We start from the raw sequence: 257,312 nt of genomic DNA, 5'->3' as shown, positions 1-257,312 counted from the left end.
CCATGTTGGCCAGGATGGTCTCTATCTCTTGACCTCATGATCTGCCCACTTCGGCTTCCCAAAGTGCTGGGATTACAGGCATGAGCCACCGCGTCTGGCCTTTTTCTTTTTTTTTTTTTTTGACACAGAGTCTCACTCTGTGAACCAGGCTGGCGTGCAGTGGTGTGATCATAGCTTCCTGTAGCCTTAAACTTTGAACTCATGAGCTCAGGTGAACCTCCCACCTCAGCCTCCAGAGTATCTTGGACTACAGACACACATCATCACATTTGGCTCATTTATTTTTTAATTTTAATTTTAATTATTATTATTATTATTTTTTGAGACGGAGTTTCGCTCTTGTTACCCAGGCTGGAGTGCAATGGCGTGATCTCGGCTCACCGCAACCTCCGCCTCCTGGGTTCAGGCAATTCTCCTGCCTCAGCCTCCTGAGTAGCTGGGATTACAGGCACGTGCCACCATGCCCAGCTAATTTTTTTTTGTATTTTTAGTAGAGATGGGGTTTCACCATGTTGACCAGGATGGTCTCGATCTTTTGACCTCTTGATCCACCCGCCTCGGCCTCCCAAAGTGCTAGGATTACAGGCTTGAGCCACCGCGCCTGGCTTAATTTTTATTTTTTGTACAGATAAGATCTCACTGGCCGGGCGCGGTGGCTCAAGCCTGTAATCCCAGCACTTTGGGAGGCCGAGGCGGGTGGATCACGAGGTCGAGAGATCGAGACCGTCCTGGTCAACATAGTGAAACCCCGTCTCTACTAAAAATACTAAAAAAAAAATTAGCTGGGCATGGTGGCGCGTGCCTGTAATCCCACCCACTCAGGAGGCTGAGGCAGGAGAATTGCCTGAACCCAGGAGGCGGAGGTTGCGGTGAGCCGAGATCGCGCCATTGCACTCCAGCCTGGGTAACAAGAGCGAAAACTCTGTCTCAAAAAAAAAAAGAAAAAAAAGATCTCACTGTGTTGCCCAGGCTGATCTCAAACTCCTGGCCTAAAGCAATCCTCCCACTTCGGCCTCCCAAAGTGCTGGGATTACAAGTGTGAGCCACTGTGACCAGTCTAATCTTGAACAAATTATTTGACCTCTCTAAGCTACCGGGACAACCACCATCTGGGAAGGACCAACTCAGCCATTCCCCAGCAGTGAAGTGGCCGCCTCCCCAGGGCTACCTAGAGGATGTGGGATGGAGGTGCCATGGCAAGGCCAGGGCTGCCCCCTGGTGGTCACAGAGCATGGGAAGCCCCAGTTATCAATGGTGGCTTTTCTCAACTGGGCCTTAATTCTAGCTTCAGCCTGATGTCCTGCCTTGTCTCCTTCTATCAACATCCCAATCACACGCCAAAGCGACAATATGGAGAAAATTGTCTACTACCTGAACTGTGAGAAGCCCACGGTTTGGGGAGGGAGAAGAGGTCACCACCACAGGGAACATGGAATAAGTAACTGGCCTAAAGATAAAACTCCACTTTTCCGGCAGGGAGCGGTAGCTCATGCCTGTAATCCTAGCACTTTGGGTGGCTGAGGTGGGTGGATCACCTGAAGTCAGGAGTTTGAGACCAGCCTGGACAACACGGTAAAACCTCACCTCTACTAAAAATAAAAAATTTAGTAGGGCGTGGTGGTACATGCCTGTAATCCCAGCTACTCGGGTGGCTGAGGCACAAGAATTACTTGAACCCAGGAGGCAGAGGTTGCAGTGAGCTGAGATTGTGCCATTGCACTCCAGCCTGGGCAATGAGCAAAACTCTGTCTAAAAAAAACTCCACTCTTCCACAATGTACACTCAATCCCCTGGTTCTACGCCACATTCCAGGGGAATCAATGTGGCTTAGAAGACACATCACCCTAGGTTGGAGTTCTGGTGCCACTATTCATCCATCTGTGAAGTGGGGGTACCACCTGCAAACTTCCAGACCCCATTCCCCTAGGTGTTCAGTGTGTGGTTTTTGTTTGTTTGAGATGGAATCTTGCTCTGTCTTTAGGCTGGAGTGCAGTGGCACAATCTCGGCTCACTACAGCCTCTGCCTCCCAGGTTCAAGCAATTCCCCTGCCTCAGCCTCCAGAGTAGCTGGGACTACAGCCGCACACCACCACATCCAGCTAATTTTTGTATTTTTTAGTAGAGATGGGGATTTCACCATGTTAGCCAGGCTGGTCTCAATCTCTTGACTTCATGATCCTCTCTCCTCAGCCTCCCAAAGTTCTGGGATTACAGGCGTGAGCCACCGCGCCTGGCAGTGTGTGGTTCTTCTCCATCCCTTCCCCAGTCCTGGGCAGGGGTGACGGTGCCACTGCTATACCTGGACTCAAGGGCATCCTGCTCTCCCAGTTCTTTTCTATTTGTCATAGATTAAAATGTTTTCAATTCTAAAAGCAGTGTGGGTTTTTTGTTTTTTTTTTTCAGTTCATCTAGAATAAATCCTGGTATGTGTGTGCATTCAGGGACCCCTTCTAACAATTCTGAGAACGTCTAGGCAAAGTTAACCTGCAAGACAGGAACTGCTGTGCTAATTATCACAGTGGGCGCAAGGTTGGAACTTTTTTTTTTTTTTTTTTTTTGGAGACAAAGTCTCGTCCTGTCGCCAGGCTGGAGTGCAGTGGCTCGATCTCAGCTCACTGCAACCTCCACCTCCCAGGTTCAAGCGATTCTCTTGCCTCAGCCTTTGGAGTAGCTGGGACTACAGGCGTGTGCCACCACACCCAAGTAATTTTGTATTTTTAGTAGAGACAGGGTTTCACCATGTTGGCCAGGATGGTCTCGATCTCCTGACCTTGGCCTTCCAAAGTGGTGGGATTATAGGCATGAGTCATCATGCTCGGCCAAGGATGGAACTTTTTTTAAGTTGGGGTCTCACCATGCTGGTCAGGCTGGTCTTCAACTCCCCACCTCAGGTGATCCGCCTGCCTTGGCCTCCAAAGTGCTTGGATTACAGGCATGAGCCACCACACCTGGCCTGGATAGAACTTTTTTTTTTTTTTGAGACGAAGTTTCGCTCTTGTTACCCAGGCTGGAGTGCAATGGCGCGATCTCAGCTCACGGCAACCTCCGCCTCTTGGGTTCAGGCAATTCTCCTGCCTCAGCCTCCTGAGTAGCTGGGATTACAGGCACGTGCCACCATGCCCAGCTAATTTTTTGGATTTTTAATAGAGACGGGGTTTCACCATGTTGACCAGGATGGTCTCGATCTCTTGACCTCGTGATCCACCCACCTCGGCCTCCCAAAGTGCTGGGATTACAGGCGTGAGCCACCACACCCGGCCCTGGATGGAACTTTTCTAAAGAAACTCTTCCCAGGCAATCAAGAGGAAAGACAACAAATAAAACAGTGCTGAAGTGGCTGTGCAGTGGTCTAACTTTTTTTTTCTTTTTGAGACAGAGTCTTGCTCTGTTGCCCAGGCAGGAATGCAGTGGTGTGATCTCCATTTACTGCAACCTCCACCTCCCGGGCTGAGGCGATTCTCTTGCCTCAGCTTCCCAAGTAGCTGGGATTACAGGTGCCTGCCACCACACCCGGCTAACTTTTTTGTATTTTTAGTAGAGACGGGGTTTCACCATGTTGACCAGGCTAGTTTCAAATTCCCAATCTCAAGTGATCCACCCACTTCAGCCTCCCAAAGTGCTGGGATTACACTGTGTGAGCCACTGCGTCTGGCCTCTGATTTGACTTCTTTAACAACAAGCTGTGGGCTGGTTGGATGTGGTTGAGGCCAAGAAACTCCCAACTCAGAGCTCAGAGCAGGAAAACAGGTGAAAACAGAAAATTCCACAGCACAGTTGATCTCATCCTTTTTCCACCCCCACCCCCAACGCCCACCAGAGTTCCTTCTCTAAGTGTTGGCAGGGGGGAGATTGGGTGACTTCTCTGGCCAAATCTTTTTTTTTTCCCCCATTTATAACTGTTTTATATATTTCTGCTTCTGGCCAAGTCTTTTTTTTTTTTTTTTTTTTTTTTGAGACAGAGTTTTGCTCTTGTTACCCAGGCTGGAGTGCAATGGCACAATCTCGGCTCACCGCAACCTCCGCCTCCTGGGTTCAGGCAATTCTCCTGCCTCAGCCTCCTGAGTAGCTGGGATTACAGGCATGCGCCACCATGCCCAGCTAATGTTTTTGTATTTTTAGTAGAGACGGGGTTTCACCATGTGGACCAGGATGGTCTCGATCTCTTGACCTCGTGATCCACCCGCCTCGGCCTCCCAAAGTGCTGGGATTACAGGCTTGAGCCACCGCGCCCGGCCATGGCCAAGTCTTATCAATATTTTTCAACTAATGAATGGCTCCCAGGTAATGATACTTTCAGCTTTTGAGAATCGCTTCTCCTCTGAGGCTCATAGCATCTGAACCCACGACCTTCAATCTCTCCTTGATGTCCAACCCACCACACATTCATCAAGAGCCCCACCTGACTCCCCAGCTTCCTCTCTATTTCAACCTCTGCCATCTCCTTAATGGACTTAATGTCCACATAAATGACATTTTTAAACATTGAGATAAATTTTTTTTTTTTTTTTTGAGATGGAATTTCACTCTTGTTATCCAGGCTGGAGTGCAATGGTGCGATCTCGGCTCACCGCAACCTCTGTCTCCTGGGTTCAAGCAATTCTCCTGCCTCAGCCTCCCGAGTAGCTGGGACTACAGGCGTGCACCACCATGCCCAGCTAATTTTTGTATTTTTAGTACAGACGGGGTTTCACCATGTTGACCAGGATGGTCTCGATCTCTTGACCTCGTGATCCACCTGCCTCGGCCTCCCAAAGTGCTGGGATCACAGGCTTGAGCCACCGCGCCTGGCGTTTTTTTTTTGAGATGGAGTTTTGCTCTTGTTACCCAGGCTGGAGTGCAATGGCGTGATCTCGGCTCACCGCAACCTCTGCCTCCTGGCTTCAGGCATTTTCCTGCCTCAGCCTCTTGAGTAGCTGGGATTACAGGCACGCGCCACCATGTCCAGCTAATTTTTTGTATTTTTTGTAGAGACGGGGTTTCACCATGTTGACCAGGATGGTCTCAATCTCTTGACCTCATTATCCACCCGCCTCAGCCTCCCAAAGTGCTGGGATTACAGGCGTAAGCCACCGCGCCTAGCCCGAGATATAATTTCATACAGTAAACTGTACAGATCCTAATGCACAGTTTGATAACCTTTGACCTTTGGCCAGTATGTACACCCATGTAACCATGCTGCAATTGAGATACAGATCATTCCCATTATCCTGTACAATTCCTCCATGTCCCTTTTTGGTAAATCCCTTTCCCCTCCTAGATGCAATCACTGATATTTACCTCTGTGGATTTTTTTCTTGAGACAGTGTCCTGCTCTGTTGCCCAGGCTGGAGTACAGTGGTGCAATTATAGCTCACTGCTGCCTTGACCTCCTAGGCTCAAGACATCCTTCCACCTCAGCCTCCCAAGTAGCTAGGAGTACAGGCACATGCCACCGCACCCAGCTGATTTCAAAGAAAAAAAATCTGTAGAGGTCCCACTGTGTTGCCTAGACTGGTTTCAAACTCCTGCGCTCGAGTGATCCTCCTGCCTTGACCTCCCTAAGTGTTGGGATTACAGGTGTGAGCCACTGCACTCAGCCTCTGTAAATTATTTTAATCTGTTCTCGAACGTCATATTAGTGGAGTCATATGGTACATACTCTAGTATCTGGCTCCTTTCGTTCTGCTTGATGTCTGTGAGATTCACCCACAGTGTTGTGTGTATCAGTGTTTCATTCCTTTTTTTGCTAAGTGGTAATCCTTTATATGATGTAGCACAGCTTGTTGATCCATTCACCTGATGATGTACCATTGGGTTGTTTCTATTTTTTGTTTTTGTTATTATGACTCAATCTACTGCGAACCTTCTTCTACCCATCTCACAAATATCTTTTCAATTCCCTAAGTGTGCAGCTTCACAGTTATTTCACCTTATCCACTCCAGGCATCACCTTGACTCTCCATGACCTGCATCTCAGGTCCTGGAAGCTTTCACTTTGAAATCTCCCCTCCTGTTTTCCAAGGACATAAAAGCCATCAAACCTGAGTCCCCAGACGCCTGTACCCTAAACAGGAGCTTTTACAACATTCTCCTGTTGGAAGATTTTTATTTATTTTTGAGCCAGAGTTTTGCTCTTTTTTGCCCAGGCTGGAGTGCAATGGCTCGATCTCGGCTCACTGCAACCTCCGCCTTCTGGGTTCCAAGTAGCTGGGATTACAGGTGTGTTTCACCGTACCCAGCTAATTTTGTATTTTTAGTAGAACACCTGACCTCAAGTCATCCCCCTGCCTCGGCCTCCCAAAGTGCTGGGATTACAAGCATGAGCCACCACACCCGGCCCCACTTACTTTTTAAAATTATTATTATTATTATTATTATTTTGAGATGGAGTTTCACTCTTGTCGCCCAGGCTCTAGTCCAATGCCTCGATCTCAGCTCACAGCAACCTCCACCTCCTGGGTTCGAGCGATTCTCCTGCCTCAGCCTCCCAACTAGCTGGGACTACAGGCATGTGTCACTACGTCCAACTAAATTTTGTATTTTTAGTAGAGAATGAGGTTTCTCCATGGTGGTCAGGCTGATCTCAAACTCCCGACCTCAGGTGATCTGCCTGCCTCAGCCTCCCAAAGTGCTGGGATTACAGGCATAAGCCACTGCGCCTGACACATATTTTTTATTATATAATTTTTTTTTTTTTTTTGAAACGGAGTTTCGCTCGTTACCCAGGCTGGAGTGCAATGGTGCGATCTCGGCTCACCGCAACCTCCGCCTCCTGGGTTCAGGCAATTCTCCTGCCTCGGCCTCCTGAGTAGCTGGGATTACAGGCACGCGCCACCATGCCCAGCTAATTTTGTTGTATTTTTTAGTAGAGATGGGGTTTCACCATGTTGACCAGGATGGTCTCAATCTCTTGACCTCGTGATCCACCCGCCTCGGCCTCCCAAAGTGCTGGGATTACAGGCTTGAGCCACCGCGCCCGGCCCTATTATATAATTTTTGAGATGAGATCTCACTATGTTGCCCAGGCTAGTGTCAAATTCCTGATTCTGGGTTTCAGGTGTTCCTCCAGCCTCAGCCTTTCACATAGCTGGGATTACAGGCATGTGCCTGGCTTTCCACTTTCATTCAATAAATTTTGATCAGCTACCATGGGTAAACTAGGCAATCCTGTCATAGTCACAGTTGTCACTACTGCTTATTCTCTATCAATTCCCCAACCTATATCTCCCCATCAGGCGTCCTTCTTGATACCTAAGTCCACACTATCTAACTGCTCTCCAGCCCGGCATTTCAAAGTCATCAGTGTCCACTCAGACTGGGTTAGCCTCCTGACATCCCTGTCTCAATTAATGAATGGAAACACAGAGCCCCAGTCACTTAAGGCAAGCACTTGGGATTCATCCTACTCTGCCTTCTCCCTCAGTTCCTCTATCAAAACGACTTCCACACCCTCTCCATTCTGCCTCTGAAGGATCGCAGGTGTCTTCCCCCACCCCCTTCATTCTACTGCTCATTAAATCCCCCATCCACTCAGGAGGAAACGAGTACAGTTGCCTCTCTGATGGGTAGTGTGGTTTCCGCACGGCATCCACTTCGCCCCCGCTGCTGGGCACTGAGGTTCATTGATCTATTCAGCATCGCTCTTCATGAGCGCCTTCCATGGGCCTGACACCCTATCTCATCTCTCTTAATCGCTCTTTTCAGTATCTCTCTCATCTCTCCCACATCTCTGTCCACATGTTATTCATATTACTTGTTTCTTCCCCCATGTCTCCACTCTCTACACACCCCACCCCATCTCTCTCTCTCTCTCACACACACACACACACACTTCTGCTTATTCACTCATTCAACAAATATTCAGTGAACACCTTCCATGTGAGATATTCTCCATTTTTCTGTTTTTTTTTTTTTTTTTTTTTTTTTTTTATCACAGCTCATTGTAACCTCCACCTCCCAGGTTCAAGCAATTATCGTGCCTCAGCCTCCTGAGTAGCTGTGTCTACAGGCAGATGCCACCACATTCAGCTAATTTTTGTATTTTTAGTAGAGGTGGGATTTTGCCATATTGGCCAGCCTAGTCTTGAACTCCTGGCCTCAAGTGATCCACCTGCCTCAGCCTCCCACAGTGCTGGGATTACAGATGTGAGCCACCATGCCTGGTCTGCCTCTCCATCTTTTCCTCTCTCTTCCTCCATCTCTCTTTGCATAGCTTTCTGCCTCCCACGTTTTCCCTTCCCATCCCTCCACATCTACATACCTCATTCCTTCACTCCATTTCTTTTCCTTCCCCATTTTCCTCTGGGTGGGAGAATGAAGGCAGGCTAATGACCACTCACCTCTTCCCTCTAGGGGCCAGAGTTGAGGCCTGTCTCGGTGCTGCCAGGCTGGCTGACACTATTCTTGTTTGCCCTTAGAGTGTTTGCACAGGATGCTTAAAAGAAAAGGTTGGCCGGGCGCGGTGGCTCAAGCCTGTAATCCCAGCACTTTGGGAGGCCGAGGCGGGTGGATCACGAGGACAAGAGATCAAGACCATCCTGGTCAACATGGTGAAACCCCGTCTCTACTAAAAATAAAAAAAAAAAATTAGCTGGGCATGGTGGCGCGTGCCTGTAATCCGAGCTACTCAGGAGGCTGAGGCAGGAGAATTGCCTGAACCCAGGAGGCGGAGGTTGCGGTGAGCCGAGATCGCGCCATTGCACTCCAGCCTCGGTAACAAGAGCGAAACTCCGTCTCAAAAAAAAAAAAAAAAAAAAAAAAAAGGTTAATTTGTGCAGCAGCGACAGAAAAGTAACCTACAATATTAGAGGAAGATTCACATCTCTCAGAAACTATATATTAAGCAGACCAAAACATTATTAAAGACATCTGGAGCGGTGGCTCAAGTCTGTAATCCCAGCACTTTGGGAGGCTGAGGGGGGTGGATCACCTGAGGTCAGCAGTCCAAGACCAGCCTGGCCAACGTGGTGAAACCCCATCTCTACTAAAAATACAAAAATTAGCCAGGTGCAGTGGCAGGCGCCGGTAATCCCAACTATTAGGGAGACTGAGGGCAGGAGAATCGTTTGAACCCAGGAGGTGGCGGTTGCAGTAAAGGGAGATTTCGCCACTGCACTCCAGCCTGGGCATCAGAGCAAGACTGTCTCAAAAAAATAGAATAAAATACTTTTCACTGACAGAGTGAAACTGTGCCTATGAAACTGAGCATAGCTAACACTCAGGAGTGATTGCACCACTGCACTCCAGCCTGGGCAATAGAGTGAGACCCTTTCTCTTTAAGTTAACAATAATAATAATACTTTCACAAAAGCTGTTTATGATAAACAACTATTCAGATTTTTTTTTGAGACAGAGTCTATCTCTGTGGCCCAGGCTGGAGTGTAGTGGCATGATCTCGGATCACTGCAACTTCCACCTCCCCGGTTTAAGCAGTTCTCCTGCCTTAGCCTCCCTAGTAGCTGGGATTACAGGTACCCGCCATCATGCCTGGCTAATTGTTGTATTTTTAGTAGAGACAGGGTTTCACCATATTGGCCAGGCTGGTCTCAAACTCCTGACCTCATGATCCGCTTGCTTTGGCCTCCCAAAGTGCTGGATTACAGGCATGAGCCACTGCGCCCCATCCAGATTTTTTTTTTTTTTTTTAAAGACGGGGTTTCACCATGTTCGTCAGGCTGGTCTTGAACTCATACTTCAGGTGATCTGCCTGCCTCAGCCTCCCAAAGTGCTGGGATTACAGGCGTGAGCCACCGCACCCAGCCCCAGATTTTTTAAATAGCAAAAACATTTTACAACAGTGGTTTGTGATTTTTTTTTTCTTTTTTTTGAGATGGATTCTTGTTCTATTGCCTAGGCTGGAGCACAGTGGCACAATCTCAGCTCCCTGCAACCTCCAACTCCTGGGTTCAAGTGATTCTCCTGCCTCAGCCTCCCAAATAGTTGAGATTATAGGTACCTGCCACCACACCCCGCTATTTTTTTTTTTTTTTTTTTTTTTTTTTTGATACAGAGTTTTGCTCTTTTTACCCAGGCTGGAGGCACCATCTCGGCTCACCACAACCTCCGCCTCCTGGGTTCAAGCAATTCTGCCTCAGCCTCCCGAGTAGCTGGGACTACAGGTGTGCACCACCATGCCCAGCTAATTTTTGTATTTTTAGTAGAGACAGGGTTTCACCATGTTGACCAGGATGGTCTCGATCTCTTGACCTTGTGATCCACCTGCCTCGGCCTCCCAAAGTGCTGGGATTATAGGCGTGAGCCACCACGCCCAGCCAACCCCGGTATTTATATTTTTAGTAGAGATGGGGTTTCACTACGTTGCCCAGGTTTCTCTCAAACTTCTGACTTCAAGTAACCAACTGGATCAGGCTTCCAAAGTGCTGGGATTACAGGAGTAAGCCACCATGCCGGGCTGTGATTTTTAAAATTAGTAATATAAATTATATGTCTCTCTTCTCTCATGAAATTTAGCATTCATTCATTCATTATTTATTTATTTATTTTTTAAAGACCGGGGTTTCACCATGTTGGTCAGGCTGATCTTGAACTCCTGACCTCAGGCCTCCAAAGTGCTTGGATTACAGGCGTGAGCCACCACGCCCGGCAAGCATTGATCTTTGAAACAATTTTGTATTTTTCTGGTATACCTTTCCTCCTGTTATCTGCCATCTCTTCTCTGAGTACTTGTATTTCTGATGTCTGGCCTCCCTCCATTGCTAAATGTTAGGTTTTGTTGATTTTCAATTCATAATGAAAATCTGAGGTCGGACACAGTGGCTCACACCTGTAATCCCAGCACTTTGGGAAGCCGAGGCAGGTAGATCACTTGAAGCCAGGAGTTCAATACCAGCTTGGCCAATATGGCAAGAACCCCATCCCTACTACAAATACAAAAATTAGCTGGGCATAGTGGTGCGTGCTTGTAATACCAGCTACTTGGGAGGCTGAGGCAGGATAATCGCTTGAACCCAGGAGGCAGAGGTTGCAGTGAGCAGAGATCGTGCCACTGCACTCCTGCCTGGATGACAGAGTGAAACTTCATCTCAAAAAAAAAAAAAAAAAAAAAAAAAAAAAAAGGGCCGGGCGCGGTGGCTCAAGCCTGTAATCCCAGCACTTTGGGAGGCCGAGGTGGGTAGATCACGAGGTCAAGAGACCGAGAGCATCCTGGTCAACATGGTGAAACCCCGTCTCTACTAAAAATACAAAAAGTTAGCTGGGCATGGCGGCGCATGCCTGTAATCCCAGCTACTCAGGAGGCTGAGGCAGAAGAATTGCCTGAACCCAGGAGGCGGAGGTTGCGGTGAGCCGAGATCGCGCCATTGTACTCCAGCCTGGGTAACAAGAATGAAACTCTGTATCAAAAAAAAAAAAAAAAAAAGAAAGAAAAAGAAACAAACAAACAAACAATTTGGGCTAGTTTTCAGCTGCTTTTGGCAACTGGCGATATATTTCTGGCATATCATTTATCGGAAAATTGTGTTGCTCTTTTTACCTTTATTTTCTGTAGAAATGGAGTCTTGCTCTCTTGCTCAGGCTGGTCATGAACTCCTGGCCTCAAATGATCCTTCCACCTCAGCCTCCCAAACTGCTGGGATTATAGACATGACCACTGCTCCCAGTCCCTGTGGCCAGTTTCTAAAACATTCTCCCTCCAGCTTTCCCAGTAGTACTTGCCGCTGCTTGGTCAGCTTGTTCACAGCTTTTCCTTCTCAGCGTGATGCCCTTCCTCCAAGGAAAGAATATTTTCTATTGGCGTGTGGTCCCTAGGACACCTCCTCCCTCCCACTGTTCCCTGAGGTACCACTGGGGACTATCTGCTCTTCTTGGAATTTGGTCATACGTGCACATAATGGGGAGTTTGTAGGTTTTCTGTCTCCTAGCTTTACAGAAAACATAGTGTGTGCTTGTGTGTTTCCATTCTCTTTACTGCACTCTAGTTTCCAGGAGACGAGAGATTTAGAAAGAAGCTGCTGCCACATTGCTCACAAAGATCTACAGCGAGAATTTTTACAAAGAATGATAACAAGCCGGGAGCGGTAGCTCATGCCTGTAATCCCAGCACTTTGGGAGGCTGAGGCGGGTGGATCAAGGTCAGGAGATTGAGATAATCCTGGCCAACACAGTGAAACCCTGTTTTTTTGTTCTGTTTTGTTTTGTTTTTTAAAAAAAAGATTGATGGCAATGTCAGCCTTGGTGAGTTGGTCATCATTGTACAGGGCTGCATCTTGCAGACTCAAAATTCTGACTTATTTTCTCGCCTCAGGAACAGCCCTCTCACTAAACAAGCTTAAAACTCTGATGCATACTCCAGGATGCCCTTTTGTTCATTTAGAATGAGAAACAGATGCTGGGCATGGTGGCTCATGTATAATCCCAGAACTTTTGGAGGCTGAAGTGGGAGAATTGTTTAAGGCCAGGAGACTTCCAAACCAACCTGGGCAACACAGCAAGACCCCCGTATCTACAAACAAATAAAAAAATTAGCTAGGCATGGTGGTGCATGCCTGCAGGAGGTCAAGGCTGCAGTGAGCTGTGATCATGAAAGAGTGAGACCCTATTTCCAAAAAAAAGAAAAAGAATAAGAAAGAAAGAAGAGGAAAAGAAATAGATTGTAGAGATCCACTTCTTCCCAGCCTCTCCCACTCCTGCATTCCTTACATACACACACATGCACACTGTATCAGTCAGGGTCCCAACAGCAAACAGCACCCACACATTTTGATAATTTGAGACGAAGTTTCTTTACAAAGATGGGAGTGTTATGTAAGGGAACCGAAGGGGATATTGTCACCCCCAGGCTCAAAGAGATGACAGGAGAGGTTACAGCAGTGGTTCTTAGTGGTGCCACAGATCCCTTTGTCATTTTAATAAAGCATAAAAATACACACACACACACACACACACACACACACACAGTATATATATATATATATAAATTCACCGGGCGAGGTGGCTCACACCTATAATCACAGCACTTTGGGAGGCCCAGGCAGGCGGATCACCTGAGGTCAGGAGTTCAAGGCCAGCCTGGCCAAACATGGCGAAACTTCATCTCTACTAAAAATACAGAAGGTTAGCCAGGCACGCTGGTGGGCGCCAGTAATCCTAGCTACTAGGGAGGCTGACGCAGGAAAATTGCTTGAACCCAGGAGGCAGAGGTTGCAGTGACCTGAGATCATGCCGTTGCACTCCAGCCTGGGTGACAGAGTGAGACTCTGTCTCGAAAAAAAAAATTGTATTGCATTCATTATCAAAATATTAATAAAAACTTCCAATAGGATACATTGAAACTGTCTGAGGACTGACAAGAATTGTATGCTGGGATCTGGGCAGAAATACAGCCATAATTAAGCATAAACCAGGCTGCACTTTGGCTCACAGCTCTATTCCTACAAGTCTCCAGATCCTGACTATTTGCATCCCCATTGTGCTAGCATTAGGATCATAAGACTGTTTAGGAATTGATTTGCATTTTCCTATAGACAAGATCTCTGACATTAGAATTATAAGGGTTTTGTTTAAGGATCCCTTAAGATATTTTTCAGATCCGGAATTCCAGCAAAACCAGTTTGAAGACCTCCAAAAAGGAACAAGATCAACATGAGAATACAGCTTCTTCCTCTCCCTGTCTCTTCATTCTCTCCCTACATTCTTCAACTAATCAATGATCTCTACACTTCGGCCCACTCCAAAACTCTTGAAAACACCAGCGCCAAACTCCTGGGGGAGATGGAGTTGAAGGTCCCTCCCATCTCCTCATGCAGTGGCACTATCATTAAACCTCTTTTTTTGTTGTTTTAAGGAGCAGACAGTTTCGATTAAACCTCTTTCTCTTGGACATGTCTTTGTAGCAATGTTTTTTTATTTTAAGAAAATAAAAAAACAAACGAATGAAAAAAACGAATGACAAAAACCTTTCTCTGGTGCAACCCAATATCTCAGAGTACTGACTTGCCACATGCATTAGGAAATGTGGTTTAAAAGCCATACGCTTTATTTATGTATGTATGTATGTATTTATTTATTTATTTATTACAGTTTCATTCTTGTCACCCAAGGTGGAGTGCAATGGTGCGATCTCAGCTCACTGAAACCTCTGCCTCCCAGGTTCAAGCAATTCTCCTGCCTCAGCTTCCCAAGTAGCTGAGATTACAGTCGCCCCCACATCATGCCTGGCCAATTGTTGTATTTTTTTTTATTTGAGAAATTGTTTTATTTGAGATGGAGTTTCACCATGTTGGCCAAGCTGGTCTCGAACTCCTGACCTCAAGTGATCCTCCCACCTCGGCCTCCCAAAGTGCGGGGATTACAGGCATGAGCCACCATGCCCAGCCAGTTTTATTATTATTTATTTTTAAATTTACTTTTTAACTTTGAGACAGGGTCTCGCTCTGTTACCCAGGCTGAAGTGCAGTGACACAATAATGGCTCATTGCAGCCACAACTTCCCTGGCTCCAACAATCCTCCCACCTCAGCCTCTCAAGTAGCTGGGACCACAGGCATGCACCACTACTCCTGGCTAATTTTTTTTGTACTTTTGTTGGAGAGAGGATTTCGTCATGTTTCTCAAGCTGGTCTCCAACTCCTGAACTCAAGCAATCCACCTGCCGCATCCTCCCAAAATGCTGGGATTACAGGTGTGAGCCACTGTGCCCTGCCCATGTACTTCTTTATTACCATATTAAATAAAAGACAGCACTTTTTTTTAACAATTAATTTTTTTTTCCTATAAGAGATGGGAGTCTCACTTTGTTGCCAAGGCTGGTCTTGAACTGCTGGGCTCAAGCAATCCTCCCACCCCCACCTCTCAAAGTGCTGGGATTATAGGAGTGAACCACCACCACACCAGGCCCAAGACAACACACTGAAATACAGATTAAGTTGAAGTTCAATTTTAATAAATAAGGACATTAGTACAAAGGATGTTGTTGCTTGGCTTGAATGAGAACTTCAAACAAAAAAAAAAGTCAAGACAACATACGTGACACTGGACTTAAGCAAAAGATATGGCTGGGCACAGTGGCTCACGCCTGTTATCCCAGCACTTTGGGAGGCCAAGGCGAGTGGATCACTTGAGACAGGAGTTCGAGACCAGCCTGGCCAATATGGTGAAAACCCATCTCTACTAAAAATACAAAAATTAGCCAGACATGGTAGTATACATTTGTAATCTCAGCCACTTGGGAGGCTAAGGCAGAATTGCTTGAGCCTAGGAGGTGGAAGTTGCAGTGAGCCAAGATCGAATCACTGCACTCCAGCCTAGGCAACAGTGCGAGACTCCATCTCAAAACAAAAAAAAGATACACATTTTTTCCCAAGGCCACAGATAACCTCATCACCTGATCACCTGAAATCTATCCCCTGGACTACTGAAACCTGGAAGGGTAATCTCAGGAACTGGATCACCTGGAGAGGAGTATCGCTCTCAAGTGGAGGGTCTTTTTTGTTTTCTTTCTTTCTTTTTTTTTTTTTTTTTTTTGAGACGGAGTTTCGCTCTTGTTACCCAGGCTGGAGTGCAATGGCGCGATCTCGGCTCACTGCAATCTCCGCCTCCTGGGTTCAGGCAATTCTCCTGCCTCAGCCTCCTGAGTCGCTCGGATTACAGGCATGTGCCACCATGCCCAGCTACTTTTTTGTATTTTTATTAGAGACGGGGTTTCACCATATTGACCAGGATGGTCTCGATCTCTTGACCTCGTGATCCACCCGCCTCGGCCTCCCAAAGTGCTGGGATTACAGGCTTGAGCCACCGCGCCTGGCCTTTTTTTTTTTAAATCAGTCTCGGTAGAGACTGTCAAAAATTGCCAGTGCCGACTGTATTGCAAGTCGTCACGGCGGGGTATTGGGAAAAGTTTTCAATTAGCAATAATCGCGCCTCGGATAAACCTCATTGGCTATGATACTGCCACTGCGCAAAGCTTCACTTTTTTTTTTTTTTTTTTTTGAGATAGAATTTCGCTCTTGTTGCCCAGGCTGGAGCGCAGCCTTGGCTCACTGCAGCCTCCACTTCTTGGGTTCAAGCGATTCTCCTGCCTCAGCCTTCTGAGTAGCTGGGCTTACAGGCATGCACCACCATGCCCGGCTAATCTTGTATTTTTAGTAAAGACAGGGTTTCTCCATGTTGGTTAGGCTAGTCTCGAACTCCCGACATCAGGTGATCCACCTGCCTTGGCCTCCCAAAGTGCTGGGATAACAGGTGTGAGCCACCATGCCCAGCTAAATGGAGGTTTTGGCCAGTCCAAGGTGAACTGGGAAAGGACTCAGGGGAGTAAATACCCCCAAGTCAGTGTCTTCCTCCAGCTGTTTTCCCGCCAGGGTGCTCCATCAGCCAAAACCAGCTCGAAGCCAGACGCACCCTTTGATGTGGTCTGTATAGGTTAGTTTCCTTGGGCAACGACCTGAGTGGGAGAGAAACAATGTTGGGGGAGTGGGTGGCAAACAGAAAACATTCAGGACACACGGGAGCAAGCACACCCACAAACAGGCACACAAGCTTCCTGGCCAGCGCATTCTCTTCCTGTAGGCACATTCTATGGGGCCCAATTCTCATCAGCAATTCTCCTGGACAGCATGGAATCATAACAAGGACCCTTAGCCACATGTGCCATTCCATAAGGGGGTCTAAGCTCATGGGGTTCAAACAGGTTCATTTATTGAGTCAGCTCGGTATTCTCTTGTGATCATTTGGCTGGATACTAACAATCCTGGCTTCAGTGACTCATTCCCCTTTCCCTGACTCCAAGGCTGACCAGTCTAGCAGTCCACTGAACTATTCTTTTTTTTTTTTTTTTCAGATGGAGTCTTGCTCGGTTGCCCAGGCTGGAGTAAAATGGAGCAATCTAGGATCATTGCAACCTCCACCGCCCGGATTCAAGCAATTCTCCCGCCTCAGCCTCCCGAGTAGCTGGGATTATAGGTATAAGCCACCACACCCAGCTAATTTTTGTATTTTTAGTAGAGGAAGAGTTTCACCATGTTGGCCAGGCTGATCTCGAACTCCTGACCTCAGGTGATCCATCCACCTTGGCCTCCCAAAGTGCTGGGATTACAGGCATGAACCACCTCACCCGGCCACTGACCTATATATATATATATTTTTTTGAGACAGAGTTTTGCTCGTTACCCAGGCTGGAGTGCAATGGCGTGATCTTGGCTCACCACAACCTCTGCCTCCTGGGTTCAGGCAATTCTCCTGCCTCAGCCTCCTGAGTAGCTGGGATTACAGGCATATGCCACCATGCCCAGCTAATTTTTTTTGTATTTTTAGTAGAGACGGGGTTTCACCTTGTTGACCAGGATGGTCTCGATCCCTTGACCTCGTGATCCACCCGCCTTGACCTCCCAAAGTGCTGGGATTACAGGCTTGAGCCACCGTGCCCGGCCACTGACCTATTTTTAAACTATGTTAATATCTTTAGCCAAGGCACTGCAAGCCTTGCAGGATTGGACGCCACTATTTCTTTAGGGCAGTGCCTGTCCAACATGAGTGTGTCTCAGAAGCATCTGAGGCACTTTTTAAAAGCTATTCTTAGCCCTACTCCTAGAATTTCTGATTCAGTAAGTCTGGTCAGAGGCCCCCAAAATTGCATTTCTACCATCTTTCCATGTGATGCTGGTGGAAAGATCACTCTTTCAGAACCACTGCTTTAAGGAAATCAGGCAGATCCTATCCACTTGGATCCAGACTTTGCAGTCTGTCAAAGTGATCTATTTCCTTACTTCCAAGTTCTCAACGGATTCCTTGCCACAGCCTCCATAACGTGCCCTTGAACCTCTCTGTGGTCAAGGGGGCTGGGTCGCCGAGTTTGGGTGGAGATGTCTTTGGGATTTTTTTGTTTTGTTTTGTTTTTTGTTTTTTACAATAGAGTCTTGCTCTGTCACTCAGGCTGGAGTGCAGTGGAGCAATCTCATTGCAACCTACATCTCCCAGGCTCGAGTGATCCTTCCACTTCAGCCTCCCGAGTAGCCAGGATTACAGGTGTGCGCTACCACACCTGGCAAATTTTTTGTTGTTGGTTGTTTGCTTGTTTTAAGACCAAGTCTCGCTCTGTTGCCGAAGCTGGAATGCAGTGGCACAATCTCGGCTCACTGCAACCTCTGCCTCCGAGGTTCCAGCAATTCTCCTGCCTCAGCTTCCTGAATAGCTGGAGTACAGGCGTGTACCAGCGTGCCCAGCTAATTTTTGTTTTTTTTGGTAGAGACAAGGTTTACCATGTTGGTCAGGCTGGTCTTGAACTCCTGACCTCATGATCTGTCCACTTCAGCCTCCCAAAGTGCTGGGATTACAGGCATGAGCCACCGTGCCTGACTTTTTTTTGGATTTTTTTTTTTTTTGAGACGTAGTTTCGCTCTTGTTACCCAGGATGGAGGGCAATGGCGTCATCTCAGCTCACCGCAACCTCCGCCTCCTGGGTTCAGGCAATTCTCCTGCCTCAGCCTCCTGAGTAGCTGGGATTACAGGTACGTGCCACCACGCCCAGCTAATTTTTTGTACTTTTAGTAGAGACGGGGTTTCACCATGTTGACCAGGATGGTCTCGATCTCTTGACCTCGTGATCCACCCGCCTCAGCCTCCCAAAGTGCTGGGATTACAGGCTTAAGCCACCGCGCCCGGCCTTTTTTTTTGTATTTTTAGTAGAGGTGGGGTTTCACCATGCTGGCCAGGCTGGTCTCGACTCCTGATCTCAAGTGATCCACCTACCTCAGCCTCCCAAAGTGCTGGGATTACAGGCATGAGCCACCATCCCCAGCTGGTGGAGGTGCCTTTGTAGGTTCCAGAAGAAAACTCCCCCTTTACCGTCTGAAGACTCAATGACATTAATTGACAAAAGGCATATTAATAGAGAAAGACATACCAATTTATTTTTTTGAATTAATTAATTAATTAATTAATTTTTTTGAGACGGAGTTTCACTCTTGTTACCCAGGCTGGAGTGCAATGGCGCGACCTCGGCTCACTGCAACCTCCGCCTCCTGGGTTCAGGCAATTCTCCTGTCTCAGCCTCCTGAGTAGCTGGGATTACAGGCACGAGCCACCATGCCCAGCTAATGTTTTGTATTTTTAGTAGAGACGGGGTTTCACCATGTTGACCAGGATGGTCTCGATCTCTTGACCTCGTGATCCACCCACCTCGGCCTCCCAAAGTGGTGGGATTACAGGCTTGAGCCACCACGCCCGGCCTAAGACATACCAATTTATTAACATGCACGGAGGTGGGGGGGATCACAGAGTGAATACCCAATAACCCTGTGATACAGAAGCTTATATACCCTTTCTCATAGGGGAGAAAAGAGATGGAGGATGTTTTCTTTTGAGGACAGTAAATCATTAGGAAGAATTAATGGCCAGATGGACCTTGGAAGTAGGAGGCAGATTTAAGAAAGTAAGATGGCCGAGCATGGTGGCTGGCACCTGTAATTACAGCACTTTGGAAGGCTGATGTTGGCAGATCACCTGAGGTTGAGAGTTCGAGATCAGCCTGACCAACATGGAGAAACCCCTTCTCTACTAAAAATACGAATTAGCCAGGTGTGGTGGCACCTGCCTGTAGTCCCAGGTACTCAGGAGGCTGAGGCAGGAGAATCGCTTGAACCCAGCAGGTAGAGGTTGCAGTGAGCCAAGATCGCTCCATTGCATTCCAGCCTGGGCAACAAGAACAAAACTCCATCTCAAAAAATAAATAAATAAATAAAAATAATAAGGTAAGAGGTGGAGTTGTATGGGAACAAAGGTTGTTTTATGCATTATATATTATGCAAATAAAAATTTCCAGGTAAACTCTTTTTTTTTTTTTTTTGAGAGAGAATCTTGCTCTGTTGCCCAGGCTGGAGTGCAGTGGCACAGTCTTGGCTCACTGCAATCTCCACCTCCCAGGTTCAAGAAATTCTCCTGCCTCAGCCTCCCTACAGGTGCACACCACCATGCCTGGCTAATTTTTGTATTTTTTTCAGTAGAGATGGGGTTTCACCATGTTGGCCAGGCTGGTCTCAAATTCCTGACAGTGTGATCCGCCCACCTCAGCCTCCCAAAGTGCTGAGATTATAGGTGTGAGCCACTGCACCTGGCCTTTTTAAAATTATTTTTCTTTGAGATGGAGTTGCACTCTGCTGCCCAGGCCGGAGTGCAGTGACGACATACTGGCTCACTGCAACCTTCACCTCCTCGGTTCAAGAAATTCTCCCACCTCGTGGATCACGAGGTCGAGAGATGGAGACCATCCTGGTCAACATGGTGAAACCCCATCTCTACTAAAAATACAAAACATTAGCTGGGCATGGTGGCACGTGCCTGTAATCCCAGCTACTCAGGAGGCTGAGGCAGGAGAATCGCCTGAACCCAGGAGGCGGAGGTTGCGGTGAGCCAAGATCGCGCCATTGCACTCCAGCCTGGGTAACAAGAGTGAAACTCCGTCTCAAAACAAAAAAAAAAAAAAAAAAAAAAAAAAAGAAATTCTCCCACCTTAGCCTTCTGAGTAGCTGGACTACAGATGTGCACCACCAAGCCCAGATAATTTTTGTATTTTTAGTAGAGACGGGGTTTTGCCACGTTAGCCAGGCTGGTCTCAAACTTCTGGTATCAGGTGATCTGCCCACCTTGGCCTCCCAAAGTTCTGGGATTAAAGGCATGAGCCACTGTGCCCAGACTGTAGTCTCTGTATTTAAAAAAAAAAAAAAAGGACATAAAAGCACGCGGAGATCCAAGATGGCTGATCACTAGCAGCTCGGGATTGTAGCTCCCAGTGAAAACGCAAAGAATGAGAGGACGCCATACCTTCACATGAATTCTTGTTGCTCACACACCAGGAGATTCCCAGGGGAGGAGCCCCACGGGTCGCCAGCGCGACTCTTGTGACCGGCGAGGCGGTTTTGCCGGCGCCTCAGAACGTCGGTTCTTGGTGCAGAGTCAGAAAAGCACCATCAATCTTAACGCCGCTGATTTGGTCGGTGCAGTGGGTTGCTCAGATTTCGGCGCTGAGAATCAATAAGTTAGACGTCCACTCAGAGACCCAATTACAAAGACGGTAATTATAAAGACCACAGATGGATAGATCTACAACGAAGGGAAGAAAACAGTCAAAAAAGGCTGAGAATACCCAAGATCAGAACGCCTCTCCCTCACCAGGGGATCCCAGTTCCTCATCAGCAACGAAACAAGGCTTGATGGAGAACGAGTGTGTTCCAATTACAGAAGCAGGCTTCAAAACGTGGATAATAAGAAACTTCTGTGAATTAAAAGAACTTGTTCTAACACAATCTAAAGAAACTAAGAACTTTGAAAAAAGGTTTGACGAAATGTCAACAAGAATACAAAATTTAGAGAGGAAAATAAGTGAATTGATGGAGCTGAAAAACACAATACGAGAACTACGTGAAGTATGCACAAGTTTTAACAGCCGAATTGATCAAGCAGAAGAAAGGATATCAGAGGTCGAAGACCAACTCAATGAAATAAAACAAGAAGACAAGATTAGAGAAAAAAGGATAAAAAGGAATGAGCAAAGTCTCCAAGAAATATGGGACTATGTGAAAAGACCTAATCTACGCTTGATAGGTGTACCTGAATGTGACGAAGAGAATGAATCCAAGCTGGAAAATATGCTTCAGGATATTATTCAGGAAAAATTTCCCAACTTAGTAAGGCAGGATAATATTCAACTCCAGGTAATACAGAGAACACCACAAAGATATTCCTCAAGAAGAGCAACTCCAAGGCACATAATCGTCAGATTCACCCGGGTTGAAATGAAGGAGAAAATACTAAGGGCAGCCAGAGAGAAAGGTCAGGTTACCCACAAAGGGAAGTCTATCAGACTTACAGCAGATCTCTCAGCAGAAACCCTACAAGCCAGAAGAGAGTGGGGGACCAATATTCAACATCCTTAAAGAAAAGAACTTTCAACCAAGAATTTCACATCCAGCCAAACTAAGCTTCATAAGTGAAGGAAAAATAAAGTTTTTTGTGAACAAGCAAGCACTCAGAGAATTCATCACCACCAGGCCTGCTCTACAAGAGCTTCTGAAAGAACCACTACACATAGAAAGGAACAAACAGTATCAGCCTTTCTAAAAAATACCAAAAAGTAAAGAACATCAATATAATGAAGAATTTACATCAACTAATGGGCAAAATAGCCAGCTAATATTAACTGGCAGTATTAAACTCACATATATCATTATTAATTCTAAATTTAAATTGACTAAATTCCCCAATTCAAAGACAGACAGGCAATTTGGACAAAAAACTAAAACTGTATGCTGCATCCAGACCCATCTCACATTCAAGGATACACAAAGACTCAAAACAAGGGATGGAGAGAGACTTACCAACCAACCAGAGAGCAAAAATAAATAAATAAAAAGCAGAAGTTACAATTTTTGCCTCTGATAAAATAGTATTTAAAGCAACAAAGATCAAAAGAAGCAAAGAAGGACATTATATAATGATAAAAGAATCAATGCAACAACAAGAAGAGTTAAAGGTCCTAAATATATACACACCCAATACAGGAATACCCAGACATACAAGACTTATAAAGAGACTTAGACTCCCACACAATAATAGTGAGAGACTTCAACATTAATATTAGACAGATCAATGAGACAGAAAATTAACAACAATGTCCAGGACTTGAACTCAGATCTGGAACAAGTGGACGTAATTAACATTTATAGAGCTCTCCACTTTACACAAAATGTACACTCTTATCAGTACCACATCATATCAACTTAGAAGTTTAAACGAAATGTTGGTTGGCTCCTTGTTTGTTACTCTCTTCCCTCATTTTCTTTCATGTCTCCATTATTAAGGACAATTATAGGCCTACCCATATTTAGACTGCATTCTAGCCCGGGCAACAAAGCAATACCCCCATTCTCGCTCCCTCTTCCTCTTTCTCTTTCTTCCTCTTCTTTATTCTTTTTCTTATTATTCTTTTTCTCTTTCTAAAAAAACAAAAAAACAAAAAAACTGTTAGTAAACTATAAATAGAAAGGAGATTTCTGTATTTAGTAAAAAAAAAAAAAAAAGCACGGCACACGCAATTACATATAGTACATAAAAAAAAAAAAAAAAAAAAAAAAAAAGCTGGCTTGGTGGCTCACGCCTGTAATCCAAGCACTCTGGGAGGCCAAGGCAAGTGGATCACAACATCAAGAGATTGAGACCATCCTGGCCAACATGGTGAAACCTCATCCCTACTAAAAATACAAAAAAATTAGCTGGGTGTAGTGGCGTGCACCTGTAGTCCCAGCTACTCGGAAGGCTGAGGCAGGAGAATTGCTTAAACCCAGGAGGCGGAGGTTGCAGTGATCTGAGATCATGCCACTGCACTCCAGCCTGGCGACAGAGTGAGACTCCATTAAAAAAAAAAAAGAGCCGGGCGCGGTGGCTCAAGCCTGTAATCCCAGCACTTTGGGAGGCTGAGGCGGGTGGATCACGAGGTCAAGAGATCGAGACCATCCTGGTCAACATGGTGAAACCCCGGCTCTACAAAAAATTAGCTGGGCATGGTGGCACGTGCCTGTAATCCCAGCTACTCAGGAGGCTGAGGCAGGAGAATTGCCTGAACCCAGGAGGCGGAGGTTGCGGTGAGCCGAGATCGCGCCATTGCACTCCAGCCTGAGTAACGAGAGTAAAACTCCATCTCAAAAAAAAAAAAAAAAAAAAAAGATAAAAAATTAGTCCATCGTGGCTGGGCACAATAGATCATGTATATAATCCCAGCACTTCGGAAGGCCAAGGTGGGTGGACCACCTGAAGTTAGGAGTTCGAGACCTGCCATGGCCAACATAATGAAACCCCCTCTCTACTCAGAAATACAAAAATTACTGGGCTTGGTGGTGGGAGGCTGTAACCCCAGCTACTTGGGAAGCTGAGGCAGGAGAATTGCTTGAACCTGGGAGGAGGAGGTTGCAATGAGTCAAGATAGTGCCATTGAACTCCAGCCTGGGCAACAGAGAGAGACTCCATCTCAAAAAACAAAACAAAACTTAGGCATGGTGGCACATGCCTGCAGTCTCAGCTACTCAGGAGGCTAAGGTGGGAGGATCACTTGCTCCTGGGAGGCTGAGGCTGCAGTGAGCCATGACTATGCCACTGCACTCCATTCTGGGCAACAGATCAAGACCCTGCCTCAAAAAAAAGAAAGAGAAGAAAAGTCTGTTTGGGTGTGGTGATGACTCTGAATATCTTCTCTCTGGTTGTTGATCTGGTTGTTTAATATGATCTCTAGGGAGGAGATCTTAAGACAACTCCATTCTTTTTTTTTTTTTTGAGACGGAGTTTAGCTCTTGTTACCCAGGCTGGAGTGCAATGGCGCGATCTCGGCTCACCGCAACCTCCGCCTCCTGGGTTCAGGCAATTCTCCTGCCTCAGCCTCCTGAGTAGCTGGGATTATAGGCACGCGCCACCATGCCCAGCTAATGTTTTGTATTTTTAGTAGAGATGGGGTTTCACCATGTTGACCAGGATGGTCTCGATCTCTTGACCTCATGATCCACCCGCCTCGGCCTCCCAAAGTGCTGGGATTACAGGCGTGAGCCACCCCGCCCGGCCCCTCTTTTTTGGGTTTTTATGGAAGCTTCATTATGCATGCATACTTGATTAGATAATTAGCCATTAGTTGGAGGTCAGGGGGTTGGAACTGAAAGTTCTCTCTTTTTTTTGAGACAAAATCTCGCTCTGTTGCCCAGGCTGGAGTGCAGTGGTACAATCTCGGCTCATTGCAGCTTCCGCCTCCGGAGTTCAAGTGATTCTCCTTCCTCAGGCCTCCCAAAGTGCTGGGACTACAGGCTTGAGCCACCGACAACTCCATTCTTTTGCAAAGAAGCTTTTTCAGTCAGATAAGGAAATTCCAGCAAGTGTGGTAGAACCTTGATTCTGGAGCAGCTTCTAAGGCTTGTCAGCATTTCAAGGCACCAGTCTTTGGTTTATCATTTTCAGAGCCCCAGCACCTTCATGCATGTCTATTCTTTCCCCCTTATCTGTGTTTAGGCCCCAAGTTTCCTTCTCCACCCGCTTGTCCTTCTATATACCCTTTAGTCTTCACTTTTTTTTTTTTTTTGGCAACAGGAGTCTTGCTTTTGTTGCCTAGGCTGGAGTGCAAGGGCGCTATCTGGCTCACTGCAACCTCTGCCTTCTGGGTTCAAGCGATTCTCTTGCCTCAGCCTCCCGTGTAGCTGGAATTACAGACATGTGCCACCACACCCAGCTAATTCTGTATTTTTAGTAGAGACACGGTTTCTCCATGTTGGTCAGCCTGGTCTCGAAATCAACCTCAGGTGATCACCCACCTCTGCCTCCCAAAGTGCTGGGATTACAGGCATGAGCCTGTAAAAAGTGAAGGCCTAGGCTTCACTTTTGTCCCGCAGTCAGAGCAGCTGTCATTTTCTGTATTCCAGGCAGTTTTTCTGAGCATGTAAGCACTGTCACACCCTAGTAGTCTGTTAAGCCATTCTTGGTGGAAAGACCAGTCTGGGAGACAGTCTCAATCAGAACAAAAGCCGGAGTCTTCACAAGGCCCTACCCAAGCTGACCTCCTCCTCATCTGGCTCCAGATGCACAGGCCTCCCTGCTGCTCCATGAACACTCCAGATAACCAGACTGCTCTCGTGTCAGAGGCTTTGAACTTGCTGTTCCCTCTGCCTGAAATGCTCTTCTCCCATTGTAATATTGTGATAATAAAAAGCATATTTTGGAGTTGGGTGTGGTGGTTCACACATGTAATCCCAGCACTCCAGAAGGCTGAGAGCAGAGGATCACTTGAGCCCAGGAGTTCGAGACCAGTCTGGGCAACATGGCAAAACCCTGTCTCTACAAATAATTTTAAAATGATCCAGGCGTGGTGGTGCGGATCCCAGCTACTCAGGAGGCTGAGGTGGGAGGACTGCTTGAGCCCAAGCAGTTGAGGCTGCAGTGAGCAATGATGGTGCCACTGCACTCCAGCCTGGATGACAGAACAAGAACCTTTCTCAACAACAACAACAACAACAACAAAAAAAATAGAGTCAGGCATGGTGGCTCACGCCTGTAATCCTAGCACTTTGGGAGGCCAAGGTGGGAGGATTACTTGAGCCCAGGAAGTCAGGACCAGCCTGGGCAACACAAGGAGAGCCCATCTCTAAAAAATATTTTAAAAATCAGGCCGGGCGCGGTGGCGCAAACCTGTAATCCCAGCACTTTGGGAGGCCGAGACAGGTGGATCACGAGGTCAAGAGATCGAGACCATCCTGGTCAACATGGTGAAACCCCATCTCTACTAAAAATACAAAAAGTTAGCTGGGCATGGTAGCGCGTGCCTATAATCCCAGCTACTCGGGAGGTTGAGTCAGGAGAATCGCCTGAACCCAGGAGGCGGAGGTTGCGGTGAGCCGAGATCGCGCCATTGCACTCCAGCCTGGGTAACAAGAGCAAAAAACTCCGTCTCAAAAAAAAAAAAAAAAAAAAAATTAGCCAGGTGTGATGGCACATGCCTGTAGTCCCAGTTACTCAGGAGGCTGAGAAGGGAGGATCATTTGAGCCTGGGAGGTCAAAGCTGCAGTAGCCATGTTTGTGTCACTGCACTCCAGCCTGGGTAACAGAATGAGACCGTCTCCCTATCTCAAAATATTAATATCTGTGTGTGTGTATGTATGTATGTATGTATGTGTGTGTGTGTGTGTGTGTATTTTGGTCTCCATCCTGGCTCCTGGCCAGAGTTCCTAAAGCCCTTGTAATTTCCTAAATGATAAAGTGAAGGGAGCTTGTTATTCATAGCAAGCCCTGTTCAATCACAACTGAGTTTATATTAGTAAGCTGATTTTTAGAAAGCCCCTAAGATTGGTGGTTGTTGCCAAGGTAGGCAACTGTGTGATTGGTTAGAACTTTCGGGCTGGGCACAGTGGCTCATGCTTGTAATCCCAACACTTTGGGAGGCTGAGGTGGGCAGAGCATGAGGTCAAGAGATGGAGACCATCCTGGCCAACATGGTGAAACCCCATCTCTACTAAAAACACAAAAATTAGTCAGGCATGGTGGCGCGCACCTGTAGTCCTAGCTACTTAGGAGGCTGAGGCAGGAGAATCACTTGAACTCGGGAGGCGAGGGCTGCAATGAGCCGAGATTGCACCACTGCACTCCAGCCTGGGCAACAGAGCAAGATTTTGTCTCAAAAAAAAGAGAGAACTTTCAGTTCCAACCCCCTGACCTCCAACTAATGGCTAATTATCTAATCAAGTATGCATGCATAATGAAGCTTCCATAAAAACCCAAAAAAGAGGGGCCGGGCGGCGTGGCTCATGCCTGTAATCCCAGCACTTTGAGAGGCCAAGGTGGGTGGATCATGAGGTCAAGACATCAAGACCATCCTGGTCAACAAGGTGAAACCCCATTTCTACTAAAAATACAAAACATTAGCTGGGCATGGTGGCACGTGCCTGTAATCCCAGCTACTCAGGAGGCTGAGGCAGGAGAATTGCCTGAACCCAGGAGGCAGAGGTTGCGGTGAGCCGAGATCGCGCCATTGCACTCCAGCCTGGGTAACAAGAGCTAAACTCTGTCTCAAAAAAAAAAGATGAGGGTTGGAGAGCTGCCAAGTTGGTGAACACATGCGGGTGCAGGGAGAGGACAAGAAAGCTCCACATCCCCCTTCCCCAGTACCTTGCCCGGTGCAACTCTTCCATCTGACTATTTTAAAGTTTATCCTTCATAATAAACTATCCAATGTAAGTAAAGTGTTTACCTGAGTTCTGTGTGCCATCCTAGCAAATTATTGAGCCAGAGGAGGGAGTCATAGAAACAGTTACAGTTGGTCTGTCAGAAGTACAGGAGGCCTGGTGATTGGCATCTGGAGTGGGCACAGTCTTGTGGAATTGAGACCTTCAACTTGGGGATTAGGTAACTGGTAACTCTGGGCAGAGTGTCAGAACTGATTTCAATTGCAGGACTCCAGTTGGTATCTACCATGAATTGGGAAACTGGTTGGTGTGAAAGAAATCCCTATGTGATTGGTGTAAGAAGTGAAGTGTTCTCGCCGGGCATGGTGGCTCATGCCTGTAATCCCAGCACTTTGGGAGGCTGAGGTGGGTGGATCACGAGGTCAAGAGATCGAGACCATCCTGGTCAACATGGTGAAACCCTGTCTCTACTAAAAATACAAAAAATTAGCTGGGCATGGTGGCGCGTGCCTGTAGTCCCAGCTACCCAGGAGGCTGAGGCAGGAGAATTGCCTGAACCCAGGAGGCAATTCTCCTCCTGAGAATTGGGGTGAGCCGAGATCTTGCCATTGCACTCCAGCCTGGGTAACAAGAGCAAAACTCCGTCTCAAAAAAAAAAAAAAAAGAAGTGAAGTATTCTTGCCTAATCACAGTTGCACAAAAAATAGTAAGTGAAGTGTTGTAAGTGTAAAAAAAAGGTGGGGACAGGGCACGGCAGCTCACACCTATAATCCTAGCAATTTGGAGGCCGAGTTGGGCAAATTGCTTGAGCTCAGAGGGTCAAGACCAGCCTGGGCAACACAATGAAACCCTGTATCTACCAAATATAGAAAAATTAGCTGAACATAGACCAGGTGCAGTGGCTCATACCAGTAATCCCAGCACTTTGGGAGGCCAAGGTGGGGTGGATTACCTGAGGTCAGGAGTTTGAGACCAGCTGGGCCAACATGGTGAAACCCTGTCTCTACTAAAAATACAAAAAATTAGCCAGGTGTGGTGGCACACACTTGTGGTTCCAGCTACTCGGAAGGCTGAGACAGGAGAATCGCTTGAACTTGGGAGGCGGAGGTTGCAGTCAGCAGAGATGGCACCATTGCATTCCAACCTGGCCAACAGAGTAAGACTCCATCTCAAAACAAAATAAAACAACAACAACAAAAACTCAGATTCTTTGCAAAAATCCTGGAATAACTCCCTTTCAGTCCTGGACTATAATCATGATGATAAATTTACCTTGATGTAACCCTGGGGTCCCAGGATTCACCAGCCCTTGAATGAAAAGAAAAAAATAGTCTATTTTTTTGTTTTGCAAACAGAGAAGCTGTTTGCCTAAGCCAAAATCCATGAGGTTCACATGGGCTTATAGTTACATAAACTAGAAACAAATGGTGTATTTAAAACCATAGGAGCCGGGCGCGGTGGCTCAAGCCTGTAATCCCAGCACTTTGGGAGGCTGAGGCGGGTGGATCATGAGGTCGAGAGATCGAGACCATCCTGGTCAACATGGTGAAACCCCGTCTCTACTAAAAATACAAAAAATTAGCCGGGCATGGTGGTGCGTGCCTGTAATCCCAGCTACTCAGGAGGCTGAGGCAGGAGAATTGCCTGAACCCAGGAGGCGGAGGTTGCGGTGAGCCGAGATCGTGCCATTGCACTCCAGCCTGGGTAACAAGAGCGAAACTCTGCCTAAAAAAAAAAAAAAAAAAAAAAAAAAAAAAAAAAAAAAAAAAAAAAAAACCATAGGGAAATATCCTGATGCCCAAGTGATGAAAGCTCAGGTGAAGGAGTCTGCACATTCATTTCAAGCTGTTAAAGGATTTGTGGGCCATGCACTGGTCCCTAGCACTAGAAGAAGTCAAAGAGCTTTGTGCAATCCTCTCCTGTCTGTGATCTGGATGACACATGCTTATCACAGGGCTCCAGCTGCTCTGAGACTTTACTCATCTTTTCAGCTGCATGCATCACTCTTTCACTTTTGTTAGGAATTGACTAACTCCTCCTCTTCCTCTTCCTCCTCCTCCTTGGCATCTCTAGACTCAGTCAGCATTTCTCACTCATCCTCTGATTCCATGTCCAGCTATGTTTCTGGATTCAACACTAGAAGCAACAGTGGCACCTACTCCACTTCAGGATCAAGAAATATTTTTCTGGCCAGGTGCAATGGCTCACACCTGTAATCCCAGCACTTTGGGAGGCTGAGGCGGGCAGATCACAAGGTCAAGAGATCGAGACCATCCTGGCCAACATGGTGAAAGCCCGTCTCTACTAAAAATACAAAAATGAGTTGGGTGTGGTGGCTCATGCCTGTAGTCTCACCTTCTACTTCAAAGGCTGAGGGAGAATTGCTTGAACCCGAGAGGAGGTTGCAGTGAGCCAAGATCGTGCCACTGGGCTCCAATCTGGTGATTTTTGACTCCATCTCAAAAAAAAAAAAAAGGATTTTTCTTTCTATCCATATATCCACCTTACATAGTACCTCAACTCCCCAAGCCTACTCTGCCTGCTCAGTCTCCTTCTTCCACATCCTTTCCCCAACCTAGCACTTGGTCGGCAACCCCTTCCTCAGTCCTCTGCCAAAGACCCTCTAGCCAGTGCTTACCCTGTCTGTTCTCTTTCTTTACCCAAAGAAATACATGGAGTTTGGACAGAATGGAAACAGAGGTATCAGTGAGAAAAAGGTGATTTGGCCAGGCATGGTGGCTCATGCCTGTAATCCCAGCACTTTAGTCCCAGCTACTCAGGAGGCTGAGGCAGGAGAATTGCTTGAACCCAGGAGGCGGAGGTTGCAGTGAGCCAAGATAGTGCCACTGCACTCCAGCCTGAGTCACAGAGCAAGAGCAGGCCTAGGAAGACAGAGGCTTGTTCCTTTGCTTGCTCAAAATCTTTGCTGAAATATCACTTTTTCAGTGAAGTCTTCTCTAGCCACTCTATTTATTTATTTTTTACTTTTTTTGGAGACAGAGTTTCATTCTTGTTGCCCAGGCTGGCGCAATCTCGGCTCACTGCAACCTCCCCATCCTGGGTTCAAGTGATTCTCCTGCCTCAGCCTTCTGAGTAGCTGGGATTACTGGCATGTGCCACCACGCCTGGCTAATTTTTTGTATTTTTAGTAGAGACAGAGTTTCACCATGTTGGCCATGCTGGTCTCAAACTCCTGACCTCAGGTGATCCACCCACCTCTGCTTCCCAAAGTGCTGGGATTACAGGCGTGAACCACTGCGCCTGGCCTATTTATTTTATTTTTTGCTTCAATCTGAGCACTCTGTTGCTCAGATTGAAATGTAATGACACAACCATGGCTCACTGCAGCCTCGATCTCCTAGACTTAAGCAATCTTCCTGCTTCAGCCTCCTAAGTGGCTAGGACCACAGGCTTAAGCCACCATGCCTAGCCAGACTACCATATTTAAAACTGGGGACCAGCCGGGCATGGTGGCTCATGCCTGTAATCCCAGCACTTTGGGAGGCCAAGGTGGGTGGATCACAAGGTCAGGAGTTCAACACCAGCCTGGCCATCCAGCTATTTTGGAGGCTGAGGTAGAAGAACTGCATCAACCTGGGAGGTAGAGGTTGCAGTGAGCTGAGATTGCGCCACTGCACTCCAGTCTGGGCAACAGAGCAAGACTCAGTCTCAAAAAAAACAAAAAACAGGCCGGGTGCAGTGGCTCAAGCCTGTAATCCCAGCACTTTGGGAGGCCGAGGTGGGTGGATCACGAGGTCAAGAGATCGAGACCATCCTGGTCAACATGGTGTTGAAACCCCGTCTCTACTAAAAATACAAAAAATTAGCTGGGCATGGTGGTGCGTGCCTGTAATCCCAGCTACTCAGAAGGCTGAGGCAGGAGAATTGCCTGAACCCAGGAGGTGGAGGTTGCGGTGAGCCGAGATCGTGCCATCGCACTCCAGCCTGGGTAGTAAGAGCTAAACTCCGTCTCAAAAACAACAACAACAACAAAAAAAAAAACAACTGGGGACCATCGGCAATACTCCTATGTTCCCTCTCCCCTACTTTGTTTTCCTCCATAGGCACCTAGTGACTTTAATATACTTATTTATTTGTATTGTCTGCCTTCCCCAATAATATCAACCATGAAGACACGAGTTTTCATTTGTTGGGCCTAAAGGCATGCCTGGCATATAGTAAGCATTCTGTAAATATTTGTTGAATGAATGTATGAATAAAGAGGTGAGTTTCTCCCAGCAGGCGCTGAGAACATTGGGAATGCCGGGTTGCAGCTCTCTCTGCAGCAGGAAAAGGCAATTGCAATAAAGGGAAGTCAAGAAGCCACAGTTCACTCCAGGATCTCCCCTACCTGCCTGGGTCAGAGAGAGGGCAGTGAGAAGTGAAAATTCCCATCTACAGAAGAGGAAATATGTCGGGGGGAAGGGAGAAGGAAAGGTATCTTCATTAAAGCCGGAGCAGGGTGGATGGTGCCCTGGGCAGGGAGTTTGGACAAGGACATCTCAATGAGGGAAATGTGCTGTCCTCACCAACCCGAGAAGCGACTGGCCAAACAGAGTGGCAGGGGGGTAAAGGTTATGCCTAGGGAGGCATGTGTCAGAGGCTATTATCCATTCTGATGAACCCACAGTGACCAGCACCCCCACTGCACAAACACGCCTACATGCATGCATGCAGGAGCAATATGCAAACCTGATGTCAGCCTCACTTCCTGGCTCTTGTGTCTACACATGCTGTTTAAATATCACTTTCAGTTCCTCCAAAGAATCTACTTAAATTCTCAAATTCCTGATCTCTGTAGATTTTACTGAAGATTTCAAAGGACATAAGATGAGAGGGTTACACTGCACATCCTAAAGCAGGCGTCCCTAAACTTTTTACACAGGGGGCCAGTTCACTGTCCCTCAGACCGTTGGAGGGCAGCCACATACTGTGCTCCTCTCACTGACCACCAATGAAAGAGGTGCCCCTTCCTGAAGTACGGCGGGGGGCCGGATAAATGGCCTCAGTGGTCTGCATGCGGCCCGCGGGCTATAGTTTGGGGACGCCTGTCCTAAAGCAAACAAATTAAAATGTGTCATTAGACATTTCCATATTTCTTTTTTTTTTTTTTGAGACGGAGTTTCTCTCTTGTTACCCAGGCTGGAGTGCAATGGCGCGATCTCGGCTCACCGCAACCTCCGCCTCCTGGGTTCAGGCAATTCTCCTGCCTCAGCCTCCCGAGTAGCTGGGATTACAGGCACGCACCACCATGCCCAGCTAATTTTTTGTATTTTTAGTAGAGACAGGGTTTCACCATGTTGACCAGGATGGTCTCGATCTCTTGACCTCGTGATCCACCCGCCTTGGCCTCCCAAAGTGCTAGGATTACAGGCTTGAGCCACCGCACCCGGCCCCAGCTAATTTTTTTTTTTTTTTTTTTTTTTTTTTTGAGATGGAGTTTCGCTCTTGTTACTCAGGCTGGAGTGCAATGGCGCAATCTCGGCTCACCGCAACCTCCGCCTCCTGGGTTCAGGCAATTCTCCTGCCTCAGCCTCCTGAGTAGCTGGGATTACAGGTACGTGCCACCATGCCCAGCTAATTTTTTGTATTTTTAGTAGAGACGGGATTTCACCATGTTGACCAGATGGTCTCAATCTCTCGACCTTGTGATCCACCCGCCTTGGCCTCCCAAAGTGCTGGGATTACAGGCTTGAGCCACCGCGCCCGGCGACATTTCCATATTTCTAAGGGCCTCCTTGGAGCTTCCAGGCTGGGAGTGAGATGTCTCTCCCTTTCTAAACCTTGTACCCATCTTGTCACCCTCCTGGAGCTGCCAGCTGACTTGAGAGTCTTCTCTCACCTACAGAGCAAGAAAATTCAGCCAGCCCTTCCTTGGCTTCCTATCCACACTTGCTTGCCCCGACTCATGAAAGGTCTTATAACTACCTGAACATTGGACCTGTTCAAAAAGACCATTTGTTCCTGAGAATAAATCCCCCTGGTGTCTTCCTCCCCTTTGTGCACACCTCCAATAGCTTATCAAAATATTTCTTTCATGTACACACTGGGCTCTCATTTAAGAAGAATTTGGGAGAATGTTATTTTCTCATCTGCATTTCACACAGGGCTCCCCCTTCTTCCTGGGGTGCTAGTGTCAGCAGAACCTGATGGGGAAGTGAGGTCTGGGAGGCAGAGGAGGAAGGAATGAGGGGAAAGGGGAAGTTTGGGAGGATCTGAGAAGACTAGTGAGAAAGAAGAAAAGGCTGCAGACAGAGGCCTCCAGCTTGGTCTGTCTCCCCACCTCCACCGGCATCTGCTGAGCTATGAGCCAAACCAGGGATTTACAGGGTAGGGAGGGTGGGAGAGGCAGGGGCATCAGATCGGAGGAAGGAGATGGACAGACCTGGGCTGTGGGCTAGGAGGGCAGTCGCCTGGCCTAGGCAGGCTAACTGTGAATGTCCCTGGGTTGGTGTCAGGGTAAGGAGAGGAAAGGAGGGATAAGGGCTGATTAATCCTTTCCGCCCCCCCCCCCTCCCCCGCCACAGGAGGAAAAGCTTTTGGACTGCTGAAGGCCCAGCAGGAAGAAAGGCTGGATGAGATCAACAAGGTAGAAGGAAGAACTAAGGGGGCAGAGCCTGGGGGATGGGGCGTGGATAGGGAGGGCCTACCCTGGCTCTTATTTTCCTCTCCATAGCAATTCCTAGATGATCCCAAATATAGCAGTGATGAGGATCTGCCCTACAAACTGAAAGCCTTCAAAGGTGAGGGGAAGACTGTAGGGGTGGAGGTGGGGCCGGGGGGGTAGGAGGGTTGGGATTTCCACAAGAACAGGGCAGGGACAGCAGAGACACAAAGTTTTCTTTTGTGGTAGCAAGAGGGGATCCTGCCTATATTGCCCTCCTGCCACATACTGCAGTCCCTTTCCCAGACCTGCCCCTCTCAGCATCCCCTCTAGCTCCTTAAACCCTAGCTGGCTGTCAACTCCCGAACCCTACTTTCTCTGCCTGCCCCTCCTCCTCCTTCCACACTGTCTCCTCTACCTAGCAGTTGGTTGACAACCCCTTCCTCAATCCCCTGCCAAAAACCCTCCAGTCACTGCTTACTGGCTCTGCTCTCTCCCCTCATCCAGAGAAATACATGGAGTTTGACCTTAATGGAAACGGTGATATTGGTGAGAAACTGGTGATTGGGGGTGGGGGTGGGGTGCAGACCTAGGAAGGCAGAGGTCCCTCCTACATGCTCCTTTCCTCATCATTTGGGAGGGGGCCCACCTACCAGAGTGGGAGGAAGAAGAATGGGGATGTGGAAGTGGGAGAGGAGAGAGTCTCCCTACCTTCCCCCCATCCCCACCCTCTGCCCCCAGATATCATGTCCCTGAAGCGAATGCTGGAGAAACTTGGGGTCCCCAAGACTCACCTAGAGCTAAAGAAATTAATTGGAGAGGTGTCCAGTGGCTCTGGGGAGACGTTCAGCTACCCTGACTTTCTCAGGATGATGCTGGGCAAGAGATCTGCCATCCTAAAAATGTGAGTGTCAAGTTCCAATCTCCCCTATACTTAACTGTTTTCTCCTCCCCCACCCCTACCCTTGTCCCCAGGCTGAACTTTTCTACGCTTTGCTCATCATCCATTCTTCCAACCTTAAAGGGACCCTTCCAAGGTCCTGTCCCCATCCCTATCCTTAATCCTGGTCCCCACAGCCTCAGAACCTTCCACCCCTGCCCTTCCACCTTCCCCTTCCACCTTTACATCTCATCCCCTTTCAGCCTTCCCCAGCAGCCTACGATTTATTCCCTTGAGAAGAATGTTCCCTGATCCCTGTGCCTCTTCCCATCTCAACCAGGATCCTGATGTATGAGGAAAAAGCGAGAGAACAGGAAAAGCCAACGGGTCCCCCAGCCAAGAAAGCTATCTCTGAGTTACCCTGATTTGAAGGGAAAAGGAATGTGGTGGGATTGAAGGGGGTTCTAATGACCCAGATATGGAAACAGAAGATAAAACTGTAAGCCAGAGTTAACAAATTAAATAAATTACCCTCTCTCTGCAGATCAAGTCAGCTTAGTTTTTATTTGGGGGATTTTTATTTTCCTGGGTTTGGGAAGGAAAGACAGGTCTTGAGGGAAAGGTGGCAAGAATTTGCCCATATGAACAATCCACCAACAACACTGTAATGTGTCCACTATAGCAGATGGCTTCATGCACCAAGGGGGATTCCAGCTGTATAAGACAGCCTTAACCTCAAGAAGTGCAGGCAGGATGAAAAGACATGTCCAGTGTACCCAGGCCCATGATAGCTTTCATGAAGAGCAAGGAATACCTTGAACCAACATTCTCCGCCACTTTAAGCTTTGTGACTTTGACAAATCACTCAGCCTCTGAGTCTTTTCTCTGAAAAGGGGATAAAGTGACCAATGCTGTTGTACCTGACATATCACAAGCCCTCAATAATGTTTAAAACTTGAATGAATGGGTGGATGAATAAAAGAACTGGTGTTACTGAATAAAATAAAGAATTTACGGCTGGGCATGGTGGCTCATGCCTGTAATCCCAACACTTTGGGAGGCCGAGGCAGGCGGATCACCTGAGGTCAAGAGTCCAAGACCAGCCTGGCCAACATGGTGAAACCCCATCTCTACTTAAAAATACAAAAATTAGCTGGGCATGGTGGCTCGTGCCTATAATCCCAGCTACTTAGGAGGCTGAGGTAGGAGAACTGCTTGAACCAGGACCCAGGAGTCAGAGGTTGCAGTGAGCTGAGATTGCACCACTGCACTCCAGCCTGGGTTACAGAACAAGACTCCATCTCAAAAAAAAAAAAAAATTAGCGTGTGCCTGTAATCCCAGATACAAAGGAGGCTAAGGCAGGAGAATTGCTTGAACCAGGGGGTTGGAGGTTGCAGTGAGCCAAGATCTCGCCACAGTACTCCAGCCACTCCAACCTGGTGACAGAGCTAGACTCTGACTAAAAAAAAAAAAAAAGAAAGGAAAACAAAAGAGAGACTGGAAGGAGAAACTCACTGGAGACAATGTCAATGAACAGCCCTTAAAAGAAATTCTGGCCAGGCCAGGTGGCTCATGCCTGTAATCCCAGCACTTTGGGAGGCCGAGGCGGGTGGAACATGAAGTCAGGAGTTCAAGATCAGACTGGCCAATATGGTGAAACCTCCTCTCTACTAAAAAATACAAAAATTAGTTGGGCATGGTGGTTCATGCCTGTAATCCCAGCTACTTGGGAGGCTGAGGTAGAATTGCTTGAACCAGACCCGGGAGGCGGAGGTTGCAGCGAGCTGAGTTCATGCCACTGCACTCCAGCCTGGGCTACAGAGTGAGACACCATCTCAAAAAAAAAAAAAAAAGAAGAAAATAAAAAGAAATTCTGCTGCAAAGGGTAACAAAATGGTATGTGTGGTAGTAGTCAGCCAGGGAGTCATCTTAAATCTTACTGAGCCTTAGGCTAAAATTCTCATCTGATTCCTGCAAACTTTTCTGCCTTCACTTTCCATAATGAACAAGTAGTCTCCCTTTTTTAGCCACGTCAGCCTAGGCACAGGCCCCCCCAAATTCATGCCTCTACTAATCTGTTCTCTGCACCTGAGATGTACACTTCTCAAACTTGGGTAAGTTCTAACTTGTTCTTGGTATCTATTTATTTATATATTGTTCACAGACATCTACTCCAATCTTCTACACTTCTCGTTTTTTGCTTTTGTTTCTCTGAGATGGAGTCTCACTTTGTGGCCCAGGATGGAATGCAGTAGCACTATCTCAGCTCACTGCAACCTCCATTCCCCAGGTTCAAGTGATTCTCATGCCTCAGCCTCATGAAGAGCTGGGACTACAGTGGCGCACCACGACAGCTTACTAATTTTTATATTTTTAGTAGAGACGGAGTTTCACTATGTTAGCCAGGCTGATCTCAAACTCCCGACCTCAGGTGATCCAGCCACCTCCGTATTCCCAAAGTGCTAAGATGACAGGCGTAAGACACCGAGCCCTGCCCTTCATATCTCTTTTTTTTTTTTTTTTTTTGAGACGGAGTTTTGCTCCTGTTACCCAGGCTGGAGTGCAATGGCGCGATCTCGGCTCACCGCAACCTCCGCCTCCTGGGTTCAGGCAATTCTCCTGCCTCAGCCTCCTGAGTAGCTGGGATTACAGGCATGCGCCACCACCATGCCCAGCTAATGTTTTGTATTTTTAGTAGAGACGGGGTTTCACCATGTTGACCAGGTTGATCTCGATTTCTCGACCTTGTGATCCACCCGCCTCGGCCTCCCAAAGTGCTGGGATTACAGGCTTGAGCCACCGCGCCCGGCCATATCTCTTAATAAGAACTCTTCTAGAAGCATTTCTCAACCACCCCAGGTATAGTCATATTTCACTTCTCTACTTCTAAAATATCCTGTGCATATCTCCAGCGCCTTCAAATCATAGTCGTTGAATGATAGTAAGTCAGATGGGAGCAGAGAGCTCTAGAATCGGATAGTAAGAGACAAAGGAGGTAAACTACTTTCATTTTGCAAAATGAAACCCATTGTTAAGAAATTACAAACTCCCAATATCAAATATGAAAATTTATTCACAAAGATATAGGTTATAAAATTAAACGTCCGTCTTAGTCGATGGTTGCCGATATTTTAATGATCAAGGTATTCCCAGTCTATCTTTGTTCAAATGATTTGCATACATTATGCGAATATATAGAACTGCCGTAAGGAAGCCTTCACTGCTTGGTGCAGGCGATAGGTTTCCCGGGACTTTTGGATTGGTCTGTCTAACCACCTCATTTGCATGACGTGATTTAATAACTGGAAGGCCCCGCCCCCGCCCCAACTTCGCCCCAACTTCCCCCCAACAACCACCCCAAACCCGTGGAGGGACGCGAGAGCTGGAACTCTTACCAGGTCTGCGCAAGCTCCGCCCTCTGGCTGCTAATTCCGCCCCGCCAGCCCCTGTCCTCTCTCTCCGTCTCCTCAGCTGAAGGCGCCATGGGCCGTGAAACGTTTCCTTCCACTTTTGGCGTCCCTACGTCTCTCCGCTCCCATCTTTCCTCGAACGTACGACGCACGCTCCGCCTCTTTCTCCCACATTCGTCGAGTAAATTCTGCGTCCCAACCGCCCAGACGACCTGCGCCGCATTCCCTACCCCTCAACAAGTCCCTACAGCCGACCCCAGGAGGCCCGCCTCCTCAGCCAATCGGCATCCTAGTGCTCGTAAGTCCCTCCTCTTTATGCAAATAACCTCCGCCTGTTCCGCGCTCCTGGCCCTTTTATTTTTTTTAAACTAAGGACAGCCCTGGCAGTAAAGAGGGTCAGGGTAGGAAGCGCTCCGCCCTTTATGCAAATAAAGGGGCGTGTCTAGGCGCGAAGGGAGGTGGGAGGTGGGGGGGTGCTCCCGGGGGCGGCGGTTGCCCGGATGGGCCGTTAGTCGGAGCTCAGCCGCGGAGTGAGCTAGGGAGACGGGAGGAGCCGAACCCGGCGCCATCCGCCGCCATCCTCCCCCGCCCCACCGCCATCCCGTCCCGGGGAACCCCTAGGTCCCGGTCCCGGATCCCCGCACACCCGGCCAGGTGAGTCTGGGTGAACCGTGCGCTGACGCTCTTTTCCGGCGCGGGTGCGGTTGTGGCGGAGGCGGCGGCGGCGGCGGTGACGGCGGCGGTGGCGGGCCCGGGGGGAGGAGAAGCTGCCATTAGCCGCCGCCATTTTGTCCTCCGCTGCCGGGCCTGCCCGCCCCTCCCCCTCTGGTACCTCTACTCCGGGACCCGCACCTCTGGCCGCTCATTCAGGATCCACAGTCTGCCCCTACCCACCCACTGTCTTGGCTTCAGGGGATGACCCTTGCGCCTGGGCCGTAACTCCCCACCTTCTGCTGCGCTCCTGGCTTCTCACCCCCATCTATGGGCCCCCTCCCCCGCTGCCGTCCTGGGGTGGGCCGCGCCCGAAGCTTCTCCTCTCCGAAGGGCTCTTTTCCTCCATGTTGGACCCCCCTCCTATCACTTAGCGCTGTGGCCCCCCCCCGGACGCCCCTCTTCATGTCGAGCCACTCCCACTCTAGAACCCTGCTTTTAACCCGCATCTTTGCTTTCTATGTTGCTCAGTCGCGCTGTGTCTGCTTTTTCATTTTTTTCTATTCCTCGTCTCCTTTATACCCCATCCCCTTTTTTCTTTTTGGGTCTTTGCCCTCTAACTTCGTTCTCTACATCCTTTCTTTGCCATTCTGCTTCCATGTATTTTCCACCTGCTTTCGTATTCATTCTTTTTTGTTAGTTTTGGTCTGATCACTACATGATCCTTTTCTTTCTTTTCCCTTCATATATTTATTTTCACAGATTGGTCTCCTTAAATACCTTCGAAGCTACATTCATCTTATCTCTGGCTTGTCATAAAGTTCACTCTCCCCAATTTTGGCTTTCATTCTGGGCTTGTCTGGATTTCCTTGCTTTTTCCCCCCCACCATTTCTCGTCTCCTTACACTGTTCCTGTCCGTAAACGAATGCCTGGTCACTCTGGAATGGACTGAGAGACATGTCCGGCTTGCTTAGGGAGCTAGAAGTATCAAGGAGAGAAACACTGGTGATAGACATTTTTAATGAGGATAGGAAAACGAAGATGGCTTTGGCCTTGGCCTTCTGTTTCTGGCCCATAGTGCTCTCAAGGTGGCTCCATAAAGCTTTGTTTTTCTCAGTTCTTCACATGGTAAAACAGTGTTTCACCTGGAAGCGATTTTTTCCAGTAACCAATATAGGAGCAAGTTTAGGAAAAGATGGGATATTTCAAATACTTGGGGTTCCTATAGTCTGGGAATTTGTAGAGCCCCAGTTCTATGAGGATTTCTCTGGTACCAACCCCCATTCCGGCTGAGCAAGCTCATAAAATCCTTTAACTCCCAGCATACCTTCTTGCAAACCTTCCCAGATGCACACGAGGCTGCTGGGCAGGGAACCTGGGGTACAGGGTCCTGGGGTATGATTAGGTAGTTGGTCTCTAATAAATAGGGAATCTAAAGTGCTGTTTCAGTTCTTCTATGGTGGAATTGCATACTGCTTTTTTAGTTTTCTCTTGCTTGAATTTGTTTGCCCTGTTGTAAGTCTCTGAAATGATTTTGGTGAAGAGAAGAGACTATTACTTGTAAGGAATGAAAAGGCTGTTATCCTTTGTAGAGTGGCACAGAGGGCACAGAGTTTTTATACTAGGAGAATACTGGATTTTTACTTCGATTTCCTTAGCAAAGGTGTCTGGGGGAAAGGAGGGAGCATGGCATTTGGGCTGTGTGGGAGCTAAGTCGATCGTGGTCTCTCAGAGTGGGCAGCTTACATAGACTGGAGAAAAGACACCAGAGGGCCTCATATCTGAATCCCTAATGAGAATACAAGAGAATTTTTTAAACTTCTGTTATGGTCTGTACAGGGGACAGAGACTGAGACACTTGCTGTCTGGCCCACAGGCTCCGGCACGTTTTGGGGGAGGTGCCTGCAGGACCCAACATACTCAATGAGCTTCCAGCGCAATGTCCGATCGCTCGGGGCCGACTGCCAAGGGAAAGGATGGAAAGAAGTATTCCTCGCTCAACCTGTTTGATACGTATAAGGGCAAGTCCTTAGAGATCCAGAAACCCGCTGGTGAGGGTCCTGCAAAGGATACTTCTGATGGTTGGAAACTAGGCATGAATGGGCCATATGTTTTGGAGCTCTTTGAAGAGAAGAGGTTGTAGTACAGATACCAAAAGACTAGAGGGTCCTTTCAAGGGGGCGTGGGCTCTGGGTGAACATCAAGTTACCCTCCTACAAAGGTGTGTCTGTGGTTGCCTGTCTTTGGACACGTAAGAATTGGAGGCAAAGAAATGTGGACTTGGGAAAGTCTGAGGCCAGCTTGCCGCTTGGAGCCTCATGATCAACCGATGCCACAGAAACATTGAATGTTACATATCTCATCATTCTTGATAGGGATTTCAGAGATTTTTTTTATTTTTGAGACAGAGTTTCACTCTTGTTGCCCAGGCTGGAGTGCAGTGGCCCAATCTTGACTCACTGCAACCTCTGCCTCCTGGGTTCAAGCGATTCTCCTGCCTCAGCCTCCTGAGTGGCTGGGATTACAGGCATGCACCACCATGCCTGATGCCTGGCGCCTGGCTAATTTTGTATTTTAGTAGAGACGGTTTCACCGTGTTGGTCAGGCTGGTCTCGAACTCTCATTTTGGCCTCCCAATGTGCTGGGATTACAGGCGTGAGCCACCTCACTTGGACCGATTTCAGAGATTATTAAGGGCAGCAGAAGGGATCCTTTCTAAGAGAAGTTTGGAGGAAGTGGGTAATAAAATATTCAAGATGTATAAATGTGGCCCACAGTGGGAGGCCATCAGATTTCCCATACAAGGCATTTTTGACCGTCTCTCCATCTTTTTCTCTAGTTGCCCCTCGCCATGGCCTGCAGAGTCTTGGGAAAGTTGCCATTGCCCGGCGTATGCCACCTCCAGCCAACCTTCCAAGCCTGAAAGCCGAGAACAAAGGCAATGACCCCAATGTCTCACTAGTGCCAAAAGACGGAACAGGATGGGCAAGCAAACAGGAGCAGTCCGACCCCAAGAGGTAAGCAGAGGCTTGGGGGACCTAGAGTCATGAGTATTCTAACTTGAACTTCAGGGAGAGCTGGGGCTTGGTTTATCCCAGCCACACAAGAACCAGAGACAAAGGAGGAGGTTCCTTTCTTATCTGTAGTAGGTTTCTTGTTAGGTAACTAATGAATGATGCCTTTAGCTTTTTGTCTTGGAGAGAAAGCATGAAGAAACAGATGACAGCCTACAAAGGATGACAAAATTATTTTGTCCTTAATTTGTAAATGGCAGCAATGGGCAGAGTTTCAGTCCTAAGTCTCCACCAGCTGGGAGAAGTCGGGGAGGCATCGTTGACCTGAATAACCTTCCCATTTTATCCCCTCAGTTCCGATGCCTCAACCGCTCAGCCGCCGGAATCGCAGCCACTGCCGGCTTCACAGACGCCTGCCTCCAGCCAGCCGAAACGACCCCCAGCAGCCCCCGAGGTACCTGGAGAACTGGAGGGGTTGGGGGAAGAATGGCTCATAGATGCCCCACCCACATCATCATTTATCATCTCTTTGAACACTTCCCCAGAACACTCCTTCGGTTCCAAGCGGGGTAAAGTCCTGGGCACAAGCCAGCATCACCCATGGAGCACATGGAGATGGTGAGTGCAGCACTGTTTGGGGAGCTGTGTCTGGGCACCATGGGATGCATGACCCCTGCACTGTATTTTCAGCAAAGTGACCTTGGTCCTCTTTGACTAAATCTAAGATAACCTATATTCAGTTTCCTGAAGGCACATGAGCAATTTAAGTCTCACTGTCTCACTTTTTTTTTTTTTTTTTTTTTGAGATGGAGTTTCGCTGGAGTGCAGTGGCACAGTCTTGGCTCACTGCACCCTCCGCCTCCAAGGTTCGAGCGATTCTCCTGCCTCAGCCTCCCAAGTAGCTAGGATTACAGGCACACGCCACCACGCCAGACTGATTTTTGTATTTTTAGTGCTGGGATTACAGGCGTGAGCCACTGTGCCCAGCCAAGTCTCACTCTTACGTGATAGAGTGTAGTGGTCCCAGAACTGACTTTCTTTGCGAATAAGCAGTTACTCTGTAGGGGCGTAAGTTTGAACGCAGGAAACCTGATGATCTGATACCTGTCAGAGCCTTCCACTCTTAAGCATGTCCTTGGTAAATGTACTTCTGTTTCCCATTCTGCATCCCCATCTTAATAGGTGGAAGGGCATCAAGCCTACTGTCGCGATTCTCTCGAGAGGAATTTCCGACCCTGCAGGCGGCTGGCGACCAGGACAAGGCTGCCAAGGAAAGGGAGTCTGCCGAACAGTCGTCTGGGCCCGGACCAAGCCTCCGCCCCCAAAGTGAGTGGCTGCCTTTTGGCCAAGACATTACCTGTTCCATCTCAGCTAAGTGCTGACTTAACTCACTTTCCTCCCCATCACTTTCACCTACGTTCACTTGCCCTCCTAATCATTGATACCTCTCTCTACCTTTTCCAAAATACAGATTCTACAACTTGGAGGGACGGAGGTGGGCGTGGCCCTGATGAGCTGGAGGGCCCGGACTCCAAACTTCATCATGGTCATGATCCCCGGGGGGCGCTGCAGCCTTCAGGCCCACCCCAGTTCCCTCCCTACCGCGGAATGATGCCGCCTTTCGTGAGTCTTGGTGTCTTGTAGCGATTACACTGGAGGCTGGAGACCTAGGAATCAAGACTTAGTCTTTGGCCTATGAGATAGAAGGGAGGGTGGGAGGATGATTGATAGCAGGATTAAGGAGCTGGAAGGGTATGTGACTGTCCCTCTGAGCAGCTATTGTTGGATCCTTTTACAGATGTATCCCCCATATCTCCCGTTCCCTCCGCCCTATGGACCCCAGGGGCCTTACCGATACCCCACTCCTGATGGGCCCAGGTGAGCAATCCAGGTCTGGGTTTGTGGTTATGGGCAGGGGAAGCTTATTGGGGGAGGAGATGGTTTTCTAGCCAGGAGCCTCAGTCTAGGATCACTCTCGCATGTGGTTATACAACTTGCCATCTTTCATTTTCTTTTCTGTACACAGCCGTTTTCCCCGTGTGGCAGGCCCCCGAGGCTCAGGGCCACCAATGCGCCTAGTAGAGCCTGTGGGTCGTCCCTCTATTCTCAAAGAGGATAATCTCAAAGAGTTTGATCAATTGGATCAGGAGAATGATGATGGTTGGGCAGGTAAATGGATATTAAGGGTCAAGAACTTGGATCTTGAAAGGCAAAACCTGATGAAAATATAAGAGGGTTATGTGGGTGAAAGGCAGACATTGAAGGGTAGGGAAGGCCGGGCCCAGTGGCTCACATCTGTAATCCCAGTGCTTTTGGGGTGTGAGGTGAGAGGGATTGCTTTGAAGCCAGGAGTTCAGGACCAGCCTGGGCAACACAGCAAGATCCCCACCTCTACATAAGTTTTAAAAATTAGTTAGGTGTGGAGCATGCATTTGTGGTCCCAGCTGCTCTGGAGTCTGAGGTGGGATTGCTTGAGCCCAGGAGTTGGAGGTCAGAGGAGCTATGATTATCCCACTGCAATCCATCCTGGGCAACAGAGCAAGACTTTAATCTCTTAAAAGAAAAAAAATAGAAGGGTAGGGGAGGTACACGGAGGGGGAATACCAAGTCCTGGCAAAGTGGTGAGAGAAATAAGAAAGACAAGACATTGGTGGATCTAGACTTCAGAGGGAGGGTGTTGGCATTGGTAGTACATCTTGTTACATAGTTGCAGGCTACCTCCTGAGATTGGAGAGCAGAATGCTTGCTTTACTAATATTCATATTTTTCCTCAGGGGCCCATGAAGAGGTTGACTACACTGAAAAACTCAAGTTCAGCGATGAGGAAGATGGGCGAGACTCTGATGAGGAGGGAGCTGAGGGCCAGTGAGTTAGGGCCATCAGGGGAGAGGAGGAGGGATCTTGGTTTGTCTTTCGATAATGTACTCTTAGAGGAGTGTATTAGTTGCAGCTGGTTCTAATTCCACTGTTGATCTGCTCACAGCAAGGATTCCCAGTCAGCTTCTGGTGAGGAACGGCCCCCTGAAGCAGATGGCAAAAAGGGCAACTCTCCTGGCAGTGAACCGCCCCCTCCTAAGACGGCCTGGGCAGAAACCTCTCGGCCTCCAGAGACAGAACCAGGACCTCCTGCCCCAAAGCCTCCCCCACCCCCACCTCACCGGGGCCCCACCGGGAACTGGGGTCCCCCTGGGGACTACCCAGTGAGTGTCTACAATAAGGGATTGAGAGGGTCAGCTGTGGGAGATTAATGTCAGCTGAGTAATTGAAGCAGTTGTAACAGACGAGAAAGGGGTGCTTAAAATGTGCTGTGTGAAGTGCCAGGCTGCAGAATACCTCTGGAAAGCTTGGAAATATCATTGGTGATACGGGAATCTGGGTAAGAAGTGAGAAACTGGGGTGCCAGTAAGGAAAGAAGAACAAGAAGGCCTGGGTGTGTGTGTTTCTGAAGGAGAGAGGGAACAGAAAAAGAGACGGGTGGCTAGACGGTTGGATCTGGTAGTGTGTATCTGTAGTTGAAGCAATGAGCAGGCTGAAGCAGAAGGATCACTTGAGCCCAGGAGTTCAAGACCAGCCTGGGCAACATAGCAAGACCTGGTCTCAAACAGGACAAGGGTAATGAATTTGTCATCACCCAGAGAGATCAACCCCAAGGCCTGGGTCCTTGCATCTTGCAAGTAGCGACAATTGATTGGTCTGTGAAAGAGATAGTAGAAAGCATAGTAACTGATACTCCTGGCCCTGCTGGGTCTTGCCAATTGACAGGATCGTGGGGGCCCTCCCTGCAAGCCCCCAGCACCTGAAGATGAGGATGAAGCATGGCGGCAGCGACGAAAGCAGTCATCATCTGAGATTTCCCTGGCAGTGGAGCGCGCCCGGCGACGGCGAGAAGAGGAGGAGCGGCGCATGCAGGAAGAGCGCCGGGCAGCCTGTGCTGAGAAGCTCAAGCGGCTTGATGAAAAGTTTGGGGCACCTGACAAGCGGCTCAAAGCAGAGCCTGCTCCACCACCCGCTGCCCCTTCTACCCCAGCTCCACCACCTGCAGTCCCCAAAGAACTCCCTGCACCTCCTGCTCCACCACCGGCATCAGCCCCAGCACCAGAGAAAGAACCTGAAGAGCCAGCACAGACCCCTCCTGCTCAATCTACTCCTACTCCAGGTGTGGCTCTGGCTCCCACTCTGGTGAGTGGTGGTGGCAGTACCAGTAGCACCAGCAGTGGCAGCTTCGAAGCCGGCCCAGGTATGCAAATACGGGGATAGGTAACTATCAGATGTCAGATCTCTGCTTCAAGTTGCTTAAAGGTGCAGGGTGGTAAGGCTGGAGGTAAATGAAATAGAAGGCAGTTGTTTTGGTTTATTGGACTGTCAGTGATAGAGTGTCCTGTCATTTGTGTATCTGAAGGAAGGTTTTGTTGTCTGAAATCCTAAATTGTGGACTTAAAACCATTTCCTGGACAAGTACTGTGGCTCATGCCTGTAATCCCAACACTTAGGGAGGCTTGGGGTGGAGGATTGCTTTGAGTCTTAGAGTTTGAGACCAACCAGGGCAACAAAGCAAGACCCCATCAACCAGGCACAGTGGCTCACATCTGTAATTTCAGCACTTTGGGAGGCAGAGGTGTGTGGATCACGAGGTCTGGGCAATACGGTAAAACTCTCTATCTCTACTAAAAGAATATAAAACTTTGCTGGGCGTGGTCGTGTACGCCAGTAATCCCAACTACTGAGGAGGCTGAGGCGGGAGAATCAATTGAACCCAGGAGGTGGAGATTGCAGTGAGCTGAGACCTTGCTGTTGCACTCCAGCCTGGGTGACAGAGCAAGACTCTGTGTCTCCCCCCCCCCCCCCCAAAAAGAAAAGACTGTCTCACAAGAGATACATAAGTAAAAATAAAAACCATTTCCTTTAGGTCAAGACTGAAGAAAGTGCTGTTATTTTAATGGTTTCATAGAAGTTAATGCCCTCATTGTAGGCTCATAGGAGGCCATGAAGTGCTTTTGTGGATCTTAAGTGGGAGGGGCTTCAATAGAATAGATGTTGAGTAGAGTAGCTCAGTCTAATTTAGGGAAGGGAGTTGGTCCTCCTCAAAATGATTTACACAAGTGCTGGGGACCTGGGTAGTACAGTTAGGAAAGTATTCTCTAATCTGCCAGAAAAGGATTTTAAAAAAGAAAAAAAAAAAATGAGAGAAGGGAGTTAGAGGTGAGACCTGATATTTCTGGGGTGTTCATGGAGTATGTCTATTGCTGGACTAGGTCACTCTGTTGTTGTTGTTGTTGCTGTTTTTCAATGCAGTGGAACCGCAACTTCCCTCAAAAGAGGGTCCTGAACCGCCAGAAGAGGTCCCTCCTCCTACCACACCCCCAGCTCCAAAGGTGGAACCCAAGGGTGATGGGATTGGTCCCCCCCGCCAGCCCCCTAGTCAGGGCTTGGGCTACCCCAAATATCAGAAGTCATTGCCTCCTCGTTTCCAGCGGCAGCAGCAAGTAAGATCAAGTTACTTTTCTAAGGGCTGCTATTCTTCCTGGCTTCTGTTAATTCTTTCTGGCTTCAGTATTTAATTCTGCTTATAAATTACCTTCTGAGTGTCTGCTGCTTTGTCCAGTTGTCTTCATTGTCACACAATTTCCCCAATCTGATTTTTTCTTTTCTTTGCTGATTGCTTTGTCCCTGTGTGCCTTGAGCCTCTCTCATCCTGTCTTTCCTTTTTCTAGGAGCAGTTTCTGAAGCAACAGCAGCAGCAGCAGTGGCAGCAGCATCAACAGGGCTCTGCCCCTCCTACCCCAGTTCCCCCATCACCACCACAGCCTGTGACCCTGGGGGCCGTGCCAGCTCCACAGGCTCCTCCACCGCCCCCCAAGGCCCTGTACCCAGGTGCTCTGGGCCGGCCCCCACCTATGCCCCCAATGAACTTTGATCCCCGATGGATGATGATTCCTCCTTATGTGGACCCTCGGCTCCTCCAGGGTCGGCCCCCTCTAGACTTCTACCCTCCTGGAGTGCATCCCTCTGGTAAGGGGTTGTGGGAGGAGTAGTGGGAAACAGGAAAGCCCCATCTTAGGAGTAGGATAAAAGTGTCTTGCTGTGACCTTGGTATGATAGGTTTTAGTAGTGAAGAGGGAAGGATATATGCTTACTGCTGAGATAGCTCTTGTTTCATAAATGGGGTTGGTTAAGAAATAAGCAGTAGTCCTTCATTGTCCGGGATATTTAGGGTGGATTGATTGTTTTGTAGGAAAGCTGAGTGGATAGTGTTATACAAGAGCAGGCAAGGCCGAGACCTGCTGGGAACAAGGGATGGAAGAGCTGACTTGACAGGGAGGACTAGACTGGGGAGATGCCTTTTGGTCTGGAGGACCTATGACATGAAAAGTATTTGTTCTTTTGTTTCTTCAGGCCTAGTTCCCCGAGAGCGCTCAGACAGCGGGGGCTCAAGCTCAGAGCCATTTGACCGTCATGCAGCCCCCATGTTACGGGAACGGGGCACTCCACCAGTGGATCCAAAGTTGGCCTGGGTAGGAGATGTCTTCACCACCACACCCACTGACCCCCGCCCACTTACCTCACCATTGCGCCAGGCTGCGGATGAGGATGACAAGGGGATGAGGTGAGTCTTGGTCATAAGAAATGGTTGAGTTCATAGGATCTAGGCCTAGGAGAAAGGTACTTTGAGTTAGTGGTAGGGATAGGAATGAACAGGAAAGGAGGCTGGATGCAGTAGCTCCCACCTGTAATCCCAGCATTTTAGGAGGCTAAGGCGAGATGATGGCTTGAGCCCAGGAGTTTGAGACCAGCCTGGGCAAGTAGATGCAATCGCTGAAAAAAAAAAAAAAAAAGAAAAAAAAGAAAAACAGTAAAAGAGAGTTTAGATCATAATAAAGTGTTGTTTTTCCACCTAGTTCTGGTTTTCCTGAGATACTTATTTCCATTCTTTCTGTCTCCCTCTTCAGGAGCGAGACTCCTCCAGTACCTCCCCCACCACCCTATCTGGCCAGTTATCCAGGCTTTCCTGAGAATGGAGCCCCTGGGCCCCCAATCTCTCGCTTTTCTATGGAGGAACCAGCTCCCACTGGGCCCCGTCCACTCCCCTGGCCCCCAGGCAGTGATGAAGTGGCCAAGATACAAACTCCACCACCCAAGAAGGAGTCCCCTAAGGAGGAGACTGCACAGCTGACAGGGCCAGAAGCAGGCCGAAAGCCTGCCCGTGGAGTTGGAAGTGGAGGCCAGGGCCCCCCACCACCACGCAGAGAGAGTCGCACGGAGACTCGCTGGGGCCCTCGTCCAGGCAGCAGTCGTCGTGGAATCCCTCCAGAGGAGCCAGGGGCCGCACCCCGCCGGGCTGGGCCCATAAAGAAACCCCCACCGCCTACAAAAGTCGAAGAGCTGCCTCCCAAGCCCCTCGAACAGGGGGATGAAACCCTCAAAGCCCCAAAGCCAGACCCACTCAAAATAGCCAAGGGAAAGCTAGGGGGCCCCAAAGATACCCCTCCCAGTGGGAATCTTTCCCCTGCCCCAAGGCTTCGGAGGGACTATTCTTACGAAAGAGTGGGTCCTACTTCTTGCCGGGGTCGGGGCCGAGGCGAGTATTTTGCCAGAGGGAGGGGTTTTCGGGGGACCTATGGGGGACGAGGGCGAGGAGCCCGAAGCCGGGAGTTCCGCAGTTACCGAGAGTTCCGAGGAGACGATGGGCGTGGAGGTGGGACAGGGGGACCAAACCACCCTCCTGCTCCCCGAGGCCGTACTGCCAGCGAGACTCGGAGCGAAGGCTCAGAATATGAAGAAATTCCCAAGCGGCGCCGGCAGCGGGGCTCAGAAACGGGCAGCGAGACCCATGAGAGTGATCTGGCTCCCTCAGACAAGGAGGCCCCCCCACCCAAGGAGGGAACACTCACCCAGGGCCCTCTTGCTCCCCCACCGCCAGGAGCCCCACCTTCACCAGCCCCAGCCCGGTTCTCCACTGCCCGGGGTGGGCGGGTCTTCACTCCCAGAGGGGTGCCGTCTCGCAGGGGCCGTGGGGGAGGGAGGCCCCCTCCTCCAGTTTGTCCAGGCTGGAGCCCTCCAGCCAAGTCACTGGCTCCCAAGAAACCTCCCACAGGTCCTTTACCACCAAACAAGGAGCCTTTGAAAGAGAAGTTGATCCCAGGGCCTCTCTCCCCAATGGCGCGCGGGGGCGGCAGTGGAGGCAGCAACATGGGCATAGGTGTGGAAGATGGGGAGCGACCCCGAAGGAGGCGACATGGGAGGGCTCAGCAGCAGGATAAACCACCTCGTTTCCGGAGGCTGAAACAGGAGCGGGAGAATGCTGCCAGGGGGACTGAGGGCAAGCCCTCTGCAACCTTTCCAGCCTCCACACCTGGACCCGAGGAGGCTCTCACAGCAGTCACGGTGGCCCCACCGCCTCGCCGGGCAGCTGCCAAGTCTCCTGATCTGTCAAACCAGAACTCGGACCAAGCCAATGAGGAATGGGAGACTGCATCAGAGAGCAGCGACTTTGCCAGTGAGCGCCGGGGGGACAAAGAGGCACCCCCACCAGCACTGCTAACACCCAAAGCTGTGGGAACTCCTGGGGGAGGTGGAGCTGGAGCCATACCAGGCATTTCAGCCATGTCCCGTGGAGATCTGAGCCAGAGAGCCAAGGATTTGAGTAAACGAAGCTTCTCGAGTCAGCGGCCAGGGATGGAACGGCAGAACCGGCGCCCTGGCCCAGGGGGTAAGGCTGGCAGCAGCAGCAGCAGCAGCAGTGGAGGAGGAGGTGGTGGTCCTGGAGGAAGGACTGGGCCAGGACGAGGTGACAAGAGGAGCTGGCCGTCTCCCAAGAACCGAAGGTGGGTAGGGACAAACTTAAATTTACGATGGTTTAAAAATTGGAGGAGGGGAAGTAAAACATGAGGGAAAGATAAGTTTGGGTGCAATGGAGATTGTGGCCTGAGGAGCCATGGACTCAGAATGTCAGTAGGATGTCAGTCTGGTTAAGGTAACTGGAAGGCAGTTGGCTAGGTGATAGAGTCAGGAATACCCATTCATATATTTATTCCCTGTTCTTTGCTTTCCATTCTGTAAACCTGTACACTTAGCAACCCTTAGAAGGAATCAGAAACACCTGCATTTTAATAGGAAAGAGAATGGGTTGTAAACAGAAGTTAGGAAACAGACTTATGGGGAAAAGTAGCAATTTAGTAGATACTGGAGCTAATGCTCTGTTTTCTCCAGTCGTCCTCCAGAGGAGCGTCCCCCGGGGCTTCCCCTGCCTCCCCCACCTCCCAGCAGTTCTGCTGTCTTCCGTCTGGACCAAGTTATCCATAGCAACCCTGCTGGCATCCAACAGGCTCTGGCCCAGCTTAGTAGCCGCCAAGGGAGTGTAACTGCACCAGGGGGGCACCCAAGGCACAAGCCTGGGCCTCCCCAAGCCCCTCAGGGCCCCTCTCCTAGGCCCCCAACCCGATATGAGCCCCAGAGAGCCAACAGCGGCCTCGGTTCTGGTAAGCCGGAGGGGTTTTGGGTGGGAATATCTCCAACTCCAGAGAAGGTCAAGTGCTAGAGGGAGGGGGTGGAGAATCTGGCCTAGGGGCCCTGCTGCTGGGTGGGTTTCTGCAGGGAGCAAGAGTAGAAGAACTGGGAGGTGGAGTAGGGAGGAAAAGCTTAGGGTCAGTGGTGGAGCCAGGCAGATGCTGACAGTTTTTCTCTTCCCCAGAGACCCACTTTGAGGAGCCAGGGCCAATGGCAAGAGGGGTAGGTGGGACTCCCCGGAATCCCACCGGGGTTAGTCCCTTTCCCCCTAAACGTCGGGAGCGGCCTCCCAGAAAACCAGAGCTGCTACAGGAGGTAAGGGATGGGTTTCAGATTGTGCTTCGCTGCACGCTTACTCGTGAAAATTCTTATGTTTTCTCCATTCTTTTTTCTATTTCTCTCAGTTTTTACCCCAGAATCCTCAGTATTAGTCTCCCATGTGTCTCCCTTGTTGCCCCTATACCCCACTCTGTCACCCCACTCTGTCCAGGCTTCCTGTAATTCCCATTTCCCACCCAATTTTATGTTTTGCCTCTCTCTGGCCGCCCTTATCTGTAGGAATCTTTGCCACCTCCTCATAGCTCTGGATTCTTGGGCTCTAAGCCTGAGGGGCCAGGCCCTCAGGCAGAATCCAGAGATACAGGCACGGAGGCCCTGACCCCTCACATCTGGAACCGTTTACATACTGGTGAGTAAAGCTGAGTGAAAGGACTGGGGTAGAAGGGTTAAGAATGAGATGGGCTTATGAACTATCATCTCCTCTCACTTCTTGTGGTTGGTGCTCCCTTCTCCAGCCACTAGCCGAAAGAGTTATCGGCCCAGCTCCATGGAGCCTTGGATGGAGCCCCTGAGTCCTTTTGAGGATGTGGCTGGCACGGAGGTGAGTGAGGGTGGGAGAGTATGCCTGAGCTGGGACTTTTTTGAGCATTGGCCATAGTCCCCCACCTACTCTGGGTTGAGTCTGGAAGCTGTTCCCTCACTTGGTGGTCCCCTTTCTGCAGTTTATCTGTCTAAATGTGTGCATCAGTCAGGTATTGGGGTGCTTTGTACCCTGACTTAACTAGCTCCTTCTCCACTCCTCTCAGATGAGTCAGTCTGACAGTGGGGTGGACCTGAGTGGGGATTCTCAGGTGTCATCAGGTCCCTGCAGCCAGCGAAGTTCCCCTGATGGAGGACTCAAGGGGGCAGCAGAGGGACCCCCCAAGAGGCCTGGAGGCCCCTCACCCCTGAATGCTGTTCCTTGTGAGGGTCCACCTGGCTCTGAACCTCCTAGGAGACCGCCACCTGCCCCCAACGATGGAGACAGAAAGGTAAAAGACCAAAAAAGGGTAAGGGGGATGTTCCCAGGAATCCGACTTTGGCCTTACCTTTCTCTGCTCTTTCCTTCTGCCTGTGTGTTCTGGGCATTCCAATTTGGATTTCCCTTTCCCTCCCCCAACCCACTTTACTGTGTGCCCAATCCAGGAGCTGCCCCGGGAGCAGCCACTGCCCCCTGGCCCCATTGGCACAGAACGATCACAGCGTACAGACCGAGGACCAGAGCCTGGCCCCATTCGGCCATCCCATCGACCTGGTCCCCCCGTCCAGTTTGGCACTAGTGACAAGGTCTGTGTGGGCTGGATCTAGGTATCCTGAGCTGGGTGGAGAGGAGGGAAGGACTAAAGGTGGGATGTAGAGGACACATGTCGATAAGTCATGGGACAATGTCTCCTGCCTTGTGATCACAGGACTCGGACTTACGCCTTGTGGTAGGAGACACCTTAAAAGCAGAGAAGGAGCTAACAGTATCAGTCACTGAGGTAAGTGGGAGTAAGAGTTTGGTGGAAAGGCTCTAGATTTCAGGAGAAGATTGCTGGGTGTGACTAGGGCATCCAGGATGCCAGACATCCCTCTCCACAAGGCCTCTCCTTCCCAGGCCATTCCTATATCCCGAGACTGGGAGCTGCTTCCCAGTGCTGCTGCCTCTGCTGAGCCACAATCCAAGAACCTGGGTTCTGGGCACTGTGGCACAGAGCCCAGCTCCTCAGGCCAGCGCCTGTATCCTGAGGTCTTCTATGGCAGCCCTGGACCTTCCAGTTCTCAGGTGGGCCCCACTTCCCATTGCAGGAGACCTTCAGTAACTATTTCTTTTCTGCCTGCTGTGTATTTATAATCAAGCCTTTCTATGTTGTAGAGTTGTGAAATACAACTTGTTTTTTGTAATTTCATTTTTCTGCCTACTCTTTGCTGCTATGGGTGGGGTGTTGATGTTTTCTTGATCACAGATACTAAAGCTGTTTGAACCCTGCTCCTCTCCTGCAGGTCTCTGGGGGAGCCATGGACTCTCAATTACATCCAAACAGTGGAGGCTTCCGCCCTGGGACACCCTCACTGCATTCTTACAGGTAAGACTCGATGCCTGTGGATAACAGAAAGGACACGGAGATGTGTTTCAGGGGAGAAGGAAGGGGCAGACACAGTTCTAGGGCACCAGAAGCTAGTGGACTTAAGGCATTGCTCAGACTCTGACAATTTCTTCTCCCCACAATTTCTTTTCAGATCACAGCCCCTATACCTAACCCCCGGCCCAGCCCCTCCCTCAGCACTACTCTCTGGGGTAGCTCTCAAGGGCCAGTTTCTAGATTTCTCCACACTACAAGCTGCAGAGCTAGGGAAGTTGCCGGCTGGAGGAGTTCTCTATCCTCCACCTTCCTTCCTCTACTCTACAGCTTTCTGCCCCAGTCCTTTGCCTGACACATCGTTGCTTCAGGTAAGAGGCGGGGCAGGTGTTAGATATCGGGAGACAGGTTGGGGAGAATGATTTCGTGGGGGTTGATGTATTCCTCCCCATTTCCCAACAGGTACGCCAGGATCTGCCATCCCCTTCGGATTTTTATTCTCCTCTGCAGCCTGGTGGCCAAAGTGGCTTTCTCCCTTCAGGGGCTCCTGCCCAACAGGTGTGTTGTATCTTCCTACTTGCCCTTCGTTTCTCGGTCCAGTTGCTGGCTTTGATTTTCCCTGGTTTTCTGACATTCCTCCCTGCCCCCAACATGCACATCCAAATTTCTTGTTACAGATGCTTCTACCCATGGTAGACTCACAGCTGCCTGTGGTGAATTTCGGCTCCCTGCCGCCAGCACCACCTCCTGCCCCACCTCCCCTTTCTCTGTTACCTGTGGGCCCTGCTCTGCAGCCCCCCAGCCTGGCTGTGCGGCCCCCACCTGCCCCTGCTCCTCGGGTGCTGCCTTCACCTGCCAGGCCCTTCCCTGCTAGCTTGGGGCGAGCAGAGGTAAGGTACAGGAACTGAGGGGCTGGGGAGCGCCAAAACTTGGGGCTAGGGATTTCTGTATTTCAAGGCAGGCTGCTCAATGGTTTTTTTTTGTTTGTTTGTTTCCGCCTCAGCTGCATCCAGTGGAACTAAAGCCTTTCCAGGATTATCAAAAACTGAGCAGCAACCTTGGGGGACCTGGGTCATCACGTACTCCCCCAACTGGAAGGTGAAAGGGAATAGGGATGTGGAGTTGCCAAGTACTTCCTTACTTTGGGACCAGGGTCTGGATCCCAGGCTTGCCTTAAAAAGCCCTTCTTCCCTCAGGTCCTTCTCTGGCCTCAATTCCCGTCTCAAGGCCACGCCTTCCACCTACAGTGGAGTCTTCCGCACCCAGCGCATCGACCTTTACCAGCAGGTGAAGCAGAAACCCCTGTAGCCCCAAGTCTAAATTCGCCGGATTTTGTCCTTCCATCCCATCCTCCCACTCTGACTCATTCTTTCACACATGCCTGTGCTCTAGGCCTCCCCACCAGATGCCCTGCGCTGGATACCTAAGCCTTGGGAGCGGACAGGGCCACCTTCTCGAGAAGGGGCTTCCCGACGGGCAGAGGAGCCTGGGTCCCGAGGGGACAAGGAGCCTGGGTTGCCCCCACCCCGCTGAGGGAGTTCCTCTTGCCCCCCACCCCCGGGGCTTGTATATAGATTATAAATATATAAGGGGGAAAGGGGTGGGTGGGGAGGGGTTTTGGGGCTGGGGCCTCACTTCCCCTCCTCCCCCTTCCCCTGGTCCCCCATCCCTGGGGCTGTTTGTTAAAAAAGAATAATAAAAGGATTTAAAAAAATTTCTACAATGATTTCGGTATGGGTTATTTGTTTGCATTATCTTAAAGCATGGTGAGAGTGATTGGTAGTTTGAGTCAGGGAACTATTTGTTACTTATCTCAGTAAGCTGTTGTAACGAAGAACATGGTAATTGTATTGGATCTTTAAATTTTTGTGGGTCGGGAATTTGGCTGTGCTCGCTGGGTAAATCTGCTTTGTGCCAGTGAGTGGTCTCAGCTGGTTCAGTCTGCACCTGACACCTGGGCTGAGCCCAATACGGTTTTTTGCATTATCTGGGTCCGGACGTAATTGGAATTACCAACCAGCGTCTTCATATGGACTCTCTAGCAGGCCTGTTACGTGTCCATGAGCTCATGTTCCAAGTCTAGGTGGAAGCTGCTAAGCTTAGGCCATGCTCAGTTGATCAGCACTAAACTAGCCAAGGTAGAGAAAGGGGGCAGAAGGGACATCAGCTGTATCTCAAAGGACTAGCAAAGAATTTGCAACCATGGAACTTTGGTCCTTTATGATGAACGAACGGGAAGTCTGTTAAGGCCTCAGTGTTGGAGCACATTAAAAAGGCTCTTTGAATTGTATAGACCAGTTCCAGCATTGTTAAACTAAGTGACATTTCACATGGTAACACTGCATGCTAGTTATGCGAAGACTATATTTAGGTCTGCAGCTGCTCAGAAACTTTTTGCTGGATAATTTGAGAGCTCTATCCTAGTGTGCACCTAGAATATGCTCCCAACTAAAACTACAGGTTTTTTGTTTAAAGTGCTTTTGCACAAAAATCTTAATATCAAATGCTAGGTGCACAGAACATAGTGTCCGTTATGCACGTGGGGAGATACAACAAGCTTTCTGGTACTCCAAGGGAGTATTAATTTGAAAAACAAGTTCACACAAGATTAAGGGACTTACACTCTTAATCAGCAGACGACGTAGAGAGAAAGCAGCCAGAAAAATCCGACTTTTATTTCTTAAATACTGTGAAGGAAGATGGGGAGCAGTCTCCTGGTGAGAAAGGGCCATAGAGCAAAGAGCTAAGGATCATCAGCAAAGGCCCGGTGGGCATTGGGGAAGCGCTGGGGACTGTAGTTGGGGTCTTCCTGCAGTCGTTTTTGTATATCAGACCGGAGCTAGAGAGAAAAAGCAAGCAGGTTGGAGAAGCACTGGCCAAGTCCCTATGATCCCAGCAAGCACACAAGGCCGTCCCTCAGAAGCTAACATTTCCCCCACCAAGCACACTGTCAAATAGCCCGGGGTGGCATTGCCAAGCCTTCCCAGATAGATGCCAAAGGGGAAAACAAGTGGTAGCCCCAGGCTGACCGTTCATCACTGAAGGGATTCAGGGGAGAGGGACCCTAGCCCAACCCCTCCCACTAGACCATCCCTATTCTGCTTCAAGGTAGGGGCACCTGCTGCCTGTAGCTCTCCTGAACCTCTGGTGCCTCCAGGTCCCGGCTCAGGCTCTCGGGGCTCGTCAGGGGCCGAGCTCCGGCTGCCTTAGCTGCCCGGCTCACAGCCTCTGAGAGAAGCAGCTGGGGGCCCTCACCCTGCATCGTCTGGGTGATAGGGGTTGGGAGGGAAAAGAGGATCAACGTCAGATCCAGTGCCACCATCCGGCTCACCCTTTCCATGAGTCAACCAGAGTCTCCATGCTAGTGGAGAGAGGGGAAATATAGTCCAGGATGTGGTCTTTGTGGTCTTTACAGCTGAAATGCCTTCCTAATTCTCTGGCTCTAGCCAAAACCAAAGTGAATGTGCTCTTCAAAACAAGAGGCAGAAGGGGTCAAGCCATGTGGGATTCAGAGTTTAGGTCATCCACAAGAGGAAACCCACCTTAAACGAAAATGGGATCTAGGCACGTGAGGATTAGGCAGCTGAGGAACTAACAGGATGGCTAGCAAACACTGAGGTAAAGTCCTGTATGGTTATCCAACAACCAGGAGCAAGTCTGAATCCCAGACAAGCTGCCTCATTAAATGAGGGGAGACTGAGTAAGCAGCAGCTCCTACCAGCTCTAAGTAAGTCTGATTCCAGGCATGACAGGAAAAGCTGGATAAAGAGAGGCTTAGGGAAGAGGAAAACCAACCTTGCGTCTCTTGGCAGGCATACCACTGAGGTAGGCATCACTCAGAGGGGGCTGCGGTTTCACCTTCCGCTGGCTCTGAATATCCTGCTGGATGATAGGGACCCATTCCTGGGGAGGAAAAGATTAGAAAGTAGTAATGCCCATGACTTTCAGCTGCCGTGACCCACTGATCACTTCCTGACACTTACTGGGGGGACTGCAGCTGCCCAAGGTTCTGTCTCAGCTGAAGCTCCATCCTGTTCATCTCGGGAGCCCCCCTCAGGAGCAGGAGGTGGACCTCGGGACATGGCCTCTTCTGCTGTTGTTCCAGGGGCTGGGGAAGCATTCTCCCGCTGGAAGGCAGGCGGCGGGAAGAGCCAGGCTTCAGAATTGTTAGCCTCCAAACCTTTCTCCCCTAGGCCTCCACTCCACATTATCTGGCCCCTCAACCACTCCCTCTCCCTAGTACCTGAGGCTCAGGGGAAGCTCTTTCTGCTCCCTGAACTTCCATTGGCTCCTCAGGAAGTGGCTGGGAAATTAAAGGAGAACAACATACTTCCTCTCAGATCTCTCCAGCTCTCTCAAGTCCCCTAACCCCCTGGCCCATCAGGTCCCTTACCTGGGGGGGATCACCAACTCTGCGAACGTATCTGAGAATGGCATCAGGACCTACAGGCATGTGCTCCAGTACCACCTGAAGCCTCAGTCCCATCATAGTGGTCAGCCAGCTCACCAAGGAGGGATTCACCCCACGAGACATACGACGCTGAGGGGCAGAAAGCAGATTTAGAACACAAAACCCTCAACCACCTTTTGGAATGTATCAGATCCAGGGTATAGAATGTCAGTTTAGAAAAGAAAAATGACAACTGCAGAGAATGGAAATCTTAGGAAACAAAAGGCTAAGGTCCCAGGGCTGTGTGGTGCTTACAATTCGGCCATTGATAACAGCAGCAAGCTCCATCTGCTGGCCCCCCAAGCAGTGCAGGTTCAGGGCCAGGCATTCAAACAGGCCTTGGTTACATAACTCCAGCAACCGGGCCCCAAATCCACTATCTGTGGGCAAAATATAAGGAGAAAATGCTGGCATGTGGCAGCCCTGCACATCCAACAGGCCCCACCTGGCCCCACCTGGCCAGCCTCTGACCTGTGCAGTGCAGCACATGAGCAGCAATGCTATTAAACTGCTCTTGGAGAAATTCCAAGTTTGTCCGGATGATGTCCACACCTGGCTGCACCTGCACCAAAGACTGAGAGACAAGACACACAAAGATCCCAAAATCAGGAATCTCAAGACTGGGAGCGGAGGAGGCAGCTGCCTTGACCAGACCCAGGAGAGGACGGGAATACAGAAAGGTTACTCACAAAACTCTCCCGCACATATTCTTCTAGCCCCGTGATCAATGTGTGGGTTGCCATCTGTGGGGAAACAGAACAGGTTTAGTTCAAAGCCTCAGTCCTCCCAAGACTTCCACCTCGACCTCAACAAGTCCAGGGCTTGTGTGGGGGCAAATGGAGCTTTACCTGGCAGAGAAGCAGTCAGAAATAAGAAATTGAATGTGCAAAGGAGGAGAGCTCTGGGGCCCCTGGCCTTCAATTACCCGGATGTTACTGGGTGTGGGCTCCTGACCACCCAGGTAGTGCTGGTGGAAGAAGGATCGCAGCTGGGGCTGGAGCCGTTGTAGTGGCTGGAAATGCCCATGGAGGAGCATCACTACGTCCACCATAGAGAAGTTCTGACACAGAAGAGACAGCAGGGCCCCAAAGAATCCTGGGGGACAGGGGCAGATGTTAGCAATGGCCTTTACCACCTAGCCTGCCCACCCACAACCAGATCATCAACCTCATCCCACCTTGGCAACACCCCTAAACCAAGGCCATCTACCTTCCTCTGGCTGCCCCTTCCTGGAGCAGGCCAAAGCATCCCCTTTTGCTCACCAAGGGCCCCATCAGCTCCAGGCTCAAAGATGTTGCTGGATCCACTGAGGCGTTGTATGAAGGCAGCAATACTTTCACTGCTGCCAGCCCGAGCCCCCAAGGAGCCCAATAGGGAGCTCAGCACACCCTGCACCACTGAGGTAAAAAACTCTGGTGACAGGCTCTCGAGACCCAGGCCTCCAGGACTCCCTGCGCCACCAGAAGGGGAGCCTGGTGGGGGCATGGTCTGCTGCTCTGGGGCAGGTGGTGGGGGTGGAGGAGGTGGCGGGGGCGGAGGGGCTGTCTGTGTTGCCTGGCAAACAGAGAAGGAACAAAACAGAAGGTGAAGTGAGAATGCAGACAAGGAAATATTATGACATCAAGAGGGCACAAACCAATGGTTCTGGGAAGATGGGAGTTATATTCTTATCTTCACTGCTCCAAGCAGAAGTATGGCAGGTATCTAACAGAGTCAGGCAGCACAACTACCTACCTCCCCCTCTGAACAGGTTGTCAGAAAGCAGTGATACTAATTACTACACTTTTTTTTCTAAGTCTCATTTTCTTCATCTCTAAAATGAAGGGTTCACAGTCAATGAATTCCCAGGGCCCCTTCCCCTAACATGTCACTAGGGGCTCTCAGTTGTTATATAATGGCAACAAGTTACCACTGCCTGGGTGGGCCAGGGAACAGGAAGAATGAGGTGAATAGCATGCCAGCCACTCACCTGCAAGAAGTCAGTCATGCCCTGGAGAAAGGCAGGGACACCAGGCATCGCCACAGTGATGGTGGGAGAAGCCACACCAGGCCCTCCAGCCCCTGGCCCTGCGGGCCCTAGCAGATTCCCCAGAAGCTGAGAGAACTGAAGATCAGCCGTGGAGGGTTGAGTGGGTGGAGGCTGGGCAGGCCCCCCAGGGGCAGGGCCAGCTGTGGTAGCTGTGTTGGTGGTACCAGCACTGGCAGAAGCAGTGGCAGGGGCTGGCGGTGGAGCCATTCCTGAGGTCCCCTGAGCTGTAAGAAACCAAAAGAAGAAAGCTGGGCTGAGCATGGTGGGCCTCACCCGTAATCCAATAACTTTGGGAGGCCAAGGCAGGAGGATTGCTCGAGCCCAGGAGTTCAAGACCAGCCTAGGCCACATAGCGAGACCCCATCTCTACCAAAAAAAAAAAAAAAAAAAAAATTACTAGGCAAGAGCTAGTACTGCTACCTACTTGGGAGGCTGAGGTGAGAGAACTGTTTGAGCCCAGGAGTTCAAGGTTACAGTGCTCTGTAACTCACTCACTGGACTGCACCATTGCACTCCAGTCTGGGTGACAGAGCAAGACCCTGTCTCCTAAAAAAAAAAAAGCAGCAAGCTGAAACTTGAAGACAAACAAGACACTACAGCAGCCCCATGCCAGGAAAGCAAGAATCAAGAAAATACAGTAGGAACTGAAAAGTGCCCATGAGCAGACTGGGAAAGGAGTTTAAAGTCTGAGTGGGGAAGGATGAAAACTTACCCACAAGGACAGGCTGCATAAGAAGCTGCCCCACAAGGCCGCTCACCATCTGGGCCAATGAGGCATTGGTACCCAGCCCAGCGCCCTGCTGGAAAGACAGCAGGGGAGGATTTCAGTCCTGCTCTTCCATGCACCACCACAGGAGTCTCTCCCCAGACACTTCTGCACTAGAACTCCCCCACCCTTGCTCACCAGAGTCCCAGAGACTGGAGGCCCTCCAGGATGGGAAGGCCGAGCCTGTGGAGGGGTGGGCCGGGCAATCACTACCCGGGTTGGAGCTGTTGGAAAGCCTGGCACCTGCTGTCCTGTGGGTGGTAGAAGAGAGAGACCAAAAAGGGCTGACGGCCAGGCCCTTGCCAGCCAGCCACCACCATGGACTGTGCCCCACCTCCCAGGCCTTCCCTTCCAGGTCATTACCTGCGGCCGCGGAGGCAACAGCTGCCACCATGGCCTGATGAGTGATCTGGTGGGCGACGGCGTGCATGAACTCAGGGGGCAGGGAGGGCAGCTGGATGAGGGTGGAGCCTGGGGGGCGGGTCTGATGTAACCTTGAACCTGGACCCCTTCAACCCATCCACTCAGCCCTTCCCCATCTCTACCCAGAGCTCAGCCTGCTCTGATGCCCTCACTCTTACCCAGGGTTTGGCCATGACCAGGGGGTCCCAGGGGGCCAGTGGGAGCACTCGGAACACCACCAGGCTGCGTGCCAGAATCTGGGCAGGGAGACAGAGAGAGTGGCCCTGAGGTAAGTAGGGCCAAGGCCTAAATATATCCTCCTGATATCAGCCATCCTTCAGGCCCATAATCCCCCAATCAGAAAGCCTGCCTTTCCCTCCATCTAAACAGGGAGAAGGTGCTCCCTTCACCACACAAACACATCTCCAAAGACAAAGCAACCCTTCTCACCCACCATCCACATCTGCCTACTAAAGCTTCTGCTCTGGTCCCCAGGCTACCACCAGCATGGAGCTCTCCCTTCCCCACCTTGTTCCCTCACATCTTTGCATGAACCTCGCTCATCATACTGCTCCTGCTGCTCTTCGCTGCCAGCAACTGATCCTAACTCACCTTGAATGTTCATGTGCATCATGACCACGGGTTCCACACTCTGGTGGGAAATCCGGATGACCCTTGGGTGGCTGGCGGCTGGCGGGGGAGCCGGCCCTGGCGGGGGAGCCCCCTCAGTTGAGGATTCAACATTGGTAGAAGACGGAGCCACAGACGAGGCCTGCCCAGGACCAGGGGGAGGTGCCTCTGCATTGGGAGTTGGTGGGGGCCGAGTCCCATTTCCTGTCATGGTCACAGTGGTTCCCACGTTGATCTGCAAAAGACAGACAGACAGGCAAAAGTGAGAAAAATACATGAGCCAAACCAAGAGCACGTCGTGATACACCTCTAAAGTATCTCCAGCCTTCATCACCATGCTTCCAAAGTCTCCTCCTTTCCTAACCTCCTTCAAGCCCAGTAGCTACTGTAGGTCACTCTACCAACACCCCTCACTTTCCCGCAGGCCAGACTCCCCCTAACTCACCTGTATGGGAATGGCTGCCTGCTGGAGCACCATGGGGGTGGTATAGTGAGACATAGGGCGGACCACATGCAGGTGTCGTGGGGGCGCACAGGCCAGATTGCAGCGCAGGTCAGACAGTGCCACAAAGGTGTTGCCCAGCAATCGCAGGCTCTCCCCAACCAAGTTGATCAATCGCTGATCCTCCTCCCGGCCCTCGTGCTGCACACCCCAGCCAAACACAGAAAGGCAGAAAATATCAAGCTGGAGTCCATTTCACTAATAAAAGCAATAATGCCTTCTGAGAATACCATGTCTTCTAAAACTTTTAAGTTATATCCTTCAAAGTTTATATGTAAACCAAACCTCTGCAAATAAATTCTATCTTATTCACATAATAAACATCCTATGAAAACATTACAATGCCCCTGAACTGTTTTATTGCAGTAATTTTTTTCATATCTGAAACTGTATTATTTAATTTTTTTTCAGGTATTCTAATGCTATTTATTAATCACAATTTTTTTACTTAATATTTTAAGATTTTAAAAAATAAATGGCAAAGATACAAATCTATTAAAAAAACACTACAATGAACCAGTAAGTCATTATCTACTGATCTTTTACTTTAAACTTTCTAAATTCATTAAGGGACACAGGACAGTGATTACAGCAATTCATTAATGGACAAAGGACAGTGATTACAGCAAAGATTATCACCTTCTCTGTAAGGAAGGAAAAAATCACAAGTTCAGAGGGAAACCGTTGTGTTGCAATGTGTTTTTTATGTATATATATATACATATATATATATATATATATATACATATGTATATATATATACACATACACACACACTTTTTTTTTTTTTTTAAAGTGGCGTTTCACCATGTTGGCCAGTCTAGTCTTGAACTCCTGACCTCGTGATCCACCTGCCTTGGCCTCCCAAAGTGCTGGGATTACAGGTGTGCACCACCACACCCGGCTGTCCTTTTTTTTTTTTAAGACAAGAGTCTCACTCTGTCACCCAGGCTGGAGTGCAGTGGTGCAATCTCAGCTTACTACAACCTCCTCCTCCTGGGTTCAGGCGATTCTCCTGCCTCAGCCTCCCAAGTAGCTGGGATTACAGATGTGCACCACCATACATGGCTAATTTTTGTATTTTTGGTAGAGATGAGGTTTCGCCATGTTGACCAGGCTGGTCTCAAACTCCCAACCTCAGGTGATCCACCCATCTTGGCCTTCCAAAATGCTAGGATTACAGGCATGAGCCACTATGCCTGGCCCCGATGCAATGTTTTTGGAGGGAGGGAAAGAGTTATCTGTACTTCAGCTGTTCTGTTTTGGGAGTACTGGGGCTGAGAAGGGGCAGGGCCATCAAAGGGCTCACATTGTTATTGTAGTCTGTGGTGGCGGCAGCACCTAGAACCTCGTAGTAGCGCTGCAAGAAGGGCTGGAGGCGGCTCTCCAGCCGCTGCAGCTCCTGGAGCACCTCGACATACTCCGCAGGGGAAGGATGGCTGTGGACAAACCCAAGGGGCAGTGAGCCAAAGCTTTCCTCAGATTCCCCACCTCACAGTCAACAGGTGCCACGTGTGCCCTCTCTCTTCCCTTGCCTCCCAGAGCGCTAGCCCAATCCTTCTCTGGACCAGCCAAGTTTCTGTTCTTTACCCCCATCCATGAGAGGATGGGGAGAAGAAAATGAACTGCTCCCACCCTCCCCACCACAATCCTACACCTACAGTGGTGAGAAACTAACTCTAAAATAGAGAATAGGCCTATGTGAACTCAGAAGAGAATTCTGATCAGGCTCAGGAGATATTTGGATTTCCTTGCCACAGGGAGAGTAGTTCTTCTCAGCTGCCTGTCCTAGCGTCATTTACCTATACTGAGATATCCCCTCCTTGCCCCTCAACGCTAACTCTCCAACTAAGACCTCCAAACAATCCCTTCCTTCCTGTACAATGGTTCATTTTCTTCTCCCCACACTTCACTTAGGACTCCCCACCCCCTAAAGATTCCCTCCATCTCTCACTTGGGTGCATTTGTCTCTGGGGCAGGTGTTGGGCCCGCTGGGGCTGGGCCAGAAGGGGTGAGCTCCGGGTTTTGGGCTGGGGCACGCTCCTCCACTTCTTCTGCCTCCATGGGCTCCCGAGGAGATGCTTCACTTTCAGCCGGTTCTGATGTTTGAGAGCTCAAGGCTACTGGCTCCGGGGTCACAGTTGGTGGCTGCGGGGCTGGCTGACTGTGCTGCGGTTGGGACCCCCCTCGACACTGAAGGTGGGGAAGAGTCAGGATACCAAAGGCAGGATGAGACTGCTGCAGAGGATTACTCTGCAGGAGACTGAATAGACAAAGTGTCCTAACTAGGCTCCCCGAAGGCAGGGCTCTGCAATTGTATATCTGACTTTCTAGCGACTAGCATAAGACTAGCATAAATTAGATGAATAAGCATCTGTATTTTTTTTTTTTTTTTTTTGAGACAGAGTCTCACTCTGTCAACCAGGCTGGAGCACAGTGGCACGATTTCAGCTCACTACAACCTCCACCTCCCAGATTCAAGCAATTCTCTTGCCTCAGCCTTCCAAGTAGCCATGACTAAAAGCACGTGCAACCACAACCAGCTAATTTTTGTACTTATAGTAGAGACAGGGTTTCACGATGTTGGTCAGACTTGTCTGGAACTCCTGACTGCAGGTTATCCGTCTGCCATGGCCTCCCAAAGTGCTGGGACTACAGGCAGGAGCCACCACGCCTGGCCATAGCATCTGTAATATTTGTAAATAGATTTCTAACAAAGAGTAGAGATTGTGGTTTCCTGGCCTCCACAAGTTAAGAGTATGCAATCCTTTTTTTTTTTTTTTCTGAGATGGAGTTTCACTCTGTCACCCAGGCTCAAGTGCCATGATTTCGGCTTGCTGCAACCTCTGCTCCCGCGTTCAAGCGATTCTCCTGCCTCAGCCTCCCAAGGAACCGAGAGACTACAGGCATGTAGCATGTGCCACCACACCTAGCTAATTTTTGTATTTTTAGTAGAGATGGGGTTTCACCATATTGGCCAGGCTGGTCTCAAACTCCTGACCTCGTAATCCGCCCGCCTCAACCTCCCAAAGTGCTGGGATTACAAGCGTGAGCCACCACGCCTCGCCAAGTGTGGAATCCTTTAATTGAAAAGAGATCCCATGAGACAAGTCTGAAACAAACTCCCCAGATACCAGGCACCAAGAAGACTGGCAGAAATGAGAGCGCCTCACAGATACTTTTTCTGCCCAAAAGAACGCATACTGCAGAGATGACTAGACTACCAAGGCCAAACCCTGTGAATGTGGCCAGTCATGCCCCAACCCCCAGGCTGAGAGAAAACGGGGAAGGTGGGGAGAGACCCTAGCCAGCCTTGCCCACTTACCTCCATCCGGGATAGTAAGGTCTGTATATCCCTGATCATGTGCTGAGCCATCACCAGCCGTACCCGGGGCTCACTCTGCAATGAGAGAAGAGTGATCAGGGTAGGTTACAAATGAAGCCATGAGTTCTATCACCTACTAAATCAGGTCCCAGCCATCTCTCAACCAGATCTACCCCCACCTCCCAACCTCCTTCTCCCAGATCCCCTTCCCTGACCCTCCAAGGCCCCTCAATACCTGAATCGGGGCCTGTTCCATGTTGATGTGAACATCCACAGCAGAGCCGTCACTCTGGGGAAAGGGTAAGGGAAGTTGTTCTGGGAGAAGCCAACACTAAGGCCTCCACACTTCTGATTCATTCCCTGGAGCCCCGCTCTCTTTTCTCCTTAAACACTGAGACCAATAGCACACCACAGGGCCCCCTAAACCCAATCAAAAAATGGAAGCATCTATCTTATTAATTCCCTGCTGCTACCACAACCAAAGCTACCCACAAAGACCCTCCCCTGTGGAACATAAGCTTACAGGAAGATTGAAGGTTCCAACCATGACATAGCTGTTGGCATTCCGGTCATGAACAGAGGCCCCAGGCCCCCGAGTACCAGGCGGGGGTCCCCCACCATGAGTGGCTGAGGCAGACCCCGTCCCAGAAGATGCCCCAGAAGGGAGCTGAGTCTGAGGAGGAGCCCGTTCCACCAGGTGGATAACCTTTCCCCCAACATCTGCAGAAAAACAGACACACACTGAAACATAGTATGAACAGGTAAACCCGTGGCCTCAACTCAACCCTCCAGACAGCAGCCTCAACCTCTGAATTGCCTCCCCAGTCCCCTTACTATATTCCTGGAGCTTCTTATCATCTTGCAGAACTCGTCCCTGGTAAATGAGCCGTTGTTTTTCAGATGGGATGCTAACAGAGGCAGCAATGTGCTCCTTAAATTCTTTCACATTCATCTGCAAGGAAGAAAAGGTACGCGTGAGAATGAAAAGAATACAGAAAGGGACGGACAACCGACTTGTGGAGGTGAGGTGTAAAAACTGCCACAGAATCACTACCCATTTGTCTTGACTGTGAGGTAATTACTGTGCAAACCTTTAAACTGAAGTAACAGCTGTCAAAATATAGACAATAAACTTGGCTGGGCGCAGTGGCTCACGCCTGTATTCCCAGCACTCTGAGAAGCCAAGGCAGGCAGATCACCTAAGGTCAGGAGTTCCAGACCAGCCTAACATGATGAAATCCTGTCTCTACTAAAAATACAAAAAAATTAGCTGGGCGTGGTAGCGGGCACCTGTAATCCCAGCTACTAGGGAGGCTGAGGCAAGAGAATCATTTTAACCAGGGAGGCAGAGGTTGCTGAGATTGTGCCATTGTACTCCAGCCTGGGCAACAGAGTGGGACTCCATCTCAAAAAAATTAAATAAATAAATTTAATGAAGCTCAGGTTATAGGTCCATGAAAAATAACATGGATGAAAAAAAAAAAAAAAAAACCCATCTGGACATTACATTCTCTGCCTGGCTCCCATGGGACTATGTGTCTAAAACATCAGTGACCCCTTTCCAAACACAAAATGATACCAGGAGTTTATTTGCCAGACTCTCCTGTAATTTCCAAGATTAAAAAACAGCAAAGAAGATGGGGTCTGGAATCAGGTTAATGAAGAAAAACTAAGAAAGTAGCAAAAAAGGACCCGGCGCATCACACCTGTAATCCCAGCACTTGGGGAGGCCAAGGCAGGTTCGTCACCTGAGGTCAGGAGTTCGATACCAGCCTGGCCAACATGATAAAACCTGTCTCTACTAAAAATACAAAAATTAGCCAGGCATGGTGGCAAGCATCTGTAATCCCATCTACCAGGGAGGCTGAGGCAAGACTATCACACCACTGCCCTCCAGCCTGGGCAACAAGAGCGAAACTCCATCTTTAAAAAAAAAAAAGCAGCAATAAAAACAAACACGTTTTTCCTAACTAGAGACTTACTCTTGGTAAAGTGTTTACATACACCTAATCACAACTCTATATATGGCTTTCTTATATCCAGCTAATATCATGTTTTAGAAAACCATGGACCAACTCACATGCAATTTGTCTCTATTACAGGAATAAAGACATAGATAGCTGTGTCCAAGACTTTAAGCTCAAAACACTCACGCTATGCCACAAAAATTAGTAATTTCCCTCAACAGTCTATCAAGGATCTATTTCCATTGTGAGTTCTGATTTCCAGCCTTTAAAAACAAAGCACAGACCTGACCATTTTTCTATCAATAAGATACACTTGCTTAGGGTCCCTGTGTTGTTTCCCTTCCCAAAGCGCAGTGCCACATCTGCCCCTTTGGGGTGGGGGGTCCACCCATGATGATGACACACATATTCTTCCTCACTCTGTGTTTCCCTCTGCATTAAGTTCTATCCATGTGGAGGACAGAACAAAATCAGCTTCACTCACAAAACATCAGAAAACATTCTACTGGAATACGAACAAAGGGATCAATGAAAAGAAAATCTGAGAGGCCAGACGCGGTGGCTCACGCATGTAATCCAAGCACTTTGGAGGCCGAGGTGGGCAGATCACCTGAGGTCAGGAGTTCAAGACCAGCGTGACCAACAGGGTGAAATCCCATCTTCAAGAAAAAAAAAGAAAATCTGAGATCAAGTGTGGTGGCTCATGCCTATAATCCTAGCACTTTAGGAGGCCTAGGTGGGCAGGATCACCTGAGGTCAGGAGTTTGAGACCAGCCTGGCCAACATGGTGAAACCCCATTTCTACTAAAAATACAAAAATTAGCTAGGTGTGGTGGCTATAATTCCAGCTACTTGGGAGGTGGAGGTAGAAGAAGTGCTTGAACCTGGGAGGTAGAGGTTGCAGTGAGCTGTGATCACGCCACTACACTCCAGCCTGGGAGACAGATCAAGACTCCATGTCAAAAAAAAAAAAAAGGGCCAGGTGCAGTGGCTTACACCTGTAATCCCAGCATTCTGGGAGAGTGAGGCAGGCCAATCACAAGGTCAAGAGTTCCACATCAGCCTGACCAATATGGTGAAACCCATCTCTAATAAAAATACAAAAATTGGCTGGGCGCGGTGGCTCAAGCCTGTAATCCCAGCACTTTGGGAGGCCGAGGCGGGTGGATCACAAGGTCAAGAGATCGAGACCATCCTGGTCAACATGGTGAAACCCCGTCTCTACTAAAAATACAAAAAAGTAGCTGGGCATGGTGGCATATGCCTGTAATCCAAGCTACTCAGGAGGCTGAGGCAGGAGAATTGCCTGAACCCAGGAGGCGGAGGTTGCAGTGAGCCGAGATCGCGCCATTGCACTCCAGCCTGGGTAACAAGAGCGAAACTCCGTCTCAAAAAAAAAAAAAAAAAAAAAAATTGGCTGATGGCAGGTGCCTGTAGTCCCAGCTACTTGGGAAGCTGAGGCAGGAGAATCACTTGAACCAGGGAGGCGGAGGTTGCAGTGAGCCGACATCGCGCCACTGCACTCCTGCCTAAGCGACAGAGGGAGACTCCAACTCAAAAAAAAAAAAAAAAAAGAAAAAGAAAAAAGAAAACCTGATGACCACAAAATCCGGCTAAGAGGCCTAAAAGAGGAAAAACTAAAGGTGTCTTCCACAACTACTAAGGTGTCTCACCTGGGCCCCCACAATAAAGGTCCGAGTTTGAGAGTCCAGGGTCTTCACCAGCACCTCCAAGCTGTCAGGCTCCTCCACAGCCGTACTGGTACTATCATTAGGCTCCATGGCCGACAGCTCTCTAAAGAAGGAGGAAGAAAAGGCCCGCTGTCTAACAGAGCAGAGTGTACCCGGAAGCCTCCCTAGCATTAATCCCTGCCCCAACACCTAAAAAGTTTCTCCTGTACACACACACACATTCACACTTGCCCCCATCCCCCTTCTAATTCCGGGGCACAGGGAGAGAAACACAAAGGGCAGGAGATCGACGGCATAGGGAGCTGGAGGACAAGAGGTGGGAGGGGCTCCACGATGCCAATCACAATAAAGGGGAGACAGATTAGGAAAGAAGCACGAAACCAGAGACCAGTGTCATCACCGGTCACGACAGGACAAACGCCCCAGAGGTCAGAAAATCCTGGGACAAGGCAAAAGCTGGGGTCGCGCCACACTCTGCGGAGAAAGTGGTTTCGCGCACGCGCGCCACGCCCGTCGAACCCTCCTAACTCACTACAGAGCCAAAACGGCACTCACGGGGCGCCGTACCGGCTAGCTGACTGCCCCAGTCTACTGCCTTCCCACGATGTTCCGGCAGAACGGCACGACTAACCTACGACCAAACACACACACACACACACACACACACACACCCCACGACCCCGCGGCTCCGCCCCCGACTTCCCCACGGACCGTCACTTCCGGTCTCCCCCAACCTGCCACCGACGGCCACTTCCGTTTCCACGATAGTATTCGGGGATCTCAAGGCGATACTTCTGGCTCCCCCCAGGTCCCCAAGCTTTACTTTTGCGGGGCACGACGAGAAAGTCCGCAGCCCCAGTGAGTTTCTGAGGGCGAGTCGGGCCGGGGCCGGCCTAGGTGGGAGGGAGCCGAGCACCCCGAGGAGCCGCCGCCGCCGTCGCCCAGGGGACCGTACTACGCCTGCGTGCGTTGCACTACGTATGCGTACACACTGAAGCACCGCCCCGCCCCCCCTCTGCGCTCGCTTCTGTGCGAGCGCTTGAGCGCCGGAAGATTGAGGTGGCTATCGTAAATGCCTGAAAAACAATCGCCAGATAGGAGTCTACCACTGCCTCGAGAGGGGCTATGGACGGTCGTATGGACCTTAGAATTTGGAGATGGGGGATTATGCCACATTAAACTATGTTTGAGTCTTGGCAGGCTGAGAATTTCAGGCGGCACCGTCCTAGCCAGCTAAAACTCTTCCCGACCCTACCGCCCTCGCTGCGCCCTTCTTTCTCTGCCACCGGAAGTTCCACTTTCAGTAGGCGTTTGGGGGCGGCAAGGGTGTATTTGGTTCTTGGTTGGTTATTCGGGCTAGATATCGGTTCGGCCGGGTGGGCGTTCTGCGGGCTGTGGGTGTCACGTTCGTAGGCGGTGTGCGTCCACGGGGACATGACACGTTTTAGGAAAGCTAAGCATGCTGCTAACTTGCAGGACTTTGGTCAAGAAAAGAGGCGCCTCCGAGTTTGAGAATTGGGAGCAAATGGAGTCCGAGTGGACCAAAAGACAAGACCCTGACCGTGGGGAATTGAAAGGCGAGCCAGCGTGCTTCCGAAGGCGGGAGTGGAGGCATTACCGCCTCTCTTTGCCCTCTTCTTTTAAGCTTTCCTAAGAAAAGGGCCTCGGCCTCGCGAAACTGCGAGTCCTCCAGAAAGCACATCGTTGCTGGGGTGCCCAGCCTTTCTGGGATTCATAGTTTATACCCAGGTTCTGGTTATATTTTAGTTAAGAGTTCTGGCCGGGCGCGATGGCTCAAGCCTGTAATCCCAGCACTTTGGGAGGCCGAGGCGGGTGGATCACGAGGTCAAGAGATCGAGACCATCCTGGTCAACATGGTGAAACCCCGTCTCTACTAAAAATACAAAAAAATTAGCTGGGCATGGTGGTGCGTGCCTGTAATCTCAGCTACTCAGGAGGCTGAGGCGGGAGAATTGCCTGAACCCAGAAGGCGGAGGTTGCGGTGAGCCGAGATCGCGCCATTGCACTCCAGCCTGGGTAACAAGAGCGAAACTCCGTCTCAAAAAAAAAAAAAAAAAGAGTTCTAATAAACAGCTGTTTAATGAGCACTTCTGCCAGCCCATATACTAAGGGTTTTGTTTATTGTCTTACCTTAAACAGCCTTTTAACATAAGCCTTTTAACATTTTATAGGTGAGTACACTTAGACGAACTAAGTGGCAGAACTGACAAATCCAGGCCTACAGGAGTCCAGATTGAGCACTTGTACTTTACTGCCCCAATAAAAAATTGTTGTTGCCTTTTAGCTTATTTATTAAGTACACACATACACACACACACATTTTTTTCTTCTCTTTTCTTTTTGGAGACAGTCTTGCTTTGTCGCCCAGGCTGAAGTGCAGTGGCGTGGTCTTGGCTCACTGCAGCCTCCGCCTCCTAGGTTCAAGCAATTCTCCTGCCTCAGCCTCCTGAGTAACTGTGACTACAGGCTCCTGCCACCACGCCCAGCTAATTTTTGTATTTTTAGTAGAGACAGGGTTTCACCATGTTGGCCAGAATGGTCTTGATCTCCTGACTTTGTGATCTGCCCGCCTTGGCCCCCCGAAGTGCTGGAATTACAGGCGTAAGCCACCACATCCAGCCAATTTTTTTTTTTTTTTTTTTTTTTTTTTTTGGAAGGATCTGGCTTTGTCTCCCAGACTGGAGTGCAGTGGCACAATCACAGCCCACTGCAGCCTCTGCCTCCCGAGCCCAACCGATCCCCCCACTTCAGTCTCCCAAGTAGTAGAGACCAGAGATGCATGCCACACCCTGCTAATTTTATTTTTCTGGAGATGGAGTCTCACTGTGTTGCCTAGCCTGGTCTTGAACGCTTGGCCTCAAGCAATTCTCCCACCTTGATTTCCCACAGTGCTGGCATTACAGGTGTGAACTACCGTGCCTAGCCACATTTTAGCTTTTTTTTTTTTTGAGACGGAGTTTCCTTCTTGTTACCCAGGCTGGAGTGCAATGGCGCGATCTCGGCTCACTGCAACCTCCGCCTCCTGGGTTCAGGCAATTCTCCTGCCTCAGCCTCCTGAGTAGCTGGGATTACAGGCACACGCCACCATGCCCAGCTGATTTTTTGTTATTTTTAGTAGAGACGGGGTTTCACCATGTCGACCAGGCATTTTAGCTTTTTATTACAAAAATTTTCAAACATTTCATCAAAATAGAATAGTATAATGAACTCTAATATACCGGTCACCCAAATTTTGTTTTTAACAAAAACACGAGCCTCATCCCTCAGGGCAAATTTTTTGTGGCAGTCCATGGGATATAAATAATCTATCAAGCTAGGCATGGTGGCTGATGCTTGTAATCCCAACACTTTAGGAGGCTGAGGCGGGCTGATTGCTTGAGCCCAGGAGTTTAATACCAGCCTATACAACATGGTGAAACCTTGTCTCTACGAAAAATTAGACAGATGTGATGGTGTGTGCCCGTAGTTCCTACCCCAGAATCATCTGAGCCCGGGAAGTCAGGGTCGTAGTGAGCTGTAATGGTGCCTGGGCGACAGAGTTGTTTTAAAAATAAATAAGTAGGGGCCGGGCGCGGTGGCTCAAGCCTGTAATCCCAGCACTTTGGGAGGCCGAGGCGGGTGGATCACGAGGTCGAGAGATCGAGACCGTCCTGGTCAACATAGTGAAACCCCGTCTCTACTAAAAATACTAAAAAAAAATTAGCTGGGCATGGTGGCGCGTGCCTGTAATCCCACCCACTCAGGAGGCTGAGGCAGGAGAATTGCCTGAACCCAGGAGGCGGAGGTTGCGGTGAGCCGAGATCGCGCCATTGCACTCCAGCCTGGGTAACAAGAGGGAAACTCTGTCTCAAAAAATAATAATAATAATAATAAATAAATAAATAAAAAATAAATAAATAAGTAGGGCTGGTCTGATGGTAGCAGGTATCAGAACTTATTAACAGTGTCACTAAAGTTGGTATACAACCCCCCCCACCACCAACAACTGCTAAATTTGACTGGCTAAAAAAATAAATAAGTAGGCTGGGTGCAGTGGCTCACACCGATAATCCCAGCACTTTGGGAGGTTGAGTCAGGCAGATCATGAGGTCAGGAGTTTGAGACCAGTCTGGCCAACATGATGAAACCTCATCTCTACTAAAAATACAAAAATGAGCCTGGCATGGTGGCAGGTGCCAGTAATGCCAGGTACTCAGGAGGCTGAGGCAGAGAACTTCTTGAACCCGGGAGGTGGAGGTTGCGGTGAGCCAAGATTGCGTCACTGCACTCCAGCCTGGGAAACAGATTGAGACTCTGTCTCAAATAAATAAATAAATAAATAATTATCAAGGAAGCCCCACATCTCAGAGCGTTAACTGCTCCAGTCACTTGGAGCAGTTTGTTTGGCAAATGACAGCCTGTTTGGCAATTCTTACCATCTATTATTTGAGCACTTACTACCCACCAGAAACTAAGTGCTTTGCAAACATTACTATTAATTGTAGCAAATACATACTTTGGACTTACCATGCACAGTCTTTGCTAAGGGCTTTATGGGCATTATTTCATTTAATCCTATGAGAATGATGATTTGCCAATTTTACAGATGAAAAAACAGACATAGTAGTTAGGGGTTGGTGGGGTTTTTTTTGTTTGTTTTTTGTTTTTGTTTTTTGGGTTTTTTTGGTTTTTGTTTGGAGACAGAGTCTCACTGTGTCACCCAAGCTGGAGTGCAGTGGCACAATCAGGGCTCACTACAGCCTCCACATCCTGGGCTCAAGCAATCATCTCACCTCAGCCTCCCTAGTAGCTGGGACTACAGGTGTGTGCCACTACATCCGGCTAATTTTTTGTAGAGACAGAGTTTTGCAATGTAGCCTAGGCTGCTCTCGAACTTCTGGGCTCAAGCGATCAGCCCACCTTGGCCTCTCAAAGTGCTGAGATTACAGGCATGAGCTACCATGCCCCGCCTGTAGTTAGGGTTTGGACATGTTCTGCCGGACACCAACATCTATCCTCTTTAACAGCCAGATTACATAGCCTCTTTGTAGTAATAAATGTTGAGTGAATGAACATATTTATGTGTCTGTGAACATTGCCAGGGTATACATATTTTTCCAGATATAAACTAGAGAGCAATCCACTGTGCCCCAGCACCTGCATCATACTGCTCTAAAGCCACTTATCGGGTTGTATTGCAGTGATTTGTCTAAAGAGCCAGTTTTCCCTATACTGACTTATGTCCCTGGGGATTAGCCAGTTCTTGGAAAACACCTGGAACTCAAAAACAGTTTGCTAAGTGAATGAATGAGAGGCCCAATCAAACTACTTCTCTTCAGTGCCATACAGTGCAGCTCACATACAGGCTCACATATGAGTTGAAAGACCACAGGCTTCTACCTGGACGGCTCAGCTCTCCTCATAACTCCTGAGAAACCCTGGACATGTCAGGGTGTCCTCTTGAGTGATTGCATCCAGAAGAGGGGGCGGATGTCCCAAACACTAAGTAATCCAGGTTTGGATTGGAAAACAAAGTTGAAGTTATTCATTAGCAGGTGAAAGGGTCAAGGGTCGAGTGCAAGGGAAAAGCAGAGTGGAGTGAGCAGCCAGTAGGGGAAAGAGCAGTTAAGGCACACACAGCACCAGCTCCCTCCTGCCTGAAGATGTTCTACCAAATTTGGGTAGCTCTGCTCTACCTCTATGGTATTATCCTTAACTCCATCTACCAGTGCCCTGAGCACAGTCAACTGACAACTCTGGGCGTGGATGGGAAGGAGGTATGGACTGAGACTGGGGGAAGCCCATGGTGGAAGCTCTGAGGGGACCTGGATGGACAGCCTAGAATTATTGGAAGCCATCCTGGGAAAGGAAGGGAGGAAGGGGGTGTGAGTGTTGTGAAAATGAAAGCAAGAAGAAAAATATCAGTACTGTGGCCATCAATGCAGAGGTATGGCAGAGGTATGGTGGGGTGGTTACCCAGGTTGATTGGAGAGAGGCAAAGAGGAAAAGTCATTTAATGATTCTTTGTCATGGATCCAATCCCAGTTGGAAAGAAGAAGGCAGCCAACACCTCTACCACTAAGTCTTGCTGTCCTGACTGATGAAGAGGTTGGACCTGTCCTGTGCTGGGGGAACCCACCCTCTTGCTCCCCTCATTGTCTCTCCAGCTCCCAGAGGTCCACCTGGGCCAGTGGCACTTTATTGCAGGGGCAGCTCCCACCATGAAGGAGTTGGCAACTTTTGACCCTGTGGACAGCATTGTCTTCAACATGGCTGCTGGCTCTATCCCAATGCAGTTCCACCTTCGTGCTACCATCCGCATGTGAGTGATGAGGAGGCAGAAGCATTAGTGGGTTCAGTCTCTGCCAAAAGTGTGACAACCCACCCACCAAGAGCTGGGCTCTTTCTTAGGTGATATATCCATTATTCTTGACCCATGGAATTCAATGGCTGTATTAATTGTCCTCTGGAGAGAGATGGGCCTAACCAATGCTTAGTAGCTTGAAACCCATGGAGAGCTGGGCTTCAATAAAGAATAAGATGGGCTGGGCGCGGTGGCTCAAGCCTGTAATCCCAGCACTTTGGGAGGCCGAGGCGGGTGGATCACGAGGTCGAGAGATCGAGACCATCCTGGTCAACATGGTGAAATCCCATCTCTACTAAAAATACAAAAAATTAGCTGGGCATGGTGGCGTGTGCCCGTAATCCCAGCTACTCAGGAGGCTGAGGCAGGAGAATTGCCTGAACCCAGGAGGCGGAGGTTGCGGTGAGCCAAGGTTGCGCCATTGCACTCCAGCCTGGGTAACAAGAGCGAAACTCCATCTCAAAAAAAAAAAAAAAAAAGAATAAGATGGAGTAAATAGAAGCTGGTAGGGCTGGGCGCGGTGGCTCAAGCCTATAATCCCAGCACTTTGGGAGGCCGAGGTGGGTGGATCACGAGGTCAAGAGATCGAGACCATCCTGGTCAACATGGTGAAACCCCGTCTCTACTAAAAATACAAAAAAATTAGCTGGGCATGGTGGCGCGTGCCTGTAATCCCAGCTACTCAGGTGGCTGAGGCAGGAGAATTGCCTGAACCCGGGAGGCGGAGGTTGCGGTGAGCCGAGATCGCGCCATTGCACTCCAGCCTGGGTAACAAGAGCGAAACTCTGTCTCAAAAAAAAAAAAAAAAAAAGAAGCTGGTACACTGTAGTTGGGGTGATGCTCATTCTTTCCTCCTTGCCACCATGACCTCTGCAGGAAAGATGGGCGCTGTGTGCCCCGGAAATGGATCTACCACCTGACTGAAGGGAGCACAGATCTCAGAACTGAAGGTTTCTTCCCAGCCCTCACCCTTCCCATGTCCCCTGAGCTTGGTTCTGCATCTCTGTTCTCATGCTTCTCCGCACCTACCTTGACAGGCCGCCCTGACATGAAGACTGAGCTCTTCTCCAGCTCATGCCCAGGTGGAATCATGCTGAACGAGACAGGCCAGGGTTACCAGCGCTTTCTCCTCTACAGTGAGTGGGAATGCAGTGCAGGAAGGTTTGGAGGAAAACAAGGGAGGATGGAGGACTCCTCACTCTGGGCCCTATGACATCCTCCCAGAAAGAGCTAGGTGCTTCCAGGGGTTTTGACTGGCCTGGCCCTATCTTGCCCTTCCAGATCGCTCACCATATCCTCCCAAAAAGTGTGTGGAGGAATTCAAGTCCCTGACTTCCTGCCTGGCCTCCAAAGCCTTCTTACTGACTCCCAGGAATCAAGGTAAGGGGTTAAAGTCTCACAGAAGAGGCTTAGGACCCACCAAGTCTTCTGGGATTACAGGGTGAAAGAGGCTTGTGCAATGTCACTAGAGGCATGTGGCTAAGAGTTGTGATGTCCCCTGAGGGAGCCAGGATGGGTTCTGAGCTACTTAAAAGAGAGGTTTGCCAGGCACCGTGGCTCATGCCTGTAATCCCAGCACTTTGGGAGGTTGAGGCAGGCAGATCATGAGGTCAAGAGATCAAGACCATCCTGGCCAACATGGTGAATCCCCGTCTCTACTAAAAATACAAAAATTAGCTGGTGTGATGGTGTGCACCTATAGTCCCAGCTACTCTGGAGGCTGAGACAGAAGAATTGCTTGAACCCTGGAGGCAGAGGTTGCAGTGAGCCGAGATCTCGCCACTGCACTCCAGCCTGGCGACAGAGCAAGACTCCGTCTCAAAGAATAAAAAAAGAGGTTTCTGAGTTTGCACTAAATAAAGGGGGCAGAGAGTCAGACGTGGGGGAAAAGGGCCTTAGAGACTCCTTTGAGACAGGAAATGAAGGAACGCACCCCCCTCCCCCACCCCATTACTGTCAACTTTGCTTTTCTCCCTGGACTTCTTTTCTGTCCTCTTCTCTTCTCCCTCTTCCCATCACAGAGCCCTGTGAGCTAGAAACTGACCTGTAACTTCATCTAAGTCCCCAGACGGGTGCAGTGGGAGCTGAGTTGGAGGGAGAAGCTGGAGACTTTCAACTCCCATTTAAGATAATAAAGATGATTTTTCAATCCTCATTCTGGGGTTTGTCTCCAGACGTCATTCCCACTCTTCCCATTTCAACACTCCCCCTGGATCCTCTACCACCTAAACCCCCAGCTGGACGGCGTCAGGAAGAACAGAGTGGCAGTAACTCTCACTTTGTAGTGGTATATTTAGGAATTGGTGTGACACAGTCATTTATTGCTAAGTGAGCAAACCCCTAGCCCCCAAGTGGGGACTACAAGCTCCAGTGCTCCCCCCACACTGCCTGAGGTACCAGCCCTTCTGCACTGGCCCTCCTGCCAATACTGCCTGCACTGTCCCCACTCCCTCTGGCTCCCATGATCATCAGATCCGCCCTGCAGGCTCCTTGTCACCTGTGGAGCCCTAAACAGACCCCCTAATCCACTTGCTAGCAGCTCCACTCTTCCCTCGATGGCTCAGATCCCAAGATCCAAGGAGTACCTTGGGTGTCCCAACCATTCTCTTCCTGCAGAGGTCTGTCTATCCTGCCCTGGTCTCCTCCACTGCAGGAGAGTTTTGAAAGGTAGAGAGGACCCTTTGGTCTTTATTCTCTACCTACCACCACACTTTTTTTTTTTTTTTTTTTTGCTTTTAAAAAGTGGAGGTGGATAGAAAAAACTGAAAGTGGGAGAAATGTAAAAGCAAAAAGTAGTAACAGCTGGTGAATCCAAGGGTAATGCCCTCACTGTCCATACACAAACACACTAAATAGCTGTTCTCTCCTGTGCATAAAGGGGGGCCCACATCCTCATACTCTGGGGTTTCTTCCCCATCCCTGAGATCCCTATGCTTACAATCTGGGTCATGCCCCACACTTTTCTCCTAAAGCCCACACTATCTTCACCCTTTGCCCCCACCCCACCCCATGATCACAGCCCCTTTCCTGGGTCTCCCCTCTGCTCCTCCCCCTCCCCCTCCAACCCCTTACTCTCCCAGTCAGTGGCCTCCTCATCCCCACTGGGCTTCCGGAGGCTGACAGCCAGCACCAGGGCCTGCAGGAGACCAAAGAGGCAGGCAAAGTGCAAAGGGTGGGCAGTAAGTAGGCTCAGAACAGCGTGGAGCCCATGCAGGGCAGCCAGGAAGGACAGTAGGCCATGTAGCCAGAGGCCCAGCGGTCCACGAAGGCCCAATGTGTCCAAGGCTGCCCGCAGTGGTCGTGAACACAAGGCCAGCAGGGCAGAGGCCAGCAGCTCCAGCAGATGCAGGGTCAGATTGGTGGAGATCTGCAGACACTCCTCTGGGCCCCCCAAGTACCGGGAAGGAGCTCCTGGTTCCCCCTGAAGCCAGCCCAATAGCTTCTGATGCCTGCCAGGTTTATCCACTGGGGCTTCTGGCCCAGGGACGCTCAATCCCCCTTCAGGGGTCACCCCTGATCTTCTGGTACCACCTGAATCCACATGATCCCATCCGAGTTTGGGAATGGCCCCTCCAGCCTCTAGTCTCCCAGACTCTTGAGCACTAGAGACAGGCTGGTCCCACTTGAGGGAATCCATTGTTTTGCTACCTAGCTGCTCAGCTTGGAGCTCACTGCTTGGTTTGGAAGCAGCTCTAGAAACCCTCAATGCCTCTGAGTCCTTGGCCTTGGGAGGCCCCACATCTCCCATGGTTTCTGGGGCACTATCCCAGTCACTTCCTGAATTCTCAGGAGAGCTGTCCACCGGTCTGGGTTCTGGGTCAGGTGGGTCAGGCCTCATTGGTTTCCGGCGGCCCCAGGGGCGAGGTAGCCAGCCACCAAGCCGTCGCAGGAACATGGTTGGGGTGTGTGATGGGCCCCTAAATTCTGAGGCTGCTTCCTGGTATTGCTCAGACTCTCAGGATCTCCTCAGAAGCCAGAGTCTTTTTGGCTTAGAACAGATATTTGCCTGGTGATGCAGTGGTACTCTGAATTCAGAAGTTGCTCCTCCCTTCTCTGAAGGATCATGCAGCCTCAAGTGTGGCAAGTGGTTTGCTTCCTCTTCAGTTTTGGGATAAAGGGAGGCATACCCAAATTCATTCACCATCCACACCCCCACAAACAAGGTTCCAAGAGTCTCAGATCTGACAAGGCCTGGGTCACCACCAGAGTGTCCTCTGTTTCCGGATTTCCTTCCCAGCAGGCAGCACCCCAAGTTTCACTCACCAAGGCCACGCCCCAAGGTGCCCCAGAAACTGGGGAGGCAGTGCTTCATCCAAGAAAGCAGGCAGGAAGGTGGACCCAAGTCCTAGGTACTCCTGGATTGTGTAGTTTTTAACTGCTGCCCCAAGGGACCTCGCGGAATAGGAATTTTCTTTGTTGGGAGGTGGAATGAAAGTGTCCAGCAAACTCCAGCCAGCAGCGTTCGTCTCTTGATTTAGAGGGCTATGACTTCTACGAAGTGGCTCGATTGGCCCGCGAACACGCAGCAGAGACGCGACCTCCGCAAGGTCAGAACTAAGATGTCCTCGGAGATCCCAGTCGCAAGACAAAGCATGAGCCTACCTGGGGAACCCACGCAACCGGGTGATGTGCGCAGGGGCCGCTCCCCGGCCCAGCGTTGGGGCCGCGGCCTCGCGGAGCCGCCGGGAGCCGCGGAGCCCGGAAGCAGCTGCACCGGGACGGGAAGGACCCGCGGGGGCGGTGCCGCAGCTCATGGGCGGACCCTGTGGTTCGACCGCCCCCGTGTCACTGCACTGTCCGTGCGCGCCGGACCGCGGGGCGCCAAGCTAGCAGCAAGGGCCGAGACCTGAACATAAACCCAGGTCTCCATTTTCCTGGGCCTCCCATGCGCCCCTACACTCGGTCGCCCCCTACCCCTGGGCTCTTTTTCACATCCCTACCACTCCTCCATTTTGCATCCAAAACTTCATGAAAGGCTTTCCCAGAAAGGAAAAAAATGAGAGAAGTCTTGCAAACCGAACAGCCCTCCCCTGGCCCTCTCTGCAAATTTTAATTCCTAGGCTTCACAACAGTGAGCTCTTCCTTTGCCTAGCACCTGGCATAAGCAAGACAAGGGTGTGGTGGTGGGAGGGTGGGGAAGTATGGAAAGGTGTAGTCAAACAGGTGGAACGAAGAACCTTGACTTAAAGTTTATATTTGGAGGCCAGAGTTCTGGTCCCAGTTCAACTAAGTGTACAAGCTTGATAATCGTGGTCCTTCCTATTGCACTGACCTTTTTCAGCAAAACCCTACCCATGTTCATCTCTAGGGGCCTTCTCTGACTTCCCCTATCATCCTGTATATTTGATCACATGGCTGTTGCCCCTTCCAGCTGTGAACTCTTTGAGGGTTGGGAATGTCTTTACCTGTATTCTTTGCACATAGTATATGGACTTATGTTTGTAATATCAGTGAACTGGCTGGAGTAGCCAGGAAACTCTTCCTGGGGGGGGTGAGACTTGCACTGAGCTCAGCAATTCCTGGTCCAGGGCGGGTTGAAAGAACAGGCGGGGCACTCCCAAGAGGGGCTAGGACCTGAAAGTAAATCCAGTCTGGCAGGGAGGGAGGTGACCTTAACACGCCACCTGGAGAGGCTGGCTGCCCCTTCTGGCTCAGGTGGGACTTGCATGTGGCTCCCAGGCTAGTTTGGCTTCCTCAAAACAGCTTCCAGAAAAGTGAATAAACCACAAAAGGTTGATTTATTTCTCACTCTCAGCCCGTCTCTTGCAAAGGCAGAGCCCACTGACCAAAACCCAAGGGTCTGCACCAGGGCAGATCCCAGGAAGCGGAAGTCAAAGGGCCCAGGTCAGAGACCCAAGTTCAGACTTCAGCAGACCAGGGTCAGACTTTACCAAATTCAGAACTCCAGGTTCATGTAAGTCCTTAGATCCCGCTCCCAAGCCCTATCTTTCTCCTCCCTCCTACTCTCCTCCCTCCGGCTCAGTGTGGCCACCCGAGGGGCTCTCTCCTTCCCAGCCACAGCTCGGGTATCCCAAGCTGGGAAATGTGTTACTCGGGGCTGGGGTGCTGATCTGTAGCCTAGTCCTTCCTGGTCCCTCTTGAGGACAGTGGGGATGGGGTTGGCACGGCCCTCGCCCCGGGGTCCGAGCCCCATTCCTGGCTCCCAGCCCCCCCTCAGCAGCAGTTTGAAGCCTGGGCTGGAGATGGGCACCCCAAGTGGAAGGTTGGGAGGCCGAGGACCCTGGGACAGTGACAGCAGGTGAGCAGTGGATGTGCGATGGTTGGAATCTTGGAAGTGGGTGTCACAGGTCTCGCAGTACTGGAGGGAAGGAGTGGGAGACCTGCAGATGAAGAAGAAAAAGTATTAAGGGCAGGAGAAGGAAAAGGGGCTGGCAGGGTGGGACAGGATCCTTTCAGCTTTTCTAAGGAACAAATTGCTGGCTGGGAACAGTGACTCACCCCTGTAATCCCAACATTTTGGGAGGCAGAAGTGGGCAGATTGCTTTGAGCTCAGGAGTTCGAGACCAGTCTGGGCAAAACCTGCTTTTTTTTTTTTTTTTCTTTGAGGTGGAGTCTGACTCTGCTGCCCAGGCTGGAGTGCCGTGGCGCGATCTCAGCTCACTGCAACCTCCAACTCCCAGGTTCAAGTGATTCTCCTGCCTCAGCCTCTCAAGTAGCTGGGATTACAGGTATGTGCCACCATGCCCTGGCAAAGCCCACTTTCTACAAAAAATATGCTGGAGCCCAGGAAGTAGAGGTTGCAATGAGCTGAGATTGCACCGCTGCACCCCAAACTGGGCAACAGTGAGTCCTTGTCTCAAAAAAAAAAAAAAAAAAAAAGGAACAAACTGCCATCCTTCCTACTTAATGAGGGATCCAGGCTGATCCAAAGGTGATGAATTATCTGAACTGATTGTTCAATCAGTGATAGATCAAACTCCTTACTATACTTTCCCCCGCTTCTCACTACTGAACTTGTCTTAAAAAAAAAATTTTTTTTAAACCACATTGGACTCAGAGCAGAATAGTTATAAGAAAAAAATGGTAACCAGGCCTAGCAAGCTCTTTGTCAAGTGGATACTAATGGTTAAGTAATGACTACAGCTAACATTCGTATATCGCATACTATGCAGCATGCACTATTCTAGCATTTTACATGTATTTTTTTTCTTTTTCTTTTTTTTTTTTTGAGACGGGGTCTTGCTATGTTGCCCAGGCTGGAGTGCAGTGGCTATTCACAGGCATGATCCCACTACTGATTAGCACGGGAGTTTTGAACTGCTCCGTTTCCGACCTGGGCCGGTTCACCCTCCTTAGGCAACCTGGTGGTCCCCTGCTCCCAGGAGGTCACCATATTGATGTCGAGCTTAGTGAGGACACCTGATCGGCATAGTGCACTACGGCCTAGAACTCCTGAACTCAAGAGATCCTCCAGCCTCAGCCTCCCGAATAGCTGGGACTACAGGCATGCACCACCGCACCCAGCATTTTACATGTATTAACCCACTGAATACTAACAACAATCCTTACTACCCCCATTTCTAAGATGAGAAAACTGGGACATGTAGACATTAGGTTGTTTGCCCAGGTAAGTGGAATGAGGCTTTAAATACAGGGAGCTGCTGGGCATGGTAGCTCACGCCTATCATCCCAGCACTTTGGGAGGCTGAGGCAGATGGATCACCTGAGGTTGGGAGTTCAAGACCAGCCTGACCAACATAGAAAAACCCTGTCTCTACTAAAAGTACAGAATTAGCCAGGTGTGGTGGAGCATGCCTGTAATCCCAGCTACTTGGAGGCTGAGGCAGGAGAATCGCTTGAACCCAGGAGGCAGAGGTTGCGGTGTGCCAAGATCACTGGGCAACAAGAGCGAAACCCTGTCTCAAAAAAGTAATAAAATAAATTAATCCAGGGAGCTCACATTCATAACCACTTGACTATACCACCATGGCAATTTACACATGAGCAAAAGGAAAGAACTCTTCAGCACTGTGCTGGGGCCTCTGGTGTGGAGTGGCTGGGAAAGGCAGAACACACTGAAACATGGGTCTGAACTAAAGTTTCCCCTCACCGGTTCTCTGTGCTCCTTGTCTCTCCTTGGCTCTCCCTGATCATGCGAGCCACCTCAGGGAAACCAGCTTCTTCAGCGAGCTGAGCCGCATCCCTACCCCCTAGTTCACAGACCCCCACCCAGGCAGCCCCACGGCCCAGGAGATAGCTCACAGCTGCCCCCTGGCCTGCTCGAGCAGCGCACATCAGTGGAGTCCACCAGAAGGCATCCCGAGCATTGATATTCCCCCCAGCTCCTCCTGCCTCATGGGGCTCCAGCAGTCTCCTGAGTTCTGCTAGGTCCCCCTCCTGGGCTGCCCTCAGTATCTGCTGAGTCATCTTGTCCTCAGCCTCAAGGGATCTTCCTTGTCCATGTCTTCCTGATGGTCCTGCTGCCACTGCTTCTGCCGCAGCTGCCCTCATTATTCTTCTTTTCTTTCTCTTTCTTTCTCTGGCAGGTTCAGTCTGAGATCTTTGGGAGTCAGGAGCACTGCTCTCATCCCCAATCAGGGCCTCATAGAAAGCTCGGGCTGCAGCCCCATCCAGGGTGGACTCTGGCTCCTCGGGCTGTGGCTGCTGCTGCTGCTGCTGCCCATCCTTCCAGAGGTCGCTGGGGTCAGTGGCTGGGGTGAAGGTGATGAGGAAGGGCCGGGACATGGCTTTTGGGAGAAATGAGAAAATGAAACCAGGCAAGGAAAGGATGACACAAGCAAGCCAAGCTACTGGTGACCCCTGTAGCAACCGAAGCCTCCAGGGAAATGCTGGGATGAGAAAAACTAGTCAAAAAGCACCCTCCTGCCGCTAAAGTGACCCCACAACTTAGGACCCCGCAGGGCCTAAGGGAAAGAGGTTATGTGTAAAAACACGGAGCCCTACAATAACCGACTCTGCTCCTTAGCAAAGGTTAATAAAACTCCACAAGACAGTCGTCCAGAGGTCCTGCGTCCCGCCCCCGCCCCCACCAACAATAAATACCAGCCTCTTTCTGAAACCATTTTACCACCCCGTGAAACACACATACCATTAAGAAAAAAATCAGCCTGTCCCTTTAAATCCTCCTCGATACCATTTTGGAGTTTCCTCCGAAATAGAAGTCACTCCCTAGGAAGATCTCGAGGAGAGGCTCCAGTCTGCGTTGATGTGTAGCTTCCGTACGGCAAAATGGCGCTATTCTAATCAAAAGAGTTGACACATGACGCAATCAAATAGCTACACGGCACGCAGACGCATGCGTGGCGACGACAACAACAACAAAAACCACAACCAACAGTACTTGAGGGTTCAGGCATACGCAGAGCTCCCAGTTCAGTTTCCCGCGCTGGAACCTTTCCAATAGCAAACGCGCAAAGCTCTGCGCGCCCAGCTGGCGCGAGCACCAGGATCTGTCGGTTGGGGTCCTACTTTTACCTAACGCCCCCACAATGCCCTTCGCCTTCCTCAACGTGGCTCCCCGCTCCAAGCCCATTTTCTGGAGCTGGGAATCCACTCTCCAGGTTAGGAAAGGCCCTCAGGAGGCGGAGGGAAACCTGTGGAATGCCGAGAAATGAAATAACGTCACGCCTGCCCCTCACCATTACTCTGACCAGGGTTCTAAGGTCACCCTTAGAGCGTAAGAGAAAATGGAGACGTGCAAGGGGACGAGCAGAATGACTGGCGCCACCTCAGGTTAGCGCACTGGGCCGTTCTGGTTCTCACAACGCTCAGCTCAGCCCAGCCCACCCAACCCAACAAGTCCCTACGCACGGAGCCAAACCGCACCTCTAGCCTCATGAGGCCAGAGCCGGGGGGGAAAACGAGGCCAGTCAAGGGTGTCCGGCGGGACTGTCTTGCACTAGGGGCTCAACAGGCAAGAAGGACCCAGCGGATTGGCCGGGGATGGGCCAGTCCCCTGGGCAGCATCAGCGCCGCGCCGCGCCGCGCCGCGCCGCGCCGCGCCGTGCTGGAACTAGAGGGGAACTGTGAGGAGAGCTGGGGGGAAGGCTCCTGAGTGGCTCCCTCGTTTCCCCGCCCCATCTCGGCTTTTTCGCCCAGTGAGCACACAACTATATTTCCCAGGCTCCCTGGCCCCAAACGCCATACCTGGCTTCCGCTTCCGGTGGCTTCTCGCTGCGGCCCCGCCCGCAAGCGTCCTCCTCCGGGGCTTCGTGACAGCCAGGTCGTGCGCGGGTCATCCTGGGATTGGTAGTTCGCTTTTCCTTCATTTCACCAGTTTCTCTTTCTACCGGGGACTCCGCGTCCCGGCATCCATCGCGGCACCTGACCCTTGGCGCTTGCGTGTTGCCCTCTTCCCCACCCTCCCCAATTTCCACTCCCCCCCCGCCAACCCACTTCGCTTGCCGCGGTCGGGTCCGCGGCCTGCGCTGTAGCGGTCGCCGCCGTTCTTTAGAACTAGTAACTTCCCTACCCCACCCCAGTTCCGGTCCCCGTCCAGCCGGTGAGTCTGAGGTTGTCGCTGCTCAGAGTCTCTTGTCGTTGGGAGCAGCACATGGGGTCTCCGCACTTTGATGTGGGGGCGGGGGAGGAAGCGACCAGGTCCGGCACAAAAGAGGGAGAGGTGGCCTGAGGAGCGGAGGCGGGATGTGGGGACTCCAGTGAAAGGGACCTGACGGTCGCCCCCAGCCCGTAAGAAAAGGAGGGACCCGGCTCTTGCTTGAGAATGATAAACTTCGAAACCCTTGGGAAAGGCGCCGGGGTCATGCAGAGAGCTGCAGTGGTAGGGAACCCGAGCCGAGGTCCGTGCTGGAGTTGACACGAAGTAGAGCGGGCCCTGGCCTTTGGGAGCTCCAGGGATGTGGGTCAGGCTGGTGGGTCTAAGTATCTGTTGGCTTCTCTCAAGTGGTGGGACCCGAAAGTATGTTTAACTGCAAAGAAAAGGAGCTGAGTTGAGATGTAAATTAGAGGAGCTGGAGAGGAGTGCTTCAGAGTTTGGGATCCTTTAAAAAAGGGTGGCTCCAAATTCTAAATTCTCCCGTGGTTGGAGGGCCGAATGTGGGAGGAGGGAGGATACCAGAGGCAAGGAGGGAGAACTTGAGCTTTACTGACACTCTTCGTTTTCCAGCTGACGTGAAGATGAGCAGCTCAGAGGAGGTGTCCTGGATTTCCTGGTTCTGTGGGCTCCGTGGCAATGAATTCTTCTGTGAAGTGAGTTCTCTTCAACCTCCCTACTTACCAGCTCCACATACATTCCCACTAGACGTTTCTCCACATATTCCACTTCTACACCGTTCTCCTATATGCCACTTGAAAACTTCCCATCAATGAAGAGTCCCCTCAGTAACCCCTGACAAAACTGTGCTAAAGTGGCAAAACTGGGGCCTGTCCCAACTCTTGTCACCCTCCAGCAATATAACGTTGGACTAGGCAATTTGTGTCCTTTTCTTTTTCTTTTCTTTTTTTTTATTTTTGAGACCGAGTCTTGCTTGTCACCCAGGCTGGAGTGTAGTGGTGTGATCTCACCTCACTGCAACTTCTGCCTTCCAGGTTCAAGTGATTCTCCTGCTCCAGCCTCCCAAGTAGCTGGGATTACAAGTGCCTGCCACCATGCCCAGCTAATTTTGTGTTTTTAGTAGAGACAGGGTTTCACCAGGTTGCCCAGGCTGGTCTGGAACTCCAGACTTTAGGTGATCTGCCCACCTTGCCCTCCCAGAGTACTGTGATTACAGGCATGAGCCACTGCACCCAGCCTGTGTCTTTTATTACTAAAGTGGCACTGCTAATACCTGTCACAGGTGGCCGTTAGGAGAATTGAAATGCTACGTATCCAAATCTTTTGTACAGAAACCATGCCATTCAGCTTCCACCTTCCTTAGCCAAGCTGAGAGGACAAAACTGGTTCCTAGAGATGGGGGACAGGAATAAGGATAGAAATCTTAAAAAGAATGTCTCTCTAAGAAAAAGACTGCTGTACCTGCTTATCCTTAGAAAACAAAAGCCGAAGCTTTTATGGGAGGGAGGACAGGTGAACTGAGGAGAGACGCAAGTACTTCTGCTGAGTTTCAAGTGAGAAACAAGGGGGAACAGATGCAGTTATGTTGATAACAAGGCATCAGTTAGAGCATTTTGTCCACGTTAAAGATGGAGATTTTGATAGGGATTCCCTCTTGGCTTCCATATCCTGACAGGTGGATGAAGACTACATCCAGGACAAATTTAATCTTACTGGACTCAATGAGCAGGTCCCTCACTATCGACAAGCTCTAGATATGATCTTGGACCTGGAGCCTGGTGAGGCACCCTCAGGGTTGTTTTGTGTGTGTGCGTGCACTTTTTTTTTCTCTTCAAATCCCTATTCACTTGCTTGAATTCTGAAATTTCTTTTGGTTCTCTGATTTTCTTAACCCCAAATTCATGCTTTATTTTGATCCTCCACCTGACTCTTGTCTAGTTTTGTGACGTGTATCACTTGTTCCCATGCTTTTTAAATCCACAGTTCGGATCTGTTCCAAAATGGGTTTCCTCATGAGTCTCATTTGCTGTCTATTTCTCCTACCTTGGACCTTCCCGTCTGGAGTTTGATCTTCTGCATTGATATTGTTGCATTTATGTATTGAGGAGGGAGTTGGGAGGGAGGGGAGAGGAGAGGGCAGAGGCTGACGAGGTGTGAAGAGAAGGCAGAGCTCTGCCTTGGGCTGGTGAAAGCGTCAGAAGCCCAGGTTTCTGGGTCACATACCCAGGTGTTGGATAGGGTAAGGCTCAAAAGTAGGTAGTAAGCAAACAATAGCTAGCAGCCCCTGGGTGTGGGCAGGGCACCTAGGAAAGCTGAAAAACAAGTGGTTGCATTTGGCTGGGCTGTGTTTCAGATGAAGAACTGGAAGACAACCCCAACCAGAGTGACTTGATTGAGCAGGCAGCTGAGATGCTTTATGGATTGATCCACGCCCGCTACATCCTTACCAACCGTGGCATCGCCCAGATGGTGAGGCCTCTCTGCTCCCACTTGCCTCTTCCTGAGCAGTAAGAGAAACAGGTTCCTGCAGCAAGAAGTCATGTTTCAGCCCAGTTAAGGAAGCTAGCTGAGAAGAGGGGAAGAATCCCAGAACTTGGGCCAGTGAATTTAATACTGGTTGGGGGTCATCCTGAAGGGATCGTTTTCAGGGAGGGAGACAGACCTTGAACAGAGAGTTGTCATAGATTGGCTCTTCCTCAAGGAACAAACAGTGAATGGCTCTGATGGTTTGTTGCCTGCCTGACTGGAAGAAAGGCAACATAAGAGTTTGAGAGCCTATCTGGGCCAGAGAAGGGGCCTCTGGACAGAGGTGGGAGGATGGGGGGACAAAGTGATGTGGGTTGGGCTGAGAAGGGAGTTACCTCTTCTCTTAACACCTACCTGCCAACCCCTTCCATTTTATTCACCTCAGTTGGAAAAGTACCAGCAGGGAGACTTTGGCTACTGTCCCCGTGTGTACTGTGAGAACCAGCCAATGCTTCCCATTGGTGAGTGTTGAAGCAGGGAAAGGAAGGCACTGTGTGACAGTCTTACGGAAAGGAGTTGGGCTCAGCACATTAGGGCCCGAGTCCTGAGGGGAGGGGAGGGTGGGAAAGGGGGGCTACCTGGCCTGCTGAGTCTGGCTGTCTCCCAGGCCTTTCAGACATCCCAGGTGAAGCCATGGTGAAGCTGTACTGTCCCAAGTGCATGGACGTATACACACCCAAGTCATCGCGGCACCATCACACGGATGGCGCCTATTTTGGCACTGGTTTCCCTCACATGCTCTTCATGGTGCATCCCGAGTACCGGCCCAAACGACCTGCCAACCAGTTTGTGCCCAGGTAGGGAGCAGGGAGAGTTATTAAGGGTCAAAGGAAAGGCCTAAGATCCTCTAGAGAGAAGGGAGGACGAAGCATGTCCCTTTCTTGAGGCCTGCTTCTCCCAGAATCGGGACATCTCCCTGCTAAGTGACTGATGGGAAAGTTATTTGATGGTCTGTGCTTCAGTTATCTTATCATAGAATGTTCTTGAGCTGAGAAGTTGGAAACTATTAGGCTTAAGCTCTGAACAGGTCCATGTAGGAGCTCAGGTGGGAAGGTGGGAATGCAGGTCACTGGCAGGGCCTGGATGGGGCTCATATTGCTGCGTCTGACCTCTGCCCTGGCCCAGGCTCTACGGTTTCAAGATCCATCCGATGGCCTACCAGCTGCAACTCCAAGCCGCCAGCAACTTCAAGAGCCCAGTCAAGACGATTCGCTGATTCCCCACCCCACCTGTCCTGCAGTCTTTGACACTTCCTTTCCTTTTTACCACCGTTTCAGGAACCCTGTATGGTTTTTAGTTTAAATTAAAGGAGTCATTATTGTGGTGGGAATATGAAATAAAGTGTAAGAAAAGGCCATGAGCTAGTCTGCTGGTGCTTGTGGTTGGGGAAGGGAAGGTGATGGTATATTGGACTTCAGGGCCCTCATGGCCCAGCCCAACCTCTCCAGATTGAAAACCAGGACAGATTTGTGCTCAGTGGATTGGGTGATGTTTTTAGTATAGAACAGAATTCCTAGGACTGCATGTGATGAAGGGCAAGGTCAAAAGAAAAAGATAGAAGAAGCATGTTTCAAAGATGAGAAGTATTTGTTTGGATACCTGTGACTGTCTGTTTATGTAAGGGACTTAATCAGCAACTCCATCTTTTTTTGAGATGGAGTTTTGCTCTTGTTGCCCAGGCTGGAGTGCAGTGGTGCAATCTCAGCTCACTGCAACCTCCGCCTCCCAGGTTCAAGCAATTCTCATGCCTCAGCCTCCCAAGTAGCTAGAATTACAGGCATGCGCCACTAAGCCTGGCTAATTTTTTATTTTAAGTAGAAACGGGGTTTCTCCATGTTGATCTCAAACTCCTGACCTCAGGTGATCTGCCTGCCTTGGCCTCCCAAAGTGCTGGGATTATGTGAGCCACTGCGCCTGGCCTAGTTTTGGTTTCAAAGTAAAAGTAGCCCTAAACTCACTGTAACTAAAGGGTGGAATGAGGCGGGACAGGGTCTAGAATTGCTGCTCAGTGATGTCTGTGTGCCTCCTGTTGGGGGAGCTGAGACTGTGGATGGTTGGTTTCCTGGCTAGTTTCTCCCAGCACAGTGGGGACTGGCTCTGTTGTATGAGGAAGACAGCACATAGTGGCAGAGGCCCCTAGGGAGGCACATAGTGCCACTCCCATGGACTTCCCATGGGAGGGAATAGGCCTTTGGAAGGTATGCAGGACCAAGGCAGACACTGGATAAAGAACCAGGTATTGCCTCATCTGGGACATTGCTCCCACACTCAGGAACCAGACCTTGTGGGTGAGGACACACTGTCTGTCCCTCCTGCCAAATTAATAACTTCCTCCCCAGCCAGAATGCTGCAGCAGGCAGGAATATAGCTCTGCACTTACAGTAGCTCCTGCTCAGACCTTGTCAAAACCACCCTGCAGCTCAGGATTAAGGAGCATAGTCACAAGAAGGTGGGGTTTCAGGGCATCCCTTAGAAACTGCCCGTCTCCCCAGAATTCCACAATGAAGGCCTATGTGCTTGTAGGTGTGCTGGTCATGGTGGGCTTCGCGGTGGGAAAGGGTAAGTGGGGCCCAGGGGCAGGGAGGGAGGGAGGGGTAACTGAGTCTAGGGTGGGGGTGGAGCTTGGCCGTGGATACTTGGGCTTCCTACTGGCCAGGGTATTTGAGAGTGAGCCAGTGCCCCCATCCATCCTTTCTTCTGCCTCCCCAGTTCCTGTTCCTGACATCCGGACCTGCCACTTCTGCCTCTTAGAAGACCCTTCTGTAGGATGCATTTCAGGCTCAGAGAAGTGTACCATCAGCAGCTCATCCCCATGCATGGTGATCACCATCTATTATGGTAAATAAGCTCCCAGGAAGGGGCTGCTAGTGGGGCAGCCAATGGCTTGGTCTCCTCTCCTCTCACAGATCAGCACTGCTCCAGGTGTGGGGTACAAGAAGAGAGGAGGGGCCGAGCGTAGTGGCTCATGCCTGTAACCCCAGCACTTCGGGGGGCTCAGGCAGGTGGATCACTTAAGCTCTGGAGTTCAAGACCAGCCTAGGCAACATAGTGAGACCCTGTCTCTACAGAAAAATAGCTAGGCATGGTGATGTGCACCTGTAATCCCAGCTACTCGGGAGGCTGAGGTGAGAGGATCTCTTGAACCCAGGAGGCAGAGGTTGCAGTGAGCCAAGATTGCACCACTGCATGCCAGCCTGGGTGACAGAGTGAGACTCTGTCTCAAAAAAATAAGAAGAGAGAAGCATCTTGGAAGGAGGGGTCTAAGGTTCTAGGGGGCCGGCAGAGCTCACTTTTCTAGCTTTTTTTGAAGGAGTGTGGGTTAGAAGTCAGGTCTGGGTAAGAGATGGGGACAGTCAGTGGCTGGCATTTGTGGACTATAGGAAGCTATTGGAAGAGGTTATCAGCTTTCCCCTCTCCCTCAGATGTCAAGGTTCGCTTCATCGTTCGAGGCTGTGGACAGTACAATTCCTACCGCTGCCAAGAAAAACGCAACACCTACTTTGCAGAGTACTGGTATCAGGCCCAGTGCTGCCAGTATGATTATTGCAACTCCTGGTCAAGCCCCCAGCTCCAGAGCTCCCAGCAGAAGCCCCATGACAGGCCCCTGGCCCTGCCTTTGTCTGACTGGCAGATTCAGTGGTTCTACCAGGCCCTGAACCTCTCACTGCCCCTCCCCAGTTTCCATGCTGGGAAGGAGCCTGATGGCCTGGACCCCGTGGCCACACTGCCCCTGAACCTGGGCTTGTCTTTTGCTGACCTGCGCCGCATGTATTTGTTCCTCAATAGTTCAGGACTTTTGGTTCTTCCCCAGACTGGACTCTGACACCTCACGCTTCCTGAATTCCACTCTGTGCAAGTGTCTCTCTCTGACACTGTCGGCATCCTGCACTCCCCTCTGAAAACACCCACGTTCTTTGGTCAGTGATTTCTTAGGCTTCCCTCTGGTGTACCACCAGCATCTATATGCCTTTGGTGTAATTTATCTCTTGAACACTGGTACTGTTCTTCCTCCTAGAAAGTAATCTCTAGTGTGGATTCTGCCCAGACAGGCTGACCTGGGAAAGTCACAGTGGATCCTCCATTCCTTCTCCATTATGAGTGTTCCAGTATCCCCCATCTCTCTCAATCTGGTCACTTGCCTATTTAGATCTACCTCTTTTTCCTCTGTCTTGTCCGTCTCTAAGACCCACTACCAGACTGAACTTGCAGCAAGAAGGATAAGGAGGCCAGGCATGGTGGCTCACGCCTGTAATCCCAACACTTTGAGAAACTGAGGCGGCTCGATCACTTGAGTTGGGGAGTTTGAGACCAACCCTGCCAACGTGGTAAAACCTTGTCTCTACTAAAAATACAAAAATCAGCCGGGTGTGGTGGCGCACCTCTCCAATCCCGGAGTAGCATCCTGCTACTCAGAATGCTGAGGTAGAAGAATTGCTTGAACCTGGGAGGCAGAAGTTGCAGTGAGCCAAGGTCACACCACTGCACTCCAGCCTAGACAACAGAGTGAGACTGTCTCAAAAAAAAAAAAAAAGAATGAGGAGGAATAGAATTCTATGCAGATACCCAGACTTGGCAATCTTGTGTCCCTGTCTCACTGTCTCTACCACCCCCCTTTTGTCCTGGTCTTGTTCTCTCTTCTGTCCTCTCTTGTTAGTCTCTGGCCTCCTCAGCCCCCTTTCCCCTCACTGAGTTCTGACACCCACCTCCCTAGGGGCCTGTGAGAGGAGAGGGAAGGGTGTGTCTTGCTCAGCTCCATGTCCCCTGTTTTCCTCCACAATAAACTGGGACTGGGCTAAATCTGTGTCACACTGTTTGTGGGGTCAGGCTGAAGTGTGGGCAGGTATAAACAGGTTAAAGAGGGTTAATGCCAGGTCTGGTGGCTCACGCCTGTAATTCCCAGCACTTTGGGAGGCCAAGGCAGACAGATTACCTGAGGTCGGGAGTTCAAGACCAACCTAAATAACATGAAGAAACTCCATCTCTACTAAAAATACAAAATTGGCCAGGCATGGTGGCACATGCCTGTAATTCCAGCTACTGGGAAGGTTGAGGCAGGAGAATTGCTTGAACCTGGGAGGCGGAGGTTGCAGTGAGCCATTGCATACCAGCCTGGGCAGCAAGAGTGAAACTCCATCTCAAAAAAAAAAAGGGGGGTGGTTAATGAGGTGTGGGATCCAGATAGAGTTGCAGGGCACTTTCTTTTGTGGCTTCCTCTCGGCCCCCCATAAAGGGTACACATCCTTCCCCACCCTCTGCTCAGCTGGAGATCAAAGCATAGGGACTGTGGGTGTTCCCAGCTTTAAACATACCCTACAAAACCTAGAAAGAACATTAAACCCTGAAGATGCCAGGTCTTTTCACTTAAAAGAAATCAGCCAAGCACCATGGCTCATGCCTGTAATCCCAGCACTTGGGAGGCTGGCGGGGGGTGGGGAGGGTGGGAGGGAATCATCTGAGTTCAGGAGTTCGAGACCAACCTGATCAGCATGATGAGACCCCATCTCTAGTTAAAAAAAAAAAAAAAAATTAGCCAGATGTGGTGGCGGGCACCTGTAATCCCAGCTACTCCTGAGGCCTGAAAATCACTTGAACCTAGGAGGTGGAGGTTGCAGCCAGCAGAGATTATGCCACTGCACTCCACCCTAGGCAACAAGAATGAAACTCAGTCTCAATAGAAAAAAAAGAAACTTTCTCTAAACCAGGAAGACTCAGGAACTCAGAGCCACATCCCAGAGTCACCTGCTGCTGCGACCCTGGCCTTCTGCCATTCCTTAGTTTTTTTTTTTTTTTTTTTTTTTTTGAGACGAGTTTCACTCTTCTTACCCAGGCTGGAGTGCGATGGCGCGATCTTGGCTCACCGCCACCTCTGCTTTCTGGGTTCAGGCAATTCTCCTGCCTCAGCCTCCTGAGTAGCTGGGATTACAGGCATGCGCCACCACGCCCAGCTAATTTTTTGTATTTTTAGTAGAGACGGGGTTTCACCATGTTGACCAGGATGGTCTCGATCTCTTGACCTCGTGATCCACCCGCCTCGGCCTCCCAAAGTGCTGGGATTACAGGCGTGAGCCACCACACCTGGCCTTTTTTTTTTTTTTTTTTTTTTCTTGAGACGGAGTTTCGCTCTTGTTACTCAGGCTGGAATGCAATGGCGCGATCTCGGCTCACTGCAACCTCCGGCTCCAGGGTTCAGGCAATTCTCCTGCCTCAGCCTCTTGAGTAGCTGGGATTACAGGCACGTGCCACCATGCCCAGCTAATTTTTTGTATTTTTAGTAGAAACGGGGTTTCACCATGTTGACCAGGATGGTCTCTATCTCTTGACCTCGTGATCCACCCGCCTTGGCCTCCCAAAGTGCTGGGATTACAGGCGTGAGCCACCACGCCCAGCTCTCCTTAGTTCTTTTTAAGGATGTGGCATCTAGGACACCCTCGGGTTCCAGGGTTGAGGGGCCAAGTACAGAGAGCACTCCTTGGGCCGTAGTGGTTGCATCTTCATTTTAATATTTTAATTTTGAAATATTGCAAGCATATAGAAAGCAGTGATGGATACAACTCTAGCCTTTTCTATACACTAAAAAAACATACCGAACATACACTGCTCTGAGCCAGGCTCAGTGTTGAGCGGCAGGATACCCAGATGAGCATAGCCAGGTGTCTGCCCTTCCAAGTCTTTTACCCCAGTGCTTGGGTTATGAAACGTTTTTTTTTTCTGAAAAGCAGTGCAGCTTTGTGGCTGGGAGGCCCAATCCCAGCTCCTTTACCCCTTGGGTAAGTCAGTCTCTTCAGGCTCAATTTGGTCACCTGTCAAGTAGGGATAGTGCCTCAGATGATTGAGAAAACGCATGTAAATGTGGATACGTAAGTGGAAGTTAGCACCTTTTTCCTCTCAAAAAACTGTATTTGCCTTAGAGTCAAAAGCATACACAGTGTTTGGCTTTTTTTCTTAATGCTCTTGCCATGTTGCCTAAGCTGGCCTTGAACTCCTGGGCGCAAGTGATCCTTCTGCTCCAGCCTGCAAGTAGCTGGGACTATGGATGCACACCACCATGCCCACCTGGCTGATTTATTTGTTTTCTTTTTTTCTTTTTTTTTTTGAGACGGAGTTTCACTCTTGTTACCCAGGCTGGAGTGCAATGGCGCGATCTCGGCTCACCGCAACCTCCGCCTCCTGGGTTCAGGCAATTCTCCTGCCTCAGCCTCCTGAGTAGCTGGGATTACAGGCACGCACCACCATGCCCAGCTAATTTTTTGTGTTTTTAAGAGAGACGGGGTTTCACCATGTTGACCAGGATGGTCTTGATCTCTTGACCTCGTGATCCACCCGCCTCGGCCTCCCAAAGTGCTGGGATTACAGGCTTGAGCCACCACGCCCGGCCGATTTATTTATTTTCAAACCTTTTTGGTGAAGCATTCAGAAGCTTACACATATCACAAGATGGATTTTTGTAAACCACATACCTGTGTAACCAGCCACCAAGTCAGCATTAAGACCTTTATCTGCAGCCAAGCCTGCCTGTGTATCCCTCCCAGGTGCTTTCCCCAGTTCTCTGGGGTAGCTGCTGTCCTGACTGGTAGTAGCTTAGATGAGTTTTGTCTGTGCTTGATGGAAATGGCACTGTACAGTAACTTGGTACCTGCACAGTGTTTTGCACACGTGTTAACAAATCTCTGTGGCCTGTACTCTTGACGGAAGACACCAAACCAATGATAATTAGGTCATGAGGCAGTTGGAGTACAAAGGTACAAATCCTTAATGTGCCCTCCAACCCCCACCTTGCTAGGTCCACCCTTCTTCATGACATCTGACATCAGTATAAGAGAAAGGCCCAGGTTTATACAACTCTAGCAGGTCAACCTGGAAAACACCCTCAGAGGCTGAAGAACTTGGCCCAGAATTGAAGAGACCAAGAGTCCAATTAACCTAACGTCTCTTTGAGAGTAGCATTCTCTGCCCGGCTGTGGCTCATCCCTGTAATCCCAGCCCTTTGGGAGACCAAGGCAGGCAGATCACTTGAGGTCAGGTGTTCGAGACCAGCCTGGCCAATATGAAACCCCATCTCTACTAATAAAATACAAAAAATTAGCCAGCCATGGTGAAATGTGCTTGTAATCCCAGCTGCTCAGGAGGCTGAGGCAGAAGAATCGCTTGAACCGGGGAGGCAGAGGTTGCAGTGAGCCGAGTTCACATCACTGCTCCAGTCTGGGTGACGGTGAGACTCCATCTCAAAAAAGAGTGGCCTTTCTGCAGAGAGGTAGGACAATAAAAAAATTAAAAAAGAAAAAAAAAAGAGTGGCCTTCTCGCCCACCTCCTTGTATCTGGGCCTGGTCCTTTTGCAGCCCCCACTCCCACCAAGATAGCCCTCTAAACCCTCCAGCTCCCACACAGCTCTGGTCTGACGGCACTGCCAAGGATGCCCTGACCTTCTGGTGTTCACCATAGGAGTGCTTTCATTTCCTCTTCCCCTTTTAGGGTCTAGAGCTGAATCACATACCAAGGCAGGGCAGGAGCAGAGCTCAGCAGGGCTAGGGGCCCCTTACCTGCCCCCATGGTAGGCAGTCAGCAGGTGCACCTCCCTCAGCCTTCACCTCCACCAGAAGAACGAGACAAACCAAACAAACAGTTTGCACACAAATTTATTTTGGAGAAACACCCAGGGACTAGGGACAAGAGAGGAAACCTGGGGGTGGGTGGGGGCGGGACTGGGAGGTGCAGAGTGGGAGTAGGGGTGTTGAAGGGCATCAACCAAGAGGAAGACCAAGGCTGGGGTCCCGTGACTGGAGGGAGGCAAGGAGAGCTGGTATGAAGGACTAGAAGTCCTGGCCAAGCCCAGATAGAAGTCAGGAAGGTGGCTGGAAATGGATGGAATGTTATGCCAAAGGTTGTTGCAGTCACTCTAAGGTATAGTGTCCTCTGTTTTGAGGGTCATTGCAGAAATCCAGGAAGCAGCATTGAGAGAATATCCAGAAGCCAGAAACCGGAGAAGTTCGGGTATTTGAACAATCACTCATGTGCTCCTTACTTCGGCAGTCACTCACCATGATGTCAGAACCACTGACTGGGGAAGGACCACAGGCACCAGTGATACAGGGGTCCCCAGGAAGAGCCCCGATCCTCTCATCCCCTCACTCATAAACCAAAATAAAGAAAAAGAAAAGATTCCTGAGCCGGGCGCAGTGGCTCACGCCTGTAATCCTAGCACTTTGGGAGGCTGAGGTGGGTGGATCACCTGAGGTCAGGAGTTCAAGACCAGCCTGGCCATCGTGGCAAAACCCCATCTTTAAAAAAGAAAAGAAAGGATTCCTGGAGTTAGGCAAAGGCGGAGCTGCCTAGTGTCCACCAGCCGTGGAACTCCACTAAAGTTCCTTTCTCTGCAAGACTGGAGGAAAAGAGCCATTTGAAGTGTATTGGTTGGAGGGAGAGCTGGGACTGACTGACTGAGCCAAGTGGGAAGAACTAGCACCATAGGAGCATGCGAGAAAAAGCTGGGAAATGTTTTGGAGGTTGAATGGCAGGAAGGAGGTGTTTTGTCATTATTTTTCAGACCAAAAGTAAGAATAAGATGATGTCTCCCGCTGTTATACACAATAGAGAAAAATGTTTGTGCCTGCATCCCAAGAAGTCATGTACAGGGATGTTTGCTGCTGCCCTGCTTGAGAGAAATGGCCTAAATGCCCATCAATAGTGGGATGAGGAAATCAGCTGTGATATGCCCATGCTATCGGGCAGTACGCAGCAGGTCAATAAAACACGGAAGCTGTTTACAAACTGACATTGAAACATTCAGTTCCCCTGTTAAGTGCAGAATAATGTTTACAATGGGATGCTACTACCTTGGGGGGAAAGAAGAGGTGAAAAAATACTAAACAGCATAGTTGTGCAGGGTAGAATGTGCACAAAACATTGCGGGAGGGATCGTCTTTTAAGAAAAAAAAAAAAGTGGCCACGTGTGCAGGGGAGCCAGGTGGGTTAGGGTAGTAGTGGGAAGCTTTGCATTGATGGTTTTGTATAGTCTGATATTTGACCTATGTCTATGCATCAGCTATGTTAAAAGGGTAACGAGAGGATTTGAACACAGGCAGCTGCATGCAGTGGTTGTTCAGAGCACCGTCTCTGGAGCCATCACAAATCCTGGTTCAGCTCCTGTGAGACTAGGGCAAGGTTATGACCTTTCTGCAGCTCTGTTTCCTCATCTGTAAAATGGGGATGGTAATCATACCTGCTTCAGTGGATTGCAAGTGTTTAGAACAGTGCCTAGCACATATTATGTCTTATGTTTTTTCTAACTGAAGAAAGATAGGGGATCTGTAGAAGAGCAGGCATCAAGAAGGAGTCAATTTTCAGCAAGGTGGAGATGTCCAATGGCCAATGGGATGTGAGGAGAGCTGTTTGACATAACATTCAGATTCAGAAGAGTGCTATGTGGCTGCTGGTTGAAGCCAGCAAAGCAGGTAAAATCCTCTGGAGAGAGTATATGAAGTGGGAAGGCAGCTAAGGACCAAACTTTGGTGAACACGAACCAGTAAGGGTCAGAGAGAGTAAGACTCCGTGGAGGAGACTGAAGAAGCAGTGGAGGATGCAGGAGAAGAGCAACGCCAGCAGTAACTGCAAAGAGAGGGGGGAGCAGGCAGCTTGAGGACAGGCAAGGGCACCTGGAGATCTGGAGGGTCCCCGTCAAGTCTGGGCACCTTGATAGGGTGGAAGCTACTCAGCTACAGACTGAGGAGAGAAAGTAGTGGAAGTGGAGATAGAGTGGCTCTGAAGAAAAGGAAAGAGGCTGGGTGCAGTGGCTCATGCCTGTAATCCCAGCACTTTGGGAGGCCGAGGCAGGTGGATCACCTGAGGTCAGGAGTTTGAGACCAGCCTGGCCAACATAGCCAATCCCCATCGCTACTAAAAATACAAAAAATTAGCCGGTTTGTGGTGCTGCGCACCTGTAATCCCAGCTGCTTGGGAGGCTGAGGCATGAGAATTGCTTAAACTGGAGAGGCGAACGTAGTGAGGAGGTTGTAGTGAGCCAAGATTGTGCCATTGCACTACAGCCTGAGCAACAGACCCAGATACTGTCTCAGGAAAAAAAAAATGGACAGACAGGGTTGTTGGAGCAGTGTCTTATGGGGTCTTGGAGTACAGTTTAGGAGGCCGAGAGAGTTTCAGTTTGGGAGAGTGCTGGGCCCACAGCAGGAGAAAACCACTTACTGTTCTTTATGTGGAGAGTGATGCAGCTGCTGCCAGCCGGGGTGAGGCAGATGTCAGATCCCAGAAGGCACCCTAGCTCCTTGGTCTCCAAGAGGCATCGGTAGCAGCGCAGGTATTTGGGGAATGGAAGTGGTTGAGGGGGTTCCCAATTGATAGGAACAAACTTACCTAGAATACAGAGAAGTGCTGACCCCACTGACACCTCATTCTCCCTCACACCCCACCACTGCCTGATTCCAGGCCACTCAATCCCACTGTTCCTTCCCTTCCTATCTCAGAAAACCACCAAAGCCCCAACGCTCTGCTTCCTTCCCCAACTGCAGGTATATACATCCCCTCTTTCCTGCGGTCCTAAGCCCAGAGCACACATTAACCAGTCCCCAGACCCAGCAGTGCACTTGCTGTGAGGCAGAGTTAAGTGCTAAACAAATGCTTTGAATCCCATGTCTCTGTGGCTGGTGCTTTGCAAGTGGGGAGGCCAGCAGGCTGGACTGTCTTGTTCTATCCTGTGGATTCTGATTCTGTCATCCAGCACACTCCCTAACCCTCCCTATTCTGTGTTGCTCTCAGATCTGGAGAGTATTTCTTCAGTATCTCTATTCAGGTCACTGCTGTGGAGTGAGACAGCCCTGGGGTGGTCACTAGAAATCTCCTTCAGAGGCTGGGTGCGGTGGCTCACACCTATAATCCCAGCACTTTGGGAGGCCGAGGTGGGCAGATCACCTGAGGTCAGGGGATCCAGACCAGCCTGGTCAACATGGTGATACCCCGATCCCTACTAAAAATACAAAAATTAGCTGGTTGTGGTGGCTTGTGCCTGTAATCCCAGCTACTCGGGAGGCTAAGGCATGAGAATCGCTTGAACCTGGGAGGTGGAGGTTGCAGTAAGCTGAGATCACACCACTGCACTCCAGCCTGGGAGACAGAGTGAGACTCAATCTAAAAAAAAGAAAGAACTCTCCTTCAGAGTGCACATCAGTCCATGAGCAGGCATTCCTTACCAAACCCATCCATCCCATCTCTCCTCCTGCCTGTGTTTACTTGAGCGTCCTGGACAGATGTACCCAGATGCTTGGTGTCTGTGGGTTTCTCCATCCCGTAGGCCAGGAGACCCTTCTGACCCCTTAGATCCACTTACCAAATGCCAAACTCATCATGACCAGCACTATTAAGAAGACCATGTACAGGGCTTGAGGGGTGCTGTGGAGGCACAGAGGCCCCAGACTCTTGCTCCTTGCAGGGCCTGCCATAAAATGCATGACTGCCTGCTGGCCTCCAGTGTGGGCTTATATTGGTGGTGGAAGAGTGGTTGGCCAAGAGGAAGGAGAGAGTCAACACCAGCTCAGGGTGGAAATCAGTGCCAGGCCAGCCAGAGGAACAGAATGTCCTCACCCACAGCCACTCTGGTGCATAACATCCTGCTTGAGGAGACGAGTCAACGAGCAATGATGTGGGGAGGGCAGAGTGCTGCCAGGAGCACCTGGACGGTTAAACCCCTGACCAGAGAGATTTCGCCAGAGGAGGAACTTGATCTGATTTCTCTTTGCAAAGGATTGCCATGGCTACACATTGCCTTTGGGGCAAGAGTGGAGGCCACCGGGAAGTAGGGCGCTATTCCCGAGTCCGGTCACAAGATGGCGGACTGGTCCAGCAGAAGACCGGCGGGACGAGGAGGCTAGGCTCATGAACCTGAGATATATTTAGAAGACGACAGATTTGCTTTTGGACTGAACGAGGAGTGAGGGAACAGGAGTAGGCTTGCATAAGTGAGTGGCACCATTTTCCAAGATAGGAAACGTGGTTTATCTAAAAAAAAATTAAAAAAGCAAATGGGGTGCCCAGTCCCACTTCCCATACCCTGGGGACACCTGTCAGACATCCCAAAATGAAGACACCTGGATCCCAAGCGACACGTACCAGTTCAGTGTCCCCTTGGGGTTCCAGGAACCCAGCGCCTTTCCCCACCTCATCCTTGTTCCTGTCCCACCTAAGCTCAGCTGCGGCTCACTGGGCCTGATCTCCGGCGCCCACAGAATCTGGCGCTGCGCGTTCGCTCTCTGCGCTTGACCGCACCTCAGAGCTCCAGTAGGACGCGGGGGCGGCCCCTGCCCAAGCTCTGTTCCCTGGGGAAGAAACCTGGGAAGAGCGAACCTCACGTAGGGACCCAAGCATCCGGCCCCAGCGGACACTAGCCGCTCCCCAGGCAGGCGGCGCCTTAGCGCCACCCTCCCTCCCAGGCGAATTCTGGAGACCGCGGTCCCAGGCGTCTCACCCATTTCCTCCCCTGGGGACCCCCTGGGCTCCCCAACTTTGCCTACTCGGTCCCCACCCTGCCAGGTCAGTCTTGACTCGGAGACTCAGGGTTTTTACTTTTAGGGTCGTTGGGCTACGGGTTGCGGGGAAGAGGGAGGTCCTTAGTGTCCAGGAACTACACCACCTGCTCCAATTTCCCGTCTGAAGGTTCGGGTCGAGGCTTCGAACTCGGTTTCTCTGCTACCTCCCAGACTATGCAAGAATTATCCAGTCTCAGGATAAGGGGGAAGATGGGAAGAAACAGACAGAAGGAGCCCGCCCAGAAATACTGCGGGAAGGAAGAAATATGAGAGGAAACCGCACGCCACTGAGCACACCGCCCACCCCGAGAACCTTGGAATGAATGAATTTAAAAACTGTATTAGGGCGAAGCTCGGTGGCTCACAACTGTAATGCCATCACTTTGGGAGGCCGAGGCGGGAAGATATTTTGAGCCCAGGAGTTTGAGACCAGCCTGGGAAACTTAGCGAGACCCTATCTCTACAAATAAAATAAAATAAAAAAGTAGAAAAAAATTAGCCAGGCATGGCGGCGCGCGCCTGTAGCCCCAGCTACTCGGGAGGCTGAGGTGGGAGGATCGCTTGAGCCCAGGAGGTAGAGGCTGCAGTGATCGCGCCACAGCTGTCTCAAATAAAAACATTGATAAAGTTTTTAAAACAAAATAAATTGGCCGGTCGCGGTGGTTCACGCCTGAAATCCCAGCACTTTGGGAGGCCTAGGTGGGCGGAACATTCGAGGTCAGGAGTTCGCAACCAGCCTGACCAATACGGTGAAACCCCGTCTCTACCAAAAATACAAAAGTATTAGCCAGGGGTGTCGGCGCCTGTGGTTCCAGCTACTCGAGAGGCTAAGGCAGGAGAATCGCTTGAACCCGGGAGGCGGAGACTGCAGTGAGCCGAGATCGCACCACTGCACTCCAGCCTGGGCGACAGCCTCCGTCTAAATAAATAGAGTAAAATAAATTGTATTAGAGAAAAGGCAGAGTAATGGAGAACTGGGGAGGAGCGGCAGGCACCAACACAAATGTCTTGAATAAGTGAGTACACAGAGCAATAGACAAAAAGAATCAGAGAGCCAGGGCTCCTCTTAAAGCGAAGAGGGCAAAGGGGAAGCAAAGAGGAACCTCACAGCACCCTCTGAAGCTCCCTCTTGAATATAATCGCAACGAAAAGGCCAAGGACTAGAGGCTTTGCGAGGCTGAGGCTGGGCTTCCGGAGGCGATCGCCCTGAGAGGTCCGGGAGGACTTGCTGTGGCGTTACAGAGACCGTGGGTCTTAAGGGAAGCTGGGGGCAAGACACTCCCCCAGTATTTGCCGGGTATTTCCCCGAATTACTATTTCGGGGAGGGGTGAGGTCGTGGCAGGGTGGGGCCTTCTTCGGAGGGGGCGTGGCCTCCAAGTCATTAATCCCGCCTTTGTTTCATTTTGCTCCTCCCCTTTCCACGCGGCAGGGCGAGCTCAGGCCGCGCTAAGAGCACCGAGAGTTCGTTTCCATGGTGACGGGTTCCGCGGACGTTTTCCTGGGGTGAAGACAAAGGGCGTTGCAATAGTCACCATGGCGACAGCAGCAGTTGACCGTATCCTTGCAGAGTGCTCCTACCTAGAGTTAAGGGATACCTGAGGGTAAGCAACCGAATTCCGAAACAAAGAAGGCCAGGGTTAGGGGAATGGGGCGTGGCGAACGAGGGGCGGGGCTGTAGATGACCGGCCGGGGAGGGCCAGGGTCTGTTGAGGGAGCGGCTCCAGACTGCTTTCTGGAGAGGAACCAGAGAGAGGGTCTTTAACCTAAATGTAAATGAATGACTGGATTCCTGAAGGAGCTGATATGGCTTGTCAATTGGATGGATGGATGGATGGATGGATGGAAACTTGGCTATCGCCCCACCCTCCTGGGCCCTCCACCTCGGAAGCCCTCACTTGTGACGGCTATGGGAGAAACACACGCCTCTCCTAAGAGCAAACCCTCAACCCAAACAGGCAGCCCAAAGCCAGTCGAGCACCTCACACTGGAGGCACTCAGGGCAAAACCTAGGTCAATGAAACAGGGTAGGATGAGGTTTTTTGGCCCAGCCCGGAACCACTTCTTCCCAAGTTTCCCGTCCATGGTCTAACTTTCCTTTCTCCCAGCGCTGTCTTCTCTCCTAGTTTGCCCAGCTCCTCAGGGTGCCTGGACTTTCAGGCCTCACCTGGTGCCCTGTATAGCAGGGTCCAGTGCCCCAACAACTGTGGGGGTCTGTATCTCTGCTGATCATCCCCTGGAACTGCTGGAACTTTGCTATATAGGGTGAGGAGTGGACAGAGGCCTGGTCCCACCCCTGGGTGTGGATTGGTTCTGAAAACAAACACAGCTGCTCTTAACCTTATTGCATGGAGAGTAATCTGAAGTAGGCTGAGGCCCCTGGGTGGGGGGTTCAGAACACATGTCGAACCTCCCTTTCCCTACCATATTTCAGGTATCTAAGGGCTCCTCAGGGCATCCACTCTTCTCTACAATTACATGCAGGAAGATGGGGGAAAGTGGCAGTAGGGCAGGTCAGCAGAGTCCCTAATGGCTATGTCCAGGGAGGGATGTCCTTTGTCCCCAGGGTATGGGAAGTAAGACGGCACCTCCTATTTGCTGCTTCTTTTTTTTTTTTTTCTGAGACAGAGTCTCACTCTGTTACCGAAGCTGGAGTGCAGTGGCATGATCACACAGCTCACTGCAGCCTCCACCTACTGTGATCCTCAACCAAGTGATCCTCTTACCTCAGCCTCTAGAATAGCTGGGACTATGGATGCATGCCACCATGCCTTGCTTTTTTTTTTTTTTTGAGATGGAGTCTCACTCTGTCACTCAGGCTGGAGTGCAGTGGTGTGATCTTGGCTCACTGCAACCTCTGCCTCCCAGGCTCAAGTGGTTCTCCTGCCTCAGCCTGCCAAGTAGCTGGGACTACAGGCTTGTACCACCATGCCTGCTAATTTCTGTATTTTTAGTAGAGATGGGGTTTTACCATACTGGTCAGGCTAGTCTTGAACTCCTGACCTCATGATCCACCCACCTTGGCCTCCCAAAGTGCTGGGATTACAGGTGTGAGCCACCATGCCTGGCCAATTTTGAAATTTTTTATAGAGATGGAGTCTCCCTATGTTGCCCAGTCCAGTCTTGAACTTTTCGGCTCAAGTGATCTTCCTGCCCCAGCCTCCCAAAGTGCTGGTATTACAGATGTGAGCCAGTCTACCCAGCAGCTATTTGCATTTAAGGCGTTTCCCTTAGCTGAACAAAAATTTGGTTTCTAGGGGATTAACTGTTCTGTTGGATCTGGGAGGGTGGGTATCAGAACTATGCAGTGGTCCCAGAGCTTCATTTCCATACTTCCCAACATTTGCCTCCTGGAATGGAACAGAGAAGAGGGCACCAGTATCAACTGTCTACCTGTTTGCTAATGGTGGAACGTTATGGAGCTGTGGTCACCTCCCTCAGTTCTAACTCCAAATTTTAGGCGTCACATCACCTGAGAAGTCTCAGATCTCTACTTCCAGTGGAGACTCAGTATACCTTCCCTTAAGGAATTGCAGTGCTAATGGGGGCACACAGAGCCTCTGCTCCGGGGATTACAGAAGAGCTTCATGCACTGGGGTTGGAAAAGACACAGAAATTTAGCCATATATTGTATCTAGGACATCAGAACATCGTCGCCCACATTAAGCATCTTTCTCAAAACAATGAACTCAGGGTGATAAACCTTGGGGTCTTTCATTTGGAAGAGAGAAGTTTCCAAATGAAGAAAGTGGCCAGGCAATAAACCAGTGGGTGGAAGAGGGAACCATTCATTGTGTTCCATGAGGTCCAAAGATTAGAGATAGATGGAAGTTATGGGGAACCAATTTCCTCAGGTACAACCTAAGCATCTTCTAACAGAGCTGTCCAAAAGGCAAAGTATGGCTCTGAGAAGTCCTTGGCACCTGGCCCTCATTCCCTGGCAGGGCCTGTGTTTGTTAAACTGCCAAACGGCTGTGAGGACAGAGACTTGATGACATGGCCAGGTGGGTGTGCGGCGTTTGCTGCGTAAGACATGGGAAGCAGGCCCTTCCTCATTCCTCATAGAGATAACAAGAGGTGAGCAAGGAAAATTGGAGGGTACTGCTAGTAACACCATGCAGGTCGAGCCTGGAAACCAGTAGAAGGGCTGGGTAGGTGAAATTGGATCCTAGAAAGCTCATGAGCTATAAGCAGGAGGGGGCAACCATGGACTTCTGGGTGGTTCTATGTAGGAAGAACTGAGGAAGGAGGCAAGAGGGGCCAGGGAGGCTGCACAGTTGTGATAACAGTAGCATACCAGGGAAGGGGGAGGTTTGGGGAGTCGCTGCCTGAGGATAGCTCAGGTTGGGGGCTGAAGGCCTCGGGGGACACAGATGGGAAGGGTTATATTAGCTGTCTGGAGTTAGGGTTTCCCAAAGTCCAGCCCTTTGGGGCCTCTGCTCTCCCCACTACCTGCCCCTGGCTCCCTGGACACTTTGAAGTCATACAATTAACCAGATAGTAGAAAAAATACCTTTTTATTAATTATTAGGAATAATCCATTCATGTAATGCAGGATGTATGTTGGAGAAGGTTAAGTACAGCCACGTCAATGAGGGGAAACGTGCAAGAGAACAGTGGTGAGAAGGGGGATGTTCCCCCACTTTCCACAAACTATAAACAGCAACATGAACACAGAGAATCACAAATAAGAGGGTCTTTCCTCATGTCTCCTCTCACCCTATTCTTCCATAATGAGTCCCAGTGTGGTCCCTAGAGGTGCCAGGGCATCTGGAAGTTCTGGGCTGGGAGTGGGGTGCAGTGAGTGGCCTCAAAATTGTGCAGATGCTTCCGAGCCTGAGGAAAGGAGGTGGGATGGGAGGGGTACAGAGCACTGTAGGGAGGGGCAGCCACTGGACTCTCTCTCCCTATCCTCTGCCTCTGCACCCACTCTATAAAAGCTGCCACTTTCAATGACTGTAGGGTATCCCCCGTCCCTAGTCCCCATATGTGAGCCCTGGCCGTTCAGGAATCCTTCCCACTTCCCACTCCTTAGCTCACCAGAAATAAAGCCAGCTGCCGCCGTCCATCTGCACTCATGTCCTCCCCTGCGGAGAGGAGGTGCTCAAAACAGGCCACACCATCTGGGTATTCATCCCCTTCCCAGGCTCTTCCCATCCCCTCTCCTGCCCCAGGACTTCCTTACCCACACTCCAGGGGAAGTCAGGCCCATGTTCTGCCTGGTAGGAGCGGAGGACAGACAGACACCAGTCCTCTTCCACCTCCCATCGGCTGTAAATTGAGGCTGGTTAGGGAGAGATGACAGCCAGTCAGCAACCTGACCTTGCTGGGCCCCGCCCCAAGCCTCATTGGATCCCTTCTCACCTTCCTCCAGCTGTGAAGAGGCCTCCAACCACTGCCTCACCACCTGAAGACCCTCCTCTGCCATCACTCGGGGATACCTATGGAGTAAGTGCAGAGACAGGTCAGGGCTGAATTTTTTTCATTCCCCACCCCTGAACCTTCCTCCCTTCTTCCTTGTGCTGGTGTCAGTATCTGTGTGTACACTGCCCCCAGCGTGCACACACCCTGGCTCTCACCGATGCTGCAGGAGCTTCAGCAGGAGGTCATTGCCTCGGTTAGACATGATGTCCTCAGGAACCCTGGGGGTGAGAAGAATGTACCCTGGAGGGGCTGGAAGTTAGGAGGAAGAGTCTATATACCTGGGTTTCTGGTGGGCAGAGGTGGGAGGGGCAAGTTCCTGGCCATCTCTGGGGTTCGAGAGGGCAGAGTTTCCCAGCCACTCACGTAGTGGTGATGATCTCATCCTTGGTTCTCCGGATCAGCAATACAGGACCCTGGTATCTTCAGAGAACAGAGCAGTCGGAAGGGAGACAGGTGCCAACTGGCCCACCCCCATCCCTGCACTGGTAGCATTCTTACCTCTTGCTACAGCACAGCCTGTGGCCTAGCCCTTCACTCAGGGGTGAGAGGGAATATTTAAGAATGGACATGGTTCAGGCTGGGCGTCATGGCCCATGCTTGTAATCCCAGCACTTTGGGAGGCCGAGGCAGGTGGATCACCTGAGGTCGGGAATTTGAGACCACCCTGACCAACATGGAGAAACCCTGTCTCTACTAAAAAAAAAGTACAAAATCAGCTGGGTGTGGTGGCGCATCCTGGTAATCTCAGCTACTCAGCAGGCTGAGGCAGGAGAATCACTTGAGCCTGGGAGGCAGAGGTTGCAGTGAGCCGAGATTTCGCTATTGCACTCCAGCCTAGGCAACAAGAGTGAGACTCCATCTCAGGGAAAAAAAAAAAAAAAAAAAAGAATGGGCATGGGTCAAAGTCTGGCCCTGCAGGGAGACCCCTGCTGTGCCAGGCCTTAACCCTTTGGTTGCCAATCCTCAGGTGGTCCAGGGTCCCAGGGCACATGGGAGGGGTTAGGCCCGTTGAGGTGGTGCAGGGTCACTCAGGGGATGTGGGCCAGTGGCCATTTACCAACTTGCACTTTAGTACTAATTTCAGCATCTGAGTGCCCAGCAGAGCTGTATGGGGGGTGCAGGTGTTCAATGCCGGACGCTGGCAGGCCCTCACCTGCACAGCTGCTCCGCGTTGTTTAGATTGAGATGCTGCCTCACAGTCCTGGTCACCAGGCCCCCTAGAGTGGGATAAAGGTGAAAGGATGGCAGAGACAAAGCCCTTGCCCAACATAAAGGTTCTCACTGTTCATGGAGAAAGAAAACTGAGGTCCCCAGACAAAGGAGTCGTCCTGCTTCTAACAACGGGGCAACCTACTCTCCACCCAAGGAAAAGGGAGCCATCTCAGTTAGAACAGTTCCCAATTCCAGCCCACCCCTTCCCTGGAAGGGCAGGCCGGGGAGCTGCACTCACTCCAGCTGTCTGGCATGACCTTCAACGCCAAGGGCACTAGGTCATCAAAGGAGGCATCCAGGATCACGGCACTAACATCTGGGTAGGACATGGCTGCCCACGTGGCTGGTACCAGGGCAGGGAAGAAGAGTAAGAACTGAGAGAGGCTCCTTCCTCCCCACCACCTATGCTCTCATCCCGCTGATGCTATAGGCCAACCCCATTCCCCCCACTACGTTATCCCTTTTTTCTTTCTTTTTTTTTTCAGACGGAGTCTTGCCCTGTTTCCCAGACTGGAGTGCAATGGTACAATCTCAGCTCACTGCAACCTCCCCCTCCAGGGTTTAAGCAATTCTTCCTCAGTCTCCTGAGTAGCTGCGATTACAGGCGTGCGCCAACATGCCCGGCTAACTTTTATATCTTTAGTAGGGACGGGGTTTCATCATGTTGGCCAGCTGATCTGGAACTCCTGATCTTGTGATCTGCCTGCCTTGGCCTCCCAAAATGTTGGGATTACAGGCGTAAGCACCGCGTCCAGCCCCCCTTGTTTTTTTGTTTTTTTTTTTTTTAACCTCCTTTACTCAGTCAGTGATCTATCTGGAGAGGGTGGAGACAGAACACTGGAGACAGTGCACTGAAGACAATGGGCAGGAAACAGTCACGTTCCCCGATCTCCCCACCCAGGACCTGGGTCTGCTTTTCCTTTTAATGACTGGGCAAAAGGGAAGGAAAGGAAGCCAGGCGCGATGGCTCAAGCCTGTAATCCCAGCACTTTGGGAGGCCGAGGCGGGTGGATCACGAGGTCAAAAGATCGAGACCATCCTGGTCAACATGATGAAACCCCGTCTCTACTAAAAATACAAAAAAGTAGCTGGGCATGGTGGCGCGTGCCTGTAATCCCAGCTACTCAGGAGGCTGAGGCAGGAGAATTGCCTGAACCCAGGAGGCGGAGGTTGCGGTGAGCCGAGATCGCGCCATTGCACTCCAGCCTGGGTAACAAGAGCGAAACTCCGTCTCAAAAAAAAAAAAAAAGGGAAGGAAAGGTGAAGTGTATACAAATAGGATAGCTTCTTCCAGGCCCACTCAGAGATTCTACTTCCTCTCTCTTCTTCCTTGAGCCTCCACCCCACCTCAGGGCCACCAGTACATTTTCCCACCTCTCCTGGGTGGGCATGAATGTGTCTATAGTGGGGGATGGGAGGGAGGCTGGTACCAGTGAAGCCGCCGATGGACCAGGCATAGATGATGATGTCCTGGGGCTGGAAGCCCAGGCGGTGTATGGCAAACTGGACCACCACATCCATGGCATTGGCCTCATTCTGTGGGAATGGCACCCCCTGCAGGAGGAAGGGCAAAGGCAGGGTGTGTCACCACCAAAGGCCAGCTTACCTGTCCCTTCTAATGTGGACCCCTCCTACAGCCATCTGTGACAGACAGAGAAGGTGTAGAAGGAAGGGGTGGTAGGAGAGGCTGTTCTCTCCAGAAGTCGGATGTATACAATGAGATCCACCTCCTCCTCTCCTGCCAGCCCCCCACTGCACGGATGGGGCCATGGCTCCTAATGCTGCCTTCACAACCTCCTAGCCCCCAGCCCTCAGGTGAATGAGAGGCCCTTCAAGAAATCCACAGCCCCTCTCCTCCCTCCAATGGCTGACCAGAGGGAGACAGACATAATTCAGGAAAAGGAAGGGATTCCTGAGATGGTCTCACCGTGCTTCCAGCAAAGCCTGGATGATTCCAGCCCAGGACTGAATATCCAGCTGTAACACAGTGGGAGGAGGGACTGAGACCTTGTGGCCCACACCCCTCTCTCCAGCCCTGGGGGAAGGAAGAGCAGAAGGACCCCCCAGCTTAGAGGCAAATAACTCCAAGCCTTCCCAGAATAGGAGATGACACCAAAGGTTCTGAGGCAGCACGGAGAGGCATGTGATTGTGTGGGGTATGTGGTGGGGGAATGGAACAGAATGAAAAGCACAACAGTTAGGGACATAGGCCAGGGGAGGGATGTAGGGTTATCAAAGCAAATGGCAAGTGAATTTTTCCCTAAAGCTGAAAGACCCAAAACCTCATCCAGAGAAAAGTGGAGGCCAGGGGAGGTCAGATCAGTGTGGGAGGCAGGGACATTCCCTTCAAAGGGCAGAGATAAGGAGGCTGAGTCACCATCTTACCTTCTAGGGGTGTGGAGACGCAGCCCACCTCATAGAACCCAGCATTCCCCTCACAGCAGATTACCTAGGAAGGAGGGAAGAAGGAAGGGCTCAGGGGCCAAGTTGGGACTGAAAAACTCCCTTTGGGCAGGGAGGGCAACCGATGAAGAGCTTTGCAGGGAAACCCATGAAGAGCTTTGCAGGGAAGAGGAAAGGGTGGGTTCCTGTTTTCTCCAAGGAGAGTGGAAGCTTCTCATTCCACAGGGTCCATAGAGGAGAAGCAAAGGGATTACAAATACCCCTCAGAGGTTGAATTGCTCAACCACCCAGCCGTGTCCACTTTTCCTTGGAAGATTACCAGCTGGAACTCTCAGGAAGGGGACTATGGAGATGTTTTTCCTTTATAGTTTTTGGGTCTGTTATCTTCTGTGACCATTGCTCCTGTGCGGTATGCTGACTGCTCTCCCCATCCCTCTCTGGGATGCAGTCTTATGGTCAGATAAACGCCAATGCCATGGTACTCCCAGCTGAAGCCCACAGACGGTGGGATTTGCATGAACTCTCATAGCAGATGGGCAGCACCAGGACTAGAACTCAGCTCCCTAGACTCCTGGCTTAGTGTTCTTTCCAGGGCTGCTTCCTGGAGGCAGGAGACTTTGAAGCCAGGCTGCCTGGGTTCAAATACCAGCTCTAACACTTACTGTGTGGTCCAGGAAAGGTTTTCTGTGCCTCAGTTTCATCTCCTGTAAAATGGGCTAATATAAACAATACCTATCTCACGGGATTGTTGTGAGAATTAAATATATATGCTTCATATATATATGATAATTAAATATATGTAAGTGTGGAGTGCTATTTAATATTAGTTTTTGGTCCTTGAATGTCACCCCTACTTCATCTGTTTCTCTATCACAGGGTTTCACTACATCACAAGGTCTTTAGGGTAGAGCTAGGAGATGGGATTATCCCCAGTAGTGGTTCCTTAGGGGAGGTGCTATAGCACTGGTGTCCCCAGACCTCTACTGCCTTCCTCACACTCACTCCACCTCTGGGCTCCCTGCTCCCTCTTACCAGCTTCTGTCCCTGGGGCTCAGCTGTCCCCCGCCGGTCCACAAACATGGTGTCAATCTCATTGCCATCACAGGCCAGCAGCTTTGCCCGGCGCCCGTTACACTGAGCAGGGGAGATGCAATGGCCAGGTTGCAAGGGGCAGGAGGCCACATCACAGGGATGGGGTGGGGTGAGAGGAGAGGGCATTGGGGGATGAGTGGACAGGGACTGCTCACCTCTTCCACCAGTCGGGCCTGGCCCTGCAGCAGCACAGGCATGAGGGCCTTCTGGAGCAGGTACACAGAGCCTGGATACAGCATCCGGCGCCCCAGAGTGTGCGCCACCAGGTAGCTGTGGGGAACACAGGTTGACAAACCATAACCCTGGGGGGGCCTGGGGACTGTGCTGGGGACCATCCCGGCCCTAGCACTCACAGACTGTAAGGCCTGCTTCACCCCTGACCTTCACAGCTTTACTTTCCTCTTTCAAGCCTCAATGAAATATGTACCAGGCTGGTGTTTTTCAAACTCTTCTTACTGCAACCTTTGTAAGATAAATATTTTATATTGCGGCTCAGTGCATGCATATCCTGTATGTACAGGATTCTAAGAGATTTATGAGAAAACTTTTTATATATAATAAGTAAATGCAAAGTTATTATCAGATCATGATTCTGTTAATATGTAAGTACAACATATTAAAGGTCCCCCAATAAATAATACTTTAAAAAAGGATGGTTATAATTCAAAACCTCAAATATAGCTTGCCTTCCTGACCAATTAGCACACTGTCAACAACCAACCACTAAGTCCACCCTGTTCCTTGGTATTCTAGAAGCTGTCTCCTAACTCCCAGCAATAGAAAATTCCCAGTGTCTGTTCCACTGTAAGATATAGGTGGTTATTTCCGTTCCTTCTGACATCATCAGTACCCACGACTGAGCTTTATTTGGGATTTTCCATGTGCTCTCAGGCACCCAGGCAAGGCAGGAGCCCTTCAGAACATGTTACCTTACTTAATCTCCTCAGCAGCCCTGTAGGGCAGGTTCGTGACAGGTGCAGACACTGAGGCACACAGGGGCCAGGAGCCAAGGTAGAATAACAACGAGGCAGAGGGGCCGCGATGGGTACACAGATGCTACCAGAGCCTGCCCCAGCTACAGGTGTGTATCCTCTCTACCCCCACCCCACCCCTACTGCTCCTTCTCAGCCTCACTGAAGGAGCCTTTGTTCATATCCCAGTTCTTCATCTACTACATTTGAGACTCCAGACCTCCCGGCGCCTCTTTTCTTCAAACATTAATGTGGATAAAAACGACTTTGCCACAAATTATATACACAAAGCATATGACACTAGGCCCAATGAGTGACAGCTATTTTACAATGAAGTGCCCACTAGCAGAGCCCTCCTGCCACGCCCCCTCCACCCCAACAGGCCTCTCCTCCCTGTTGTTTCCCACCTGGTGATCTGACAAGGCAGCTTCTTAACCCGGTTGAGGAGGGTGTCTGCTGTCCCCCGGTGTAGGGGCTCTGGGCGAAGCAGGGCCACACCTCGGCGGGAAGGGCCCCCTCGAGACTCCTTCCTGAGGAAGGGAAAGAGGCAGGGAAGGATGGGGTCAGGAGCAGCAAGCTGGTCGTCTGAGGTCTGGAGGACAGTGGGGGTCTAGGAACAGCAAAACGGCACTGGAAGCAGGCACTGTGATGAGAGGGCATGAAGGTAGGGGGACAGGGCAGGGCAGGGATTATCTGGGATGATTCCAAGGGGAGGGATAGAGCAAAAGAACTGGGGCCTCACCGGCTGCTGGGTTCTTCCCAGTGGAAGTCCACTGGCCAGCTCCGGAAGTCAAAGTTGTAGTTGGCAAGCTGCCTCTGCGGTGGGCATGCAATAAAGAGGGGAGGAAAGGGGGAACTGAGAACTCAGGGGAGGCCCTCCTACCCACTGTCAACGACACTTCGTTACACAGGGCTCTGATCCCCACACATCAGGGGAAACTAAGCAGAGGTCAATATCCTCCCAATTCTCAGATGGACATTTTTTTTTTTTTTTTTTTTTTTGAGACAGGGTCTTGTTCTGTTACCCAGGCTGGAGTGCTATAGCATGATCTTGGCTCACCACAACCTCGGCCTCCTGGGGTCAAGTGATCTTCCTGACTCAGCCTTCCAAGTAGCTGAGATAACAGGTGCCCGCCACCATGCCCAGCCAATTTTTGTATTTTTTAGTAGAGATAAGATTTCACCATGTTGGTCAGGTTGGTTTTAAACTCCTGACCTCAGGTGATCCACCCACCTCGGCCTCCCAAAGTGCTGGGATTACAGGCATGAGCCACCGCGCCCGGCTCAGATGGAAAATTCAAACAGGACCAGAAAGTCAGGCGAGATGGTGTGCCCAATCAGGTATCAGGACTGGCCTGTCTGCCCTCTTCCAAGCTGGGAACCTAACATTCTGCTTTTCTAAAAATCTTTAAGTCTGACCCACCCCCCAGGAAGAGTGGCTGAAGGTGCTAGTGCTTTTCAGTGAGGGGGTGGTAGGGACCCGCTGGCTGGTCACAGTCTATTCTCCCACCTGGGTCCCTTATAGGGTGCTGCCTTGGAGTCTCAGAAATCTCCCAGCAGATCACATCAACAGACCCAAGGTTGAGTGAGACAGACAGAAGGGAAGTCACACCCACAGTGGGCTCTTCTACACGTGGGGCCACCCCTCGAAGGAAGCTCTGACTTCCATCCTCACAACTAGCTCCCTTCCTTCAACTCCTACAGCCACCGGTCAGTGCTACCCTATAGACCACCTGAGCCTTGGGTCACCCCACTGAGCCAGTCTGCATGCCTTCCACCTTTTTTTTTTTTTTTTTTGAGGCAGTGTCTCATGCTGTTGCCCAGGATGGAGTGCAGTTGGTACAATCATAGCTCACTGCAGCCTCTAAGTCCCAGGCCCAAGTGATCCTCCTACCTCAGCCTCTGGAGTAGCTGGGACTAGACATGTGCTACCATGCCTAGCTAATTTTTTTTCTTTTTTGAGATCGAGTCTCGTTCTGCCAGCTAGGCTGGAGTGCAATGGCATGATCTCAGCTCACTGCAACCTCCGGCTCATGGGTTCAAGTGATTCTTCTGCCTCAGTCTCCTGAGTAGCTGGGACTACAGGCATGTGTCACCACACCTGGTTAATTTTTGTATTTTTAGTAGAGAACGGTTTTACCATGTTGGCTAGGCTGGTCTCAATCTCTTGACCTTGTGATCCACCTGCCTTGACCTCTGGCCTCCCAAAGTGCTGGGATTACAGGCATGTGCCATCGCACCCAGCCCCAGCTAATTTTTTTTTTTTTTTTTTTTTTTTTTTTTTTAAGACAGAGTTTCGCTCTTGTTACCCAGGCTGGAGTGCAATGGCGCGATCTCGGCTCACCGCAACCTCTGCCTCCTGGGTTCAGGCAATTCTCCTGCCTCAGCCTCCTGAGTAGCTGGGATTACAGGCACGCGCCACCATGCCCAGCTAATTTTTTTGTATTTTTAGTAGAGACGGGGTTTCACCATGTTGACCAGGATGGTCTTGATCTCTTGACCTCGTGATCCACCCGCCTCAGCCTCCCAAAGTGCTGGGATTACAGGCGTGAGCCACTGGCCCCAGCTAATTTTTAAAATGTTCTTTAGAGACAAGGTCTTACTATGTTGCCCAGGCTGGTCTTGAACTCCTGGGCTCAAGCGATCCTCCTGCCTCAGCCTCCCAAAGTGCTAGGATTATAGGCATGAGCCACCTCGCTGGTTCCACGTTTTTTGAGGGCAGTGGGAGCCGTGTCTTAATACTCAACTGAATTTGTCCCCTATCCCCTGAGCTCCCAGCATTCTATTTTGAGGATTGTTTTTTATTTTCTGCACAGAAATTTTTTTACATTTCAAAATGACTAAGAGAGAGCAGTAGAAAAATCAGCTGGGTGCGGTGGCTCAAGCCTGTAATCCCAGCACTTTGGGAGGCCGAGGCGGGTGGATCACGAGGTCAAGAGATGGAGACCATCCTGGTCAACATGGTGAAACCCCGTCTCTACTAAAAATACAAAAAATTAGCTGGGCATGGTGGTGCGTGCCTGTAATCCCAGCTACTCAGGAGGCTGAGGCAGGAGAATTGCCTGAACCCAGGAGGTGGAGGTTGCGGTGAGCTGAGATCGTGCCATTGCACTCGAGCCTGGGTAACAAGAGCGAAACTCCGTCTCAAAAAAAAAAAAAAAAGAAAGAAAAAAAAAAGAAAAATTATACAAAAAGGTAAATGGCAAAACAAAATATGATGAATAAAAGCGAATCTCGCCGGGCGCGGTGGCTCAAGCCTGTAACCCCAGCACTTTGGGAGGCCGAGGCGGGTGGATCACAAGGTCAAGAGATCGAGACCATCCTGGTCAACATGGTGTTGAAACCCCGTCTCTACTAAAAATACAAAAAAGTAGCTGGGCATGGTGGCACATGCCTGTAATCCAAGCTACTCAGGAGGCTGAGGCAAGAGAATTACCTGAACCCAGGAGGCGGAGGTTGCGGTGAGCCCAGATCGCGCCATTGCACTCCAGCCTGGGTAACAAGAGCGAAACTCCATCTCAAAAAAAAAAAAAAAAAATAGCGAATCTCAGTGCTCAGACCTGCTCTCAAATCTGGACTTAGCCACTTTCTTGCTGTATGACTCCAAATGGGTCACTTAACCTCTTTTTGCCTCTGTTTCCTCAGATGCACAAATGAGGGTAATAATGCCACCTCACTCAGCTGTTGTGAGGATCAGACAAATGCCTCAGCCAGCAGTGTAGTACAGAGGGCATCATTACACAGCTCCATAAATAGTGTGGAGTAGCCAGGAATGCGATGATGGTGGTCATAGCTGTTTGATCCCAGAAACCCCCCATAACAGGAGAGAGCTTTATGGGGCCCCAAAGCCCATCCTCAAAGATAATCACAGTCTAGCATCAGCCAGCCTGGCACAACTTCCAAGACACTGAGCCCTAGCTTTTCTCCCTCCTGGCACCATGGTGTACTCCCAGGCACAGGAGTGGACATACCTGTCCATCCTGTCCCATCCATAAACAAGGCTAGCATGGTATTAAATGCATACAACAAAAATAAATATTAATCGAACCAAGCTGCTGTGATACAGAGAAAACTACCTTCTAAGAAACACTGTAGGCCAGGTGTGGCAGCTCATGCCTATAATCCCAGCACTTTGGGAGGACAAGGCAGGTGGATCGCCTGAGGTCAGGAGTTCAAGACCAGCTTGACCAACATGGTGAAAGCCCATCTCTACTAAAAATATAAAACTTAGCTGGGCGTTGTGGTGCATGCCTATAATCCCAGCTACTTGGGAGGCTGAGGCAGGAGAATTGTTTGAACGCAGGAGGTAGAGGTTGCAGTGAGTTGAAATCGTGCCACTGCACTCTAGCCTGGGCAACAAAAGTGAAACTCTGTCTCGAAAAAAAAAAAAAAAAGAAATACTGTGGGCCAGGCACAGTGGCTCACATCTATAATCCCAGCAGTATGGGAGATGGAGGTAGATGGATCACCTGAGGTCAGGAGTTCGAGACCAGCCTGGCCAACATGGTGAAACCCTGTCTCTACTAAAAATGCCAATAATTAGCTGGGCATAGTGGTAGGCACCTGTAATCCCAGCTACTCAGGAGGCTGAGACAGGAGAATTGCTTGAACCTGGGAGGCAGAGGTTGCCGTGAGCCAAGATCGCACCATTGCACTCCAGCCTGGGCAACAAGAGCAAAACTCCATTTCAAAAAAGAAAAAAGAAACATTGTGAAATGTTTCTACATTTAGCCAGTTCTTGCAGGTGAGGGAGGGGGAAGATCATTCTAGCAGAATATTCCATTAGAAGTGGTAGAGAGGAAAAATTCCTCAAGTGAACAGTTCACTAATAGAGGGGAGAAGGGATACAGCAACGTGCAAGCAAACACACGGTGTGGTGGGTGGTAAAACACACCTCCTCTTCCTGCAGAAGCCGGTGCTTGGTGCTCTGAGGGACAACTGAGGAAGCTGCTCTCAGGCACCCATATGGCACTTTTCCTAAAGCCTCTCACCTTGTTTTCTGAAGACTGGTTCCGATGTGTGGCTTCCAAGATGGTGATGAACTGCCGGTACTGGGGGTTGGTCCAGCGGCCAATGCCTGGTAGAGAAAGGACAGGAAACAGTGCTAGGAAAACTGGGAAACAGAATGCCTAGGTTTTACGAAAAGAATTGAAGATGGGCTAGAGAAGGCCGTGGAAGAAGAAGTGAAAGAAAAAGGAACTGAGGGCATAGGATGTAGAGAAATGTACCTGAGCCAGCCCCCTTCCTCCATATCCAGCAACTGGCTATAGGATGCTTCTTCTCCCTAGCTTCTGCAGCTTATGTCTTTATAGATGATCCCTAACCTACCATCTTCCAGAATGTTCATTTTCCTCAGTCTTTAAACACTATCATATAATCCTACTGTTCTCTCCTGTGAAAATTAAATTTCTCTATTTTTCACTGCTGCTCTTTTCTAATGCTTGCTTTCTGCCTCTCTTCTGTATATTCTAGCCCCTTGCTGTCTGGCTTCATAGTCTCTGACTCCTGCCCATAATTACTTCCTCACTGAACCCCTGACTCTTCCATCCTCATTCTCTCCGACTGTACCACTCGGCATTCTCCCTGTCCCTCCTGCCTCTCCTTCCTGGGCCCATCCTTGCTTCCTTCCAGTTCCTGAACGGTTCCTCTCCTGCCTCCTTTCTGCTTTCCTCTCTGAATCAGAGGCAACTCAGTGCTGACTCGCTCTTTTCAATCAAGTACTCAGTGATTGCGTCCACTCTCCTTTCACTGCTGAGGCATCTCAAACCCTAACTTCTCTCCTCACTGACCTGGCAGGTGTCGTGTGCCAAGCAGGCACTGTACTATACAAAGGAGACTCAGCAGGATATGAGATACACAGCTCCTGGCTCTCAGAGAGCTGGCATTCTGGTTGGGGTAAGGTACAGCCAGAAAAAGACAATACACAAGAACATTTCAGAGAGGAATGAGTGCTACAAAGAAAATACAAGAATGAACCAGAACTCTGTGCCATCAATGGTAGTTCCCTAAAACGAGATGATGAGAGAATGAAGTGTGCTGCAGAATGATTTGTGTGCAGTGATAACATTTATTCCAAAATGTACAATGCACAATACATATTGTTTATAGATATCATATTTCACAGATTCTAAGATGCTCCACTCATAAATTGGGAGTTAAAAAAAAAAAAAAAAGCCAGGCGCGGTGGCTCAAGCCTGTAATCCCAGCACTTTGGGAGGCCGAGGCCAGTGGATCACGAGGTCGACAGATCGAGACCATCCTGGTCAACATGGTGAAACCCCGTCTCTACTAAAAAAATACAAAAAATTAGCTGGGCATGGTGGTGCGTGCCTGTAATCCCAGCTACTCGGGAGGCTGAGGCAGGAGAATTGCCTGAACCCAGGAGGCGGAGGTTGCGGTGAGCCCAGATCGCGCCATTGCACTCCAGCCTGGATAGCAAGAGCGAAACTCCGTCTCAAAAAAAAAAAAAAAAAGGAAAAAAAGATTCTAAGATGCACATGTTTTAACCCTTGAAAACTCTGAAATTAGTATTCATTTTACAATTGATGGCAGCTTGGACTTGAGAAATATGTTTCATAAAAGTATGAAAGTATGTGCCAGAAAAAAAAAAACCCATACCAAATGACAATTATTACTTCTGAGGAAAGAGGAAAATGGCACTGAGAGGATCCCAGTGGGAACTCCAACCCTAACTGTAGTGCTTTAGTATTTTGCTGACAGAAAGCATTTAAAGCAAATATCACAAAACCATATATTTTTTAAAGCCGGGCGTGGTGGCTCAAGCCTGTAACCCCAGCACTTTGGGAGGCCGAGGCAGGTGGATCATGAGGTCGAGAGATCGAGACCATCCTGGTCAACATAGTGAAACCCCGTCTCTACTAAAAATACAAAAAATTAGCTGGGCATGGTGGCGCGTGCCTGTAATCCCAGCTACTCAGGAGGCTGAGGCAGGAGAATTGCCTGAACCCAGGAGGTGGAGGTTGCGGTGAGCCGAGATCGCACCATTGCACTCCAGCCTGGGTAACAAGAGCGAAACTCTGTCTCAAAAAAAAAAAAAAACATATATTTTTTAAAATCACAAACTATATCTAAAAAAAATTAAAAATATTTTGTCCTCTGGACTTTTCTGTATTTTTTCTTTTCTTTTTCTTTTTCTTTTTGAGACAGAGTTTTGCTCTTGTTGCCTAGGCTGGAGTGCAATGGCGTGATCTCAGCTCACTGCAACCTCTGCCTCCCAAGTTCAAGTGATTTTCTGGCACCGCCTCCTGAGTAGCTGGGATTACGAGCACCTGCCACCATGCACAGCTAATTTTTTCTGTATTTTTTTCTAAATTAAAAATAAATAAAATAATACAAAACTGAGTAGTGGGAGCTACTTTCAGACAGGGTGGTCAGGGAAGGCCTCTCTGAGGAGAGAGCCCAGCCCTGTACAGATTAGGGGTCAGAACACCTCAGGCAGAAGGTCCTGGACCCAACTGCGGCCATCCAGCCCCTACCCCACCATCCCCATGCTCAACCATCCCCCATCACCTGATTGTCATCAAATGTACCCACTAGGGCTTGGCGATCTGTTCTGCCTCTCTATTTTTTTAAATTGTGAGATATAACTTATATACATAAAACATATATTCAGTTTAAAAAATACAAAGCAAACATTCATGTGACTATCACCTAGGCCAACAAAGGGAACATAGCCACCTCTCAGCAGGAATCTCCTCCATTCTGTACTCCCCCACCCCAGTCATCACTTGACTTTCAAGAAAACCATGCTCTTGTTGTCTTTAGTGTTCTACTTCAAACATATGCATCCCTTTTGAATTTTACATAAATGAAGACATACTGAATACTATATTTTGTGGTTAGCTTCTTCTATTTAACACAACATTTGAAAAATTAATCTGCCTTACTTTTGTTTTTCTGAAGACAGAGTCTTGCTTTGTCACCCAGGCTGGAGTGCAGTGGTGCTATCTTGGCTCACTGCAACCTCTGCCCCCCAGGTTCAAGGAATTCTCATGCCTTAGCCTCCCAAGCAGCTAGGACTACAGGCATGCATCCCCCTGCCCAGCTAATTTTTTTGTATTTTATTTTATTAATTTTTTTTCTGAGATGGAGTCTTGCTCTGTTGCCCCAGATGGAGTGCAGTGACATAATCTTGGCTGACTGCAACCTCTGCCTCCTGGGTTCAAGCAATTCTACTAGCTCAGCCTCCCAAATAGCTGGGATTACAGGCACCCACCACCACACCTGGCTAATATTTTTTGTATGTTTAGTAGAGATGGGGTTTCACCATGTTGGACAGGCTGGTCTCGAACTCCTGACCTCTGGTGATCTGCCCACCTTACCCTACCAAACTGCTAGGATTACAGGCATGACCCACTGTACCCAGCTTCATCTGCATTGTTGAGCGTAGCTATAGCTAACTTGCATTGCTATATAATGTTCTGTTGCACGGCTATTGCACAGAACATATTTTATCCATCCTATTGATAGCCACTGGAGTTGTTTCCAGTGTAGGATTATTACAAATAGTGTTGTATGTTGTATTCTTGTACATATATATTGTTTATACATGTGCAGGAGTTTCCCTAGTGTGTATACATACATAGAATTGTTGTAGGGTATAGGCATCTTTTCTAGATAATAGCAGCCAGGCATGGTGGCTCACATCTATAATCCCAGTACTTTGGGGAAGCTGAGGTAGGACAATCACTTTGAGCTCAGGAGTTCCAGACCATCCTAGACAACATGTTGAGACCCTGTCTGTACACACACAAAAAAAGTAACAGCAAACTTTTTTGTTATTTTGTCATATTTATTACCCAAGTCTTTTGAGGAAAAGATCATGCCTTAAACTATGCTCTCTTTAGTGATTCCCTCTCAGGGCCAATCACTAAACTGTATTTGCAGAAGGTACTTAATATTTACCCAGTGACAGTGACAGATAGATTCAAACCAGGTTTCCTCTCTACCTACCTCGGAGGCAGGCCACACCTGCCAGAAGTAGCAGCAACGTCCCAGCATAGTGAGAAAACGGCACCACTTTGGACAAACTCAAGTAACCTGGGAAGGGAAAGGGACAATGTGAGACCCTCTCCACAATGCCCCTCAGCTCCTCTTCCCAGTTCAGCCCCAACCTCCACCCCACACTCCCTCTTTGGAACAGCCATACCCTAAGAGGAAGAAGATTCCTGATGGAAGAGGGAAGCCAAGCCATCCTCACAGGTCCCCTCTCCTCTTTAGGGAGCTGGCTCATCTGCCAACAACATGCCCATTTGCTGCCCCACCACCTTTGAAACCACACTGACCTTTCCTGTACAAGTAGAAGAAGGCGAAGGGAGAGGAGTAATAAGAGATGGACCAGAATACTGAAGCCTGCAGCAGAGAGACAGGGACAGGCAATCAATACACACACACACACACACACACACACACACACACACACACACGCCTGCCATTCCAGGCCTACACTTCCGAGCAAGATGGACAACCTGAGGGATATCGTATGGAGTATTTGGTGTACTACACCATGCACGCAGTAGGTGCTCGATATTTGTTGAAAAGTAGTGTGTCAGTGTAATGGAGGCTGGGAAAACTAGGTACAGGGTCTATTTTGTTCCTCTGGAATTATGGAAGAATTACGTCTTCCAACTCCAGACATAATTCCATCACATTTAAAGGCCAGTCTCTCTGTCTACTCAAGTTAATCAAGCCTTTTCAATTGGCCCTGCTCATGACAGCCCCTGGCTTGGTCCCCAAGAGATGCGCAAACATCACCATAGGAACTGGGCCAGAAAGAACAGCTGTCCCTGCAGCCAAAGAGGTTAGTTGCCAGGGAGGTCAGGTCACTGGGGAAGTGCAGGACTTAGCACCTGAAGATGGTCCCAAGAGTAAACATGTTTTCCTCACGGCTCAGGCTGCCTCAGAGAAAGCAATGCTACATGCCAAAGGGGAGTGCCAAGTATGCACACTTAGAGTGTGTCTATGTGTCTGTGTTGGAGAGGTCTGTTGCAGAGCCCAGAGCATCCCCCACCCCAGGTGCGCTGCTGCTGTCAGGAGGGCTAAGTTCAAGAGGATAGGTGGGTCTGAAAGATGCAGAGAGTCCCAGATGCCAGGGTAGACATACCAGTGCCAGGATGCTGTCAGCATGTTTCTCCAGGGCACGGGGCTGATAGTACGTATCCTGCCAAAACAGATGGCCTCCTTAAGGACCCTGCCCATTGGCAAGTCTTTCCCTTTCCCTTTCAGAAGCCCTGCTGCTTGTCCTCCAGTTCTAGCCTCATTGACTATATCTCTTGAGACATCGCTGGCCCCCACAGAAACCCCTCTTCCTCACCCTCACCCTGAACCTGATTTCCCAACCCTGATCATGGGAACACAGGGAGCTGGATTTGGAAGCAAAAGTGAAAGCAGCATTGGACTATTTTTGCTCCTTTCCACAGATCAGTTTCAAATGGATTGCAGGCACGTGCATATGGGGAGAAGGGTTGGAGAAGAAAGGAAAGACACCAAGACAATTCTAAGAGGGAAAGAAAAGCATCAGAAATAAGAGTAGTTGACTAAGAAGAGAAGGTGGGTAGGAGCGGGCAGTTTGTAGGAGACAGTAACACAATGTGAGACAACTGATAAAAAGGAAGAGAATATTTAGAGCAGCCTACCACCACTCGCCAGCTCTCCAGAATACAATGACTCTGGGGTCTCCAGGCTAGGTTGGGCAGGGGTTAGGGGGAGGACCGGGGGATAGAGGACCTGTAAAAGTCATTCTGAAATTCAAGGCCAGGGTAAAGGGAAGATAAAAACGGAGCGGAGGGAGGCACGAAGAGGCACTGAGGAAGAGGAAATTGAGAGTTTGACGGCAAAATTCACCGGCTCCCCAGTCCACGCAGTGTCTCTTCCAGGACTTAAGACTCAACTAGGACCAGCACGAACCACGACAGACAGGGTGGGGGGACGCGGAAAGGAAAGAGCAAGGAGTGGTAGTCGGAATGAGAAAGCGGTAAAGAGCGAAAAAGAAAGGAGGCGGCCAGTCCGTAGGCGTGACTTTAACCTAGGAAGCACACAGAGCGCAGACTTTGCGGACAACTGGCTTGACAAGCAGACTCCCCTTATTTCCCCTCATGGGCACTTCTAGGGAGCAAAGGCCGTAAAGGGTTTGGACTGTACCACGTTCTTCGGCGGGGGGGAACTTGACTCACCCAGGAGCTGGAATGGGGGGCAGTGACTGCCGTTGGCGTCTCGGGGACGCTGGCCGGGGCCCTTTCGGAGTCCCTCTCCCGGTAGATTTTGTAGAGCCGAGGGCCTAGGACGCAGCTCAGCAGCTTCGCCATGGCCCCGGCTCGGGCCGCCGCTCCCAGCAGCAGGTCCCCCTTGCCCGCCCCGCCCTCCTCTGCCTTTTGAGGTGTTGTGTGCCCTTGACGTCAGCTCGTACTGGCTCCGCCTCCGGGTGAATCGCTACATTTTCAGTGCTTCCTGAGAAGAGTTTCGCGCAGTTGAAGCTACGGATACAGCAGCGGTCCTAAATTAGTGGAAGATTTTGGAACGCGGAGAATTAGAAAATTATTAGGCATAGTTCAATAATTTTTTTCTGTCTCATTGGCAGACTCTAGAGCGACAGCAGAAACAAGGAATGAGATTAAAACCACTTGACAAGAGTAATAGAAAAGATGTCTAGGAATATATCTAGTACAAGAAATGCAAGATTTTATGAAGAAAACTATAAAAAATTGTTGAAAGGTAAACTGGCCCGGCGCGGTGGCTCATGCCTGTAATCCCAGCACTTTGGAAGGCCGAAGTGGGTGGATCATTTGAGGCCATTAGTTCGAGACCAGCCTGGCCAACAAGATAAAACCATGTTTTTGTATTTTTATTTACTAAAAGTACAAAAATGAGCCGGGCGTGGGTGGCGCGCGCCTGTAATCGCAGCTACTCGGGGGCGGGGGGGGGGGGGGGCGAGGCACGAGAATCTCTTGAACCCGGGAGGCGGAGGTTGCAGTGAGCCAATATCGTGCTACTGCACTCCAGCCTTGGAGACAGAGCAAAACTCCGTCTCTAAATAAATAAATAAATAAATGTAAACAAACAAACAAAGATGAAGGAAGAAGAAGAAGAGGAAATAAATAAATGTAAAGTGGCCCAGCACGGTGTCTCACGCCTGTAATTCCAACTTTCGGTGGCGGAAGGAGGATCGCTTGCGTCCAGGAGTTCCAGCCCAGGCAACATAGTGAGACCTGATCTCTACACAAAATACTAACGGGGTGGGGGTGGGGGGGTGGAAGACCCCGCGGGGTGTGGTGGTGTGCACCTGCAGTCCCAGCTCCTCGGGAGGCCGAGGTGGGTTGCTTGAGCCGAAGAGATGAGATAGCGCCACGCACTCCAACCTGGATGACAGAGCCAGACCCTGTCTCAAAATAATAACAGAAAAAGTAAAAAAAGCTGGGCGCGGTGGCTCAAGCCTGTAATCCCAGCACTTTGGGAGGCCGAGGCGGGTGGATCACAAGGTTAGGAGACTGAGACCATCCTGGCCAACATGGTGAAACCCCGCCTCTACTAAAAATACAAAAAATCACCTGGGCATGGTGGCACGTGCCTGTAGTCCCAGCTACTCAGGAGGCTGAGGCAGGAGAATTGCCTGAACCCAGGAGGCGGAGGTTGCGGTGAGCCGAGATCGCGCCATTGCACTCCAGCCTGGGTAACAAGAGCGAAACTCCGTCTCAAAAAAAAAAAAAAAAAAAAAAAAGAAAAGAAAAGAAAAGAAAAAGTAAAAGTAAAAAAAAGAAAAGTATCTTGTCTGATCTTGGAAGCTAAGCAGGGTCAGGCCTGGTTAGTGCTTGGATGGGAGACCGCACGGTAATACTGGGTGCTGTAGGCTTTAGGGAAAAAAAAAAAAAAAAAAAGAAAGAAAGAAGTAAACGAAAAGATTTTCAATAAATGGAAAGCTACACCATAGTCCTAAATATGACAATTCAGCATTGGCAGGGCGCGGTACAGTGGCTCATGCCTGTAATAACAGCATTTTGGGAGGCCAAGGCAGGTGGATCACCTGAGGTCAGGAGTTTGAGACCAGCCTGACCAACATGGAGAAACGCTGTCCCTACTAAAAATACAAAAATTAGCCGGGCGTGGTAGCTTATGCCTGTAATCCCAGCTACTTGGGAGTCTGAGGCAGAATTGCTTGAAGGCTGGATTGGAGGTTGTGGTGAGCTGAGATGGTACCATTGCACTCCAGCCTGGTCAACAAGAGTGAAACTCTGCCCCCCCCCCAAAAAAAGGATGGTAAGATACGTGGAATACTTGTAAAAAGAAAATAAGTGAATCACTACTCTTATGCGTGAACTGAATCTCAAAACCGTGATGCTGGGTGAAAATAGAAAGTCACAGAAGAATGCATACCATTATATTAGATTCAAAAACACATAAAATTTAATGATAAAGCAAGAGCAAGTGGAGGAGAAAGAGAAAATTCAGAATAGTGGTTACATAGCATAGATCTCTGACTGAAATGGAGTATTCTTCTCTCTCTCTCTCTCTCCCTCTCTCTCTCTCTCTCTCTCTCTCTCTCTCTCTCTCTCTCTCTCTCTCTCTCGACAGGGTCTAGCTCTTTCTCGGACTGAGCACAGTGGCATAATCATGGCTCACTGCCCTGATCCTCCACCTGTTGGGCTCAAGCATCCTCCCGCCTCAGCTTCCCAAGTAGCTGGGACTACAGTCTGGTGCCACCACACTTAGCTAATTTTATGAGGTCTCATCATGTTGCCCCGGCTGGTCTCGAACTCCTGGGCTCAAGTGATCCTCCTGCTTTGGCTTCACAGAGTGCTGGGATTACAGGTATGAACCACTGTGCCTGTCCTGGTCCTGGAATATTCTATTTCTTTCTGTTTTTTTTTTTTTTTCTTTTTCTTTTTTTTTTTTCTTGAGGCGGAGGAGTTTCGCTCTTGTTACCCAGGCTGGAGTGCAATGGCGCGATCTCGGCTCACCGCAACCTCCGCCTCCTGGGTTCAGGCAATTCTCCTGCCTCAGCCTCCTGAGTAGGTGGGATTACAGGCACGCGCCACCATGCCCAGCTAATTTTTTGTATTTTTAGTAGAGACATGATTTCACCTTGTTGACCAGGATGGTCTCGATCTCTTAACCTCGTGATCCACCCGCCTCGGCCTCCTAAAGTGCTGGGATTACAGGCTTGAGCCACTGCGCCTGGCCTCTTTCTGGTTTTAACTTTATTTTTTTTAAGACAGAGTCTTGCCGGGCACAGTGGCTCAAACCTGTAATCCCAGCACTTTGGGAGGCCGAGGCGGGTGGATCACAAGGTCGAGAGATCGAGACCATCCTGGTCAACATGGTGAAACCCCGTCTCTACTAAAAATACAAAAAATTAGCTGGGCATGGTGGCACGTGCCTGTAATCCCAGCTACTAAGGAGGCTGAGGCAGGAGAATTGCTTGAACCCAGGAGGCGGAGGTTGCGGTGAGCCGAGATCGCGCCATTGCACTCCAGCCTGGGTAACAAGAGCGAAACTCCGTCTCAAAAAAAAAAAAAAAAAGAAAAAGAAAGAAAGACAGAGTCTCAGCCGGGCGTGGTGGCTCATGTCTGTAATCCCAGCACTTTGGGAGGCTGAGGCGGGTGGATCACGAGGTCAAAAGCTCGAGACCAGCCTGGCCAATATGGTGAAACCCCGTTTCTACTAAAAACACAAAAATTAGCCGGATGTTAGGTGTTATGGTGTCCACCTGTAGACCCAGCTACTCAGGAGGCTGAGGCAGAAGAACCACTTGAACCCAGGAGGTGGAGGTTGCACTGAGCTGAGACTGAGCCACTACCAACCAGCCTTTTTGAGACAGAGCAAGACGCCGTCTCAAAAAAAAAAAAAAAAAAAAAAAAAAAAAAAAAAAAAGGCCGGGCGCGGTGGGGCCGGGCGCGGTGGCTCAAGCCTGTAATCCCAGCACTTTGGGAGGCTGAGGCGGATGGATCACGAGGTCAAGAGATCGAGACCATCCTGGTCAACATGGTGAAACCCCGTCTCTACTAAAAATACAAAAAATTAGCTGGGCATGGTGGCACGTGCCTGTAATCCCAGCTACTCAGGAGGCTTAGGCAGGAGAATTGCCTGAACCTGAGAGGGGGTTGCGGTGAGCGGATATCGCACCATTGCACTCTAGCCTGGGTAACAAGAGCGAAACTCCGTCTCAAAAAAAAAAAAAAAAAAAAAGATAAAGTCTCCTTCTGTGGCCCAGGTTGGAGTGCAGTGGGGCATGATCTCAGCGGACTGCAATCCCAGCCTCCCAGGTTGAAACGATTCTCCTGCCTCAGCTTCTCCAGTAGCTGGGCTTGCAGGCACCCACCAATGCACTCAGCTAATTTTGTGTGTGTGTATTTTTAGTGAAGATGGGGTTTCACCGTGTTGGCCAGGCTGGTCCTCTAACTCCTGACCTCAAATGATCCACCTGCCTTGGCCTCCCAAAGTGCTGGGATCACAGGTGTGAGTCACCTCGCCTGGCCAGTCACTGCACCTGACTTATATCTGACTTTTTTATATTTTTTTTTTTTGAGACGGAGTCTCACTCTTCTTTTACTCTCACTATGTTGTGAGATTCAACCTTTTTTTTAAAAAAAATAAAGACGAGGCTTCATCATGTTGGTGAGACTGGTCTTGAACTCCCGACCTCAGGTGATCCGCCCGCCTTGGCCTCCAAAGTGCTTGGATTACAGGCGTAAGCCACCATGCCCGGCCGAGATTCAACCTCGTTGCAAGTCACTGGGTTTGTTCATTCTCATTGCTGATCAGTGTTCCACTATGTTAATATACCACAGTTTATCCATTATATAGCTGTACTTCGTATAGTTTTTGGTATGTATGAAATATTTTGTCAAAATAATTTTTAAAATAAATAAATTACATGTTAAAACTATAATAACTGCATGATGATCTGCCTTAGAGTTTTTGCTAGCTGAGTGTGGTAGTTTACACCTGTAATCCCAGCACCTTAGGAGGCTGAGGTGGGGGGATCATGGGGTCAGGAGTTTGAGACCAGCCTGTCCAATATGGTGAAACCAACACTTTTTCTACTAAAAAATACAAAAATTATATGGGCATGGTGGTGCATGCCTATATTCCCAGCTACTTGGGAGGCTGAGGCAGGAGGATTGCTTGAACCCAGGCGGCAGAGGTTGCAGTGAGCCAAGATCGTGCAACTGCATTCCAGCCTGAGAGAGACTTCGTCTCAAAAAAAAAAAAAAAAGTTTTTGCCATTCAGAAAGATGAATCAGTTCATGTTAGCCTTCTCCATGAGTAATAATGCACTCCTCAGGAGTTCAGGAGAGGTCTACCGTATGCCAGACAACCACAGGGAAAGTCATTCCAAATTATTTATAGGACATTGACTGGATACAGTCTTGTGCTGGGTTCTATGGAGGACCAACATGAAAACTCAGTTTCTTCACTCATGGCTGACATTTCTTTTCTTCGTCTTCTTTTTTTTTTTGAGAGAAAGTCTTGCTCTGTCACCCAGCCTGGAGTGCAGTAGCATGATCTTGGCTCACTGCAGCCTCCACCTCCTGGGTTCAAGCAATTCTGGTGCCTCTCAGCCTCCTGAGTAGCTGGGATTACAGGCACATGTCACCACACAAGTCTAATTTTTGTATTTTTTGTAGAGACAGGGTTTTGCCATGTTAGTCAGGCTGGTCTCGAACCTGACCTGAAGTGATCCGCCCAACTCATGGCTGACATTTCTTATGAGTGAAAGAGACCTCAGAATGTACTTCTAGACTGACAGGAGCCAAACAGGCAGGACCACTTCCCTGCATGGAAAGTTGTTACTTGAGCCTTTTAGCTGATATGGAATCAGAAGAGCAGAAAGGTCATCTTCAGAGTGTCCTGGACCGGGTCCTTTTCCCTCCAGGACAGAAAGGTGATGGTCACTTTTTCTCTAGCAGACATGCAGCTGGGCTTTATCTCCCCAGCATTCCCATCCCCTCCAGAGGCCCATGTCAGCCCAGACCCGCGAGTGTGGACCTTTATCTGGACTCTGCTTCCTCTCTGGAGATACCAGGTCTTGGAGCAAGAGAACTTGGCAGGCTCTCCCCATGGCGGTCCTATTCCTCCTCCTGCTCCTATGTGAAACTTCCCAGGCTGCTGCAGGTAAGGGGCAAAAGGTAGGGAATTCCTTAGCTATTTGCAAGGTGGGGAAGGACTGCTGCTCTTTCTCCTAGGAGCCTGGAGAAGGCATCTGACTTGAAGATAGAATTACTCCAACTGACCTCCTCCTGCCTCTGACACTAGGGAAGATCCAGAGGCAAGGAGGGTCCAGGTTATGCAGTTTCCTTTATAAAATATGTAGAATGAGTAAATGCTTCCAGAAAAGTAGAAATGAATAGAAGAGATATGGGCATTTGCTAAGTCTTCCAGCCTTTTCCCTCTTGCCCTCAGACTCCCTTACTGGCCGGCGGGGAGGGGAGGAAAGCCCTTAACCTCTTCTCCCCACCTGTCTTATTTTTGTAGCTGTCACTTGAGAAATGTGGTCACCAGCCGGGTCCATGCTGGGGGACCCCAGAAGGGGAAGAAGCCAGGGTTGAAGATCAAATGAGGGGTTGTTGATCTGATGGAGGTCTCTGGCCTCATACAACCCTCTTCCCACAGACAACATCCAGGCCATCTATGTGGCCTCGGGGGAGGCAATGGAGCTGCCATGTCCCTCACCACCCACTGTACATGGGGATGGACATCTGTCTTGGTTCCGCAACCCTGGAGCAGGCTCCTTAACCACCCTGGTAGCCCAAGTCCAACTGGGCAGGCCAGCCCCAGACCCTGGAAAACTAGGAAGGGAATCCAGGCTCAAACTGCTGGGGAACTATTCTTTGTGGCTGGAGAGCTCCAAGGAGGAAGACGCTGGGCGGTACTGGTGTGCTGTGCTGGGTCAGCACCACAACTATCAGAACTGGAGGGTGTACGACGTCTTGGTGCTCAAAGGTGAGTGGGGGCATGCAGACCAGGGGCCACTGTGGGCTAGGAAGTCCAGGCGAAGAACTGAGGGGTCCTTCTCTCCCGCACAGGATCCCAGTTATCTGCAAAGGCTGCAGACGGATCCCCCTGCAATGTCCTTGTGTGCTCTGTGGTCCCTACCAGACGCATGGACTCTGTGACCTGGATGGAAGGGAAGGGTCCCGTGAGGGGCCGTGTTCAGTCCTTCTGGGGCAACGAGGCTGCCCTGCTCTTGGTGTGTCCTGGGGAGGGGCTTCCTGAGTCCAGGAGCCGAAGATCAAGAATCATCCGCTGCCTCGTGACTCACAACAAAGGAGTCAGCTTTAGCCTGGGAGGTAAACTGAGGCAGGAGATGGAAAGGGAAGTTCTTCCACCTCAGCCTCCCAAGTAGTTGGGATTACAGGTGCCTGCCACCATGACTGGCTAATTTTTTGGGTTTTTTTGTTTTGTTTTTTTTTGTTTTTGAGATGGAATTTCGCTCTTGTTACCCAGGCTGGAGTGCAATGGCACGATCTTGGCTCACCGCAACCTCCGTCTCCTGGGTTCAGGCAATTCTCCTGCCTCAGCCTCCTGAGTAGCTGGGATTACAGGCACGCACCACCATGCCCAGCTAGTTTTGTTTGTATTTTTAGTAGAGACGGGGTTTCACCGTGTTGACCAGGATGGTCTAGATCTCTTGACCTTGTGATCCACCCGCCTCGGCCTCCCAAAGTGCTGGGATTACAGGCTTGAGCCACCACCCCCGGCCTAATTTTTTGTATTTTTAGTAGAGATGAGGTTTCACCATTTTGACCAGGCTGGTCTTGAACTCCTGACCTCCAGTGATCTGCCCGCCTTGGTCTCCCAAAGTGCTGGGATTACAGGCGTGAACCACCACACCTGGCCCTAATTTTTAAATTTTTTGTAGAGACAGGGTCTCATTATGTTGCCCAGTCTGGTTTCAAACTGCTAGCCTCAAATGATTCTCCTGCCTTGACCTTCCAAAGTGTTGGGGTTACAGGCATAAGCTACCACACCTGGCTATTTTTTCTTGAGAGGGTGAATTACTATGAAGGGTGTGAGGGGAAAGTGTAGTTATGGCTGGTGGTCTGCTCTGTATTTGGCTGCCCATGTGTGAGCAGGGGGCATTCCATTCTCTTTTTTTTTTTTTAGTTGACAGGATGGGATCCCATTCTCTATTTTTTATTTTATTTTATTATTAGGCTGGGTTCTGTGGCTCATATCTGTAATCCCAGGACTTTTGGAGGCCAAGGTGGCTGGATCACCTGAGGTCAGGAGTTCAAGACCAGCCTGACCAACATGGAGAAATCCTGTCTCTACTAAAAATAAAAAATTAGCTGGGCGTGGTGGTGCATACCTGTAATCCCAGCTACTCGGGAGGCTGAGGCAGGAGGATCTCTTGAACCCAGGAGTTGGAGGTTGCAGTGAGCTGAGATCATCCCACGCACTCCAGCATGGGCAACAAGAGTGAAATTCCATCTCAATAAAAATTAAATTAAAATTAAAAAATTGTATTTTTAGTAGAGACAGGGCTGGAGTGCAATGGTGTGATCTCGGTTCACTGCAACCTCTGCCACCTCCCAGGTTCAAGCTGTTCTCCTGCCTCAGCCTCCCAAGTAGCTGGGATTACAAGCATGTGCCACCACGCCCAGCTGATTTTGTATTTTTAGTAGAGACGGGGTTTCTCCATGTTGGTCAGGCTGGTCTCAAACTCCTGACCTCAGGTGATCCTCCAGCCTCGGCCTCCCAAAGTGCTGGGATTATAGGTGTGAGCCACCACCCCCAATTTTTATATTTTTAGTAGAGACAGGGTTTCATCATATGTTGACCAGGCTGGTCTTGAACTCCTAACCTCAAATGATCCGCCTACCTTTGCCTCCTAAAGGCATGAGCCACCACGCCCGACTGCCATTCTCTATTTGTTAGCCCTGGGGTGAGGGTGAGAGGCCTGGAAAGGGGCAGAGTAGTGTGGAGGATACTGCAGGCAGGGAAACTTACAAAGTTCTGTTGGAGGAACCCACCAGACTACAGAGGGAAAGCCTGTTTTTGGGGAACAGGGACAGGCCCCCTCACTGCCTCCCTCCCATCCCTCAGGTCTGGCCCTTACTACAGCCTCCATGGATGCCTCTCCTGCCCTCTGTGCCCCTTCCACAGGCTGGGACATGCCTTGGATTCTGATGCTACTGCTCACAATGGGCCAGGGAATCATCATCTTGGCCCTCAGCATCGTGCTCTGGAGGCAGAGGGTCCATGGGGCTCCAGGCAGAGGTGAGTCCCTCCCTCCCTGAGGGAAGAAGAGAGCATGTGGGTATGAGGCAAAGGCCTAGGCTTGTACCCTGCCTCTGTACCCCTCCTCCTCTGGGGGTGGGCAAGGAACACGGCTCTAAGTCGTCTGCTGACTTCTCTTCTGCACCCCCGATGGCTCCTTCTCCCCAGGTGCCTCGATTCCTCAGTTCAAACCTGAAATCCAGGTCTATGAGAACATCCATTTGGCCCGTCTTGGGTGAGGAACAACTGGGGGCCAGAGGCGTAAATCCCAGAGGGGACTGGGGATGGAAGAGGAAACCCTGGGATGGGGTGGGGATGGAGCCCTCCTTCCTGGGGACGTGGAGAGTAGAGGTATCTTTAATCTGTCTCTCTGGAAAACCTCACAGCCCACCTGCCCACAAGACCGGGTGATCTTGGTGACATCTGCTGGGAAGTGTGACCTGCTGTCTCACTGGCCATCTGGCACCTGCAGGATTCCCTGACAACCTCGGCAAGTGGGGGCAGGACTTAGAGTTCGACTTCACAGTCCAGCTGGCCTCCAGCAGCCACCAAGCTGTCTATGGGGAAGGGTGGGGACTGAAGGAAAGGAGGAACAGTATTCTGTGATGTCACCTACAAAAAGGTTTGGTCTCCTGTCTTGTAGCAGCCAGTGGATGGGTGGCCCTGAGCTCGTAGTACTGTGGGGTTGCGGGGAGCCTGAGGTTGCTGGTGGAGGCGAGGAGGATGGTTGTGGGCGGGGAGGAGACAGCAATCTGGAGACTTGAGCAGTGGTGGGGCATCAGTTGCAGGGGAGCTGAAGGACAAATGGGAAAAATGGGGACAGAGGGAAAGAGACTCAAGTCAGAGAAAGTGGAAAGAGATGGACAGAGAGAGGAAAATAGAACCACAAAGTGGGGGGATGGAGGGGCAGAGAAAATGGAAAGAAGGCCGGGCGCGGTGGCTCAAGTCTGTAATCCCAGCACTTTGGGAGGCCGAGGCGGGTGGATCACGAGGTCCAGAGATCGAGACCATCCTGGTCAACATGGTGAAACCCCGTCTCTACTAAAAATACAAAAAATCAGCTGGGCATGGTGGCGCGTGCCTGTAATCCCAGCTACTCAGGAGGCTGAAGCAGGAGAATTGCCTGAACCCAGGAGGCGGAGGTTGCGGTGAGCCGAGATTGCGCCATTGCACTCCAGCCTGGGTAACAAGAGCGAAACTCCGTCTCAAAAAAAAAAAAAAAAAAAAGCCAGGCGCTGTGGCTCAAGCCTGTAATCCCAGCACTTTGGGAGGCCGAGGCGGGCGGATCACAAGGTCAAGAGATCGAGACCATCCTGGTCAACATGGTGAAACCCCGTCTCTACTAAAATACAAAAAAAAAAAATTAGCTGGGCATGGTGGCGCGTGCCTGTAATCCCAGCTACTCAGGAGGCTGAGGCAGGAGAATTGCCTGAACCCAGGAGGCGGAGGTTGCGGTGAGCCGAGATCGCGCCATTGCACTCCAGCCTGGGTAACAAGAGCGAAACTCCGTCTCAAAAAAAAAAAAAAGGAAAGAAAACTCAACTCATCTCTAAATTAAGCCAGACCCCCACTACCTCATGTCTCATCCTCACAAAGAAGAGAAGGAAGAAGCCCCTTCAGTCAACCCGACTTCCTCACATGCAAGGGGAGGAAACTGAGTCAGGACAGGGATGCCTGTGCTCGGCTCCCAACCCGGGGTCGCCTCCTTATCCTTCCTTATCCTAGGCACACACTCTTCCCTGCGGCACTCCACCGGGGCATTCAGAGCATGTGAGCAGCTATTACCACCCTGGCACTTCCTCCCTGCTGCCCTGGGGTCACACCCTATCTCCTGGGGCAGAAGGAGTGTCTCCCGGGGCTGGCAGGCCCAGGGGGGTGTATAATTCATTGCGCCAGGGCCATGCTGGGATGTCTGTGGCAAGTCTGGGCTGGTGAAGCAAGGGAGGGTATTGATGTTCCCAACATGGCCATTCTGAAGTCTCAGGCAGAAATGAGCTGGGCTCCCAGCCACACCCTCATGAGCAGCTCCACCAGGTGCCCTTTTGTGTCTCTGCTCAAGCTTGGGCGTAAATGGAGAAAAGCTTTCTGAGAAGTCTCGACTAAAGCCTTCATGATGCAGGGGCTTAAACTAAGCCACTGGCAGGAAAGAGGACGCGAATGACACAGATGGAAGACAAGGGGAGTGCCGTGGTCCAGGCTCCAGCTCCAGCCCAACCCACCAAGCAGCTGTAGTTTGCTCTTAGAGCACACACACAAAGACACACACGCACGCACACGTGCGTGCGCGCGCGCACACACACACACACACACACACTGCAGTATCTGCAGTATTACTGGACTCCTAGATAGATCTTTTGTTAAAGGTACTCTTCATAGCTCCCCAAGCCCTCTGTCCTGAGTTCCCGACCCACGACATTAGTCTTTCCTAGCAAGACTCTCCTCCTCACCGTACCTGATGCCCCTTTGACCCCCTTGCCTGAGACCCACAGTGTCATCAACATGCCTGCCTTGCCAGTGACCTGGGCTGATGGGGCATCAGCAATGGGCATCTAGAAAAGATAAAAGACACAGAATAGGTGTTCTTTATGAGGCTGGACTCTGGCCAGGTCCCTCCCCAGGCCCTGTGAGGAGTCTGTGAAGCTGCTGGGCTGAGAGATCTGAGGTCTCAGTACAAAATGAGGTTCTCGGGCATGTCAAAGTGTCTGTGCAGGTGTTTCCAGGGCCGAGGTGATGTAGGAGGAATCCCGGGTTGGGGGCTGCAGATCCACCAAGGCTAGTGGAGGAGGGGTCCTCTCCCGGTGAAGCTGGCCACGAGGAGGGGCAGGGAGGTGAGGAGGCTGGGGAGCTGCCGTGGGGAAGCGGCCCCGTTACACAGGTCCTGCTCGCAGCAGTGGTGCCTCAGGGTGTAGGAGTGCAACCAGTAAGTGGCATGGCCCAGCAGAGGGCACTGGGCCTTTGGGAGGCAGCCTTTCAGCTGGATGATCTCACTCTGGTCTGTGGGACGAAGGAGGCATACTGAGGTGGGGGCCACAGGAAAGGTGGGGTGGATGGAGGTAGGGAGCCGCCAGAAGGGCCACTGGACCAGAGTCCTACCTGAAGTGCCGATACTGATGCCGCAAGCGTCATCGTCTTGACACTCGGTGGGAACAGGGTAGCAGGGTTTGGCGAAGCCGCAGGTGTAACAGCGGAGCCTTCCCTGGGCAGGGGCCATGGTGAGACCTGTTGAGGCAGCAGAGATTAGGGAAGTGGGAGAGGCAAACCTTCCTTGTGGGGCAGGCAGAGGCCAGATCCAGGACAGGGACAGCAGAGAGAGGTGACACACTAGGTGGAGAGAGGGAAGCTGTGCAACAAGGGAGGAAAGCAGACAGAAGTAGAAACACAGACACCGAGAAGGGAGGGGAGACGATGCAGGAAAATAAACAGAGACAGAGGAAAGAGGGGTACATGGATTGAGACTCGCGAAGACATGATCAGAAGCCACGAGAATCAGAGACCAACACTGATGTTGAGTGACACAAAAAGCCAGACTTGGCAGCAGGGAGGTGGAGGGTGGAGGGAGTCTGGGCAGGGGTGCGCCAGAAACAGATAAGAAAATAGAAATTGACATTGACCAAGAGGCCCAGTATAGAAGCAAGAGGTAAAATAAGGGACAAGGGAGACGGGGCGGGTCAAAGATGGGAGCAAGGAGGCGACAGTTGTTTTCAAATGACTTTGAAAGGAAACTCTTTCCCACCTCATCAGGCTGGCCTTCCCAGTGGCTGGCCTCCCTGAAGTCCCCCACTCTCCCAGCTCTCTTCTTGGCCTCTTTCAGTACCCCTACCCCTCTCCTCCCCAGCCCTCAGGTTCCTCCACATGCCCTGTCCCCGCCCCCAGCCCCCTGACCCCTGAAGGTCCCCAGCCCACCCTTACCCAGTGTCCCACAGAGGAACAGGATGCAGAGGAAGATGCTGGAGGTGCCCATGGCCAGACCCAGGCTCAGGAATCTGGGAGAGGTGATCTGCACCCTGAGATCCCGGGATCTGCAGAGTTGGAGCATTTGAGCAAGACAGGGAGGAACCCATAAACAAACACAGGGAGTGAGTTTGGGGTGCGAAACCGTGACCAGATTCTCCAGCCTGACCCAGCAGGCAGCGGGGCCCCAGCCTGCCCCCGAAAGGAGTCTGCCCTTGCCTGGAGGGTCTCCTCTGCTCTCTCAGCGTGTTGTCTCTGTAACTTAGCTTCCTCTCCTGCTCCTGAGTTGTGTCTGTCGCCTTCCCTCCTACTCCTCTCCCTCCCTCCCCAGGTCTCAAGCTGCTCCCTGACTCTCTCAGCTTCTCTCCGTCTTTGTTTTCTCTGTCTTTCCCCCTCAATGCTTTCATGTCTCTGAAGGTCACCCTCTTAAACAGCCCTGGCCTGGATCTGTTTGAGTGTGAAATCAACAGTACCCCCACCCACCCACCCACACGCACACACAAAGCCCAGCTGTGTAAGGGCGGACCCCACCTAGCTTCAGATTCCTTTGATCCCCTCAAGCTTCAACATTCCTACCCCATAATTATCCCTGCCAGCTTTACTACCTTGGAGGAAAGAAATAATCATGGGTGGGGCTGGAGGGCCGGATATGCTTGCACTGGGGAGAAATCACTAGAAAGGAAGGTGTGGATAGGATTTGGGGTAGGGGGAGTGTGGGAGAGCCTAGAAGACTGGGGTCGAAGAGATTGGGAAGGAGGAAGGCCCCATCTGGGGAATCAGAGTCAGCATGCACCTGGAGGAGTAAGACTAGGAACAGGGAATGGGTACAGGGGAGACACAGGCACCCAGGAGACCAGCTCTTTTCAAAAACATTGATCTTGCTGGGTACATGCCCATGAGAAAGAAACTCAGTATATCAAACACACACACCAAAATAAAACGAAACAAAACAAAACATTGATCTCAGGACCTCTTTACACTTTTCAAAGTTACTTAAGACTCTGAAGAGATTTTCTTTATGAGGTTATATCGACATTTACTATATTAAAAATCACATAGTTTAAAGTAGGTATTTATTGATTTCTTTAAACAACAAAAATAATAAAATATTACATGTTAACAAAATATAGTTTTGTGAAAAATAACTATGATTTCTCCACAGCACAGTGAGAAGAGGGGCATTGCTTTGCATATTTGTGAATTTAATATCAGGCTCCATGGGAGATGCCGGGGTTTTCCTATCGCTTCTGCATTCAGTCTTTGGGGATATGTTGTTTTCATTGAAGTCTAGTATATGAAGAAAATCTGATCTTACACAGATAATTGCAAAAGGAAGCCCCTCAAGGACCCTGTGAAAGAGTCTCGGGGACCCCCCCAGGGATTCTTGGCCCACAGTTTCAGAACTGCTGCTGAGGATAAAGGAGTTTGAGGACTCCAGAAGATGCTGAGAGCATGCCATGGGGCCCCTCCCCGTCCCCACTGGGGCCCCTGGGGCCTGCTAGGGGAGACTCTTTCCTCCTTTTTTATAGCCCTATAAAGCTCAAGGCAAGGGGGATATAAGGCTGACAGAGCCGGGCTGGGGAGGGGGGTGGGCGGGAGGTAGAATCGGGTAGGCTGACACAGGTAGACTGCGATGAACCCCCAGTTTGTTGGGATCTTGCTCAGCTCCCTGCTGGGGGCTGCCTTGGGTAAGGAGGCGGCCGGCCAGCCTCTCACACAGCCTCTCGCACAGGCCTCCTGCCAGCAGGCTCCACCGAGGGCCCAGGTCCAGCGCCTCTTTTCTCCTGCCAGGAAACCGAATGCGGTGCCAGGACTGCGGTGGAAGCTCCAGCAGCTCTTGTAAAGAGGCCGTGACGACCTGTGGTGAGGACAGAGCGCAGCCAGGCCTGGAACAGCTCAAGCTACCTGGAAACCGTGAGTCCTCAGTTTCTTCCTCTTCCCGCAGCCTTTCCCTCCCTCCAGCCCCACGTCAATCCTTCTGGCTTCCAGAACGCTCCAGGCTCAGTCTGGCTCTGAGCAGATGGTGTGGCTGTCAGAGGAGAGCAGTCTGTACCCCTTCTGGCTCCTGGCATGGAGCCCCCAAGAGGCCCACAGGCCTTGTGCCCCCACCTCCCCACTCCTTACTCTCCCAAAAGAATCTCATAGGCCCATTAGGTCACAGATGAAAAGCTCTGGCCTTGAAAGGCCAAAGTTAAAAGCAAACTTCGAATTTCCGGCATTAGCTAAGGACCAGGGAGGGGGTGTGTGTGTGCGTGTGTGCGTGTGTGTGTGTACATTATTTTAATATTTTATTTTAACATAATTTCGGATTGACAGAAAAATTGCAGAAGTTTTCGGCGTCTCCTAATGCTAACATCTTACATAACCATAGTACAGTTATCAAAATCACAAAATAACATTGATATAATACTACTGACTAATCTACAGACTTTATTTGATTTAGCAGAATCTCATATTGCATTTAGTTCTCATGTCTTTTTAGTCTCCTCTGATCTGGGCCAGTTCTGTTTTTCTTTGATTTTTATGTCCCTGACACATTTGAAGAGCCCTGATAAATTATTTTATACCTAGAGTTTTTTTTTGTTTTTTGTGTTTTTTTTTTGAGATGGAGTTTCGCTTGTTACCCAGGCTGGAGTGCAATGGCACGATCTCGGCTCACCGCAACCTCCGCCTCCTGGGTTCAGGCAATTCTCCTGCCTCAGCCTCCTGAGTAGCTGGGATTACAGGCACGTGCCACCATGCCCAGCTAATTTTTTTTGGATTTTTTAGTAGAGACGGGGTTTCACCATGTTGACCAGGATGGTCTCGATCTCTTGACCTGGTGATCCACCCGCCTCGGCCTCCCAAAGTGCTGGGATTACAGGCTTGAGCCACCGCGCCCGGCTTATACCTGGAGTTTAAAATATCACTTTTAGGGCCGGTGCAGTGACTTATACCTGCAATCCCAGCACTTTAGGAGGCCAAGGTGGGAGGACCACTTGAGCCCAGGAGTTGAGACCAGCCTAGGCAACATAGGGAGACTCTGTCTCTAAAAAAAAAAAGATTAAAAAATTAGCTGGAGCAGGGCACCGTGGCTCATGCCTGTAATCCCAGCACTTTGGGAGGCCAAGGTGGGCAGATCACCTGAGATCAGGAGTTCAAGACCAGCCTGGCCAACATGGGTAAACCCTGTCTCTACTAAAACTACAAAAATTAGCCAGGCAAGGTGGTGCTGCCTGTAGTCCCAGCTACACAGGAGGCTGAGGCAGGCAAATCACCTGAACCCAGGAGTCAGAGGTTGAGTGAGCCAAGATTGCATCACTGTGCTCCAGCCTGGGCGACTGAGTGAGACACTATCTCAAAAAAAAAAAAAAAAAATTAGCTGGGTGTGGTGGCACATACCTGTAGTCCCAGCTATTCAGGGGGCTGAAGAGGAAAGACTGCTTTAGCCTGGGAGGTTGAGGTTACAATGAGCCATGGTCATGCCACTACACTCCAGTCTGGGTGACAGAGCAAGATCTTGTCTCTAAAAATAAATAAATAAAATCATTTTTAGATTTTAAAACATTTACATATATTTGATATACTAAAATTATAGAATGTCCCTCTATTTGTATTTATCTGATATTTTGCCATGAGATTGAGGTCATGCGTTTTCAGCAAGAATATGCAGAAGAGATGTTGCGTCCTTCTCACTGCGTCACATCAGGAGTTTACAACGTCAATACATTAACTTTGATCACTTGGTTTCAGGGAGGTGTTTTTTGAGGGGGCAGAAAATCCCTTTGGGCTCCTTGAAATCATATCTGCTCTGCCCCCGAAGGCAAGTCCTGAAGCCAGGAGTCCAACACCTCAGTCTCATTCTTTCTCTCAGCCTCAGTGACCTTGATTCATCAACATCCAGCCTGCGTGGCAGCCCATCATTGCAATCAAGTGGAAACAGAGCCAGTGGGAGACATGACTTATCCAGCCCACAGGGACTGCTACCTTGGAGACATGTGCAACAGCGCCGTGTCAAGCCATGTGGCCCCTGCATGCATTTTGGCTGCAGCAGCTACCGCCCTGGGCTGGCTCTTGCCAGGACTGTGGAGAGGGTAGTGGGAGTAGGGAGGGGTAGAGAAGGGAGCAAGGGAGCAAGGGTCGTCTGAACATCTAAAATGAGAAAACAAGCATTCTTCTGTGAGCCATTAAAATCTATGGACCACTCTACAGCTGACTGGAAAACTGCATCTATCTTTTGTTGATAGGTGGGCTAAAAGGGTTATATGGGGCATCCACGTTCTAGTTTGGGGGTTACCAAGCAACGGTGGGCTTAATTACATTGGCGCACTACTTAACCAAAACCCCAGGCCGGGCGCGGTGGCTCAAGCCTGTAATCCCAGCACTTTGGGAGGCCGAGGCGGGTGGATCACCAGGTCAAGAGATCGAGACCATCCTGGTCAACATGGTGAAACCCTGTCTCTACTAAAAATACTAAAAATTAGCTGGGCATGGTGGCACGTGCCTGTAATCCCAGCTACTCAGGAGGCTGAGGCAGGAGAATTGCCTGAACCCAGGAGGCAGAGGTTGCGGTGAGCCGAGATCGTGCCATTGCATTCCAGCCTGGGTAACAAGAGGGAAACTCCGTCTCAAAAAAAAAAACAAAACAAAACAACAAAACAAAACAAAAAACCCAAAAGGCAATGGCTTATCTGCCCTCCATGGCTCCTGGATCCTGTTGCTGAGTTGAATCTTCCTTGGCAATGAGATTCACTGAGTGGGGTTGCCAGGGTTTCATGAGCCTGAGTCTGTGTTTGCTCCCCTTTCTCCCATTCGCAGCTCGGCTCCCGATAGGCCTATTTTGAATTGAGAAAGGAAATGTAAAGTCTGGGTGTGGTGGCTCACACCTGTAATCCCAGCACTTTGGGAGGCTGAGACGGGTGGATCATGAGGTTAGGAGATCGAGACCATTCTGGTTAACATGGTGAAACCCCGTCTCCACTAAAAATAGTCCCAGCTAGTTGGGAGGCTGAGGCAGGAGAATCACTTGAACCTGGGAGGCAGAGGTTGCAGTGAGCTGAGATTGTGTCACTGCACTCCAGCCTGGGCAACAGAGCAAGACTCCATCTTAAAAAAAATGGAGAAAAGATAAAGAACAGGGATCTGGGGGGAAAAAAAGAAAAAAAAAAGTAATATAAAAACTGTGCGGCCGGGCGCGGTGGCTCAAGCCTGTAATCCCAGCACTTTGGGAGGCCGAGGCGGGTGGATCACGAGGTCAAGAGATCGAGACCATACTGGTCAACATGGTGAAACCCCGTCTCTACTAAAAATACAAAAAATTAGCTGGACATGGTGGTACGTGCCTGTAATCCCAGCTACTCAGGAGGCTGAGGCAGGAGAATTGCCTGAACCCAGGAGGCGGAGGTTGCGGTGAGCCGAGATCGCGCCATTGCACTCCAGCCTGGGTAACAAGAGCGAAACTCCGTCTCAAAAAAAAAAAAAAAAAAAAAAAACTGTGATAGGAGAGCTGCTTGGTGCCCTACTTAGTAACCAGGCCAGGTGAGGCCTCTGCCTTTAACGTGAGAGAAATTGAGGAAACAGAGTCTCGGGCCCCATCCCATGCCTCTCTTATCCTTTCTGGAGAGCCCTCAAGCCAGGCTGCACCTTCTTCTTGGCAATACATCAGGGGTGTGGCCTAAATTTAGGATATGAGTTGTTTCTCCAAACACTGGGGCTTGTGTGCCACCTGGAGACTCTGGAAGGGAGGACGAAGACCTGAAAAACCTGTTTCTCCATTTGCCCCAGCCTCAGCCTCCCAGGGAACATCCCTGAAGGATTCCTGTGTAAGGGTGGGAGACTGAGTGTTAGTTGCTGGGAGGTGACCTGATCCTTAGGTCTTCTGATAATAAATGCACGTTTCATCAGACTCGGACATTTATTACTCAAAATGGAAAGAGGTGAGTATGGGGATGGGGTACGTATGGGAGGCTGGGTTTGGGGAGTCAGCCCTGTACAGTGAGATCATCAGGTCCTTGGGGGAGCCTTCACTGGGGACAAGACAGAAACCTCATTTCAGGCCCAGATCCCAATCCCTCCTCAAGTAGGGGACAGTAGAGTATAGGAAGCAAAGTGGGGAGTCCTTCTAGGAGCCAGTGGAAGCTCTGGAACGAAATGGGAAGGGACTCAGAAAAAGCTGAGTGGAGGGTGTGAGGTGGGAAGGATGGGACGGATGAGGAGACCACTTTGGAACATTGTTTAATTAAAGAAATGGGAGCTAGGGAGGGACCATTCTGTAAAGCCAGGGGATACGGGAGAGACAGGGAGAGAGGCTCCGGCCAAGGCAGGTGGGAGGAGGGGCAGCCGACAGAGTGAGTCTCAGTGCAGCAGCCAAAGTCCAAGGCCAGCCAAGGAGGTGAGGAAGACAAGGCCCAGGGCCGGAGTGCGCCGGGGGCCCGCGCTGTTGCAGTTGTCTTTGCTGCAGCACGTGGTGTTATAGGTCAGGCCCAGCTTGCGGTTGGTTTGGTTGAAGGCCTCCTGACAGGGCTCTTCTGGTGTGCCACAGCGCAGATTGGAGAAAACCCACATCTTACCTAGGGGTAGGAATGGGCAGGGAGTCAGCTAGGATGGGCACCTGGCATGCCTGTGTCCACCTCCCCACCCCTTCCACTCGCCCAGGCTTCCTTCCTTCCCATCTCTGTCTGGGGCCCTCCCCTTCTCTTTTCTCAGTCTGATCTTCCTCCTGCACTTCCGTATCCCCACTCCCCCAATCCTGGTTCTATCACTTGCTGGCAGTTAGGCCTTGGACCTTTTACTGTGTCTGTTTTTTTTTTTTTTTTTTTGAGATGGAGTTTCGCTCTTGTTGCCCAGGCTGGAGTGTAGTGGTGCGATCTCAGCTCAGTGAAACCTCTGCCTCCAGGGTTCAAACTGCTCTCCTGCCTCAGCCTCCTGAGTAGCTGATTTCACAGGCATGCACCACCACACCTGGCTAATTTTGTATTTTTAGTAGAGACGGGGTTTCTCCATGTTACCCAGGCTAGTCTCGGACTCCTGACCTCAGGTGATCCACCTGCTTCAGCCTCCCACAGTGCTGGGATTACAGGTGTGAGCCACTGCGCCTGGCCTTTTTTTTTTTTTTTTTAAAGATAGTCTCACTCTTACCCAGGCTGGAGTGCAATGGCACAATCTCATATCGCTGCAACCTCTGCCTCCCGGGTTAAGCGATTCTCCTGTCTCAGCCTCCCAAGAAGCTGGGATTACAGGTGCCCACCACAACACCTAGCTAATTTTTGTGTTTTTAGTAGAAATGGGGTTTCACCATGTTGACCAGCCTGGTCTCGAACTCCTGACCTCAAGTGATCCGCCTGCCTTGGCCTCCCAAAGTCCTGGGATTACAGGCATGAGCCATCATGCTCAGCTGTGTTACTCTCTCTTTGTGAGGCTGTTTCCTCAATAGAACAATAGCACCCACATCTTAAGGTCGTCATGAACATTAATTTTAAAAGAGGCATGCAAAGACATAGGATGTCGCCTGGCACACAATCATCTTTGGGCAAATATTATCATTGCTATAATTCTCTGTTTCTCCACCTCAGTCTTGCCCCATTTGGGCCTCAGTTCCGACCATAGAGTCTCCCACCTCCCTGCTCCCCCCGCGAAGGAAGGGGATGTTACCAAGGTATGCGTGTGTTGTCAGGCATTGCTGTCCTGGCTCCAGGCGGCAGGACTGCCGGTCCACACAGCCCAGCACAGGGACCTTGTAGCAGGAGTGACAGCGAATGTCAGCTGGGGAGACAAGAGTCAGGCTGAGGTGATGGGGTCTCTGACTTACCTGGGGATAAGCTGAGCTGGGGTGGGGGTGGAGGGTGGAGAAGAGCTATCAGGTAGGTGCTCTAACCTGTTTGGTTGTTTGGTCTAGTAGGGACAGAACAGGTGAGTGACGCAGGGAAAATGGAAAGTGGGCGTCAGGTAAAGGTAAAGTTGTTGCTTTGTGAAAGGCCCACGCCCTACATATCTCCCTTCACTCCACCCCATTTGGAGATGAGTCAAGAGGGACAGAGCTATGAACAAAAACAAGAGGCTGGGGATAGATGGAATGTGAACAAGGTACCATGGGGAAATACCATGGGTGGTGGAGGAGGAGACGGAGACCTGAAAGAAGGAGAAATAATGAAAATGACAATTGGCCGGGCGCGGTGGCTCACACCTGTAATCCCAGCACTTTGGGAGGCTGAGGCGGGTGGATCACGAGGTCAGGAGTTTGAGACCATCCTGGCCAACATGGTGAAACCCCAGTCTCTACTAGAAATACAACAATTAGCTGGGCATGGTGGCGTGTGCCTGTAATCCCAGCTACTTGGGAGGCTGAGGCAGGAAATCGCTTGAACCAGGGAGTCGGAGGTTGCAGTGAGTGGAGATGGCACTACTGCACTCCAGCCTGGCGACAGAGTGAGACTCTGTCTCAAAAAAAAAAAAAAAAAAAATCATGAGGGTTACAACACTGTCAGAAATGCCTTGGAACTTGAGGCTGGCAAAGAAAGCCATCTGTCGCCAGCTGTAGCAATTTACAATTTACTCTTCACCTCCTGGAGCTGGCAAGAGCACGGGAAGAGGAACCAGACCTGAATAGAATCCTCTCACCCCAGTAGCTCTTCAGCAGAAAGGAATAATACCTGAGAGACAGATCACCAGATTCCATCTGAGCACCTTATCAGAATGGAGAGGGTGGATACCGAAGGCGGCACCCCAAAGTTCCTGCTTCAGCTAATTCAAGGTTTGGGCTGGCAAGATTTGGTGACACAGGGTTGAAGGGTGGAGGAGCCTTGTAAGTGTACCTCAGTGAAACCCACCTCACCCTGGAGGTGAGTGGTCCGGGTGTCCTCTCTCTAAAAGTTCAAGAAAACGCTCTATTTCCATGAAGGCTCTTAGATGTCACTGGAACCATCTAGAAAGCTTCCATCCCGGGTAGGGGAGGTGGTATGCAACCCAGGGGGAAGTAGAGGGTATCTAGGAAAGGCCATGGTTGAGAGACTGAATATCTAAGTCCCTGATGGAGTAGATGGGGAGGGTAGGCTACATAAGGAGCCTGGAGCTGGATGCCTAGGACTTTGAGAGGACATCTGAGCAGACAGAGGAGAAGCAGGTGAGCTAGATTCTGGAGAGTTGCATATTGAAGTGGGGCTGGTTGGGGAACTGGACACCAGAGTTTCCAAGGAGGGAACACCTTGGAGTGGGGAACAGGGGACCCAGAGCCCTGGCAGGTGAGGAAAGTGGGTCTTTCTTGGAGATGGGGAAGATGGATGGCGAGCTGGCTTTTTGAGAAATAGAGCAAGGAGGCTGTCATAGGGAAGCCTGGTCTTGGTGGCACAGGACAGCTGAGCCAGTTGGGGCTGGGGGTGTTGGGATCCTGAGTGGTGGCACAGGACAGTGGGTAGAGCAGGGTGTAAAGGTGCTGACCAGGAAAACCACGTCCTTGGGGCCCCCAGGTACTCACCTGAGACCCAGCAGAGCAGAGCAGACAGGGTGAGCAGCAGAAGGCCTTTCATGGCGAGGGTCCTGAGAATGGTGGCAGCCACAGGAGCTGCTAGAGTCGATTTTGGAAGATCTGGCTCTGGGAGTTGGGTGACCTTTTTGGAATTTATAAACCCAAAGGCTCCTCCCTTCCCTGCCTCTGGTAGCCCCTCCCTTCTCACTTACTACACAGCTGACCAGAGAAAAGACAAGGGGTGGGGAGGCGATGAGCAGGACTGAGTGGGGAGTAGGGATGGGAGAGAGGGATGGGGGAGGGCAGGTGCCACTAGTGTACAACACCATTGTGGTTCTTGGTTTCAGGCCAAGATGCCCCTCCTGGCCCCCAGCTAAGAGTTCTGCTGCTCAGTCCTGTGAAAGAGCATCATCAAAGGCCTCTGTGATTTGTAGTGTCCATGGTGGTAGCTTCTGCTGGTTCCTGGGAAACGGACAATGGGATGTGGCCCAAATTAACTGCTGAATTTGGGTCCCTGCTGGGCATTGATAGCAGCATGCTGGCAGAAACTGGAGATGGAATGGGTCAAATTATCTCCATTCAGCCCTCACTTGGCCTTTCCAATGTCCGCTCAGCCGCAGGATGGATTTGTGACTCAATGATGGCTTCTGTGATGCCATAGCAGCAGAGGCAGGAGCTGGGGCTGCTCGTCCAGGAGAGCCACTGCAGGTCTGCTAAGTAGGGGCTGGCTCAGGCCCCCATGAAGTTTCTCAGGACCTCACCCCAGCTCTACTTGCGCTTGGTGTGGCCTTGTTGCTCCAGTCCAGTGGCAGCAATTGTCCTAGGTGTGGCTGTGTGCACCTGCACCAAAGTGCCTCCCCCGTCAAAACCTGCCAACTTGGGCAGGGCATCAAGGCAGGAGGAACAGCGTGGGCACAGAGAGGTGAGGTAGAAGCTAAAATAAGAATAGAAACAGTTGGCTGGGCACGGTGGTTCCTGCCTGTAATCCCAGCACTTTGGGAGGCTGAGGCAGGCAGATGGCCTGAGGTCAGGAGTTTGAGAGCAGCCTGGCCAACATGGAGAAACCCCATCTCTACTAAAAATACAAAAATTAGCTGGGTGTGGTGGCAGGTGCCTGTAATCCCAGCTACTTGGGAGACTGAGGCAGGAGAATCGCTTAAAACCAGGAGGCAGAGATTGAGGTGAGCCAGGATTGTGCCATTGCACTCCAGCCTGGGTGACAAGAGTAAGACTTTGTCTCAAAAAAAAAAAAAAAAAAAAGAAAGAAAGAAAGAAAGAAAATAAAAAGAAATAATAGAAATAGTAATAGTAATAACATCAGCAAGCACTTACATAGTGATCCTGTGTGTTCTAGGCAGTTTACATGTATAACTAGTTCTCAAAATGCCCTACAAAACAGGGGTTTTTGTTGTTTTTGAGACAGGGTCTGGCTGGCTCTGTCACCCAGGCTGGAGTGCAGTGGCCTGATCACAGTTCACTGCAACCTCGACCTCCTGAGCTCAAGGGATCCTCCCACCTCAGCCTCACCAGTAGCTGGGATTACAGGAGCACCTGTAAAGTTAAGCAGGCAAAAAGCATTTGTGTAAATGGCCCAAGCACACATTTTAAGTGAGCACCGTTTGAGGGCTCTGAGTTTGCCTGTGAGGATTCCCAAAGGGATCTGTGTAGCTGGTGGCACCTCCCCCTCTCTTATCGGAGCCCCCCAGCCCCTCCGTTCTCCCCACCCCCAGCTTCCCTCCGGTTCCTTCCCCCCACTCCCCGGTGATTAGCTCGCAGCCTCTCCTCACCACACCCCGACTATGGCTGTGTTTCTGCAGCTGTTACTGCTGCTGCACTCGAGGGCCCAAGGAAACCCTGAGGGTAAGTGAACCCTGGGAGAGCTGTGATAGACTCCGAGGGGCTGAGGCAAGAAAGGGGGCGCCTAGTAGGGTGGGTTGTGTGTGGGAAGATCCAAGATGGCTGGAGTGCAGAAGAGAGAAGAGAAAGAGACGGGATGGGGTGTGGTCTTGCCCTATGAACCTGCCCTAACCACAGCCTCCGGCCTCCCCTAGCTTCTCTGGAAGGCCACCCTGGGGACCTGGTGAATCTCTCATGCGTAGGAGTCTCTCACCCCATCCGCTGGGTCTGGGCGCCCAGCTTCCCGGCCTGCAAGGGCCTGTCCAAAGGACGCCGGCCAATCCTGTGGGCCTCTTCCGGCGGGACCCCCACCGTGCCTCCCCTCCAGCCCTTCGTTGGCCGCCTACGCTCCCTGGACTCTGGTATCCAGCGGCTGGAGCTCCTCTTGAGCGTGGGGGACTCAGGCACCTTTTTCTGCAAGGGCCGCCATGAGGATGAGAGCCGTACAGTGCTTCACGTGCTGGGGGACAGGGCCCATTGCAAGGCCCCGGGGCCTACCCACGGTAGGTCCAAGGCCTGTGAGTTCAAGGGTACTTAACTCCCACGCAGACCCGTAGGAGGGAAGAGGGCCTTGGCTGGGGGTTCTTGAGTGGGACAGCTGGCTCTCTGTCGTCATACCCCTGACCTCAGCATCCCTCCCCGCCACGCCGTTCCCCCAGGGTCCGTGTATCCCCAGCTCCTGATCCCGCTGCTGGGCGCTGGGCTGGTGCTGGGACTGGGAGTTTTGGGCCTCGTCTGGTGGCTGCACAGGTGAGCAAGAGCCTGGTTAAATGGGGAGTGACCAGAGGTGGAAGGGGCAGGACCAGAACCTTCGTGAAAGAAAGAGCTAGACCTAGAGCCCTTGCCCTGGGTTGGAGAAGAATGGGAGAGGTGGAAGGTGGGAGCGAGGCCACTGGCTGGTGAGTGCAGCCCAGCCAGCAGAGATGAGCCCGAAGCGCAGGGGGGTCAGAGCCTGGGCTGGACTATCTGTGGGGGCAGAGTCTAAGGTGTTTCCGGTCTGAGCCTTCAAGTTGCTGGACTGTCGTTGGCACGGCCTGCGTTCCAGGAGAACCAGTAAGACAAGACTGGTGACTCTCAAAGACTCTTATATGTCCCTTACAGGCGCCTGCCCAAGCAGCCGATTCGACCACTCCCTAAATTTGGTGAGACTAACCCCACCCCATTTTCTTTCTCCTACACACCCGCCCACTCCCCACCCCTCAGTTCCTGAGTCTGAGCCCTTGCTGGGAACAGACACGTTGGTCACCTTCTCTCCATCCTTCAGCTTTGTCCCCCCCACATAGCTCCACTTGTGAAAGCCGAGCCCCAGAGAGCAGCAAAGGAGGAAGAGCCCAAGATTCCAGGGGACCTGGACCAGGAACCGGTAAGGGCTTGGGGATGGAAAGAGGGCTGGCCAGAATGTCTGAGGAAAATGTACCAAAAAAAAAAAAAAAAAAAAAAAAGGCCTGAATCCCAAGGAAGACTGTGGAGACCATCTTGTCTTCCTCTCCTTCCTCCTCCAGAGCCTTCACTATGCGGATCTGGACCATCTGGCCCTCAGCAGGCCCCGGCGGCTGTCCACAGTGGACCCTGCTGATGCTTCCACCGTCTATGCAGTTGTAGTGTGAAGGGAAGCCCTTACTCTAAACCGCCCAAGCTGGGGGCTCCCAGTTCCCCATAATCCCTCTCCCCTCCCTGATCCCTCACCTGGAAGAGGAAGGCACCATGGTATAGAAATAAGTGCTAGACTGGAAGTCAGGAGACCCGGGTTCTAGGCTGTCTCTGCCACTGATGTTACTCCTAAACTTACTCCCATGTCTCCCGTAACCTTCATGTCTCCCTCGCCACCGGTGTCCCCTCTATATCCAGTCAAGCCCTATCTCCTGTCAAAGACATCAGTAACTCCCAGACAGTTGCCTTATCTCTTCACTTCCTTCACTGTCAAGCTTTGGAACCGGGGGGCACACACCTGCCTCTTCCATTTTCTTCTCCTTCACTCTATCCCCACTGCTCATCTGTCGAAATTGCCTGTCTGCTCTCCACAATGTTGCCAATGGCGTCCTAATAGTCACACCCAGTAGACGTTTTCAGCATTCATCTGGTTTGACCTCTGATTACTGCATTCTTTAAGCTCTGTTTTTCTTTGCTGCTGGTGTTTTCTTTTTGGACTCCTTCCTTGCTCCATATCCCCACAGTACTTAACTCCCCACCATTCTAGGTTTGCTCCTTTCTCCTCCTTTCTTCTCTTCTAGCACACTCTCATCCATTCGGTCCTCAGCCCCTACCTCTGCAAATGACACCCAGAACTCTCTCTGGCTCAGATCTCAGATTTGGGATTAACAAACTTCCCCTTAGACTTTCTGCCTGACTGGCCTCAGGCATTTTTGCTCTCTGGATGTCAAACCTAACTCATTGTCATCTCTGAAGCCACTCCCTTAATTCTCCTCTGCATTCTCTCCTGAACAACCCAGTTGCAGGAAGGGCACGGTGGCTCATGCCTGTAATCCCAGCACTTTGGAAGTCCGGGGTGGGCAGATCAGGAGGTCAGGAGATTGATGCCATCCTGGCCAACATGGTGAAACCCTGTCTCTACTAAAAATACAAAAATTAGCTGGGCGTGGTGGCACTTGCCTGTAATCCCAGCTACCTGGGAGGCTGAGGCAGGAGAATTGCTTGAACCAGGGAGTTGGAGGTTGCAGTGAGCCGAGATCCCAGTTGCCCATCCCAGAAACTGGGAGTCATGCAGGCCTCCTTCTTCTCTCACTCCCCCACAATGAGCCATCAAATCCAGTCTATCTTAACATCACTGTCAAACCCACACTCTATTCCACGCCCAGTGCTGCCATGTGAATGTACTCTCCTCACTTCCTTCCTAGATTACCCATAGCCCCACCTCATCCTCCTACCTTGCTTTCCTCCCCTGAAGTCAGAAAGATCTTCCTCAAGAGATAACTGCTCCTGACAGCCCGTATTACAGAACGGAAGTACTTTCCTTAGCTTCAGCTCTGTGCCCATGTGCCCTGGCTTTGGATACAAGGTACTACAACACTTTGTCTATTCTCCAGGCTTATTTCTATCATTCCACATGTACATCTTAGAAAATGCCAGCCTCAAGCCGGGCGCGGTGGCTCAAGCCTGTAATCCCAGCACTTTGGGAGGCCGAGGCGGGTGGATCACGAGGTCGAGAGATCAAGACCATCCTGGTCAACATGGTGAAACCCCGTCTCTACTAAAAATACAAAAAATTAGCTGGGCCTGGTGGCGCATGCCTGTAATCCCAGCTACTCAGGAGGCTGAGGCAGGAGAATTGCTTGAACCCAGGAGGCGGAGGTTGCGGTGAGCCGAGATCGCGCCATTGCACTCCAGCCTGGGTAACAAGAGCGAAACTCCGTCTCAAAAAAAAAAAAAAAGAAAATGCCAGTCTCAGAGAATTCTCTCTAGCCCCAAAATATCTTTGCCCAGTGCAATTCCTTCTTCCTGTATTACCTCTTTCCCTCCTTCCACACTACCTGCCTGGCTGATTCTTATTTATCTTCAGTTCAAGTGTGGCCTTTTCTGGGAAGCTGACCCTTCTTGCCCACTTTTGCATACACTTTGATGCCCTAGGACACACCCCCCTTATTTCCCGCATAGAAACAGCCTCTTGTAAATTGTTTCATTACAACCTGTATTTCAGTTTGTAAGAAATTTGCCCATACTATGAGCCCCCCAACATCAGGAGACTGATCCTTTGGATGTCATTGCTAAGCCTCAGTAAATGAATCAATGAAAATGAATGTCCCTGGAAGTGTCATTTCTTTTTCTTTATCAAATAGGGATGGACTGGTAATCTACCAGTCTCTGAATCATCTGACATTTAGATAAATTCAGTGAGTGATCCACCCATACACTCTCTTCTCTGCCCTGGAGACATTTCCCATGATAGACATTCTGTCTTGTCCATCTTGTGCCCAAACACCTATGACATGGTTGGGCAATGAGTTGGTAAGTGCCTAACAAGTTTTTTGAATGAGAGGCCTTCTTTCCTGCACTGACCCCAACCTCAGGTTTCATCCCTGCCCTTTCCCTTTGCCCCAGTAAAATACTAGTCACAGCCCAGTCTAAAAGATCAATTCTATTTTATTGGTTCTGAGAGGGAGGACTCACCCAGTGGACCCTATCCTTTTCCCCACACTCTGCCCTCCCCCCATATTGAGGCTCTCTCCCCACTACTGCCTACTCAGCATTCTCTATCTAACCCTCCTTCCCCTTCTACTCCCTATACTGTCCTACCCTTGGCCAGCAGGACCCCAAGGCCAGGCGCTCAGCTGTGGGGGCGTGTGCTGAGCACCAAGCAGAGGGAGCTGAGCCCAGCGCCAGCCTTCTCCAGTTCTGAGCAGGACACAGGTACCAGGGTGACATCAGAGAGCTTCTGCAGTGCCTGCACAGGGAAGAGATATTACATGTACTTACAGAGTACTTCATAGCTGAGCCTTCAATGATATAAAACTAATTAGTTACTCAGGGAATAGTTTAAGATTAGAATTTCAGCTTCGGGTGTTGATGGTAGAATTAGATATTCTTTCCCTGATTGTCCTGGGGAGTAGGTACTCTCCATTTCTGGTTTACAAGACTGGGGCATTAAATTATACTACAAGGACATTTATCATTTAAGTAGTTCGTTTTCGATTAAAGCAGAGAGGGGAATTAGGGTAACAATCATAAGGAAATATATAATGGATGCGGTTTGGCCAATAGTTACAAAGCGGTATAGTTACAAAGGAGTGGGTAGAGGGGAGTAAGACCTTGAGGCCAGAGCCAGGCCACTTTTCCAGCCAGCTCAGAGTGGCCCCACCCAGGCTTCTAGAAAAGGCACCCTTCCTCCCTCCCACTCGGAAAGCCTGAAACTCTTTTCTCTGATGGTGCTTGGTGTTGGAGTTCCTGCCCTCTCTCACCTCCTGGCTGTTGGGCAGGTCCCCACCTCCACGGTGCAGGAGGAAAGGGGGCACACCAGGCAACCCAGGACGAAGAAAGAGACAGTCAGCAGCTGCGTCATCTGGGAGGGTCAGGGAGGCATATGGGTGATCTGTCAGCACTGCCATTGCCTGGAGGAAAGAGGAAGTATTGGAGTCTCAGAACCTCTCCACAACTGAGTCTGCCTGCTCAACCACCACTAAGGGCTGGGGACAGACTGACATTTGTGGAATAATAATGACAGCAAGCACATAGGGCTTACTATGTCAGACATTAAGTACTTTAGCTACCTTTGCTAATTTCCACCTTGGAATAACATGCAGTTATTTTCAACCCCCTACCCTTCCCCAGTCCCTCCCCTCATCTGTCCTCTCCATTCTCAGAGTCACAGTTTAGGTGCCATCTTTGGGGTTTCCTGAAACTCTGAAAGAGCAAATTAATCACCCCTTTTCCCAGTCCCGCTGTTTTAACTTCTTTTTTTTTTTTTTTTTTTTTGAGATGGAGTTTCGCTCTTGTTACCCAGGCTGGAGTGCAATGGCGTGATCTCGGCTCACCGCAACCTCCGCCTCCTGGGTTCAGGCAATTCTCCTGCCTCAGCCTCCTGAGTAGCTGGGATTACAGGCACGCACCACCATGCCCAGCTATTTTTTTTTTGTATTTTTAGTAGAGACGGGGTTTCACCATGTTGACCAAGATGGTCTCGATCTCTTGACCTTGTGATCCACCCGCCTCGGCCTCCCAAAGTGCTGGGATTACAGGCTTGAGCCACCGCGCCCGGCCAGACTTCTTATTTACTCGTGTGTTCTTTCATATAAGATGGACAGCCCAATGAGGGCAGGGATTGGGGCTAATTTCCTAAGCCTCCCAGCTCCCTACCTCCCAGGCCCAGAGTGGCGCCCACTTTAATTGGTCCCTCCCCCTCCTCACCCTGACAGCCTTTTGGGCAGCGTCACTGCTGCCTGCCACAACAGTGCGAGGTCCCCCCATGCCGCAGAGACCGCGCAGGTGGGAAGGACCCGAGACTGGCACAGTGGAGACGGCGAAGTCCTAGGCAGAGCAAGGGGAAGTATTCAGGGGCGTGGGAGGGATGATGGGATACCCTCAAATATAGGCTGCTCTCTGCCTCTCATTTCTCATTGGGCTCCTAGGCCCTTCCGACCCCCACCTGCACCCCGCTCCCTCCCTAGGCTGGTTCCGCTCCGCACCCGGAAAGTGTCCGCCACGATCTCAGCTCCTCGGTGATTTGTCCATTTGGAGAGGCCTACGAAAAACTCCCGGCCTGAGTCCGGGAGGCCGCGGAGGTTTGAGGACAGGAGTGAGTTGGAAACAAGGCTCGAGATAGCCGAGTATCCCAAACTCTACTTCCCTGTGCCAAGACCCCGGGGTGCCGCCACCCCTGCCTCACCGGTGAAGAGAACGTCAGTGCCATCCAGTGTGGCGTTCTCGTCTCCTATTTCCACAATTCGGAGCCCCAGGTCCTGGAGGGCTTTGCGGACTCCATCGACCTTAGGGTAGGAGAAGAAGGCAGGGGGCTAAGACACCCCCATCCCCAATTCTTCCCGAAAGCCCCGACATCCAGCTCCTCCTGCCCTTCCCCACACCACACCTGCGCCGTGGCGCTCACCTCACCTCTGGCCTACGAGCGGGGCTCCAGGGCCGCGTGATTAGGGCCGTGTCCCCTTGGATCACGGCCGTGTCACCAAGCAGGGGTCCCAGCGGCAACGACTCCTCAGGTGGCAGTTCTAGCAGCTGTAGCCCCAGCCGCTGCCTCAGTTTACCTCCCAGCACCCCGTGCTCCCTTTGAGCTTTGGCCAAATCCAGAGCGGGAAGGCCAGCCCCCGCACCTTCCCCCGCCGCCAGGCTCTCTGGGACTCCCCGGATCAGGGCATGGGAGCAGCGGCCCAGCCCCTCCCCCGGCGTCCCCATCCCATCCACACAGACGCCCCTCCAACCGTTTGGATTTCTTAGTTTTCTTGTTTCTTCACCTGTCTGGGAGAAGAAACAGAAAGGCGGGAGACAGAGAAAAAGACATGCAGACAAGGGAGTTGGGGGCTGTTAAGAGCGCCCAGGTCTTCCTCCTGCCATTTCTTGGGCGTCCCTCCCACCCCGCCCCACCCCCTCTAAACCTTCCGCCCCTGTAGACTCCACTCTACCCAGCACCCTCAGGAGTCAGATTCTTTAAGAGGAGTCTGAGGGACAAGGGTAGGGTCTCTAATCTCCAAAACACCTGTTGCCCCTGCTCGGGGGCTTCGTGAGGTCCCTGCCAGGCGCCCCTCTTGGCAGCCACTAGGATGCGCTCACTCCCCAAAAATGCAGCGGCCCCGCCCCCTTAACCCTCAGCTGCTCGCTACTGTAGGGACCTGAAGTCCGGCCCGGGACCCGCAGGGGTTATGGGACAGGAGAAAGCTGGAGAATCAGGGGCTGGGCTATGGAAGTCTTGAATGCCCGAACGAGGGAGAGAGCGGGGCAGGGAGCGAGGAATTACAGCCTAAGGAGTTAAGCATCCTCTCTCCGCTCTGGCCGGTCAAGCTGCCCCTCGCGCGACCTAGTGTAAACCAGACCGAGTCCCGGAGGACTGGGAGAGGTCTAAAACGAAACGCGAGGGGCGGGGATACAAGGGGCGTGGTTCCGGGGAGCTGGCGCCACTCCCGGCTCCAGGACCCGGTCCCCTGTCTATGTCCCAAAGTCCACCCCGCCTAGCTCCGCGCCCAAATGCCGGCTCCCCATCCTGTCTGTCCGGTGCAGGCATGGGCCCGGCACCCCCAAACTCCGGCTCCCAAACGGTTCAGGTCTCCTCACCCAAGACTCACCTCCAGCGGCCACCCCCACTCCTGTCGCGCTGAGATCTCGGCTGGGGCCCCACCCCCCCTAGAACAGAGTTGGTGGAGAAGGGAGTCCCCGTCTTCAAGCTCGGGGACTGGGAGCTCACGCTTTTAGGGGGGTTCTAGGGTAGGCGAGCTCACATACTAAGATGGGGCGGGGGCGCGACGGTCTGGCGGCTCCGGGGCATTGTCTAAGCGGGACGGGGCGGGGCTTCTGCGGGCCACGCCCATTCCGCCCTGCTAAGCCTCGCCCATTCCACCCAGACTGCGCCCCCCTTGCCAGAAATCGGCACCGCCCAGCAAGGGCTGCCCAGGCCCACCCAGATCCGGCCGGCCCTGGCGGCGGGGCTGCAAACGCGGCGTCGACCACAGAACAGCGCTAGGGCTGACCGGCACGAAAAATAGCAGACCCACCACAAAGATCTCCCTTCTTAATTCCTGGCTTCTGCCCTGAGCGCAAGATCACTGACCCACCCCTCATTCCGTGTCACCCACACTTCAACCCCGCTTTGTGTAAAAACACTTGATTTTTATTCTGTACTTTATTACTGAAATATGTTGTCCTACCCATCCCACCCCACAATAAAAATCTCCCCCAGGCCCCCCATTTCTTTCCCTCATCCCCTCTTCCACCACACCATCCCAGAACAAGTGCTCCAGGATTCCCTTCCCACTGGCCATTTTGGAGTGTGTCCATTGGGTAGCAATGTGGAAACCAGGGCCTTTGTGGAGAAAACGGAGGGGGTTGACGGAGTCCCAGGAGGGGCTTATTTGAGGGCCTTGGCCACTTGCTCATAGGCGAGCTCAATTTCCTCATCATCTGGACAGGTGGAGGCGAATTCTTCCCGAGCGTAGGCATTGCTCAAGTACCGATGCACTCCCCGGAAGGCCTCAGGGATGGTGAATCCCCGGTATTTCTTACATACCACCTGAGGATGGGGAGAGGAGTGGGACCAACATGTTAGTCCAGGGAAGCCACCTTGGCTGCTACACTGGCCTGTTCCTTCTCCCCAGCCTACATGATAAAACCAGCTCAACCCCCGACTGTCTTCTACTGTCTTGAGCCCTCCTTTTCACATACTGAAATACTGGCCTTTAATAACAACCATTTTTCTTGAGTTTTTAAAAGTTGAGATATGGCCGGGCGCGGTGGCTCAAGCCTGTAATCCCAGCACTTTGGGAGGCCGAGGTGGGTGGATCATGAGGTCAAGAGATCGAGACCATCCTGGTCAACATGGTGAAACCCCATCTCTACTAAAAATACAAAAAATTAGCTGGGCATGGTGGCACGTGCCTGTAATCCCAGCTACTCAGGAGGCTGAGGCAGGAGAATTGCCTGAACCCAGGAGGCGGAGGTTGCAGTGAGCCGAGATCGTGCCATTGCACTCCAGCCTGGGTAATGAGAGCGAAACTCCGGCTCAAAAAAAAAAAAAAAAAAGTTGAGATATAATTCACATATCATAAAATTCTCCTCTTGAATTTCCACAGTGACATCCCCCCCACCCCCATACCTCTTCAGGCACTGAAGCAAGTGACTTTTATCTCTATTATTTTTCATCTGACTTTTTTTTTTTTTTGAGACTGAGTCTTGCTCTGTCTCCAGGCTGGAGGGCAATGGCGTGATCTCGGCTCACTGCAACCTCTGCCTCCCAGGTTCAAGCGATTTTCCCCCTCGGCCTCCCGAGTAGCTGGGATTACAGGTGCCTACCACCATGAGTGGCTAATTTTTGTATTTTTATTAGAAACGAGGTTTCACCATATTGGCCAGGCTGGTCTCGAATTCCCAACCTCAGGTGATCTGCCCACCTCAGCCTCCCAAAGTGTTGGTATTACAGGCGTGAGCCACCACGCCCAGCCCATCTGACTTTTCATCATATATTCTTTTTTTTTTTTGAGACGGAGTTTGGCTCTGTCACCCAGGCTGGAGTGCAAGTGACACAATCTCAACTCACTGCAATCTCCACCGCCCAGGTTCAAGTGATTCTCCTGCTTCAGCCTCTTGAGTAGCTGGGACTACAGGCACGTACCACAATTCCTGGCTAATTTTTTGTATTTTTAGTAGAGACGGGCTTTCACCATGTTAGTCAGAATGGTCTTAATCTCCTGACCTCATGATCTGCCTGCCTCGACCTCCCAAAGTGCTGGGATTACAGGCATGAGCCACCGTTCCTAAGCTCCATCATACATACTTAACTTTCATGTGAATATTTTATTGTCTCAGATTTCAACCCTTTGAGAGCAAGGACCAATCACCATACACTTGTGTATCTTTCATGCTTAGTACATAGATATTCACTACACAGTAGAGTGGCAGACTGAAGTCAGGCCCATGTTGCACAAACTAAACCATAGCTTTGAGGCTATGACAAAAACATGGGAATATGCAGTTTTGATCTTCCACAAGAGGAAGTGAAGACTGAAGCTATAAAGAAAGTTAAAGCTTTGACTAGGAAAAGCCTGCTCTGTCTAATGTGGGAATTTGGCAGTGATACCGAGACAGGAAGAGCATTCTTCAAAAGTAATCATGGGATATATTCCTCTTGGCCAGTCTCTTTGTACCCATGGCTTATCTCATGGAATATAATTATCTCAACCAGTGGTCTTGCCAGCAATGACTGCCACAAAGGACTGGGGTGGGGTCTGCCATTGGTAGCAATCTATGAAAACCACCCTAGGAAAGAAGCCGTCTTTAGAGTGGTTGTCAGGGGAAGCCCATGTTTGAGCTCCTTAAGGAGCGAATCCCAGTGGTCATCTTTTCCTCCCATAATAACTACACACCTGTACTATGTGTAGCTTTGGCAACAGGTTGCAGTCAGCCAGGGTGAGCTCATTGCCATCCAGAAACTTCCTCTGAGAGATGCCCTCATCTTCAGCACTGGTTTCATCCACTTCTTCTGGGAGGGGGGATGTTAAGTAATTGTCTAAAACCTTCAGGGCTTTCAGGAGTCCCTTCTCCAGATCTGTGCAAGAGAGGGAATTGATTAGAACTTCAGGAAAAGATTGACATAATCTGAGAAGGCCCATTGGGTGTGGATACTTATGGTGAGTCCAAAATAATAATAGCTAACACTCATGTAGTTACTTTTCTACGTGCTATTCTAAGCACTTTGCATTTTATTTAATTTTTTTAGATGGAATCTCGCTCGATTGCCCAGGCTGGAGTGCAGTGGCATGATCCCAGCTCACTGCAACCTCTGCCTCCCAGATTCAAGTGATTATCCTGCCTCAGCCTCCTGAGTAGTTGGGATTACAGGTGCCTGCCAAAACACATGGATATTTTTGTATTTTTTTTTTTAGTAGAGAACAGCCATGTTGACCAGGGTGGTCTCCAACTCCTAACCTCAAGTTAACTGCTCCCCTCGGCCTCCCAAAGTGAGCACTTTACATTTTAAAAACTTATTTTCACCGGGCACTGTGACTCAAGCCTGTAATCCCAGCATTTTGGGAGGCTGAGGTGGGTGGATCACCTGAGGTCAGGAGTTCGAGACCAGCCTGGCCAACATGGTGAAACCCCCTCTCTACTAACTACAAAAATTAGCTGGGTGTGGTGACACACATCTGTAATCCCAGCTACTTGAGAGGCTGAGGCAGGAGAATCACTGGAACCAGGAGGCAGAGGCTGCAGTGAGCCAAGATCATGCTACTGCACTCTAGCCTGGGCAACAGAGTGAGACTCCATCTCAAAAAAAATTTTTTTTTTGGGATCTGGAAATGGACTACAGAAAGGTGATATGAATGCTTAAAAGTTATACAGCTCGGCCGGGCGCGGTGGCTCAAGCCTGTAATCCCAGCACTTTGGGAGGCCGAGGTAGGTGGATCACGAGGTTGAGAGATCGAGACCATCCTGGTCAACATGGTGAAACCCCGTCTCTATTAAAAATACAAAAAATTAGCTGGGCATGGTGGCACGTGCCTGTAATCCCAGCTACTCGGGAGGCTGAGACAGGAGAATTGCCTGAACCCAGGAGGCAGAGGTTGCAGTGAGCCGAGATCGCGCCATTGCACTCCAGCCTGGGTAACAAGAGCGAAACTCCGTCTCAAAAAAAATATAAAAAAAAGTTATACAGCTAGTTGGATTTGTACTCAGGTAGTCTGGATGTAGAGTGATGATTGTTCTTAAGCACAACTCTATTCTGCCAGAAAATAGGCCAGCAGCCAACTAATGTCCCCAGTGGGGCAGAAGAAGCTAGGGAGCAAATCAGAAATGTTTAAAAGTCTTGGCCAGTGAAAATTCAGGCAAATATAGAGGTAAAGGAAAAATGGGAAGCTGGGGGAGATTTACCAGCATCTGTTTCATCTCCCTATATCTGAACTTCCAGGTGTCCCTAATGTCTCTCACCCACTGGGTCCTCTCCATTCCTCCCAGGACCCAGGCCTCTGACCCACAAGACTCACTGTCATTGAGTGCTGGGTTTGAATTCTTGATGTAGGCAGAAAATTTGGCAAATATGTCCAGCCCAGCTGTGTTGGACTCAGGGTTCAGAGCTGCCAGCTTGGGGTACCTGAAAGCCAATGGGAAAAATGAGGTAAGATATCTTCCTGGGAGGAAGCTCAACTAGCTCCCCTACTCCAGCCCCATCATCATCTCTGTTTTCCATTTCTGCAAACTGTCTGTTTCCTAGAATCTCTCTGTGCTGCCACCTCTCCCCTTTCTGAGTGTCCCCATACCTGGGAGGGCATAGCACTGCCTCCAGAAATTCCTCAATCTTGTTGGTGTCTGTGTGCACTTCAGTGCCATACAGCAGAAATGGGAGCTGCCCTCCTGGGCACAGCTTCTGCACTGTCTCGGTCCGCCTGGAGAAAGGGCCAGGCATCAGGACTGGAAACGGGGGTCAGGGAGAACCAGAAAGTGGAGATGGAGGGATGTAGGATAAGAAAGGGACTCCAAGGAGGAGGGCAAAAATGTTCAAGATAGAAGGACTCAGGGGGGTGAGTGTGTGTTCGCACACATGTGTACACAAGGGGTGTTTTGAGGAACAGAAGCAGGCCTACCTCTTGGTGTCAACTGTGGTAACGTTGAAGGTGACTCCTTTGAGCCACAGGACCATGAAGAGTCTCTGGGAGAAGGGGCAGTTCCCAATCTTGGCCCCATCACTGCCAGCCTGAAAAGCAACCCCAGCCCAAGGTTATGCCTGGTGCACCCCACCCACCCCCAGGCCAGTCTCTGCACTCCCACTCCCAGACCAGCTGCTTTCTGCCTAGTCATGACACATACACTGTCCCCTCACTCCATGGACTCTTTGCCCTTGGGCCTGGGTCAAACCGAAAGCAGATCAATGGGAAATTTTTTTTGCAAAGGCAGGCTTCTGGTTCCCCAGAGACTGAGGACAGTGGGAGGGAGGCAGAGGGAAGAGGTCCTGGAGAACTTGGAGGATCTGCATCCTACCCTAGAGGGAAGTGTGTGGAACTTCAGTGAGGCCAGAGTTACAGGCCAGAAGCCTGGATTTCTGGGTTCCTGAAGGAAGCAGAGTCTCTAGACAGGAGAGGTTTGGGAGCCAGAGCTCTAGAGATGTGGAGGGCCCTACAGAGGGGGATGGCCCTCTAATTAGCAAGTGGTGACCTCATTGGCCCAAGGGACACCTCCCCCTAAGCTGAGGGTGATTCATCTCTGTCTCGGGCCTCAGCAGCTTCCTTCCTGTCAAGGAAGTGGGGGAAGGGACGTGTGAGGATGAGGCCCGGGCAGCTAAGGCCACCTCCGAACCTGCTGCCAGGGTTTCCCAGCACGAGTCCTCCTACTGCAGATAACCATCCTCGCACAGGACACAGGGCCAGAATCTCTGCGGCACGGTCTCACCCAGGAGTAAAAATAGCCCCAGAGGCCAGTGTGAGAGTGAGGTGGGGACCACACCTAAGGGGGCGGACCCAGGCACGCTCCGACTTCCCCGGCCCGGGGAGAGGGAATGGCTGCCCAGGACACCCAAGCAGAAGGGAGAGGGAGACGCAGGCAGAGATACAAAGATGAGAGAACAAAAGGGTCCCGGGAAGTGGAAAGAAAGGCAGCAGGAAAGTGAGACATTCGTGCCAACAGGGAGACACCAACGGAGCAGGGAGAAGGGACACTGTTACGGAAGGGAGGGAGGGGCACAGACAGGAGGTCCCGAGGCTGGGGAAAGAATGCAGCAGCGGTCGGGAGGGGAGCGGCCGCCAGAGTCGGAGGGGAGCCAGGCGACGCCCAGAAGCCTGCCGCCGGCAGTTTTGGTACCCAAATGCCATAGGACCATCTCTCCTCACCCACACCCGAAGAGAGAGGAGAGAGTTGGGGCAAATCTCCTGCTTCTCCAACCCCCAAATCCCAAAATGCCCTAACCGAGCTCTCCTTCCGCCTGATCTCTCTCCCACCCATCCTAGTGGTAGCTACGTTAAACTCAGGTCTCCTTGCCGCCTCCCCTTCTCTCCCTTTCCCCAGTCGGGGGGATAGTCGATACCACCCCATCACCTCTCCAGCTCTGCTTTCTGAACTCCAATCCCAGTCTCTGGCTTTGTTCCACCCCTCCAAAGCGTCCCAGGGTACTTGCTCTCACTCTCAGGCCTCCCCCAACACACCCAGCCACACACACCCCTCCCCTACTACACTACTCACCCTCAGATCTTATAGGGCCACATGTCCTAACCGAGGTTCCCCTCTGCCCTCTCTAAACTCTGCTGGGCCTCCACTGTCCCTTCATCAGCTCGCCTCCCCCACCCCCACCCCACTGCAGTCTCACTTTTGGGAATTCTTTTTCTCTACTTCCCTCCCTTTCGGTTGCTAGAAACTTGCACTTTTACAAACTTTTCAGGGTTGATTCTAGAATTCTTATTACCTGCTAACAAGTTAAGGTCTTCCCCTCCCCAAACTACCCCTGAACCAAAGGGTGCACGTGGGATTCGGGGTGGGAGTCAAGGAGGGAAGGGATTGGGGAGTTAAGGCTGGACCGGGGGAAAGGTGAGAGCTGGCTTCCAGGAATCTGAGTGGCTGAGGAGAGAAGTGTTCTTACCTTCACGAACAATTCGACCGGCGGTTGTTCTTCAGCCATGGTTGCGTCGGGGACCAGGAAGTGGCCGTCGCTGGGGGAACTGGGAGGGGCTGGGGCCAGGGAAGGCGGGTCTCACACTCAGGGATTCTCTCCCCTAGACCCAGGGCCGTCCCTTCGGCGCAACACAAGCCCAATCAGACCCTGTTTGCTCTCAGACTCCCCACCAGCCCAACGCACCCCACACCCAGCTCCTCCAGCTCGGTCGCCTCCCAGGCTGGATCAGAGAGCCGCTGACTCACCGACCGGCCCCGCCCTGAACCTGGGGAGGGGACTGGAGGGGGGCGGGACTCGACGAGGTAGGGAGTGGGTCCGGAGGCAGAATCCTCGGATCTTCCACCGGATAGGGATGGGAGTGTTAGGGAGCAGTCCTGAAAACCTCCTTGTTTCTCCGATCACTCCTGAACGCAGGACTTTTTTCTGCCTCAGTTTCCCTGCTTCATTAATTTGCGTATAACCCGACTGACCCTCATACAAAAAACGACACTAACAGCTTGGGAATACTCATGAAGATTCAGGGATGGGGTCTTAGAATGAAAGGTGGTCGTTTAATCCTGCATTTCTTCTGGACGCCAATCCAAATTCTGGGTTGCCGGGGCTGTAGTCTGAGAGAAGAACTTGGAAGTGGAAGTCTGGGATTGGGAATAGGAACCGTTAGCTGTGCAGCCTGGGATTAGGGAAGAGGTGATGCCAGCACTCGCTGAGCTGCCCAGATGGTGTGTCTCAGTGGCTCCTGTGCCCTACACAGTCTACTGTCCCTGGGCCCAGCTCAGCACTAAGACTTGCCTAAGAGTTGCAGACCTTGAGGCCTAGACTTGGGATGGAAGTAGAGTTAGGGGCTGGGCGGGGTGGCTCATGCCTGTAATCCCAGCACAATCCCAGCACGTTAGGAGGCCAAGGTGGGTGTATCACTTTAGGTCAGGGGTTTGAGACCAGCCTGGCCAACATGGCAAAACCCCATCTCTACTAAAATACAAAAATTTGCCGGGCGTGGTGGTGGGCACCTGTAATCCCAGCTACTCAGGAGGCTGAGGCAGGAGAATTGCTTGAATCTGGGAGTTGAAGTTGGCAGTGAGCCTAGTTGGTGCCAATGCACTCCAGCCTGGGTAACAAGAGCAAAAGTCTGTCTAAAAAAAGAAAGAAAGAAAGAAAGAAAGAAAAAGAAAGAAAGAAAGAAAGAAAAGAAAAGAAAGGAAGAAAAGAAAAAGAAAGTAATAGGCCGGGCACGGTGGCTCAAGCCTGTAATCCCAGCACTTTGGGAGGCCGAGGCGGGTGGATCACGAGGTCGAGATATCGAGACCATCCTGGTCAACATGGTGAAACCCCGTCTCTACTAAAAATACAAAACATTAGCTGGGCATGGTAGCTCGTGCCTGTAATCCCAGCTACTCAGGAGGCTGAGGCAGGAGAATTGCTTGAACCCAGGAGGCGGAGGTTGCGGTGAGCCGAGATCGCGCCATTGCACTCCAGCCTGGGTAACAAGAGCAACACTCTGTCTCAAAAAAAAAAAAAGAAAGAAAGAAAAAGAAAGTAGTTAGGGATGATAGGGATGGGAAGGGAGATGACCTAATCTTGTGCTAAGGAAAAAAGAAGCTGAGGCAAGGGACTTTGTTGCAGATGGAGGTCTATTCCTATAGCTTGGTCAGCTTTGTGCTTCCACCTATCCTTCCTATTGGGGCCCATTCCTGTGCCCTTTGTCCTCTTCTCACTGACAGGTTGCCTTGGAGATGGGGCAGAGGGGTGGGATTATCACGGCTCTGGGATAGAGCTGCCACAATCCTGAGGTATGTGTGTGGGTGATGGGGTAGGGGTGTTGTTAGCTGGTCCTGTCATGGGGATAAAGCAAAGATCAGACAGAATAGTGTGAGTGGAGTCCTTGGGGACACCTAAATAAATAAACAGGGAGGACACAGGAAAAGCAGCTCTCCTCAGTAACCTTGATTTCTATTAAACGTTTTATGATCTGCTGAAAAATACCTCCAGAATTCCAGCTTCCATATCCCGAATTTCTCTCCTGTCCAACCATCTCTTCTCTTTCTTCCTCATCACTCTCTAACAAAAGACCTACAGTTCCAGAAAACCATGGTGGAGTACAAGAACACAGAAGAAAACAGGGCTTGGCTGGCGCGGTGGCTTATGCCTGTAATCCCAGCACTTTGGGAGGCTCAAGAGGGCGGATCACGAGGTCAGGAGTTCGAGACCAGCCTGACCACACAGTGAAACCCCGTCTCTACTAAAAATACAAAAATTAGCTGGGCGTGGTGGTGTGTGCCTGTAATCCCCGCTACTCAGGAGACTGAGGCAGGAGAATCCCCTGAACCCAGAAGGTGGAGGTTGCAGTGAGCCGAGATCTCACCACTGCATTCCAGCCTGGGCAACAGAACGAGACCCCGTCTCAAAAAAGAAAACAAACAAACAAACAAAATAAACAGGGCTTGAAACTTAAAGAAAGGGAGAGACTTGGGGGAGGAGTGAGGTGGAGTGACGTGATGTGTTGCTAGAAACCAGCAGTTGGTGGTTTCCTCTTGTGCTTCCTCTTCTGTGGGTTTCCTCCTGCCTGTGGGAGGGGCCTTTTTCTCTCCTCCCAACAGAAGGGCTATCTTTGGTGTTCATTCCCTTGAACTGTAACGTCCTGTAAGGATATAGAATGACTCCATGACTGTGTGTGTGTGTGAATCCCCTCCACTGTGACCCTCAAAATCTGCACACAGGACCCCTTCCCATGGCGGGGAGGAGATCAAAGCAGCTCTACTTCTCAGGGTCCTCTCCTGTTCCAACTGATCTGTGTCCAAGAGAAACCTTATGTAAATGGAGCCAGCTTGAGGATCAAACAGGTTTGGCAGCCTCTCTTTTCTCTCCTACAGCTTTATAGCTACAGCTGCCTTGATACCAATATTGACTTTGGCTGGCTGGCATGACTACCCAATCATGCCTTAATTTACCAAGTGACAGGCAAGGATGCCCTCTCCAGGAACCATCCAGCAGAGCCTCGTGGATTTGAGGCCAGGGTTGTCCCCCATATCCTGCATCATAAGTTTCCCTCCATCTCACCTCCTTGTCCCTGCATTTCTTCTATTTCAGTATCTCCTCTTTCCCTCTCTGGGCTTTTGTTTCCACTCCCTCCCTTTCCTGGGCTTGGTAAACCAGTCCCTAATCTCTTCACACCTCAGATTGGAAGGCGGGTCCCTCCCTGACACTCCCCAGATCTGTCACCAACCTCCTGCAAGTTTCTATAGCTCCATTGCTCAACAAATTTGCCAGGGGTAACCATTAACCCAGCTCTTAACTCTGTTCCCCCACCTTTCTTGCTGGAGGGGATGTTCCAATTACTGGTTAGCACAGCTAGGTCATCTTACCCCCACCATCGTTCCTAACTTCTTGAGTTGGGGGGCTGGGGAGGACTCTCCCCATCTCAGGGTAGTGAGAACAAAGCTGGGGAAGATGGTGCATTTTAAGGGATTTTATATATATATATATTTCTCTCTCATAACTTCACCCCCAACACACACACACACACACACACACACACGCACAAACAAGCTTTATGGAGCAGGGACTTCATTATGTTCACCGCTTTGAGTCCATGCCCTGGTCCAGAATAGGCACTAAATAAATAGTTGCTGAATGCATGAATGATACCTCTCCGTATTCAGGGGTGTGCAGATGTGTAAAGGGGTATGGGCATATCCCAATAGAGAGGGGTGTGGTGTTCAGAACTACTTGTCTCTGCCAGAATTTGGTGTATTTCAAATGCTTCCACCTCCACTTGAGGGGTTTAAATAATAAATTAGGCCCCGTTGTGCCATTATGGGAGTGGTCATACCCTGCACCCAGGAAACAGACAAGGTAGCGCTAAGACAGGAGTCTTGCTTGTTTCCTCTTATTTATTTGAAACACCGCTCAAGTAGATCTTACTTTGTTTGCCAGGCACTTCTAAGCTCTGTATAAATATTAACTCAGAGGGTACAAATATTAACTTAGAGTTGTTGCAGAAAAAAAAAAGCGCGCCTCTGGCTCTTTAAGGTTGGCCTCCTCATACCCCCGCGACGCTCCCAGAACGGTTCCAGGGACTGGGACTGCAGCCCCTCATCCGACCTTCTCGCGGGCTTCCCATTCTGCCAATCAAAGTCCAGAAACCCTGAGGGCTATAGGCGCGGCTGCTAAGCAACGGCAGAGGGCGGGAAGTTTGAACGTTCTAGACCCGCCCCGAATGCAAATAGGCCAATCAGCGTCCAGACTCTTCAGCAACGGCCCTCCTCCTCACTCTGTCGGATCTCTAGGCTGGATCCCGGCCTCTACAATCAATAGCGGCTAGGACGGCGGGGCGTGTGCGCGCGCACCACGCTCACGCACCGGCGCGTCCCTCCCGCAGACTCTAGGCGGTTGGTCAGTGGGGCGTTCTCTGGCGTGTCGCGACCTAGGTGACCGAAAAGGCGGGAAAACGCTGCAATGGAGGCAGCGTGGGGGAGGAGGAAGATAAGAGCGTGAGGCTGTGGTCCCGGCGCGTGGCTAGCAGAGGCAGAGATATAAGACGTGCACGACTCGCTCCATAGGACCCTCAGACCTCTGCCGAAGCACAACCTCCGCGTGACAGAAATGAGGATGGGGCGCGCGGAGTTTCCCACAATCAGTGCTTTAGTTAAATACCCGACAATCCAGCCCCTCAGCATGTACCCATACCCGCGTCCACAGCGCTCCACGCCCCTCAGCCCTGCCGCGGAAGTACTCAGTTCATTACCTTCCCCGGCCTCCGTGGAGCGTCGCTTCTGACTTGCCCTCGCTTTTCGCATCCGCAGAGGCTCCAGGCTCATGGCCTCCTTAGGAGCGACCCCAAGCAGGACGCCGCAGGGATCGGGACCTAGAGAGGCCCCCGCCCGCTTCCCCAGCCCGGCCGCAGTGCCGGCCCCCAGGGAGGCCGAGGAAGAGGGAGGCGAGGAGGAGGAGGAGCCGGCCGAGGTCTCTGAGGGGAACCTGGATGGAGCGTGGATGGAAAGTTAAAAGAGGGTTGGGGGCCGTGGGCGGTGGCTCCGATTCCACAGCACTTGGGGAGGCCGTGGCGGGCGCAGCATCTGAGCTCAGGGGTTCCCGACCAGCCTGGTTACAACACGGTGAAACCCCGTCTCCACTAAAAACACAAAAAAATCAGCCGGGTGTGTGGCGCGTGCCTGTAGTTCCAGCTAGGGGAAGGTGGAAGCAGGAGGATCACTCTAACCTGGGAGGCGAAGGTTGCAGTGGGCGGAGACTGCGCCGTCGTACCCCAGCCTGGACGACAGAGCAAGACTCCATCGCAAAAAAAAAAAAGAGGGTTGGAAACAACTGGGCAAGTCTCTTACCTCCTGAGTGGCTTTTTCACAGTCACTAAATGATGCCTATCTCAGAGATAAGATTAAATTATTTAATTACATAAGGCATGGCAAACCTTAACGCTCATGAGTGGTTCAAACAGTGGCTTCCTTTCTTCCTTGCTGGACAGATCCATCTGTGTGTGCTGTGGAATTCAGGATACTTGGGCATTGCCTACTATGACACTAGTGACTCCACTATCCACTTCATGCCAGATGCCCCAGACCACGAGAGCCTCAAGCTTCTCCAGAGAGGTGGGGACAGAACCATGAATTCCTCTGCTCTTTGGGATTAGAAATGTGTGACACACACACACACACACACACGAAACACAAAAAATATGTGTATACATATATATGTGTGTGTGTGTGCATGTGTGTGTGTGTGTTGTTGTTGTTGTTTTCCAAGACAGAGTCTTGCTCTGTTGCCCAGGCTGGAGTGCAGTGGCACCATCTTGGCTCACTGCAACCTCTGCCTCCTGGGTTCAAGCAATTCTCCTGCCTCAACCTCCCCAGTAGCTGGGATTACAGGCAGACACTACCACACCCAGCTAATTTTTTTGGTTTTTTGTAGAGATGGTGTTTCACCATGTTGGCCAGGGTGATCTTGAACTCCTGACCTTGTGATTTGACCCACCTCGCCACCCAAAGTGCTGGGATTATAGGTGTGAGCCATCACACCCAGCCATGTTTTACTTATATTAGCTCACCTCACTGTCTAGTGTATTTTGTATTGCTGTAAAGGAATACCTGAGTCTGGGTAATTTAAAAAAAGAAACCCCTTTTTTTTTTTGAGTTGGAGTCTCACTCTTGTCCAGGCTGGAGTACAGTGGCACAATCTCAGTTCACTGAAACCTCCACCTCCCAGGTTCAAACGATTCTCCTGCCTCAGCCTCCTGAGTAGCTAGGATTACAGGCATGCACCACCTTGCCTGGCTAATTTTGTATTTTTAGTAGAGACAGGGTTTCTCCATGTTGGTCAGGCTGGTCTCGAACACCTGACCTCAGGTGATCCACCCGCCTCGGCCTCCCAAAGTGCTGGGATTATAGGCATGAACCACCATGCCCAGCCAAAAAAAAAAAAATTATTTGGCTTATGATTCTGGATGGTCAGAAAGCTTGAAATTGGGCATCTTCATTTGATGAGGGCCTTAGGCTGCTTCAACTCATGAAAGAAGGGAAGGCAGGGTGTATAGAGGTCCTATGTCAGAGAGAAAGCAAGGGGGAGGGAGATGCCAGGCTCTTTTTGACAGTCAGCTCTCTCAGGAACTAATAGAGTGCGAACCACTCACAAAATACCCACCAACACACTCCAGGAAGGGGATTAATCTGTTCATGAGAAATCTACTCCCATCACCCCAACACCACCTTCAAGGCCCTACCTCCCAACACTATCACACTGGGGATTAAATTTCAATATGAGATTTGGTGGGGACAAATCATATCCAAACTATAGCACTGACTCAATATATAGTTGCCTCACAGAAGCTCCATCTGTTGTTTTTAGGAATTCATGTCATTATTTAACAAATATTTGTGAGGTTTTGTTTTGTTTTGTTTTGTTTTGTTTTGTTTTGTTTGAGACAGTGTCTCACTCTGTTGATCAGGCTGGAGTGCAGTGGTACAATCTCTGCCTCCTAGGTTCAAGTGATTCTTCTGCCTCAGCCTCCTGACTAGCAGGGATTACAGGCATGTGCTGCCACACCTGGCTAATTTTTATATTTTTAGTAGAGATGGTGTTTCACCACATTGACCAGGCTTGTCTTGAGCTCCTGGCCTCCAGTGATTTGCCTGTCTTGGCCTCCCAGTGTTGGGATTACAGGCATGAGCCACTGCGCCCGGCCAGAAGTATTTGTGAGGTATTCACAATGTTTAAGGTGCTGCAGATATAGTCCTGGGTAAATCAGTCATGTTTGTTCTCCAGGGGTTTACAGTCTAGCGACAATATCCAGAGCACCCTTCTTCCGTCCCATCATCCCATCACTCTTACTAATTTTCTAAATCTCATTCCTAACTTCTACCTATGTTCCCAATATGCAGAGCACTCCCTACTCCTAGGGAGGAAATGTTTTTGAGTATAGGAGTAGGAAAAGGAGGGCTATGGGTTTTCTCTTAGTCAAAGACAGATCCTTTAACTCATTTGGTCTCTATTCTTCCAAGTTCTGGACGAGATCAATCCCCAATCTGTTGTTACGAGTGCCAAGCAGGATGAGACTATGACTCGGTTTCTGGGAAAGCTTGGTAAGGACTTGGCAAAGGAGAGAGGGAAAATGGGGAAGGACTCATGTATGGAATGTTCCAGGGGCCTAGAACTGTGTGAGAGAGAGTGTCAGACAAAGGTAGAAGGACTGAGATGTACACAATGATAGCCTTTTCTTTGCTTCTCCCACAGCCTCCCAGGAGCACAGAGAGCCCAAGAGACCTGAAATCATATTTTTGCCAAGTGTGGATTTTGGTATTTCCTTCCTTTTGCTTTGCCCAACTCCCTGTTCCCGTGTTCCATCCTTTCCCCCAAACTCTACCTTCATCATCATAGCCCTCCCCTCTGCCCTATCTCACTGTAAACCTTTGTGCTCCTCATGCCCTGTGACCGGTCCCCGCAAGATCTCTCCTGCTCCCTACCCTTTAATAATCTGCAGCTTATTGTGAAGCCTCTGCTTAAGACACGTCTAGGGATGAGGGCCTCCCCTGAGTAGTGGTGACACTTTTTGGACAGATTTTATTGTTGGAATTTTCCCCATTAAGTTAAAGCCTTTTTAATCACAAAACCAAAAGGCACTGCCTCAGTGACCCTTATGATCCATAAGGCACTGCCATAAGCTTCCTAGGTTTACAACAAGAACAGGGAGTGTACTATCCTAAATAGATATTAAGGCATTAGTGCTATTAGTTCCTCTATTAATACCATCTTTTTGGCCAAAATCCCCAATTCGAGACAGATATCTTACTTTCCTCAGCCATTTATTTTTCTCAGGTTGTGCTTTCAGCCAAGTATCTTTATATTACATGTAGAATAAGAAGAGAAGCTGGGTACCATGGCACGTGCCTGTAGTCCCAGCTACTTGGGAGGCTGAGGCTGGAGGATCTCTTAAGTCCAGGAGTTCTGGGTTGTAGTGTGCTGTGCCAATTGGGTATCCACACTAAGTTCAGCATCCTTATGGTAACCTCCCGGGAGTCGGGGACCACCAGGTTGCCTAAGGAGGGGTGAACCGGCCCAGGTTGGAAACGGAGCAAGTCAAAACTCCCATGCCGATCAGTAGTGAGATAGCATCTGTGAATAGCCACTGCACTCCAGCCTGGGCAACATAGCGAGACCCCGTCTCCATTTAAAAAAAAAAAAAAGAAGACTAAGAAGAGAATTAGACTAAGAGTCTGAAAATTTGGTTCTTGCTTTAGCTTTCCATTAACTGCTCATGTGAACGTGGGCAAGTCAAATCATCTCTCTGGCTTCTATTGTTTCGTTCTTAAAATGGGGTGAAAAAATTGAGCTACAAGACCTTTCCCTTTGCTTGCCTCCCTCAAATAGGTCTGGAGATAAGCAAACAACGCCTCCTTTCTGGAAACTATTCCTTCATCCCAGACTCCATGACTGCCACTGAGAAAATTCTCTTCCTCTCCTCCGTTATTCCTTTTGACTGCCTCCTCACAGTGAGATTGGTGCTGGGGAATAAGGGCTGGGAGGCGGCAGGTTGGAGACACAAGAATCCCAGTGCTAGGGCTGAGTTCTGGGAGGTACTGGCCTACCCCTAGAAAAGAATAGTTTTCCCTCGTGCTCTGCAGCCCCCAGGAGATTAAGATTTACCCTCACTCCATTGCTTATCCTCTTCCAGGTTCGAGCACTTGGAGGGCTGCTGAAGTTCCTGGGTCGAAGAAGAATCGGGGTTGAACTGGAAGACTATAACGTCGGCATCCCCATCCTGGGCTTTAAGAAATTTGTGTTGTAGGTGATTCACCCCAACCCCAACCAAAGTAATGTGGGATTGGGAGGCCTGAAAAGTAAAGTGGGAGTCGGGTGTGGATGTGGCTGTGACCTAGTGGGTAAAGTGCTCTAGGACACCCAGGAGAACCTAAGGAGGTGTGTAACTTTGGGAATAAGACTGGGCACTATTCAGAGAGGGGGACAAAGGAGGTAGATTTTGGGAATGAACTCAGACCCCTCATACTCCAGCCACCTTCCTGCTTGTTTTCTGTCCTCAGGACTCATCTGGTGAACATAGATCAAGACACTTACAGGTAAAGAGGTGGAGGCATGCTGCTGTCTCTGGGGAGGGAGAAGGATTAAGTTTAATGCCCCAATAATCCTAATGAGGCTCTAGTTTCCCTAATCCTGGGGCTATTAAGATCTCTCTCCTTGAAGGAAAGGGAAGGGGGGCTTTGAGGGGAAGAGAGGAAGAAAAGCAGAAAGCATAAAGGTATTAGCCTTATTTTCTATAAGGAGAAACTGAGGCAAAGAAAAGTAAGGGACAAACCTTACATCAAGATGTGATCTTGGTCGGACGCGGTGGCTCATACCTGTAATCCCAGCACTTTGGGAGACTGAGATGGGTGGATTACCTGAGGTTAGGAGTTTGAGACCAGCCTGACCAATATGGTGAAACCCCATCTGTGCTAAAAATACAAACATTAGTGGGTATGTTGGTTTGTGCCTGTAATCCCAGCTACTCAGGAGGCTGAGGCAGGAGGATAGCTTGAACCCAGGAAGTGGAGATTGCAGTGAGCTGAGATTGCATCACAGCACTCCAGCCTGAGGATATCCCCTGTTCCCATTCCATTTTCTCAGTCCTCAATCCTCATTCCCTTCAAAATCCAAGTTACCCCAAACCCTTCCATTTCTCAGCCCTCAATTCTCATTCCCTTCAAACATCTAAGTTACCCCAAACTCCTCCATTTTTCCTTGACAGTGTTCTGCAGATCTTTAAGAGCGAGTCTCACCCCTCAGTATACAAAGTGGCCAGTGGACTGAAGGAGGGGCTCAGCCTCTTTGGTAGGTGTGCCCCACCCCTTACATTACAGAGACCTACCAGAAAAGCAATTGGCTCCAAAGATGTGTCCCAGCCTCTCTTCCCACTTCACTCTCATTGTCAGATGTTTCTTCCACAATAATCCAACTTTCTTATCCTCTTTGTACTCATCCTGAGCTTCAGCGTCTCCCCATACTTTGTGGCTGTACAATGTTGTTGCATGTGAGTCATTACTTTACGAATTCTGTGTTCCTTCCCTGGGTTTATATGAATGGACTGCTACCTGTGAGGGACTTTGGGAGGCCTTGTGTATATAGGAGAGTTTTGTAACTGTATAACTGCCTATTTGATTCGTATAGAGTATCAGTTGTCTCTGGCTTTAGGATATATTAGGGACATCTCCCCAAATATTCATATGGTTTCATATCTCAGTAGGTTGTGTCCAGTTTTTGACATATGTGTGTTGGGCTCTTACATTTTTTTTTTTTTTTTTGGAGACGGAGTTTCGCTCTTGTTACCCAGGCTGGAGTGCAATGGCGCGATCTCGGCTCACCGCAACCTCCGCCTCCTGGGTTCAGGCAATTCTCCTGCCTCAGCCTCCTGAGTAGCTGGGATTACAGGCACGAGCCACCATGCCCAGCTAATTTTTTGTATTTTTGGTAGAGACGAGGTTTCACCATATTGACCAGGATGGTCTCAATCTCTCGACCTCGTGATCCACCCGCCTCGGCCTCCCAAAGTGCTGGGATTACAGGCTTGAGCCACCGCGCCCGGCTGATTTTTGTATTTTTAGTAGACGGGGTTTCACTGTGCTGACCAGGATGGTCTCGATCTCTTGACCTCGTGATCCACCCTCCTCGGCCTCCCAAAGTGCTGGGATTACAGGCGTGAGCCACCGTGCCCGGCACATTTTTTTTTTTTTTTTTTTTTTTTTTTTTTTTTTTTTTTGAGATGGAGTTTCGCTCTTGTTACCCAGGCTGGAGTGCAATGGCGCCATCTCGGCTCACCGCAACCTCCACCTCCTGGGTTCAGGCAATTCTCCTGCCGCAGCCTCCTGAGTAGCTGGGATTACAGGCAGGCGCCACCATGCCCAGCTAATTTTTTGTATTTTTAGTAGAGACGGGGTTTCACCATGTTGACCAGGATGGTCTCGATCTCTCGACCTCGTGATCCACCCACCTTGGCCTCCCAAAGTGCTGGGATTACAGGCTTGAGCCACCGCGCCCGGCCATTTTTTTTTTTTTTTTAAGATGGAATCTTGCTCTGTCACCCAGGCTGGAGTGCAGTGACCCAATTTTGGCTCACTGCAACCTCTGCCTCTTGGGTTCAAGTGATTCTCCTGCTTCACGATACCTCAGCCTCCCAATAAATGGAAATACAGGCCTGCACCACCATGCCCAGCTAATTCTTTTTGTATATTTAGTAGAGATGGTGTTTCACCATGTTGTCCAGGCTGGTCTCAAACTCCTGAGTTCAAGTGATCCACCTGCCTTGGCCTCCCAAAGTGCTATAGGTGTGAGCCACCATTCCTGGCCAGCTCTTGAGTTTTTTAAAATTTTATTTATTTTATTTTATTTATTTATTTAGAGATGAAGTCTCACTCTGTTGCCTAGGCTGGAGTGTGCAGTTATGTAATCTCGGCTCACTGCCACCTCCTTCTCATGGGTTCAAGTGATTCTCCTGCCTCAGCCTCCTGAGCAGCTGAGATTACAGGTGTGTGCCACCATGCCCGGCTAATTTTTGTATTTTTAGTAGAGACAAAAATAGGGTTTTCACCATGTTGGCCAGGCTGGTCTCAAATTCCTGACCTTGTGATCTGCCTGCCTCGGCCTCCCAAAGTGCTGAGATTACAGGCATGCGTCACCGCGCCCGGCTTTTATTTTTGTTTTTGAGACAGTGTTGCTCTTGTTGCCCAGGCTGGAGTGCAATGGCGCAATCTCAGTTCACTGCAACCTCTGACTCCTGGGTTCAAGCGATTCTCCTGCCTCAGCCCCGCAAGTAGCTGGGATTACAGGCATGCACTACCATGCCCAGCTAATTTTGTATTTTTAGTAGAGATTGGGTTTCTCCATGTTGGTCAGGCTGGTCTTGAACTCCTGACCTCAAGTGATCTGCCCACCTTGGCCTCTCAAAGTGCTGGGATTACAGGCATGAGCCACCGAGCCCAGCTGCTCTTGAGTTTTGGGGTTTTTTCTGATGCAGGGGTAGGAGGGCCCTTGAGTTTTAGCTATACTTGCTTTGTGTATTTTTCTGGCTGAGTGTCCCTGTGAGTGTCCATCCCTTTCCCCATCTCCATGTACAGTAATCCCAACTCATATTTGTGGCGAGGCACCAGACTTGTGCCCTCCCAGGCCAGCCTCCTCAACAAACAACACCTCTGACCTGGATGCCTCAGCTTAGACACATGTATATATTCCATTCCCTGCCCCTGCCTTGTAACAAGCTCACTCCCTGACTTATCCCTCACAGGAATCCTCAACAGATGCCGCTGTAAGTGGGGAGAGAAGCTGCTCAGGTGAGTTAGTATCCCATACATAATATAGACTAATGCATGAATTCCATGTGCACACTACATACTAAAGCCTGCTAATGGCAGTATATGGATTCTCACACATCACCCCACCTAGTAGTAATAAAACAACTGCCCTTTACTGAGCACGAGCACTGGCTAGATGCATTTCATCCTTATAACAGCCATATGTGGTAGCTGGTATTCATGTTATTTTTTGTTGTCAACACAGATTCACATATACCCATTGATGATATATAGACTTGCACACATACAGGCAGCAGAAAAAAAAACACAAAAAATATAAGGTCAGGCAGGATAGCTCCACCTGTAATCCCAGCACTCTGGGAGGCCAAGGCGGGTGAATCACTTGAGGTCAAGGACCAGCCTCGCCATCATGGTAAAACCCTGTTTCTACTAAAATACAAAAATTAGCTCGGTGTGGTGGTAGGTGCCTATAATCCCAGCTACTAGGGAAACTAATGCAGGAGAATCGCTTGAACCCAGGAGGTGGAGGTTGCAGTGAGCTGAGATTGTACGACTGCACTACGGCCTGGGCAGCAGAGTGAGACTCTGTCTCAAAAAAAAAAAAAAAAGCTATCGTAACACATGGCTATGTTAGCATGGTTATCTTTAGTTATAGAAAACACACTTCAAATTTCTGCGATGACTTCTAGTTTTGAACTCCATATGTGAATGTTAATTGCATATCACCACCTGCAGTTTTCACAGGCAGCTCAAACTCAGAGCATCCAAACTGATGCCCACCAGATCTGTTCCTCTTCCTGCATTCCCTTTGCTGGTTAATGGCATTGCTGGCAGTACACCTCAAGCCATGAACCTTGGATTGATGCTTCTCCCTCATTTCTTATATTCAATTATTCACTAAGGCCTATTGATTCTATCCTGAAATGTCTCCCCCAGCTATCTCTGTCTCTTTGCACTGCTCTAATTGTGGTCATCATCATTTTTAACCTGGAGCATTGCCTTTGCCTTAAAATTAGTGTCTCTGCCCCTAATCTCTTCTTTTTCCAATCCACCCTTCATTCTAAAATACCTATCATTCTGCCAGTTCATGTGAGTTAGGAAGAAAAAACAAAAATCCTGTCATTCCAAAACAGAGATCTAAGTATGTCACTCCATCGGGCGCGGTGGCTCAAGCCTGTAATCCCAGCACTTTGGGAGGCCGAGATGGGTGGATCATGCGGTCAAGAGATCGAGACCATCCTGGTCAACATGGTGAAACCCCGTCTTTACTAAAAATACAAAACATTAGCTGGGCATGGTGGCACGTGCCTGTAATCCCAGCTACTCAGGAGATGAGGCAGGAGAATTGCCTGAACCCAGGAGGCGGAGGTTGCGGTGAGCCGAGATCGCACCATTGCACTCCAGCCTGGGTAACAAGAGTGACACTCCTTCTCAAAAACAAAACAAAACAACAACAACAACAAAATAATAAACTAAGTATGTCACTCCACATTTCTGGGGGGACAGGGTGTCTTTTTGAGATGGAATCTTATTGTTGTCCAGGCTGGAGTACAGTGGTGAAATCTGGGCTCACTGCAACCTCTGCCTCCTGGGTTCAAGCCATTCTCCTGCCTCAGCCTCCCGAGTAGTTGGATTACAGGTGCCCACCACCATGCCCAGCTAATTTTTGTATTTTTAGTAGATACAGGGTTTGCCATGTTGGTCAAGCTGGTCTTGAACTCCTGACCTCTGGCAGTCTGCCTGCCTTGGCCTCCCAAAGTGCTGGGATTACAGGTGTGAGCCCCAGCACCTGGCTGTTACTCCACTTTTCAAATAGCATAAGTAGAAAGAAAATAACATAAACCTCAGGAAGTTTTTCCATTACCTTCAGGATGTAGACATTAGCATCTTTAGCAGTATATGGTGTTCAGAGTCGTCACATTTACTCCAATTTTAATTCTAGGTTCACCTTCCCAAGCTCCTTCTAAGTCCTTTCCTACTGGATCTAACTTATATTCTAGTCATTTAGGGCCAGTTGCCCTTGTGGAAACATGTAATGCCTGTGTTTATCCTGTTCCTTCTGGAAAGTCTTTTCCTTGTTCTCTACCTATCAAAATTTTACATCCAGGCCAGGTGTGGTGGCTCACGCCTATAGTCCGAGCATTTTGGGAGGCTGAGGCCGGCGGATCATTTGAGGTCAGAAGATCGAGACAAGCCTGGCCAACATGGTGAAACTTTGTCTCTACTGAAAATACAAAAATTAGCTGAGTGTTATGGCACTTGCTTCTAGTCTCAGCTACTTAGGAGGCTGAGTTAGGAGAATCACTTGAACCCAGGAGGTGGAGATTGCAGTGAACCCTGATTGCCCCCCTGCACTCTAGCCTGGGCAACAGAGTGAGACTCTGTTTAAAGACAAAAAACTTGCATCCTCTTCAAGGTGCAACCCAACTGTTACCCTCTAGCTTTTACAGGTGCCTGTAAGGAGTTGATGTGCATCTTCCTTGTGCTCACAATGGTGCTTGTTTATGTTTTTCTAGTTGCACCGTCACATCAGGTTAGAATTAGCAGTCAGTGAATCTTCTTGCCTCCATAGCTATGAACTCTGTCTAGTGACCATTCCTGTTACCTCAGTGTCTGACACATGGTCTTGTATATAGTAGCACTCAATGTGTGAACACAATACACAAATGCAAACACACTGGTAACATCAACTCTGAATACTCAGAGTGGAAACCTTTGCTCGCCTCAGGTGCACAATTCTTTCTCTACCTCATCTTCCCCTGCAATGTGTATCGTTTAGGGGTTAATTTAGGATAATCTCTGAGGTCATCTCTAGGTAATCAGCAGGGTAATCAGGTAATCAGCATCTCCAAGTAATCGGCAGGGTGATTTAATTACCCACACATTCTCCAGGGCTTCAGGTGCAGATCTCTAATCTCAACCACAGATGGGAGGGAGAGAATTCTCAGTGGAGAAGAGCACTGGATTTAAGGTGGGGGAGGAGTGCATATTCCCTAGATGGAATCAGGCAGGGCATGAGATCATATAACTTGAAGAATCATCATATAATCTAATGAACTAAGAACATATTACACATTTATTAATATTTCTGTATATAAATTTAATTTATTAGGAAATACCTCTAACGCACAAAAAGATATAAATAATAATAATATAGGGCCAGATGTGGTGGCTCACACGTGTAATCCCAGCACTTTGAGAGGCTAAGCCAGGAGGATTGCTTGAGGCCAGGAGTTCAAAAACTGAAAGGTAGACAGGGCACAAAGAATGTGACTGAATGTCACAATATGCTCTAAAGAGCCCTGTCCTAGCAGTCCAGAGACCTGATTTTGAGACTCAGCTGTTCTCATTAGCAGTATGACTTTGAGCAAGTTGTTTATTAAGGGCCTCATTTTTGCAGTTGTAAAATTAGGAAGTTTGGCTTAACTAAAGTCTCTCCCAGTACTAGCAGGACATGAGTCAGAGATATCTAAGTGTTTAGTGCAGCTCATGTGCTTTCTTTTTTTTTTTTTTCAGACAGAGTTTCGCTCTTGTTACCCAGGCTGGAGTGCAATGGTGCCATCTCAGCTCACCGCAACCTCCGCCTCCTGGGTTCAGGCAATTCTCCTGCCTCAGCCTCCTGAGTAGCTGGGATTACAGGCACGTGCCACCATGCCCAGCTAATTTTTTGTATTTTTAGTAGAGACGGGGTTTCACCATGTTGACCAGGATGGTCTCGATCTCTTGACCTCGTGATCCACCCGCCTCGGCCTCCCAAAGTGTTGGGATTACAGGCGTGAGCCACCGCGCCCAGCAGCTCATGTGCTTTCTAAGGTGGAGATGGGTATTTACAGACTGACTTACACTGCCCTGGAGGGAGCCCTCAATGACCAAGGAGCAGAGGTACCTGAAACTCACCCTTGAAGCCATCTGGATGCTCCGCTTCATTCTAATCTGGAGTGTTTGAACCCAAAGTAACTGGCCATAGACTACAATGTAAGAAGCAAATCTTCAGGCCGGGCGCGGTGGCTCAAGCCTGTAATCCCAGCACTTTGGGAGGCCGAGGCGGGTGGATCACGAGGTCAAGAGATCGAGACCATCCTGGTCAACATGGTGAAACCCCGTCTCTACTAAAAATACAAAAAATTAGCTGGGCATGGTGGCGCCTGCCTGTAATCCCAGCTACTCAGGAGGCTGAGGCAGGAGAATTGCCTGAACCCAGGAGGCGGAGGTTGCGGTGAGCCGAGATCACGCCATTGCACTCCAGCCTGGGTAACAAGAGCGAAACTCCGTCTCAAAAAAAAAAAAAAAAAAGAGAGAGAGAGAGAAAAAAAGACATTATTGTTGAAGCCCCTTTAATATCCTTCCCCAAACCTTTTTTCTCTGCAGAGTTGACCATTATTATGAATTAAAGGCTTATTATTCCTAATGAGACAGGTTATGTTTTCACAGGAAGAATACGAAAAGATGAATGTCTGTTGCTGTTACCCAGAGACACTTTCACAGCTAAATACAGACATACAAACTCATACTGACTCACCGTCTCTTAGCTGCAGAACGAGCTGCAGTGTTGGCACACAAATACCTCAACACACTGCTTTCCTAAAATATTGACAAGCTTCATTCCATATCCACATGGAATGACACACGGTCTTATCCGCTGAAACTGTGATATGTAGACACAATTATGGTCACATCTAGTAATTTTCAGTAGATACATGTAAACACACCTGCATGGGTAGGACACTGCACTTGCACATTGTGGATACATATTGCCACAATCCCCAGGACTGCAACACACTTTTTGGCAAATTTAGATCAAGATGATGAGAACAGGTGTAATTTCTAGTACCCCCACCCTAACCTTCACTTCCAGGCTGTGGTTCACACGTCCAACTCATGACCTGGGGGAACTCAATTCTCGTCTGGACGTCATTCAGTTTTTCCTGCTGCCCCAGAATCTGGACATGGCTCAGATGCTGCATCGACTCCTGGGTCACATCAAGAACGTTCCTGTGAGCCCAAGGTGGAGGGCAGGGAGGTGGGGAAGGAGATTGAAGGCTGAAACTGGGTGTTGGGCTTCATGAGGGTCATTAGAGTGAGTGTAGGGGAAACAGTGGCTGTAACCTTGTCTGACTGTAGCTGATTCTGAAACGCATGAAGTTGTCTCACACCAAGGTCAGCGACTGGCAGGTTCTCTACAAGGTAAGGCCTTCCTTCTTGAATCCCAGAAGTCCAGGTAAAGCCCCTCAGCCTGTGTTTCAGATTGTACCCTAGACACGCTGTCCAATTTTATTCTAACCTTTTTTTTTTTTTTTTTGAGACAGAGTCTTTCTCTGTCACCCAGACTGGAGTATACTGGTGTGATCTTGGCTCACTGCAACCTCTGTCTCCTGGGTTCAAGCAGTGCTCCTACCTCAGCCTCCTAATTAGCTGAGATTACAGGCCTGCGCCACCTCACTGGGCTAATTTTGTATTTTTAGTAGAGATAGAGTTTCTCCATATTGATCAGGCTAATCTCGAACCCCCTCTCTCAGGTGATCCGCCTGCCTTGGCCTCCCAAAGTGCTGGGATTACAGGCTTGAGCCACCAAAGTCTCACTCAGTTGCCCAGGCTGGAGGGCAGTGGCGCGACCTTGGCTCACCATAACCTCCACTTCTGGGGTTCAAGCAATTCTCCTTCTTCAGCCTCCTGAGTAGCTGGGACTACAGGTGCGCACTACTACGCCCAGCTAATTTTTATATCTTTAGTAGAGACGGGAGTTTCACCATGTTGCCCAGGATGGTCTTGATCTTTTGACCTCATGATTGCCCACATCAGCTTCCCAAAGTACTGGGATTACAGGTGTGAGCCACGGCACTAGGCCTTTCATAGAGATGGGGGTCACTATGTTGCCCAGGCTGGTTCACTCACTCTGTCGCCAGGCTGGAGTTGGAGTACAGTAGCGTTATCTCTGCTTACTGCAACCTCCACCTTCTGAGTTCAACTGATTCTCCTGCCTCAGCCTCCCAAGTAGCTGGGACTACAAGTGCCTGCCACCACGCCTGGCCAATTTTTGTATTTTTAGTAGAGACAGGGTTTCGCCATATTGTCCAGGCTGGTCTCGAACTCCTGACCTTGTAATCTGCCTGCCTCGGCCTCCCAAAATGCTGGGATTACAGGCGTCATCCACTGTGCCCAGCCTTCATTTTATTTTATTTTTATTTTGAGTATTTCCTTTTTTAGTTTTTTACTCCAGACTCATCTTGTCTTTTCCTTGCACCAGCCCTGGAATCAGTTTCTCCAAGGAGCCTTGTTACTTTTTGGAGAATGGCATTAAAACCATGATCTGGGCCAAGTGTGGTGGCTCATGCCTGTAATCCCAGCACTTCGGGAGGCTGATGTGGGAGGATTGCTTGAGCCCAGGAGTTAGAAACCTGCCTCAATAACATAGCGAAACTCCTTCTCTACAAAAAATACAAAGGTTTTACTGGGAGTGGTGGCTCACGCCTGTTATCCCAGCACTTTTGGAGGCCGAGATGGGCAGATCATGAAGTTAGGAGATCAAGACCATCCTGGCTAACGTGGTGAAACCCTGTCTCTACTAAAAATACGGAAAATTAGCTGGACATGGTGGTACGTACTTGTAGCCCCAGCTATTTGGGAGTCAGAGGCAGGAGAATCGCTTGAACCCAGGAGGTAGAGGTCGCAGTGAGCCAAGATTGTGCCACTGCACTCCAGCTTGGCAACGGAGTGAGACTCAATCTCAAAATAATAATAACAATCACCAAAGTTAGCTGGCAGTGGTGATGCATGCTTGTAGTCCCAGCTACTCGGGAGACTGAGACAGTAGGACTACCTGGGAGGCAGAGGTTGCTGTGAGCTGAGACAGTGCCACTGCACTCCTGACTGGGTGACAGAGTGAGACTCTGTCAAAAAAATCAAGTATCTGACACTTCTTTTAGGCCCTCTTCACAGACAGAACTAGGAAATATGTGTATGTATACCCATGCATACATATCTGTATTCCTGTACCTGTCTATATAACCCATGAGGTCATCGTGACACCTCTGATTCCAGTCAAATGCCACAGAGTTTACTCTAGGTTTCTTCCTTTCTTCATTTGTAACTTCTTTCTATGACAGTGAGAAACCTGGTTTCATTATCTGCAGTATGTATACCTGACACATAAAGCAATTTTTTTTTTAAATGGAGTCTCTGTTGCCCAGGCTGGAGTGCAGTGGTACAATCTCGGCTCATTGTAACCTCCGCTTCTCGGGTTCAAGCGGTTCTCCTGCTTCAGCCTTCCAAGTAGCTGGGATGACAGGCATATGCCACTATACCTGGCTAATTTTTGTATTTTTAGTAGAGACAGGGTTTCACCATGTTGGACAGACTGGTCTTGAACTCCTGACCTTAAGTGATCTACCCGCCTCAGCCTCCCAAAGTACTGGGATTACAGGCATAAGCTATCATGCCTGGCCAGTGATTTCCATTTTTAAAAATATGAGCAGATACATACAACTATTTGTATCTCCCCTTATCACTTGTTAAAATTTATGCTCTGCTTCAGCCACAGCAGGCTTTGCATTAATTACTCTGCTTAGAATACCCACTGTGTCCCTACTCAGAATGGTACAGTGGTTAAAAGCCAGACACCTGGGCCAGGTGCGGTGGCTCAAGCCTGTAATCCCAGCACTTTGGGAGGCCGAGACGGGTGGATCACGAGGTCAAGAGATTGAGACCATCTTGGTCAACAAGGTGAAACCCCGTCTCTACTAAAAATACAAAAAATTAGCTGGGCGTGGTGGTAATCCCAGCTACTCAGGAGGCTGAGGCAGGAGAATTGCCTGAACCCAGGAGGCAGAGGTTGCAGTGAGCCAAGATTGCACCATTGCACTCCAGCCTGGGTAACGAGAGTGAAACTCCATCTCAAAAAAAAAAAAAAAAAAAAAAAAAAAAAAAAAAAAAAGCCAGACACCTGAGTTCAAATCCCAGCTCTTCTATTTACTCACCGTGAGACCTGAGAAAATTACATCATCTCTTTGGGCTTCAGATTGCTCCTCTGTAAAATGGAGGTAATGCTAGTACTTACCTCATAGGAGCATTTTGAGGAGTGAATGAAATTAACATATGTAAATTGTTAGAACATTGCCTGGCATGTTGCAAACAGTCAGTATATATTAGCTCTTGGCCAGGCGCGGTGGCTCGCGTCTGTAATCCCAGCACTTTGGGAGACCAAGGTGGGTGGATCACGAGGTCAAGAGATTGAGACTATCCTGGCCAACATGGTGAAACCCCGTCTCTACTAAAAATACAAATATTAGCTGGGCATGGTGGCGCATGCCTGTAGTACTAAGTACTCAGGAGGCTGAGGCAGGAGAATAGCTTGAACCCAAAAGGCAGAGGTTGTAGTGACATGGCACCATTGCACTCCAGCCTGGGAGTGCAAAAAAAATTAGCTCTTATTCCTACCTCTGTTTATTAGCCTATGCTCTCACTCATACACAATACCTGCCTGCCTGCCTTTTGAATAGCCTTAAGATCCACCTTATTTCCTTTTCTCTGCAAAGACATCTCAAACTATCTTTCTCCATTTTAGTCTTACTCTCTGAACTTCCTTGGTAATTTTTGTTAGTTCTGGCCGGGCGCGGTGGCTCATGCCTGTAATCCCAGCACTTTGGGAGGCTAAGGCAGGCGGATCACTTGAGGTAGGGAGTTTGAGACCAGCCTGACCAACATGGAGTAACCCCTGTCTCTACAAAAAATACAAAAAATTAGCTGGGTGTGTTGGCACATGCCTGTAATCCCAGCTACTTGGGAGGCTGAGGTAGGAGAATCACTGGAACCCAGGAGGCAGAGGTTGCAGTGAGCCGAGGTTGCGCCATTGCACTCCAGCCTGGGCAACAAGAGCAAAACTCCATCTAAAATAAATAATAAACAAATAAATATATGCATGCATATATATGTATATACCTATATACATATCCATATATATGTGTATATATATACATATATATACACATATATGTGCATATATAGGTATATATATCCATATATATGTGTATATATATAGGTATATATATATACCTATATATACACATATATATGTGTATATATATAGGTATATACATATATGTATATATGTATATATATACACATATATATGGATATGTATATGTGTGTATATATGTATATATATACACACATATACATATATATAAATGTATATATGTATATATATACACATATATATGTGTATATATATATGTATGTATGTATTTAGTTCTGTAACCTGGTCCATCTATTTTATTTTTTAATTTATTATTAATTATTTTACTTATTTTGAGATGGACTTAACACTCTTGCTGCCCAGGCTGGAGTGCAATGGCACAATCTTGACTCACTGCAACATCCGCCTCCTGGGTTTGAGTGATTCTCCTGCCTCAGTCTCCTGAGTAGCTGGGATTACAGGCATAAGCCACCATGCCCGGCTGATTTTGTGTTTGTAGTAGAGATGGGGTTTTGCCACATTGGCCAGGCAGGTCTCAAACTCCTGACCTCAGGTGATCCTCCCACCTTGGCCTCCCAAAGTGTTGGGATTACAGGTGTGAGCCACCGTGCCCAGCCAGGACCATATCTTAATTGTCTTTGTAGCTGCAGGGTTTAATACAGTGCCTGGCATCGAATTTTACAGATGCCATTTTCTGTCTCACTGTTTCTTTTTGCCTTTGAGATCTTCCCTCTTTATTACTGTGATCTTCTCTGCTGGTCTTTGTTCTTCGGAGTTTGTCCCTATCCCCACCTCAGCCAGAGCTGCATATGGGCTGTCCTCCTTGTTGTGTTTCTCTCACAGACTGTGTACAGTGCCCTGGGCCTGAGGGATGCCTGCCGCTCCCTGCCGAAGTCCATCCAGCTCTTTCGGGACATTGCCCACGAGTTCTCTGATGACCTGCACCATATTGCCAGCCTCATTGGGAAAGTAGTGAGTGGAAGGAAAGAGCGAGTGCACCCAGGGAGGTCAGGGGGAGAGAGGAGAGGGACTGGAGTCCAGGGAATGCAGCATGCGAGATGGGGAAGCATGAGAGTTATTGAGGTCAGTTGGGTAGTTAAAGAATGGGATGGTAAGGGCCGGGCACGGTGGCTCAAGCCTGTAATCCCAGCACTTTGGGAGGCCGAGGCGGGTGGATCACGAGGTCGAGAGATCGAGACCATCCTGGTCAATATGGTGAAACCCCGTCTCTACTAAAAATACAAAAAATTAGCTGGGCATGGTGGCTCCTGCCTGTAATCCCAGCTACTCAGGAGGCTGAGGCAGGAGAATTGCCTGAACCCAGGAGGCGGAGGTTGCGGTGAGCCGAGATCGCGCCATTGCACTCCAGCCTGGGTCACAAGAGTGAGACTCCATCTCAAAAAAAAAAAAAAGAATGGGATGGTGAGAGGAGGTGGCAGAAATTCAGGGAAGTATCTGGAGGGTGAGAGTTAAAGCAGGACTGTAGGGAGAATTAGGGCCCAAGGAGAGCTGAGGAACAGGACAGAAAGAGGGTACCAGGTGCTAAGAAGCAGTACCTCTTATCTCCTCAGGTAGACTTTGAGGGCAGTCTTGCTGAAAATCGCTTCACAGTCCTCCCCAACATAGATCCGGAAATTGATGAGAGTGAGTGTTGGGTGCGGATGGGCCTGTGAGCCCTGTGCAGGGACAGACTACCATCCTTGGCAGGTGGTCACCACAGCTGGGGAATCTTCATAGCAACCAGGGCAGGAGCCTCACTTTTGATAACCACATGTCTTCCACCCTCGTAGAAAAGCGAAGATTGATGGGACTTCCCAATTTCCTCACCGAGGTTGCCCGCAAGGAGCTGGAGAATCTGGACTCCCGTATTCCGTCATGCAGTGTCATCTATATCCCTCTGGTGAGGGTAGGAGAGTGGGTGTAGCCTTCAGAGGTCTTTTCGGGGAGATAGGCTTATGATAGAAACACTGGTAGATAAGAAAACTTATGGGGCAGCCTGAAGAACATGAACACCTTTTTGTGGGGATACAGGGATCTCTTAAGCTTCCTCTAGGGAGAGGAGGTATCCAGTAATTCTCCAAGCAGGAGAGTAAAGTATCTCCTCTTTACTCTCCCCAGATCGGCTTCCTTCTTTGTATTCCTCGCCTGTCTTCCATGGTAGAGGCCAGTGACTTTGAGATTGACGGACTGGACTTCATGGTAAGACCCTCAACCTCTGTAGGTGAGCGATGAGGAAAATGAGTCAGCCGCTGAGGGAGGGCCTTACCCATAGCAGCACTGCCCAGTATGGGATCTCTCCTCTGTAGTTTTACTCTGAGCTTTACCGGCACTGAGGCAAAGGAAAGAGAAGTCAGGCTTAGGGGCTGGAGGTGAGGTTGGAAAGGTGAGGAAGAAGAGGAGGACCAAGAGATGGAAAGCCCACAGTTTTGAACCCCTGTACCCAGTTTCTCTCAGAGGAGAAGCTTCACTATCGTAGTGCCCGAACCAAGGAGCTGGATGCATTGCTGGGGGACCTGCACTGCGAGATCCGGGGTGAGGAGGAGCCAGAGGTTATGTGCATTGTAAGATGTTTTTAAAAAAGCAGCAGCCAGGGGCAGGAGGAGAGTGGGCAACTTGGGAATGTTTCCAACAGGCCCCTTCTCTTCCTACTCTGTCTCTCTCACTCTGACTCTGTATCTTTTCCTCTGAATGTCTTGAGGTCTCAGATTTTATCTGCACACCTGTTTCCAGATCCCTCTAGGGGCCTCTGCCTCTCCTTCACTTTGCCCTGGAGCTGACCTCCAGCTCCCTCCCTCACCCTCTCTCAGACCAGGAGACACTGCTGATGTACCAGTTGCAGTGCCAGGTGCTGGCACGAGCAGCTGTCTTAACCCGAGTATTAGACCTTGCCTCCCGTCTGGATGTCCTGCTGGCTCTTGCCAGTGCTGCCCGGGACTATGGCTACTCAAGGCCCCGTTACTCCCAAGTCCCTGGGGTACGAATCCAGAATGGCAGGTAAGAATAGAGGTGGGTGGAGGAATAAACTTGAGGGGCAAAAAGGCTCCATCTTCTGGGGATTCATCCATTTTGATCCACAAGCTATGCGAGGTGCCTCTCCACCCACTGCAGACATCCTCTGATGGAACTCTGTGCCCGAACCTTTGTGCCCAACTCCACAGAATGTGGTGGGGACAAAGGAAGGGTCAAAGTCATCACCGGACCCAACTCATCAGGGAAGAGCATATACCTCAAACAGGTGAGGAGAAGCCCTACAGCCTGGGCCTCTGGCATCTTCTGCATCTACTCCACCCTTACTTGCCACCCAACCCAGGCTCCTGCAGCTCTTTTTCCCTGTTTTCTGACCCCACCCCTCATGAAGGGACCATGTGCTTCCATCTCACATGTTCTCATTCTCTATTAGAGAGCCATGCTCTAATGGAACTTTCCATGGCTCAAATTCCTCCACCCGCCTCTGAGTAGGTACACACCACTCCCAAGTATGTCTCTGCCTATGCCCCATGCCTCTTTACTGATCCTAAATTAGCCAACGGGGCTATGATCAGGATTGGGGAAGGAGAGAGAGTCAGTGTATTCTTTACCTTTTTCTCCTGTTTCACTCTATTTCTCTTTGATCTGTCATTCATGCCTTGAGCCTCTCTTTCACCTCAGCCCACAGCACCAGGCCCCAGGCCCTGTTTCCTTCCCTATTCAGATAGGCTTGATCGTATTCATGGCCCTGGTAGGCAGCTTTGTGCCAGCAGAGGAGGCCGAAATTGGGGCAGTAGATGCCATCTTCACGCGAATTCATAGCTGTGAATCCATCTCCCTTGGCCTCTCCACCTTCATGATCGACCTCAACCAGGTCAAAAGGAGCAAAGGGAGGTGGGATTGAGGGAGTGGGTAATGGGGAAGGAACCCCTGAAAATGCTCAAAACAGGAAAGCATGCCCTCTGCTGCATGCCCTCTATACTAAAAGTGGGAAGCACTAGGGTCAGAGACAGAAAGAATCAATACTACAAATACTTTGTATTTTTATTTTTATTTCTTTTTTTATTTTAAAGATTAGAGATGGGGTTTCACCATGTTGGCCAGGCTGGTCTTGAACTCCTGACCTCAGGTGATCCACCCACCTCAGCCTCCCAACACAAACACTTCTTGAATGCTTGCTCCGTGTGAGTCACTGTTGGCAAAGAGAGGATGAACAAAGCATGCACCTCACCATTCTAGAACTTGCAGTGCAGTGGGGGTGTCGCATATACAGCTTTATTCACGGGTCAAGTGTGGTCAGTGCATTACAGGCCTCCAATACTAACTTTCCCTTGTCCACCTTACGCCCAGCAGGTGGCGAAAGCAGTGAACAATGCCACTGCACAGTCGCTGGTCCTCATTGATGAATTTGGAAAGGGAACCAACACGGTGAGGGGAGAAACTGATATGGGGAGAAACTAAGGAGGGGGAAACAGAGGAGGATGAAGGAGCATGAGAGTGAGGCTGGACCCCTGGAATAGAATAGGGCTGTGTGGGCAGAAAAGAAACAGAACCTAAGATAGGGAAAGGCCAGTGCAAGTGCAGAGGGACACATGGGATCCCCATGGCTCTGAACCCTAATCTCTGCCTTCTCTGCAGGTGGATGGGCTTGCACTTCTGGCCGCTGTGCTCCGACACTGGCTGGCACTTGGACGCACATGCCCCCACATCTTTGTGGCCACCAACTTTCTGAGCCTTGTTCAGCTACAGCTGCTGCCACAAGGGCCCCTGGTGCAGTATTTGGTGAGGAGACCAATCTAGCCCCTCGGGGGCCCCTAGGATCTGCATTTCCCAGCAGTGGAGATTGGCTCCTCTATCAGAACAAGGGCTCCCTCAGTACAGAGGCCACATCCCTTCCCTTTTCTCCCTCCCCACAAGGATTGGCCAAAGGTTTTAGGACAGGAAGGAGGTGACTGACAATACACTGTCTTTTATTCTCTTTTAAGACCATGGAGACCTGTGAGGATGGCAACGACCTTGTCTTCTTCTATCAGGTTTGCGAAGGTGTGGCGAAGGCAAGCCATGCCTCCCACACAGCTATCCAGGCTGGGCTTCCCAACAGACTCGTGGCTCGTGGCAAGGAGGTGATGAGATCCAAATGCACAACCACCTCCCCCTCAGAGCTCCCTTCCATTCCTACTCCTATTGGGGCCTGGGTTTAGGTCCACAGAATTTCTGACCCTTATTTCCCCTTCTCTTCCTCAATTTCCCTCAGCCCTCCAACCTTCTTGCTTGTTGTTCCTAGGTCTCAGACTTGATACGAAGTGGAAAACCCATCAAGCCTGTCAAGGATTTGCTAAAAAAGAACCAAATGGAAAAGTGAGTGCATGGCCCCAGTGTCTTCACTCTCTGCATCTTCTCCTATGGCTCTTCTCCCCTTTTCAGGGACTCATCTTTCCTCCAGCACTTTGCCCTTCAGAAATCCATCATTTCTTTCTGAAATCCCTAAATCTTCAAGATCCCAGGTTTTCTGTGTCACAGCCTCTCCCCTCTGCCCAGGAACTTGGTTGTCCATTCTCCCATAAATCTCACTATTTTCTCTTTCTGCAGTTGCCAGACATTAGTGGATAAGTTTATGAAACTGGATTTGGAAGATCCTAACCTGGACTTGAATGTTTTCATGAGCCAGGAAGTGCTGCCTGCTGCCACCAGCATCCTCTGAGAGTCCTTCCTATGCCCTCCTCAGCCTCCTGAGACCCCAGTGGGCTGCCATGCCCTCTTTGTTTTCTTATCTCCTTCAGACCCAGAATTTTTAGTTTCTCTAGAAATTTTGTTTTATATTAGGAATAAAGTTTATTTTGGAGAAAGGTATTGTTTCTTTAGGCCAGCCAAAACCGACCAGGAAAGAGCTGAAACACAGAGCAGGAATCCACAGGGGAACCTGCCCTGCCTCAGTAAAAATACAGTGTCACTGCTGTAGGGAGACCCTCAGATTCTACCCTAGGAGACTTCACGAGAATGAACCACTTGAGAGAGGCCCTACAAAAACAAATTAGAGGGAAGACAGAGGGGCCCACGGGAGATGGTCTCTCTTCTCAAGTGGGAACACCCAGCCTCAGACAGACACAGCAGGAAGGGGCCTGAGAGGCTGACAGAAGGAGGATGGGGCCAAGGCAGGGACGGAGGGGAGGGACCAGTCCAGGCTACACCAGTGGGAGTGGCTCCACTCTTCCCACCTCAGAGCCATGGGGAGCCAGGGCCCTGGCAGGCTGCCCTTGGTGCAGGCTCCCTACACAGTCCTGCTGCTGCCACTAGGGACAAGCCGCCAAGACCCAGGGGCCCAGAGCTTCTTTCTTTGGGTGAGTATCAGCCCAGCAAGAGGTCCCAGGGGAAGTCTTTCTCCATAGATCTGCCCTTTATATTTTCACTCAACTTGAGGGCCCACAGTGTTCTCGCCTGCCTTCTCTTGCCCTTCAGGTCCTCAGTGACCAGTCCGGGCTCACACTCAGTGACCACACAGTGAACCCAAACAGGGGTGGAGAGGAAGGGCCATGACCCAGAGCCCTGCTGTAGCACAAGAGTCAGCCTCTGTATTTGCCTTTCCAAGCTGCAGAGGATGCAGGCTCTGGAGAGAGAACAGGATGCCCTGTGGCAGGGGCTGGAGCTGCTAGAACATGGCCAGACCTGGTTTGAAGACCGTCTGAGGGAGGCACATCGACAGCAGCTGCATCTGGGAGCCCTCGGTGAGGTAAGGGGGCTGCCCCTCTGTGTGAATTGGCAGAGGGCCAGGGAGGGAGGAGCAGGGAATGTGTAGACACAGCCTGAGACCACTCTGGAGAGGGGAGAGTTAATGGTCAGGGATCATGAATTGGGGGCAGCATTATAATGACAGGATGCCACCAAGTGTTAAGTTGGTGCTCATTGTTGGGGCTGGAGGAAGCTGGTCTGCATTCCATTCAGAGGGATTTGGATCACTCCATGGAGATGAGGGTGTGGCCTGGATTATTCCAATGGGGCGGGGATGGACAGGGAGGTTCCATGAAGAGTAGTGAAAGGGGTTATTGTGCTATTTGAGCGGGTAGAGGAACTGACATCGCTCTAAAGAGATGGAGGTGCGAGTATTGGATTTTCCCACCTGCCTGGGAGGGCACTGGGATGAGGGGATCCAGATGAGGGGAGGGATGGCCTGTGGTGACAGGACTAGAGTGGCAGATGGACCTCAGGTTTTTACCATGTTGTCAGCCTTCAACTCCTCCTCTAGAATTTTCTAACAGATTTATACCCAGAGCCTCGTGGCCCCCAGTTAGCCCAGATTCAAAAGGTGAACGTCTGTTTGCAGAATCTGATTCAGGAGAAGGTGAGTTGATTGTTTTCCGTTTTGACTTTTGGGAAGTGGGACTAGAGAGTGGAGTTGTTGGGGTCAGTGCTGGCTTAACAGAAAATACGGCGAATTTCCCCTCCAGTTCTCCCCAAGTACACGAAACACGCCTAGTTCGTGCACCACCCAGGATTCAAAGGAAAGACCAAGGAAGCCAAACTTGTGGCAGCAACAGGTAAACTTCAAGGGAGAGGGCAGGAGCCGCACCCTACAGGGCAGGGAGGAGCCCAGAGGCCCCGTCTGTTTCTCCTCTCCTCCAGGGGTCATCAAGGCAGAAGGGAGTCACCCAGCCAAATGAGGAGAAGGCTCAGTGGGGCTGCCCGAAGGCGCCAAGAGGCCCTACCCGTGTCTAAACCTTCCTCTCACTTTCCTAAGTCTGGTGAAAGAGTCAGAAGCCCCAGGCTCCTTATTCTGCTTCTTAACAGCTAAAAAATGGCTCCAGGTAGTAAGTCAATAAAGTTCAGACATCTTGGTGTAAAGTGTCTCCTCTACTCCTGAAAACTTTCTTTCATCTTCTTGGTGTCACATGTCCTCATTCTCCCCTATATGAAATGCAAAAATGGTCTTTCTTTGAAATCCCTCTGGGGAGAAGATATGTTTATTGAAACTGTCCTTCAGCCTTAAATACAAAAATAAAACCAAAGCTGCTCCAGAAAGCAACTTTCTCCAAAAATGTGTTTGTTTCTCATAGGGTCAGGAAAAGTGCATTGTGGGAAAATCCATTGCCATCTCTCCCAGTCTTGCAGGGTTTTCTGTTTTGTTTTGTTTCTGAGATAGGATCTCACTGTTGCCCATGCTGTAGTGCAGTGATGCAACCACAGTTTACTGCAGCCTTGACCTCCTGGAATCAAGACATCCTCCTGCCTCAGCCTCCCAGAGTGCTGGGATTACAGACGTGAGCCACTGCACTCAGCCCCAGTCTCGCAGTTTTTAAGAAAGGAAAGGGATGTGGAGAAAAAACCCTTCATTGGCCAGGTGTGGTGGCTCATGCCTGCAATCTCAGCACTTTGGGAAACCAAGGCAGGTGGATAGTATGAGGTCAGGGGTTCAAGACCAGCCAGCCTGGCCAACATGGTGAAACCCTGTCTCTACTAAAAATACAAAAAATTAGCTGGGCATGGTGGTGGGCACCTGTGATCCCAGCTACTGGGGAAGCTGAGGCAGGAGAATCACTTGAACCCGGGAGGTGGAGGCTGCAGTGAGCTGAGATTGTGCTATTGCACTCCAGCTTGAGCGACAAGAGCAAAACTCTGTCTCAAAAAAAGGAAGGAAGGAAGGGAGGGAGGGGGAGAGAGAGAGAGAAAGGAAAGGAAGGAAGGAAGGCAGGAAGGGAGAAAGAAAGAAAAAGAAAAGAAAGAAGAAAAAAAGAAAGAGAAAATAAAAGAGGCCAGGCATGGTGGCTGGCCGGGCACAGTGGCTCACTTCTGTAATCCCAGCACTTTGGGAGGCTTAGGCAGGTGGATCACAAGGTCAGAGTTCAAGACCAGCCTGGCCAATATAGTGACTCCGTCTCAAAAAAAAAAAAAATCTAGGAGAGGTAAGGTCCTAAGGCCTATATGGCAAATGTGTCCCAGGTCTTCTTACCAGTGGACAGGTTGAAAATAGTTCTGGAGACCCATCCCTGTAGAACCTGTTTTGTCACCAGGAGTCCAGGCCTAGCAGAAGCAGCACCCCTCCAACTGTGCCCCACCACGGGCTGCCCGACAGGCCTGCCCCAGCCCTGCCTTGAGTCATCATTGTGAAGGGGCAAAAGGCAGGGGTGGCTGTGGTGAAGATAGGGTCATGTGAGTGGGTAGGGGCAGCGAGCTGGTCCTGCAGGGAAGAGGAAGAGAATGACAGGGTGTGCTAGAGCTGTACCCACATTAAACCTACATCACGCTTCCCCTGCCTTGTCTACCCTGTGATGGAAGGTAGCGGTGCCTCTCACCTGCTGGGCTGGGGCCAGCACCAGGAGCCGGAGGAAAGCATGAGTCGGAGGCACTGGGCTGGCTTCTCGTCCCGCGGCAGTCACAGTCACCATCACCACGGAATCCGGGGCCGCTGAGTCTGGGACCTCCAGCCACAAGCGGCCCCAGGCGGACTCATTCAGTTCCAGGTGAGCCCTGGAGAGAGAATACGGGGGTCGAGCTAAAGCCCCAGGCTGCCAGAGCGCAAAGCCAGGGGACGCCTGCAGGGGCACGGGAGAGGAGAGGAGGATTCTGAGGGCCAATCGGAATGGGCCAGGGGCGGGACTTGGGATAAGCGTGGGTCGGGCAAGATGCCAGAGGGAGCTGAAGGGTTCAGGGGCCTCACCTGGAGAGGTTGGAGGTGAGGGAGAAGCTGGGGTTGACGGATGTCCTAAGGTCAAGATCCTGAGGGCCCGAGAAGCTGGCTACGCGGAGACTGAGAGGGACCTTGCTGCCCGGGGCCAAGAAACCCGAGGGGCCGCTAAGCTGCAGAGAAGGGCTAGTCAGGGAAGGGGCCGCTCCAACTCTCTCCAGCCCCAGCCGCACCTTCCCCTAAGGTCTCACCTCCAGAAGGACAGGGACCACAGTGCTAGGCTGAGGGGCAGCCCTGTGCAGGCGCCGCCCCACTCCGTCCTGGCCAATCAGCTCCAGGGAGAAGGGTCTAGGGGTGGACAGCAGCTTGGCCGGCAGCGAGGCTGCGAGGAGACCTCGCTCTGGGGGTCCCACGGGCTCCAAGGGCACCTGGCCTAGTTCGGCACCCTCGGGGACCCCTCGAAGGATGACGTGGGAGAAATGAGGCTGAGGATCCCCAGGACTGGCTCTGGAACCCAGCCCTGTCACTTCTACCAGCAGCTGGGTCTGAAGACCTGGGACAGGGGTGAGGAGGGGAGAACATTGTGAGATTCAGAGACACAGGGAGAAAAGAATTAATGGCCTTCAAAATAGGGATTCCCTCTGGGGAGTATGGATGGGGAAAAGAGGTCACCTTCGAGGAGTACTAATGGGGAGCAGCAGGAGGGAGTTCTGGGGTGCTGGAAAAGTTCTATATCCTGAACTGGGTGTATTATATGAAATCCATCAAACTACACACTTTAGTGCACATTATGTAAATTATAACTCAATATAAAAGTTACGTATATGTATAGATGTATGTATACATCTATACATTATAGATATATAAATGTATAGAGATATTAAAAACAGGGTTATGTGGTGGGGGCTGCTCAGGGAATAGATGTACCTGCAACTGGCTGAGTCAGTGGGTAGAGGCCAGGGTGGGGTCCGTCCTCCATGGGGATGCCAAAGTGGAAGAGGAAGTCCAGGGAGGTCTGGGCTGGGAGAGGGCAAAGGCAGTCAGAAGTCTTCCCTAAAGGAGTGTGACTGATAGTGCTGTCTGAGGCCTGCAGTCCCTCCTTCCCCTTTCCAGGAACACCTCCCCCTTACCTTGCACTCTCACCCCGGGGGTGCCCTCAGCTGTGACCTGGATCTCCCAGGTTCCTGTCTGCAGAGGGTCATCCATGGTCACCATCCAGAACTGCCCAAAGCGGCGAGTGTGACCTAGAGGACCCATGCCTTCTTCCTGGCCCTGGGAGACCCCTGAGGTCAGGGAAGAAATTGTCACATGAAACACTTGCTCTCCCTGAGTACACTCCCCTGATTGTCTATTCCCCAGGCCCCATTCTTCCCCCTGCCTTCAAAGGTACCAGCAGGGTTCTTGATCCAGAAGCTGCTGATGTCTCCGTGGATCCGGACTGTGATCCTCTGGAGCAGCCCATCCACACTGAACACAAGTGGCTGCCCAGGCACCATAACAGGAGGGTCCAGGGGAAGAGTCACCTTGAGGGATGGGCGGGACCAGAAAATGGGGGAGATGATGAGGTGTGGGATCAGGTGGGACCAAATACAGAAGAAAGGAGAGATGGAAAGAAACCATGTCACACACGGAGAAAGGGACACCAGTGAGAGAGGGGCACAGGGCCAGGGATGAAGTTATTATAGTCAGTGACAAAGTTGGAGGCAAGGGATTCAGGATTAGACAATCACATCTTGTACCGCATTAAAAGATGACAGGCCAGGGGTGGTGGCTCATGCCTGTAATCCCAGCACCTGGGAGACCAACATAGGAGGATCACTTGAGACCAGGGGTTCAAGACCAGCCTAGTCAACATAATGAGACCCTGTCTCTACAGAATACAACCCCCCCCAAAAAAAGATGGTAGGACTTCCTGTGGTAACCCTGAGGGCAGAAAACTGGAGGCCAACTGGGAAGGGGTTTACTGATATGAAAGGGCAATGCAGGCTGGGCACTGTGGCTCATGCCTGTAATCTCAGCATTGTGGGAGGCCAAGGTGGGTGGATCACTTGAAGTCAGGAGTTCGAAACCAGCCTGGCCAAAAAAGTGGTGAAACCCCGGCTCTACTAAAAAAATACAAAAATTAGCTGGGCCCAGTGGTGGATGCCTGTAATCCCAGCTACTCGGGAGACTGAGGCAGGAGAATCCCTTGAACCTGGGAGGTGGAGAATGCAGTGAGCCAAGATCACACCATTGCACTCCAACCTGGGCGACAGCGTGAGACTCCATCTCTCTCTATATCTATCTATCTATCTATCTATCTATCTATCTATCTATCTATCTGCAGTGGCTAGCTGTGGATCTCAGAGGAAGAGAAACTTCCTTTCCAGCCCCGTGACTGGAAGAGCAACACAGCAGTGAGAGTGATTCCCCTTTCTCCTATTAGAAGAGAGGTGCAACCTAATCACCCTTCAGTTCCTAAGTGAGGGCACTGGCCCCCACTTACTTACCAGGGCAGCCATGCTCTCCCCAACAATGGTTGCCACGTCCTGAATATGCTGGTCTTTGGTGAAAATCACCTCTCCTCCTGAGGCCAGGGCCACTGCTTTGTATGGCTCAAAACGCAGAGGGGACAAGACCTCACGCCGAGCTCGGCCCTGAACCCTTGATGGGTCTTCAGTCACCAGGAATGTTACCTGAGGCCAGAAGAGAGAGCCCAGTGGTTGAGTTGTCCAAGTGCCATCCACTATTATAAATGAGAATTCCTGTGCTCAAGCTTTCTCCAGAGTTGATGGTTCGTGATAAGGTCTCTGCCTGCCTTCTGGCTGCTAGAGTGGGGTCTCCCAATGACAACCCCCTGCCTTCAGTTAGTAGTTGGCCACCACTGGCTGGGTGCGGTGGCTCACACCTGTAACCCCAGCACTTTGGGAGGCTGAGGCAGGCGTATCACGAGGTCAGGAGTTCAAGACAAGTCTGGCCAACATAGTGAAACCCCATCTCTCCTAAAAACATAAAAAATTAGCCAGGCATGGTAGTGCGTGCTTGTAGTCCTAGCTACTTGGGAGGCTGAGGCAGGAGAATTGCTTGAACCCGGGAAGTGGAGGTTGCAGTGAGCCAAGATCTCACCACTGTACTCTAGCTTGGACAACAGAGTGAGATGTTGTCTCAAAAAAAAAAAAAAAAAGTAGTTGGCCACTCCTTTGTAACCGTCACAGTGGATTTTCGGTGACTAGATTTCCAGTTCTTCACATTGTTTATTGGGCAGGTTCAAATACAAATTCAGCGTTATTAAGGGTAGAGCCTCCTGTGCATGAGCATCATTAAAGGTATCAGGAAATGTTCCATTCATTGTGCGCTTCTCCCACCATGCACCAAGGCTTGTTGGCCCAGCATAATGTGGTGCAACCCTCATTATGAGACTGTCGTCACAGGGTCTCCCCCATCCCTGGGCAGCTAACGCTGGGTCTCTCATCAGCTCTGCTCACCCGGCAGCGCCGCTCCTGAGTCAGGGATTCCACCTGGTTGGTGAGAAAGGCATCCTTGGGAGAGGCATCCGTGAAGACGAAGATGTCTGACAGTGGTGGTGTGTGCAGCAGGGCCAGCTGGCAGGGAAAGCAAGGGCCAGTGTTAACAATGGCAGCAGGAAGGGAAGAGGCAGAGCCAAGGAGGATGAAGCAAAAGGGAATATGGCCTGGGAATCCTGGTATGAAGCTAGCGGATCTAGGGTCTGAAGGTGGCGGGGAGCCCCAGGAGGGATCTAGCTCCCCCTGGTGGTGGGGCCAGGAAAGGGAGGAAGGGAAGAAGGGAGGGGACAGACCTGCAGGGCTGACAGGCACATCTCAGGCTCATCTCCACCCCCCAAGGCATGGATCTCATTAAGCTGTTGCCAGAAGCTGTCAGGGTCACTGGTTGTAAACACAGGGCCAAACCCTGGGAAGGGGAAGGGAGGTTAAGATAAGTGAGAAAAGAGCTCCCCTCATTCCTACCAAGAGCCACCTCCCCAGTTAAGAAGGCTGCTGTGCTCCTGGAGTGGACAAGTATTGAAGTAACAACATTCCATTATAAGACTCATAATTAGCCGGGCGCGGTGGCTCAAGCCTGTAATCCCAGCACTTTGGGAGGCCGAGGTGGGTGGATCACGAGGTTAAGAGATCGAGACCATCTTGGTCAACAAGGTGAAACCCCGTCTCTACTAAAAATACAAAAAATTAGCTGGGCATGGTGGTGCGTGCCTGTAATCCCAGCTACTCAGGAGGCTGAGGCAGGAGAATTGCCTGAACCCAGGAGGCTGAGGTTGCAGTGAGCCGAGATCGCGCCATTGCACTCCAGCCTGGGTAACAAGAGCGAAACTCCGTCTCAAAAAAAAAAAAAAAAAAAGACTCATAACTGTCAGTGCAGGGTGGGGGAGGGTAGGGCAGACTTAGGTGTCCCTGGTGGGTGGGAAGGTTGGCCTCCACTCCCTTAAAAAAATGGTGGCATGGTCGGGCGCGGTGGCTCACGCCTGTAATCCCAGCACTTTGGGAGGCCGAGGCGGGTGGATCATGAGGTCAAGAGATCGAGACCATACTGGTCAACATGGTGAAACCCCGTCTCCACTAAAAATACAAAAATTAGCTGGGCATGGTGGCGCACGCCTGTAGTCCCAGCTATTAGGGAGGCTGAGGCAGAAGAATTGCCTGAACCCAGGAGGTGGAGGTTGCAGTGAGCCAAGATCGCGCCATTGCACTCCAGCCTGGGTAACAAGAGTGAAACTCCGTCTCAAAAAAAAAAAAAAATGGTGGCATTTCCTGTAGGCCTTTATTGGATATATGTACATATATATATATATATATATATCCCAGCTAGGACCGGACGTGGTGGCTCATGCCTGTAATCCCAGCACTTTGGGAAGCTGAGGTGGGACGAGATCAAGAGATTGAGACCAGCCTGACCAACATGGAGAAACCCCATCTCTACTAAAAATACAAAAATTACCTGGGCATGGTGGTGAGCACCTGTAGTCCCAGCTACTAGGGAGGCTGATACAGGGGAATCGCTTGAACCCAGGAGGCAGAGGTTGCAGTGAGCTGAGATCACACAGCTGCACTCCAGCCTGGAGACAGAGCTGAGACTCTCTGTCTCAAAAACAAACAAACACACACAAACTGGTCACACCTGTAATCCCAGCACTTTCGGAAGCTGAGGTGGGAGGATCACTTGAACCCAGGAGTTCGAGATCAGACTGGGTAACATAGTGAGGCCCCAACTATACAAAAAAACACAAAAATTAGCTGGATATGGTGGTGCTTGCCTATAGTCCTAGCTACTCAGGAGGCTGAGGCAGGAGGATCGCTTGAATCGAGGGCCACTGCGAGCCATGGTCGTACCACTGCACTCCATCCTGGCTGACAGTGAGACTCTCCCGCTATCTCAAAGGAAAAAGAATAAAAGAAAAAAAAAAGTTTCCTCACCAGAAAAGAGACAGAATGATAGCACTTACCTCAGAGACTTATTGGGAAGACTGAATGAGTTGATTTTATAAATCTTAGGCTAGTGCTTTGACACATAATAAGCGCTAAGTTCTTTATTTATACCTTCATCAAACATACTAAGTCTCTATTAAATGCCAGCCACTGCAGGATGTATGCAGACAAATAAGACTCAACCCCTACCTTTAGGCAACTCTTTCCAGTAGGCATTTTATTTGATCATCATTTCAACCCTGGGAGTTAGGCAGGATGAGGCAGGTACTGACTCATTTTATGGATGATGAAATTGAGGCAAATAAAGTTTAAATGACCAGCCTAAGGACACACAGACTTAAGCCAGACAGTCTAACTCCTAATCAATGGGAAAAGAATACAATGCAGCTAGCTATCTCAGATGCTTCCCAGAAGCCTGGCCCAACCAACCCCATCTTCACCCCAATCTCTGTCTATAGGAAATGGAGAGAAATGAAAATGGCTTATTTTGGACATGTCTTTGTAGCAATGTTTTTAAAAAAGAAATATTAAAAAAAAAAAAAGAAAATGGCTTATTAGCATGAAAACCTAAGAAAGCAGAACCATGGATTATGCATTACACTCATGGAAAGTGCTGCCATTTTAGAAACAGTGGGAGAAAAGGCTGCTAGCTAACTCCTTTTCTTTCACAGACAGGGTCTCACTGTGTCGCCCAGGCTGCCCTGGAGTGCAGTAGTGCGATCACGGCTCACTGCAGCCTCAGTTTCCTGGGGTCAAGTGATCTTCCTGCCTCAGCTTCCCAAGTAGCTGGGACTATAGGCATGCACCACCACACCCAGATAATTTTTATTAATTTTTTTGTAGAGACCTGAGTCTATGTTGCCCAGGTTGGTCTTGAACGCCTGGGCTTAAAGGATCCTCCCACCTCCACCTCCCAAAGTTCTGGGATTATAGGCGTGAGCCACCCCAGCCAGGCTGCTGCTAATTTTCTGTATGCTCACAGTAGAGGCTCACTCAGCATTACAGGAAATGCCACCTCGAGGCTACTTCCTCACCACAGCCCTTTATGCCCTACCTTGCATGTTCCTCCCCTCCGCTGTCCTAGCCAGACCATACTTACCTGGGTCATGAAAAGGCACCAGGACGTAGTGCATAGGCTCCATGGGGCTGCCCCTCCGCTGCTCCACAATGTGGCGAGCCTGGATTTTGGCAGCATTGATCTCCTCACCCATGCTGCCTGTGGTGTCCAGAACAAAGCTCAGGCTGGAGGCTGGGGTGATGTCCAGCAGCCTGGGGAGCAGGCCAGAGACACAGTGAAGGGTCTGCACGTTTGTCCCAGCATCTGGTTTCTCACATGGGGGGGTCCATCCCCAGGAGTCCGCTCACCTGGAGAAGTCTCTGTCTCCTAGGCGGCTTCGCAGAAGGCTGAAGGCCTGGATGGAGGCTAGAAGGGCCAGTTTTGCAGCCTGGAGGTGCAGCATGTGGTGAGGAGAGAAGCCTGGGGATGTGCTGTCCTTGTTGATGCCTCCCCGCGGTGGCTGGGAGCTGCTCCGGTCAAAATGGCCTCCATGGCTACATTTCCCTGGTTTGGGGAAAGGGATCTGGATAGTGGAGGTCAAAAACCCACTGCCTCTTAAGGAAATGAGGCCCTTTCAGACCTGGCCTGATCCTCTCACCCCTCAGCAAGGGTTCAGCAAGAAATGATGATGGGGCCGGGCATGGTGGCTCACGCCTGTAATCTTGGCACTCTGGGAGGCTGAGGCGGGTAGATCACCTGAGATCAGGAGCTGGAGACCAGCCTGGCCAACATGGTGAAACCCCGTCTCTACGAAAAATATAAAAATTAGCCGGGTGTGGTGGTGACTGCTTGTAATCCCAGGTACTTAGGAGGCTGAGGCAGGAGAATCACTTGAACCCTGGAGGTGGAGGTTGCAGTGAGCTGAGATTGTGCCACTGCACTCCAGCCTGGGCAACAGAGCTAGACTCATTCTAAAATAAATAAATAAATAAATAACGGCCAGGTGCAGTGGCTCACACCTGTAATCCCAGCACTTTGAGAGGCCAAGGCAAGCAGATGACCTGAGGTCAGGAGTTCAAGACCAGCCTGGCCAACATGTTGAAACCCTGTCTACTAAAAATACAAAATTAGCCGGGCATGGTCCTATATGCCTGTAATCCCAGCTACTTGGGAGGCTGAGGCAAGAGAATCACTTGAACCCAGGAGGCAGAGGTTGCAGTGAGCCGAGATCACTCCATTGCACTGAGTCTGGGCAAAAAGAGTGAAACACCATCTCAAATAATAATAATAATGCTTTGTAGAGGGGAATTCTGGAGTAAATCTTAGGGCACGGTGGTCAATCACCGCAGCACATGGTGGATCTCCTGATCCCTCCAGCCAGTCCCCTAAAGCTGCCTATGGCAAGGGAGAAATCCTATCAGTGGAGGAAGAAGCTGCTCCCCTCCCCCAACCCCACCACAGCCTCCTCAGGGGACTTTCCTCCACCCACCATGTTCCCAGCATCCTCTCCTCCTAGGAGGAGATGCCATAGCAAAGGCAAGCAAGCCTACAGGGCGGAGCTCTGCCAGGGAGTGGCTTTCTCCCATTACTTTTGGGGAGCTTTCTTGTCTGGTACCTGATGGTTTGGGGGGATGAGTTCCAAAGTAGCCAGAGGTGAGGAGGGTGAAGCCCAGCCAATTCCCGGGGCAGCTCAACTCCTCGCAATCAGAGCAGGTAGGATCGCTCACTGGGAAGACAGGGCAGGGCTAGAACCCAAGATTTTGCCACTCCCAGCCTTTATCCCCACCCACCCAAAATTCTTCAGCTTTTCCTCCCAGCTGGGATGAGGCAAAAGCCCTGAAACCTAGGGTCATGGGTCCACAGTCAGAATGAACGTTTGAGACTGGGGCTGTGCTTGAAAACAGCACGGGCCCGACGCGGTGGCTCATGCCCGTAATCCTAGCACTTTGGGAGGCTGAGGCGGGTGGATTGCTCGAGTCCAGGAGTTTAAGATCAGCCTGGGCAACATAGTGAGACCTCATCTCTAAAAAGTAAATAAATACATAAATAAGAAGAAGGCCAGGCGCAGTGGCTCATGCCTGTAATCCCAGCACTTTGGGAGGCCAAGGCAGGAGAATCACCTGAGGTCCAGAGTTCGAGACCAGACTGACCAACATGGAGAAACCTCATCTCCACTAAAAATACAAAATTAGCCAGGTGTGGTGGTGCAGGCCTGTAATCCCAGCTACTTGGGAGGCTGAGGCAGGAGAATCACTTGAACCCAGGAGGCAGAGGTTGCAGTGAGCCGAGATCTCACCACTGCACTCCAGCCTGAGTGACAGAGCGAAACTCCATCTCAAAAATAAATAAATAATAAAAATCCCCCACAGTGCATGTAGGGACCAATCCTGTGGGGATTATGCCCTGTTGTGGAAAAGAGGCAGTTTTCGGGTAAGAGGACGAGGGGACTGTGAGAGAAGGCCCTGTGTGAGTCAGCGCGGGGAGGAAGTCACACTTCCGACGGGACTGTGATCCTCGCTATTCCTCCCTGTGTGACCTTGGGGCAGCTGCTTAACCGAGTCAGGCATTGCTTGGATTGGGGACCTCAGTCCTTGTGGAGATTAACATCACACCTTCCGAGAACTCAGGATGTCACACAGTGGCTGGGTGAACGGAGGAGGTAGCCCTGTGGGCTCCCACATCACCACCAGGGTCATAGCTGTACCTTGTGCCAGGTTTTGGAGCTCCTGCCTTGGCCAGAGGAGGTGAGGGTGTGGCTGCTGCTCGCCCAGCTCCACCCAATTGCTGTGACTGTAGAAATCCTGGTCCGGAGGATGGGAGAAGGGGAATGAGGCGCTAGTCTGATCTTTGTCACCATCTCCAGCCCTAATATGCCACTCCTTCGAGTTTCCCACCCAGAAAATCCCCCACCACCCCCGCTGCTCCCACCAGACACCCCAGGTCTCCCCCACTGCCCTCTCTCCATTGCTTGGACCAGAGCTTTGCCCAGATGGAAATTGCCCCAGTGTCTCTTCCCAGCTCAGAGTCTAACCAAAGGCCCCTCTTGGCCTGCAGAGCCCTAGGGCTTGTGCTACTCTGTTCACCTCTCTGACCTTGCAGCCTTCCTCTCTCACCCTCACTTCTCTCCAGCCACAGTGCCCTCCTTGCTGTGCCCACAGGGAGCACTTCCAGCTTGGAAGTGGGCACTGAGACACAGCCTGGGGGCACTGCTTGCCAGTGCTCACCCTCTCCAGAGTGGAGGAAGCATGATCAGGAAGGCGCCATAGGACACGATCCATCCCAGACAGGCACACTGGAAGTGAAGACCCCTCTGACCATCCCCCCAACCCTGTTCTCACCTGCAGGGCATGGAGCGCAGCCCCGAGGCGCTGGCGGGCCAGGGTGTGGTCAAGGGCTCTGGCTGCTACCAGGGTCTCCCGCAGAGCCCCTACCAGACGCATACGTCCCTGACCCAGTCGCTCAGCATCAAAGTGCAGGTCGGGGTCATTTTTGGAAGCTGGTAGGAAGTCCTGGGCTGCATTGGCACGAGACACCTCACCTAAGGCTGCTCGGAACCGCCGGGAAGGAGACCCAGGTCCGAAGTAGGCAGCAAAGAGGTCATCGGCAAGGAGTGTTCGACCCTGCAGAGAAGAGCAGAGGACGGGGCTTGGATTGACCGTTGCCCACCTTATCTCAGCAACCGACACTCAAGGCTGGCTATGAGGGTCCTGACCCCTATTAAGGAGGTAAAGTCCTGGACCTTTCTTTTTTTTCTTTGAGACAGAGTCTTGCTCTGTTGCCACTGGAATACAGCGGCGCAATCTCAGCTCACTGCAACTTCTACCTCCTGGGTTCAAGCGATTCTCCTGCCTCAGCCTCCCGAGTAGCTGGGACTACGGGTGCATGCCACCATGCCCAGCTAATTTTTATATTTTTAGTAGAGAAGGGGGTTTCACCACATTGGCCAGGATGGTCTCGATCTCTTGACCTAGTGATCCACCTGCCTTGGCCTCCCAAAGTGCTGGGATTATAGGCGTAAGCCACTGCGCCCAGCCAGTCCTGGCCCTTTCTAAGTAGGGAGACTCCTAATTTCAGGACCAAGACTACTGGGTATTGTTGCTGCAGGGGTGGGGCCATAGGTGTCTCTTCTCTTGGCAACCAGAACCTTCAAGGAGTAGAGGCCCGATGGAATGGGGGAATCTGGCAGGGGTGTGACAGGACCCAGGATGCTCACCAGGAAGTCCTCAAGACGAAGAGGGGGGCGGCCTGGGGGCGGCTGCTCCAGGAAGAGCTGCAGGGTGACGTTGAGTGCTGCCTCCTCAGTCAGGTCTTGGTGGGTGATGGAGCCAGGGGCAGCCAGCAGGCTCCAGATGTTGGGGAAGAAGGCAGATGTCGGGGGCAGCAGCAGCTGCAGCAGAAGCAGTGCTGAGGGGCCTGGGTGGGATTGGGGCACCTCCGTGGGGAACATGGCTGAGACATGGACCTGGGAGACAGAAAACTCTCAAGGGAGGAGGAAGCAGCCGCGATTCCAAGGCAGGCCGGCTCTGCTGGTCTCCATGAGCACCTGCTTTACCTTAAAAGTCGCGTCTGCTCCAGCCTGGCTTCCCCGCCCTATCCCCCCGTCACCCAGACAACCTGAGGGTCTCATCAGACCAATAGGGACATACACACCTGCCAGGAGACGCGTCTAAGGCTCCTCCCCCAGGTGCCCCTCCCTAGTCCCTGAATGAGTCCCCGGCCCTGCCACAGAAACACTCCCCACGCCCAGGAAGCCTGAGTCCTCTTGGGCCCTCCCCTACCTGGTTGCTGGGTCTCCTGGGCAGGGCTGGCCTGGGCGCGACGTCACAGGGCACTTAGGTCAGAGTTATAATTAACCAGGGCTCAGTGAAGGGGGAGGGAGGCTTCAGCAGGGTGGGGGAGGACGGGCAACCCGTGGCCCCCCTGCTCATGCCTGCCCAAGGCCACAGACACCAGCCCACAGCAGGGCGGGCCTCCCTTGGCTGCAGTGTGGAGGTGAATGAGAGCTGGGGAGGAGGAAGGGAGCGAGCAGCATGACTCAGACCCGGCACAGTGCCAGGGACAGACCCAGATACTCACCCCTCTGCCCTCCAGGACCAGGGCCTCACTCCCACCCTGCAGCCACCAAGGATTCAGGAACCCAGCCCCTCTGCTCCCCTCTCTGCCCACCACAGATAACAAGAGGATTTTGTGGGAAAATATTTTATTGCTGCCACCCCGTGGTGAGCCGCTGGGGGTGAGGGGTGAAGCTGGGTGGTGGATCACAGCATCTTCTGGAATAGGGCGATGGCCTCATCCACCTTCCTGAGCTCTGCTTCCGTCTGTTGGAGCTGAAGTGGAACCGGGTATGGGCGGGGTGAGGACCAGGTCCAAGCAAAGGGACACCCACATGCCCAGAGCAAAGATGAACAAGGACCATGGGGGGTCAGTGGCTCAGAGGAGGCACGTGCTTGGCTGGCCAGGCTCCCCACCCGTTCCCACCAGCATCCCCACTTCCACCTCTTGGGTCTTTCCTTTTTCCACTGAGTGGTCAGTCCCCAAGAACAAAGGAACCTCAGAGCCTACATGCCCCCTATCCATGGTCCCCACCTGAGTAGGAGAACACAGGCTCCCAGGAAGGTCACCTCATTTGTCAGATGAAGATGATATTGCCCCCTCCCAAGGCTCTTGGGAGAACCACGTGAGACAAACCACTTCCACTCAAGGCTTTCTAGCTCTTGGCCTCCATGACTGGTTTTCTCTGTGCAGTTTACTCCACTGCCTCTCTCTGGCGGAACCCAGGAGGCAGGGGACAAATGAGACTGGCTTTCCAGGGTCAACCCAGGAGGCTTGAAAGTAAGTGGTGGGAGGCCCAGGGCTCCCTGACGCCATGCGGATCCCAAGCCCAGCCCCAGGCCTGCAGGTTTCCATATTTCGGGGAGCAGGCTGGGGAATGAAGGGTCTGGCTGGGAGACAGGATGCCTGGTTCTAGGTCGGCCTCTATCTCCGACCTGTTGTGTGACCCTGGTCTGTGACCGGCCCACAGCTGCTCCCCATGTGTAAGGAGAGGCCATTCCATGGCCCCTGCTCAAAAGGCCTGGGCTCCATGCTCCCCAGTGGATTCCACAGGGTTGAGCAGAGTCCAGCTTTCAGACCAGGACTGGCTTTTGTTTTTGTTTTGCGTTTTCGTGTGTGTTTGTGTGTGACAGGGTCTTCTGTCGCCCAGGCTGGAGTGCAGTGGCACGATATTGGCTCACTGCAGCCTTGACCTCTCGGGCTCAAGCAATCCACCCACCTCAGCCTCCCGTGTAGCTGGGACCCCAGGCGTGTGCCACTATGCCCGGCTAATTTTTCTATTTTTGTTGTAGAGATAGGATTTCACCATGTTAGCTGGTCTCAAACTCCTGGGCTCAAGTGACCCACCCACCTCAGCCTCCCAAAATTCTGGGATTACAGGTATGAGCCACTGAGCTGGCCTGTTTTGTGTTTAAGGCCAGCGGGAGAAGGAACAAAGAACTCTGTGACTGGCTGTGATCAGTTAGTCGTCAACACCACAGCACTCGGACCAGCCCAGACCAAGGTTCTGATGGAGGAAGCGGATGGTGGAAACACCCACCCACGCCACACACCTTGGCCTCATCTGCCTCCTGGACTTCAAGGGGCACCTTGACAGGGTAGCCTGAGGCAGCACGGCGTTCCCGCAGACGCTGGGCCTGCCGCTGCGCCTCAACTCGCTTGGCTTGCAGCTTGCTCAGCTCCCGCTCGGGGTCCACCAGCCCCTGCAGCTGCAGGTGGATGGAGCAACGATCAGAGGCCAGGGCCACAGCGCAACCCTGAGGGGCGGGAGCCCCCAGGGCCAGGACGGCCACCACACCGGCACTGGCCAGCGCCTGCACATAGCCCGACACAGCCGACGCCAGGGCACCCGTGGCCTCATCTGCCACTTCCAGGAAACCTGCAGGGGAGGGAGAAAGGTGAGGCCTGGCTCCGTGGAGACAGGAAACCAAGCAGCCACTGCTGGACACTGGGTCCCAGACTAGGCTGAGGGCACAATGGGATGGGGTGGACGTGGGGGCCTGAGGCTCACAGTCAGGCCGGATCCGGGTGAGGTTGTAGTCGGCCCGAAGGGAGCGCACGGCTCGTGTGATGCTTAGCGCCAGCTCGAGGGCGGCTTCTGCCTCAGAGTCCTTCCAGGAGCACTGTGGGGTGGAGGAGGGGGTAAGGGGACCTGGAGGGCAGGCCAGACCCCCTCTCCAGGCCAGGTCATACCTCCGAGGGCTCCGGGTAGGGGGTAATGCAGAGGCTAGGGGGAGCTTGCGGCGTCCTCCGGGGCAGTCTCTGGAACAGCTCCTCCGTTACGAAGGGCATGAAAGGCGAGAGCAGGCGTAGGCCGACATCCAGGCAGGTGTACAGGGTCTGGCGGGCACACTCGGCTGCCACCGGGTCCACCCCATTCAGTATAGGTTTGAGGCACTCCTAGGGAATGAGAAATACAGAACTCAAGGCTGGAGGTCTAACCTTGAGCCCTCGCTGTGCCTAGGAGGACTGGAAGGGGATGGGTTGGCTTAGGTCTCAAAGCCAACTCTGGCAAAGCTGAGCCCAGGGCTCTGCTGTCCACCTGCCCCTGCCGTCCCCTGCCCCACTCTGCTCCTTCTCACCAAGTAGACGTCACAGAGCTCATAGAGCCAGAAGCTGTACTGGGCAGTGGTGACGGCCGGGAAGTCGTAGGCCTGGAAGCCTTGGTTGCTGAGCCTCACAGCCTCTGTCAGGCGGCTGCGAATCCAGCGGTCCACCAGGCTCTCATGGCCTCCAGGCTTGGGGAGAGAGGGTGTATCAGCCAGTGTGCCAGGGGAGGGTACCATAACCCTTGGGAGCAGGAGTCATGGCCAAATCTTCACCCAGAGTCTGATAAGTCCAAAGTAACCACATATGTGCCAGGATCTGGGGAGAAGTGACAAGCCCCAGCCCCCAATGCCCTGGGCTTTCCAGAGCTTTCTAGAGCTCTAACTGTCTCTGTGTCTATCTGTCCCCCAGCTACATGGAGGCCCCTCTAGACAGGGGTGCAGCCTGTGTGCGTGCTGCTAGCTTTGCTGCCCCTCAGGCCCTCACCTGGGAGGTGGGTGAAGGCACAAAATCCTTCCCAAGGCCACGGAGGGCAAACTTGGTGGCATTCCAGAGCTTGTTACAGAAGTGGCGGTAACCCAGTATCCGGTTCACATCCAGGTTGATGTCACGACCTAGTCAGGGGTGAGATGTAGTCCTCATCATCCTCTTCCCAGCCCATGCCCACCAGAGGCTCAGGGTGGAGGAGGGGATGGCCGCACACAAGGAGGGAGTAGCCGGAAGGAAAGATTTGGGGGCCTTACCTTGGGACGTGTAGGCGCATAATCCAAATCGGAGAGCATCGGTGCCACACTCGGGAATCCCCGCTGGGAAGTCAGCTTTCTACAGGGAAGAGGCAGAGGGAGGAGCATCCTCAGCCAGCCCCATCCACGCTGTGCTCCTGCTCAGCCCAGTCCAACCCTCCATACCTGCCCTTCCTTGGCCTTCTCCACCTCGCTGGGATCGAGGTTGCTGTTCAGTAGCTGGTCATGGAGGCCCTGACGTTGGAAGGGGAGCAGTCAGGTGGCTGCGGCCACAGCCCCACAGCCCTTCCTGGCTGGCCCAGCACCCAGCCCACCTGCAGGGAGACTCCGTGGATGACATCCAGGGGATCGATGACATTGCCTAGAGACTTGCTCATCTTCCGGCCGTGAGCATCTCGCACGATGGCGTGGAGGTAGACCTGCAGGACCCGTGAGACGCGGTCACCTCATCCCCAGCCTCAGTGCCTGGCCAAGGCTATGTCTGGTCTACCCCACTGTGAACCACAAGCCCCACTGAGCATCCCCAAGAGCTCATTCAGCGCCTTTCTGTGAATCAGAAGTACTCCCTCCTCTGGGAAGACAAAGCCCTGGGCTGGGGCACAGGAAGCACTGAGCAGGGCCCAGGCTGGACTTCAACCCTCACCAGCCCTCAGGCCAGGCTGGCCCACAGCCAACCCCGTGCCCCAGTCACTTGGGGCCCGCGTTGCAGCACGGGAGGGCAGGAGAGGAGGCTGGGAGCTGTGGGAGGGTCTCGGCTGTCTCCGCACCTCTCTAAAGGGCAGTCTGCCTGTGAGCTTCAGGCCCAGCATGACCATCCGGGCCACCCAGAAGAAGAGGATGTCATGACCGGTCTCCAGCAGCGTCCCGGGGTAGAACACACTCAGGTCTTCTGACTGAGGGCAGACCAGGGTGTGAAGGGAAACCAACATCTACCCTCTAGTTCCCTGTCCCGCCCTGCCCTGGCCCTAGGAACTCACCTGGTTGGGCCAGCCCAAGATGGAAAAGGGGAAGAGGCCAGAGGAGAACCAGGTATCCAATACATCCTCATCTGAGACAGGCCAAAGGTCAGAGGTCAGAGGGAGTGGAGCTCTGCCCCCCCAACTCCCTCCAAACCCTCAAGGCCCTGCCTTGCCTTGCTGGAGACTTATCTTGTCAGGGGACACTCCGAACTCCTTGGCCGCCTTCTCCAGGGCCTCTGCCTCGTTGCGTCCACTCACCCAGTACCGCCCATCAGGGTCCTGCCACAGGTGCAGTGGTTACCCAAGAGGGTGTGTCTGCTTCTGCCTCACCTTGCCCCTCCCCCCAACCAAGGACCCAATAAACCCACCACTCCCCCAGGTGTCCCAGCATCCAGCTCTGGCCCTCTGCTCACCTCCCCAGGGGGCACGGCTGGGTCGTTGACAGTGATGAAGTATGCTGGGATGCGATGGCCCCACCACAGCTGCCTGGAAATGCACCAGTCCCTGCAAATGTGGGGGTGGGGAAATCAGGGAGGGCCTGGGGAAATCAGCCAAGCCCAAGCCCTGCTCAGCCCTTGCCCAGCCCCTCCCACATGGAGGGCCCTACACACCGGATGTTGTCCATCCAGGCATGCCACGTGCGCTGATGGGCCTCAGGCAGGATGTGGAGGTCGCCCCGAGTCACAGCGGCACTGGCAGCCTGGGCCATCTCCCCGCAGCGCACATACCACTGCGGCCGCAGCAGAGGCTCTACTACATCCTTCGACCGGCTGCAGGTACACGTGGGTGAGAAGCCAGGAGGTAAAACCCTGAGGAGCCCTCCACCTCCCTCCCCTCCCTGGCCCCCAGCCTCACTTGCAAAGTGGCACCACCATGGGGTTGTCCTCGATGCCACGGAACAGTCCCCGCTCCTTCAGTGCCACCAGCACCGCCTTCCTGGCCTCAAACCTGGGCAGGCCCTGGGTAGGAATAAGGCCTCATCATGGCAATGCCCAGCCACCCCTCCGTCTCCCCGACCTGGGCACTCACGCCCCAGGCAGCCTCACCAGGAAAGGCGGAGGCACGTTGACGAGGGCCCCTCGGGAGTCCATGATGCTGATGGCCTCCAGCCCGTGCCGCTGCCCAACTTCATAGTCGTTTTGGTCATGTGCAGGGGTGATCTTCACAGCACCTGAGTGTACATGCGGGTGCCTGGGTCATGAGGGACTCCACGGAGTTCCTTCCCACACTCGCCTCTTTTGCTCAAGGATGTAGCTCTGAGACCACTTCTGGCCTCTACCTGTCTACTACGGTCCCTTGAGAACCACCCCAAGCTCTGCCTATTTGGCTGAAGCTTATTTTCTTTTTATCTGACAGAAGATGGACAGCTAGCGTGTGGCTCCAATCTCTTCCTCTCCCCGCAGGACCAGCCCCTTGCTCACCTGTGCCAAACTCCATGTCCACAAATTCATCGAAGATAATGGGAAGGCTCCGAGACAGGAATGGGTGGATCACGTTCTTCCCCTTCAGGTGCTGGGAGCAGAAAAAGATATAAAAAAATGTATTAAGTGGGGTCAGGTTCCACGGTTCCCTCCTGTAATCCCAGTACTTTGGGAGGTCAAGGTGGGCAGATCATGAGGTCAAGAGATCGAGATCATCCTGGCCAACATGGTGAAACCTTGTCTCTCCTAAAAATACAAAAATGAGGCCGGGTGCGGTGGCTCACACGTATAATCCCAGCACTTTGGGAGGCCGAGGCGGGTGGATCATGAGGTCAAGAGATCTAGACCATCCTGGGGTCAACAAGGTGAAACCCTGTCTCTACTAAAAATACAAAAATTAGCTGGGCATGGTGGCATGCGCCTGTAATCCCAGCTACTTGGGAGGCTGAGGCAGGAGAATTGCTTGAACCCAGGAGGCGGAGGTTGCGGTGAGCCGAGATCATGCCATTGCACTCCAGCCTGGGTAACAAGAGTGAAACTCCGTCTCAAAAAAAAAAAAAAAAAAAGAGCTGGGCGTGGTGGCACGTGCCTGTAGTCCCAGCTACTTGGGAGGCTGAGGTAGGAGAATCACTTGAACCTGGGAAGCAGAGGTTGCATTGAGCTGAGATCGAGCCATTGCACTCCAGCCTGGTGACAGAGTGGGACTCCATCTCAAAAAAAAAAAAAAAAAAAGAAGACGATTGTATAATGTGATTGTGGGGATTGTGGTGCATCCCTGCAGTCCCAGCTACTCAGGAGGCTGAGGCAGGAGAATCGCTTGAACCCAGGAGGTGGAGGTTACAGTGAGTCGAGACAGCGCCACTGTACTCCAGCCTGGCGACAGAGTGAGACTCTGTTTCAAAAACACAAAAACAAAAAATAAAAAAAATTAGCCAGGTGTGGTGATGCGTTCCGGTAATCCCAGCTACTCAAGAGGCTGACACGAGTACTGCTTGAACCTGGGAGGTGGAGGTTGCAGTGAGCCCAGATGGTGTCACTGCACTCCAGCCTGGGTAATAGAGTGAGACTCTTTAAAAAAAAAAAAACAAAAAAAAAAATGCATGAAGGAGCCTGGCACCCTGGCTCACATCTATAATCCCCACACTTTGGGAGGCTGAGGCAGGAGGCTTCCTTGAGGCCAGGAGTTCAAGACAGGCCTGGTTAACAGCGAGACCTTTAAAAATACACTAAGGGCTAGGCCCAAGTCCTTCTTTTCCAGGGCCCTGACTGTCCCAACACCTGAAAGCCCCCAAACAGTCCCCAGCAGCTCCACCGTCACAGCTGGCAAAGAAGCTAAGACCAGTTTCTAACCCAGTTTCCTCTCCTCAGCCAGGGGCCTCAGCCCAACCCCTCCACCCCGGGAAGTATGGGAGCCCTTTTTGGCCAGGATTCCTTCCCCAGCTGTGGACAGTCCCCCACCTGGTATCTGGTATCTTTGGGGTGCACAGCTACAGCCACATCTCCCAGCATTGTCTCAATCCGAGTTGTTGCCACCACCACCTCCTCGTCGCTATCTGGGGTGACAAAAGGCCTTGTGGTCTCGGCCCTGGCCCCTTCCTGCCACTCCCAGCCCAGGATCCTGGTGCCCCTGGCTCCTACCTGAGTCTTGGACCTTATAGGCAAAGGACACGAGGACCCCAAACTCCACCTTCTCCTTGTAGCCAGGCACGGAGAGCAGGGTGCGACCTGTCAGCTCCTTCTTATCCACCTGTAAAATGGGTATTTAGAGGCGTGGGCCGGGGGCCAGGGCCAGGGTAGATTGGAGATGGAGACAGGCCAGGTGGGGGGCGCACCTCAATGTCAGAGATGGCGGAGTTGAGGGTGCAGGACCAGTTAACAAGGCGGGTACTGCGATAGATGACGCCTTCCTCATGAAGCCGGACAAAAGCCTCTGTCACAGCTGCTGAGAGTTTCTGGAGTAGAGCAGGGAGAAGTCAGAGATGGGCCTTGTGTCTGGAGGCCCAGGCAGACAGCCAGGGGTCCAGTGAAGCCTGGCCCGTACAGAGTCCCACTGGCCAGCACAGAGACCCCTCAGAGGGGAGTACTTTTCTTGAGGGGGAGAGGGGACTAAGGAAACACAAGAGCAGGCCACAAGCCTTGTGATGCTGCAGGTGGCGGGGAAGACACTCAGCTGGGGACAAGTACTGGTGCAGAGGACCCTGGGGGTTCAGGCTCCCTGGGAGGCGGGGTCCTGATCATGTGCAATCTGGAGGAATCTGGAGGTCTCAGAGCCGAGACAGGGAACAGGAAGGGCCACGACGTAGAAACGGCCATGGCAAGGGGTGGGAAGTGGCGTTTGTAGCTGAGCCTTCCATGGTGTTTTATGTGGGCCACCTCCTGAGAGAGGGCTGCAGCACCTGTGCTCTCTTCTGTGGGGGTCCCACCCTGGGAAACCTCCCACTCCTGCCCCAGCTTTGAGACCCCTCCCACGTACAGGGTCCATGGTGAAACAGGCTCGATCCCAGTCCAAGGAGCTGCCGAGCTTCTTCAACTGGTGGTAAATCCTGTCACCCTTCCTGGAAATAGACAGACAGGCTGGGGCCAGTACTCATGCCTGGGCTTGAGGGAGACATCAGGTGGCTGATGGAGCAGCATGGAGCTCACGCATCCCTCTGAAATTGACCTGAGCCCTAGAGACAACTGACTCTGCTTCTGAGGGTCTGACCCTCTGGCCAGGGGTTACACGTGACAGAGGTCTTCTGGATAGCATACAGGGAGGCAGGCCTGCGATGCCCACAGGAATGCTGCATACTCACTCCTCCTTCCATTTCCAGACCTCCTGTAGAAAGGCCTCACGGCCCAGCTGGTGCCGGCTCAGCCCCTGCTCACGCCATAGTTTCTTCTCCACTACCACCTGGGTGGCAATGCCTGCATGGTCACAGCCAGGGTTCCAGAGGGTGGTCTCCCCACGCATGCGGTGCCTGTTACAGGGCATGGAGGACGAGAGAGTGAGCCAGGCCAGTGGAGCCTAACACCAAAGGAAGCAGAGGCTTCAGGCAGGGAGTCAATGGACTCTGAAGAAGCAGGGAGGCCAGGCGTGGTGGCTCAAGCCTGTAATCCCAGCACTTTGGGATGCTGAGGTGGATGGATCACCTGAGGTTGGAATTCAAGACCGGCCTGGCCAACATGGCAAAACCCTGTCTACCAAAAATACAAAAATTGCCAGGCGTGTGGTGCATGCCAGTAATCCCAGCTACTTGGAAGGCTGAAGCATGAGAATTGCTTGAAACCAGGGAGGTGGCGGTTACAGTGAGCTGAGATTGTGCCACTGCACTCCATCCTGGGTGAGAGTGAGACTCTCTCCAAAAAAAAAAAAAAAAGAACAAAGAGGAGGCTCCTGTCAAATAGGATAGCAAAAGTTCTAATTGTTGAAATACGTTACTAAATAGGAACAAAACTGTATCTAGGCCGGGCGCGGTGGCTCAAGCCTGTAATCCCAGCACTTTGGGAGGCCGAGACGGGTGGATCACGAGGTCGAGAGATCGAGACCATCCTGGTCAACATGGTGAAACCCCGTCTCTACTAAAAATACAAAAAATCAGCTGGGCATGGTGGCGCGTGCCTGTAATCCGAGCTACTCAGGAAGCTGAGGCAGGAGAATTGCCTGAACCCAGGAGGCGGAGGTTGCGGTGAGCCGAGATCGCGCCATTGCACTCCAGCCTGGGTAACGAGAGCAAAAACTCCGTCTCAAAAAAAAAAAAAAACTGTATCTAGAAATAGATACAAGTCAATTTAGTATTTGTGAAAGGTGGCACTTCCTATCAGTAAAATAAGGAGAAACTATTCAAAAAATTTGTTTGGAACAATGAGCTAATTATTTGGGGGGAAAATCTCCCTTTTCCCAATTGTCACAAAAAGTAACTTTAGATAGATTAAAGAATTCAAGCCAGGCACAGTGGCTCATGCCTATAACCCCAACACTTTGGGAGGCCAAGGTGGGAGGATTGCTTGAGCCCAGGAGTTGGTGACTAGCATGGGCAACATAGTGAGACCTTGTCTCTGCAAAAAGAAAAAAAAAAAAAAAAAAAAGCCAGGCATGGTGGCATGCACCTGTGGTCCCAGCTACTTGGGTGGCTGAGGTTGAGGCTGCACTGAGCTGTGGTTGTGCTGCGATCATGCCAATGAACTCCACCTGGCCAACAGAGTGAGACTGTCTCAAAAATAAATAAAAAAACTAATTATTTTGTTTAAACCATGTTCACTAGGCAAAAAAATGTGGCTACCTTAAGTGTTTTTATAAGGTAGTATGGCCAGATGCAGTGGTTCACTCTTGTAATCCCAGCATTTTGGGAGGCTGAGGCAGGCTGATCGATCACCTGAGGTCAGAGTTTGAGAGCAGCCTGGCCAACATGGTGAAACCCTGTCTCTACTAAAAATATAAAAAATGTAGCCAGCCATGGCATTGCGCACCTGTAGTCCCAGGTACTCAGGAGACTGAGACTCGAGAATCGCTTGAACCAGGGGGGTGGAGGTTTCAGTGAGCCAAGATCACGCCACCGCACTCCAGCCTGAGCGACCGAGCAAGACTGCATCTTAAATTTTTTTTTTTTTAAAGTATTCAATCTGTTCTCATGTAAACAAACTTGGAGGCCAAGTATGCTGGCTCATGCCTGTAGTCCCAGCACTTTGGGAGACTGAGGCATGAGGATTGCTTGAGCCCAGGAAATCAAGATCAGCCTGGGCAACATAGCGAGACCCTCTCTCAGTTTTATTAAATAATTGAAAAACAAAACACAAACACAAACACAAACAACTTGACCATTTTATGTTATGTGTATTTAACAGAATGTGTATTTAACCACACCCAGCTAGTATTTTTTTTTTTTAACATATTGATTTAGTACATAAGATACCAGAGACTGGGTGCGGTGGCTCACGCCTGCAATCCCAGCACTTTGGGAGGCTGAGGCAGGTAGATCATGAGGTCAGGAGTTCGAGACCAGCCTGACCAACATGGTGAAACCCTCTCTCTACTAAAAATACAAAATAAAAAAATTAGCAGGACGTGCTGGTGCACACTTGTAATCCCAGCTACTCAGGAGGCTGAGGCAGGAGAATTGCTTGAACCTGGGAGGTGGAGGTTGCAGTGAGCCGAGATCATGCCACTGCATTTCAGCCTGGGTAACAAAGTGAGACTCTGTCTCAAAAAAAAAAAAAAAAAAGATACCAGAAAAAAATTCTTAAAATTTACATATAATAGATCCGCCATCTGCGCCTCAGGTGGGGCCGCCACCAAAATGCAGATTTTCGTGAAAACCCTTACGGGGAAGACCATCACCCTCGAGGTTGAACCCTCAGATACGATAGAAAATGTAAAGGCCAAGATCCAGGATAAGGAAGGAATTCCTCCTGATCAGCAAAGACTGATCTTTGCTGGCAAGCAACTGGAAGATGGACGTATTTTGTCTGACTACAACATTCAGAAGGAGTCTACTCTTCATCTTGTGTTGAGACTTTGTGGTGGTGCTAAGAAAAGGAAGAAGAAGTCTTACACCACTCCCAAGAAGAATAAGCACAAGAGAAAGAAGGTTAAGCTGTCTGTTCTGAAATATTATAAGGTGGATGAGAATGGCAAAATTAGTCGCCTTCGTCGAGAGTGCCCTTCTGATGAATGTGGTGCTGGAGTGTTTATGGCAAGCCACTTTGACAGACATTATTGTGGCAAGTGTTGTCTGACTTACTGCTTCAACAAACCAGAAGACAAGTAACTGAGTTAATAAAAGACATGAACTAACAAAAAAAAAAAAAAAAAAAAGTAAAAAAAAAAAAAAATTTACATATAATAAACCCTGGTTTCCAAAAATGGTAATTTAAAAATACTTTCTTTTTTTTTTTTTTTTTTTTTTGAGACGGAGTTTCACTCTTGTTGCCCAGGCTGGAGTGCAATGGCGCGATCTCGGCTCACCGCAACCTCCGCCTCCTGGGCTCAGGCAATTCTCCTGCCTCAGCCTCCTAAGTAGCTGGGATTACAGGCACGCGCCACCACGCCCAGCTAGTTTTTTGTATTTTTAGTAGAGACGGGGTTTCACCATGTTGACCAGGATGGTCTCGATCTCTCGACCTCGTAATCCACCCGCCTCGGCCTCCCAAAGTGCTGGGATTACAGGCTTGAGCCACCGCGCCCGGCAGTAAAAATACTTTCTAAAAAAATTTGTCACCTAGAATATTACTTTGTATTTGTTACTAATTAAAATATTAACAGTGAACATAGTAACAAAAAGTAGGAGAAACATTTATAATAACAGGAAAACTACCACACCATAATACAATGAAAACATTTACAGTATATAATAAACAAAAAAAAAAAAACCAGAACAGGTAAAAAAGTTCTCAAAAGAAAAAAAAAGAAAAACTCTGCATACTGTATAGGCAAGCATGAAAAAGAAAAATCAACAGAAAAACAGGCAAAAGATAGGTACAGACAATTTACATACAGGTAAACCCGACTGGCCAAGAAACATGAAAATAGGCACAACTTCAATAGTGATCAGAAAAGTACAAATCATTTTTTTTTTTTTTTTTAACCCATCAGATTGGCAAAACTAATTAGGCAACCCTAACGCTCAGGCTTAGCAAGGACGGGGAAATGAATACCCTCACATGCAATTCATGGACGTATCAATGAGCAAAGCCGTTCTGCAGGGCAACTTGGCAGCTTCCGCTCATACTTAATATAGGTGTGCCCCTGCCGAACTAGCAGTTTCACTTCTTGATAGCTATGCCAGTGAAACCCTTCCACACATGTTTGAGCAAGCATGCACAGCAGGGGTATCCAGTCTTTCGGTTTCCCTGGGTCACATGGAAGAACTGTCTTGGACCACATACAAAATAGACTAACACATACAATAGCTGATGAGCTAAAAAAAAAATTGCAAAAAAACCTTAAACTGTTTTAAGGAAGTTTACAAATTTGTGTTGGGCTGCATTCAAAGCTGTCCTGGGCTACATGTGGCTTATAGGCTGCAGGCTGGACAAGGTTGATGTACAGGGATATGCATTCAAGCAAGGTTTTCAACAGAAAAGAAACCAGAAAGAACCATTAATTAAAAAGTTACTCCAGGCCGGGAGCAGTAGCTCACGCCTGCAGTCCCAGCACTTTGAGAGGCTGAGGCGGGCAGATCGTCTGACGTCAGGAGTCTGAGACCAGCCTGGCCAACATGGTGAAACTCCATCTCTACTAAAAATATAAAAATTAGCCAGGCGCAGTGGCAGGTGCCTGTAATCCCAGCTACTTGGGAGGCTGAGGCAAGAGAATCGTTTGAAGGCAGAGCTTGCAGTGAGCTGAGCTCGAGCTACTGCACTCCAGCCTGAGGGATAGAGGGAGTCTCATCTCAAAACAAACAGACACACACAAATATATATATATATATATATATATATATATATATATATATTCATATATTTTGGCCAGCTACTCAGGAGGCTGAAGCAGGAGAATTGCTTGAACCTAGGAGGCGGAGATTGCCATGAGCTGAGATCACAACACTGCACTCTAGATTGGGTGACAAAGCAAGACTCTGTCTCCAATATATATATATATATATTATTATATATATGTGTGTGTGCATATATGTATATACGCACAAATTTATTCATACAGTTCTAGTTAAATTCAAAATAATGTTATTGTTACTAGAAAAAGAAGGGAGAGGCTGGGTGTGGCGCCTCATGCCTTTAATTCCAGTACTCTGGGAGGCCGAGGAAGGAAAATTGCTTGAGCCCAGGAGCTGGAGACCAGACTGAGCAAAAAAGTGAAAACCTGCCTGTACAAAAAATGAAATGAAATGAAATGTAAATTAAATAAAGACAGAAGGGAGAGAAGAGAGTCTACAAGTGGTGGTGTTGCATGGGACTACTGGACTAGGAGAGGATGCTAAGTGATCACGTAGGAATGACGGAGAGCAGTGTATCGCCACTGGGGGGCAGAGGTGAGCACCAACCCAGAAGGAGAGAGGCTGGAGGGCTGTCAGAACAGGAGAGAGCCAGAGGAGTCAGAGGGAACCAGCGGGAGGTACAGACAGGAGCTCACCATCGAGTCAGGGAGTCCTGGATGGCGTTGGTGAGTGCATGGCCCAGGTGCAGGGAGCCTGTCACGTTGGGGGGTGGGATGCACATCATGAAGACACCTCGGGGATTTGCTGCTGACACATTAGGACGCTGATGGTGGAGAAGGATGGCACACGTTTAAGGCCTCAGGTCACCTCTCCCAGCCCCTCCCAGGCAACATATCCTTCAGTCTTTCCCCCACCCCACCCACTCTGGGGCTGGGCAGCAGTGCCCACTCACCCCATACTCTGGCTTGAAGAAGCCCTGCTGCTCCCACCAAGGGTACCAGGCAGCTTCCACATACCGAGGGCTGTAAGAGTCGGGCATGGGGCCACTGACATCTGGGGGAGAGAGAGGGAGAGCTCATGGCTGGGAGACTGGGAAGGGGGAGTGACAGCAGAGAAGGATCAGGATCTCTGTCGCTCACATCATAGGACAGGCATTTGAGGGGCCTTCGGGAGGGGCAGGGGCCTGCAAATCCTCACCCAACCAAGTGCTGAGAGCAAGAATGGAGCAGGATGGGGTGAAAACTTGAAAGGGAGCAGCTGAGGGGTGAGCCCCTTCCCACTCCTAGTACCTTTCTTTTCCCCAGGTAGGGTTGGGAGGTCATAGGTAATGACCCCAGGATCCCGTTTCTCCCTCTTCTCTGGTTTTGGTTTCTTCTGCTTGGGAGGGAGAAGACACAGGCCCAGGCATCAGCCAGCCCACTGCCGTACACACCAGCCTTCCTTCCAGCTCCACCCTTGCCTCTCACCTCCCCTGGGGGTGGCTGCTGCTGTTGGATCTTCTGCTTCTGTTGGAATTTCTCTAGTTTCTCCCGTTTCTTTGCCTCTTTCTTGAGCTGAGCAGCTGTCTTTGGGAGAGCAGGAGCCTCGGGGCCTAGAGAGAGGCACAGAAATTCAGACTCAGCCAGCTGGGGACCCTCTTGGATGGTGCTACTAGGTTTCAGATGGGCTATTTCAGATGCCCAAGGTCTCACCCATACTGATCTCCCCCTCCCACTCCTCTCCCGCAGGCCCCTGTGCCAGTGAATCTGCCATTTATAAGAAGAAAAGAAAGTGAGTTGCATGGAAGGTCCCAGGGAATCCCCTTTCCTCCAACTCCTCACCCTTCCTCACCTGGCTGTTGAGAGAGAGGCCTGGCCCCCGAGTATAGAGCGACTTCTCCCAACACGGCTCGGAATTCTGGCTGCTGGACACACGTGACAAACCAGCGAGTCACATTATTCCAAATCCGGCGGGCAGGTGGGTCTAGGACCTGGAACAGGAAATAAATGACTATTCTCAGTCACGCTACAGAGAGGTCTGAGGGGAGCAGTCTTGTTCTTCCCCAGGCCTGGTGACTCACGTATCGGAAAGGCAGCAGCAAGGCTGTGACGGCTGCCAGGTCAGCCAGAGTGGGGGCCTCCCCGGCCAAGTAGGTGTGCAGCCGAAGCCACTCCTCTAAGGGGCTCAGGGCCCTGCCCAGGGCCCCCAGCACAGCCTGGCAGGAAAGGGAAGGGGTATGAGACAAGGTTTGGCCCACCTCCATCTCCCACCACAACCCAGTCCCATTTGGCCTCCCTCCACCCCACTCCCACAAATCACCACATCTGAGTCCCATTTCTTCACTCAAATAGTCGTAATGAAAACAATTCTGACTCATCCAACAAATCCCTACTCAATACTTATTATTATGTGTTAGATGCAATATGTTAAACATAGAGGTAAAGATTATGTAAGGCAACTCGATAACTGCCAGGCTCAGGACATCAATCAATATTTATTAAGTACTTCTCCAGGGAATGAGAGGACAACATGAACAGACAGGCAGAGCCCTGACCTGGTAGAGTTCACATTCTTGTGGGGGAACAATAAAAGAGCAAATACATAATGCAGCGTCCTATTTTTCTTAACTCCTACGAAGCAAAATAAAGCAGAATGAGGGGAACAGGGGCCGGGTGCGGTGGCTCATGCCTGTAACCCCAGCACTTTGGGAGGCCAAGGAGGGCAGATCATCTGAGGTCAGGAGTTCAAGACCAGCCTGGTCAACATGGCAAAACCCTGTCACTACTAAAAACACAAAAAATTAGCCGGGTGAGGTGGCAGGCACCTGTAATCCCAGCTACTCAAAAGACTGAGGCAGGAGAATCGCTTGAACCCGGGAGGCGGAGGTCGCAGTGAGCCAGGATTGCACCACTGCACTCCAGCCTGGGCGACAGGAGACTCCATCTCAAAAAAAAAAAAAAAAAAAAAAAAAAAGAATAAGGGGAACAGGGAAATCCAGGAGAGAGGGACTCTATTTTATTTGTTTGACTGCACAAACATTCTGAATGCAAGGACTCTATTTTAGATAGAGTGATCACAGTATGAGGGAGCAAGTCAGGGTCTATGTCACATTCATTCATCCATTCAAGAAATACTCATTTTTCATCATGTGCTCAACACCCTGCAAGGAGACAGAGCTGAAAGTATACTAAGGCACAGGTCTCCTTTGGAAGGACTGACAGTTACAGTCTGGCAGGCTTCTCTCTCCTCTCACTTCCCTTCCGCACTTCATTTCTTTTATCTCCTCTCAGAAACTGTCATCTCTCCTTCACCATCTTTTTCTGCAATTCAAATAACTTGTATCCTCCTCAATTTCAGACTCATCAAACGTTTACTAAGAGACTTTAAAAGTGCCTGGCACTAATGCGCTCTGCGCACATCTTTTAATCTTATTAACTCATTGAGGCAAACATTCCATCAACTTGCCTGCGCGTTCACAGATGTAGTAAGACCAAGACACAACGAGTTACCATGCCGGTTGCGAGTTACCATGACGGTTGGCAATCCGGGATTTGATCTCTTTTTCCACATCGGACGTGCTACCTTCTTGTCTCATGGTCCATCCCAGTCCTTGCTTCCCTCCTCTGAAATTCTCCCCTCCCCCTCTTCTCTACAACCCCCTCACCTGGGGGTCCTGGGCCGAGTTTCGCAGTCCCAGGGCTGGCAGCGTTGCCCCACAGGCAACTGGTATTAGCTCCGTGTCAGCGTAACTGACCCACTGTTGGACGAGAACAGCCGCCCGGCTGCCCCCTGGGCCCCCCAGGCCTGCTGGCCACAGCAGCTGGGCCACAGCCGTGGCCCCCCACACCCAGAGCCCACCGGGCCCCTGCTCCAGGGCCGGCAGGCGGGGTGGGGGAAAGGGAGTCCTGCTAGCCGGGGGCGGCTGGAGACAAACGCGGGGGTGGGCTCCTCCCCATCCGGGCCCCTCCCCAGCCTCCCCATAGCGAGCGGCTATGAGGGCTCGGAGGCTGGGGAAGGCATCTGGGTGAGGGGAGACGTAGAGGATGGACATAGTTAGGAGGGTGTCCGAACGAAGTGGAAAAACCTAAGGAGAAAGACAGGGGAAGACTGAGGGATCCAGGTGAGTCCTATATTTGAGTAGAGAGGGGACCCTCACGGGCGCTCCTCCGACAGACGCTCGAGTCCCTCAGGACTAAGGGTCTGACCAGGCAGGGTGTCAGGAGCCGAGGACCTGGCTCTCAAGAGGGGCAGTAACAGTGGGGAGCACCTGGGGAAGAGGGGCGTGGGGGACTACCCGTGATCGCGGGGCTTCGGGAGTGTGGAAGGCTCTCAGGAGCGGGTCGGCGTCCGCTTGGACGCGGGTTCGAGCCGCTTGTACGTACTGGAGGGAGATGGTCAGACTGGGCCGGGAATCCACCTCACAGGCAGGCGCCGGCCGCGGCTGGACCGGCCAAGCGGCCGGGGCGGAAAAGTCGGGCGGGCAGAGACAGATGGGCGGCTCTCCGGGTGACCCTAGCTCCCCGAGACCGCCGCCCGGGCAGCCGGCGCCCACGTGTTCCCCCCTTTGTGACAGAAAGCGTTTCCGGGCCCGCGGGTCCTGGCGGGGGCGGCCGTGCCCCGCCTGCATGTGCGCGCTCCGCCTTGCCTGATGCTGTCCCGGGGACCGCGCCGCCCACCACCCGCCGCGCTCACGAGGAACAGCGCGGGCGCGGGGCTCCGGGCGTGGGCGCAAGACGACAGGACGCCTGTGGGCACCGCGCTCCCGTCAGGCGCTGCCACGGGCACCTTGTGCGGGTCCTCGGACCGGGCGGCGCCCAGCGGGCAGCCAGGGAACTGGCCTAAGAAGGTCGGCCGGCTGGCCGGCAGGGGGAGGTGTTCCCAGCAGGTAGCGGGACGAGCCCACCCAGGAAGGAGCCGCCTGACGACCAAAGGGGAAGTCCATTTTCCAAGGCCCTAGCGTCCTGCATCCTCATGTATGAAAAAAGGGTTATGGCCGGGCGCGGTGGCTGACGCCTATAATCCCAGCACTTTCGGAGGCCGACGTCGGCGGACGCTTTTGAGGAGTTCGAGTCCAGCCTGGCCAACATGGTGAAACCCCGTCTGTACTAAAAAATACAAAAATTAGCCGGGCGCGGTGGCCCACGCCTGTAATCCTAGCACTTTGCGAGGTTGAGGCGGGCCCATCACTTGAGGTGGGCCGATCACTTGAGGTCAGAAGTTCGAGACCAGCCTGGCCAACATGGTGAACCGTCTCTACTAAAAATACAAAAATATTAGCCGGCTGTGGTAGCACACACCTGTAATCCCAGCTACTTGGGAAGCTGAAGCGAGTCACTTGAACTCTTGCGGAGATTGCAGTGAGCTGAGATCACACCACTGCACTCCAGCCTGGCCAACAAAGTGAAACTCCATCTCAAAAAAATAAATACAAAAATTAGTCAGGCCTGGTGGGTGGGCGCCTGTAATCCCAGCTACTTGGAAGCTGAGGCAGAACTGCTTAAATCCGGGAGGAGGAGGTTGCAGTGAGCCAGACTGCGCTACTGCACTCCACCCTGGGCTACAGAGCAAGACTCTGTTTAAAATTAAAAAAAAAAAAAAAAAAAAAAAAGAGGGTCATGCTAGATGGTCTCCAAGGGTCCCTTAAGGCTGAGAAGTCTCATCTGTATCACGAACTCATATTTGCTGAATCAGTGAATGAAGTTTAGTAATTGCCAGTCATAACTTTTCTCCAAAGCATAAGTTACATCCCTTGTTTGTATTCATCTTCTATAGATCTTCAGAAAACATGTCCTGATTTGGTTGGACTGGCGAAGTCCGGTAGCATGAAATGCATCTTATAACACTGTCACATTAATGGAAAGACAGCAAGCACTCCAGTTGCCAGTATGGTATAAGCAAAACGCCAAAGGGAGAACGTGCAGGCAGGGGCATGTTGGAGAAACGTGGTGTAGTGCAATTGTCATTATGTGCTTTATACCAGGGAGAGTAGTGGGAAGCTGCGTTGGATTCTTGGCTGGGTTAACAGAGAGTAACAGGGGCCTGGATGAATTCAACATCCTTTTCCACCTCCCAGCACCCAGCCCCAAACATAGTACAGAACCAGAACATGAATTTGCATCATAAATTTTATTCCCGATGCGGGACAGATTCCTTCCATCCCCAAATGAATCACATGCTGCCCTGGAAATACTTAGGAAACTCTCTCACCATCTCCAGGGAAGTAGTAAGAAAGGCAGGTGCTGGGGACTGGGAAGGCTTTGAAGTTTCCCAGCCTACTTATCCTCCCCTTCTCAACAGAGGATAGCTGTTCCCTATTATTCCTCTCATCCACTCATCCCTTTAAAAAAACCCACAAAACCATCAGTAGTAAAAACAAACAAACAAAACCCTTATGTATTGGGAGTTAGGGGTGCTTGGCTGGGACTTGGGGTTCTGGGTCACCAATGACAGAGGGAGGGGAAGAGGAGGAGCTATCACTGTTTCTGCTGCAGGGCTTCCTTCCTTGCCGCATCCTGCAGCAACTGTGTGTCGACCTCGTCTGCTGGCAACTGCACGTATCGGACCACTGAACCCCGAATGAAGCAGTTCTTCACTGATAACTAGACAAAGATGGACAAATGTGAAAACACCCTTAAAAATGTCCTCTAACCACCCAGGGGCCTCCTGCTTTAGAGGTGTTTCCTCTTCTCCACAGACCCCAACTCACCATGTGAGGATATTTCTCAGGGTCTGTGACACTGATGTCAGTTAGTTTGATGTTGAGATACTAAGAAAGGAATACGAACACCATTATTAACCCTAGAGATATGATGTAAGTACCCGACCCTTACGCTCTCCCCATCTCCTTCCCCAGGAACCAATTCTGGGCCCTTGCTATATCTCACCTGATCCACAGAATGGAGAGTTCCACAGATGCTGTCAATGGCAGAGAGAGAAAAGAATCAAATTAGTTTATAACAAAGTCAACATAAAGGTGACTTCAGAGCTGGGATGAGAGTATGACTGGGAAAAGGCAAGGACTTGAGAAAGTCAGAAAAGGTAGAACTGGCCGGGCGCGGTGGCTCAAGCCTGTAATCCCAGCACTTTGGGAGGCCGAGGCGGGTGGATCACGAGGTCAAGAGATCGAGACCATCCTGGTCAACATGGTGAAACCCCGTCTCTACTAAAAATACAAAAAATTAGCTGGGCATGGTGGCGTGTGCCTGTAATCCCAGCTACTCAGGAGGCTGAGGCAGGAGAATTGCCTGAACCCAGGAGGCGGAGGTTGCGGTGAGCCGAGATCGCGCCATTGCACTCCAGCCTGGGCAACAAGAGCGAAACTCCGTCTCAAAAAAAAAAAAAAAAAAAAAAGAAAAGGTAGAACCAAAAGGAAGGGGACATTCCTAATCCTGGAATAGGAAAGACGGCTAACAGACTGGTTTATTTTCAACCCCGTATCTCCTCTCCCTAAACCAGGCATCCCCAAACTTTTTACACAGGGGGCCAGTTCAGTCCCTCAGACCGTTGGAGGGCCGCCACATATTGTGCTCCTCTCACTGACCACCAATGAAAGAGGTGCCCCTTCCTGAAGTGCGGCGGGTGGCAGGGGGCCGGATAAATGGCCTCGGGGGGCCGCAGTTTGGGGACGCCTGCCCTAAACCAATCCATTCTTTTTTTTTTTTAGATGGACTCTCACTCTGTCACCCAGGCTGGAGTGCAGTGGTGCTATCTCGGCTTACTGCAACCTCTGCCTCCCAGGTTCAAGCGATTCTCCTGCCTCAGCCTCCTGAGTAGCTACGACTTCAGGTGTGTGCCATCATGCCCGGCTAGTCTTTTATTTTTTTAATTTTTTTATTTATTTTTTTGAGACGGAGTTTCGCTCTTATTACCCAGGCTGGAGTGCAATGGCGCGATCTTGGCTCACCGCAACCTCCGCCTCCTGGGTTCAGGCAATTCTCCTACCTCAACCTCCTGAGTAGCTGGGACTACAGGCACACGCCACCATGCCCAGCTAATTTTTTGTATTTTTAGTAGAGATGGGGTTTCACCATGTTGACCAGGATGGTCTCGATCTCTCGACCTCGTGATCCACCCGCCTCGGCCTCCCAAAGTGCTGGGATTACAGGCTTGAACCACCGCGCCCAGCCAGCCATCTTTTGAAGTAGTTATTACCTTCCATGGGCTCAGAGAAGTTTTAAACTTTCTGAATTTGGAACAAACAGGAACTTCAGTCCAAGTCTGTCTGACTCCCAACATCATCAGCAATTTTTTTATTTTTTTGGGACAGGGTCTCACTCTATGGCCCAGGCTAGAGTGCAATGGCATGATCATGCTCACTGCAGCCACTTGAGTAGCTGTGATCACAGGCGTGCGCCACCATGCCCAGCTGATTTTTTTTGTAGGTAAGGGGTCTCACTGTGAATGTTGTCCAGGCTAGCTATTTTCAAACATTTATTGCTTTAATTGAACCAAAGCCCCATATGTAGATAAAGGTAGGTAGGGTAGCATTACTCTTGATGATGCAGCACAAGTGATATCCTCTCCATTCTCCTCCTTAAGCCCCTTGAGATGCTATTTGAGTAACGGTATCAAAACACCAGTGCTCTTTGGGAGAATGGTGCAAAATTTTAAGAAACAGCCTTTGGCTGGGCGCAGTGGCTCACACCTGTAATCCCAGCACTTTGGGAGGCTGAGGCAGGAGGTTCACTTGAGGCCAGCTGGAGAATAGCCTGAACAACATAGCTATACCTCATCTCTATTTTGAAGTTATAAAATAATTGTAATAAATAGCTGTTTTAAAAAGTCCTTATCTTGCCAAAAATAAAGTTAGCAGTTCTCTGTTGGACCCCAAGTTTTGTAAAATTCTCAAAGTACTTAAAACCCAGTGTCTGGGCCATGCCAGGTGGCTCATGCCTGTAATCCCAGCACTTTGGGATGCTGAGGCAGGTGGATCATTTGGGGTCTGGAGTTTGAGACGAGCCTGGCCAACATGATTAAACCTCATCTCTACAAAAAATACAAAAATTAGCTGGCCATTGTGGTGGGCAGCTATAATCCTAGCTACTCGGGAGGCTGAGATAAGAGAATCACTTGAACTTGGGAGGCTGAGGTTGCAGTGAGCCAATAAGAGTAGTGTTACTGCACTCCAGCCTGGGCAACAGAGCCAGACTCTGTCTCCAAAAAAAAAAAAAAAAAAAAACCATTAAGGATAAACAGAAAACTAATTAATGCCTGCACTGCTTTTTTTTAATTTTATTTTTTATTTTTTTGAGACAGAGTTTTGCTCTTGTTACCCAGGCTGGAGTGCAATGGCGCCATCTCGGCTCACTGCAACCTCAGCCTCCTGGGTTCAGGCAATTCTCCTGCCTCAGCCTCCTGAGTAGCTGGGATTACAGGCACGTGCCACCATGCCCAGCTAATTTTTTGCACTTTTAGTAGAGACGGGGTTTCACCATGTTGACCAGGATGGTCTCGATCTCTCGACCTCGTGATCCACCCGCCTCGGCCTCCCAAAGTGCTGGGATTACAGGCTTGAGCCACCGCGCCCGGCTGCACTGCTTTTAAATCTCCTCCCCACTTGTATCTTTTATTTTAATCTTATTTCAGGACTTCGACTAAATGCTTTATTTTTTGAGAGACGTCTCCCTGTCCTTCTAGAACCTTCTATCAGAGAGTCTATTTTCTTCGTAATGGGTACTTCTCAAATTGTGATTTTTGTAGAAATAATGTTTGCTGTTTATGGCCTGTTCTTTTTTTTTGTTTTGAGACAGAGTCTCACTCTGTTGCCAGGCTGGAGTGCAGTGGTGCAATCTTGGCTCACTGCAACCTCTACCTCCTGGGTTCAAGTGATTCTCCTGCTTCTGCCTCCCTAGTAACTGAGACTACAGATGCGGGCCACCATGCCCAGCTAATTTTTATATTTTTAGTAGAGACGAGATTTCATATGTTGACTAGAATAATCCAGATCTCTTGACCTCGTGATCCTCCCACCTCAGCCTCCCAAAGTGCTAGGATTACAAGTGTAAGCCACTGTGCACCATGCCCAGCCAATGGCCTGTTCTTTTTTGAGACACAGTCTCCCTCTGTCACCCAGGCTGGAATAAAGTAATACAATCATGGCTCACTGTAGCCTCGACTTCCTGGGTTCAAGTGATCCTCTCACCTCAGGCTCCCTAATAGCTGGGACTACAGGCATGCACCACTGTACCTAATTTTTAAGTTTTTTGTAGAAATGGGGGTCTCACTATGTTGCCCAGGCTAGTCTTGAACTCCTGGACTCAAGTGATCTTCCTGTCTTAGCCTCCCAAAGCACTGAAGTTACAGGTGTGAGCCACCGTGGCCAGCCTAGTATTTACTCTTTTTTTTTCCAGATGGAGTCTCACTCTATCACCCAGGCTGGAGTGCAGTGGCACAATCTCAGCTCACCGCAACCTCTGCCACTCGGGTTCAAGCGATTCTCCTGCCTCAGCCTCCCGCGTAGCTGGAATTACAGGTGCCAGACACCACACCTGGCTTATTTTTGTATTTTTAGTAGAGATGGGTTTCACCATCTTGGCCTGGCTGGTCTTGAACTCCTGACCTCGTGATGTCCACCCACCACGGCCTCCCAAAGTGCTGGGCTTACAGGCGTGAGCCACCTCGCCCAACCCGAGAGCCAGGGTGCCGGGCCAGTACTTACTCTTTAAACTATATATTGCTTTGTATTGTTTTCCAATACACAGCACAATCCCAAGCTTATCTGTAAATTTAAGGCACAAGGCATTTATTTATTGTTAAATTTTTAAATTTTTCTTAGAGATAGGGTTTTGCTCTATTGCCTGGGCCAGAGTGCAATGGAGTAATCATTGCTCACTGCAGCCTCAAATTCCTGGGCTCAAGCGATCCTCCCTCCTCAGCCTCCCAAAGTGTGGGAATTACAGGCGTGAGCCACTGAGCCCTACCCATTTATTTCTTCCGTACATCTTCCACCCCTCAAATAGTTCTCAAATTAAAGAGGTTCCAAGGGGTTGGGCACACCCACCCCCAACAGACTTGATGGAACAGGTACCTACCTCAGGTCATTCTTGAGTTCCACGACCACATCCTTGCCCACAAGGGACTTGAAAAAAGAATAGAAGAGCTATTGGGCGAGAGGAGGGAAAACCATCATGTGGGAAGGAACATGGTAGGGAGGAGTGTCCCTTGCCAGTATTACCAAATACTGGTATTGTGAACCCCACTGCATCTCTGACAGTTCTCAAAACTTCACAGGAAAGAACAATCGGCTGACAGAGGTGAAAGGCTGGAGCCTAAATTATTCTGCACACTGCACTGAGCCCATCGCTTAAAGTCCCAGAGAGGCTCTGCCCTGCATACGTCGGCCCGAGCGTGCTCTCTCAGTCGGCCGCCTTCCTGGGGTAGGAACTGCAGAAAATATCCCACCCCCACCAGCCAGAAGCCTGCCTGGTCTCCGGCAGGTAAGTGCTCTAAGGTCTGACTTTTCTGTCTCCCGCTGTCCCCACTGACTCAGGGTTGGGTTTTTTTACCTCACCATGGAAAAAAAAAAAATCCCGTTTGCTTTCAGGTATCTCCTCAACGAACTTGAGAAACAAGACTAAGGACCTAAAACTCCAGCCAAGGGGGACAAAGGCCAGACTCCCCGCCCCAACCGTCCGAGCTCCCCGAGGGCACCACCTTTTGACGTCACAGTACCCACCATGGTTTTGGCGCCGCGGGCAGCGGGCCGGACCGGGAAAAGATCACGGTGCTGCCAGCAGGTCTGAAGAAACCGAAGCGGGAGCCCGCGCGTGGGGCGAGGCGGAGCCGCGCAGGCGCAGCGTGGAAGGACGCAGAAAGCACCAAGCACTGAAGGGGAGAGCGCGGCCCACTTGTGGCTGGGGAGAGCAACCCGGGAAGAGCCGAAGGGAGGAGGAAACCGGGAAAGGGGCGGGGTTCCTGCATTCCGACTTCCTCCCCGGCCGGCTCCCATTGCGCAGGCGCGGACCCAGGCCTGGACTGCTGGGCGGGTGGCAGGACTCAGCTCCTCAGCTCAAAGGATTTTGTTCTTTTTCAGGATCCTGCCCTCCATAGCGTCATGTCCTCCTGCCTTACACACACTCCTTATCGAGAATTATGGGGAGTTTGTGAAGATTATGAAGTATGCACTTTTCTGTATTTGTTAAAACCATAAAATTTTAAAAGTAAAATTAAAAATTGTTTTGAATCTTAAATTCAGTTTAAAAAAAGAGAAAAAGGGCCAGAAGCGGTGGCTCACGCCTGTAAGTAATCCCAGTACTTTGAGAAGCCGAGGCCGGTGGATTACGAGGTCAGAAGTTCAAGAGCAGCCTGGCCAACATGGTGAAACACGTCTCTACTAAACATACAAAAATTGGCCGGGCGTGGTGGCTTATGCCTGTAATCCCAACATTTTGGGAGGCTGAGACAGGTGGATCACTTGAGGTCAGGAGTTCGAGACCAGCCTAGCCAATATGGTGAAAACCCGTCTGCATTAAAAATTTTAAAAAAATTGGCCAAGCAGGGTCACAGGTGCCTGTTATCCCAGCTACTCAGGAGGCTGAGGCAGGAGAATCACTTGAACCCAGGAGGCAGTGGTTGCAGTGAGCCGAGATTGCACCACGGCAGTCCAGCCTGGGCGACAGAGCAACAGGGCAAGATTCCCATCTCAGAAAGAAAGAAAGAAAAAAAAAAGGCCGGGCACAGTGGCTCATACCTGTAATCCCAACACTTTGTAAGGCCAAGGTAGGTGTATCACCTGAGGTCAGGAGTTTGAGACCAGCCTGGCCAACATGGCAAAACCCCATCTCTACCAAAAATACAAAAATGAGCCACACCTGATGGTGGAGGCCTATAATACCAGTTACTAGGGAGGCTAAGGCAGGATAATTGATTGAACCCTGGGGGTGGAAGTTGCAGTGAGCTGAGATTGTGCCACTTCACTCCAGCCTGGATGAAAGAGTGAAACTCCGTCTTAAAAAAAAAAAAAAAAAAAAAAAAAAAAAAAAAAAAAAAAGTTTTCGATCCAAATGAAATAGAACTTGAATGTAAAAAAAAAAAAAAAATAGCCAGGCATGGTGGTGGATGCCTGTAATCCCAGCTACTCTGGAGGCTAAGGCATGAGAATTGCTCGAACCCGGGAGGCAGAGGTTGCAGTGAGTTGAGATGGCACCACTGCACACTAGCCTGGTCTACAAAACAAGACTCTACCTCAAAAACAAAAACAGTAAAAAAGCCCAGTTGCAGTGGCTCGCGCCTCTAATCCCAGCACTTTGGTAGCCCCAGGCAGGTGGATCACCTGAGGTCAGCAGTTTGAGATGAGCCTCGCCAACATGGAGAAACCCTGTCTCTACTAAAAACCCAAAAATTAGCCAGGCATGGTGGTGGGTGCCTGTAATCCCAGCTACTCAAGAGGCTGAGGCAGGAGAATTGCTTGAACCTGGGAGGCAGAGGTTGCGGTGAGCCAAGATCATGCCATTGCACTCCAGCCTGGGCAATAAAACTCCCACCGTGTAGAGGAAGCCTATAAATCCCAGCATTTTGTGAGGCTAAGGCAGGAGGATCCTTTGAGCCCAGGAGTTATAGTGAGCTATGATCTCCCCACTGACTGGGCAATAGAGCAAGACTCTCTCTAGAAAAAGAAAAATTTTTTAAAAAATGTTGAGGAGTCCCAGAGATCAGGAGGACCTGGAGCACAAATCTTGGTTTTATAAAAGGTTCCCAATAAATACATTTCTCCAAAGGAGCCAACCTCAATCTCCACATTTCTTTTCTTTTCTTTTTTTTTTTTTTTTTTTTTTTTGAGATGGAGTTTCCCTCTTGTTGCCCAGGCTGGAGTGCAATGGCATGATCTTGGTTCACCGCAACCTCCACCGCCTGGGTTCAAGTCATTCTCCTGCCTCAGCATCCCAAGTAGCTAGGATTACAGGCATGTACCACCATGCCCCGCTAATTTTGTATTTTTAGTAGAAACAGGGTTTTTCCATGTTGGTCAGGCTGGTCTTAAACTCCCGACCTCAAGTGATCCACCCGACTCAGTCTCCCAAAGTGCTGGGATTAGCCAGGCATGAGCCACCTATTCTCCACATTTCTTACACACTTTTTGCCAAGACTGTCCTGTAAAGGACAGAGTAAAACTAAACAGACTGTGGCTCACAAATAATCCATTCTAATATTTTACTGCCAAATGTTTCAAACACAAATGGACAGAAATGCACAGTTACATATTATTCTAACTCATGTCCTCCAACTTTTTATAAATATGTATTATGACACAGGTCACTTTTTTTTTTTTTTGAGACAGAGTCTCACTCTGTCTGCCAGGCTGGAGTGCAATGCCACAATCGGCTCACTGCATCTCTGCCTCCAGGGTTCGAGCAATTTTCCTGCCTCAGCCTCTGGAGTAGCTGGGACTACAGGCATATGCCACCTGTAATCCCAGCACTTTGGGAAGCTGAGGCAGGTGGATCATCTGAGGTCATGAGTTTGAGACCAGCCTGGCCTACATGGTGAAACCCTGTCTCTATTAAAAACCCGAAAATTGGCTGGGCATGGTGACGAGCGCCTGTAATCCCAACTACTCAGGAGGTTGAGGCAGGAGAATCACTTAAACCCGGGAGGAAGAGGTTGCAGTGAGCTGAGATTCCGCCTTTGCACTCCAGCCTGGGCAACAAAAGTGAAACTCCGTCTTAAAAAAAGAGAAGAAATGGGCCGGGCGCGGTGGCTCAAGCCTGTAATCCCAGCACTTTGGGAGGCCGAGGCGGGTGGATCACAAGGTCGAGAGATCGAGACCAACCTGGTCAACATTGTGAAACCCCGTCTCCACAAAAAATTAGCTGGGCATGGTGGCGCGTGCCTGTAATCCCAGCTACTCAGGAGGCTGAGGCAGGAGAATTGCCTGAACCCAGGAGGCGGAGGTTGTGGTGAGCCGAGATCGCGCCATTGCACTCCAGCCTGGGTTAACAAGAGCGAAACTCCGTCTCAAAAAAAAAAAAAAAAAAAAAAAAAAAAGAGAAGAAGAAATATTTTCTGCATGTAATGGATGTAAAAATGAGCTCTGTAATAATAATAATGAGCTGTATTGACACATTTAGTGCTGCTTTATAGAATCCTTCTATATAACCATAAAGTAGTTTGTAGTAGGAGGAATGCCTAGAGCAGTCACAGAACAGAAGCAGTACATGGGAAAACAGCCAGACCAGGACAAGAACCAAAGAACTAGGCAGTGGCATCCCTGCCTGAAAGGGCATATGCTGTATGGCAGGCTTGGAGCAAGAGCCTCTCCTCCTGATAAAGGAGTTGTAGTACCTTGCATCCAGTTCCTGTGGAAAGTAGGCCTCAGGCTTGAGATCCTGGAAATAACCGAGGGAGAAGAACCCCACTGGTGTGACCGGTCACAGCAGCTGTACACCCTGTCAGTCTTTTCTCCCTTTTGTGCTAGCTCAAATCATCCTCCCATAAATATCTTAAGAGAAGAACACAGCCCAGGCACAGTGGCTCACACCTGTAATCCTAGCACTTTGGGACGCCGAGGCAGGTGGATCACAAGGTCAAGAGATCGAGACCATCCTGGTCAACATGGTGAAACCCCATCTCTACTAAAAATACAAAACATTAGCTGGGCATGGTGGTGCGTGCCTGTAATCCCAGCTACTCAGGAGGCTGAGGCAGGAGAATTGCCTGAACCCAGGAGGCAGAGGTTGTGGTGAGCCGAGATCACGCCATTGCACTCCAGCCTGGGTAACAAGACTGAAACTCTGTCTCAAAAAAAAAAAAAAAAAAAGAAAAAGAAATATTTTGAATTCTCCAGCCTCTGTAGGGTTGTAGGGGCCCCACAGGGTTGTGGGGTGTCCCTTATGCTGTGCTGAGGTGCAGGATCTGAGAAGAGACAGGATGCTGAAGAACTGGTGAAGAGCATCTGGACACGGGGGGGCCATGCAACCTATGAGCGGAGATCATCGAGAGCCCCGCATGACCAGGAACATATGTATTTATTAAGTACAAGTAGAGGGCAGGGTCGTGAGGTCATCATCTATAGGCTTACTAATAGGGCATACATAATCATGTGAGTCACAAGCGAGGGGGCCACCCCATTATGTCACCTGGGCAGAGAGGTGGGCCGTGCACAGTAGGGAACCATGCTGTACACAGTAGTAGAGTGTCGTGTACAGAAAAAGCAGTCCACCCCCATTAGGTCACCGAGGCAAGGAGGTGAGCTGTGTGCAACAGTTCTTATCTGGGGGCTGGAGACTTCAAGGGATTTCTGATAGAAGGATACTGTAAGCTTAATGCAGTGGAAGCTGACAGACTTGTGCTCTTAAGATATTTATGGGAGGATGATTTGAGCTAAAACAGAAGCGAGAAAAGACTGACAGGGTGTACAGCTGCTGTGACCGGTCATACCAGAGGGGTTCTTCTCCCTCAGTTATTTCCAGGATCTCAGGCCTGAGGCCTACTTTCCACAGGAACTGGATGCAAGTACTACAACTCCTTTATCAGGAGGAGAGGCTCTTGCTCCAAGTCTGCCATACGTCGTATGCCCTTTTAGGCAGAGATGCCACCACCTGGGTCTTTGGTTCTTGTCCTGGTCTGACTTTTCCCATGTACTGCATCTGTTCTGTGACTGCTCTAGGCATTCCTCCTACTACAAACTACTATATGGTTATATGGAAGAATTCTATAAATCTGCACTAAATGTATCAGTACAGTTCCAACTATAATACTTATGATTATATAGAAAGATTATATAGAACTAAGTATGCTAGATATAAGTATTAAGTATGATTATATAAGCTAGAGATATGTAAGCAGTAAGTTATAATTCAGACACTAATTCCATAAACTAATATGTGATTATATGTAAAGGATTATATAAAGGAAATAGCTGAGAAATAACACTATATACTAAGATATTCTTCAGGCACGAATTGTTCCTGGGGTCTGGACAGTTCTCCTTCCTCGGTGCCCATGGGGGTGTGTTACCCACAAGCCCCCAGATAAGAAGTGTTGCACACCACCTGTTGCACACAGCTCACCGCCTTGCTTCGGTGACCTAATGGGGGTGCACCCCTTTTTCTGTACACGACACTCTACTACTGCACATGGCATGGCCCCCTACTGCCCACAGCCCACCTCTCTGCCCAAATGACATAATGGGGTGGCCCTCTCACTTGTGACCCATGTGATTATGTTTGCCCTATTACTAAGCCTATAGATGATGACCTCACTCACGACCCAGCCCTCTGCTTGTACCTAATAAATACAGATGCTCCTGGGCATTTGGGTCTCTCACTGATCTCTGCTCACAGGTGGCGTGGCCCCCCAAGTCCAGATGCTCTTCACAAGTTCTTCAGTGTCCTGTCTCTTTACTTCTTGGATCCTGCACCTCGGCACAGCATAAGGGGCACCCCAAGACTCTGTGAGGCCCTACAGCCCTACATCCCTCCACCCCAAGTTGAGTGCTAAACACCAAAACCAGCCTGTAACTGATTACAAGCAGTTATAGTTTGCAACCTATTCCATCTGGGCCAAAGGTGTCTGAGGATCAAAAATTATGAGACTAATTGAAACAATGAGCTCATGAAAATTCAAATTCTGCCGGGCACGGTGGCTCACGCCTGTAGTCCAAGCACTTTAGGAGGCTGAGGCGGGTGGATCACAAGGTCAAGAGATCGAGATCATCCTGGTTAACATGGTGAAACGCCGTCTCTACTAAAAATACAAAAAATTAGCTGGGCATGGTGGCGCGTGCCTGTAATCCCAGCTACTCAGGAGGCTGAGGCAGGAGAATTGCCTGAACCCAGGAGGCGGAGGTTGCGGTGAGCCGAGATTGCGCCATTGCACTCCAGCCTGGGTAACAAGAGCAAAACTCCGTCTCAAAAAAAAAAAAGAAGAAAATTCAAATTCTTTACCCTTACCAGTTTAATCATTCATAATTAGCTCACAATCAGAGAACACATACTCTCTCCATGAATTCTCCCTTTCGAGGTACCTTCACAGCCTAAAGATAACAGAAGTGGGCCGGGCGCAGTGGCTCAAGCCTGTAATCCCAGCACTTTGGGAGGCCGAGGTGGGTGCATCACAAGGTCAAGAGATCGAGACCATCCTGGTCAACATGGTGAAACCCCGTCTCTACTAAAAATACGAAAAATTAGCTGGGCATGGTGGCGCCTGCCTGTAATCCCAGCTACTCAGGAGGCTGAGGCAGGAGAATTGCCTGAACCCAGGAGGCGGAGGTTGCGGTGAGCCGAGATCACGCCATTGCACTCCAGCCTGGGTAACAAGAGTGAAACTCCGTCTCCCAGAAGTGATTTCCTCTAGGAACAAATTTACTGATTGACAGATAAGCATCCACACAGGAAGAAGAATGTTAGGGTGGCTGGAAATAACAGACATTCAAATGCATCACATGGTTTAAAGAGGGGCCTAGTTTTACTGAGTCCATTCCAGAGTCAGAAACAGGATGTTAGGGAGTGTGATAGATGGTGCATTAGACTCCTCCTGAAGAATCCCTAAGGGATGGTAACTTAGGTTCAAGTCCAGTCAAGTCAAGAATAATAATGATGTTTGAAGATAAGGGGAATGAAATACATATAGAGGCATCCTAGGATGCTCCAGTTCCAGAAAGGATTAATCTACTTCTTCAATTGTGGGGCCTGTGGTAGGCCCTCCAGGCATATATCCAGTTCCACAGGTAGGCCCAGTGCATCCTCCTTGGTAGAGTTTTGTGATGATGGGGTTACATATCTGCTCCAATTCCTTTCTCTTATGATCAAACTCATCTTTCTCTGCCAGTTGATTGGCCTCCAGCCATGAAAGAACTTCTTTGCATTTATCCAGTATTTTCTTTTTATCAGACTCACTAATCTTGCTCTTCAAACCTTCATCACTCACAGCACTCTTCATGTTAAAAGCATAGGATTCTAAGGCATTCTTTGCAGCAATTTTCTCCCTTTGGACCTCATCTTCAGCTTTATATTTCTCAGCATCCAGAACCATGCGCTCAATCTCCTCCTTGCTCAGGCGGCCCTTGTCATTGGTGATGGTGATCTTGTTGGCCTTGCCCGTGCTCTTGTCCATGGCCGTGACGTTCAGGATGCCATTGGCATCAATGTCAAAGGTCACCTCGATCTGAGGAACTCCCCTGGGTGCTGGAGGGATTCCAGTCAGGTCAAAGCGCCCCAGCAGGTTGTTGTCCTTGGTCATGGCCCTCTCGCCCTCATACACCTGGATCAGCACCCCGGGCTGGTTGTCTGAGTAGGTGGTGAAGATCTGTGTCTGTTTGGTGGGGATGGTGGAGTTGCGCTTGATCAGGACAGTCATCACGCCCCCGGCTGTCTCCAGCCCCAGCGACAGTGGAGCCACATCCAGCAGCAGCAGGTCCTGTACCTTCTCAGACTTGTCCCCCATTAGGATGGCTGCCTGCACCGCCGCCCCATATGCTACTGCTTCATCAGGGTTGATGCTCTTGTTGAGATCACGTCCATTAAAGTGGTCCTGAAGCAGCCGCTGCACCTTGGGGATGCGGGTAGACCCCCCTACTAAAACAATGTCATGGATTTTAGCCTTATCCATCTTGGCATCCCGAAGAGCTTTTTCTACAGGCTCCAGGGTGCCCCTAAACAGGTCTGCACACAACTCTTCAAATCGAGCTCTGGTGATGGATGTGTAGAAGTCAATGCCTTCATAAAGTGAATCAATTTCTAGGTTGGCCTGGGTGCTGGACGACAGAGTCCTCTTGGCCCTCTCACAGGCGGTGCGCAGCCGCCTTACGGCTCGCTTATTCTGGCTGATGTCCTTCTTGTGCTTCCTCTTGAACTCTTCTACGAAGTGGCTCACAAGCCTGTTGTCAAAGTCCTCCCCACCCAGGTGGGTGTCCCCAGCAGTGGCCTTTACCTCAAAAATCCCATCATCTATGGTCAGAATTGACACATCAAATGTGCCTCCACCCAGATCAAAGATCAAGACATGTCGTTCTCCTTGACCTCCTTTATCTAAACCATAGGCAATGGCAGCGGCTGTGGGCTCATTGATGATTCTCAGCACATTGAGTCCAGCAATCACACCTGCATCCTTGGTGGCCTGACGTTGAGAGTCATTGAAATAGGCTGGCACAGTAATCACTGCATTGGTGATAGGGTGGCCCAAAAAAGCCTCAGCAGTCTCCTTCATCTTAGTCAGTACCATCGAAGAGATCTCCTCAGGGTAGAAAGCTTTATTCTCCCCTTTGTAGGACACAAGCACTTTGGGCTTGCCTCCTTCATTGATCACTTGAAAAGGCCAAAGTTTCATATCTGATTGCACAACAGGATCATTAAATTTCCTTCCAATCAGACGTTTGGCATCAAAGACAGTGTTCTGGGGATTCATGGCCACCTGGTTCTTGGCTGCATCCCCGATGAGCCGCTCAGTGTCTGTGAAGGCCACGTAGCTGGGGGTGGTGCGGTTGCCCTGGTCGTTGGCGATGATCTCCACCTTGCCGTGCTGGAACACTCCCACGCAGGAGTAAGTGGTGCCCAGGTCGATGCCTATGGCGATTCCCTTGGCAGTAGCCATGGTTCTCTGAGGCCTATGGAGAAATAATGAGATATGGTTTTGGCAGATTGCTTTTCAATGTTATTTATTTTTTTGAGACAGGGTCTTTCTCTGTCACCTCGATTGGAGTGCAGTGATGCAGTCATGGCTCACTGCAGCCTTGAACTCCTGGCTTCAGAGATCTTCCTGCCTCAGCCTCCAGAGTAGCTGGAGACATCGTGCCTGGAAAATTTTCTTTTTTTTTTTTTTTTCTTTGAGATGGAGTCTTGCTCTCTTGCCCAGCCTGGAATGCAGTGGTGAGATCTAGGCTCACTGCAACCTCGACCTCCTGAGTTCAAGCGATTCTCCTGTCAGCCTCCCGAGTAGTTGGGATTACGGGGGCACCACCATACCCGGCTAATTTTTGTGTTTTTAGTAGAGATGGGGTTTCAGTTTCATTATGTTGGCCAGGCTGGTCTTGGACTCCTGACCTCAGGTGATCCGCCTACCTTGGCCTCCCAAAGTGCTAGGCATACAAGAGTGAGCCACTGTGACCTGCCATCTGCCTGGCTAATTTTTAAATGTTGTGTACAGACGGGGTCTCACTATGTTGCTCAAGGTAGTCTCAAACTCCTAGGCTGAAACGATCCTCCTGCCCCAGCCTCCCCAAGTACTGTGATTATAGGAGTGAACACCTTACCTGGCCTATTTTTTATTATGGTAAAATACATTCAAAATATACCTTTTTTTTTTTTTTTTTTTTTTTTGAGAGAGTCTTACACTGTCGCACAGGCTGGAGTGCAGTGGCGCAATCTTTGCTCACTGCAACCTCTGCCTCCTGGGTTCAAGCAATTCTTCTGCCTCAGCCTCCCAAGTAGCTGGGATTACAGGCGCCTGCCACCACACCTGGCTAATTTTTTGTATTTTTGGTAGAAATGGGGTTTCACTATGTTGGCCAGGCTAGAAAATATACCATCTGAACCATTTTTAAGTGTATAGTTTGGTAGTGAGTTCAATCACAGTGGTGTTCAACCAATTTCTAGAATTCCGTTCATCTCATAAAACTGAAGAGGTATACTCATTAAGCAACTCCGATTTTCCCCTCCCCTCAGCCCTTGGTAACTACCATTCTTTTCTCTCACTTTTTTAGAGACAGGGTCTTATTTTGTCATGCAAGTTGCACTGCAGTGGTTATGATCATGGTTTACTGCAGTCTTGATCTCCCAGGCTCAAGTAATCCTTTCGTCTAAGCCTCCCAAGTAGCTGGGACCACAGACAAATGCCACCACACCCAGCTAATTTAATTTTTTGTAGAGACAGGGTCTCTCTATGTTGCCCAGGCTAGTTTCCAACTCCTGGGATCAAGGAAACCTCCTCCTGCTTCCGATTTACTGAGTGTTAGGATTATACACTGGAGCCAAGGCACCTGACCTTTTTTTTTCTATCACTATGAATGTGACTAATCTTGTAACTTCATATAAGTAGAATTATACAATATTTGTCCTTTTGTGACTTTGCTTACTTCACTTAGCTTATGTGTACAAGTTTCATCCATGTTGTAACATGTCAGAATTTCCTTCCTAAGGCTGAGGAATATTTATTATATTTACATGCCACATTTTCTTTTTTGAGACGGAGTTTCACTCTTGTCACACAGACTTGAGTGCAATGGTATGGTCTTGACTCACTGCAAACTCTGCCTCCCAGATTCAAGCGATTCTCCTGCCTCAGCCTCCTGAGTAGCAGGGATTACAGGAGCCTACCACCAGGTCCAGCTAATTTTTTGTATTTTTAGTAGAGATGGGGTTTCACTGTGTTGAACAGGCTGGTCTCCGACTCTTGACCTCAAGTGATCCACCTACCTTGGCCTCCCAAAGTCCTGGGAATACAGGCGTGGCTGGAGCCACCACTCCCAGACACCCAGCCTTTTATTTTTTTACTTTTTGAGATGGGAGTCTTGCTCTGTCACCCAGGTTGGAGTGCAGTGGCGTGATCCCAGCTCACTGCAACCTCCACCTCCTGGGTTCAAGCAATTCTCCTACCTCAGCCTCCCGAATAGCTGGGACTTACAGGCGTACGCTACCACACTCAGAAAATTTTTGGTTTAAGCCTGAGGTTTGGGGGCCTTGGCTGACACGGGATAGAGGAGTGCTTGTATTTTAGTACAGACAGAGTTTTACTATGTTGGCCAGACTGGTCTGGAACTCCTGACATCAAGTGATCCGCCCACCTCGGCCTCCCGAAGTTCTGGGATTACAGACATGAGCCACCACGCCCGGCCTATATACTACAATTTGCTTATCCATCTCCCGATGGACACAGGTTACTGAATAATGTTGCTATGAACAAACCTATACAAATATATGGAGACGCTACTGTCATGGTATGGTGCTTTTTGGACAGGGTAGACAAAAGCATTCTCAGCTACTCAAAGGAGGTGGGAAGCAAGTAGCTGTATATTGTTTTCAATTTCCCAGGGGACCTGATTCTACTGTCCTGTTCCTATGTCTGGGATATATTTTATTGTGGGATTCTATCTGTTTATGACCCAAGAGTTGTGTACATTCTCGTCTCTTCAAGAGACATCAGCCTCTACACTCGAGTTTTGCTGCCTTCTAGGAATACTATCCTCTATTAGGAGTTCATCGGCAGTAAATTCAGGCCAGGCTGAAAATGGCTGCTAGAAACCCAATCAAGCCCTCGGCTTTTCTCAAAAGAGATGGCACTCCATACAGTATCTCCTTCTCCTAAATAAAGCCCCTGTACTCTAGAGACAATAACCGCTTAATAAAGGGTTTAGGGTCTACCCCTCCCCACGCCCGCAGAGTCCTAGGCTACACTCCCTTCCCCGCCTCCCCGATGCCCCGCCTCCCCATACCCCGCCTCCCTCATTCCGGCAGCTCTGACCGATCTCGGCCATCTTAGCTTTCCCCCAGGGCTCCTCCTTCCCGTAGCAGCGAACGCCCCCATACCTCAGGCTTAAACAAACTAGGGAACTTTCCAGTACTTTCCCAAACAAGGACCTACTGGGCCTTGCAGGTTCAGGATCAATCAGATCCTTACTGGCTCACCTAGTCTTGCGACGCCTTTGCTTCCCTTTGGAAACGTTCAGATTACGGAGCCCGGCGAGTAGGTGGGAGCTCCCTCAATATCAAACTCCACAGCCGGCGTCCCCCCACCCCCCACCCCGCCCCTCACTGCAAATTTGAGCCGGCTCCAACTCAGTCATCTTATTCCAAACTGGCCCATGAGGTCAGAGAAAGCGTCTCCATTGTAACGTGGCTGGGCGTCGTCAACACAAACGACCCCACCCTGCCCTGGACGCACGTCATCCGCTCTCCACACCATCCCCCGGCCCACAACTGCGCAGGCCCAGCAAGCCCACCAAAATTACAAGCCCAGAGCCCACCCTTCCTGTCAATTAGGCGCTGAAGGGCAGGCGGCCCGCGTCGCCATGGAGACAAACACTCGTCCCACCGCCACGCCCCCTTTCTCTCAGGGCCCCGTCCCCTCCAGTGAATCCCAGAAGAATCTGGAGAGTTCTGAGCAGGGGGCGGCACCCTGGCCTCTGATTGGTCCAAGGAAGGCTGGGGGCAGGACAGGAGGCGAAACCCCTGGAATATTCCCGACCTGGCAGCCTCATCAGCTCGGTGATTGGCTCAGAAGGGAAAAGGCGGGCCTCCGCTACGACTTATAAAAGCACGGGGGCGCGCGGTCAGGAAAACCGCTAGCCTCACAGGCAGTCGTGGCTTCCTTCCGCGCTCTCTGAGAGCCACTCTCGCGGTCCCAAGGCTTCCCAGAGCGAACCAGTGCGGTTCCAGGCAGCGGCGCGTAGACTTTCCGGCGTCCGGAAGGAGCGAGCTCTCGTCGCGGATCCCGTCCGCCGTTTCCAGGCCCGAATCTCAGAGGAGCGCAGCAGACAGAGCAGGGCACCGGCATGGCCAAAGCCGCGGCGATCGGCATCGACCTGGGCACCACCTACTCCTGCGTGGGGGTGTTCCAGCACGGCAAGGTGGAGATCATCGCCAACGACCAGGGCAACCGCACCACCCCCAGCTACGTGGCGTTCACGGACACGGAGCGGCTCATCGGGGATGCGGCCAAGAACCAGGTGGCGCTGAACCCGCAGAACACCGTGTTTGACGCGAAGCGGCTGATCGGCCGCAAGTTCGGCGACCCGGTGGTGCAGTCGGACATGAAGCACTGGCCGTTCCAGGTGATCAACGACGGAGACAAGCCCAAGGTGCAGGTGAGCTACAAGGGGGAGACCAAGGCGTTCTACCCCGAGGAGATCTCGTCCATGGTGCTGACCAAGATGAAGGAGATCGCCGAGGCGTACCTGGGCTACCCGGTGACCAACGCGGTGATCACCGTGCCGGCCTACTTCAACGACTCGCAGCGCCAGGCCACTAAGGATGCGGGGGTGATCGCGGGGCTCAACGTGCTGCGGATCATCAACGAGCCCACGGCCGCCGCCATCGCCTACGGCCTGGACCGAAGCGGCAAGGGGGAGCGCAACGTGCTCATCTTTGACCTGGGCGGGGGCACCTTCGACGTGTCCATCCTGACCATCGACGACGGCATCTTCGAGGTGAAGGCCACGGCTGGGGACACCCACCTGGGTGGGGAGGACTTTGACAACAGGCTGGTGAACCACTTCGTGGAGGAGTTCAAGAGGAAACACAAGAAGGACATCAGCCAGAACAAGCGAGCCGTGAGGCGGCTGCGCACCGCCTGCGAGAGGGCCAAGAGGACCCTGTCGTCCAGCACCCAGGCCAGCCTGGAGATCGACTCCTTGTTTGAGGGCATCGACTTCTACACGTCCATCACCAGGGCGAGGTTCGAGGAGCTGTGCTCGGACCTGTTCCGAAGCACCCTGGAGCCCGTGGAGAAGGCTCTGCGCGACGCCAAGCTGGACAAGGCCCAGATCCACGACCTGGTCCTGGTCGGGGGCTCCACCCGCATCCCCAAGGTGCAGAAGCTGCTGCAGGACTTCTTCAACGGGCGCGACCTGAACAAGAGCATCAACCCCGACGAGGCTGTGGCCTACGGGGCGGCGGTGCAGGCGGCCATCCTGATGGGGGACAAGTCCGAGAACGTGCAGGACCTGCTGCTGCTGGACGTGGCTCCCCTGTCGCTGGGGCTGGAGACGGCCGGGGGCGTGATGACTGCCCTGATCAAGCGCAACTCCACCATCCCCACCAAGCAGACGCAGATCTTCACCACCTACTCCGACAACCAGCCCGGGGTGCTGATCCAGGTGTATGAGGGCGAGAGGGCCATGACCAAGGACAACAACCTGTTGGGGCGCTTCGAGCTGAGCGGCATCCCTCCGGCCCCCAGAGGCGTGCCGCAGATCGAGGTGACCTTCGATATCGACGCCAACGGCATCCTGAACGTCACGGCCATGGACAAGAGCACGGGCAAGGCCAACAAGATCACCATCACCAACGACAAGGGCCGCCTGAGCAAGGAGGAGATCGAGCGCATGGTGCAGGAGGCCGAGAAGTACAAGGCGGAGGACGAGGTGCAGCGCGAGAGGGTTTCAGCCAAGAACGCCCTGGAGTCGTACGCCTTCAACATGAAGAGCGCCGTGGAGGATGAGGGGCTCAAGGGCAAGATCAGCGAGGCGGACAAGAAGAAGGTGCTGGACAAGTGTCAGGAGGTCATCTCGTGGCTGGACGCCAACACCCTGGCCGAGAAGGACGAGTTTGAGCACAAGAGGAAGGAGCTGGAGCAGGTGTGTAACCCCATCATCAGTGGACTGTACCAGGGTGCGGGTGGTCCCGGACCTGGGGGCTTTGGGGCTCAAGGCCCCAAGGGAGGGTCTGGGTCAGGCCCCACCATTGAGGAGGTGGATTAGGGGCGTTTCCAAGATTGCTGTTTTTGTTTTGGAGGCTCAAGTCTTTGCATTTCCTATTTCTGTTTGTCAGTTCTCTGTTTCCTGTGTTTGCAAGGTTGCAATTTTACTGGTGAAATACTGAATGTAACTTTTTTGGTGAAGTACTGAACTTGCTTTTTCCAGTCTCTACATGTAGAGATGTATTCATACTGCCATCTTTTGACCATTTCTTCTTTGTAATACACTGAACTCAGGCCATTTTTTAAGTTGGTTATTTCAGAGTAAATAAATAATTCAAGTGATGCTTTGTGTTCCTTTTATTTTGTCGTCAGTAGGGTCTGCATAGGTTATCTTTCTCATAGCATCTAAAACTGAATGATATTTTTTCTTGCAGTAAGGGCAGAATTTGCAGAAGCATGTGATCCATTTGTGCTGGACAAATAGATCAGTAAAGCTTGATTCTGGCTGGGAGCAGGAGTGGTGTCTCAAGCCTGTAATCCCAGCACTTTGGGAGGCTGAAGTGGGTGGATCACTTGAGGTCAGGAGACCAACCTGGCTAATATAGTGAAACCTCCTCTCTGTTAAAAAACAACAACAGCCGGGCGCGGTGGCTCAAGCCTGTAATCCCAGCACTTTGGGAGGCCGAGGCGGGTGGATCACAAGGTCGAGAGATCGAGACCATCCTGGTCAACATGGTGAAACCCCGTCTCTACTAAAAATACAAAAAATTAGCTGGGTATGGTGGCGCATGCCTGTAATCCCAGCTACTCAGGAGGCTGAGGCAGGAGAATTGCCTGAACCCAGGAGGCGGAGGTTGCGGTGAGCTGAGATTGCGCCATTGCACTCCAGCCTGGGTAACAAGAGCGAAACTCTGTCTCAAAAAAAAAATTAAAAAATGGCAAAAATTAACCAAGCATGGTCCCAGCTACTAGGGAGGCTGAGGCAGGAGAATTACTTGAACCCAGGAAGCAGAGGTTGCAGTGAGCCAAGATAATGCCATTGCACTCTAGCCTAGGTGCCACAGTGAGATTTAAACTCAAAAATAAATAAATAAATAAATAAATAAACCTGTTGATTGTGAGTGGGTTTAGCCTGAGAGTACTGAAAAAGTTGACACTTGGGAGTGTAGCCTCAATGTAGTGGTTGTGTGGGGGTAGACCTGTGTAAGATTGGTCTATTGGTCTCAAAAGCAGGGATGGGGGATGTTTCTGCAAAAGTGGTCAAAAAGGATGCAGTTAGATGGGAGGCCAGTGTTCCTGCCTCCTGTAGGTACACCTGACATGCTCATGAACTTGATATTTAATCTAGATTCAACATGGAATGGAAGGAGTGTCATAAATTTCAAAGTGAAAAAATAGGGGTGTGTGCACTGGCTTGCTGAGTTATGCACATGTGCCTTAGTTGTCATCTTTTAAAATGGAAGGGTTTGGCTTGATGCCTCTTTTATGACTGAAAGCATACTGAAATAGAAATACCACATTCTTAGCAGTTATCACTTACAATTTTAAGTACCCCAGTGAGCACCCGAGCCAGGAAGACTTACAGACTCCGCTCACATGCACTTTCGCTTGGAGATGCTTCATGTCCCAGCTACTAGCACCCAAGAAGTAATTCCCTCCTTGTTGGCAAACCAAACTCCCGGAGTGAGCCCCTTTAAAAATAAATAGTATCTAAGGGTGATGAATATGTTTTGGAACCAGATGGAGTTGATGGTTGCATAACACTGTAAAGGTCAGGGCTGCAGTGAATCATGACTGCAACACTGCAAACTCCAGCCTGAGCAACAGAGTGACACCCTGTCTCTGAAAAAAAAAAAAAAAAAAAAACGCTGGGGTTGGTGGCTCATGCCTGTAATCCTACCACTTTGGGAGGCCGAGACAGGGGCATATCATGAGGTCAGGAGTTTGAGACCAGCCTGACCGACCAACATGGTGAAACCCTGTCTCTACTAAAAATACAAAATTTAGCCTTTTGTGGTGGTGTGCGCCTGTAATCCCAGCTACTCAGGAGCCTGAGGCAGGAGAATGACTTGAAACCAGGAGGTGTAGGTTGCAGTGAGTTGAGATTGTGCCACTGCACTCCAGCCTGGGCAACAGAGTGAGACTTCGTCTCAAAAAATCAACTTATCAATGTTACATAAAAGCACGTCATGGGCTTATGTGTACCTCAAAGCCCATTAAACCATTTACTAAATACTTGTTGAGAAGAAAATCCAGTGTTATGGGAAAGGACACATACAGGTAGACCTTGCCTTGGAAGTTTGGAAATGGAAATTAAATATGAGTAGTTAGGTTTCCAGGCCAGCCTATCGAGGAACACTTGTCTCTAATGATAGTTAAACAGTAGTACGGTGGACTCTGTGGCCACAACGTAAATCAATCTTCATTGGAATATGCCTTCGCTATAGGACCTCCTCTCCCCTTCAGAGCTGCAGTAGCAATTGTGACTCTGATCTGCAGACCCTATAGTGACTCTAAACCAGGAGTCCCTAGCACTACTGTGTCATGGGGTGGGAAAAGGGTAGTTGGAAAAGGGTGGCGATTGGGAAGGACCTACCAAAGTCTTTGTTGACACAGTAGAGAAATCATCAGACATAACATTGAATGGACACAATAAGAGAGTTCCTATGGCCCCGTCAGTCAACGTTATTAATAGGTGTTTTAACAAATACATATGAATTACTGCTTGCCTGCATAGCCTAGCACAGAGTAATGTACCTTGAAATATTCACTTTGTTCAATCCGTAAGAGGCAAAAAATATTTGTTAAAGAATATAAAAAAATATTCACTTTGTAACCTCAAGAAAAGAGGTCGAGGGAGCTGTAGAATTGGCAAAGAGAATGCAGTCCCATCTGTGAACGAAGTGATGTTTTGAGCAGCAGAGGAACTTTGAGGGAAGTAAAGTGCAATAGGAAAAATAACTACAGGTGTGGGAAAACAAATATAAATAAGGTGTCTTCTCGATTCCAATCACCTCCTGCCTTTCTATGCCAGGCCTCAGAAGGCAGCAGGCTATGGTAACAAATTTGATTTTATATGGCTTTTGAGCCCAGGATTTTACTTTATTAGTAACATACACAGTTAATGTTATTCTTGGTCTTTAGAATTCTTGTCATCCTCAAAAGATGAAAAAGACACCAAAACAACACAAAATTAACTACAGCATTTAAAAAATTTTTATTTTAAAATATTATTACTATCATTATTATTATTATTATTATTATTATTTGAGACGGAGTTTCGCTCTTGTCACCCAGGCTGGAGTGCAATGGCGCGATCTCGGCTAACCGCAACCTCCGCCTCCTGGGTTCAGGCAATTCTCCTGCCTCAGCGTCCTGAGTAGCTGGGATTACAGGCACGCGCCACCATGCCCAGCTAATTTTTTGTATTTTTAGTAGAGACGGGGTTTCACCATGTTGACCAGGATGGTCTCGATCTCTTGACCTCGTGATCCACCCGCCTCGGCCTCCCAAAGTGCTGGGATTACAGGCTTGAGCCACCGCGCCCGGCTATTATTTTTTTTTTAAAGACGAGGTTTCACCATGTTGGTCAGGCTGGTCTTGAACTCTCGACCTCAGGTGATCCACCTGCCTTGGCCTCCAAAGTGCTTGGATTACAGGCGTGAGCCACCGCGCCCGGCCTTAACTACGGTATTTTATAGATGTGAGAGAAGTGGGCAGAAATAATATGGCTTTACGCTAGAAGAGGAAATTAGGTTACTTCAGGGGGGAGCCAATATTGGCTCACTTAAGGGAGCGATCCTTAGGTGAGCATAAAAAATGGTTACAGCCACCATTCCTCCCCGCTAACTAATCTAAATCCGTCCCCTTGGGAAATGCTCCTGAGGTACCTAGCAGGTGCAGTTCAGCCAGAGGGAGCAAGCCCACCGGGCCCTCGTCCTTTCCTAGCATCACCATTTAAAGGGATGTTTGAGGAGTAGGGCAGCGGAGCATTCCAGACACCGAGTTAAACCCGCCCTACTCCACTGGCCCACGTCCAGACCCATCAAGAAACTGGAGGAGAGAAAGGAGCCGGGCACGGCGGCGCGGGCCCGCAGTCCCAGCTACCCGGGAGGCTGAGGCAGGAGGATCGCTTGAGCCTGGGTGATCGAGGCTGCAGTGAGCCGTGATTGCACCACTGCACTCCAGCCTGGGAGACAGAGAGAGACCTTGTCTCAAAAAAAGTTAAAAAAAAAAAAAAAAAAAATTGGAAGGGAGGGCATCGGGGGAGGGATGGAGGAGGTTCACAGGTTGGGATGAAGGAGGAGCCCAGCAACCGAGAGTCACTCCTGAGGGTCTAATTTTCTTACTTTCCTGATGCCTCACTGGGCGAGGGACTAGAACCAGGCGCGCAGCTGACAGCAGGGAAAAGCCCACCGACTCCGTCCCCTCCTCTCCCTTCAGTCGCGCGACTTGGCGCAGACGGGTGCGCGCTGGCCGCGGGCTGTGCGGACCTTCTCTACTCGCCTTTAGCCACACAATGCGTCTGAATTGTCGGACGAAAGTTACAAAACTCTCCAATATTTTCGCCTTTCAAGTTATCTAGCATGAGAGAAACTCGAAAGGTCTTTCTTTTTTCCTCCTTTAATCCGTTTTTGGAAAAAACATCCGAAAACACAGGCGCCGGACGGGCAGCCCCGCAGCCAGCCCCGCCCTCGGGCCCCAGCAGTCGTGCCTACTCTTCCCCATTACCACCCCCCAGGCCCCCCCACACTCCCCGCTTTTCCGCCCTTGGGGCTCAGGCCCTTTTCCCCGTTGCTGACTCTGCCCGAAGTTTCTAGACTTTTCTGACCTCCAAGGTGGGAACTGCTGTGTCATTCTTAGGGACACTACCCAACAAACTGCGCCACCCAAGTCTCTCTCCCTCCCCTCGCCAACCCGCCCTAGAACTTCAGGCTTAGTCAGACTCTACATTTAACGTCCAGAAGATTTTGTGAACTATATGCCAGCCTTGCCATAGTGACGGGGCTCCCCGCTCCTTTCCTCTCTTTCTGCCTGGGCAGGCTGTTCTGTTAGAAAGGAGAGGCAGGGCTGGGAGAGGTGGAAGGTGGAGAAGGCACGAGATTGTAGGAGCTGTGGTCTTGAATCTGAAGAGTGGAGCAGCAGCCAGGAAGGGAGTCCCTGGCTTATCACAACCCGTGGTGCCCTTAATGCTCGTAGAGGCCAGCTCTGTGTTTATTTGTTTTTCTCTTTAGAGAATAAAAGTTAGGTCTAATCACAAAATTAAAATCAAACAAAATCCAGTTAGGTTGATGAGCCAGTGTGGGAAGGAGTACAAAATGAGTGTGAGAACGTGCGGGTCCAATCACCAGTTCTGTAACCTGTCATCTGGGTGATCACATCAAGCCACTGAACTTTTTTGATCCTTGGTGCTGTCTTTGAAAATGAAAAGCTTTGACTGAATGACCTGTGCCGGCGGTTCTTAGGACAGTTTTTACATTAAGCTGAAAGCAGCAGCTATAGTTCTAATAATGGTCCCCAAGTTTTAAACACCTCAATAAGAATGACTACGAGTCATATCTGAGAGTATGGGATCTCCAATAAAAGGAGGGAGGTCATATTTCCTTTGATCATGTAGGGAAAAGAATTTTTTTTTTTTTCTGAGACAGGATCTCTGTCGCCCAGGCTGGAGTGCAGTGGCGCGATCATAGCTCACTGCAGCCTTGACCTCTCGTGCTCAAGCGATCCTCCTGCCTCAGCCTCCCAAGTACCTGGGACTATGGGCACCTGCCACTGCGCCCAGCTAATTTTTAAAGTTTTTGGTAGAGGTAGTGTCCCACTATGTTGCCCAGGCTGATCTTGGACTCCTGAGTCCAAGTGCCTGCCTTGGCTTCCTAAAACACTGGGATTACAGGCCTGAACTGGAAGGTGGAGAGGGCAAGAGCTTATAGGAGCTGTGGTCCTGAGTCCGAAGAGTGCAGCAGCCAGGAGGGAAGTCCACACCCACCACACCCAGTCCAGATATTGTTAATTCTGTTTTAGAGATGAACACGTAGAAACTTGTGTTATTTAGTCAATTTACAAGTACTTCCTTGTTGAAAAGAAAAACAGCCTCACAAAAGAAGTAGAGCGCATATCCAGAATTTTCCCTTCCCAGATTTGTTCTCTCCATGCTGCTGGAAATGGTCAGGGTTCTCTTTATCATTAAAGCATGTGTCACTCATTCAGTTAAGAATGCCTGGCTCTATATTTCATATCAGTTAACTCTTTTGCTTTCTTCTGGATAAACTTAAAATTATACCATCTTTTATTTTTTTAATTTATTTATTTATTTATTTATTTATTTATTTATTTATTGAGATGGAGTTTCGCTCTTGTTACCCAGGCTGGAGTGCAGTGGCGCGATCTCGGCTCACCGCAACCTCCGCCTCCTGGGTTCAGGCAATTCTCCTGTCTCAGCCTCCTGAGTAGCTGGGATTACAGGCACACGCCACCATGCCCAGCTAATTTTTTGTATTTTTAGTAGAGACGGGGTTTCACCATGTTGACCAGGATGGTCTCGATCTCTTGACCTCGTGATCCACCCGTCTCGGCCTCCCAAAGTGCTGGGATTACAGGCTTGAGCCACCATGCCCGGCCCCATCTTTTATTTTTATTTATCTATTTATTTTTTGAGACACAGTCTTATTCTATCAGGCTGAAGTGCAATGACACGATCTCACTTCAACCTTCGCCTCCCGGGTTCAAGTGATTCTCCTGCCTCAGCCTCCCAAGTAGCTGGGATTACAGATTTGCGCCACAGCGTTTGGCTAATTTTTGTATTTTTAATGGAGTCGGGGTTTCGCCATGTTGGCCAGTCTAGTCTCGAACTCCTGACCTCAGGTGCCCCACCCGCCTTGGCCTCCCAAAGTGCAGGGATTACAGGCTTGAGCCACCATGCCCAGCCTATACCACCTTTTAAAATGAAAAAAATAGGCCGGGCGCGGTGGCTCAAGCCTGTAATCCCAGCACTTTGGGAGGCCGAGGCGGGTGGATCACGAGGTCGAGAGATCGAGACCATCCTGGTCAACATGGTGAAACCCCGTCTCTACTAAAAATACAAAAAATTAGCTGGGCATGGTGGCACGTGCCTGTAATCCCAGCTACTCAGGAGGCTGAGGCAGGAGAATTGCCTGAACCCAGGAGGCGGAGGTTGCGGTGAGCCGAGATCGCGCCATTGCACTCCAGCCTGGGTAACAAGAGCGGAACTCCGTCTCAAAAAAAAAAAAAAAAAAGAAAAAAATTAAGAAAACTACTGTTTGAGGAACTATACAAAGGAGAGGGAGAGGAAAGGAAAAGACCCTGCAATGTCAGCCTGAAGAAAGCTCCCCTCCCCAACACTGCTGTAGCAGTCATGTTCTTGGCACTCCCTCTTCAGTTCTCTTGCCCCCTTGAAAGCACCTGACCTGGCTTTCAGATTGGGGAATCTGAGCTCTGATCCTTCCAAACACAGAATTCAATAAAACCCTAATTTTGAAATTTATCACATTAAAGTTCTGAAAAATCTCTTGGGGTTCTTATATATTCACCTTAGACTGCAATTAGACTTGTGACTGGATTTCTGCCTTGGGAAGCATCCAGCCTAAAAGGAAAGAAAAGGCTGGTGCAATGGCTCATGCCTGTAATCCCAACACTTAGAGAAGCTGAAACAGGCAGATCACCTGAGGTCAAGAGTTTGAGACCAGCCTGGTGAAACCCTGTTGCTACTAAAAATACAAAAATTAGCCAGGCACAGTGGCATGTGCCTGAAATCCCAGCTACTCTGGACGCTGAGGCCGGAGACCTGCTTGACCTTGGGGGGGTGGAGGTGGCAGTGAGCCAAGATGGCACAACTGCACTCCAGCCTGGGCAACAGAGCAGGACTCCCATCTCAAAAAAAAAAAAAAAAGAAAGAAAGAAAAAGAAAGAAAAAAAGAAAATTAAGGTGACCCTCTCCTTGTCAGGAAATGGACAAGGAATATGGATATGGATGTATGGGTTTCCAGTCTAGTCCACAGAGGCTTCACTTAAAAGCTAGGTCAACTAGACCAGGCGTGGTGGCTCACGCCTGTAATCCCAGCACTTTCGGAGGCCGAGACAGGAGGGTCACCTGAGGTCAGGATCAACCTGACCAACGTGGAGAAACCCTGTCTCTACTAAAAATACAAAATTAGCTGGATGTGGTGGTACATGCCTGTAATCCAGCTACTCAGGAGTCTGAAGCAGAAGAATCACTTGAACCCAGGAGATGGAGGTTGTGGTGAGCTGAGATCATGCCATTGCATTCCAGCCTGGGCAACAAGAGTGAAACTCTGTCTCAAAGAAAAAAAAAAAAAAAAGCTAGGTCAAGTATAGCATTGTAGACCCAGACTAGTGTAACTAATTCAAGAAAAGCAGCATTTCTAGTGGATTTTTCTGCTACCCGGAGAACACCAAGATTTGGGGCCCCGTCACCACATCTACTTGCCAGGCAGTTGAGACAGTGATGCCCTTTGTTTGCTTCAGGCCAATAGAAAGGGTTTTTTTCCTCCCCTCCCCCCCCCCTTTTTTTCTCTCAGCAGAATCAGAAAAGTATTTTAAATTGTAGATTTGGAAGAAGGGAAGGAATGAATCCAGAACTGTTAGTGGTAATAGCTGAGGGTGAGGAAGCTTCCAGAGGGAGGGTTGAAGTTAAGGGTCTCTGGAAGTGTTGATACACCAGAGATGAAAGTTTGGGGGAATCTCCAGCCAGACATTTCATAGAGAAATGTTTGGGAAAATTCCTGAAGTTTGACCAGTTTGACTAGTTTAGAGAGGTGATTCATTGGGGAGCGATGGCTGAGTGTGAAAGTTAGCACCTACCTACACATACAGACACACCTAGATTGTTAATTTATTGGCGGGCTGGGTGGGGTGGCCCACTCCTGTAATCCCAGCACTTTGGGAGGTGGAGGCGGGTCAAGAGATGGAGACCTTCCTGGCCAATATGGCGAAACCCCATCTCTTAAAAAAAAAAAAAAAGAAAGAAAGAAAAAAATTATTGGCAACATCAGTTTAGATCAGTGAATTAGAAACAAATGAATACTTCAATTCCACAAAGAGGTGTTTTGATAGTGGACAGGTGTGTGTGTGTGTGTGTGTGTGCAGGTGTACAAGTGAAGAATGCCAATTGAGCAAAGTGTTCAAAAACAGGATTATTCCCTTCATCAATAACTTCTTTCTTCCACCCGTGCTCAGGGAATATTGGCATGGCAGTGAGACTATTTTTTTTCTTTTTTTTCTCTCTTTGGTAATTGTAAACACAGTACTATTCAACCCCCTCACATTTTCCTTTCAGAAAAAACGGGGGGGGGGGGTGCAAAAAAATTACTAAATGCAATTGTATTTAAAACAAGAGGAAGGAGAATCCGCAGGAAATTGGAATCTAGTGTAAAAACTTAGACACATTCAACCTGGCCAACGTGGCAAAACCCCATCTCTTCTAAAAATACAAAAATTAGCTGGGCGTGGTGGCACGTCCTGTAATTTCAGCTACTCGGGAGGCCGAGGCAGGAGAATTGCTTGAATACTAGAGGCAGAGGTTGTCTTAAGCCGAGATCGCACCACTGCACTCCAGCCTGAGCGACAAGAGCGTCAAAACAAACAACCACAAATAACCTCAGATTTTACAGGCGCTAGTAACTTGGGTCACAATCCCTCCTGCTTTCCGGCATCACTCCACACAGTTTAATTAAAGAGGACCACCTGTCAAACAGCTGTACTACCCGATATTAAGGAGTGCTAAACAGCCCCCACACCTCCCTCCCAGGCTCACCATCTTGTTACGTTTGACCTAAAAATGGTGGACAGCCTAGGGGTTTCGGGGACAGAAAATCTTATTCTGGACTGTGAGGTACTACTAGTCCTACAGACTGTCCAGGAGTACACCAGGAATTGAGGAAGCAGAAAGGGTGTCCCGGACGCCAAGCTAGGAATACGGAGGGAAACGGAGGAACCCAAAAGGCCTTAAGAATGGCTTACATACTAAAAAAAAATTTTCTAACTCCTGATTGCAGCAAAGGGGAGGGGCTGAGGGCGGGGCCGGGGATGCGACCGATCCACCCCACCCACTATCTGCCCAGCGCCTCCCTTCCTCCTTGGATGGGTGCCCCTGCCTTGCTAAGAACTGCGGTTTAAACAATTGCTTTCCTTGTGAAAAATTAAAGGCTCCTGGGCCGGGCGCGGTGGCTCAAGCTTGTAATCCCAGCACTTTGGGAGGCCGAGGCGGGTGGATCACAAGGTCGAGAGATCGAGACCATCCTGGTCAACTTGGTGAAACCCCGTCTCTACTAAAAATACAAAAAATTAGCTGGGCATGGTGGCGTGTGCCTGTAATCCCAGCTACTCAGGAGGCTGAGGCAGGAGAATTGCCTGAACCCAGGAGGCGGAGGTTGCGGTGAGCCGAGATCGCGCCATTGCACTCCAGCCTGGGTAACAAGAGCGAAACCCCGTCTCAAAAAAAAAAAAAAAAAAAAAAGAAAAATTAAAGGCTCCCATCCCCAGATGTCCCATCCTTGTAGGTTAAAGATTATGTCAAAAACTATATTGCATTATCTCTTTACTACTTCCCATTGCAAATCTAAGATGAAAAAAACATGCGGGAGAGCCCGACCATTTCTCAGGCAAGACTAGGCCGTTAGGCGCCGCGGAAAGAGGCTCCGAAGCTGCCCAGTCCTTCACAGACACAGTCCAATCAGAGTGCCTTAGGCACATCGATGCCCCGCCTCCTTCCACAAGAAAGGTAACTTTCGGGTTCTGGCTGTCTCCAAAATCATCCCACCAACCTCGCACCGCCCTAAAATTACAAGCCCAGCGCGGATCCTTGCTGTCAACAAAGGGCAGGCGGCCAGCATCGCCATGGAGCCCAACACCCGTCCCACCGCCACGCCCCCTTTCTCTCAGGGCCCCGTCCCCTCCAGTGAATCCCAGAAGAATCTGGAGAGTTCTGAGCAGGGGGCGGCACCCTGGCCTCTGATTGGTCCAAGGAAGGCTGGGGGCAGGACAGGAGG

At 50.5% G+C, this 257,312-nt stretch overlaps 25 protein-coding genes, 2 long non-coding RNA genes and 2 other non-coding genes across 100 annotated transcripts; 14 read left to right on the top strand and 15 right to left on the bottom strand.

Moving 5' to 3' along the window:
* Nucleotides 1-14,855: 14,855 nt before the first annotated feature.
* Nucleotides 14,856-38,798, bottom strand: LOC141584351 (uncharacterized). 6 transcript variants are annotated; one of them, XR_012517353.1, is made up of 4 exons: nucleotides 38,512-38,798; nucleotides 20,751-30,089; nucleotides 20,439-20,631; nucleotides 14,856-16,377 (listed from the first exon to the last, which is right to left on the bottom strand). It is a non-coding gene; the product is annotated as an uncharacterized LOC141584351 (long non-coding RNA). The 6 variants fall into 6 exon arrangements; XR_012517354.1 differs by having other exon boundaries at nucleotides 20,439-22,921; nucleotides 28,584-30,089; XR_012517352.1 differs by having other exon boundaries at nucleotides 20,439-30,089.
* Nucleotides 15,759-15,899, bottom strand: LOC120363338 (U4 spliceosomal RNA). The gene has a single exon (XR_005578906.1). It is a non-coding gene; the product is annotated as a U4 spliceosomal RNA (small nuclear RNA).
* AIF1 (allograft inflammatory factor 1) lies at nucleotides 33,822-35,658 on the top strand. Its single transcript, XM_039466833.2, has 6 exons — nucleotides 33,822-33,961; nucleotides 34,159-34,220; nucleotides 34,308-34,374; nucleotides 34,743-34,784; nucleotides 34,977-35,139; nucleotides 35,456-35,658. Exons 1-6 carry the CDS (start codon nucleotides 33,937-33,939, stop codon nucleotides 35,538-35,540), a joined length of 444 nt encoding a protein of 147 aa, XP_039322767.1. The 5' UTR covers nucleotides 33,822-33,936; the 3' UTR covers nucleotides 35,541-35,658.
* A 193-nt stretch (nucleotides 38,799-38,991) lies between the features above and the next one.
* Nucleotides 38,992-55,801, top strand: PRRC2A (proline rich coiled-coil 2A). 3 transcript variants are annotated; one of them, XM_003944345.4, is made up of 31 exons: nucleotides 38,992-39,180; nucleotides 41,055-41,229; nucleotides 42,018-42,195; nucleotides 42,547-42,646; nucleotides 42,738-42,810; nucleotides 43,375-43,518; nucleotides 43,664-43,815; nucleotides 43,991-44,070; nucleotides 44,219-44,361; nucleotides 44,967-45,057; nucleotides 45,176-45,392; nucleotides 45,955-46,429; nucleotides 47,485-47,675; nucleotides 47,904-48,201; nucleotides 48,586-48,796; nucleotides 49,140-51,014; nucleotides 51,400-51,668; nucleotides 51,881-52,011; nucleotides 52,255-52,384; nucleotides 52,491-52,576; nucleotides 52,782-53,006; nucleotides 53,161-53,301; nucleotides 53,424-53,495; nucleotides 53,612-53,779; nucleotides 53,998-54,080; nucleotides 54,235-54,445; nucleotides 54,537-54,632; nucleotides 54,752-54,964; nucleotides 55,078-55,172; nucleotides 55,271-55,361; nucleotides 55,467-55,801. In XM_003944345.4, exons 2-31 carry the CDS (start codon nucleotides 41,118-41,120, stop codon nucleotides 55,605-55,607), a joined length of 6,492 nt encoding a protein of 2,163 aa, XP_003944394.2. In that variant the 5' UTR covers nucleotides 38,992-39,180; nucleotides 41,055-41,117; the 3' UTR covers nucleotides 55,608-55,801. The 3 variants fall into 3 exon arrangements, with proteins under 3 accessions (XP_003944394.2, XP_074254346.1, XP_003944395.2); XM_074398245.1 differs by having other exon boundaries at nucleotides 41,018-41,199; XM_003944346.4 differs by having other exon boundaries at nucleotides 41,018-41,229.
* Nucleotides 41,387-41,518, top strand: LOC120363491 (small nucleolar RNA SNORA38). Its single transcript, XR_005579036.1, has one exon. It is a non-coding gene; the product is annotated as a small nucleolar RNA SNORA38 (small nucleolar RNA).
* A 915-nt stretch (nucleotides 55,802-56,716) lies between the features above and the next one.
* BAG6 (BAG cochaperone 6) lies at nucleotides 56,717-70,812 on the bottom strand. Of its 48 annotated transcripts, none has more exons than XM_074398246.1 (26): nucleotides 70,548-70,812; nucleotides 69,819-69,939; nucleotides 67,013-67,130; nucleotides 66,702-66,898; nucleotides 66,414-66,467; nucleotides 66,179-66,253; nucleotides 64,808-65,046; nucleotides 64,163-64,292; nucleotides 62,797-62,994; nucleotides 62,334-62,586; nucleotides 61,901-61,978; nucleotides 61,683-61,790; nucleotides 61,458-61,603; nucleotides 61,266-61,353; nucleotides 60,494-60,777; nucleotides 59,787-60,078; nucleotides 59,450-59,619; nucleotides 59,214-59,267; nucleotides 58,996-59,098; nucleotides 58,780-58,904; nucleotides 58,468-58,614; nucleotides 58,318-58,377; nucleotides 58,058-58,201; nucleotides 57,870-57,977; nucleotides 57,193-57,339; nucleotides 56,717-56,913 (listed from the first exon to the last, which is right to left on the bottom strand). In XM_074398246.1, the coding sequence occupies exons 2-26, from the start codon at nucleotides 69,924-69,926 to the stop codon at nucleotides 56,818-56,820; spliced, it is 3,522 nt and encodes a 1,173-aa protein (XP_074254347.1). In that variant the 5' UTR covers nucleotides 69,927-69,939; nucleotides 70,548-70,812; the 3' UTR covers nucleotides 56,717-56,817. The 48 variants fall into 48 exon arrangements, with proteins under 48 accessions (XP_074254347.1, XP_074254354.1, XP_039322534.1 ...); XM_074398253.1 differs by having other exon boundaries at nucleotides 61,266-61,350; XM_039466600.2 differs by having other exon boundaries at nucleotides 61,458-61,570.
* Nucleotides 70,813-75,418: 4,606 nt separating this feature from the next.
* Nucleotides 75,419-78,355, top strand: APOM (apolipoprotein M). The gene is made up of 6 exons (XM_003944350.3): nucleotides 75,419-75,613; nucleotides 76,004-76,158; nucleotides 77,077-77,150; nucleotides 77,238-77,336; nucleotides 77,482-77,580; nucleotides 78,222-78,355. Exons 1-6 carry the CDS (start codon nucleotides 75,500-75,502, stop codon nucleotides 78,248-78,250), a joined length of 570 nt encoding a protein of 189 aa, XP_003944399.1. The 5' UTR covers nucleotides 75,419-75,499; the 3' UTR covers nucleotides 78,251-78,355.
* Nucleotides 78,356-78,474: 119 nt separating this feature from the next.
* Nucleotides 78,475-80,921, bottom strand: C4H6orf47 (chromosome 4 C6orf47 homolog). Its single transcript, XM_003944351.4, has one exon. It carries the CDS (start codon nucleotides 80,093-80,095, stop codon nucleotides 79,214-79,216), a length of 882 nt encoding a protein of 293 aa, XP_003944400.1. The 5' UTR covers nucleotides 80,096-80,921; the 3' UTR covers nucleotides 78,475-79,213.
* A 998-nt stretch (nucleotides 80,922-81,919) lies between these two features.
* On the bottom strand, nucleotides 81,920-86,344 carry GPANK1 (G-patch domain and ankyrin repeats 1). Of its 3 annotated transcripts, none has more exons than XM_074398257.1 (4): nucleotides 86,329-86,344; nucleotides 85,271-85,421; nucleotides 84,272-84,908; nucleotides 81,920-82,541 (listed from the first exon to the last, which is right to left on the bottom strand). In XM_074398257.1, the coding sequence occupies exons 3-4, from the start codon at nucleotides 84,904-84,906 to the stop codon at nucleotides 82,097-82,099; spliced, it is 1,080 nt and encodes a 359-aa protein (XP_074254358.1). In that variant the 5' UTR covers nucleotides 84,907-84,908; nucleotides 85,271-85,421; nucleotides 86,329-86,344; the 3' UTR covers nucleotides 81,920-82,096. The 3 variants fall into 3 exon arrangements, with proteins under 3 accessions (XP_074254358.1, XP_010330574.1, XP_074254359.1); XM_010332272.3 differs by lacking the exon at nucleotides 86,329-86,344 and adding an exon at nucleotides 86,008-86,275; XM_074398258.1 differs by lacking the exons at nucleotides 85,271-85,421; nucleotides 86,329-86,344 and having other exon boundaries at nucleotides 84,272-85,262.
* Nucleotides 86,345-86,549: 205 nt separating this feature from the next.
* Nucleotides 86,550-90,576, top strand: CSNK2B (casein kinase 2 beta). The gene is made up of 7 exons (XM_010332266.3): nucleotides 86,550-86,683; nucleotides 87,308-87,390; nucleotides 88,371-88,473; nucleotides 89,049-89,164; nucleotides 89,607-89,682; nucleotides 89,829-90,018; nucleotides 90,347-90,576. Exons 2-7 carry the CDS (start codon nucleotides 87,319-87,321, stop codon nucleotides 90,435-90,437), a joined length of 648 nt encoding a protein of 215 aa, XP_010330568.1. The 5' UTR covers nucleotides 86,550-86,683; nucleotides 87,308-87,318; the 3' UTR covers nucleotides 90,438-90,576.
* A 105-nt stretch (nucleotides 90,577-90,681) lies between these two features.
* On the top strand, nucleotides 90,682-94,018 carry LY6G5B (lymphocyte antigen 6 family member G5B). Its single transcript, XM_010332269.3, has 3 exons — nucleotides 90,682-91,780; nucleotides 91,931-92,059; nucleotides 92,644-94,018. Exons 1-3 carry the CDS (start codon nucleotides 91,723-91,725, stop codon nucleotides 93,042-93,044), a joined length of 588 nt encoding a protein of 195 aa, XP_010330571.2. The 5' UTR covers nucleotides 90,682-91,722; the 3' UTR covers nucleotides 93,045-94,018.
* Nucleotides 94,019-97,988: 3,970 nt separating this feature from the next.
* On the bottom strand, nucleotides 97,989-101,677 carry LY6G5C (lymphocyte antigen 6 family member G5C). The gene is made up of 3 exons (XM_010332265.3): nucleotides 101,557-101,677; nucleotides 100,415-100,586; nucleotides 97,989-98,273 (listed from the first exon to the last, which is right to left on the bottom strand). The coding sequence occupies exons 1-3, from the start codon at nucleotides 101,675-101,677 to the stop codon at nucleotides 98,111-98,113; spliced, it is 456 nt and encodes a 151-aa protein (XP_010330567.2). The 3' UTR covers nucleotides 97,989-98,110.
* A 5,570-nt stretch (nucleotides 101,678-107,247) lies between these two features.
* ABHD16A (abhydrolase domain containing 16A, phospholipase) lies at nucleotides 107,248-125,240 on the bottom strand. Of its 2 annotated transcripts, none has more exons than XM_003944342.4 (20): nucleotides 125,044-125,240; nucleotides 123,975-124,031; nucleotides 123,157-123,223; nucleotides 122,825-122,911; nucleotides 118,843-118,928; nucleotides 114,594-114,667; nucleotides 114,259-114,381; nucleotides 113,036-113,150; nucleotides 112,821-112,922; nucleotides 111,771-111,834; nucleotides 111,313-111,362; nucleotides 110,816-110,939; nucleotides 109,624-109,728; nucleotides 109,327-109,390; nucleotides 108,537-108,593; nucleotides 108,329-108,391; nucleotides 108,114-108,190; nucleotides 107,935-108,033; nucleotides 107,790-107,836; nucleotides 107,248-107,585 (listed from the first exon to the last, which is right to left on the bottom strand). In XM_003944342.4, exons 1-20 carry the CDS (start codon nucleotides 125,173-125,175, stop codon nucleotides 107,502-107,504), a joined length of 1,677 nt encoding a protein of 558 aa, XP_003944391.1. In that variant the 5' UTR covers nucleotides 125,176-125,240; the 3' UTR covers nucleotides 107,248-107,501. The 2 variants fall into 2 exon arrangements, with proteins under 2 accessions (XP_003944391.1, XP_010330566.1); XM_010332264.3 differs by lacking the exon at nucleotides 125,044-125,240 and adding an exon at nucleotides 124,507-124,955.
* A 5,652-nt stretch (nucleotides 125,241-130,892) lies between these two features.
* LY6G6F (lymphocyte antigen 6 family member G6F) lies at nucleotides 130,893-134,833 on the top strand. 2 transcript variants are annotated; one of them, XM_074398243.1, is made up of 6 exons: nucleotides 130,893-130,978; nucleotides 131,477-131,806; nucleotides 131,890-132,153; nucleotides 133,973-134,086; nucleotides 134,255-134,321; nucleotides 134,473-134,833. In XM_074398243.1, exons 1-6 carry the CDS (start codon nucleotides 130,924-130,926, stop codon nucleotides 134,495-134,497), a joined length of 855 nt encoding a protein of 284 aa, XP_074254344.1. In that variant the 5' UTR covers nucleotides 130,893-130,923; the 3' UTR covers nucleotides 134,498-134,833. The 2 variants fall into 2 exon arrangements, with proteins under 2 accessions (XP_074254344.1, XP_074254343.1); XM_074398242.1 differs by having other exon boundaries at nucleotides 133,913-134,086; nucleotides 134,473-134,830.
* Nucleotides 134,834-136,843: 2,010 nt separating this feature from the next.
* On the bottom strand, nucleotides 136,844-138,332 carry LOC101037051 (lymphocyte antigen 6G6e-like). The gene is made up of 2 exons (XM_074397083.1): nucleotides 137,996-138,332; nucleotides 136,844-137,305 (listed from the first exon to the last, which is right to left on the bottom strand). The coding sequence occupies exons 1-2, from the start codon at nucleotides 138,120-138,122 to the stop codon at nucleotides 136,860-136,862; spliced, it is 573 nt and encodes a 190-aa protein (XP_074253184.1). The 5' UTR covers nucleotides 138,123-138,332; the 3' UTR covers nucleotides 136,844-136,859.
* A 1,282-nt stretch (nucleotides 138,333-139,614) lies between these two features.
* Nucleotides 139,615-142,225, top strand: LY6G6D (lymphocyte antigen 6 family member G6D). 2 transcript variants are annotated; one of them, XM_039467434.2, is made up of 3 exons: nucleotides 139,615-139,725; nucleotides 139,829-139,951; nucleotides 141,891-142,225. In XM_039467434.2, exons 1-3 carry the CDS (start codon nucleotides 139,671-139,673, stop codon nucleotides 142,112-142,114), a joined length of 402 nt encoding a protein of 133 aa, XP_039323368.2. In that variant the 5' UTR covers nucleotides 139,615-139,670; the 3' UTR covers nucleotides 142,115-142,225. The 2 variants fall into 2 exon arrangements, with proteins under 2 accessions (XP_039323368.2, XP_074254345.1); XM_074398244.1 differs by having other exon boundaries at nucleotides 141,770-142,225.
* A 1,486-nt stretch (nucleotides 142,226-143,711) lies between these two features.
* On the top strand, nucleotides 143,712-153,127 carry MPIG6B (megakaryocyte and platelet inhibitory receptor G6b). 5 transcript variants are annotated; one of them, XM_010332260.3, is made up of 6 exons: nucleotides 143,712-143,952; nucleotides 149,528-149,875; nucleotides 150,032-150,122; nucleotides 150,474-150,514; nucleotides 150,656-150,735; nucleotides 150,875-153,127. In XM_010332260.3, exons 1-6 carry the CDS (start codon nucleotides 143,943-143,945, stop codon nucleotides 150,977-150,979), a joined length of 675 nt encoding a protein of 224 aa, XP_010330562.1. In that variant the 5' UTR covers nucleotides 143,712-143,942; the 3' UTR covers nucleotides 150,980-153,127. The 5 variants fall into 5 exon arrangements, with proteins under 5 accessions (XP_010330562.1, XP_074254342.1, XP_003944386.1 ...); XM_074398241.1 differs by lacking the exon at nucleotides 143,712-143,952 and adding an exon at nucleotides 145,774-146,765; XM_003944337.4 differs by lacking the exon at nucleotides 143,712-143,952 and adding an exon at nucleotides 147,667-149,336.
* Nucleotides 144,238-147,614, bottom strand: LY6G6C (lymphocyte antigen 6 family member G6C). Its single transcript, XM_003944341.4, has 3 exons — nucleotides 147,486-147,614; nucleotides 145,667-145,777; nucleotides 144,238-144,585 (listed from the first exon to the last, which is right to left on the bottom strand). The coding sequence occupies exons 1-3, from the start codon at nucleotides 147,535-147,537 to the stop codon at nucleotides 144,371-144,373; spliced, it is 378 nt and encodes a 125-aa protein (XP_003944390.1). The 5' UTR covers nucleotides 147,538-147,614; the 3' UTR covers nucleotides 144,238-144,370.
* A 325-nt stretch (nucleotides 153,128-153,452) lies between the features above and the next one.
* Nucleotides 153,453-157,350, bottom strand: DDAH2 (DDAH family member 2, ADMA-independent). Of its 4 annotated transcripts, none has more exons than XM_010332254.2 (7): nucleotides 157,115-157,347; nucleotides 155,934-156,293; nucleotides 155,710-155,809; nucleotides 155,510-155,583; nucleotides 155,232-155,351; nucleotides 154,286-154,435; nucleotides 153,453-153,771 (listed from the first exon to the last, which is right to left on the bottom strand). In XM_010332254.2, the coding sequence occupies exons 2-7, from the start codon at nucleotides 156,228-156,230 to the stop codon at nucleotides 153,655-153,657; spliced, it is 858 nt and encodes a 285-aa protein (XP_010330556.1). In that variant the 5' UTR covers nucleotides 156,231-156,293; nucleotides 157,115-157,347; the 3' UTR covers nucleotides 153,453-153,654. The 4 variants fall into 4 exon arrangements, with proteins under 4 accessions (XP_010330556.1, XP_074254340.1, XP_010330558.1 ...); XM_074398239.1 differs by lacking the exon at nucleotides 157,115-157,347 and adding an exon at nucleotides 156,532-157,094; XM_010332256.3 differs by lacking the exon at nucleotides 157,115-157,347 and adding an exon at nucleotides 156,790-157,094.
* A 303-nt stretch (nucleotides 157,351-157,653) lies between these two features.
* Nucleotides 157,654-164,366, bottom strand: CLIC1 (chloride intracellular channel 1). The gene is made up of 6 exons (XM_010332253.3): nucleotides 164,101-164,366; nucleotides 162,119-162,228; nucleotides 161,795-161,920; nucleotides 161,522-161,628; nucleotides 159,905-160,086; nucleotides 157,654-158,055 (listed from the first exon to the last, which is right to left on the bottom strand). Exons 1-6 carry the CDS (start codon nucleotides 164,137-164,139, stop codon nucleotides 157,894-157,896), a joined length of 726 nt encoding a protein of 241 aa, XP_010330555.1. The 5' UTR covers nucleotides 164,140-164,366; the 3' UTR covers nucleotides 157,654-157,893.
* Nucleotides 164,367-168,933: 4,567 nt separating this feature from the next.
* On the top strand, nucleotides 168,934-191,653 carry MSH5 (mutS homolog 5). The gene is given in 25 exon segments (XM_074398238.1): nucleotides 168,934-169,092; nucleotides 169,610-169,733; nucleotides 171,639-171,719; nucleotides 171,871-171,933; nucleotides 173,005-173,126; nucleotides 173,259-173,268; nucleotides 173,271-173,418; nucleotides 173,676-173,711; nucleotides 174,380-174,462; nucleotides 176,909-176,954; nucleotides 181,792-181,930; nucleotides 182,058-182,120; nucleotides 186,751-186,879; nucleotides 187,479-187,551; nucleotides 187,698-187,807; nucleotides 188,026-188,106; nucleotides 188,352-188,439; nucleotides 188,715-188,901; nucleotides 189,016-189,142; nucleotides 189,599-189,748; nucleotides 190,228-190,302; nucleotides 190,513-190,656; nucleotides 190,860-190,997; nucleotides 191,159-191,232; nucleotides 191,464-191,653. Coding segments are annotated over 25 exon segments (2,550 nt in total). The 5' UTR covers nucleotides 168,934-168,945; the 3' UTR covers nucleotides 191,576-191,653.
* A 30-nt stretch (nucleotides 191,654-191,683) lies between these two features.
* On the top strand, nucleotides 191,684-193,584 carry SAPCD1 (suppressor APC domain containing 1). Of its 2 annotated transcripts, XM_003944340.4 has the most exons (5): nucleotides 191,684-192,212; nucleotides 192,461-192,601; nucleotides 193,115-193,210; nucleotides 193,317-193,406; nucleotides 193,492-193,584. In XM_003944340.4, exons 1-5 carry the CDS (start codon nucleotides 192,099-192,101, stop codon nucleotides 193,582-193,584), a joined length of 534 nt encoding a protein of 177 aa, XP_003944389.1. In that variant the 5' UTR covers nucleotides 191,684-192,098. The 2 variants fall into 2 exon arrangements, with proteins under 2 accessions (XP_003944389.1, XP_010330554.1); XM_010332252.3 differs by having other exon boundaries at nucleotides 193,317-193,529.
* A 230-nt stretch (nucleotides 193,585-193,814) lies between these two features.
* On the bottom strand, nucleotides 193,815-207,036 carry VWA7 (von Willebrand factor A domain containing 7). 3 transcript variants are annotated; one of them, XM_003944333.4, is made up of 17 exons: nucleotides 206,707-207,036; nucleotides 206,142-206,390; nucleotides 205,267-205,548; nucleotides 204,633-204,729; nucleotides 203,544-203,654; nucleotides 202,297-202,492; nucleotides 202,031-202,200; nucleotides 199,287-199,399; nucleotides 198,955-199,071; nucleotides 197,980-198,165; nucleotides 196,881-197,013; nucleotides 196,621-196,773; nucleotides 196,418-196,510; nucleotides 195,742-196,043; nucleotides 195,524-195,663; nucleotides 195,159-195,333; nucleotides 193,815-195,043 (listed from the first exon to the last, which is right to left on the bottom strand). In XM_003944333.4, exons 2-17 carry the CDS (start codon nucleotides 206,373-206,375, stop codon nucleotides 194,870-194,872), a joined length of 2,676 nt encoding a protein of 891 aa, XP_003944382.3. In that variant the 5' UTR covers nucleotides 206,376-206,390; nucleotides 206,707-207,036; the 3' UTR covers nucleotides 193,815-194,869. The 3 variants fall into 3 exon arrangements, with proteins under 3 accessions (XP_003944382.3, XP_010330552.3, XP_074254338.1); XM_010332250.3 differs by lacking the exon at nucleotides 206,707-207,036 and adding an exon at nucleotides 206,579-206,697; XM_074398237.1 differs by lacking the exons at nucleotides 193,815-195,043; nucleotides 195,524-195,663; nucleotides 206,707-207,036 and having other exon boundaries at nucleotides 195,221-195,333; nucleotides 206,142-206,697.
* A 75-nt stretch (nucleotides 207,037-207,111) lies between these two features.
* On the bottom strand, nucleotides 207,112-224,053 carry VARS1 (valyl-tRNA synthetase 1). 2 transcript variants are annotated; one of them, XM_074398236.1, is made up of 29 exons: nucleotides 223,667-224,053; nucleotides 222,083-222,217; nucleotides 221,854-221,992; nucleotides 221,490-221,614; nucleotides 221,313-221,400; nucleotides 220,976-221,076; nucleotides 220,719-220,846; nucleotides 215,446-215,610; nucleotides 215,124-215,205; nucleotides 214,483-214,602; nucleotides 214,289-214,397; nucleotides 214,109-214,203; nucleotides 212,651-212,741; nucleotides 212,276-212,400; nucleotides 212,085-212,188; nucleotides 211,841-211,999; nucleotides 211,643-211,733; nucleotides 211,403-211,508; nucleotides 211,248-211,318; nucleotides 211,038-211,163; nucleotides 210,585-210,689; nucleotides 210,436-210,504; nucleotides 210,271-210,349; nucleotides 210,014-210,141; nucleotides 209,563-209,718; nucleotides 209,174-209,380; nucleotides 208,992-209,103; nucleotides 208,534-208,859; nucleotides 207,112-207,255 (listed from the first exon to the last, which is right to left on the bottom strand). In XM_074398236.1, exons 1-29 carry the CDS (start codon nucleotides 224,051-224,053, stop codon nucleotides 207,187-207,189), a joined length of 3,798 nt encoding a protein of 1,265 aa, XP_074254337.1. In that variant the 3' UTR covers nucleotides 207,112-207,186. The 2 variants fall into 2 exon arrangements, with proteins under 2 accessions (XP_074254337.1, XP_003944380.2); XM_003944331.3 differs by having other exon boundaries at nucleotides 221,313-221,397.
* On the top strand, nucleotides 217,895-218,461 carry LOC120363215 (ubiquitin-ribosomal protein eS31 fusion protein-like). The gene has a single exon (XM_039467594.2). It carries the CDS (start codon nucleotides 217,927-217,929, stop codon nucleotides 218,395-218,397), a length of 471 nt encoding a protein of 156 aa, XP_039323528.2. The 5' UTR covers nucleotides 217,895-217,926; the 3' UTR covers nucleotides 218,398-218,461.
* LOC141584350 (uncharacterized) lies at nucleotides 224,038-231,683 on the top strand. Of its 2 annotated transcripts, XR_012517350.1 has the most exons (4): nucleotides 226,764-226,813; nucleotides 227,666-227,787; nucleotides 231,232-231,437; nucleotides 231,545-231,683. It is a non-coding gene; the product is annotated as an uncharacterized LOC141584350 (long non-coding RNA). The 2 variants fall into 2 exon arrangements; XR_012517351.1 differs by lacking the exons at nucleotides 226,764-226,813; nucleotides 227,666-227,787 and adding an exon at nucleotides 224,038-224,122.
* On the bottom strand, nucleotides 226,110-231,760 carry LSM2 (LSM2 homolog, U6 small nuclear RNA and mRNA degradation associated). The gene is made up of 5 exons (XM_003944332.4): nucleotides 231,677-231,760; nucleotides 231,033-231,100; nucleotides 226,887-226,917; nucleotides 226,709-226,768; nucleotides 226,110-226,601 (listed from the first exon to the last, which is right to left on the bottom strand). The coding sequence occupies exons 1-5, from the start codon at nucleotides 231,677-231,679 to the stop codon at nucleotides 226,476-226,478; spliced, it is 288 nt and encodes a 95-aa protein (XP_003944381.1). The 5' UTR covers nucleotides 231,680-231,760; the 3' UTR covers nucleotides 226,110-226,475.
* Nucleotides 231,761-237,865: 6,105 nt separating this feature from the next.
* On the bottom strand, nucleotides 237,866-243,653 carry HSPA1L (heat shock protein family A (Hsp70) member 1 like). Its single transcript, XM_003944329.4, has 2 exons — nucleotides 243,558-243,653; nucleotides 237,866-240,541 (listed from the first exon to the last, which is right to left on the bottom strand). The coding sequence occupies exon 2, from the start codon at nucleotides 240,526-240,528 to the stop codon at nucleotides 238,603-238,605; it is 1,926 nt and encodes a 641-aa protein (XP_003944378.1). The 5' UTR covers nucleotides 240,529-240,541; nucleotides 243,558-243,653; the 3' UTR covers nucleotides 237,866-238,602.
* A 542-nt stretch (nucleotides 243,654-244,195) lies between these two features.
* On the top strand, nucleotides 244,196-246,631 carry HSPA1A (heat shock protein family A (Hsp70) member 1A). Its single transcript, XM_039467589.2, has one exon. The coding sequence runs from the start codon at nucleotides 244,424-244,426 to the stop codon at nucleotides 246,347-246,349; it is 1,926 nt and encodes a 641-aa protein (XP_039323523.1). The 5' UTR covers nucleotides 244,196-244,423; the 3' UTR covers nucleotides 246,350-246,631.
* The last annotated feature ends 10,681 nt before the right edge of the window (nucleotides 246,632-257,312 follow it).

This window comes from Saimiri boliviensis, chromosome 4, assembly GCF_048565385.1.
Source record: "Saimiri boliviensis isolate mSaiBol1 chromosome 4, mSaiBol1.pri, whole genome shotgun sequence".
Classification (NCBI taxonomy): Eukaryota; Metazoa; Chordata; class Mammalia; order Primates; family Cebidae; genus Saimiri; species Saimiri boliviensis.
Note: the sequence above shows the minus strand (reverse complement) of the source record. Positions and strands in the feature narration are given on the sequence as shown.

Bases quoted from the DNA above. Each gene is read 5' to 3' on its own strand.
- SAPCD1 (XM_010332252.3), top strand. From the start codon at position 192,099: ATGGGGAGCCAGGGCCCTGGCAGGCTGCCCTTGGTGCAGGCTCCCTAC. The intron at 192,602-193,114 runs GTAAGGGGGCTG...CTCCTCCTCTAG, and splicing joins ATCTGGGAGCCCTCGGTGAG to AATTTTCTAACAGATTTATA. The intron at 193,211-193,316 runs GTGAGTTGATTG...TTTCCCCTCCAG, and splicing joins AGAATCTGATTCAGGAGAAG to TTCTCCCCAAGTACACGAAA.
- LY6G6F (XM_074398242.1), top strand. From the start codon at position 130,924: ATGGCGGTCCTATTCCTCCTCCTGCTCCTATGTGAAACTTCCCAGGCT. The intron at 131,807-131,889 runs GTGAGTGGGGGC...TCTCCCGCACAG, and splicing joins CGACGTCTTGGTGCTCAAAG to GATCCCAGTTATCTGCAAAG. The intron at 132,154-133,912 runs GTAAACTGAGGC...CCCATCCCTCAG, and splicing joins AGTCAGCTTTAGCCTGGGAG to GTCTGGCCCTTACTACAGCC.
- VARS1 (XM_074398236.1), bottom strand. From the start codon at position 224,053: ATGTCCATCCTCTACGTCTCCCCTCACCCAGATGCCTTCCCCAGCCTC. The intron at 212,000-212,084 runs GTGAGGCTGGGG...GTGTACCTGCAG, and splicing joins ATGGTGGTGCCACTTTGCAA to CCGGTCGAAGGATGTAGTAG. The intron at 208,860-208,991 runs GTGAGCCTCAGG...CCTCCCCTGCAG, and splicing joins CACCCGGATCCGGCCTGACT to GTTTCCTGGAAGTGGCAGAT.
- LOC101037051 (XM_074397083.1), bottom strand. From the start codon at position 138,122: ATGCTCCAACTCTGCAGATCCCGGGATCTCAGGGTGCAGATCACCTCT. The intron at 137,306-137,995 runs GTAAGGGTGGGC...CTGCCTCAACAG, and splicing joins GTTCCTCTGTGGGACACTGG to GTCTCACCATGGCCCCTGCC.
- LOC120363215 (XM_039467594.2), top strand. From the start codon at position 217,927: ATGCAGATTTTCGTGAAAACCCTTACGGGGAAGACCATCACCCTCGAG.
- LY6G5B (XM_010332269.3), top strand. From the start codon at position 91,723: ATGAAGGCCTATGTGCTTGTAGGTGTGCTGGTCATGGTGGGCTTCGCG. The intron at 91,781-91,930 runs GTAAGTGGGGCC...CTGCCTCCCCAG, and splicing joins GGGCTTCGCGGTGGGAAAGG to TTCCTGTTCCTGACATCCGG. The intron at 92,060-92,643 runs GTAAATAAGCTC...CCTCTCCCTCAG, and splicing joins GGTGATCACCATCTATTATG to ATGTCAAGGTTCGCTTCATC.
- MPIG6B (XM_003944337.4), top strand. From the start codon at position 149,276: ATGGCTGTGTTTCTGCAGCTGTTACTGCTGCTGCACTCGAGGGCCCAA. The intron at 149,337-149,527 runs GTAAGTGAACCC...GGCCTCCCCTAG, and splicing joins GGCCCAAGGAAACCCTGAGG to CTTCTCTGGAAGGCCACCCT. The intron at 150,123-150,473 runs GTGAGCAAGAGC...TGTCCCTTACAG, and splicing joins CTCGTCTGGTGGCTGCACAG to GCGCCTGCCCAAGCAGCCGA.
- HSPA1A (XM_039467589.2), top strand. From the start codon at position 244,424: ATGGCCAAAGCCGCGGCGATCGGCATCGACCTGGGCACCACCTACTCC.
- VWA7 (XM_003944333.4), bottom strand. From the start codon at position 206,375: ATGTTCCCCACGGAGGTGCCCCAATCCCACCCAGGCCCCTCAGCACTG. The intron at 198,166-198,954 runs GTGAGCAGAGCT...TTCTGGCCTCAG, and splicing joins CTCAGGAGCGGCGCTGCCGG to GTAACATTCCTGGTGACTGA. The intron at 196,511-196,620 runs GTAAGGGGGAGG...GCCCTCTCCCAG, and splicing joins CCCCGGGGTGAGAGTGCAAG to CCCAGACCTCCCTGGACTTC.
- APOM (XM_003944350.3), top strand. From the start codon at position 75,500: ATGTTCTACCAAATTTGGGTAGCTCTGCTCTACCTCTATGGTATTATC. The intron at 75,614-76,003 runs GTATGGACTGAG...TTGTCTCTCCAG, and splicing joins TGGGCGTGGATGGGAAGGAG to CTCCCAGAGGTCCACCTGGG. The intron at 77,337-77,481 runs GTGAGTGGGAAT...TTGCCCTTCCAG, and splicing joins CCAGCGCTTTCTCCTCTACA to ATCGCTCACCATATCCTCCC.
- LSM2 (XM_003944332.4), bottom strand. The intron at 226,918-231,032 runs GTAGGTACCTGT...TGCCATTGACAG, and splicing joins GAACTCAAGAATGACCTGAG to CATCTGTGGAACTCTCCATT. The intron at 226,602-226,708 runs GTGAGTTGGGGT...ATCTTTGTCTAG, and splicing joins CTGAGAAATATCCTCACATG to TTATCAGTGAAGAACTGCTT.
- AIF1 (XM_039466833.2), top strand. From the start codon at position 33,937: ATGAGCCAAACCAGGGATTTACAGG. The intron at 34,375-34,742 runs GTGAGGGGAAGA...CCCCTCATCCAG, and splicing joins CAAACTGAAAGCCTTCAAAG to AGAAATACATGGAGTTTGAC. The intron at 35,140-35,455 runs GTGAGTGTCAAG...CATCTCAACCAG, and splicing joins AGATCTGCCATCCTAAAAAT to GATCCTGATGTATGAGGAAA.
- GPANK1 (XM_074398257.1), bottom strand. From the start codon at position 84,906: ATGTCCCGGCCCTTCCTCATCACCTTCACCCCAGCCACTGACCCCAGC. The intron at 82,542-84,271 runs GTGAGGGGAAAC...CTTCATCTGCAG, and splicing joins ACAAGGAGCACAGAGAACCG to GTCTCCCACTCCTTCCCTCC.
- PRRC2A (XM_003944345.4), top strand. From the start codon at position 41,118: ATGTCCGATCGCTCGGGGCCGACTGCCAAGGGAAAGGATGGAAAGAAG. The intron at 45,393-45,954 runs GTGAGTGTCTAC...GCCAATTGACAG, and splicing joins GTCCCCCTGGGGACTACCCA to GATCGTGGGGGCCCTCCCTG. The intron at 54,965-55,077 runs GTAAGGTACAGG...TTTCCGCCTCAG, and splicing joins CTAGCTTGGGGCGAGCAGAG to CTGCATCCAGTGGAACTAAA.
- DDAH2 (XM_010332254.2), bottom strand. From the start codon at position 156,230: ATGGGGACGCCGGGGGAGGGGCTGGGCCGCTGCTCCCATGCCCTGATC. The intron at 155,352-155,509 runs GTGCGGAGCGGA...TGCTCTGCCTAG, and splicing joins TCGTGGCGGACACTTTCCGG to GACTTCGCCGTCTCCACTGT. The intron at 154,436-155,231 runs GTGAGGAGGGGG...TCTTTCCTCCAG, and splicing joins CTGCCCAAAAGGCTGTCAGG to GCAATGGCAGTGCTGACAGA.
- LY6G6D (XM_074398244.1), top strand. From the start codon at position 139,671: ATGAACCCCCAGTTTGTTGGGATCTTGCTCAGCTCCCTGCTGGGGGCT. The intron at 139,726-139,828 runs GTAAGGAGGCGG...TTCTCCTGCCAG, and splicing joins CCTGCTGGGGGCTGCCTTGG to GAAACCGAATGCGGTGCCAG. The intron at 139,952-141,769 runs GTGAGTCCTCAG...ACTTGGTTTCAG, and splicing joins GCTCAAGCTACCTGGAAACC to GGAGGTGTTTTTTGAGGGGG.
- C4H6orf47 (XM_003944351.4), bottom strand. From the start codon at position 80,095: ATGTTCCTGCGACGGCTTGGTGGCTGGCTACCTCGCCCCTGGGGCCGC.
- LY6G5C (XM_010332265.3), bottom strand. From the start codon at position 101,677: ATGCATTTTATGGCAGGCCCTGCAAGGAGCAAGAGTCTGGGGCCTCTG. The intron at 100,587-101,556 runs GTAAGTGGATCT...TCTGTATTCTAG, and splicing joins CATGATGAGTTTGGCATTTG to GTAAGTTTGTTCCTATCAAT. The intron at 98,274-100,414 runs GTGGTTTTCTCC...TTCCCCAGTCAG, and splicing joins CTCCACATAAAGAACAGTAA to TGGTTCTGACATCATGGTGA.
- HSPA1L (XM_003944329.4), bottom strand. From the start codon at position 240,528: ATGGCTACTGCCAAGGGAATCGCCATAGGCATCGACCTGGGCACCACT.
- CLIC1 (XM_010332253.3), bottom strand. From the start codon at position 164,139: ATGGCTGAAGAACAACCGCCGGTCGAATTGTTCGTGAAG. The intron at 161,921-162,118 runs GTAGGCCTGCTT...CCCTTTCTCCAG, and splicing joins ACCACAGTTGACACCAAGAG to GCGGACCGAGACAGTGCAGA. The intron at 161,629-161,794 runs GTATGGGGACAC...ATTGGCTTTCAG, and splicing joins GCAGTGCTATGCCCTCCCAG to GTACCCCAAGCTGGCAGCTC.
- BAG6 (XM_074398246.1), bottom strand. From the start codon at position 69,926: ATGGAGCCTAATGATAGTACCAGTACGGCTGTGGAGGAGCCTGACAGC. The intron at 67,131-69,818 runs GTGAGACACCTT...TCTTCCTTGCAG, and splicing joins CCTTTATTGTGGGGGCCCAG to ATGAATGTGAAAGAATTTAA. The intron at 61,354-61,457 runs GTGAGCAAGGGT...CTGTCTTTCCAG, and splicing joins CTCCAGTCTCTGGGACTCTG to CAGGGCGCTGGGCTGGGTAC.
- ABHD16A (XM_003944342.4), bottom strand. From the start codon at position 125,175: ATGGCGAAGCTGCTGAGCTGCGTCCTAGGCCCTCGGCTCTACAAAATC. The intron at 109,391-109,623 runs GTGAGTGCAGCT...ATCCCACTCTAG, and splicing joins GGTCATGCCAGACAGCTGGA to GGGGCCTGGTGACCAGGACT. The intron at 108,392-108,536 runs GTGAGTGGCTGG...TCTCACCCCCAG, and splicing joins GATGAGATCATCACCACTAC to GGTTCCTGAGGACATCATGT.
- CSNK2B (XM_010332266.3), top strand. From the start codon at position 87,319: ATGAGCAGCTCAGAGGAGGTGTCCTGGATTTCCTGGTTCTGTGGGCTC. The intron at 88,474-89,048 runs GTGAGGCACCCT...GCTGTGTTTCAG, and splicing joins GATCTTGGACCTGGAGCCTG to ATGAAGAACTGGAAGACAAC. The intron at 89,165-89,606 runs GTGAGGCCTCTC...TATTCACCTCAG, and splicing joins ACCGTGGCATCGCCCAGATG to TTGGAAAAGTACCAGCAGGG.
- LY6G6C (XM_003944341.4), bottom strand. From the start codon at position 147,537: ATGAAAGGCCTTCTGCTGCTCACCCTGTCTGCTCTGCTCTGCTGGGTC. The intron at 145,778-147,485 runs GTGAGTACCTGG...TTGTCTCCCCAG, and splicing joins TCTGCTCTGCTGGGTCTCAG to CTGACATTCGCTGTCACTCC. The intron at 144,586-145,666 runs GTAACATCCCCT...TCCTACCCCTAG, and splicing joins GACAACACACGCATACCTTG to GTAAGATGTGGGTTTTCTCC.